Source organism: Ammospiza nelsoni, chromosome 4 (genome assembly GCF_027579445.1).
Source record: "Ammospiza nelsoni isolate bAmmNel1 chromosome 4, bAmmNel1.pri, whole genome shotgun sequence".
Lineage (NCBI taxonomy): Eukaryota > Metazoa > Chordata > Aves > Passeriformes > Passerellidae > Ammospiza > Ammospiza nelsoni.
In genome coordinates, this window is record NC_080636.1 from 47,187,946 (window position 1) to 47,476,303 (window position 288,358).

The 288,358-nt window shown below is 42.3% G+C and overlaps 7 protein-coding genes across 10 annotated transcripts in view; 3 read left to right on the plus strand and 4 right to left on the minus strand.

Moving 5' to 3' along the window:
* Positions 1 to 7,929: 7,929 nt before the first annotated feature.
* On the minus strand, positions 7,930 to 14,483 carry SPRY1 (sprouty RTK signaling antagonist 1). 3 transcript variants are annotated; one of them, XM_059470497.1, is made up of 2 exons: positions 14,395 to 14,483; positions 7,930 to 10,537 (listed from the first exon to the last, which is right to left on the minus strand). In XM_059470497.1, exon 2 carries the CDS (start codon positions 10,480 to 10,482, stop codon positions 9,520 to 9,522), a length of 963 nt encoding a protein of 320 aa, XP_059326480.1. In that variant the 5' UTR covers positions 10,483 to 10,537; positions 14,395 to 14,483; the 3' UTR covers positions 7,930 to 9,519. The 3 variants fall into 3 exon arrangements, with proteins under 3 accessions (XP_059326480.1, XP_059326482.1, XP_059326483.1); XM_059470499.1 differs by lacking the exon at positions 14,395 to 14,483 and adding an exon at positions 13,278 to 14,003; XM_059470500.1 differs by lacking the exon at positions 14,395 to 14,483 and adding an exon at positions 12,580 to 13,007.
* A 16,138-nt stretch (positions 14,484 to 30,621) lies between these two features.
* On the minus strand, positions 30,622 to 192,038 carry AFG2A (AFG2 AAA ATPase homolog A). The gene is given in 17 exon segments (XM_059470232.1): positions 30,622 to 30,938; positions 63,514 to 63,678; positions 143,635 to 143,761; positions 155,335 to 155,414; positions 155,792 to 155,845; positions 166,916 to 167,125; positions 171,275 to 171,429; positions 182,895 to 183,150; positions 184,272 to 184,395; positions 185,059 to 185,115; positions 185,765 to 185,894; positions 187,942 to 188,556; positions 189,325 to 189,383; positions 190,531 to 190,688; positions 191,264 to 191,385; positions 191,820 to 191,960; positions 191,963 to 192,038. Coding segments are annotated over 17 exon segments (2,706 nt in total). The 3' UTR covers positions 30,622 to 30,761.
* NUDT6 (nudix hydrolase 6) lies at positions 192,037 to 204,013 on the plus strand. The gene is made up of 5 exons (XM_059470233.1): positions 192,037 to 192,196; positions 193,128 to 193,331; positions 198,160 to 198,215; positions 200,597 to 200,651; positions 203,625 to 204,013. Exons 1-5 carry the CDS (start codon positions 192,037 to 192,039, stop codon positions 204,011 to 204,013), a joined length of 864 nt encoding a protein of 287 aa, XP_059326216.1.
* Positions 204,014 to 204,343: 330 nt separating this feature from the next.
* On the minus strand, positions 204,344 to 223,002 carry FGF2 (fibroblast growth factor 2). Its single transcript, XM_059470234.1, has 3 exons — positions 222,825 to 223,002; positions 208,224 to 208,327; positions 204,344 to 204,679 (listed from the first exon to the last, which is right to left on the minus strand). The coding sequence occupies exons 1-3, from the start codon at positions 223,000 to 223,002 to the stop codon at positions 204,494 to 204,496; spliced, it is 468 nt and encodes a 155-aa protein (XP_059326217.1). The 3' UTR covers positions 204,344 to 204,493.
* Positions 223,003 to 246,480: 23,478 nt separating this feature from the next.
* On the minus strand, positions 246,481 to 250,840 carry BBS12 (Bardet-Biedl syndrome 12). 2 transcript variants are annotated; one of them, XM_059470743.1, is made up of 2 exons: positions 250,767 to 250,840; positions 246,481 to 249,010 (listed from the first exon to the last, which is right to left on the minus strand). In XM_059470743.1, the coding sequence occupies exon 2, from the start codon at positions 248,992 to 248,994 to the stop codon at positions 246,868 to 246,870; it is 2,127 nt and encodes a 708-aa protein (XP_059326726.1). In that variant the 5' UTR covers positions 248,995 to 249,010; positions 250,767 to 250,840; the 3' UTR covers positions 246,481 to 246,867. The 2 variants fall into 2 exon arrangements, with proteins under 2 accessions (XP_059326726.1, XP_059326725.1); XM_059470742.1 differs by lacking the exon at positions 250,767 to 250,840 and adding an exon at positions 250,354 to 250,436.
* On the plus strand, positions 250,556 to 255,177 carry LOC132072432 (uncharacterized). The gene is made up of 5 exons (XM_059470744.1): positions 250,556 to 250,638; positions 252,139 to 252,294; positions 253,229 to 253,357; positions 253,457 to 253,594; positions 253,830 to 255,177. The coding sequence occupies exons 1-5, from the start codon at positions 250,636 to 250,638 to the stop codon at positions 253,917 to 253,919; spliced, it is 516 nt and encodes a 171-aa protein (XP_059326727.1). The 5' UTR covers positions 250,556 to 250,635; the 3' UTR covers positions 253,920 to 255,177.
* A 31,398-nt stretch (positions 255,178 to 286,575) lies between these two features.
* IL21 (interleukin 21) overlaps positions 286,576 to 288,358 on the plus strand; it is a 4,463-nt gene continuing 2,680 nt past the window's right edge. The window contains 2 exon segments of the mRNA XM_059471198.1: positions 286,576 to 286,710; positions 286,843 to 286,878. Of these exon segments, the coding sequence (XP_059327181.1) occupies positions 286,576 to 286,710; positions 286,843 to 286,878 (171 nt within the window).

Sequence of the window (288,358 nt, forward strand, 5' to 3'; positions counted from 1 at the left end):
AACAGAATTGTCAGGCGTTCCTCTCCCCAACATTTGTTTTGGCAAATTTACATCCCCTGAGAAACATGAGGGAGGCATCATTTTCCCCAGCAGAACATCATGTAGGAGCAGGGCTGACACAAAGAACATTCTGCCCAAGGGTGCTGGGGAGGCCTTAGAGGCAGGAGGGGAAAACCTTTGGTGTACACTGAGTGCATGTGCAAATACCCCCACGTGTCCCTCTGCCCACAGAATGCAGGAGGAGGAGGAAAGGATTATCCATCATACAGCTCCTGTCATGGGAGACATTTCCATTATTGTTTTACAAGATTATATAACTGCATTGTCCATAAGCACAGGAGAGCCAGAAAACTCTTTGTGTTGGCATCTCGTGGAAGCACTGCTGCAGACTCACAGGTGGCAAGGATAGTGGGCACATACCTTGTTCATTCAGATCTCCTCCATCTTCCTAAATTATCTGCAAGGAACTGGAGAAAGGGGGAAATAACACAATCTCCTAACAAACCTACCAGCGAGGCAGTTTTACAGCTTGGCTCCAAGCCTCTGCTCAGAATCTCTTCCTCCTGTTTTTCAGAGTTCAGTGAGGATGAGCAACAGAGGGCATGGGCATCCTTCCATTTGCTTCTGCTCTGGAGCAGAGATATATCCAGAATGGTGCAACTCTACAATCTTTCTCTCCTTCTGGGATGGTTTCCATGGTAAGATTTACAGCCTAAAAGATATCACTGAAGTCATGGCAGTAAGAGGGGCAGCTACAACAGGAAGGAGGAGGAACAGGAGTATTTTACTGAGTCCAAGCCTTGCAGATGGTGAAAACAAGAAGCAAAAGCCATGCTCACAGTTAAAGCTAATGAAAATCTGCAATCCCCACGGGAAACTCAGAAACACAGGTATGAAATGCAGAACTGCTTCTTGTGTTCATTTGTTTTTTAATACTTTGGTTACATGTTCAAATGCAATACACGGACGGAGTGCAGGGACTGAATTTCCTGTGCTGCTGGATACAGCCCATTTTTGGTTCATAGCCCTGCATCCACATCTGCAGTTCCAGTAGCCACCTACAGTGATGTGCCTTCAGGCAGGGAGGTAAGGAAGGAGAGCACCTCTAGCACAGAGAGGCACAAGCATCCCAATTCAGACACTGTCCATCTGCCCTAAACCATTTTTTGATAACTTTTGATAACATTGCAAGAGCATCTCTTTGCATCTTCTTGGTAGGCATCCACAGCCCTCTATTAGCAAGATAAGATTAAACAACAGCCACTTCTATCTTTATGTGGTAAAACAAGCTTCTGTATTTAAGATAAACTTTACAGGACAGGTGGTATCCTAGAATGGAATATCCCCAAGAAAACATTTAACTATCCTACATAAACGTCAACAAGGTATGAGTAGAGCGCACCCAATAAAGGAGATAGAGGCTACAATAAAAAGGGGCCCTAAATCAAAGGGCAGGTTCACACCAGCAAACACTCACACACACCGGGCCGACTGGAACAGGGCCCTCAGCACTGCTGGCAGCCCAGTGTGGCTTCCCCTGCCTTTGCTTGGAGGTTTGACCCACACCATCACCTTGATGGGGTTGTGGCCGGGACCGCATCCACAAAACTGCCCCTGCGGGTTCTGTATTGGGAGCTCGGTGTGGACTTCTACTTTTATCAGCTCTTAAAAAAAAAAAAAAAAAAAAAAAAAAAAAAAAAAAAAAAAAAAGTAAAAAAAAAGGGGGGGAGACCGGGGGACGCAGAGCAAACATTATCTATTGTTAATTACCTGTAAAGTAGGGCTTTTGCCACTTCCCCAGTTTCTAAGAGCTCTGAAGTGAAACCTGAAAGAAGCCACCCATTGTTTCCAATTGTGCAAGAGCCAGGAGCAAATAGGGCTCAAATTGCAGCTCTGAAAGGCAGCAGGAAATTGGCAGCCCGGTAATCTGCTCCCCACCATTCAGGGGAACAAAGGCGACATTCCTCCTCAAGTAGTCACCATTAGAAACCCAAGGCTGATCTATTTAGTAAGGCCCACAGAATAAATCTGTGGAAATAAAGAGTTTTAATTAGAAGGCCATAGGATATGGCTCTAGTTTCCAGCCCCTCAAGTAACATGTATTATTTAGGCCCTTACCTCGTTTCCCACATAACCAAACGCTGACACCCAGACATCAGCACCGCTGCCACTAAAAAAAAACACCCCAAGAACTAATAAAGGTGGAAACTTTCATTACAGGTGGATCATACCATACAGTGTGCTGTACCAAGCACGTTTCAAGTTGGTCCCTGGTTTGGGATTGCATCTTTCCCCCCACCCAGAGTATTAACAATCCTTCTAAGCCACCGCATCCATGGCATGTTTTAAATGTTCTCCAGAAAGTGCTACAGTTTCCAGCAGGATGGATTTTTTCCCCTCTCTCCCATCCATCCATCTGCACAGAATGACTCAGTAATTAAACACTGCTGGTCAAAGGCTCCTGGCTGTGCCAGCGCCTCACAGCGTGGCTCCACACAGCCCTCCAGCCTCAGTTTTCCCAGGAGCCAAAGAACAGTTTCCTTCAGAGCTGTTTTATCGGGCACAGTTAATTTGAAAGAATTTAAGTCCAAGTGCAAAATGCTCTGAGATACTTTGCAATTTTTGCCACCTGAACAGATAAAGTTGTCCCAGCCCCAGTGAGTTAGAACTGTCAGGAGGGAGAGCAGATGAGGTTAAATTTTCTAGGTATGTTATCTGCACCTGGCAGCAGTGATGGATGACTCAGGAACTACCATGGCAAGTGCTCCTGCTCCAGTACAAGGCAAGGGATGGAAAGTGGGGATACAAGAGCACAGGCCCTAGAACTCCAGGTTTGAGAGCCCATTCAAAAATCTCTGTGGAGACTCCAGAATGGCACCTTCTATCTCTACCACTTGCTCCAGAGAGACCTTTGGCTATTTAACACAGCAGAACTGGTGCATTTTCAACTCTATCAATATTTCCTCACACACTCTTGGCAGATCAGTAAATTCGAGCCCAGGTACAGCCAAAGTTTGGCAAAGTTCATACCTGGAGCTGAATTTCAGAACAAAAATTCATGACATCCAACTATCCTGTATTTCCCACTCTGACTAACCAGTTTTATCCTCACCTTGAATTGGATGAGATACAGGACATGTAAAAGTGTATGAAATCAAAAAGTTTCTCAGTGACAGCACAGGTGCTCCTGTAGTCATAGCACATTCCATCCAGAAGAACTTTGCATGCCATGTAGAAAAATGAACAAGTGGACAATTATTCCCTAAAAAGAAGGGGTCAGGTAAATGAGACTGGATTTAGATAAGACTTGGGTATAAAAAGAAGGTACTGTGCAATCTCCAAATATCCAGGTTAGAGGAAAGCTCCAGCACTTCCCCTTTCCTTTCAGGCAATAGTTTATTCATTTTCATCTGGAAGTGTGCTACTCATGAAGTGTACAGGTCCAAAACCAACTGATCAGACATCACAGAAGAAATGAGAGAATGTTCTTTGGAGAAAACATTCATCAGGCCAGGTAAATTATCCCTTCCTCCTGACTGGAGTGTGGAAGAGGAATCTTCCTGCAAGAACTCTCAGGTGGTTTGGAAATTGAAGCTTGTGCCAGAAAACAGGAGGTTTCACTTAAAATAGTCATTAAGAAGTTAATCAGTTATGTAATTTCAGCCTATTTAGGGAGCTCCAGCTACTTGTCACAGTCACTGTATCCCACAAACTAAGAACATCCTAACATTTATGACCACTGGGCATTCCTAAGGCAGTGCAGGCACTGTCCCCCGGCCAGCTCATTCACTGGTGTAAATCCATCGGCTCCATTGAGAAGAAATATTCCCTGGAATAAACCCGCTCATACTCTGGCAGCGACCCTGCGGGGTCAGGCAGGATGTCCCATTGTGCTCCTTCTTGCACAAACACAATGGGGTTCAGCCCCTGGGGGCAGAGCCTCTGTCAGGCTGTTTGTGCCTCCTGACATCGTGTTCTGCAGGATGTTTGTTTTCAGGTCGGGGCACCCAACCAACGTGGAGACAAAGGTTCACAAAACAGGGCGTGCTTACAAGGCCAGAGCCATGGCTATCAGGCACACCTTTCTCCAAGGACTGACCAAATGGATTCTTCTCTGCTCCTAATTAAAGAGCTACCACACTTACAAGCTAATTTTGGAATATGTACTTGTTCTAGAAGCACACTGTTTCTCTTATAATACTGTCCTGCACATCTACCAGGAATATTGAAAAATCCAGATGAATTTCTGGCTCTTTTTTGGTTACTCAGTAAGACTAGTGTCTCACCCATACACGCTTCAACTAAAAAGCCAAGTCATGTGTGGTTTGCAGGAAGACTTTCCCAAACTTGTATTTATTGGTAAGTAAATGAGGCAGTATCTCAAGACAGCTTCACCAGGAGGAGCAGGACTGGCAGCTCCTGGGAAAACCAACTGCACTGCACCCCTTTATCACAAATATAAACCAAGCTGTAAATATCACTCTGGAGGTCACAAGGTTTTTGAGCAGATCCTTACCACAGGCTCCTCATGGCTGGAAGTCATGCCAAGGGAAGAAGCCATGCCTTGGCTCCTCCCACCAACCACAGGAAGGTGAAAGACAACCCCAGGGAAGAACTACAAATGATAAGAGCTGCCCCAAAAGCAAACTGCCCTGCAAATGAAGGGTCATCAGAACAAGACCTGTGCAGCCCCATGTGCTGTGTAAGGCTGCTAAATCCAGCTTTATGACAGCAGAACAGAATTTTATTCCAGGGTGTTTTTTTTAAGCACCACCATGACTGACACAAATGCTCCAGCTGGAAGAAGGCCAACAATTAATCAGGATTCCTTAGAATTTGGAGGCAATTTTAGCAGAACAAGAAATGCAGAAGTATCAGTGAGTCCTGAACATTCCTCCAGGACAAAAATCTATTACTTCATATAAGTCCATTAAAACACTTTATCTAGCCCCTTTAATCCTTCTTAACAGATTTGCTTTATCACAGACAGAGGAGCTAATCCTCTCCCACCTGTCTTTATGATATGGAGCCATAAATAAGAGCAAGTACTTTTCATTTGCTAGGCATTATCCCCCCTTGGATAGTGCCCTCACCCACCCCAGCATTGGTGTACTGGAACCATCTTTATAGAAACACCCCAACTCTGAGGGCAAATTCCCACCCCAGCCATGGATTCCTCCAGCATGGATCATGGAAACTTTATCTACCCATTGTTTTTATTGCTAAATTACTGTTTCCTAAACTCATCTCTCTTATCATGAGTTTTGAGACACTAAGCAAAGCAAGAATTCCAGCTTGCTGGACTTTCCTTTTTCCTTCAGCCCAGACCTTACACATCCGAGGAGGCCTTTGCTGTTGGAAGCAGATGGCAGCCTCAGCCAAATCCATCACCCATGCAATTAGGTCAGTAGGTCAGCTGAACTTACTGCCTAATTACACCATCATTTTACACAGAGTTCTCTTGGCTTCTCAAAACAGGATCTCAGAAATACCAGGAAAAAAAAAGTAATTGTTATGAGCTACACTGCAATAGTCTCTGACAGTCTGGTGCTCTGCAAACATGGAGGAGTCACCTCAAACAGGCTGCTGATAAATGTGGAGTTGAAGGACTGAAATGTGCACTTCAGTGCCCTGATTGCTGGAAACCCCCTCAGCAACCCCGCTTCCAACAGGACACAGCATCCTTGGATGGCCATTCCACTGTGGAAAGTGGAACAGACACAGTGGCTGACCACTTGGGGCATATTTAAAGTAACCTGTGCTGCTTCAGGCTGTGGAGGCTTCACAGCTTCACTTCCTCCAGCCACCAGCTTGCTCCCTTCTCTTTCAGCTGGAAAGACATTCATGTGCTCTCACCCAACCCTGCATGGCTCTACACCACAAAACTGCCTGAAGGAATCCCCAGTCACCTCCATGGCACAGTGGCAATGACCTTACATTCCAGAGTAGGCAGGAGTGAGCTCAGATATATTTGTGTCACAGCTGAGACAGCCACACACACAGAGTATCACCACACAATTTCAGAAGGCTTTAAGCATTCACCCATACACAGTAACACGTTACCTCATCAGAAGGCCTCTGGTGTCTGCCCATACACAGTAAGACCCTGTCTCTTCAGAAGGCTGCAAGTACCTGCTTGTCTTGTCCCTCAGCCCAGCCTTTTCTCCCCTCCTGTTGATGCCCTGCACCTGTGTGCCCTCTGCTCCCTTTGGTGGTTGGGCAGTGCCCTGGGCTCTCGTTACCTTCAATAGCATTCACCTGTTCTGCACCGCTGTAGCCAATTAGGGGTGAGGCTCAGCTGCAGCCCCACTCCCAGTCACCACAAACTGTGTGCCCACATATTTATATGTTAAATACAAAGCATACAGCATCTAACCCAAGAGAAAAACACATTATTCTCATTTTTCTAACACTGTCTGCTCTACCTGGCAATGAGTAAACCATGTAAGACCTGCAAGGAACTGTTTTCTTCTCTTTGCTGTGTAGGTCCCAGTAATTTTTTCTCCAGAGGCACTGCAACCTCAAGTTATTCCCAAAATCTGGTTAGTAAAGGCAGCATTAGCATGACTAACTAGAGCATAGCTGTTGTCTTAAAAAAGAGATCTGAAACAGTGTCACAACCTAGCTCCTGATGGAAGACAAACATAAAGGATGGAGAACATGTGCATCCTTTGGGGTTTCTTCTCTTCTGCTAGGAACCAACCCAAGCCCCCAGATAAATCAGTCACCTGGCTGAAAAAAGAGACAGAGGTACAGAGGGCAATGTTTTCCTTGAGGAGGCAGGAGCAGCACCCTTGGAGCACACAGGGGTGCTGGGGAGCTGGCTGTGGTGCAGCAGAGGAGGCAGCTGGCTCCGTGTTCCCGGGTGCCAGCACACAGTTACCAGTGAGCGTCTCTGGCCAGTGCTGCACAAGGCCCCCATTGTGTCCGTGGGGCGTCTGCAGCTGTCGCTCCTCGAGACGCGCGGGGACAGCGAAGGAGAGCGAGTCCCTGCTCCTCAGGAACATTCCTGCCTTTGCTTCCTCCCGGGAAATCTTGGAAAGCAGAATCCACGTGCATCCAGTGCTGCCCCCCAGGCTGTCACTTCTGTCACACAGAGGAGCAGCAACCACCGGCACCTTGCAAAGCATTGCTGGGTGTACTCAGGTGATGGTGTCTCTCTGTACCTCTCAGGGGTCATCTGTGCTGCTTAATAAAAAATCAGCTTCTCACTCAGCTCTGTTCCATGACACTGCATCAGCTGGGATGGAATTAACTACAAAAAGCTGAGCTTATTCAAATCATCACCGCGCTGGGAGTCAGAGCAGCTTGAATATGGTAATGCAAAGCAGCAGGACTTCAAAAAAGAGCAAGATATGACACATTTGTCAAGTCACTGCTCTGTTCTGAAGTGGAGTTTCTCTAGAACCACTTACTCTGAACGCCATGTGAAATTGCATCCATTTAAAACTTTTAAAGTTCAGGAGAATAGTGATGTAGCCTTGACCCACATAAGGAAAAGAATGAGGTCTCCCCATTCACTGTTAATGAAAAGCTTTTTCTGTTGAATGTGTGTTAAATGGCCACAAGTAGCTGTGACACTTAGGTCAACCTTAAGAGCCTTTAATTTAAAGACAGAAGACTCAGTTGACATTGGAAAACTATGGGAAAAAAACCAAATAAGTCATAGACATAGGCCCAAACACACACATTCCCAGATTTCAAAGCTACCAAACTCAGCAACACAATCACTATTTTTCATCCTGGCTCCAAGCTTTTTATTTAGAATTGAGGTGGGGAGATTAATTTCTTCCGCTGCTGCACAATTTAACCAGCCAGGAAGTTCTATATAGGAAAATTTAAAATGGCTTTGCATGTTAATGTGGTATTCCTTAAAAAAACAAAAAACAAAACAAACAAAACAAACCAAACACCAAAAAAGAAACCAACTTGGAAGTTGTGGTTTCCTCCTCCACAAATGTATTTCCAAATGCTTTGGTAAATAAATAGAGCCTCTATTTCTTGGCACTGTTAAGCACAACACAGATTCAATTGTATTAAACATCCCTTATTTGATACATAGTTGGCTTAAACTTAAAATTAGGTAAACTAAACTAGAGCACAGACTAGTGGCTTTGAAGTATCAATAGGAGGTTATTTGTCACCTGACAGACCTGAAGGAGGAGGAAGAGCCCAGCAATACACACAGGTAGCTCACAACCTATCATTGTAACAAAAGAACTCCAGAGGCATTTTCATTAATTAATATATTTTCTGCATTATAGTTAACATATGTACTTTCTTCGTGTCATCCTTATTTCGTTAAGTATTGATATTTTGTTATATTCAGACATGAGTACATTTTTGAAGTCTTTTGCAATAAATATCATAAAATAATAGAGATTCACATAATAAATATTCTTTACAATAAAAAAAGTTTTAACAGACTTTTGTCTTAAAAATAGTTGGGATTCAACTTTGTGTTTTATACATAAAATATACAAAAAAGGACCACAATTTGTGGCTAAGGCAATAAAACAGGGACAGAATAAAATTATAAAGTACAGAGCAAAGCTAAACTCACTAAGCCAAAGGATCACAAGAGACTTGAAGGATTCAAGAACATTTAGGTGACTCAATGACACCTGAAGGCTGTTTGGATATATGAACACCACCAACTTTAATATCAACTGATACTGACAGACTATAAAAACTGGATTAGGAGGGTGGAGTAAGCAATATCCTTCAAAGACTGGACAGCAGAAGAAACAAATGAGTATGTTGCAGCCACAATGTCTCCAATGTGAAGATCTACATAGTGTAGCAAAAACTGAAGTTACACTGAAAATGTTAAAAAAAAAAAAAAAGAAAAAAGAAAAAAAAAAAAGGCTGGACAATTCTCAGGTCTGAGAATGTTCCAAAAGTTAAGAGAAAAAGAGAGAGGGGAAAAAAAAAAGATGCAAAAAAGAAGCAGGCTGCTTATAGAAGAGTCAGGCCTTTCATTTGGTGAAGCCTTTATTTTACATCCCTCTCCAGAAAGAACACACACAAAAAGTTATTTCACAATCCAGCTCACTCAGGAAAGTTACTCTTCCTTGGCACCCAGTAGGTTAAGGAGAAAAAAAAACATAACTTGCTGAGAACAAAGAAAAAAAAAACATCTTTGGGAAGATATTCACAGAGCAAGAAGCTTCAAGAGCCCAGTGAGCCCTCACTGTCTCTTTCAGGAGTGGTTCAGTTACAAACTCAAAGACCCTGCCCGAAGGAGCGGCAGGTGCAGATCCCAGGTCCACACTTACCAAAGAGCAGCAGTGACTGCATGAATCGCTCCACACTCAGTCAAGTCAGCAGGAGGAGGAGAGCAAAGATGCAAGGGGAAGAGCTCATATGTCTGGAGTTGGGCAGACAGAAAGGAAAGGAAAGCAACAGTCCTCCCAAAATGGGAGAGGAGGGGGGAAGAAGAAAAGATGGGGAGAGGGAAAAAAAATCAGCTACAACCTGAAAAACTGAAGTTGGAGGAAGTAAACCTCCCTCCCAAAATCATGAGGGCTTGCCCTGACCCCGGGAGGGGCAGCTCTCCAGTTTACAATAGACCGTGTTGGAGTTCTTGCACCGGCAGCCCGGACGATTGACGCGGTCGTAGCAGCCCCGGCAGAGTTTTAGGCATCCTTTGGCCGGAGGGTAGCAGAGCAAGCAAGGCAGGAACAAGGACATGGCTCCCATGCACAGGTACCTAGAACAGCAGTGTGCCTGGGAGCAGGAGCAGGGATTATCCGCGTACGAGTCCCCTTCATCGTCGTTGGAACAGTGGTAGAAGATGCCTTTGACCAGGCACATGCAGGTGCCGTACTCCACCATGCTCTCAGCCGAGCACAGGCACTGCCGGTTGCAGGCCAGGCAGGAGGGCAGGGCCCGTGGCGCCGTGCACTCCCCGCACTTGCACTTCCCGCACCGCTCGCAGATGAACTTGTGCTGCGTCAAGTCCTCTTTCAGAGGCCCCTTCAGATCGTCCACGATCAGCGCCACCTGCTTGGGCTGCGCCCGGATCGTCCGCTCGGGTCTGTGGCCGGAGCCCGGCCGGGAGGGCGGCGAGCGCCCCAGCAGCCCTTGCTCCGAGGAGGCGCTGCTGTTGCTGCCGGAGCTGGCCGCGCTGCCCGTGCTGGTGGAGCGGCTCAGCACGGGAGCCCTGGCGTTCTGCGGGTGGGCCGCGTGCCCCGCCTGGCCGGGCCTGTGCTCGTAGTTGTTATTCACATTTATCGGTATAATCTCGTGAGTCCTCTCGCTCTTCTCCTGCCTCGGCGCCGTCCGCGGAGCCGGCTTCTTCACCACCGACGGCCCCTCGGTGTATTCGTTGCTGCCCCTGATGGCCTTGATCTGGTCCAGTGACAAGATGGTGGCGGGCTGGCCGTCCCTGTCATAGTCCAAGCGCTGCCGGCTGTCCAGGGAGGGCTGCTGAATCACCACCAGGGAGCCGCCGCTGCCGTGCTGACTTTGGGGCTCCATCTGTAGTGATCTCTGCTGCTGGCATTCAGCGGGAACCTGGCATGCATCTGAAATCCTGAAATAAGGAAGGAGACAGAAGGTGTAAATAAACACTGCGTGTGTACATATACACACTCGAGATCAAGGGCAGCGGAGGGATAAAGCACCGGATACTTTCTGAAAACAGAAATGATCTGGCAAAGCCCAAACTGTCCCAGCCACCTGGTACCGATCACTTTCAGCAGGGGATTACAGCAGTGCTGAGGATCTGGCCAAAGTCCAGCAATGGGGAGAGTCTGGGTATGGCATCATGGATCAGGAATGCAAAGGAGACCCCATGCCATTTAAAAAAAAATTTAAAAAATAAAAATCCAGTATTAACTTGTATGCCTTCTTGGCAAGCCATGGGAAGTGCCTCTCCCTTGCTACTGAACTCAGCATCTGTCTCTAGCAACAGCAATTCCGAATGCCCCTGACACTGAGCTGGAAACAGCCAAGAACACCACTACGGTCATGTTCCTGTTCCGTATGGCAGAGTGAGGAACGAGCCCAGTTCTCACTCTTCTCCCTGAATGTGCAGCATCAGAAGGCTCCACAGATTTGCTTCCTAGTGCATTTGGAAAGTCTCCCTCTTAATGTGACGTATGTGCATTACAGAGTCCTGAACTAAGTGCTGTCAAGTGGCCAAGACATTTTCTGTGAGAAAGTAACTCAGCCTACACATCTATTATGCTCCTTTATATAATTAAAGCAAGGGTGCAAACAGCCTGTTTTCAAATATTTCCTGACCACAGGCCGGAGTGTGAAAGAAGAATGGGCTAGAAAAGGCTTAGATGAACTAGGTGTCAAACAAAAAGTACCTGAACGTTCATGAGAACGTTAAGAGCAGACAAAAACCCCTCAACAAGAACCTCAAAACACAAACAAAGAACAAACCCATTTTCAAAAGAGAGATTAAAAGCTTCTCAAATAAACAGAATATCTGCTCGTCTATCTTTTAAATAGTGGGAAAATAGGTGAGATGTTACATGTTTCCATCCCTTTCCATCCTGCCTAGTGAGAGACTCGAAGGTTGCAACACTGAGAAAACTGCAGTGACAGTTCTGCACCTACACCAAAATGTAGCTGAGTATTAAAGTGCCACATTTATGCAGGGAACCAAGACAACAAACTGCTTTTCTTTACTGCCAACCAGAGGAAAAGTGCCTTTTGACGCCCTCCCCGGGATGTGTTTACCTGAAAGCAGAGAAAGGTGAGTGCTATCACGCATTTCAAAACCTCATCCAATAATGCCACTAGAGTATCCTGTGTACCCAGACCACAGCCAGCATGGAGCTGTTCCCCACTCCAGACAGTAAAAGGCACCATGGTGTGGAAGCACAGGAAGAACAAGAGGAGGAAATGTTTCTTCTAGCAGGCAGTCACCATGGGCAGAAAGTGACAGCGTCTGCCGTGACACAACATCTTTGTCCTCATCCAGTAGTCAAAGATTTCATTTTACATCTAACATCACCTGTGTGGGCTTTGTGGTCACCAGATTAAACAGAAAACCAAACACTCTCGCTTCTAATTCACAGAACAGAATCACAGGATGGCTTGGTTGGAAGGGACCTAAAAGACTCTGCAGTCCCAAAGCCCCTGCCATGGGCAGGGACACCTTCCACTAGACCAGGGGGCTTAGAGCTCCATCCGACCTGGCCTTGGACACTTCCAGGGATGGGTGCATTCACAGTTATTTTCCTGGGCCAGTGCCTCGCCACTCTCCAGCAAAGAATTTCCTCCTACCCCACACAAGAAGCAGCCTTCCTCACGAGCACTGAATACAAATCCACAACAGACCAAGGGTGAATGAATGCGAAAAGGGAAAGATTTACAGCTGTACCAGCCAGGAGCTGGGCTCCCTAGGGGATGAAAAACAATATCCCAAGAAAATGCGAAAGACATCCAGTGCCATCTTTGGGGGGAAAGCGCAACATCAACGCGGCGCAGACTGACAAGCCCAGCTGCAGACCGGGGCGAGAGTTGAACCAGCCACCTCCACCCCCGCGCAGATCGCTCGTAAACTGCTTTCCCCCCGGACAATGAAATAAAAACGAGTACAACAAAATAATAACGTACGGCGCAGGCGGCGAGAGCCCTCACGGTTCTGCACCCGCGGCTGCACTCCCTCCCCGCACCTCGGGGGTGGGATCCCGCTTCCCTCCCCTTCTCCACACCCGCTCGGACACGCCGCCAGCCCTCCCGGCCCGCCCTGCTCCGCCCTGCTCCCCGCAGCCCCGGGCGGGCGGCGGCGGCGCGGCGCCCTCTGCGCCCCGAGCGGAGCGGAGCGGATCACGGCGCTGACGGAGAGGAAGGAAGAGGAGGGGAAAAGGGGAAGAAAAAAAAGTTATGAATGAAAACATAGGCTTTTTTTTTTTTCCTTCCTTTCCCTCCTTCTCTCTCTCTTCCTCAGGGGAGGCAAATCTTAGCCCGTCCCTGCCTCGGGAGGGCAGATTACCTGGCGCTTAAAGCGGCAGCCGAGCGGCCGCTCAGCCCCGGGGTTTCCCCGCGCTGCGGCTCGGCACCCCCGCCTCAGCCCCTCCAGCCCCCACCTGCGAGGAGCGTTTGGGGGTGTTTTTGACGTTCTGCGCGTTCGCAGCCGGCCACGGTCCCTAGCAAGCCTTCCCGCAGCAGCACGGTGCCTCCATTCCGGGAGCGGGACGGTGGGAGGGTGGTCGGGGCCGCCCCTCACCGGGCGGGCGCCGCAGCGCGCCGCGGCACCTGCTGGCTGCGGCAGCGCCGGCCCCGCTGTGAGCGCACGGCGGGTCCCAACTTACTGATGTGCAGGGAGCCGCCGGGAACGGCAAATCCAGCGGGCGGGGGCGGCGGGGCCTCGGCTCCTCGCTCTCCCGGCCGCCGGGGCGGGGAAGGCCGGCGGGCTGCGCTCCTCGTCCCCGCACAGCCCGCGCTCGCCGATCTCCAGGTCTACTGGGCCAGCGGAGAAAAGCCCCCCTCTCCTGCCCACCGCAGCTCCCCTCTCCCGGAGCTCAGCATGCAGCGGCCCCGGCCGCCCGTGGAAGCGGCGCTCTCCTTCGGCCGCAGCTCTCTCGGTCCGGAGGCGACGGGGAGCAAATCCAGCCCTTCCTGCAAAGCGGAGTGTGTGGAACGAGCCTCAGGCGGCTGCAGGCTGCGGCAAGCAGCGGTGCTTGTTGCGATGCAGGTCTCCGGGAAGAGGCGGCGGGTGCGCGGCTCCCGCTCCGGCTGTTTGTTATTTCCCTTTGCGATCGCAGAGTGCAGCGCTGCGGTCCCGCTCCGGCGCTCGGCTTCACCGCATGGTCCTTACCGCAAGTCCCGTCTGGCAAAGTGCAACCACAACCTCTGGTGCGAAAGACTGGGTTGGGTTTTTTCTTTTTCGTTTTGATTTTTAATTTTCTTTTTAAAGCGATCAAGAAGCGGCTCTGGCTTTCCAGGCAGAGCTCAGCGAACTGCGAACGAAGCCAGAGGCAGCGCAATGCAATAGCCCTGCGAGCTCCCCGCACACAGCCATGTGCTGGCTGTCGCTGCCGGGGGCCGAGTGACAGGCTCGGGGCAGGGGCAGGACGCGGCGGGGAGAGGCGACCCCGCACGCCGCAGTCTGGCACCGAGGTCTCCGCAGGCTCGAGAGGGTCGCGCAAAGCTCCGACGCGCCGGAGACCCCGCGCCGGGCGAGTACCGAGCCGGAGCTTCTCTGCGAGCAGCGAATCGCGCCCAGCTCAGTGCTGCCGGCCCGGGGAGCCGAGCCCCCCGTTCTCCCGCCCGGTGCCCCGCGGAGCAGCGAGCGCCGGTTCGCCCGCACCTTCCGCACGCCTCGCAGCGCGGCCGCCCCCAGCGCGGCGCGGGGAGCCCCGGCCGCCCGCCCGCACCTGACCCGGCGGGAGGTGGGCGCGCGGCGAGACGAGCGCCGCCCGGGCTTACCTAGGGCCGGGGTGAGCGCCCGCCTCCCGCGGCACATTGGCGGCTAGGATCCAGCCCGGGCAGTGCCGGCAGCCGCTCCGCGCTGCCCCGCCGCCGTTCCGGAGTGACTCGGGCCGCGCCTCGCCGCCTTTCAGCGCGCAGCCCCCGCCCGCCGCCGGCCGCGCCCCCCTGATGTCAGTGTGCCTCCGAAATCCCGGCGTGGATTCCCCGCCCTCCCGCCGGGAGCCGCTCCCGCGCGGGCACGGCCGCTCCCGCGGGCCGCCGGGGAAGGAAGGAGGGCGGGAGGGAATGAAGGAGGGAGGGAGGGAGGACCTGCCCCTCTGCGGCCCCGGGCCCGCACTGTCCCGCAGCCGCGGCTCCTCCCGGCCCCGAGGCCCCGCCGGCAGAGGGAGCGCTCCGGGGGCTCGGCCGGGCGCAGCTCGGAGCTGCCCGGTCCGCACACGCTGCCCCCGCCTGCGCTCATGGAGCTGCCGCGGCCCCGCCGGGCACTGGGCTCTGCTCAAGGGCTGAAGTTCTGCCACGCTCCTCTGACAGCGTTACAGAGAGATTCCTGACTGTGTTTTACCGTCAGCGCCCTTCAAGCCAGGTGGAACAGCCCTTCGTTTATATTCACAAGATATTTTCTGCTTCTTTCTGACTATTGCAGAGGCAGCTGAGGACCCGAGAAGAGCATTCCCTCTTGTCATCCTGCCAGGAGATAGGAAGCGGCTCTTGCCATCGTTCCCAAAGCTCACCACTGCATCTCTGCCATGGTGCCAAAGAGATACAGGGATGCTTTCCAAGCCAGTAGCTTTATGGCTAGATATTACCTTTGGCATATGATTTTTGGGGGTTTGGTTTGGTTTTTCTCATTGAGTGGAGTATTTAAACAGGCCACCAAAAGAACATGGGAAAATAATGTAAAGCACATCCAAATTCTGAGAATTATTTCATAACAGCATGTAAAGTATTGGAATAGTTGAGGCTTCCAGTACTTGGCTAAACACCACTCAGCCTTAAGTTTATCTGAAACACACTAGCAATCTCTTTCAGAAAAAAACCATTCTCCCACCTTTTGCCCCAAAGAAAAGAAGTATGTGCTAAGGATATGTGGAGCTGCTTAGCAGGAGCATACATCCAAAGGCAAACAATCCCTACAAACAGGATTGTACCACAAAGGGGGCACTCGGTGACAGTCTGTGCACCCAGCTCACACTCGTGGATGTAGCACAGTTGTTTTCCATTAAACTTTAGTAAGTTTGGAAAGAAATCACCTGAACTGCATTTTTAAAATTTCCATCATTATGCACAACCCTTACCTGAATCACCTATCTCTCTATGAAATAAAATTTGCATGCATTAGAGGTTCTATACTGAATACTAGAATATATTACTAGTGACAGTACGACTCCTAATACTTCTGAGTTTGTAATTAACAGATTGCTGATACAGACAAACCATAAATACCATTCTCCAATGAGAGAGGCTCAAAGGACAAACAATGGCATAAAAATCCTTGGTGTGAAATGAAAACACACCAAATCAGTATTAATATTGCTGTGGGATTTAGAAAGCGTGGTTGTTCACCAAAAGCATTCTCAGGCACACCTTGAGCACAAAGTACAAAATCATTTTCAGTGAAATCTATCTGAAAACTTTGAAACCTATAAGAGTTACAAAAACCTATGAAGGGAAAAAAAATCCAACTGAAGAACCAAAATGATTAAGAAAATTAAAAAAAAACCACTACTCCTGCAGAGTAGTCTTAGTGGTGTGAGTTCATCTTGGAGCCTTTGGAAGTAGCAGGGCTCTGTTCTCACAAAAGTTCATATACATTTTTCCTAGGATACAACCCTAAAAACAACTCAACACCTCTCCTTTCACATCTCTAAGCCAGGACCACCTTAAAAAAATCTATGCCAAGTGTGAGAGCTTGATTTTAGAAACATAATACCAGGCTTAAATGGGTCAGTCAAATAACCAAGAGTACTGGCAGGTGTTCACTATCACCTGGCACCTGAATTAATACTTCACAGAAAGAAGGAAAAACCCTCCAGAGATATCCAAAGGCTCTCCACAGGATCAAGCAAACATTCCTGCACCTCACAGAAGTCCATCTCACTAGATTAATCCTGAAAATTATAGCAATGAGAAGTTCTGATTAGAAAAAGGAGAGCTACATTCTGGAGAATGAACTGGCACCTATGGCTACATCCTGGCATGGCCTTAATTTGAGGATTGATGCTCAGGCAGGAATCTGATGCAACCAAGTTATTTTCTATCTCCAAACCGTCATCTACAGGTGGCTCAGCTGACACCAAGTCAATAGAGACCAGCCCTGTGTGCCTGAAGTAAATCCTTCAGAAAAACCTGTCTGGAATGGGGTTCAAGAGACTGAATGATGGCCCAGAGCAGTCGTCCAACCCCTGTTTCCACTTTCACTTTGAGGATCAGGTACTGGAGATAATCCCCACCTTCTGCAGTCACATGCTACTTCTCCCTCATGGCAGCCCGAGTGCCAGAAGGCGCACTGGACAGATCAAAACCACATTCCTTGCTTAGCTTTTTGTTTGGTTTTCTTCCTAATCCACACCTAGAAGCAACTTTTATCTCTAAGTGACAAGTAACCTTTGTAAAGATGCACTGGATAAACTGTGATCCTCCCACCATCAGTAACAACTATTTCCATGGATCCCACCTGGAAATATTATTATTTTGCTCCCTAAGCAGCATCACTTAGCCTTGCTAAGGCACAAATCCCAGAAGGAAGGAAGACACACAATCAGCCCCAGTCACAAAGCCAACATGGCTTTGAGGAGACTCAGCAGGGGAAGTGCTTCCCTTTATGCATGTTACTTGTCACTTCATAACCAATCTTCACAGCTGCAACAACATTTCTAAGGTTACAGAGGAATTCAAAGGCAAAACACCCCCCTCCATTAGCATTTATAACAAAATTATGAACCAAATTGTTGTGCCAGTCTTACCTGTAGCATGTGTAGGTCAGTTACTTCCCTCACCAGTGATGATCTTGCAGAGATGGCATCAGGAGAACCAACTGGAACCTGCAGCTCTCCAAAGCTTTGTGTGTCAGCAACTTTGAGTTTGGGTCAGGTGGAACTTTGTAGTTGTCAGTGCTTGAACAGTCTCAGAAACTCTGAATCCTTGTTGGGACAAGAGCAGCATAACTAATTTTTTAACACACCACTAGGCCTATATATATACTGCAAGGCAAGAGGAAATGGCCTCAAATTGCACCAGTGGAGATTTAGATTGGGGAGCAGGAAAAAACTCTTCACTGAAGGCACTGGAACAGGCTGCTCAGGGAGCTGGCTGAGTCACCAGCCCTGGAATGATTTAAAAGTTGTGTAGATGTGGCACTTAGGGACTGGTTTATTGGTGACACTGGGTTGATGGCTGGACTCAATGACCTTAAAGATTTTTTTCCAACCTAAATGATTTAATGATTTAAAAACTCTCCAACAAAGCAACAACAGGCTTTGGAACACTGCTGTAATAACAAGTGCTGTGGGCAGTTTCTCAGCAGCTCTCATGAAATCTTGCTGGCCCTGGCTTAAGCTGGTGCATGAGATAAACAGAGCTGCTCCCAGGAGCCAAACACCATGAGTGCTGTGGTGAAGGCATACCCTGACACGCACAGTGAATCACTTCAGCGTAAGGAAGAGAAAGCGAAGGCTGATGTGGCAGCGTTTCCCATCACACTTTCTAGCAGACAGGTTGACCTTATCTGAGATCAAAGGCACGGGTGGCTGGGGATTTCTTCAGCTCCTGCGCAGGGGCTGTTCTCAAAGCTCTCTGAAGATGCACAGCTCGTGTGCGCCGCTGCCTCTTGCCGTCACTGCTGGGGCTGGGGAAAGGCACACAGGAAATCCTCAGTTACAAATAGAACCTGTAGTTTTCACTTCAGGAGATAACATCAGTTTTTCTTAGAGGCAGAGGAGACAGTAAAAGGCAGCAGCCAGGCAAACCTCCAAGAACAAAGGGACGAACTTCGATGTGAACCTGCCTCATGAACATTTGAATGTGGAATCAAAGCACCAGGGAAATGCTGCAGAGAGAGGGGTTTAGTCTGTGCCCAAATTAAACAGGAGGAAAATGCCAAAGTCTGTAAAATAGGCTGAGAGTCTGAGAACACACTTGCCCTTCCCCATCTCCTGCACTGTATCAAAGAAACCAATAATTTTCCTTGGGTAACCACAGGCAAAACTTCACTCTCCTAAGGGTAGGCCACAGCAAGTCTCTTCATTTTCCACCACTCCTTTGACATACAGGCAACTTGGTACCTCTACACCTCTCCTTCAGGTACCCATAGTTACTGTTTCCTGATCAAGTTTAATCTTCCTCGGAGAACTGCCTCTCTAGCCTTCATGTGTAGCTGCTACACGGGTTGCCTGCATGTGCACAAGATATTCTAAGCTACTGACCATATCTTCCTTACTTTGCATAAATTGTTAACTATTTTAGCTAATATGACTCCATCTTCATCTGTATAAACAGTTTTGTGAAAAAGTAAAATTGTCATTATTACTGAATACCAATAATAACTTACTCTCATCTACCATAAATTATCTACAAGTCCTTATCTCCTGTCCCAGCACTGAGCAAACTGCCTTTTCCATTGCACTGGGACACAATTCCTTGCACAGACACAAACCTTTCCCATTTCTGCTGGAGAAGTGGCCTCTCCCCAGGAGTGGGCTGCTTTACTGGGGGAAGAGGAGAAGCTCTCTGCTAATTTAACATGGCTCTGTGCATGTTTTTATAATCTCAGCACTTGTGGCGACTGGGGTGTTAGCACAGCTCCAGGAATGCCTCCTGTTTATCAGGCTGTGCAATCCGTCACTGTCAGCTGAAGGAGGTCTCGGGAGCAGCGTTTCTAATTTGATTTGAAAATATACATGGAAACCTGAGCCTGCTTTTAGCAAGAATGATGGGGTTGGCCTAATGAACACAATCTCTCTTGTTGCTCTCGAGAACAGTGTGTCAACAACCAAAGTTTAGGTTCCCTCTGTGGCTGCAGCAGCTTCTGTGGGGAAGCAGTAGCCTCACGTCTGTGTCATGTTCTTGGTTCTGCTTTACCACTAAAAGGCATTTCAGAGAGATTTTAACAGGCAAATGCAAACAGCAAGGAAGTTCTTCCATAGATCTCTTGAAGGGAAGTTTGCAACAGGCAATTTTTTTCATGGCAACTTCTTCCTCTGAGCCTTCATACACTTGTGTGGTACCAAATGGTGCTAAAGAAAATGTGCTTCTCAGATAGCTCAGAAGCTGTCACTGCTTTCTCACCAGAAAGCGGCTACAAGAAAAGGAACATGTCACAGGATTCACATAGGATTCTGGCCACAGCATCATTCACTTGAATATTTACAGATTTTAACTTCTTAGGGAAAAAAACCAAATAAACAGCCCCCCACCTTTCTTTTACTCTTCTATTGCTGAAATCTCTTGCCACAAATCTACAAGACTACAGTGATGTCACTTTCCCACATCCCAATGACAGAGTGATAAAATATAATTTGCTATTAACCTCTATTTTTTCATCTTTTTCCCATTTTCTGGGTCTTACTTCTCTGACAGATTCTGCATTTGGCAATTCAAGTATAAAGTGCCAAGACACCCCCTGCATGTTTGATGGGGTTTGTTGTACTCTAGAAGAGCTTGCCTGTCACATCTTGGAATTTTGCTCTGTAGTAACAACGACCTGCCAAAGAATATTCAGTGTCAAGGGCCAGATTCTGTTCCTGGGAAATCAAAGTTAACCTTGGTTCCCTTTGAGATTGAGGAAGTCAGGAGACTTTGGTATTTTGGAGACAGCATAAAAAATAATATCCATCAAGAGCCTATGGGTTGAAAAGGTCAGATTTCTCCCACCAAAAAGGACTGGGAAAACCCTTGACAGTGAAGAACAGAAAACACACATGCCCCTGCACATACTGTCACATTGCTGATGAAAACCCCCTCATTTCCAGTGGGGTGGGAGACAGGCTGCTCTAGTTCCACACAAGCCATGGAGAAAGCTTGCACTGCCTCTCCTGCTGGCTCCCACCCAGGAGGACATGTACAGGCACACACTTAACACAGGGAGGTTGTGACACCAGAAACTCTGTGTTTGTGTGTGTTGGGGGGGTGGTCCCTCTTTTAGATTCCCTCCATAATTCTCTACTTTGAAACCACTCCTGTGATTCTTGTTTCTTTCCCTGATCAGTTAAACACGCTGTCTTTGAGAAGCCAGAGAATTTCCATCTGCCAAGACCACATCTATTACTGACACATACCCTGTTTAAACCACCTCAAAGCCTAGCCAGGATCTGTCTCTATTGTCTCCCAAGTTCAGTAGTTTTGAAATTTACACAGAAAATAGAATTTCCTCCGAAATTAGCCTACCCATTAGCCTTCCAAAACACTGCAGTGATGCTGCTGCAAGGTGACATTTCTTGGAGCAGCACTGTAATACCATAGCATTCCCAAGAGAGGGACTGCACTGTTGCCTACAACAATCTCTCCATAGGTTTTCAGCAGTATAATCTAACCTAAAAGAAGCATCTGAATAAAGATAAGAATGACAAGTGTGTCCAGTTGAAAAACAGAAAACACACATATTAGCTTAGAACTGTGGACATCACTGCCTGGCTGAACTCAATGTTTGAAGTAATTCCCTGATTATTAAACAAACAAACAAACAAACAAAAAATCCCTGACAATTCCCTAGTGGATTCTAGTATTTTCTACATGGAAGGCCAGACAGAGACCTCAGAGTATTCAAGAAAGGTCATCTTCAGCATCAGCAGGTATTGAGGTCAACTGCTCAGCTATTATTTATGTCCATACCTCTCAGAGTAGTGAAATAGCTGTCACCACCTGGCTGGATTGCAGCTCTGCAGAGGGCAGTTATCAAACCCTAAACATCAATCTGTTAGAACTTACACATCACTCTGTTCTCATAGCAAACCAACATGACTTTTCTAATTCTCCTCCAAATGTCCCACTTACAAAAAATTTAAACTTTTATGCACCTAAGATCAGTATTCAATATATTTTACCATATTCTTTGAGTCTTTGCTGCAGGTCTTGTACAGGGGAGAAAACAAACAAACCAACACCACACCTTGCTTTTACTCTTTTATGGTTGAAAAGACATGGAAAAGATCTCTCACCACAAGGCTACAAGAGCATAGCAGCTCAGCAGTAGCACTACTCGAATTTCATCACACACCAACAGTGTGAAACATGGGAGGAAAATGGAAAACAACATTTTTGGAGCTGGACTGATGTCAAGAATTACCTTTCAAAACCATGTGCTGGTTTTTTTAAAACTTGCCACATGAAAAAGCAACAACTTTGAGTCAATTACAAACACTCCTGTAGGTTCATTAGCTTCTGCAGACTTAAATTTTCCAGGGTGCCAATTGCTATAAAGTAAAAGTGCTCAGCACTTCTTAGGAAGACACAGAAAGAATAATTTGCTCAAGAGTTCTTTCTAAGACAGGAAGGGACAATTCCTACTGTCAGACCTTTGTGGGAAAAGAAAAAAGGGGTTGAAAGGAGGCATCATGTCAGGAAAACCAAGCTGAGATGCTGAGAACATCCAAGGCATGCATTTTCTAAATCACATCCCTCTTTCCACATGCTGTTAGGTACTAGCATACTCATATATATCCTAGTTTGTGTTTATAAAGACTCAAAGTTAATGTGAGAGATGCAGTAAATGTGGAATTATTCCCTGTCTGCTCCTTGAGGAACAGCTAAACCAGCCCTACTGTTCCTGTTAAAGATAGCTTAGACAGCAGTTGGTCCATCAGCTCTGTTTTAAACTTAGGTTTCAGACTAAAATTTAAAAAGCCTGAAAAAATATTTTCTCAGTGTATTTCATGACAGGATAGCTCAGCCAAAGCCCATGAATGTAACTGCATTACTTGTTTGTTTGAGGAAACTTGCCATGTTCCAAATCACCTCCACATCATCAATATTTTCAGTGCCAGCAGCTGCTCTGCTGAATTGTGTAGAGGAAAACAATCCTTCCTGGCAGGGAATGGGAACGAAACAGCACAACAACACCTCTGTTAAGAGAGATGACTTCCAAAAGTGTCACAAGAAGAGCTGACTAGGACAGAAGTTCCAGGGAAGGAGGAAGGTGGAAAGGACAGAAGCTGACAAGAGCTCAGCGGTAGATCGATACAGTCGGGCTGATGTTTTGTCAGCAGAGTGTAAAAAGCTTCTTTCACATTTCACAAGGGGATTTATCATTACAATTCCTCTGTTTTCAGCAGCTTTCCCCCTGTATCTAAACACCCTGCCTGAATGCACTCTGTTCCAAGTTACTCTGCTGGGAGGTAAGTGAACACCATCTATGCTGAGACAGGCAGTGCCCGAGCTCCTGGAGAACAAACAGCCCTGTGGCATAGCCCCTGTCTTATTCTATCCATTACTTATTAGCAGTGATTTAATTAAATGCTGCATCTGTAAGCAACTAAGAGAGGCTGACAGCACCTGTGCTGGGGGGGGTGGCTTGGTGGGAAAGGCCCAGGAAGGAGCAAACCCCCCTGTGTCCCTGCTCTTACTGCACCATTGCAGAAAGGCTTTGGCCAGGCTACATTCTGTTCTTACTTTGTGTTTCTCTGTTTCCCCACCCAACTTCACACAAATTCTTACAAAGGTTATGTACAGACTTGTACAAAATGGAGACTGACACTGGCTCTTGGAGGGTTTCCCAGAGCAAGTTTAACAGAGATTATATAATACATTACATCTGTGTTGGTTGGTTGGAGTTTTTTATTTTTAATATAGATGTTATTACACTACCAGTTTGTCCTTCCTAGCTTAACCCTCCAACCACCCTTTCAAAAGAGTTCATTATGATCTGCAGAGATTAAAAACCTGAGGTTATGATGTGAGTTTTGTTTCCAGCCCTCACTTAGGACAAGTGTGTTACAACTGGAGGGGCTCAGCAAGTCACAACCACAATTATTTTCCTTCCACCCACACTCTACTATCAAAGTCATTGCAGGTAGGGGTCCCTTACTTGATGGAACAGTGGAATTTTAGAGCTAACACACAACTTTACTTCTATATCCTATTTTTAAATCAGAAGTCTCAAAGTAGTCTGCACAGCTTGGGCTCAACTTCTGTAGCTGTGACCCTTCCTCCCAAGACAATCCAGCAGGATAAATCCAGCTTAAAATCATAGGGCACTTATTAAGGATATTGAGTATTCTCAAAAAATCAGGCTAAGTCACATCCTAATAGAACTGACTGCAAGATATGAAGCCCACCTTTGTGCAAAGCTGTTTCAAGATGCTCTTCCTGTTATTGCTGCTGCGGGTTTTCCTTCTTCTCCATCTCATTGTTTTTCTTGTGGAGTTTAGAAATCCCTACTTCTCAAATTTTTATTCCCTCAACTTTTCCTCTTCTCTTTGAAAAAAGGGGCAGAATTCCCCTCATTTCTCTTGATACCATTACTAGACCCTAAATTTCTGAAAAAAATCACAAGAGGAAGATCTGTGTCTTACCTTTTTTGGTTCTGAAGTAACCTCTGCCCCTTTCTATGCACCTCAAGTGTCTGAAAGAGTCAAGTTCCAGAAACACACCTGCTACTCCAGTGCTGATGGGGTTAATGAGATCAAAGCCAGACTCCACTTTGTGCTTAGCAGTGAGACACTTCCTACCACAGGCTAGGGTGACTGCAGCCCTCCTTCAGCTCACCTAAATCAGCATCAAAATAACACAAATCAGCCCCTACTCTGATTAGAATCAGTATTCCCACTTTCTGTCTCCTTCCAATTCCATCAACCCCCACACATTTCCACAAAAATCAGTCAGTGATGAATTCCAGGGTAACTTTTCTAATTCACATGTTTATTTTCAAGCATTTTCTCCACCCATCCCCTCTCCCACCCTCCCCTTGCTGTCCTTAATCAGCAAGGGCTTCATGTGCTCCAAAGCCAGCTCTTACCTCCTCACCCAGCAGACAAAGTGATCCCAAAATTCAGCTCCCCCACAGCCCAGTAGGTAAAGAACAGCTCTCCCAACATCTTCTCTTAAAGTCTCCCAGCCAGGCAGTGCAGGAAGGGGCCTAACAAAGCTGTATGCAGCCAATTGTGTTATCAGGGCACTTGGCACTACCAGCTGATCCTTGATTACTATTCATCCCTCGGGAAAATAAAACACCCCTTTGTAGTAAAAGTGTAACCGGTTACTATGAGGCATTACACATTAACAAAAGCAGCTTTTTACCAAAATCCCAGATGATGAAAGCCTGGAAGTGGAATCAGACCAAGGTAACTGGTTGTTTCTGAATGTTTCAGATAGAAAGCTGACAGTTTAACCAAGATTTTCACAGTGCTAGGAAGAAAGTGGTGGGCAAGTTGTGTCACGTATTTGTACATAGAGTCGTAGTGGGCTGTGTAAAACAAATTTTAAGGATAAAATTGTAGGAACTTTTTTGGTGCAGCATCCTACATATGCTACTGCCTGCACTGCAGCAAGACCCTCAGTTTTCACAGGGTCTTGAATATTTTTAAGAGCTCTTTTTATCATTTTTGTGCTTTTCCTGAAATCCACACAGACACTTTTGATACGCTTTCAGACTTTCCTTTTCTTTTTTTTTTTAACTGAAGAGTACAAATCATTAAAGAGCACAGCTATCTGAAAGGCAGACTTTTCACTAGGCAGAAGGCTTGGTGGAATAATCCCTACTTAGGTGGTGAGGAAGCATTCCAGAATATTAAAGGATTTGTTTGTTTGCTAATCTACTTAAGCACCCATAGGCTTTAACACCCACAACTTGTGTGCTTTAGGGATCTCTCATGTCCATGGCCACTCTCACTGCCACAGCTCTGCATTAAAGCTGCAGATTCAGACTGCAAGCTGCTCATGGGACACCTGGAAACAGCTGCATGGCTTTGGTCCACCCACCCCCAAATCCTGCTCCACATTCCTGTATTTTAGGTGCAGTAGCCATGCACAGGTCACTCTACTTCTCACATCCTGTGCTCCTGCATCCCAGCCACCCAACTCTGGGACAGCGCAGCAATCCAAGCACCAGGAGCCCCTCACAGGCCCTGCAAAGGAGGCTGTGTGAGCAAGTTTCACACCCTCAGCTTGGGGAGAACTCGCTGACAGGGAGGCAGGGTAGCTTTAAAGGCATTAAGTAGAGCAGGCTTGGTGTAAGCAGCTGCCCCTGTGTGAAATCCGAAGCTCCTGCCAGCGGTGTGGAGGAAAGACATGACCTCATTATTCCACAGCCCAGATAATCCGTTCCTGGATAAAGTGAGAGCTGACAAGTGTTTCACCTTGAATGTTATCAAAGCCCTTTCCACACTTGGCTGATGGCAGAGCCATTTTACCAAACAGGGATGAGAAAACTCCTCAGTGTTAGCAAAAGAGATTAAAAAAATCCCTGGGGTGCATGGTTAATGCCACACACACACAGGTGTGAGAGGAAGAGACCAGCAGCATTTCCATAATAATTTAGGCAAACAGGATGTATTTGCACAAGTTGATAAAATATTTTTCTCCATGTATCAAGGGTTGCTGCTTTCAATTTCTTCCATCTACCTCAAGGTAAGTGTTCTCTAGGTAAGTGTTGAGGGCTTCTTCTGACATCAGCTGCCCCATCAGCACCTCCAGAAAGGTAGTTCACTTCTCAGCTGGGATAAATCACTGTCTGGATTACCTTCTTGTATCTTCCCAGTGGTTGCCAAGTGTGATTCCACCCCCGTAATCTTTTAGTCAGAGAAACCCAAGCTTTAATGTCATGGATTTTACACAGGCACACGCAGACAACACTTTTGTTGGAAGGGTATCACAGAATCATTTAGGTTGGAAATGAACCATTAAGATCATCCAGTCCAACTGCTGGACCCACAATCAGTTTGAGCAATGGCTAGTCCAAGGGGAAGGAATGTCATCTGGTTGCCATTGCCTTCTCTCCCAACACCTGCGCTCTCGCTGGAGTCCCGCCACGCAAACACAGGGGCTCTCCCCCCCTCATCCCTCCTGTCCTTGGCAGGCCAGTTAACAGAGAAAACACACATCTCCTTCTCTGTCAGGGCTCTGGAGCTGTTGGATTTAAGTCTGTGTGGAAGAATGACGCCATTTAAAATGTTTAACACAGAACGCATAAAGCCCTGGTGAAAACGCTCCGTGAAGTTTCCAGCAGAGGAGGTTAATAAATGAACATGTAGCACTTGCAGAAGGAGCAGACACAAACCCCAAGATCAGGAGGAGGTTTCAGCTGAAATGTTTGTCTTCTTGATGCTGGCCTGCCAAATGGGCAAAGCATGCCCAGCCACAGCAGCAATTCTGCCTCTTGCACCTACTACATTGGAAAAGCTGCCTATTGAACTGCACACATTAATGTCACCTCTGCTATTGTCTTCCATGTCAAGGGAAAAAAAAACATCAGCGAAAGATTTTGGGGTTCCTAGGAGATAAAAATTATTCCAATTCACTACAACTGTAGCAACAATATTAAATACAAATACAAAGGGGTCCCAATGTAAACCTGATTTTCCAAATGTAACTCTGCCCCCACTGCAAACCACTTGCCATGCCCCAGGAGTAATCCCATAGCTCAGGAGTGTGAATGGAAGCACAGCTGGTTTCATCCCAACTCTGGGATCACAGCAAGCAAGGCAAGTTCTCTGTGCCTGCTTTTTACTAATTCTTTCAGGGCCTTTTACCAAGGTTGTACCTTCTAGTGGGTGACTCTTCATCTTTGCGGTCCAATTCCTCCCCAGTTCCAGCACTACATACTAGGATACCACAGTCCCTGGACACCAGCATTTCTAGTGCTGGCAATTCTGTTTCATCAGCTGCCTTCTCTGGCAGAACGAGAAAGAACCAAAACCCTTCAGGGTCAGGCTCCTCACAGCCCTGACTGCAATAAGCAGAGACAGTTCTCCTGCCCACCAACCTGTGCCCATCACTGAACTTCATCTTCCTGGGCACTACAGGACAAAACTCCAGATTTGACTTCCACTTTTCCCCTCTTCACACTCTTATCAGCAGAGTCAGACTCCTGCTTCACTAGGAAACATCACTCCCAGCCTTCCATGGATACTCAGTTCCTGGAGCATTGTTTGGCATGTGTCCAGCTTCCAGAGGGGAATCACCACATTTTGACATTCAAAATGAGTAAAGAAGCTGAAAAGAAAGAGCCAGGATACAGAATCCACAAAAATCAGCTTTAAGGATATAATATTTGAAAGGGCTGATTTAAAATCTAAAGTCTAAATTCAATGATTTTGAATAACCACCTTTAAAATAAATGACCTTTATTTTGTCTCTGATGTTGGCCCTTGCACCTGAGCTTGGTAAAAGTTATACTCTGCTCTCATCTAGAGGCTGCAGGAAAATTATCCACAATAAACCTAATTCCTTCTTCTAGGATTAAGAATTGTATATCATGCTTGCAGTGAAAATCTGTTTTATGCAGTAGGTAGAACACAGGACTGAAGTTTTTTTCAAGTTAAGTGAAGACAATTTTGCATTTTGATCACAAATATTCTCCTGGTAATTTCTAGCAAAACTGTCAAAAGACATTTTATACCATTTTGCAAGAGGTTGTTATTGCAGGAAAAAAGGTAGATTTAGATTTAAACAAAGTGTGCCTGAAATGTTGAGAAGTTGATTTAATGTTAACAATTCTGCGACTCAAGCAGTATTTGGGCCAAAATCCAGCTCCAAAAGATAACAGCAGGCAGGAAAAAGACTATTTCTCAAAAACTTAAAGAAGTTAAAGAATAGAAATTACTTAAAGAATAGAAATTACTTAAAGAAGTAAGCCTAGGAATCTAAGCAGTAAAAGAGAGGATGGGACAGACATATTCTTCTCAGATGCCTTCTCTGTTGAAATTCACTGAGCCTCAATCCTTTTATTAAAATTAAATATCATGGAAACACAACAAAATCCAGCAGAAGAGAGAGTGCCTCTATCTTTGAGCTGCTCTGCAGCACAGAGGTGTTCAGGCTTTTATGGGCTCACTCTGGAATAGAACTGAGAGGCTGCCAAGGCACGAGGTGTTCAGCAAAACACGTTGTAGGAGTCAGCCCTGAATCAAAACTTGCTCATGTAACTGACAGGAGATGCTCCTGGAGTGCTCTGTCCTACAGTGCCCTCATCAGTAAGTTCCAACGAGAGGCTCAGGGTGCAAGAGCTCTCAGCAAGATGCATTATCAAAGGGCTACACTGCCCCTGTGTTTTGATCAAAACCAAATTTTTGGTCATTTTCCAGAATTCTCATACCCATGTTTCAATTTGCTCATCCACAGTAGCAGTGATCTTTCTTTAGGAAAGAGACAGGGAATCATCATACCGGCAAAGTTTTTCAAACAGAATTTTCTGGAAGCAACAGACACCTCCTGGGGACTTCACAAATTGATCATTGCTTATTTTTTTATAATTTCTTACTTTTTTAAAAAAAATCAAATGCCACAAACCCAAGCATAAAAAGAGGAGCTTCCTACACTTAAAATCACTTCAAGCATATTGGTGTGTATCCAGAGATTTGGTGCCCTGTGGATAAATGTGGCACCATACAGGTACAAGGATAAATGTTTGCAGGGATGGGATTTTTCCCGAGGTACAAACAGCAGACACAGGCCAGCATTCTCTCCTAGTGTGCAAAATTTCCCTCTGATGGCAGCAGGGTTCCACAAAGGGACAGGGCAGCCAGCTCCCACCTGCCTCTCTTGTAGTTTCTCAGTTCACATTCACTCCTTGGTGCATGTTCCCAATAAACTGAGCACTTCCCAAGAATGGCCAGCTAGTTTTAACACTCATCTGGAGCAGCACGTAGTGTTATTTTTAGGCTACAAAATCACACACAGAATTCAGTATTGGCAGTGAAAATTGCAGTCTCTCTTTCCTCCTTTCAAGAGCACACACTGGAGTGAAGTGCCAGAGGATAAAGGTATGGCATTTAATTTCTGGAAACCTCAAAAATTTCATGGTTATGATGAATGGTTCACATCCTGAGCTCCGAGCTGGAGTATGTTGAATTTAGAAAAGAAGGATAAAGTAGTTTCAGATGCAGTCTTGATCCCTAAGGCAACTCTTCCAGTTTATAATTTTCTTAATTCCCTTTGTCTGTTGGAATACTAAAGAGTCAAACAATGAAAAAAAGAAAAAACCTCATACACATCAGCTGAACTAAGTAAAAGACCCCCTTTTCCTCATCCTCTAATTCTTTACAGCAATAATAAAATTAAATGCAAATTACAGCAACAATAGGTTAGAATGAGAGTAATAAAAAAAAGCTATCATTTAAAAATAGTAGATTTCTGTTTAAAAGCTACAAAATGTGTACAGTGCGGAACTAAGTAAAGAGAGAAAAACCATAATCAAGGTGAAGAAATTACCTTTCTGTTGAAGTTTGTGTTGGTTTTGGTTTATCTTTCCCTCAACTGTTTATGTCTGGACTAGAAAAGCTCAGCCTTTCTGTTGTGGGGAAAAAAACTGAATATTAGTTTGCTTAACTGCATTTCATCCTGAGTGCAAGAGCAGAGAGCCCACAAGGACCTGTCATCGTTTCAACAGACGATATAACAAAGAAACAACCTGAGGAGATTTTATCTGTCCCTGAAGTATTTTGTGGTCATTTATAACAGTTCTTGCAAGGAGGTTTTCTCATCCATTAATTAGGGTTCACTATGGATTTTAAGCAGCCAGCTTTAAATAATCTACTTTATCAACATTCCTATTTATTTTGATGGAAACAAACATGAACAACAAGAATCTTTTGCTGACACCTGGCAGTGAGTTCACGCCAGTGAAGGGCTGGACAGTTTTCCAAGGTGCCTACCTGCCAGCATGTCTAAAAAGGAGCTGCTGAAGACTAAAGATAAATGTTTGGCTGTAATCAATCAGGATGCCTTGGCTTTATCTCAGAAAGCCTGTTTGGCAGCTTTGCTGGAGATCATAAGTCAAAAAATTCACAATAATTGTAAGCATTTTTTGTAATGAGGCCTCTCACTGGGATCAACTGTGGTTGAGGTAGGAACAAATCAAGACAATAACAGCATTTGTCGCTTCTCTCTTTAGGGCCACAAATCCACCAAATTTCAGAATTTGATCTTTTGGGTTTTTTTGATAACTGACTTAAACCAGATAAACTGACTTAAACGGATAAACTGACTTAAACCAGACATCTGACTACCCCTAAAAGGCAGGTTATGGTAACATCTAAAGTTTAGGACAAAGCCTATGACACGCAAAACTTCCACAAGAACTTTTATTACAGCAATTCCACACTCAGTTAACTCCAGACACTCCACTCGCTCACAGTACAAAACTCTTTGGCTTCTGACAGCTTCACAAAGGAAATGTGCCATTCACACAGTGAATGGGGAATGTATTAATTTGCCTTTCAGAGCGCGTGCAGTCCACTTTGCTGCTGGTAATCTGCATAAAACTGGATTAACGAGTCGGGAATCCTCGGGCTCACGACTGTCAGTGCGCTCCGGAAGTGCCGGCCAGTGATAGATTTGGCATGGATGTCTTCCTGAAGAGCTAGGAGGGCTGCTTCCCTGCACACTGCTGTTATCTGCAAAGAAACAACAAAAAACCAACCACACAGCATTATTATTATTATTATTATTATTATTATTATTATTATTATTATTATTATTATTATTATCATCATCATTATCATCATTATCATTATCATTATCAACATTATTTGAAAAAAGCGAACCCAAGAACATCAAATCACTCCAAATGCCAGATAATCACAAGTAGAGTTTTCCCAACTTTTAAATTTTTTTAAAATAAATGAAGTTGTGGGCAATTAGGACATCCAAAAAACAGGATGTAGCTCGAACTTTAAACCACAGTACATTAAATTTCACATTACAGCATGCTGCAAATTAACTTGCTAATCATATTACCTTGTGTTGAACTCCCCACAACACCTGATAAATTCAAATCCCAACCACCGGCGATACATTTTTCCATCCCCAAAGTGCAAGAGCAGATATTCCCAGGCTCTGCGGGCACTTTTCTTTCCCAGCCTTGCACTGGGAAAGAAATAAAAACAATTAATTCCAAAAGGAGGCTCGGAGGAGAGGAGTGTGTGGAAGGGGAGGAAGGTTAAGGTCTCATACCCTGCAATGTGTTTTTAAGCTCTCTGGACTTCAGACAGCGGAAACAGACTGATGCCAGTGTCACTCTAAAGACACATTACTGTGGTGAAAGGAGCTTGTGGAATGAAAAGAGATATTGTGATTTCCAGTGCAACAGGGAAAACAGTGATTGATATTGACTGTTCCCTTATATCTGTAAATGAAAGAGCCAACTGAAACACATTTGTCCGGCTATTCAGCATATTTTCTCTGTTTGTTCACTTACTGAAAGGAGTTCCCTCGCTTATGCTCTGCTAATGGTTGCCAAAGCCGTTTAGTAGCTTTTTAGGGGATTTAGCAGCATGTTTAGGAAGCTTTCACAAGAAAACATGCATGGATTTAGATGGCTTTGTCAAGTTACAACAATATTACTATTAGTTCTGTGCTGCTCTAATGAGCACCAAAGCTAAACACTGCTGTTCCGCATTTTAATGCTTTTCAGGACTTCAGAGACAGCTGAACGTGGAAGTGCAGCTGAGATTTAGTGCACCAGCTTCTTGTGGAGATCAGTAATACATCACCCAGAAAGTTAACAGAGAGGCCCTGGTCTTTCTGTACAAGTTTTTCTCTAAGCAGACATTGTGATTGCGTCCCCATCTCGAACAGGAATATTAAGCTACTTAAAGAAAAAAAAACCTGCACCAGATCAAACACCCCTTGCACTCCCTGCCTACCACTGACCCCAGAATTCTTTCACAAGGGAGAGGACTGGTGATGGATAAACAGATCCCAAGCATTTTGGACTCAGAACCCATGTTGAAAGAGGGTTCCATTTCCCCTTGATAAATACTCCAGTAAGGCCACAAAATGAAGACACTCTCTGGAAGTTTTCACAGGCATTATTAAAAAAATCCCCAAATGCAGTCCAGCAGGATTTGACTGACCTGTTCTTCTCACAGACACCATCACCTATCCACAGCATGAAATGCTGAAGCAGGGTGACACTGTCAAGGTGTTCACTTGGTTTAGTGAAGGAGAAGCTGAAGGAGACACTGTCAAGCTGTCACATCCAAAACTGAAGGAACACCACTGCAAATCCTATTTCTTCCTGTTTAATTTGTACACCGATACAATCAGGAGGAATTCACCCATAGGCTGATAGCTCTGATGAAGCTTTCACCTGTTCTCTGTGCTCTGCCAACACTATCCTCCTTTGGAGGTGAGTGATGGCAACTCACCTCCAAACGATTTTTTTTTGTTTTAATTTCATTCTTAAATACTGAACCATAAGTTCTGTGATAACTGAAAATCACTAGACATGAGGAAGCACCAGAAAACTCATTATTTTTGGCTTCTTAAAAGCATTTCAGCTGCTTTTAAGGGACAAGGGAAGACATACATTTAGGGCATAAATTATTGTTCTCCCTTTTCCTGGCTGCACTCAGAATTTTTGTGGACTAAATCTTTTCTATATTATTGAATAATAAACAGCAGGTGTTAGAGCACAGTGTTGAAAATGCAGGCCCTCGTGTCTGGTCACAGAGTCACATGGACTTGTTTCCATTCCTTGGCTAACCCAGGGGATCAGGTTTCTGAGGTAAGAGATTCAACACGGCAAGTTTGATTATTTTGCTTTGTTCAGTACGCAAACTTTAAAAAAATAAAAGTCCTCACAAGCATTGTCACTAGCTGATAAAGCTCAATCACTCGTGGAAAGCAAACACAAGTAGTGGTGTAGCCACAGTGACAGGAGGGTGAATTCATCTGCTGAATTCAAACCTTATTGGCCTAAGGTCACTGGTCTGTCATGGAGACTCCTTGTCACAGCCACATTAGGACATTTCTTACCAGATGGAGCAACAGAAGGGCTTTTAAATGTCATTTCTGTGGATTGAGGAAAAAAGGGAAGGCCACAGAAGAGGCTGTAACTGACAGCAGAGGAAGGAGACCCTTTGCAGCAAGACATGGATTTTTTTCCAGGCTTAGCAGCACTCCAAACCCAGAAGCTGCATCCACACCACCAGCTTTAAAACCCTGCAAGAGGTCCATTCCCAATGAACTTCCCCTGTGACTTTCTTAAATCACTTGTTCTTTTGGCCTCTACAAGATCACCCTGTATCAAGTGCCACAGTCCAATCATCCTTATATAATAAAGCACTTTTGTTTGTATTAAACCTGGCAATTTCAGCAAGTCCTCCTATTCCCTGTGTTATGAGAATGGTGATTCATCTGCTCTTCTCTGCACCATCGATGATTTTACAGAGCTTTATCTCCTTCCCTCCCAGTCAAGTCTTTGCAAGCTGAAGAGTCCTCAGTGACTCAGACCTTGCTCCTGCCCAACCTGTCCATTCTTCCTCCCACCTGCCATTGCTGCCTTGGCCAGTTCTGCCCTGAGCTCTCACTGCTGAGTGCCTGAAGCTGTGCAGGGCACAGAGGGGGCTGTACCAGGCCACAGCTCTGTCCCTGGGCTGCTTGCAGTTCCTTTCTCATCATTGTATTTGTGCTGAGAGCATTTTTCTCAGAACATTATCCACGCTGCCTCCAGCATCTCTTCCCAAGTGACAGTACCTAATTTAGGCCAAATTATTTGTGAATTTGAAGCTTGGGTGATATTATTTTTTCTCCATTGCATTTAGTAGGATGAACAGCATCTGCCTACCTCGATAAATGAATGCTAAGAACCAGCATTACCTACATGAAAGACAATTCTTAATGAGTTTCAAATAAAAATACTAAGGGATCTTAATTTTTACCTTTTCAGTACACAAAAAAAGGATAAATAAAAGTTCAGTCTTTTGGATCTCTGTGTGCTGTGAGGAACAGGAATAACATCCTAGTCCTGTTCCAAAGGCAAAAATACATCTCACTGTGTGGAGGGACAAAATAGATATTTTGTGACTGCATCTGAATCCAGAGTGGCTTTCAGCACCCACTGTAGGCAGTAATGAAGGCATCAAGCAATTGTCAAAGACAGCAGTGATTAAATAGCAACACACCAGGTAATCAAGCTGTACCTAGTGTAACTGCATGGGTGCTACTGCAGCAGTAAAGAGGCAGCCAGGTGGGGTAAAAAGCTGCTGAATCTAAGAGTACCAGAGTATCCCCTACTTTGGTTATTATTAGTATCATTATCAAAGGAAGTTTACCAAACAGAATTCTCATTTCAAACGGAGTCAGAGCAATTTACTGACCAATGTGTTCATCTGTTGTCTACAGTCATCTCTTACCATGAGAATATTTTTGAATTCATGTATAAAAACCCAGTGCAGTGCTTTCTTGAAGGACTGATTTATAATCTCAGGAATGATCTTTAAGATCAGAAAATAAATTCATTTAGAATTCTGCTTCAAAGTGGAAAAGGCACCAGAATCAAGCTTTCCTGGGAGGAAAGGAGAATTAAAAATTGCTGTCTGAGCCACACACACAGAGATCAGTAAGAATCAAAGCCACATACCAGCCCAGAGCTATGCTACAAACAACGATGAACACCCCCCAGCAGAAAAGGATTTACACCTAGTCGTTCTCTCCTACCCCATTCCACTCCAAGCAACAATAAAATGCCCGGTGCCAGTTACTGTTCCCTGCATAACCAGCATTGAGCCCGACCCATCTTTCCCCTGAAACCAAAGGTTACACTGGCTGCTTCAGCTGGGCCAATTCTCCCCCATTCTGGCATTAAGCACCAACTCTTTCCAGCCGACTCGAAGTCCTTTTCAGCTTCTTTGTATTTAAAGTGCTCTAAATAGCTTTAAAGAACCTTAAAAAAAAAAAAAAAAAAAAAAAGCAAAAAAAAAAAAAGCTCTTCTGTGTTAAAGCCGTAGGTATTTTCAAGAAAGTGGTTTTGTTAGGGCCGAGTGTGCTGGGAACACCTGTGAATGTCGGGTTTAATTGGGCTGCAGCTGGTGTCGATTGTGTGTGCCGTAACTGGCAGCCACTGCCTGGCTCTACATTGTATTTCATTTTCCTTTTTCACTCGCTCCTCCACCCCGCCAGTTAAAGTTGTAAGGGATTGTGTGTGAGAGAGGGATTAGGAGCCTGGAAACAAGAATAGTGCCCCGCGGGTTGTGAATAGCACAAATTGGGGCTCTTCCTGGCGGAGCAGTACCTGCGAGGCTGAGCGCCCGCCGGGCACCTCAAAGGGAGCCGGGACCAGGTCTGGGGATTCGCCTTTCCCGCTCAGCCAGGGAGGGATAAAAGCTTCACACACGGCATTTGAAAAAGACATGAATAACCCCCGGGTCTCGACATCTGTGTCTCACTCGTGCGAATTCCTGCCCTACCCCTGTGCCAGGAGCTGCCTTGTGAGAGGAAAAGACTCATCCCCACTAAACAGGGATAGCTGGAAAGCTCTCAGGACCCACCTGGGACTAAGGGAAAAGGTGGGCATGGATGCCTTTCTAAAGCGAGAAGCTGCTCTGTAGGCAGAGAGGAGATGGGAGAGGTTGCTGACTGTACTCTTAAAATCCACATAAATAATTCAACGCGGCTCCAGCAGCGCACAACTTCCCACAAGGGATTTGTGGGGGGCTCATAGCAGTGCTGGGCAGAGATGTAAAAATACCTCGAGGTTTGTGCCACCCCCAGCAGGTCACCCCTGCTCAGTGTGGGACGCCACGGCCCCGCTTTCCCCCTCTCCTTTGTGCAGGCATCACCCGCTGCCGGCTGCGGGCTCCCGCCCCGCTCTTGTGCTGGCTCCTGTGCTAAGCTGGCCCTTTCATTCACCGATTCAATGCAGCAGACCATCAGAAAACTAATCCAGAAATAAAATAAAAAGAGCCTTATCTTGCTGCTGGGGTATTGAGATGGGCTCAGGGGGGGATTCGACAAGTAGGCATGGGAGGAGTGGGGAGCACAGCAAGTGGGATGAGTTATGCTCCAGGAGCTGCCACAGAGATCTGCCCTAAATGAAAATGCTATTTTAAGATGTCACAAGTATAATTTTTTCTTTAAAATGGAATAAACTGAGAGGTCTTAGCTGCTGAGAGGTGAAGTTTTGATGCGTTTCAAAAAGGCTTAAATGTAGTACTTCTCTTGTGTTTCACCTTCCCCTGTTTTATGTATAAACCAAGGCAAGACAAGAAAACAGCTTTTTTCTCTTGACTGCTCAGAGAAATTGTTACAGATTGCTAAAAATCTTGTTCTGTATAGAGGAAAAAGTTTCCAATACTACGGAACTAACATCTTGTGATAAATTTTGACCAATCTTTGAAAGACAAAGAATCACCCTGTATGTGCACCTCCTCATTCTGCTCAGTTCTATGATCTGTGTAGATTTAAATGGGATGGATCACAGAATCAAATAATGGTTTGGGTTGAAGGGACCTTAAAGATTTCCTAGTTCTAACCCCTCTGCCATGGGCAGGGAGCCTTCCACTAAACCAGGCTGCTCGGAACTTGGCTTTGAACACTTCCATGGATGGGTATCCACAAAATTATACAGTTATACATCTGGGCATTTTGCAAAGGGTGAATAATCTGTTCTAACCAGAAAACGATGAAGTGTATTAGCATCGTGCTTTTCAGACAGTATCCATTCACTCCTCAGACTCAGGTACTGAACTATGGGACCTATGGAGTGGATGTGCTTAGGATAGATGAATGTTGCTCCCTAAAATTTTCCCAGCTGAAGAGTGAAAGGCCCTCACAGGCTGCACAAGAGCCTCAGTGAGACAGAGGCATCTTTGATCTCTAAGCATCTATGTTGTAAACTGTTATTATCTTTCCTCAACTTAAAGCACTTACATCTCTACAGTTTTGTATTTAGGAACACTGCATTGGAGTGGATGATTTCCTACCCTCAGCAATGACAGTCTACAATTATTTTTCATAAAAATATAGACTTCTTTCTCCCTTGTTTATTAAAGAGACATTCATTATGAGCAGACATTAGACTGCCTACTTTAAAACAGGTCTGTACTGATGAGGCAGCATCTTTGCAATTTTTAAATGTAAAGGACAGCTATTACTTTTTGAGCAACCTGGTCTAGTGGAAAGTGTCCCTGGCCATGGCAAGGGGGTGGAATGTCATTATCTTTAAAGTCCTTTCCATCCCAAACCATAAACCCAGGATTATGTGTATCCTGTATCTCTGAGAGCAAATGATCTCTGCTATTCCCGATTCCTTTAATGAGAAATTGTTAAGCACATGTAATTGAATAAAACCAGCTCCTTTAATGATGTCTGTAAGTGACCTTAGTTCAGAGCAGTCTGCACAACTTAATGTACCATTTGCTTATTTGTGTAATTTTGTGGCTTAATGTACAGGTGACCACGTGTGTGGGTGTCCACAGCTTACCTGAGGTTGCTGCATGGGGACACAAAGCTGTCCTGCTGCCTGAATACATCTGATTTGACCAGGAGGGGGGTTCCCATGAAAGGTTCACCCTTTCCATGGTGGCCACAGCAAAGACCAAGTCCTCCTGCTCTCCCCTCGTCTCAGCCAGGCTTCAGAATCAGCTGACAGTGAACCAATAGCTGAGCCAGACAACTGGCCAGCTGCACATGTGAGACAATCATAGCAACAATTAATGAGGCAGAGTGACCCCAAAATGCTGCCTTTAATTGCTCTTCCAGTACCAGAAACTGAGCAGGGGCTGTGCCTGGGCAGCAGACAGCATCACATGTGTCAGTAGCTCCTGCTATTCTATAAAGCTCACACACGCCCAGGGAAGGGAAGGATGAGGTATGTAGCCAAAATTAGGTGTATGTATCATAACTCCAGCACATGATGACAGCTAAGGGGAATAAAGCGGAGCTCTCAGTGGTACATGCTAAGTGTCATCACACATACCTCTGCTCATCCTGACATGTTCTAACAGAGCAAAGCCTCGGATCCATCTGCAAGCTTTCTTTTTTTCTTCCTTCCACTCTTAAAAAATATTACTAGATGTGGTATCCTTCCAAGCAACGTATAAAACATGTAAATTCCGATTTCAATTTTGTAACTACAAGCCCAAAACGCAGCTATTTTCCAAGAGGCGCTCCGCCGATATGGCTCCCATCACTTTGGCAGAGACATGGCATAGCTACACCTCTCACAAAGGAATTCCGTAACAAAACGAGTTTTTACATGCTGGGACTAAATATTTTTAAACAGCACTCTCTGCCAACTTCACGTTTCAGCTATATTTGTGCAACTAAAAAAAAAAACCCCAAAAAACCAAGCACCCCCCCCCCCAAAAAAATCACATGCGTGTTTCTATACAAGATTAAGCTGCATTTCTGGTTAACCTCAGAATTATTCCATTTTTATATAAACATTTAATGGGAAAGTTTAACTTCTTCCCTTCAATGAGGAAAAGGAAGCCAAGCCACTAGAAAAACAGAGTCTTTCTCTGTGTGTGTGTGTGCACGCACTCATTTTAATTAAAAGTAATTAAGAGAATCCTGTGTTCTCACTCACAGTCTGCTGGTGCTGCAGAGGGCCTGGACACAGAGCCAAGGGTATTCTGCCGAATGCCGCCAGCAAGAGAGATTGGATTATGCAACTAAAAATTTAAAACTAGAAGACTTCATCATTAGCTGTGGCTGTCATGAGTTTCTCCCTAGGGAAAAAAAAACTGTATAAAACAGATTTGGCAGCTCCCACCCTACGAAACCTATCAGGGTGGAGGTGTTAAGCGGTTGCTGCGTTTGCTTGCTTGCTTTTCAGATTTCGAGGCACTTACAAGGCTGGGTGAAATACTCAGCATATTCCCTATTTCTTGCACTGGAAGATAATTCTTTCCTTTCTCAAGTTTAACCTGAGCAGAGGCCTCAGACTCCTATCAAAACAAAGCAAACAAAAGCAACTCTGCAAAAAGAACTGGAAGAAGTTCTCTCCCTTCCCTAAAAATATTATTTTTTGGTCAATAGAACACAGCCAGTCTAAAACTGTCTTTCATCTCCTTTCAGCTCCAGTCACATTTCTATTACATTATATCACCATTTAAAGGTTGCTACAACCCCAAACTTTTGAATCCAACTAGCAAAGAAGGAAAGCAAAAAAAAATACTTTTTTCATGGGTTCATTTAAACTCTGCCTTTCACTCTGTCTTTGGAGCCATGGAAAATATTGTCCTGATTTGGACCTTACACAGCAGGTTAAAAATAGCAACTGTAGTTACCTACATATGAGCTATCATAATACAATACAGTAAAAGCAAACTCACTCATTTAAAAATAATGACAAATTTCCTAGAAACTTAGTTTTTCTGTCAATTTGGACAGAAAGCACACAAGTGCTGCAATAGTAAGGGTTTTACTTTATTGGTGACACGTGCATTCACATCCTGGGTTGAGGTGAGAAAAGACATTTGGGGAGAACACACATAATGCCTTCAATGGAAGCTCTCTAGCCTTTATTTATTGGGTTCTCAGTTCCTGGAAGGTGTGAGATGTTTCCTGTGGAGTATCTATTTCCCCAGCAGAAAGCTAAAGGAATTTCAAGCTGTTTCTAAGTTTACTTCTTGGAGCTTCCCATGGCACCAGCTGCTCGTGTTTCCCAGGAAAATAAGGGAGGAGGACTACTGCATGCCTGTATTCCAGGGAGGCAGAGTGTGGCTGGGAGGACAGGCAGACCTAGAAAGCAATGCCATTAAGCCCCAGCAAAATGCCTTTGTGTATGGTTATTACTCCTAAAGGAGGAAGCAAAAAATGCTGGAAAAGAACTTACTCAAGTTCTAATGCAGGGTTTGCTTGTGCAAGAAAAGAAATGAAGCAATTGCAGCAAGAAAAGAAACCATGAATGATGCAAATATATGGAACAAGAAAAGTGAGGTACCAACAATTACCTTGAGTTAAGGACTGATGAAGGGTTATATTTTAATGGAACAGAAAGTCAATTAAAGTGTCTGCTTTTGCATTGTTAATGTTACAATTTGAAATTTGGGTTCCCTCCTCCAGTTGAGGAAACTGAATCCACATAATGTCTGAAAGTCATCCAGATCTGCTTACACCATGGATAACAGATCTAATTTAACAAATTCTTCTCTTTCATAACTGTAAACTCCTTCTACACTTGTGCCATGTTATTGCAAAAACCTCCATTGGTCTCTTGGGTTTTTTCCCCCTTCCTTCCTTGTCTAGGCAAGACAATGTAATGCAAATTTCCAACATTATGAAGATTTAGAAAACAGGTCACTTGAATTTCTCTTCATAAAGATGCTTCACATTCAAAATTTACCCTCAGCATCTCTGCAAATATGCACGGGGGAAGCAGAGGAGTGTCCCTTCCCCTTCCTCCATGTTGTATGCAGCTTTGCTTTTTAATATTAACAGCATTTTAACTTAGAAGTTGCAGTCTAGCATGATACTCAAACAATTTAAGGCCAGAAAAGTAGGAAATTTATGCTTAGTAGTGTTTAAGGAAGGAGAGGATGAAGCCCAAAGGAGGATGTCACAAGAGTGAGCTCAGAAACTGTAACACAACTAAGGACCACAGCAGAAAGATCACAAAAAGGCACTAAGAAACATGCAAGCAGTGGCAGGACAGTCCTGAAATGATCCTGAGGCATACTTTGAGGGACACTCACAAACTGAAGTCACCATCAGGTTTTTTGCCTCCTGCTGTAGGGCTGCTTTGCCTACCAGAGCCCGAGTGAAAACACAGGAAAAGACCATCAGCTCCTCTTACCTGCAGTGTTGTGGGTGCACTCCTCTTGCTAGCTAGAGCCTGCAGCACACATATGCCTTCTCCTGAACTTCCATAAATATTTTACTGTGCTGATTTGTGTGGCCAAGTTATACAATGACACAATAAAGCACAACTGCTCTCCCTGAAGCCATTCCAGCCTATCTAACAGGCTCAGGAATCACCCAGCAGCCCACTTTGCATGGCACAGAGGACCCCAAGGATGACAGCATCCAACAGCTTATGCCAAGTAGACAGGAGTCTGTGAGATAGAAAAAAAGGACACCTTAATTGTATCATTGACTTTGTCCTTAGCAGACGCTGCTCTTTCTGCCTTGTGTGGGTATCTACAACTGGTATTGTTTCCAGATCCTTGTCAAGAGCTGAGCTCTGATTTGCTCAGGAATTGTCTGTGTGCATGAGAAAGTGGGAACTTTCCACTTCCCTGTGTACTGTATTTACTCATTTCACACTAGATGTACAGATAGTAGGACAGACAGAAAGTCTTAATGCCTCTGCAAAAACAATAAAAGGTGACCAAAAGAATGAGGACACCACATCCAGGATGCTGCCACAGAAGCACAGTTTTCCATACTGAACCAAAAACCAGATGCTATTTTCTCTCAGCTTTGTAATTATTCAGTACTGCAAAGAGCAGATGTTCTTAACATTTCCCACTTGGTATCATATTTATTACTTTTCATGCTATCTGGAAGATTCTTTGATATCAATCATTTGTTTTTTATGGGGTGAGCAAGTTTTAAATGCATAAAATGACACCACACAACTGGTACTTCTCAGCAGCCCAGAGTGGTGAAGGTGCTTGTTTTAGCTCAAAGGGCTGTGATTGAGAAAGCCTCTCTTGTGCTGCAATGTGCCCCTCCCATTTATCAAGTGACTTCCAGATCAAATGGATGACTCTGAGACTTGGAAGGGCATAGCACCACAGCAGCACTGAAGCCCTTTCTCCCCTCACATATCCATGTTGGGAACAGCAGCTGTAGCACCAGGGAGCCTGAAACAATGTGGGACTCTCACTCTGCTTCATTAAATGCTATTTTGCTAAATTAAAGGCCACAAGTAAGTCATATTGTATCCATAAGCACTTGCATGCCACAGGCCTTTCCCCTTCCCATATTTCCCTCAGCTGTGGATCATGCAAAATCCCATGGAAGGCATATTTCAACTTTTCAGTTGGGGTTGTTTTTTTGTTTTGGTGAGAGCAGGACTTTCTACCCCTCAGTGGACACAGCACTCAAACCACACTGCCAAATATTATATGATGTCCTTTCCAGAGTTAATTTTTAATTTCCTGACTCCACTGCATGAGAAATTTTCAAATTGTCTTGGCGGTCACTTAGAGCCATGTGCAGACCTAATTGCAGGAGTGAATGCAGTGTCAGCCCAAATGCAAACCTCTGGACTCAGTGAGGAATTTCTGCAGAATTAGTTCCTTGGTTGAATTAAGTTCCAGAGAGATCCACACTCCAAGGATCAACTGCAAATGTATCGCAAAGGGCGAGAGCCTTTCTTGCCCCAGCCTGCAGCCAGGGGAGGCAGGTGTTTTCAATGTGTCACTCAAAAACCTGGTGATTTTCTGTTTTCATTTTTTAATGCCCCAATTCATAACCCACAGATGTTGTGCATGGCTATAAATCTTGGCACCCTCTCCTCTGCGAAAGAGTTTCTCCTGGTATTCAATTTTCTTTGCTTTACCTTAAGTCACCCTAATCATGCTGACATCTACTATCGATGATTATATTAGCCCTAAAAGATCCTTAAACAAATGAAAAGGACTGACTTCCACTCCTAAAGTTCTGCTTCCAATTTTCTAAAGGAAATTAAATAATGTATAAATCAAATGCTGGGCGCAGGCCCAGGCAGCTGAACATCGCTTTGTCCTTTCAAAGTGAAGACAAAGTGTCTGCTACGGAAGGGACGAGCCAAGAGAAATAAAGCTTAACCTCAGCTCCATGTGAAAGTGATTTGGGATAATCGGGGGAATCTGCAAAGAGGTTAAAAAGGGGACCACATACTAACAGGGGAACTTCACACAACGATCAAAAATATATCAAGAGCTGACCCTCACCTGGAGGAGCTGCACAGCCCTGACAGCTTTGTTACACCGGAGCAGAGTGCGAAGGGCAGGAGAAAGAAGAGATGAGCAGGAAGTCAAAAATCTATTTATGGCTGCCATTTGTCATGTTTTGGTAATCTTATCAGGGTGAGTTTTTTTCAGTTTTGCAAGATTTATAACTAAGTACTGCCCGACAACCTTGCAGTGAGTGTGCACTCTACTTCCCAGTTCTCCTTTAGCTAGTACACACTACTTGGATTATTAAATCAACCACCAAGGGACTTCTGAATTTATGTACTATTGATGGACTGCTGATCTTTCTCTTTAACACAGTGTATGTATCTAGGAGGGGAAAAAAGTAGTAAAATGTGCTAGATTTCTTCCTGGTATTATTTACCGAGCAAGCAATTGCTTTAATTGCCACAAGGCATTTCTTAGAACTATTGGGGAAGGTGTACTTTGTAATATGATTTCTCGATTAAAATGAGATCCTAATCAAGTCTATATGGCTTCAACATGAGTTCACACTGACATTTTTGCACACAGCAGGGTGTGTTTGAAATCTCTGATCAGCACCAGAGTTCATGGTTAGGGTCAGCTTAACCCTATTCACATAAAGCAAACTTTGGTGGGGAGAAAAAGATGTGACATGCAGCTGTCAGTGCCCCAATTGCGTACACTCATAGTTCCAAAATATTCCTGTTCTCATCTTTACAAAGTCTAGAATATTTCAGATGTGATGCACATGGCCCTTAAGCTCAGATGGTGGAGAAGTCTCATCTTTATACTTTCTTGAGAAACCTGCAAAATTGTTTTCAGCACTGTCACTTAGCAATTGTTTGGTCTGTCACCACGTGAAGTGAGCAGCTGGCAAAGCAGGGACAGCCCCAGAACACTTACATGTGAATGTGAATTCAACACACGTCTTGCTTAGCTGCTGCAAACCTGTCACGGACTGTTTCACTGTTTAAAAAAACCCCAAAACATAAACCCACAAACAAAATCCCTATAAATTTATTTCCCTTTTTAAAAGATGAGTCTGTACACACACTCTTTTATTGTAGAGTTGAAGTACATGATGACTGCAACTGCCATTTAATGGGATACAAATTCATCTGAACATCAAGCACTCCTGATTCAGAACCAACAGGTTTACTGGGCTCACAGCCTTGTAATTTAGTGACAAGTATCCATGTCTTTCACAAAAGCTATAAAATATTAGCACAAGCTTCAGGAATGTTATTACCTTAAAAGAGGCAATTCAACCAACCTGTGAGCTGGGAGATTCTCCCATCCATCTCCCTGTCTTCTGACAGTCCCCCTGCAAATGAAGCACCAGCCCAGCTATGGCTGTGTTTGAAAAAGTAAAGCAAGCAGTGGAACTGAGGGGGATTTCATGGCACCACAGGGCTTCACACAACCACTGCCAGAATAAATTCCTCTGTCAGACCTCCAAGTTTCACATCACTTTGTCTCCACAGGTTCCCAAATATCAATAGCAAGAAGAAAAAAAAAAAAAAACAAACCATAAAGAAGGACGGGAAGAAGTAGGAAGTTTTCACAGAGTGTGGTTGTTTGCCATCCCTGGATTTAAACAAAACCAGGCGCACAGTGTGTTACTCACACATGAAAAGAGGAGAGCCAAGAAGGGAAGGAGAGGCTCCTCTCCCCTTGTTTCAAGAAAGCATCCCTGAAAGCACACAGGCATCTGGTTTGGGTTCCTCTGACGTCAGCAAACACCACTGAAGTAAAGCACATGCTTAAATATGTTCCAAACCCCTTATCTGCTTTTAATAATTGGAAGCTAAATGGAAACTATAAGTCATTGAGCAGGACAAGTACCATGAACAAACAAGACCTTTTTTGCCTTTAAGGTGATGGTACTTGGTGGCTCTGCAAAACTTTGGATTCAGTAACATCCACTATCAGAAGAAGAGACAGATTTTAATGCAGGATTCAATCAAATTACAAATGCTACAATTCATGCTCTGGTCAGAGAAAGAAGTTGAGATTAATGACAGTGTGTCACATTCCTTTGGTGCTTTATATTTCTACCTATTTTTTATATATTGGTGTCTCCAGTAAAAGGAAAATAGGAAGAATCTCTGGTACGAGGCTACTCATCCCTGCCAGGTGATTTTGCTCTGGTCAGCTGCTCAGGCAGTGTGTGGCTGGTGCTCTTGAAGAGTTTGGGAAAGGGATGAGAAATGTGGGAGAGGTCTTTTCCACCAGACTATGTGAAACATTACCTGCCAAGGTAGAGTTAGGCAAAAGTCACTCCTAACAGGAGTCAGCCATCTGACAATCCCTGAGAGGGACTGAATGTAGGGTTACAGTCTTGGCTCTGTCATGAATTTCCTTTGCAAGGAAAGGAAGCTAGCAAGCTCTGCTGATACCTGGGATGAGCTGCCTTCCTCAGGTCAGCACTCATTCATGTCCCAATCCTCATGGACCATCAGCAGTGGAGGGGTTACAGCAGCCACTGCAGTGCCTGGCATGACAGGGACTGATTCCAGGGATTGCCATGGGAGTTACTGCAGTGGGATCCAATTCCTCAGTAACAGGCAGGATCAAGTCCTAAATTAGCGATTCCCAGATTTCATTAAGTTTATTCATCCTTAAGCCAATTTACCTGCTGGCACAACTCCCCTGGGGATTGTGCCAGCAAAGACTTTGGCCTAGTAATTTCAGATTAATTTCTGTATCATCATCTTCATGTGGCTTTGGGAAGACTATTTGTATATCCTGCTATAGACCTTGTGGAAGCAAACACTAATTATGAAGGAAAGTTTTTGACTCCACAACTACTCTTCCAAAATTAAAAAAAAAAAAAAAAAGAGTAGTCTAGACCATGGACAGGAATTCCAGATGGAAATATGTTTAACAAATATGGAAAGCTAATACTTTCCTGTATATTGCTTTGTGAGTTATTAGCACCTAAATAGTCTCCATGGTCAAAAGTGTATTAATGAGCTGGAAGACAAAATGATGTAATCAGGAGAGATCAGCAGTAATTTCTTCTGCAGGAGATTTACATGCAGCAGCCATGTGTGTTTGTTTATGATCTCTACATCTGGTAATGAGCTCTCAATGCCATGGAAAGCTGCGGTGGAATAATGCACCCTGTTCCTCTCATGCACTAATTAATGCTCTATTTAATCTGGGAAAAGGCATTTTAAAAATAAACACTCATTTCCAGCAGACCATAAAGAATAGGTAACAACTGAAACACACCACACAGGCCTAAAAACTGGTGTGTAGCAACCTCTCAAGCATTAAAAAAGGTGAGTTTTAACTCCCAGAGTACCACAGGAAGAAGGTACACACCAATCTCTCCACCACTACAAACACACACTCAGAGACCCTAGATACCCACAGAGACAATCAAAGCCAGAGTGATAATCTGTAGGAATGACAAAAAACAGTAAGAGAAGGCAGAGATAAAATATTCCCCATGACAGCAAGTGTTAAACTATGTTTTGTACTCACCTTTGGTAACACTGCTGGCCATCACCTCGTCCACCTCATTCTGACAGTTGATAACATGAGCAATAAATCTGATTTCCACAATGACAGGAAAAGCAGCCATTGCAAAGATGGTTAGATCATGTATTCCTACTGGAAAAGGCCGGGGAGATGGTGTCCAGCCCATCCTCTGCCTGCAGGGCTGGCTGCTGAGGGGGGAATGCAGTGGAGGCTCAGCATCCTCAGCTGCCACTGGAGTCATTCCACTGCTTTTAGCCACTTCACCAAGGCCTTGTCTCCACAGGATGTTAGGCTGGAGCAGCTACTGCATTTACATTCACAGCCTATCTCATTCCAGGATAACTTCCTCACACTGACATGCCCTCAGAAGTACAAGAGCATTCATCTGTGGCTGCATTTAGCCCTAGGCTGGAGTCTCACAAGGTAACAGAGAATAGAGATTTGGCTTTATCTTACAAACTGTGCTAATATATCTCACCACCCTTTGGACTGGAGCCAACTTCTTCTCTCTAATCTCCCAATCATTTCCCACTGAAAACTTGTACTTCAGTCTGTGAAAGAAGACAAAAATCAGGAAAATCACAGGGATGGCAGGGCATGGAAAGCCTGTGTGAGCTGTATCCAAGAGAAAATTTCCTAGCCTGAGATACCAGAGCTATGAAATGGCCTCTTTCAGTGACAGAGGAATTGCCATGGTGGCTAAAAGAGCGCCTGCTTAGGCTACAAGTATGGAGAAACAACAATTCAGAGACTTGGGATGGCTTTAAAGGTAAATCAGGTAAAACAGATAAACACAGAGCAAATATATGAGTAGAGATTGAAACTTCTCATGTATATTGAAATGGCAGTATGAAAACAGTTTTTCTCCTGCCAGGCACAACTCCTACCCTCCCACTCACACATCCAGGGTGCAGAGTTTGCAACTCAGGACTTCTTGTGTGCTCTTCAGCTGCAATAAAAAAAGGCATTTTTGCAGTGCTTTCAGACCCTCATCCCACTCACTGAGACCATCTGACACATGCCTGCCTCCCCTGTTCGGATTTCCCAAAGCAAGCAGAGAGGACCAAGGGGGAATCACATGTCTGACAGGGACAGTCTGACATGAATGGTGAGTTGTCAAAATGGAACCAGCAATCCCCCAAAACTAGTTTTTTGCTTCAGGAAAAGAATTTGCAGGCTGCAGTCTGCAGATGCATGCCAGGCTCTGCCACAGCTGTAAGTGTAGGTGGGCAAATAGCAACTCATTTCTAGAGGTAGCCACTCGACTCTGCACTTCTACCAAGGCTTTTCTGATAAAAAAATTATGGTTTTTTGTCAGTGCCTGAATCTCCATGGGTTCCTAGGTCTTCAGAGCATCTTTGTTCTGTTTAGACTTGCTCTTTTTTTTTTTTTTTTTGTTCAGAGACAAAACAAGCTAGGGCTTCAAACCATGCAGGGTTTTAATGCTGCAGAATCCCCACTTCCTCTCTTTCCTCAGCTCTTCTCTATCAGATTTACTGTTTACTTACAGACCATATGGGAAACATGTCGGGAAAGCAAACATCCGGGTTCACATCCACAGTAAATACTTTTTATGACTATTCCCATGACCTGCAGCAACAGACTAGATTAGTCGCCCACAACTATGTATAATCACACAATCATTTAAATACATTTTCCAAACAGAATATGTTCTGAGATACAGATCAACTAAATATTCCTTTTTCTGAAACCTATTTCCTACAACTTCACCATTTCCACCTGAGACAGAAAGTCTTATCTTTCAACCGTGGAGTCAATATAAACAGAAGAACATGAACACCTGGGTCCATGTACAAGTGCAGCCAGCAAATTATCAGTCCAGGCTGCTCAGTTTTCTTAGCAAAAGAATTATAAATTTGCTTTCAGCAAAAGAGGCTGAAAATAGATGTTGATGCTGGAGTATATCTATCAAAATGTGAAAAACCACTCTTTTTTATTCTCTGTTTTATAAAACCAACTCCCTCTAATTGTAAGTGCATCCAAAAGCAGAATTGCAGAAGCATTCTATTCTGCTGAATAGAGTGTAGAATATTTCCCAAGCAGAATATATTATTTAATGCAAAGCCAAATAAACAAAGGGTCAAATTCAACCTCACCCATTCCATTTAGCAACAAAATTGAAAGGAAGTCTTGAAAAAGTCATTTTGAATTGAAATTTTTAAAATCTTTCCAAGGTGAAACATTCCGAATTCTGTTTCTAATGTAAAAAATTAAGTCACTGATACAGAACTAAAGAAATAATTGAATTTAGTGTTTCTGAATAATTTTTTATCAGAAGGAAGTCTGAAGCAAAATTTATAGAAGTAAAATTAATATCTACATTTTTCCCATGTAAGTAATGAGACCATTTAATCTTATTCAGGATTACCACTTAATCTTATTCAGGATTTGAATTTTTTTTTTCATTTCCAATCAACCCGTGGGTTGAAGAAAAATTTGCTGTGTCCCTGTTGCTTTGGGAAATGGTTCTGATAGTCTTTTAACTCACAACTGGCAGGAGTGAAGAATGCTTGTAGCTCTCCCCCACCTCCTCTCCTTGCGGAAGCTGGCAAGCTCATCTGCTGCAGGATACTTGGAGAACATCTCCTCAGCCAAACTGACTACTGCATCATGTTCCAACACTTAACTAGAACACATGGAAATATTCCTTTTGTTAAATGCATAAAGATTAAAAAAATAGAGATTTCACAAGGTAACTTGGCTTTTTAAAGCTCTATGATTTTATGAAATGGAGGTTGGGTGTTGTTTCTACAGGCAGATGTTGGGATACCGTTGTAGCTCTCTAAAAATGAAAAGGGGGTTTCCCTGCTTTTTAAGGAACACTTTACCCACAGGTTTTTGAGATGAAGTGCAGAGCACTGTAAAGTGCTGGCATTCAGCAAGGCACTGAGCAAGGGCTCAGCTGGAAGCACCTGAGTGAGCCTCTGCTGTCAGAGAAGGGTCCTGCAGGAGGGCCCTGCTGAAGCACCTGGGAGCACTCGCTGTCAGGCACAGCCAGCCCCGGGCCTGACCCTGCTCTGCAGTCAGGCTGTTCCTGGAACAGCCAGAGATCCATCTCTGCCGGCCTCCTCCGCCAGCTCCGCTCCAGCTTGGAAAACATCGGATCTGGAAAATGCTTTAAAACTGCACATTTCCGTTCAAAGGGCCCTCTTGTTGTTCTGCTTGTTTGGGGGCAGGAGCAGGAAGGGTCATTACATGGTGGAAAAGCAAAAAAACACATTTTCATGGGCAATTGCTATATTAATATGTATCACTTTACATACACAGTACATCTACATATGGAACCTATTATTACTGAGGAAATGTTTTTTTAATGAGGAAGACTCAACAATACTTAAGAGAGAAAATGTTCAAACCGATGTTAATTTGCAGCAGAAGTAAAAAAATATTTTAATAAAAAACAGTAACAAGAACTGGCCTTCCTATCCAGGATCAGCCTGCTCCTATGTTCACACCTTGAGAACAGAATTCTACTTCCACAGCTTTTCCAGCCATTGCAAACCTCCTAAAATTGAAGTCTAACCTCTGACTCAAGGACTTTCAAAGAGCAGGACCTGCTTCAGCTCTACACAGAGACAGCTAATTATATTTCTCTTTTCTGGATCCCTGGAAGCATTTTTTTCCCCCTCCACCTCTTTTACCGAGCCCGTGCCTGCCTTCCCTTCCTAGCCCCCAAACTCATCCAAAAATAAAGAAAAAGGGATTTTTAGGTAATACAATCACTTCTGTAGAAATGTAGCTAAATATATTCTCAATTGCTGAGCACTGTTTCCTTCCCCTCTCCCTGCATGCTGGGATTAATTAAGCTTTCCTTAAATATTGCATATGAATTAAGAAGAAACAAACAGCAAAAAGCCCCTCACTATTTTCAAAGGAAAAAAATCTGGTGCTAAAAAGTCCTGGCAGGCTAAATATTAGTACAATAAAACTATTGGATTTCAATTGGTAAAAATAAAGTGACTAAAAGCTCTCTGTTTGAAAAATGAGAGACATACAAGAAAGACTGCTCCTGTAGGAAACAGACACTTTCTTTCAAGAATGATCTCAAAGCCAAGGATGAATTATTAGTACTAACTATAAACCTCAAAATAGATTCTTCCTGTTATCACAATGCAAATATTAATGTGCATTTGCTATTCCTGCTAAATGTTATCAGCGTTGTTCCAGCTCACAGGGAACAACCTGTTCTGTGCAGATCCTGACTGGGCTAGGACTGGACTTGGTTTATCATTTTAACACCAGGATCATTGTTTTGTTCACCTTGGGAAACCACGGCAGGAGCAATGATCACAAGGGAATCCTGCATGGGTTTCTGCACTGGCTCTGCTGGGAAAGCCTGGAGAGCTCTGGGGATGTCAGATGAGCAGAGCAGCTCCTGGGCTGCAGGGAGTGGTCACTGGTCATGGCTCCCACCACCACATTAACTGATCCCTTTATTTACTTTATTTATTTAGCTATAAGCCCTTTTTTAATAGGCAGAATGACTTCTGCTGTACAGTAGAGGTTAGGAATGGCACCAAAACCAGCAGCAGCCATTCCCAAGGGGCTTGATGCAAGCTCCAGGGAACAGCCCTCAGGAAACAGGTCCCAGAATAAATGGGTAGCCACAAAACACACCATCTGTAATAAAGGCCTACAGGTATTTTGAGTGGAGCTCTTCATTTTGAATCTGCACAGGGCAAAACCAGTCCTACCCTGTATATGGCAAGCAATAAGTTGAATTGTCATTTGTTCTGCCCCTCAGGTTGCACACAGACACCACTGAACACAACACTGAATGTCAAGTCTTATGTAACAAGAGGTTTCAAATTATAAATGTCACCTAGGCATCATTTCAGGCTTTGAAATACAGTTTACTTATTACCAAATACTATGTGTCAAGTGATTTATCAAATCCATAAGAAAGAAGAAACCAACGAGACAATCCAACAATCCATCCTATCTCCCAGCAAGCCCAGGACTGTCTCCAATCAAATGTATACTGGAATAAGAGATTTATTACCACGGTTTCTCAATGCTATGTTTTATATTTAGCAAGTGTTGCTATCATGCTCCACGTGGTACTTTCACCCAGCACCACAAGCCCACCTGGATTTCCACACCTGCCCAATTCAGTGGGTCACTCACTGCCTGCACATCTTTGATGCTGTGTGTCTGTGGCAAACTTCTAGAGATGAAGCTGCTATTGAAAAAATTTGACAAATATCTCTTTTCCTGCTCCATAAACACATAAGATTGGCAGAGTGGTTCTTAAAGGTGAGGCTGTTCTTTCATGTGCTGACATTAGCATTGAAGATACACTGAGTTTTTCAAAGTGCTGATTGAAAGCAGAGGGATTCCTCTGGCCAATGCTCCTCACACATGCCTCCCATCAGCAATCTGTAAAAAGCAACACTGAAAAGACCTGGAAATATTTGGAATGGCTTAGTTTGGGACTAAGTGACACTGAAAACACACCTTCACTTTGACACCATTAAAAGGCAAGGGGTTTTCCTGGTCATGGAAAAATCATTTGTACTAAAAAAAAAAAAAAAATGTCTGGAAAGGTTTGAGTTGGAAGAGATCTTAAAGATTGTCTTGTCCTAATGCCCCTGTCATGGGCAGGGACACTTTTTACCAGACCAGGTTGCTCAGAGCCCAATCCATTCTTGCCTTGAACACTTCCAGGGACAGGGCATCCACAACTTCTCTGGGTATCCTGTGCCAGGGCCTCACCACCCTCTTCTTCTATATGGCTATTCTAAACCTTACAAGTTATTTATGAAATCCTTGGCACATGCAGAACTGAAGGAAGCTGACTGCTTTAATTAATATCTAGTACCCAGGTAATGAAAACACTTTTGTTTCAAATGCCTACAAAAAGTGGCTCATCTCCAGGATGAATTTCTGAAAATACTTAATATTCGAGAAATATTAAATGTATGATGATGTATGATACAAGCTCCTCCCTGCCTGCATAAGTAAGAAAGGAGACACACACACATAGATATACACACACATTTACACATTTGTAAAGAAAGGCTAAAACAAGTAGGACACAAATCTCAGATGAGCAGCACCTGAGTGATAATACTACCAATAATTTTTAAGAAGTCTCTAACACAAGTTGAAATCTTTTTCCATCACATGAGAGAGATGTTTTGGCTGTATTTATACATCATCCTGAGTAAACTGGCTAAACTGCAAAACCAGAACATTATGTAAGAATAATGAAAGGAATGAAAAATACTTCTGCCTAGGCCTGACATTTATCAATATAAAACAGCCACTTTTGCCATTGTTTGAAGTAAGGGAAGCAATTAAAGTGCACAATCCCATTTTGATACCAGCACCCTATTTCCTGCACATGTTGGTAACCCAGGGCTCCCCCTCCCTCCTTTGGCGCTGTTCATTAACTCTCCACAATAAACACCATCCTCCCATAGCACACGTTTGAGAGCACTCCGAAACTGGGAGATTGGGCAACAGCACTGCTCTATGCAAAACCAGCCAAGTCCAGTCAGGAAACAGATTAATTTGAAAGCCTTAATTAATGACTGAACGTTTATACAGCCAAGATTTATTAGTTACAAGGAAGTAAGTCCAAAACATAACACTCCCTCCCGCATGCAAGCTCTCTCTTTAATGGTAAACAACTAGCCTAGGGTAAGATACTGTCTCAGTGCTCCAGTTCCCTTTCTTATTCCAACTTCCAAGCACTGACAGAAGACAAATTAATTTCAAAATTCTTTTTTCCTGCACCTCTATAAATATTGTTAAAATAAACATGGTTTAATGATGACAAACTATAGATTATTTTAATAAATAAACCAATTTTTTTTAGCTCAGGAGTGCAAAGATAGTACATAACAAAGAAGAGGAAAAAACAGAATCTGTTTTATAAGGGTAAGTTCATTATATTTATGAACATTTTCTTGTGAAGAAAATCATAAACAAGAAGAGAAAGGTCTTTATACAGATAACTATATGCATAAAAATCTCCTAAAATCCCCCAAAACCCCAGGTTTGTCAGCTTACGTCACAAATACTTTTATAAATTTAGTAGTGACAAATGTTAGAAATGAAGAGCAAGTTTTCAGTTTTTAACATTTCAACTATATTCCACATTCCACTTCTGAGAGCTGACATCTCATTATGATGAGCTCTTGCTATTTGAATATTAAAACAAGACTGCCAGCAACACTTCTTTGGAAGTCCTCAGGCCTTAAACTAGAAAAGTCAAAATCAAGAAAAGTTTTGCTCTCCCTTTTTTAAAGAAAACTACTGCGCTCATTTTCTTGCCTTGCAAATTCTGTTACGCTAACAAAGGAGCGCAGTTTGGTTCCCATGGTACATATAACACAGAAATACCCAGAAATGACCATAGAAATGGCAAGATCCCATGAAATGAGGAGCCTGTGATGAGCCCTTCAGCTCTCCCTGGCAAGAGGACCCCCCAAAGCCCCTCTCTCCAGGTACACAGCCATGACCAGCACTTGGCACAGGTAATCAGAAATACAAGTGGCACATGGCTTTTGGGTTTGGGGTGGGTGTTTTCTGCTTCCCTGTGGCAATGATGAACACTCAAGCCCCTGTCCTTGCCTGTCATGGGAAAAATCCCCAATAACCCATCCTGCTGGCTCCTGCTCTTTGGTCCCTCATCCCCAGCTGAACAACAAAACCCAGCTGCTGAAGAGACTGAGCAGAAAAAGTTCTCCTTATACAGACTCACAAATACAAACACACAGAGTCTGAGCTATGAGCTGGGTAAAAATTTTTTTACCCCCTCTTCATTGGTTTATCATTGAATGAGAGCTCACTGGGAGCAGTTCTGGAAAAAGACAAAGTTGGTTTATCCCAGTGAAAAGAGGGCAAGAGGACAAAACAGAGGACAATTTGCTGCTCTCCCCCTCCTTTCCCTCCAACAGTGTGTGTCACTGTGCAGTGTTAATGTAATAGTAGTTTTCTAGTTTTATCACAAATTCACTTTGTTTGCTAGAAAATGAAGTAACAAACGCTACGTCTGTAAGATGCCAATTACTTTGAGAAAATAACTCCCATCCCCAACTTCCCAAAATAAGAAACTAAACCATCAAACAAAACCCAAAGCAGCTCTTTTAAACTGGACAAAACACTCTTGGTTCTCCTTTCCTGACAATGGGGATGTCAAGACCAATTAGCACTTGCAGTCATCTTGGGGTTTGCTCTGTTTTCTCCCACTGCAAGTGGTCAGGCCAGATCCGATGGCTCCCTTCTATACATGCAATGCCATGGACAAATTACACAAGACTGGACCTGAAAGGCTTTTTTCCTACCCAGCTATCCTTGACATTTTCATTACTCAAAGACAGGAAACAAAAAGCCTAAGCTGAGAACTAGGTGATAGTCTGAAAAAAGTTTAATTAAAAAGTAAAACAGACCATGGAATTGCTTCTAACATAGCTAATAATTTGCTGCAGAGTTGCTATTGTGCTGCTTCCATTTGCCAATAACCTTTTAAACCTTTTGCCAAAGGCAATCCAAAGCTTTTCCGTATGTATGTAAGGGTAACCATAAAAGATAACTTGGAAATAACAACTTGCAACTTCTGCTATGCAAAAATCTGAGCTACAGCAGTGTTTGTGCCCATCAGCTTCCAGCAGGGCTCTGGAAAACAGAAGTTACATGGCAAGAATGAAAACTGCCCCGTTTGACAATGGAGGTTTGGCTGCAAGATTCCCTGTTCCCACATTCAGCATCAGTGACAATTACCAACAACTTCTCAAATGGTTTCAGAATTAACACTGAGAAGCTTAATCTCACCAAAAAGCCACCAGCTCCAACAATGCCATTGCTAGAGTTTGTGGATAAAAAAAGCAAGTGGAACAAAAGCAGACATTTCAACTATTCTACCCCCAAAAAATCTCACTTAGAAAAAAAAATTACACATAATCAAAACCTCTTTGAAAGGAATATAGAAGAGTGCATTTTTATAACTAATAACTAATGCCTATGCCTTACATACATTGTTAGGGACAGGAAGTATCAAAGCAAATCACCTAAGTCAAAAACTTAAGGAAGAAACCAAAAAACTCTCCCACTCCAAGTGTTTTATCAATAATGATCACCTCTCAGAAAACAAACTCAAAATTCACTTTACACAAGTGAAATATCATTTCTATCATGGGAGAAAGCAATGGAAACTGAGTAGTTGGTGCATGTACTACACAATGGTAGTTTGACTAGCGAGAGCATTTAAGCTTGAAATTAGGTACATTTATTGTTCAAGAAATTAACAGCCGATTGTGATTTGATTTTATTAGTTATTATTATTCATTATTAGGTTCCAAATTTTTGCAACAGAAACAATTACTTTTTGCAGATGACTGCCAAAAGCAAACATCCTATTTTCCCTGCACACAAAGATACCAATATACGTTCAGACATTTTAATTCACACACACAGCCCCAGCTCGCCAATCTTTGCAGTTCAGTGAAGTGTAAACAGTCAGTGTTGCCATTAAAATAACATGTTCTTCATTCACAGCAACAATAGCCAGGTAGATTAACAGCTTTTTACACCTGGGCCCTATTATTCCTCTGCCATTCATTAACATTTCTTCTACCATGACAGCAATTGAACTGGCACAGTCCCAGAAACACAAGTAGGTCAGCACAAGGTGTTCCTCTGGATGCTTTCATCTGGTATAAACATCCTGAATTAGCCTTCAGGTACTACATCTAAATATCCCTAGTGCTAATTAAGATCACAATCAGAACCATTTCAGATGTCACTGACCAAGTACAACCCGTGGTTTTGGAGGGCTGATTCTATTAAGGATGGAAAGTAATTTCACTGCAGAAGTGGGGAACTTCCTGCAGCTCTCCTGGCCAAGCAGATGCTGGACATCATGCCTTGAAATGTGCTACCTCCTCGAAATCACAGAACCATGTAACAGCCTGGGCTGGAAGAGATCTTAAAGATCACCTCTTTCCAACCCCCCTGCCACAGACACTATCTGAGCAACCTTCCACTATCCCAGATTGCTCAGAGCTCCACCAGGGATGGGGCAGCCACAGCTTCCCTGGGCAAAGCTGTGCCAGGGCCTCACCATCCTCAGAGGGAACAATATCTTCATAATAATCTAACCCAAACTTATTTTCTTTCAGTTTGAAGCCATTCCCCCTTGTCCTGTCACTACAAGCCCTGCAAACACTCCTCCCTTCTTGCATGGTCCCTCCAAGTACTGGAAGGCCACAATTAAGTAACCCCAAAGCTTTCTCTTCTCCAGGCTGAACAATCCAAATTCCCTCAGCTTTTCCTCACAGGAAAGGTGCTCCATCCCTCCAATCACCTTGGCCCTCCTCTTAATGCAGCATATCCAGGGGGAAAATGAATATACATGTAAAGGAAGAGAAATTGAAAAATGAGGATGGACAGTCAGACATTGAATACTACTAAAATTAATCATAACAGGCACTTAAGCAAGTCAGACACTTGCTAATCTTAAGGCCATGAGAAATAGCAATGAATATGTAAGAATATTTACTTTCCCCACCCACCCCAGTTTAAGAAAAAAGTGGATACAAATCAATGAAACAAGAAAACCTCAGACATACCTTTTACTACTATACTAAATACTCAGTATTTACAGCGACTTGTGTATGTTGAGTGGATGTTGTCATATAAGAGTAGAGGACCAGGAGTAAGTTTTCTCTGAACTGCAATAACTTTTTGGTGACTTTCTCCAATTTGTACACCTTGTCTTATACTTTAGGACTAGAGTTGAGACAAACTCCAAGCAGCAAGTTCACTCCTAACCACATACCCCGTGACACATCATAACTTATGAGATCAAGTGCCAGCACTACAGGTTTAAATCAGAAAAACAGGTCAGTGTGAGGAAAAACACACTTTTTCTCTTTTATTTTCCTTTTTTTTTTAACATAAAAGCCTATTTGTCAACTCTGAGCTGATATAAGCATTTGTATTACACCAATGAAAGTACTTCAAAAGGCAGAAATAAGCCAACACTTTCAATTCCTTCCTGATCACTGCAAATGCAATTTGCACTCTGAACTTTCCATAGCCCCACTTGTGATCTCTGCTATACTAAGAGCGTGTGCTTTAAGACAGTGAAGAATAATCCCCACTGTCTGATTAAAAAAAAATTAAATTAAAAGTTGCTAGAAATAACTCACAGGCAAAAAATAAAACTCAAAGAAAACAATAGCAGTAGGCTAAAGAGACATATTTTTTCCTTCAGGAATGAATTCCCATCTGCTTTTAAAGAGCAACATGTTTTTCCATTGCTGGGAATTGCAGCCAAGCCCAGGACAATAAAGCAGCAAAGCCAGAGGCAAGAGCAGAGGGCAAGTAAAGCTGGCTGACAGAGGCTGGGCCTAGGTCCCTCTTTTATAAGCCTGTGTGACAGTGGCAGCTCAGCAGTGCCCTGCTGTGCTGGTAGCATGCACCCCTCCGCCACCCTGAGCAACTGGGAGCTCCTGCTTACTCTGCCATAGGTGAGGTTGTGAGAAAATGGGAAGGAGAACACAGGGAAAGGAGGCAAACAGCACAGTTGGTGCTGTTGGCAAAGGCCGGCATCTCCCCTGGCCTCAGCTGGTTTAGTGAAAGTACAGCTGGTTTGTGCAAGCTCAAGGGAAGGGAGCTTGCTCCTGACACAGGTGATGCTCCTACTCATGTTCATTCTCCAGACACTGGACACAATACAAAACAACCCTGCAAAAGCAAACACAAGAGTGCTCACTTACCTGGGTGACAATACTTTTAAAGTAGTTAATGAAGAAAAACATGTTGAAATCAGCTGTAAAGTTCCTGCATCCAAACTGTTTTGGCATTTAAAGAATCAAAATATCAGCTTTTTGGGCTTTATGGGGAATAAAATAAGTCGGTTTGAGAAGCAAGCAAAATTTCATACCTCAGCACTGGCTGGTGCTCATTCAAATTCCTCCTGGCTTTTTTGCCCAAGTTCCTCTGAGGATCACTGTTCTTTGAGTTCCTTAGGAAGCAGTTTTGACTGTGTCCTCCTGAGCTGTTAATGTGTCTGACCTTTTCAGAAACACTAATGTCCCTTCAGCCAGATGCATTAAATCTCCCCTGCTTGATTCAACTATTAGCAAATCATTATCTCACTGAAGGAGAAAATGTTCTTTCCCAGATGAGCTCGCCATGCATAAATTTCAGTGCCAATACTCCCCTCTACACCAAACCTTATGGTTGGCATAAATGTGCTGATTGCCAGCCATGCTCTACACCCTCACTAGGTCAGACCTCACTAGGTCACTTTATCAGGCCTCAGCTGAGACATAACATGATGAAAATCCACCCACTCTGGGCAACACCTCTGACAAATGGGCGACAGGAACCAGATCTTTCTGAAGTGACTGAAAAGAGCAGGGAGAGGCAGAGTAATGCCCCCAAGTCCTGCTTTCAGCACTGCCACGCCAGTGGCGTTCCCAGGCATCCCCAGGTGCTCACACTGCCCTCACTCCCGGTGTGCCCGAGCACATTCCACACGTAGGAGCCTCCTGTGACACCAGCAGCAGGCAAAATCCCATGGGAAGTCCTGGGTAGTTAGTGACTTCCTTTCCGGTGATTCATCTCGTTTATCCCAAACACTAACATTTGGAAAACATTCCCAATGCCAGGTATTTCCTCACCTTCCAGCCACCTGTGCCAAACACATCCTTAGCGCTGATAAATGGCTGGAGGAAGGAGGTGATCACATGCTACCCATATTGGATAAAGGCTGAGACTTTTCCTCATCCACCCACACAAAAATGTTCACTTTTCAATGAGTGACATAAATTAACAGATCCTCTGCACCAGTCCAAGAGAAACATCAGAGGTTCATCTGAGGCCTTAATCTTGCTACATTTCAATTTGATGACATTCCTCACCTTGAAACGTCACATTTCACTGTAATACTTCAGGTACTATATAGGATTGAATCCATTGCCCTTTAATAATTTTAAGCAGAAAGCCTTTTCCCTAAGTCTGGAAGATCTTTTCCTTCATGTACAGCTAAATGTAAAGAAGGTAACACATCCATATCTTTTGAATGTCCATTTTTTCCCCTACATCTAAACCATCTCTCTACTGTAGATGTTCTTTACTAAACAGACAACTCCTCCCCAGTCTCTTAAAAGAGAGAGGTTTACCTTCCTGTGAACCTATGGTGGAACACATCCTCATTCCTTTTGAACTTACTATCTTCCTCTGCATGAAACAGAGGACTTTGGACAAGTCTGGTTGTTTGGGGATGTTTTTAATTAAAGTTACTAGTTTGAATATGTCAATATCTGGTAAACAAGAACAAGCATGTTTTGGAATACACATTTTAAGAGTCAAAGACTTGAGTTGATTTCAGCTAGTTTGCTGCTGCACAAATCTTTTTGGCATCACATCTGCTCTTATTTGAGCCAGAGCAAATCTTCATCAGCTTGCTTTTCTTCCCTTTCATTTTCTGGGCTCCCATTGAGAGTTATTGCAAAGTGAGAAAGATTTTTTTTACATTAACTGCTCCACTTCGATTCAGAACCAGTGAAAGATTTACAGGTTCCAAGATTCCTGCTCTACTCTTGTGTCCTGTAAGCATGGAAACTGATAATACTATAGAAACCATGCCAGCCTTGGCTTTCACCATGACCTGCTTTCCACCAATTTAAAAGCAGTCAGTCCCCATTATCTTATTTTTATAAGCACACTCATCTGAGGAATATTGTCATCATACCCAGATTATTTAATTTTTTATTACTTCCAACCAACTTGAAACTGAAAACAACTCAACACTTGATTTCAGTTTCTGCCTAAAACCTCCTTCTCTGCCTTTTAAATTGCAACAAAAACTTAATCTGACTGCAGCTCAGACAATAAAAGAACATCTCACACTCTGCTGGGTTTATTTTCCTTTTTATCACCTACTTTCTGGAACAAAATATTTCTCCAGTGGGGAAGCACTCTCTTCTTTATCCCTTGCTTGTCTAACCCCAAACTGAAAAATGGAGCACCTAAGTTTGTGGAAAGCCCATCTTTCCTAAGGATAGCTGGCTGTGGCAGTACCATAAAAACAAGCAAATGAAACCCAAAAAACTCACACTGCTCGTACTTTAAAACATTGCTTTTAAATACTTCTGTGGTCAGATCTCTAATTATCCCTACTTCAGTGGGAAATGAAACAGATAAAACTTCTCAGCATGAAGTACAACAGTGAAAATGCTCTAGGAAAAGCTGTGATCAAACTGTGAACAAGCTCAGAGCACAGACATTCTAATTATGTAAAACCATTAAAAAATTATCAGTTTTATAAAAGTTGGACCCCCTGCAATTTGGCCCAAAATAAAATGCAGTATCCCTGAAGAGGAGCCCAAGTACTGCTGCTGAGCATGACTTCAGAAAGGTCTGGAAATGAAGATTGCACTCAAATTCAATTATTTCCAGAAAGCTGAGGATTTCTTCAACCTAAAAGTTAACTGTACAGACATACAGACAGACAACTGTACAGACATACAACTGCTCATCTAATGTCTTTTTTCTTATTAAACTTCACTGACACACAAGAGAACGAAACTGTAATTCACCCTCATAAATTATCTTCCACCTTCCCTCACATGAAACAGTGGGAAGTAATCACCCCATTTTGCTATCTTGATGTATCTTTAAAGGTAGTCATTAAGAGAAACGTACATCCAGCAGGTGAACAGAGATAACTGGTCATAAGCGATGACAGGCAAAAACACACAAGTATCTGATCTGAAAAGGGGCCAAGTTGGAAGCCAGATGCACACTGAACTATCCACTTTCCTGGCTGTTTATTCAGCTCATGTCAGGATGATTCAATGCATCTTTACACGCAGCTCCCTATTCATGCAGCATCTTCCAGTCACAAAACCAGGCATTTTCCATTTCTTCCTCTGAACAAAGGCTAGAACAGTGCAGTGGGAACTTGCCATTCAGCAGCGGAAACTATTTGTAAAGCTGGGAAGCTGGAGACACTGGGAAGAAAAGGCTTTAATGAAACTGGCCACTGTGTGTGCCAACTATCCAGACTTTACATATTCTTCCAAGGAACTCTGACTGAGGCTTTTTCTGTATTTACTCTTTACATCCCAGTTATTATAATACTTTGCATGATGCAAATGAACAAAATTCGTGAGAAATGCCATATTAGAAACAGGCAGGTTTTTTTTTTTTTTTTTCCCTGAAACCAGTCTGTAGCTGCACTCAATGACCCATTAACTTATTTCTGATTCTGTACAAAGCCAGCACCAAGACATTTGTGACTCATTATCAACCAGGGACTGGAATTCACCACTAGCTTTTCAGCTGATCCAGATCCAAAGGAAATCCCCATATGCTTGGAATTTCTAAAATACAAGCACTGCAGTTGTTGCCTGGTAAGGCGACAGTTGCCATATGCGACAGAGGAGATGTTTATATTTATGTTTTTGGAGGCTTGTAACACAGCCAGAGGCAGATAGATTTTCCCAAGTTGTGTCACTGTCCCCCAAATATAAACATGACACTGTTACTTCCAAAACATGGAAGCAGTAGAGCTGTGACAGTCTTCCAGACCAACATTTAAGCATGAAATACTTTTCACTGTTGCCTTTTTTTTTTTTCATTGTGAGAGCCCACATTCTGGGCAGACAGATGTGCTACACAAACCAGCTCTGCTCACTACACAGCTTCCAATCATTCATTCATCCCCAGAGTGCAGTCTGCCCTGTGCTGTGGAGGAGGAAATCTCTCATGGGTTTGGCTTTGGTGTCTGCAGTGACACAGCTTCCCAGAATGACCCCACAGCACACACAGCAGTGCCCACACCAGCCAGAAGTTATGAGTAGGCAGCACAGCATTTTCCAGCCCACCAGCCTCTAAGTGACAGCTAAATGAGGGGAAGCCTGGCCTGGGAGCACCACCAGTCCTTTGAGAAGGGCCTCGAAGCAATCACACAAATTCTCCACAATCACCCAAGACAAAAGTTTAGCTTATTTCCCTGCCCTTGTAAACAGCACACAGAGACATGGAGAGCCAAGGCAAGCACAGCACATTTTCCACCCTGCTATGGAAAAAGCAGAAGGTGGCTATGTAATTAGATGGTGTGATAATACAGACACTAGGGCTGGCTACAGCAAGGTGGAAATTCTGGTATTTCATACCTTTCAAGAGCTCAACTTTGAATTGAATTTTTTGAATTTTTGAATTAATATAATTACTCTCAATTAATTAAAATGAGGAAAGAACGAAATATCCTTTCATGAGACACTGACATGAATAACATTCAGGGAGCAGAATGGTGACCACTAATGTACTGATACTTATTATAACTGCCAGGCAGCAGCATCTGAAAAAGTTTCTCCTCTTACCCAGGACAGGAAATAATTGTCTGACATTCACTGTCAGAAGCTAAATAATAGCAATGAGCTATAACAATAAATGCTGCTGTGACGTCTTGATTATAGAGAATAGGAAAATACAAGCTTCAAAGCAACTCATTTGCAATTCCCCTACATTGTTTCTTACCTCCATCTCTCCTCACTCCTTCTGAGGCTCTCAGTCATAATCCTGCACTCAAAAGATTCCTGGAGATGTGGGGGAACTGTCTGGGAAGTCTGGGAGAGCTTGCCTCCACCTCCCTCCAGTCCTGGCAGCACATCCTTAATGAGGCTGCCTGCAACTGTATGAAGGCTCACCCTGAAAGAGACCCTTCCCCTGGCACCACTCCTCTGATGGGGACCTTGAAGTAAAAAATCCCCAGATTGCAGAAACATAGGAACATCTGAAATATTCCCTTTCATAATTCCCACCAGCACTCCGAGAAAGCTCCATGGACGCTTGAGTTCAACTTTAAACACCCTCTGTGCACCGACTACAGAAGTTTTACCTCAGCTCCTGAGTATTTCTGCGTGTGCTCCACGAGCTGGGCCAAGCAGACGTCGTCGCTGACTGGCATGGACTGGAAACGGAGCCTGAAGATTTCCCTGCGAGTGGCTGCGTCTGGCAGTGGCACGTAGATAATTCTGTCTATTCGCCCCGGCCTCAGCAGGGCCTGCAATGAAAGTGTCACAGCAAAAGTTACAGCACACCAAGGGAGTAAAAAACCACAGCCCAAAACCAACACCACCACCAAATAACCAACAGTTTAAACAAAAGCATGAATCTGCACAAGAAAAGACAGTAAGGCTACTCAGCTGGTGAAATACCAGTTAATGGAAAAAAGGAATCATAGAGGAACCACAGTCATTTTCCTAAAACAATACTTCTAGACTTGTTGCAAGGTGTGCTGGAATGTTAGGACTTGGCAGAAGAACAGGTGGCAATGGACACATTCCAAGTTCAGATCTTCCAACAAGACAACAATGAGAAAAAAGAAGGGTTTTATTGGAGTCAATAAATTTATTGGAATCTTACATTGTGGATCCACGCTGCTTTATCCCACGTTATTAGAGCTGCACATGCTTACACACAAGCAGATCACTCTGATGAGGTTTTTTATGCAAAATAAGGTAACAACAGAGAGAGGCCAGTGATGCACTTGGGTGTTCAGTTTATACTGAGGGTGGGAGGGTGGCAGAGCAAACAGAGACAGAAAATGTAAGATAGGACAATGCCCACAACAGGCAGCATGGAGGGTCCAGACTGGATGGGAGGAAAATATTTCTAGAAGAGAAGCACAGCCTCAGGGCAGGTTACTGGGGAGGCTGTGGAAATTCTGCCTTTGGGGGTTTTATGGCTCAGCAGAAGCAGTCAAGCTCTCTCTGATCTGGTCTGGTGAAAGTCCTGAGCAGGAGGGGGACCACGGGGCCTCTGGAAGCTCCCTTCAAACATCTTTGTGCACAGGGTCAAAAAGTAAACTTTATCTATATATAAAGCAGTTATACCCAATATAGAGGAGAAGCCAAACTCTTAAATTTATAGGAAGGGAGGAAGCTTATTTCCCTATGTTTATAAAAAAATCTCCAAGGTTTTTGAAAACCATCTACAGTAAAAAAAGTAAAAATCCTCCAGCCTTTCTTAACATTTGGAAAAAAGAAAAGCAAAATACAATAATCCCATGCACAGCAAATGCACATAAATAGTATTTAAACTATTTTTCAGAAACTGAACAATGTTTATAAGATTCAGTGTGTAACCTAAATTGTTTTTATGTTATGGTTCTCCCTTGGGTAGACTAGTTTGAGTTCCAGATGACTAGAGATATTGCATAGCTGTCCTGGGCTGTCAGCCAATAAGTCTTTTCCCAGCCTGATCATGTCAGTGAAAGTCATGCTGAAAAAATAGTAGGAAAGAGCTTTCCTTCCTGCACAGCATTGATCAAGTCAACACCCTTCCTAGAGTTTCTTTAAAAAGACTGTTGTGGTGCTTCAGAGTGGAAAAATGTATCCTGAATGTTAAGAGACATCTCATTATTTTTAAAACAACCCATGAAAATGCTCAGCAGAAAGTGCAGGGTCCTGTGGTGCTGCATGGAGCTGTGCAAGGACAGAGCACGGCTGGGAAGCCCACAAGTCAATACCAGCCCAGCATCCTGTGTCTGCAGTGGCCAATGCTGCATCCCTACAGAAGAGAGCAAGAAACAAGCTGTCCACTGATACCTGCTCACAGACTGCTGTTTTCCACTCCTGATGAACCCACCCAAGAACTCAGCTCACTGACAATGTCCTGACCAGTGTACAATTCAGTGTCTAAATCATGTGTGTTCATCAGGAAGTTGCCATTTTTTGCCAACACACTTGAAAGAGAAATTTGCATTTTTCAAGACTAGGCTTGGAGGGAGTGGAATTAAACTGCAATTGTGTTCTGCATGCTCTTAAGAAAATGCCCATAGCTAATTCTATTATTTAGAAGAAACAAGAAATGTTCACAAGAGTACGGTGGTGCCTCTTTCAAACCACGGCAGGTTTCATCAGGACACCCAGATAATTAGAACATCTTCTAGAGCCAGCTTAACTTCCCACTGATGAAGGACCAGGGCTGTGGTGCAGGTGGGACAGGGACAATGCTCAGTGCCAATCAGCTGGGAGCAAGCTCTCCAGTGCCTGGCTCTCAGTTCCAAGGCACAAAACAACTGCAGATCCAACACAGTGAACACACTTTTTTCTGGTCAGAGACTAAAATCTGTGTTTCCCCCCGTTTGTCCCCAGTGCTTTGTGTTTTACCTGTGGTGGTAGTTGAAGGCCCAAGTTTTAAGCATGCTATCATTACTTTTTTGCTACAATCAGGCCCAGGGACCTTATCCAAGGTGACCACATGTGCTGGGAACTGCACAAAAAAAGCACAAGTCAGTTGCAGCAGTGCACACTGGCTATATCAACACAGAAAAAAGGAGAGAAAATATTCTATAACCTCAGCATGAGATGAGAGTCAGTCCCTCCAGCCCCTGCAGACAAAAGCAGATTGAACTGAGAGCTGGTCTCCACCAGCCCTCCCCTTGTGGTGACCCTGGGAGACCCTGGGCACAGCCTGGCTGCTCCTGGCTCTGCTGCCACCACCTTGGCAAGCCACCAGGCTCCCCCTCTCCATGTTCCTGAGGAGCTAAAATCAGCAGGAGAAAGTGAGGAATGGGCCCGCTTTGACCTATCTGCTGTTCCTGGAGGAAAAAGGCCTGGTGAGGGGCTGGGCTGCAGAGCTGCTCTGCTGCTGGATGCTCAGAACACAACAGCAAGTTGAGGCCTCTCTCGTTTGCAGGACATCACGCTGCCTCCCAGGCTTTTCAACTCTGCCCACTTCTCACAGAGATGCTTTTCCTTTCAGGCCAAAATAATTCAGAATTCAGAACCAAGCTGCACACAGAGGCTGGCAGTAAGGGAACAAGACAACCCTCATGATGTCTTTGCTCACTGGAGAGAAGTGAACTCTTCTGGGTTGCTTAGGGAAGCCTGCTGGGGCACACGATGTGGGCAGCTGCACATCATGCTAACCTGCAGGGCTGATTTGGATGGGTGCTGACACCACCCTTCTCCTCAACACCATTTTTTGTACAGACCTAGAAGCTTCTGCTTTTCTCAGTGGAATGTTGTGTGATCCAGCCTTCACCACAGGTATGGATTTGGAGATGGCTGCTCCAAGCACGCCATGACTTTCACAGGCCATTCCAGAAGACGGAGCTTCAATCTTGCAACATGCACTTGGAAAATGGGGAAGAGAGCAATAAGGACAGCCAGGTCACCTCTGGGCCAGCCCCACTGCCCTGGGCTGGGTGCAACGGGATCAGGTGGTGACCACCTGGCAAAGCACGAGGATGGAGCAGGAGGAGGAGGGACTCAGCAGGAGGATGGATCCAAGCTGTGGAGCAGGAGGAGGAGGAGGGACTCAGCAGGAGCAGAGGCAGGAGGGGGAGGGTGAAGAGTTGAAGCAGGGCTGCAGGCCTGGGCAGGTGCAGCTGCCGGGAGCGCGAGATGAACTGCTGGCGACTGGGAGATGCAAACCCGATTTGGGGCAAGCAGCACACAGGAGGTGGGAACTTGATGGGGCCAAAATTAATTGATGTGTGCACAGAGCTACATAACTCACTGATGTCGAGCTGTGAGGGCTGCATAATTTACTCCAACCAGGAAGGGCACAAAACTAAGTAATTGGGGTTTTGGTAGAAACCAGAATAGCTCGAACCCAGAACACTTCGTGCCACTCAGCAATTCTTCTGCAGGTTTATGTGATTTTTTTTTTTGCTGTTACCACAACAGTTATACAAGTGCCCATGCATTGAAAGGTTATGAGTGGTACACAGATACAATGCTCCTAGAGGGAAGACTAGGAAAGTGGGATAATTCTCATGTAATATGGAGTATCATCGACAGCAAAACCACAGTTTTCTAAGGAGAAATGCCTGCCCTTTCAAAAAGGAACCTTTCATTTTCTTGTAATTAAAATGGAGTATTTCCTCAAAATGTATCATTGGAAAAGATAGATAAGTCAAAAACATGTATTTTGTGTGCAATTATGAAGACAATTATTTCAGGAAAGAAAACATTAATAGGTGAAGCCTGGAAAATATTTGTGGTTCTTGTTAAGAACAGACCAGACTTAACCTAAGGGCTTTGCTAATTTTCCTCCTCCTCTTTCCCTTTTTTCTTTTGAGCATCTACTTTAGTTAGCTTTGTCAAAGGTTACTTGGCCATTTTAAAAATCACATTGTCACAGAATGCAGAACTACAACAATAGCAGAAGCATAACTAGCTGAGCTATCTATTGGACAGGAAAAAAAATTATTTTCCTACTGATGGGAATCCAGCAGCCATGCTTAATTCATCAAAAGCATTCTTCATCCCATCTTATAACAAAAGCTCACACATGAACTGTGTGTGAAGGCAACCTAACTTTAGCAAAAAATAAATACAACTTAAAAACTCCTGAGCAGTAAGTGGCATATTGAGGTGAGTAAGAGAAAGCAAATCAGTTCAGGAGGTAGAGAAGCTCATCTGGAGAATCAGTGTCACTGCATATTCTCTGCTGCAATTAATCTCCACAAGTAGGAACAAATTTTTCTACTAAATTTGTCTCCTTTCAAGCAAATACATTGCTTTTAATGTGAAACCTAAAAAATGCAACTAAAAGTTTAATTTTGCCTCTGGAGTCTGTTGGGATTAGATCACTGATGAAAATGAGAGGACTGGGAATAGTTCCTTTGTAACTCAATCCTTCCAATTTAGATTAACAATTGCTATTTATGAACTGTGGTCAGGGCTCCTACTTACATGGTCTCCTCAATACAACAGATGCTCTGTATCTCAACTTCATTGAGCAATGCAATTATTTTCTTTTTTTTTTACTTTCACCATTAGAGTATTTGAACATTTCTAAGTCATTTTAAAGAAACAGAATCATAGAATCAAGAGAATGGCCTGGTTGGAAGGAAACTTAAAGATCATCCAGTTCTGCCATAGGCAGGGACACCTTCCACTAGACCAGGTAGCTCCAAGTCCCATCCAGCCTGGCTTGGAACACATCCAGGCATGGGGAATCCACAGCTTCTCCAGGAAGCCTGTGCCAGGGCCTCACCACCCCATCACAGCCTTCCAGCAGCCTGTGCAGGCAGTAGCTGTTTGTGAGATGTTTTCCATGGCTTTGCCCACATGTCGGGACAGATGCATTGCAAGTGTGGGAAGTGTTAAGGCCTTCTTGTGCCATCATTTACCTCTGGCAGGAGTGAAGGCAGCTCCCATCAAGGTGCTTCCCCTGTGCTTTTGAGGCTCACCTCAGTGCCTGATGTTTTCGTTCCCACTGTGCCAGAGCAGGTCATGCTCCCAGCCCAACAGATCAGGAAGTGCCAGGCATTTTAGGATCTTTGAAAGTTTCAAGTACAGGAAGCTCATCCATCCTGTCTGAGAAATTACTGGAGGCTTTTTTGCAACCACGGCTTAATTGCCAAAATTAACAGAAGGTGCTGAGGGGAAAAGACACGTGGGAGTATTACCATTAAAGACTTAAAACCATAGTCCAGTGGAGACTAAATTTGATTCTCCCATAAGGCTTTTACTCCCACTCCATCTGGCACGAGCTGCTTCAGGAAGCAACCCCAAATTCCTCTGTTCCAGGTGACACACTTATTCACTGTGTCACAAGGCTGGAGTTCTGTAATTACAGGCTCCCGAGTCAAGCGATACTGCTTTGTTCCTGCCAAGAGCCCCTTTCCTCACACTCTTCCACTTCCCCACCTTCTTCCTTCTGTGCCAATGTCTGTCACCACCCTCAGCCCATGCCAACATCTCTAACCAGTTCCCCTCTTTGATGACTTTTTTTGCTGGTCACCACCCTTGTACATCTCCCAAGATCTGTGCAGATTACTCTCTGCTGTCATTACACAACATCTACTACTCCTCTCAGGGTGGAGCACTTTGGTTCCCTAACCTACTGTGCATCCACTCCATAAAATGCATTTGTTAACAGAATTTTATCAAACATTATTAAAAACCAGCTCCTAGAGAATGCTGCACTTCCCTATGTGAAGGCTTTGCTTTGCACACAGATTTATAAAAGCCAGGCTGCACAGCCTTTCTGTGGTGTCAGTCTTGCTCAAGACCTGGAGCGTTGTGCAAGTTGACAAGAAAGGACATGATAGTTTGACAGCAGGTGTTCAGCAGGAACACGCTACCGAGCGGCAGCAGCCCTCTGCTCAGGCATTCAGCAGCAGCACGAACTAAAGGCACGGAGCAAATGTGTGCTTTGATACCCTGGCAAACAGCAAACCAGCTCCAACTGGAAGACAGCTGAGGTGATCCCAGTCCAAAGCAAGATGAAGAGATACAGAGAGTGAACCAATCCCAAAATAAGAACATGATCTGTCCCTCAGATGCCCCTGCCTGCGTAGCAGCTACTCCCTCTGCTTATCCTCCAGGTACACATCTCCAGTTAATCTTTTGCCTTCCACCACCAATTCACACCTGTTTCCAGTTTGTCAGATCAACAGAGGGAAACTTCTTCATATAATTCCATGTGTTCTCAAGATCTACTCTCTTTGCTGGCTACCCACATGAACTAACACCTCAAGCCAGCACTACGGATCAGTCTCTTAGCTATTCCAGCAAAAGCTTACATTACAGTGTGCAGGAAAACAGCAAAATCACCCGTCCTTACAAAATGAAGCCTGGGGAAAGAACTGCCTTGAATCAATTGAAACCACTGTCATCACCTGCTGGAACAACATGCCCTGCTTCTGCATGTTTCATAGCACCCAGTCATTTCCAATAAGGGTGGTGATTTAAAACAGATAGGAGTGTGACTTCAATAACTACAAATAGGCAGTGCTTTAAGTAAGCAAAAATTTCCAGAGTTGATATGAAAGCATATCAAGCCTCAAAAACCTCTAAGGAAGGCCAGGCTTGGCTTTCCAAACCTGCACAAAGCAGGATGCCACAAAACATTCTCATCCTTTTAATCAGACTAACAGCAGTGCCCTGACCACTGCACATCACCATCCTGCCACTGGCAGAATGTGATTGATAAAACCAATTTACAGGGAGTCGTGGAGAAAGGAGACTTGAGGAGACTTGTTCTGCTGCAATGTGACCGTGTAAACACCACTGTGAGGAACAATGTGCTCCTTGGCCCATGCAGACAATACCAGGGCATGTTTTTATGTAGTTTTGTTCAGATAGGATTAAAATATCTCAAGAAACACAGTTTCAACCATTTCTCTTGGCAGAAACATCTGCAGGTAGATACTCTGCAGCTGCAGAACCAGTATCTCTGAGCTTTTTTTCTCCATCTGATATTGCAAGCAGTTAAATTGGCCAGTTGGCACAAATCACTGCAGCGCTCATTGGGAGCCAAGCTTTGCCCAGGCCTCCATCTATAAAAGTCTAAACCTGTCAGAAACACGGCCCATTTTCAATGCAGTAAAACCAGAGCAAACCCAAGCAACCATGCCGATACAAATCCAGTTTGGCACCACAGAAATTCAGCTCCAAATTACGTGTGTTCAAACCCACTGAGGCACTGCCAGGGAATCAGGCTCTCCATCCCTCCCGCTTTGTCAACATGGCTTCAGAAAAGCAATTTATTCTTCATCATCTGCCCATACCTTCAGGACACTCAACCACACATTTTAAAGCCACCTTTGCAAAGCAGGTGTCAGACACAAGGTTTTGTCCTCTCCCCATGTCCCGTCTGAACACTTTTACCACAATGGCACAGAGGATGTCCCAATTTCCAGCTGTTTTCCTGCAATTTTAGCAAGGAGCAGGAGTGATCGAGTCCTTTGCCACTTTCTGGGTCTCACAGTGAGGTGGAGAAGACACTGGAAGATGCCCACTCCATGCAGCCTTTTCTCCCTCATTTCTAAGAAATGATTTTTAGTGAAGTTAAAAATTAAGTCAAGGAGAAAAAAAAATCTATCATCAGCTAATAAACAACATATCACACCCTCTTCAGTGTATGTTTACATAAGAGAGTCCTCCATGCTCCTGTCTAAGAGATGCAAAACCTCAGGAATGTCAGCTTTTTTTCTTCCTTTCCCTTTTTTTTTTTTTTTGGTGGGGGGTGAGTGGGGGTTTAATGAAAGAACCCCTTTAGAAAAAGATAACAATTACATGTAATGGAACCTGGAACCAGACTCTTTTGGCAATTAATCACCCAGGAGCCGTTGCAATCCTGCAGGCTGTTTCTGACAGATTTTGAGAGCTTTACAGGAATCACTGGGATAAGATGTGCCTGGGCTGGCTTCTGACAGGGACCAATCATGTACAAAGTGTATTGTTGGTTTTGAGTTTTGTACTTTTTTTTCATTTGTATATTCATACACACACAAATATATACATATATCTATCTACACACATACACACAGATGTGTGCACCCATATCTACATTTCCATAGGAATCTTTCTTTACATACATGGAACAACTGCAGAGCTCATTTGTTGGCCCAGAGGCAAAAAAAGAAAGAAAAAAAAAAAAAAAAAAAAAGAAAGAAAAAAAGCCTTTTCTTCCTCTCAGCAAAGTAGAGCTATCCATCACTTAACAGAGATACTTCCTGTTTTCAAGCAGTTGGGAAGGCATGACTTCCAACCCAAATACTTGGCTTGGCAAACCATTCCTGTGTTGACAGATGCTTTTATAACCACTTCATTCCACCTGAAGTTCCAGTATAAAAGGAGGTGGTTTTCATTGCTGGGTTTTTTTTACCTTTTTTTTTTCTGAGGGGGGAGAAAGGGAAAGCAGAAAGGAGAGGAAAGAGAAGGAAAAGAAAGGAAAATACCACAATTATAACAGCTGGATGACAGAGGTTAGCATAGCTCTGACAGATGTTACCATGTAACCTCAAAATGACATGTTAGAGAAAAAATAAACCACCGAACCTGTTCCTTGTAGGAAAGAGAATTTTGAACTCCTGCCAAAATAGCACAATTCTCCTCAGAAGCTTTCGTAATAATAATGTATTTCGGAAAATACATTATTTTCCACACATAAGCTTTACCTTTATATTACCAGTGCTCTGACTGATTAAATTACCAGCATGGGACGAGATGCTTTTCTGAGAGACAACTAAGCCTCAAATGACAAAAACCGACTGCAGGTCAGCTCCATCAGGACCTGCCTTGTAGCAGCTTTTCATCTCTTACTTTCTGTTTTCCTAGGATTCATCCACAGGACATGCTCTGAACACTTCTTTAGGCAACATACTTCAGTGTATGACAAGGAGAAGTTAAACTGTGCTACAGACAAGAAGATGTATTTCTAAAAGCTGCATGATCCATTTTATGTAACCTTTTGTCATACCAGTTTTTGTATTCCTTACACCTGGTTCCTTCAGTGACTACCCTACCACAAAATTCTTCATGACTTCTCCTGGCTTGTGACCAAACTTTACAGACCTGTCTGACAAACTACAGATAGACATACTACAGATAAACAAAGTGCAAAAGAAATATTCCCAGAACAAACCAGATACATGAAAGCAGCTGCTTCTAAAGAAAGAAATCAGCAGAGGTAGGCAACATCAAGGAAACAATTCAGAAACAGTTTCAAAAGGAAATCAATGACTTTCCGTCATTACTGCCAGCACTGCGGCTGAAAAAAAAAGTAAATTTCTGGTTTTCATTATTTGAAAGATCTTATTTTACTACTGTGGTTCTGGAAGACCATTTAAAGCAATAAAGTAGATACCAGTCACAATAACTGTAAGCTAAAGGAAAAGTCATTCAACTCGGAGAGAGAGAGAATAAAGCCACTATACAAAAAACATCACTCATCTGTACTTGAACACTAGGGCGATTATGCCTTTTACAAACCCATCTTGAGGCCTATATTCCAAACAATCAGGGAGTGAAAAAAAACACATCCTGGTTTAAACCCCTCTCTTTGGGAGACACAGCCCTCCTGCCCTTTCACAGCTAACACATACCGGGGAAACTTGGGAACACCTGGCAGCCTTGGGGAGAGATCCAAAGGGTCTTTCTCCCTGCCAAGGGCACAGCTGGTAGCCAGGCAGGAGCCTGCTGAGCAGAACAAACAGCACAGGATGCCTCTGTCCATAGGATGTCAACAATGCTTTTGATAAAGGAACAACCAGAAGACTCAGTACCTGGTAGTGGAAGAATTGCAGAATGGTTGAGTCAGAAAGGACCTTAAAGATCATCTGTTTCAACTCCTCTGCTATGGATATATGTCTGAACACAAATGAAGCCCTTTCCTTCTTTCAAAAGGTGCATTCTTAACCCATGTTTAAGTTATAAATTGAGGAGAAAAAGAGAAACAGGTGGCTAAGAAGACTCTAACCAGCACCTGCAAAGTGATGCTCACACAGTGAAGCGCTATTTGACGCAGAGCATCTAGCATCAGACATTCAGCATGAGTCTTCAAGCAGTTAGAGAACTTTCTCAGGTCCAGATGAGCAAAAAGACTTTGGGAACAGCCAGACGTGGTTACTGAGGCTGCTGTTGGTGGCACAGAGCAGGTGACATGGTTCCAGTGACAGAGAAAAAGTGGGTAACACTGAAGAACTGCATGGCTGACTCCAGAATCCCAGATAGCTGCATGCCAGGATATTAATGCAGTCAAGACATGGCTAATTAAGAACAGCAGTGCACTGGCTGGGTCAGAAGCCAAGACACTGCCTGGAGAAAAGGCCCCACAGACATGCCTCCTCTTATTAGTGCAAGCAGACAATCACTGACTTCCTCCACCCGGATGCAGGAAGACAACCTGGTGGTTTTCTCCCTCATACCGGCAGAAACCACTTTGTGTGTTGATCTTGGAGTCTTGTGGGTGGTGCAGGGTTTACATAAATTACAGAGCTCACTGCAGCTGCCAGTTGCAAGTAACAGAGAGCTGCAACTCTGGGGTTCAAATACATCCTTTCAGCTCATCAGGACTGCAGCGGTGCTGATAAAGGTCCTGAAATCATTCTGCAGGTCTGCCAAGTGTTTATAGCCCCTAGCAGACATGAAATATTAGAGGAAAGCATTTGGTGCCACTGAACTCACATTTTTTCCCTACGCTGCCAAGAGTTCCATCAAGCAAATGCAGGACTCTGCTGATTGTTGTCCATCTGGCTTTCTCCTTGACTGTCCCCCACTTTGTGAAGCCACCTGTGATATTTCTGGCTCTAAGCACCTTGCAATAGAGGGATTATTTTGGTCAGTCCCTTTTACATGTTCTACAGTCAGCCTGAAGGCATTCCTGCCATGGCAGACAGTCTGGCATCAGATTTGGCTTCATTCTTACCACATATCCTAGATATTTCCATCTTCATTTCTGGATAATTTAGGAGATTAAGTCTTGTTCAACTCCCCAACGAATCTCAGTATTTGTTATAAATTCATTCCATTTAATACCTACTATTTCCCCAAGGCATTTAATTTCAAAAGCTTTTAGATGTCTGTCTGTACCTTTGGTGGATTTCCAGCTTTCACATCCAACTGTTAAGGTGGAAACAGAATTTCAGTGGAAGATTGCTACATTGGTTTTAAATTGTGGATTATCAACACCTACATCTTCTTCATGCTGGTCAAATACAGCTGCTGCCTCACTGATGTATTGCACTATTTCCTTCTGGACATCCTGTCCATCCCCATCTTACTGCCATGCAAAGTGAAGATGCCTGGTTTGTATCTTGCTTATTTTTGCATCACATTATCAGGGCTGAAAATTACTGTGGTTCTCATTAAGTCTATTTGATTTTTAACTCACTTTCTCTTTTTTCTTTTCTTTCCCCCCTTTCTCTTGCCTGTGTCTGCTAGAAAAGAAGCCAGTTGTGGTTTTTGTTAAGTAACATAATGTACTACCCGAGTTACCTTTTTTTATCTCCCACTTTTTCCCACTTAAATGAACAATGGCTCCAAACAGCAAGGGTGAAAGATTGCACCTCTACTTGTCTGCATGAATAAGGATTCATCCAGTCAAGCTGTACTTCAATCAACAAAGCTGCACCTTGACCTAAAGCCTCAATGAACTTGTCTTAACAAACCCTGTCATTTCAAGATGCTACAGTACCAGTCCTGATGGACAGATTCAAATATCTCTAAAGCTCTGAGTACAATCTAGATTTCAAAACACTGGGGGAGGTGTTTCAAATAAGGGTTTAGTTGAGTTATGCTTATGATTAAATTTGGTCAGCATATGAATTTCTGTTCTACTGAACCTCAACTCATTCCTGTATCCTGCCTGAAACACCACAGAAGACTTTTCCAGCAACAACAGCATCAAAAATGGACAGAATCATTAATTACTACAGCAGTTCAGGCCATCTTCAATTTCTGCTCTTCTTTATTTTTTTTCCCTCTCCTTAATTACAACTTTTCTAACGACTAAAAATTCAGTTACTTTGACCTTCTTTTTTTGTCATTTTCTGGATCCATATGCATTTACAGCTCTCCCTTTGTGTTGCTTTTCCCTCTCTGCTGTGAGTTTTATGATGGTCCACTTACAGCCTATTTCTTTGTCAAGATTTAGAGATCATTGCGCTACTCAGCTGTTTAATATTATCATTGCTTATTTCCTTCTCTTCTTGTTGAAAATATTTAGTTTATTTCCTGAGGAAGTCTCCTGAGGCGTAAGCTATGCTGGTAAAGTGCTTTCCTATCACCTCTTTAACACTTGTTCATGCTCCTTTGATACAGTCAACAACGTATCTCATTTCAGACTGCATTTACTTGTAGTATAACTCACAGAAATTGGGTTTTCCCCTTGAAAAGGTCTGTTTGAACACTTAATTTTCATAATTTCAACAACTTTTACATATATAAACCGACTATGATTTATTAGCTCTTGGCTGTCTGGAAAGCTGCATTCATGTGCCAGCTATGAAGCTGTCGGGCAGAAAGGCCCAAAAGAAGCCATGCTGAGCTCCTCAGGGGAATTGTTTCCTTCGGCTAAGCTTTCTTGTGAAGTGTTGAGGGAGGTTTACTCCCCTTCAGTTTACAGGTGTCCAACTAAGTGTGAACCTCCTAAGTGAACAAGACACTTCTCCTTACAGAATGCAGATTTTGGAAACCATAAGCAATTTCAAAGCACAAAAATGATCTTGCCATAACCCGAGCTGTACATTTTGTCAGCTAACAGAGTAAACAGCTTGTTACATTCCCATCCTGTTGCCAGAGTCACAGAATCCCCCTCTTCAGCACCTGGGAACTGCAATGTGTAAGATAAAAGACTCGATTGCCCCATTATTTGAAAGAAACGTTGTGTTTTTTCTACCGAATTCCAGTAGTTAGTTATTGCAACGTGGAAACAGGAAATATCTTCAGTGTTCATGCTAAGGTCTTCCCGGAATTTAGCAGCGTTTGATCCTGAAAGCTTAAGTGACTTGCCAAGAGTCACTTTGAACCACCAGCTTTATCTTGGGCTCTAATCACTGTTCAGAGGAAGAGTCAAACGTAGTCAATTTAACATAACTATCTGATTACTCCTCCCGACGTACCATTTAAAACAGACAATAGCCCAGTTCAGGATGCAGCTCAGGAATGGTGTGCCCAAAGCCCGATGTTGCCCAAGGGCGATGTGGCTCCTAAGGAGACACCTACCTCGATTTCCTATTGATCTGGAACTTCCCGAAGCATTTGCAAATTGCAGGAACCGCACTGAGACATTTAAAATTTAAATTACTCTAACTTACTTCACAGGGCCATCAGTATTCAAAGCCGCCCTCTAACCAAGAGGAAATACAAATTGCCCTTTGAATAGAGACAACTCTTGGGCTCTAGGGTTAGGATTTATCAAAGGAATTTAGGGGAAAAAAAATCCTGCTTCACATAGCTACATTTCTAACACAAGAGCTTTACAACTACCGACATTTCCTCCCACATATTATTTAGGTTTCAAAATTATATTCATTCTTCAAGTTTCTGAATTCATAAAGCCATGCTTTGGCTGAAGGCCAGAATATGCAGGAGGAAACAGAGAATCTTATTTTGCTCAAGATGCTCTGATGGAAAAAGCAAGAGTTTTAGGTTCTTTCTGGGGATGCAAAGATATAATCTTTTTGTACCAATAGCACATGCATGCAAAAATTATTCTATGGGAAATCTGTGCCAGGAAACTCAGCTTCTCTCATGATGAGCACCATCAAAATGGTCACAAACGGTGCTGACAATGAATCAAACCCCATTTTAAATACAAAAATAAAGACAAATAAAATGTAAGTGGAAATAACATGCTCCTTGGACAGAGCTGGGGATTATGACTGTCAGATTTTGACAAAACTACAACTTTTCATCTGCTTAAGGCAAATTAAAATTCAGTTAGTGCACAATTCAAATCCCCCCTTTGCAAACACACTTAACATCTCTTTTTCAAAACCAGCACTTGTATAACAGAGAACACAGTTCAAAAGATCAAAACCTTCCATGCTTAAACTGTAACTTCAGAACTGCCAGCATTCAAAGGTAAGTGAATCAAAAAAAAGCCAGACCACAATAATCTACACAGATGGGTGATGGGATCTGTGCTGGAGACTCCCTCAGCAGCACAGACAGTCTCCAACAGCAGCTCTCAGAATCTCTGCAGGTTTTCCCCTCACTTCTGGTATACCTACATACAGCCCAACATGAGTGTTCCATAACTCACAGGGTTTCAGAATTCCTGGAAGATTTATTGGCTCATGTGACAGTTTTTAGCCCCTATGAGAATGCAAACATCCACAGACAAAAACTTCAGGGGGGCTGAGAGGTGGAAATGAATCTTGCAGTTAACACTGCTTTTTCATCTCACTCTGCTCATAGGAAAAATGCTCCCAGTCCTTGCCCGTAATGCAGAGTTGCACAGTCCTTGATGCTTTATTTCCTTACATCAATGCAGTCCTAGGATGGACAAAAGCCTGCTTGGCCACAGCTGTGCAGAACTGCAGGGCTCTGCCAGGCAAGCATCCCTGGTCCCCTGCCTGCCAAAGATGCAACCATTGACCAGGAAACATTCTATCTGCAGAAATCCAGGGAGCTCTGAGAGCTCTCTCAAGCACCAGGCTTCACTATCCACAAACTGCTGGGATTTCATCACATAGTGTCCATTTCCCTCCTCTCAGTTCCGTATCCACAAACCAGCTCAGCCAGGCTGACAGAAACAAGCCACATCCCTGCCTTCCCTGTCTGTGACTTGGAGGAGAGCAAAGATAAAAGAAAAAAAATTCCCATCACCTTTACAATAATCACTGCAAAACTGTACCGAATTTATCAAAAGGAAGGATGATTTCTCACTTATTTTTTAATTACAACTTGGCAAGCCTGGAATAAAATAAAAACGCCTTCTAAATTTCAATTCATTACTGTATGCTAATGGATGCTAAATTATCATAATGCAGCTGATGTTACTATTCATATTGGTGATACGAACATTGACACATCCAAGTTGTATCAGAGACACTTCCTTTAACTTCCTACTTGTATTTTCTTTTAAATTAAGTCAGACTTTTTTCAATTGTGTATTTCCTGCTGTTTTTTTTCTCTAAGTTCTTTCTTATTAATTTCAGTGAAGCAGCTTTAAGAGGTAACAATTACTGCAAAAATGTTTAATTACCCAACTAGCTTTTAAACAGTACCTGTGGGCATATACACTCCTTACGAGAAGTTACTTAAAAGTAAACCCACAAGAATTATTGTTAAATAATGGCAAGATTATCAAAGAAAATTATTCTCTGTGAGTCATTTTACATTAATTACAATGTATTATTTGCAGGGCAATGTACATGCAGCTCATTCTGCAGTGCTGCTAGGGGAGTTTAATGAGGAGCTGGTCCTATCAGGAAGCAGAGTGACAAGGCCCTCGCACAGAATATCTGCCTGCAAATCACCAACACCAGAGTCTGCAGCACACTTGGCAGGAATGGACTGGAGCAATAAAACTAATGAAAATCAGTGAGAAGAGGCTACAAGCAGCTGTAAAAGATTTAGAGAAAACCGTGGAATTGAAGACCTGATCAGATTTCCAAACCTGGTTTTCTAACACTCTTAAAATACCCACTCCACTTTTGAAAAATCTCTGCAAACGAGTCTGAATTAACAGTGTGCTGTAAAAATCTGACCATTCATTCAGAAAAAAGCTATTCTAATACCATTTATAACTGATGAGAGACTATAATTCAGGTGGCATTTTTAAATGTATATGGTAGAAAAGTAGCTGTTAATTTCATTCTTCTAGCTACAATTTTCATTCTTCTAATAGGAAACTGCATCACGTGTGAGTTTTGGTTTTTTTTTTTGGAAGACAAAATCTCCTCTACAGTAGCAACCATTTTAATGAGATTTAATAACACACATAGTTTACATATCACATGTACTGTGTTTTTATGCATCAAGCTCAGCTGGAGTGCTCACAGTCAGTTCTATGATAGACTAGAAATAACTTTTTTGAGAGCTTAGATTATTATTTACAGTACCCTTCCATTACCTTTCCAAATTCTTCATTGCTGAGTCCAGTAAAGGGAGAATCACTGTAACAATGCACACTTACAATTATTACATTTACAGTCACTGTAACAATGTACAGTTATTTATTAAGACATTAGAGCCCCAGCCTGCTGCTGCAAACCACTGCAGCTCCTCTCTCCTGGCACTCTGTTAATATTTACAGCAGCAGAGGCTGATCCCAGAAATTAAACAGTGGCCAGTGGCTTTCTCATCATATGAATCAGCAAATTTATATAACCTCAAAATCCTAAAACTTGGGTGGTTGACTCTTACTCATCATCCCATCACTGAATCCTCCTGGCCAACAGGGAATTCCAGGCTTTGGAAATTATCTCTAACTCACTGTGATCAACACCTAAGGATTACAGATGGCTCCACCCTGCTTCAGGGAATTAAAGCCCAGGTTAAAGAGCTTCCTTACCAAGGAATTGTAGCTAAAAACAAAACCAGCATTAATTGTTTCTAGCACAGAGGAAAAGCACCTGGAGCTGGAGCCAGACCACAGAGGACGGGATGAGAGGAACATGGGAGAAACATAGGAGGAAGAAGATAATAGAAGAAGTCAGAAAGAGAGAATATTTTCCACTAAGGTAAGTTAAGAGAGTCAAAGATGTCAGTAGGATTCACACACAAAAGCAACAGCTGTTGGATGGATCTGCCCCAATCAGCACTGCAGCTTGGAATGACACTGGCAGCAATAGCTGCACAGGTTTTGCAGCCCTTCATTTTCTGGGGAAAAATTTTAGGCTGAAAACTTTTGGGTCAGAAAAGCAAGTTAAAGACTCAGAAAAGGTCATATGGTATCTCCCTGGGGCTCTGCCTGGATGCCATAAACTTTGGTAGAAACGTTCTGCAAGCACAACAAGAGCATTTCCAAACCAAAGTACATCCTCCCATGACCAGATGTCTCTTGTAAAAACCCCAACTGGCTACCAAAGAAAACACTCATTTCTGTTAAAAGAAACCAATCTGAAACATTGATTATTCATAGAAAAAGCTGATTTTTTTTTTTTTTAACTACAGCAGCACCTTCAAAAAGGTATCTTTTTCTATCCAGGCTAGCCATGGTCAAACAATTTTAGAAATTATTCTGGTATAATTTTTTGGAGCATGAAAACTACTTGCTAATATTTGACTGAAAATTAATCTGAAGGATTGAATCATCAGTAACAGTACCTATTCTTTAAACTCCACTGCTAAGCACATCCTAGAGCTCCCCCAGGGATATGCCCAACCTTCCCCACTGCCTGAACATGTCACCCTGGAGTCCCTGCTACCATGCACACCCAGCATCCAGGGACGGCTTATCCTTGTATGGTTTGACAGAACAGTGGAAGCAGGACGTGGGAGGGCAGCCAAATACCTGAGGCTAAATTCCTGGCACATTAAAAGCATATTTACTATTGCCCATAATGCTATTTCACATATAAAAATACAAAAGGAGATCCATGTGGAATTAACTATATTGTTCATTTCTGTGGTTCTCCCTTTGCCTTTTTTTTTCACATGAAAGAACTAGGTCAATATTTTCCAGAATTACCCAGCTTGTTTTATACTATGAGAAAGGAGAACCATTCCTAGTATGAACATTGTTTGGGTGAAAACAACATAATTTATGGGAATTTTTCCCATGTGACATCTTAGAAAAGGAAGCATAGTAGAAAACCCCCTTCACCATATGGAATATTACAGTTTTTATGTGAAGTATCAGTAAAGACATCTACCACTGGAACTAATAAAGCAGTACCAGTCTGTTAGGTGGGCCACTCAGCAGAAGAAAATGAAGATTATACCCTGCCTTTGGGTTTCACAGCTCTGTTTTGATTTCATAAGCGTGCAGAGTAATCTAGATTCTCTGTGACATTTAAAGTGCCCCTTACAAGATCCATCTGCTTGATTTTTGACTTCTACATCAGTTGTTTCCAATTTGTTCAGCCACCTGATACCCAGCTACAGGGATGCTGTCACTCTCCGTGCTTCCCCTACACCCCACTCTCACCTTTCAGCCCTCTGAGTGATGGGGGTGACACCCCAAAGTGTCAGCCACGCCAGAATGGATCACACCCAATGACAGCTGTTTAATTTAGCTGCCAGACTCTGCCATGTGTAGAAAAGAAAGTTTACTCAAAATAAAATCCACTCAAATCTGCAGAGAACTTTCCAAAAAGGTAAGAAAAGGTACACACATAACAAGTTTGAAGTCTCTCCTCTACTGTGCAAGGGGTGAGAGAATTTCTAAACCAAACCACAGCAAAAAAACCCAACAACATTGGTATGGGCAAACCCAACAGCTGTGGTAGGAGATAATCTCCAATTAGCTTTTCTTGAGAAAAACAGAAGTGGTTTTTGTTGACATGCAGAAAGGTTGAAGCAGACAATGGTCCCAATGTTCCAAGAATCATCATTATAAAGATTCCTATGACCAATCCATTTGACAAAGAGTTGCACAACTTGAAGTACAGACAGCACTATCTAAATCATCCAGAATAATTCTAAAAAGCATCTAGGAATTGAGCTTCACCAAGGCAGGCTGCATGGGTATGCCATTCTACCTTGCCAGCAAAGACAATAATTCCAGAAATTCAGAATTTCAAAATCAGCTGTGGCTTAATTTAAGGTATATTTTATTTCTTTTCCCAGAAAATTGACATTCCAGCTTAGAGCTCCAGAAGCATGCTCACATTCCACTATCTCTACTTAAAATATTTAAGAGGGGAAAAGGACAGATACAGGTAAGTGTGGTGAGTCACATACTCACCCCAAGGAGAAGTGTTGCTTACCTTTGATGAGGGAGGTAAATAATTAGCTATACTTAGTGCACTTCTCTTCCAGTCTCAGAAAAACATTACACAGGCAAAAGCTTCTGAAGGCTTTAAAGAAGGCAACACTCAAAATTCATCATCTCCCAGTGAAGGCAAAACATTGTCCCTGCCAAACATCTACAGACTTGATCTTGAAATATTAAACTGATTAATGATGGTAATGATCTACCTTCAGAGATTGACTCAGAAATAAAATCAATAATTTTGCCACACCCAAAAAATACTTCTCAGGAATGTACTCTCTTGGATGAAAGATTTCTACAAAACATTTAGGGTCTTCGTCTCTCTGTTGGTGAGAAGCAATGGCATAATCACGTGAGACCAGGGCCTAAAGAAACTTCTCTTTAGAATATTCCAGTGTTTTCTTTTCTTTCTTGTTTAAGAGGAGGGTAAGTCAGACTTGTGTCATGACCATGAATATTTTAAGCGTCTGACAATGAACCTCAGTGGACTGGGCTTCCACACAGATGCTTCTCTTGAAGTTAATCACTGCACACACCACTGATATCCAGGGCAGTTCAAGCTCCAATTCTTTTTTTCATTAGAAGAGATACCTAAATAAAATTATTTTTGCCTTTAAAGTACAAAAGACTATAAAGGAAATCACAGAATTGCAGTTTGAGTTGGAGGGGACCCAAAAGACCATGTAGTTCCAACCCCCCTGCCATGGGCAGAGACATTTCCCTCAGCCCAGGTTGCTCCAAGCCCCATCCAGCCTGGCCTTGAGCACTTCAGGGATGGAACACCCACCAGTTCCCTGGCCAGCCTGTTCCAACCTCACAGCAAATAAAAAAACCTCACAGTTTGCTTAGCTTAGATGAATCCTTTTTTTGCTCTTTACTGTTGGAATTTATTTCTACCCTCATCAACACCATTACAAACCCCAGGTAAATATATAAGAAAACCCAGAAGCATTTAGCATGATATGCTTTTACACCACTAAAATTATCATCTTATTTGTGTATCCCTTAACACTTAGCCTACAAAATTATTGTGGCCTCTGGATATTGAATTATAATATATAATCAACAGCATAACTAAGAACAAACACTATTTAAAAGATCTGACTAGTGGCAAAATGCTAATGTAACAACAGACATTAAACAGGTGCAATGTTTTAAATTATTTGATATGTTCTATATGAAAATACAGATTACCATACTCCAGAAGTACAATTAATATAATTTTATGTAGTCATAAGATAAATGTATATAATTAAGCTGTCATAAGGGGTTTTTTTTCTAATTTTATTCAAGTTATTACTGTTCAATCCTCTGGAATGACCATTTTCTCTGCTTAAAGGTAATTCTCTATAGTGGCTTGTTTAGAGAAATTCTACTGAACACAAATACTCCATATAAGGCTACAGAAAGTCTAAAACTCTATGAAAACAAAGCATGCTCCAAGGATTGGGGGAAATCTGCATCAAGAAATACTGAAAGATTCAGAATAAACCCAAGTTCCTGAACACAGATATTTGCTGGTAGGGCTTTACAAACCCTACCTGTGCCACCTGTTAACCTTTTGCCTTGGGTGGCTCCTGGCTCTCTAGGAGCTACTGAAAGAACTTTTCAGCTCCTATCAACATTTGGTTGCAACTGCAGACCCTAAAGCTGCTAAAGAATTTGTACTCATACTTTTTCTGTTTGTTACTGACTGAATTTTTGTGTAAAACCTTAGCTTTTACATTGTCTCTCTACTCCTCAAGTAGCATTTCACCAGTCTGCAATATTTTGGTGCAGGCAAAGAAAATTATTTTATTTATACTCGAATACTCATCATTAAATGACTAAAAAAAACCCAAACCCACCCCACCAAACTAATTAACATCAGCCTGATTTAAGACCAAGGGAGAAACATCAAAAGACATTACAGCATTGTTTGATGCTCCTCTCCTGGCAATAATTTCACAAACAGCAGGAAAACAAATGTTTCCAGTTACATGTAGGCTCTCACACTCGTGCCTAAGCGAGGCCACAGCTCTCTCTGCTAACTATGTTGGGGTGCCTTAGTTGCCAACTGGCTCCAAATATTTCTCAGAAATCTGAAGTTCCTCCTGCAGCAGGGCCTGGATAATGAAGGACAATTATGAGATGAAAACATGCTGACTTCCAAAGGAGAATAATTACCGTACAATACAGTATGAAGGATATTATTGCCAAGAAGGCAATCATATAGCATAAAATTAAGGTATTACATAAAATTAAGGGATAGTTGAAAATCCAAGCTTCATTCAGAGGAAGGAAAATTAAAAATTGCCTCCCATCATTCATATAAGGAAAAACTACCAATGCAAGACAGAATTGTCCCACTTGTTGCTGAGAGACAATAACGACTGAGAGAAAAGAAATGGCCTTAAGAGAGAAAAGAAATGGCCAAGGTGGGGAAGGGTGCAGCTGGCTACTCTTACCTGGAGGGGCTTTCTCTTTGGAAGAGCAGACACCATGAGATTTTGGCCAGGTGGTGAGGGCTCGGCTCCTCTCCCTGTCTCGCTATCTGATGGGAGACAGGCCGTGATCGCTGAGGGGAAATCTGCCACCACTGTGGGGTTCTGTCTCCTGCTGTCCTCCCCTACCTTGAGGGGAGCTTTGCTCATTAGAGCAGCTGCTGAACCTTATTAACACCCAATCTGCCTGGAAAGGCCCCTCACCATCCATTGGGGTGCCTCAGGGGAAAACCCAGGATGCCGACCCCTTTCCTGAGGAGCATGGCTCCCGGCTGTGGGCAGCAGCTGCTACAGAGGAGCTGGCTGCCACTGCCTTGGCCTGTGTGTCCACCTGACCTCCATGGCTCCTGCTAAGGCTGTGGACCTTTCTGTTACATTTTGTTTGTCACCACGGGGAGGTGTCTGCCTTTCCCATGCCAGCCGTGGCTCCGAGGTTCCCGCGGCAGCAGCCGCTCCACGGCCGCCATTGCCGCGTGAGGGAGACGCGGCTGCACCACGGCGCCTCCTGGAGGCGCAGGGGACTCCTGAAAGCTGCCCCGCCTGGCCGGGAGCCAGCAGCGCCCCTGCTGGCTGCGCCCGGAACTGCACCGCAACGACACCTCCTCACAAATCAAAACAAAATAAAACTAAACAAAACAAAAGATGAAGAAAAAGACATTTCAGAGAAGGCAAGATTGCAGCAGGAAATATCAGAAGAAAAAGGGTCTCCACTGCATCTGAACCAGAGGTGGCGCCATTTGTTTCAATGGGCATGTTTTGCCGCTAATCAAAGTAACAGTTAATTGTTGATAACTTCAGAGCATTAATCAGTCACTTGAAAAAAAGTGTTCTCCAATCCAAACCAAGTGCAATTGATTCTAGATCTTTCCATGCCCTTCCATGGAGAAAGGAGGAAAAGTATCAGTGGCTTTTTAAGGATCCTGTAGATGTTGGTGCCTTCATTTGCTTTCTGATTTTAAAAAATTCTGTTGACATATTAAAATAACAACTTGTAAATCATTTATATTCAAATGAATATTGGATGTGACATGCAGGAAATGTTCTACATAGCCTTGTCAAAGAAAATGAACTTCTCACCTGAAGGGAGGCAAAGGCAGGCGGGAAAAATTATGACAACCAATAGTATTTTCTGCTATTTTATATCTGTTTTCTCCAAAACATTCCACCAAAAAGCCAGCAGGGATCTTTGGAATAATGACCATAGTTTGCTTAACTAGAATAAATCATAAAACACGAATACTTAAGTCAGCTAGGGAATGTGTGCAATTTCATATTGCATTGCAAGATTTTTCAAGGTGCTTTAGAAGCGCGAGTCCCAAATATGTGATTCTTTTGCATTTCCAGTGACAAGTCAGGCCCTCCACTCTGAAAAAAGACTCAGCAAAGTACTTTTGAGAGTTTCACCTAGAGTGAGGTCACATCATACTGAATTAATGATATAGTACTATATAAAATATCTTTATTACCTAGAGAAATTACCACAGCTCAGGCACTTTTCTGAGACACCTTCAGCACAGTTGCTAATAACATTTCTTCAGCTGGAGGGCAAGGGGGAAGAAACAAAGAGAGGAGTCCTTTCAGGAAAATCAATTTTCAAAAAATTGTTTTGGGAATAACTCACTCTTGAGTGCCTGCAATCCAGGATGTGCCACACATGATCTTTTGCTCAAACTGCAATTGAACTCCAAAGAGGAGATGGACACAGGCTGGAGAGATTTATGTGGCTACAGACTTGCTGATTTTACTGTTGGGTGGTGTGCAACTCTGATTTAAGATGTGCTGAGCGGGCCTTTATAAAAAATAATAAATTAGTGATACAAATGTAGATTTATGTGTCATGAGTCCAAAGTGCAGAATGCACTCTTAATGAGTTTTAGAAATCTGTATAAATAAATATAACGGAAATCACACCATGGATGTCCCTGTCTTGTGTTTCTCAATAGGATCTAAATTAGATACAGGCTGTTTTCAACATGTATATAAATATGCTCACAGAAACACACTAATTATCAGCCTGCAAAATCAGCTTGGGTTTTGAGAGCCAATTAAGATCCCTGTGGGTTCATTCTTTTGTCAGGAAAGTCAGCAGAGACAACTCAAAACATACACAGGAAGTCTATCTGCTGCCTAAGATGAGATTTGTACAATTGCTTTTCTGACCATAACTACAGTTACTTCATTTCTTTTTGCTAACTTTACATTTCCCATCTATGATTCATGGTGTTATGCCAAGGTCACCCAGGTCACCGGTATTAAAAGGTTACACAAACACATCCCTGGAGGAACTAAAATGAATCAGATATGCAGCGGACAGACTGCAGGCCTGGACTTGGAGAGAGAGGGAGTGTGAAAGCCAGACCCCTGACAAAAAAAACAAAACAACTTCTCCTTCATTTGCAACTTCCCACAAAACACACAGAAATGCATCGTTACTAGGAAGGAAAATCAGCAGAAAATGTTTCCTCTGGGGGAGGAACAGGAAGGCAAAAAGGTAAAACCCCCAACATCTGCACTTCTAGAAACCACCTGAGGACCTCTCGGTGCTCTGCTTTCTCATGCTGTCCACAAACCCAGCACCCACACAGATCCATGCCCTCAACTGACCACTGACAAGGACTCAAAGCTACAGCCTTTCTGAACCTGCTGATTTGCAGCTGATATTCATAGAATCAGAGAAAGGCTCAGGTAAAAGATTACCTGGTTCCAGCCCCTGCCATTGGAAGGGATGACATTCACTAGACCAGGTTGCTCCAAGCTCCAGCCTGGCCTGGGACACTTCCAGGGATGGGCCATCCACGGCTTCTCTGATTTTCTGTCAGGCAAGCACTATCACATGTTAAGGCTAATAATTTATCACTCTCTATCTTCAAAATACTGTAATAGTAACAGCAACAGCTTATATTTGTTACATTTCTGTGAAATAAACATCAGAGTTTTACAGGTGGGGAAATAGGGGAGAACAGACTTGGAGTGGTTTGTCAGAAGTTTCGAAGCAATTTTGTGTTCAAATTAGAACTAGCATATTGTTTTTTACTTCTAGTCTTACATTTGTGCAGCTTTTTAACCCTCATAGGTCTCAAGCAATTCCTGAGTTCTTACAATCTTGTATGTCACTGCCACAGAGCAATCTATGATAAAGGCAGGTAAGCAGGACTTCAGCAGTAGACTGGGCCAAAGAAATCCCAACAACGATTTCCCCGATTTTGTTGGTTTATGCAATGGCAAGGTTCTGAGTACAACTCCTTAACTCCTTGAACTCTATTAATCTGCATTTCTTCTTGCCCCAGTACAGTCCTGCTGAAAATTCTAACAATCTCTCTCCCTCAATCCTGCTTCACTTCGAATGCCTGTTCTTTCTATTACTCATCAACTAAGATTTAAAACATAAATGGAACAAGGTGGCAGAAACTTGCTTCCAGCTCTAAATTCCTGACAGTACAACCCAAAGTCTGTAATTTATAGTTGAAAAAAGAAACAATAAGGCAATGACTTCTTGTTATTGTTACCTTTACTTGAGAGGTTACAGCCAAAAACTGTCCAAATTCCAGACAGTGCAGGAACAGTCACACCTTCTCCTGCCAACTCACAGCATGTTAGGACAGGAATAACTTTTGTAAGAGGACAACATTGTTGAGGCTTTTTCAGAGAAACAATATTCTAAACAGTGACTTAAGAAACACTATCTATATTCACTGACACAATGATAACCAAACACCTGGCATGAGACCTGCACGTTCCCAATAAACCAACACCCATTTCCTCTCCTCCTGTTCTTGTGCCATGGGTCATCTGGGCTGGAAGGCTCAAGGTCTGGCTGATGCCCTCCACTGCACTGTTAGTTTTGCCACAATCCTAGCTCAGTCAGCTCTATTTCTCCCGCTTAAGTAAAAGGAACTTACAAAATCCTAAGTCTGTTTTTCCAACTTTTCATCCACTGCTTCTCCTTGCCTCTACTTTCTTTGCACCTATAACCTGGAAATTTTCTTCCCATAGAAAATATAAAAATAGAATACTTTCAGCTTTCCATTTTCCAGCAACATTTATATCTCCAAGTCTTCCCTCTTGTATTTCTGTCCCAGCTGCAGTTTTCCCTTTGCTCATCCAGCCTCTTCCTTCTACTTTGTCTTCTTCTCATCCTTCTGAACTCATTCAACTCATCTACTCATGTCCTTCAAATCCTTATCCATCTTTCCTTCTATTCTATTCTCTGACTTCTTATTCCATGAAGCACATCCCTGGTTTCTACCATCCTAAAAATCTCACTCTTCACTCCCTCCAGCCCAATCCCAACCCTCTTCCCATATCTGTGTGACATCTTGATCTCTCTGTCCTCATTGACATTTTCCACCAGTCTCTTTAACACAAATCATCTGAAATTATGTTCCTCACCAATACTGAAAGAAATTTTCCCCCATTGTCCAATGATGTTATCCAACATTCATATCAGTATGCATATTTGTCTTCCCAAAGCATAGATGGAGATTCTTTACCAACTAATACTGGTAAAACAAATTTTATTCTAAAACTGAGTTATTGAGAATAAAATCCATAGTACTGAGAATATTCTCAATGAAATTAGAGACAAATAAAAAACTTTTGGTTTTAAGGGCAGGCTTATCACTAAGAATTCAACATCAGAAGCATGCTTGTGCTTTTCCATCTACCAGAAAAAGAAATGGACTTTGAGGAAATAACTGTACAGGACCCAAAAAAAGTATGAGGTCTCATTTCATACCAAGGACTCCTAAAGCATGAGGTACTGCATCACTGCATGCAGCCCCAAATCCCAGTTACCTCCAGGGTGGAACCTCTGTCAACACCATCTTTTGCACAGACAATATAAATTAATGCTTCCCAGTGAAAGGAGTCACCTCTCAGGACCAGTCCAGGTGAGTCTGGGGTTCACATCACTGGATTGCACACACCTTTAGGCACAGACCTGCCTCTCAAACCAGCTCAGGAGAGGAGCTCAGCTTCTGCCAGGGACTCACTGGGCACCTTCCCCTGATCTGTGCTGTGCCCTAAAGAAAAGCCTGGATGGAAGTCTGTCCCTTGCAAGGCACACAGAGCCTGGCGTGCACAAAGCCAGCCCCAGCCACGGCTGTGGAAAAGCCTCCAGCTGCCTCCTGACAGTGCCATCAGGTGAAGCCCTGAATAAACACAGCGGGATGAGGGAGGGAATTCCTGACATTTCCGGGTCTGAGGGGAGATCTCCGGAGCCTCGGCTCCTTTCCAGGTCAGACTGGCTGCCGCCACCAGCACTGATGGCGAGAGGCTGTGCCGCTGTCCTTAGGGTGAGTGAGGGCTCTGTGGAGACAGACAAGAGCAAGGGAAAAATCTTTCCAACACCTCAGAGTCTTCTGGGTTAGAGAAACCTGTCAGTCCAGCCTCCCCTTTCCTTTTCCTTTTTTTTTGGTTGTTATTTTATTGACAGGATTAAGATTGTTATCTCAGTAAGCTATTTTCTTAAAGCTGAAAAATCAAGAAATGGACTGCAAAGCTCATAGTTGTTTGCATGCCCAGGATACCAGTCCAGGGATGCTCTGGTGAGGTGAGGAATCTCCTCTGCAGGCAATTATCAGCTTGGATCAAGTCAGTCAGAAAAACTAATGAATGAATATAAGATCCTATTCTAGCCAAATCCAATTGCTATACCCAAAAAATGCAGGTTTTACAGGGCAGACAGACAGAAATGGAAGAAAATGAAACAGTTCAGGGTTGTGAGGAAACCCCCTCCAATATATCATATAACTTATTTTAATAGTACTTTCAGATGAAGACCATGGTGTCCAAAGGTTTTTCAATGTTCCTGGGAACCTTCAAGCTGTACTGCCTCCATTTCTCTGCCTCCAAGCCTTAGCATGAAGTTGGAGAAGAATAATCCCTGGAAAATATTAGCAGTTCTCATATGCAGAGATACATCCCCCTAGTCCTGGAGTCCTAGACTTCCAGTACAACCTACTCAGAAGATGCAAAGTTTCATCAAGCTATAGAGGATTAAATGGAGATAACTTCACCTTTCCAATGTGTCCTTTCCTCTCTGTTTCATGTGTGATGTCTCTCAGACTGCTCCTCACCGTGGGCACCTGAGCACAAACTGTGCTTGGGATGCTAGGCACATCATGCCCTGGGCTCTCTCCCTGCTCATAAAAAATTGTTTAGCAGGAATTTTTGGCCAACTTAAGGTCGTTAAGAACCAATTATAACCTCTCATCTTCCAGAGAGAGGTTGCCAAACTCAAAATGCACAAAGCATCATGAAACACTTTCAATATATTGAACTATTGAAGTGTTCAGATGTCATTAAAGACAGCCTGTTTATTAATAAACAAGTAAGCAAGAGGCAGCTGTCAGACTCTGCAGAGCTTGTCACAGGCAACGAGGCTGTCCCTGTGCTTAATTAACTCCTGGAACTGCAGTTTCAGCTGAGTACTTTCCTTACATTCAGATTCTGTTTACATCACCCTAATTGTTACAGCTTTAACTAATGGTCAGGATAGAAACTATGTGCACATCTTTTCATAATAATGACTCTTTTTTTTTTTTGGTCATATTACAGGGCTAGAACCAATTCTTTTGTTTGGTTTTGTGCTGTTTTTAACATACCATCACTCATCTATGGTTTTCCCCTCAGAGCTGTCTTGACTTGACAGCAAAAGTAACACTGCAACTTTTTTCAACAACAACAAAAAAATCCAATCTCCCATACTCTTTCTCTGACCCAGTGAACCCCTTCTGTAACTTTACACCAGAGAACAGCCCTGCTCTGTGTTTCCATCTTATTAAATGCTTTTAAGATTTTAATCATTCATTCATTGGCTGCTAAGTGAATATTATATCCCTTTCCTGTAGGCAATCAGATACCATAATGCTTTAATGTTAAAACTTGCTGCTGCTGCAAACAAAAAGGTAACAAATAATTTCTTATTCAGTGCTGAATCAGTACCCAGAACACCACCTCACTAGCTGCAAAATACCCTGAGGGCACCTTTATTAATAGAGCTGATCCAACAATATTTGAAAATAAAATAGCCAAAGACAATGTTCATAATGAAAAATCAGGCAGAGCTGTAAAACAACTCAGGGTTGTGACTTAGCATTTTTATGGGCAAAGCTAAAACTGCATCACTGCTGTCCAATGATATTTTCAGTCTTAGTGGAAAGCTTCCTTTGGGTCTTATTTTGTTTATTTTGCAGTTCTCTCAGTCAAGAAACCATTGGTTGTGTGTATTTTGTCAATTACTCTAATAGACAGGAAAGGAAAAGTAGCAATATTCCTGATAAATGTTCTGGTGCTCTGTCCCTGCAAGGAGCAGCAAATTGGGAATTTAAGTAATTCTGTGTTCTTTCTTAGGCATCTGTTTTTTGGCAGCTACTAGAGTCTGGAAACTGGACTAGATGAATCCTTAGTCTGGCTACTCTGCCATTCCTGAGATTACTTTAAAACAACCTGATAAATTGGTAGACTATCTGTGCATGACACAAAGTTTTTCACATCATAGCTATCCAGCAAAGCCTTCTTTTATGAAAAATGTCTAAATTATTTCTCTTTACTCAGGACTAAAATGCTCACCCTGATCTAACCTATAGTTTCACACAGCAATCAAATTATATAAATTCTTTTTCAAGCCTCTGGTTTTTTTCTCCTTTCCTGGATTTTTTTTCAAACTCCAAGGATCTGACCTCAAGCATAATAAAGGCAACAAAAATCTCTGCAATACCTTCATCAGATTCTGGGTCATGATCAAAGCTGATTTCCTCCTTTTCCCTGTTCCTTCCATAATAGTTACAGGCCAAACAAACAGAATAACAACCTGTTGACAGGTAACACTAATTTACAGTCATGTGAGAGGCAGAAGCATCACACACAGCTCTCCTGTAAACTGAGCTCAGTGCTGTTTGCAACTTCTATAACTTCACGGCTCAGGTTTCTCCACAATCATAAGAGCAATTTTTTTCTTTAAAGGCCAAGTATTCCTTCAAATTGATATGTCCTTTACATCACTAGGTATCTCCTAGTCTGTCATCAAATAATAAAACCCACAACAGTTGTATGAGAAGTCAGAAATGGATCCTTTAATGGGCTTTTACCAAGATGGTTCTGTCAGTTTCCCAGCTCAGATCGCTCGCTAAAAGTTACCAGGCAGGTGACAATTTTCTAATGACAATATCTTTAAAAAAATTGTTTGAAAAACTTTCTTGCTACAAAGTCACCCGAATTTAGAAAACATGGAGGCTGGGGAACAGGGAACAATTCTTGCCCTACCAGCAATTCTAGTGAAGGTTTTTCTTTCAACACTTCCCCAAGCCTCTTTAATCCTGCACCATTCAATATTCCATGACAACAAACAAAATAATGCAGCAGCTGATTGTAAAGTCTCATGTATTTCTTGGCTATACTGCATATCCCCAACTACCATTCCTAATCTTCAGTATGCACTACCAAATTACAAAGGAGCTACTGCTATTTTACCATTTTATACTCAAAGATAATGCCTTCACATTAGATGTGCCTTTTTTTTTTTTCTGGTAGTGAAACCCCTTTAGCCTTCAACAAGCTGTTAAATTATTACAACCAGAAAGGCAGCCATAACTTATGGGAGGGATCATAGTTTCACTTACAAATACAAGCAGACACCATCAGGCTTCCTCCTTACACCTCCTTACACAGTGTTTGCCTTTCTGACATCATTGACTATAATATTTTGGACTTAAACATCCAAATATACAAACATATTTCAGTTAATTAGGAACCATATAAAATCAAAATGAAAATAAATTTGGTGAGATAATAAGATGGAAGCTCTCACCAACAACTACACCCAGCCCACAAGATACACCAGTGCAGAGTTCCAGACAGATTTATTATTTATAACTGAAACTCACCCTGAAACAATGCAAGGGAAAGATGCAAACCTAACCTGAAAAACAGATTTTTTACTGAAGCATACACTCCATCTCTTCTCTTAGCAAGCTGCATTTGCAGGACATCCTTCTGTAAAAACTGCACCAAACAATTGCAGCAAAAGGGGGCTCAGGAGAACTTTGTGGCTTAATTTTTTCTACCTGCAATTGTCATACTGCCAAAGCAATGGGAAAGGTATGAGCAATTCCCGAAACAGTTGTGTTTTAATTCTGATGCCAAGTCTTTTAGTTATGAAGAATTTTTTCTGACTGAGTTGAAAGCCTATCACAAGTACACAGAAAGTCCTAGGGCAAGAACAAAGGTGCAGGGCAGAAGCTAGTTTATTCAGGCTTGTCAAGTTAAATCTTGTAAAATATGTACACATTTAATTGTTTTCATCATTTATATATGTTTCAAGCATGGAGGGGGCCTCCTGAATCTTTTAAGTAGAAGGTAAGGACCAATTCTGGAAGTCCTGTTTGATCAGGGAAGAAGTCACTCATTTCTGAAGCTTTACAGTTTGGGTTTTTTGGTCACACTAAACACAGACAATTTGGAACCATTTCACTTATTTCAAGCAAAAACATCTCAAGAGCAGCCTGACCTTTGTAGCAACCTTAGAGCAGCGGGTTAGACACATTATAAAGGATTAAACAAAGCAATAAAGTAATGAGGAAGAAAATGAGGGGCAATGAGTGTGTTGGAGACCCTGTAATTGAGAAAGCGTTATAAAATGAGGTACCACTTGCAGTAAAATACTTAATGAAAGCACAGCACAAGCCTGGCTTCTCTCTCTTCTTGTCACTTAGTTCTCTGAATAACTGGATGTGCTGCCTCTTCTAAAAAAAAAAAAAAAGTGAAATATTACAAAAGAGACACCTGGAAAAACACGGATGTGGTCCTTTTAGCTCCAGCCTGCTTTCCTGACCCCCCCCACACCCACACTCACCACTGGCCAGGCTCCTCCCCACCTCCATTCTTTCCTCAAAAGCAGCTCTCCTCCGCTGCCGGAATGCCAAGCCATTCTTTCAGGTAGCTCAGCCCCCTACTTCTCCTTTCACGTGTCAGGATGTGCCATTCAACAAAGCTTTGCAGGTACATGTTGGGAGGGTTTTTTTCAGGATCACTACCTGGAGTGCACACAAATGCTTTCAGAACAAAACAGGGAGATAGATCTCTGTACCAGTTTGCCAGGTCCCCTCAGACCATCTTATCACTTTTACAAGTGTGGACTGATTTTAACACTGTAAAAAGTAGGTGGAGAAAAATTGCACAACACATCCAGTATGTCCCTTCTACCAAACTTTTCCAATACTGACTGTTTTTTACATAAGCCAAAATTCTGCAGCACCCTCACTGACAACAGAATGCATTTTAGGAGCGACTTCTCCTATTAGGGATAAAAACAGTGGCCTGACTGAGAATAATTCAGGGACAAGAGAAACTTCTGTACAACCTTCTGGTCTAACAAAAAAACCCTCAGATGTTTTGAGGAGGTCTGTTTTGGTGCTGATTGTGAAGCAGCAATTAGAAAAGCATCAAAACGTTTCAGGCTATTCTCAGAGTACACTGAAAATCACAACAGCTCACTAAAGATGGTTCTGGGACAGGTGGTTGAAACAAATTGTTCAAAAAAATTCTGGCTTTTTAAAAGAATTCCAAGGAGAACTGAAGGTCTTTGAGTCTTTTCCCCAAAAGACAACTCATAGGATTATTATCATGCCATGCTACCCAATAATAAATATCACATGGCAAGCACCAACAGCAGCAGCACTCTCCTGTTAATTGCTCACTTTGCAAAGAAAAAGATGGCTCTGTTTTCTTTTCCAATTTTAACAAAAGAGTACTGAAAGAGGATCCTTGTATCATGTCCCTCTTCCAAAATTCAAAACAATTGCCAAAAATAAAATCTGCATATCGTTAGTGGGGAAAAAGCTTCCTGGTGGAGAAAGGTAGCGGGCATGGAGTTCCCACTATCTACCACATGGAATATTTAGGAAACAAACATTCTTTTCCCTGAAATGGCAAAACAAGTTAGGCAAGCAAAAGATGAAATGATCCACAAGCTTGGGCTTTATTCCAAACCCCCTGCATATGAAACCCAACCATCAGTTGGATCATCCTGCCTGCTTTCTGAAGAATATAATAGATGGAAATCTGCTCCTTAAACTGTTTTTCATACAACAGGAAACCGACAAAACAGCACTGCAACAGCAGCACTCGCAGGGGCTGCAGAAATACCTGAGCCTGGGATCAGAGCCCTCTCTTGCTCAATCTTTTTCCCTTTAACAAACATTGGAAGTATCTGTAAATTAAAGAGAAAAACTTTTCCTCACAACCTGCTACACAAGGCTTTTAAACTGGTCTAAAGACACAGAGAATGTATACACACGCACCTATGTGCAGGAGCACAGACACACACACAAGGCTTAAAGTTTCAGGATGTTCTAAAATATGTTTTTATGAAAAGTAGTTGCTACCTTTTATGATGGAGAAATAGAAATAATGCCTGTATGCTCCCCCATTTTCCCCATTATTGAAAACTAATTTAAGAACAGTTAGAACTTTGATATGTAACATTAAAAGTAAAAATGGTTTTCCTCAGAAATTTCATTATAATGCGATCAGGTGATCAAAATATGCCTGTCACTGACAAACACAGATTCACTTGCCCCGAAATAAAAACCATGCAGGGAACAAAGATCAACGAACCTATCAAACAATCTGCTAACTTCTTAGCCTCAACATTTAAGCTACCAACACTATTACCCTCTTGAACAAACACAGCTTTTGGAAAGGTTAAACCTGTGAGGTCCTCATCGGAAAGTCCCTGAGTAAATTATAACATGTGATGATGACATTCCTGTGTCTTTTGGAAGCAGCAAGGGGAAGTAAGGGTAGGTCATTATAAGCCACTTGCCTTTACAACCGGCTGTAAAAGACAATGAGGACAGGAAGCTTCCCACCGAGATCAAGGTGCACAATCCCCAGCTAAAAATAAACAAGCCCCGAGAGTCACATCTGCTGGAAAATATCATTGGAGCCTGAACTCCCAGGTGCCGAAGCAACGGGAAGAGAATGCCTGGGTACAGCAGGCTCCCAAAGGATCACAAAATAATAATTACAGGGATTGGCAACGATTACTGTTCGTGCTAAAGCTGTAGATAAAAATACCAGAGTGTGCTAACTTATTAAACCATGGGAAAAAAGGAAATTAAAATAAAAATCAGATTTAAATATTTAAATTTACTTTAAATTTATCCTTGCCATCCTTTAGCTTCCAGCCACAAGGCCTGGGGTTATTCTATCACCAAACTTTCCTATCAAAAATAACTGAAGCAGTAGGAAAAAAAAAAATCCACCCTTTCTCACCAGGCCTCACCCATTAGACATCACCACCTCCTTCACATGTTCCCCACTCCCAAAGACTCCTAGGCCAATCCCAATTGCTCTGGGGATCAACAGCTATGCCTGTGCCAAGGAACGTGTACTCTTTGCAGAGGGAATTAGGTTGCTGGAGCTGCTGAGATCTTTTCCCATTAAATCAGCCACAGGCAAGTACCCAGGATGGGTGGGCAGTTCTAGCACAGCTGATCAGCAGTGGGGAAAAAATGTACAACCTCATTCCTTAGGGACAGGGAAGCTCTCTGTGCTGGCACAGCCATGGTTTTGTTGAGGAACGGAGGAGAGTTTTCTGCCCTGAATATTTTTTTTTTTTTCCCACAGGCAGGCTCCCATGAACAATGCGACGACAACTTGAGGCATGTAATTCTTTCCTATTCTGATTTTTTGGCAACTCCGTGTGCACAGAATTGCCTGATGAGAGACCACAGCCTGGAGACTGCACTGGGAATAACAGAAACCCAGAAAGCTCCAAAACCTAATGCTGATACCATTAATGAGTAAATTTATTGGACCTGAGGCAGTTTCATTTAATCCATAAATAGCCCAGAAAACTTTTAAAAACCGTGGATTGGAAACTGTTTCTGGCTGTCAGTACTAGGAAAAACTGCACAGGAACATACTCTGCAACCTGACATAAAGATTACCTAAACAAAAACAAGGCCTGGGACTAAAGCACAAAATAAAAAATATTCCAGCTGTGGGAAGGCAGGAGGAACATCTTGTTTTAGGCTTTTATAATGATTCAACTCCTTACATTTCTTAACGTATGAAGCCTCCTGCTCTAAAGAAGAGCTTTTCTTATTCCCAGTGCTTTTTCCATGGTATGCTTGCTGGCTTCACCATTTCTTTAAGTTCTTGAAACAGCTTTTAAAACCACTCTGTTTTTCAGAGCCACCCAAGGACAGCTACACCTGGTGTAGAAGAACTACATTAATGACTGGCGGTAAGCACACAGTCACTATATAGTAATAGAATTGCATAATTATACAGATAACCTCTTCTTTAAAACAGAGCACCCACATTCAAGAATCAGCAGGAAGGCCTAAAAACTAGAACTGGTGAAGAAAAATAATTGGCCTTCTTTTTTTTTTACTCTTTCCAGTCAGTAACTATTTCTGCAGGACTTATTTCTGTAAAGTGTTAATGGGTAATCCATGTTCCTCTCCTGCAGACTCCGCTGCTCTCTGTAACCCGAGAGCTATCACACACATTCTCTTGGACACATTTTCCACATTATTTGAGTACATCCTTCCCTTAAAACTACTTTGGCATGACATTAAGGAAGTTGTGGCTCAGGTGGTAAATCCAGGACCATCTTGAAAGGCAAGCTAGTGAATTAAGCTATATTCAAATTAAACGGGAAACCACGGGTTGTTAAGATTTTATAAAAATACCCCTAAGAACAAAAAGCATTTAAAATTTTTGTTGACTGCCTAATAGAAGGAGTTTTATTCTGGTTCCAAAGAATTCCTATTACAATAGAATGCTGCCCTCACATACTCCATCTGAGACACAGTTCAAGCCGGTGCAGCTCTAAAGCCCAAACCACCTCAATCCAGTCCACTAAAAATGAAGCATTCCAGATATTGACCCAAAATCAAGTTCAGTAAACTGGATCCTTCCAGGGGTTTGCTTTTCCCCCCAGAAACTTTACTTTTGCAGGATTCAAATCTGCTGCATATAAAATGCTCAGAGCATCACTTCATTGCTTCCAGCACAGCACAGATCATCATAGCCTGAACCACAGGTGAGGGAAAGAGGGGCAGTTTCATGGCCTCCACAAACCAAGATTACCAACCAAAAAAGTCTGTTGTGTGAAAATGCAAATATGGAAAAAAAGGTGAAGTTCTTTTTCTGATACTTTTGATTTTTGCAACAAAAATCTCTGCTGAATAACTTTATGCATGAAAACTCCCATCCCAGAAGTTTTACAGAAAAACCATCAGAATTTATTACAACAGTAATTCATTCCAGTATTTTCATGCAAATCAGCTTGGTTGCCTTCACAGCCCAGTTATCTTCTCAGCTGCTCTCGCCCCTTCTTTTTTACCCCTAATTGTAAAACAGATTAATATTAATACCTATTAATTAATATTAATGTAGATTAACACAACACATGGACCAGATGCAGGAAGAAACTTTCCTAAACCAGAATGATTTGGGGAAAGGCCCTTGAGTCACATTGCTGCAGTGATGGAGATTGGACATACAGCTTTGGGGGAAACATCTAATTTCACATTTTAAACACCTGCAAGAAAAAAAATCTCACTGTGATCAGAGGAATCAGGGGACTGGGATTTATGACTAAGACTGTCAAGATTGTAAGAAACAGAATACTGTGTTTCCAGCTCCCTTGCCAAATATGTACTATGAGTTCAGTTCATTTTACACAGATTCAAGCAAGCAACAAAAAAGGAAAAAAAAAGAGAGAAATAAAAAAAAAGTTCTTTCAGTCTACAGAAACATCAGGGATTAAATGTCAATAGCAAATCTCTCAGTACTTCCTGCCACCACGCCAAATAAAGCCTGCTTCCAAGCCAAACATCTGCTTTGTCTGTCCCAAACAGGAACTCTTGAGAAGGAAATGTAGCACCCTGTACACTGTGGTCAAAAGACAACATTTAAAAAATTCTACTCTATTCAAAGTTTTACCTGTAAAATCTCTGAAAGAGTAAGTATTAAAAAGAACAAAAAAATCTGCTATTTGCACTCTGTTCCTCAAGGGCTTCATGACCAAGGCATCATTCATCAATCACACAAATGTGGCACTAGCAAGAATATTCACCATGCTAATGCCTTTTACAGAAGTTCCAGTCCCACAAACATTAATTCTGAAGGAATAAACCAGACTGACATTTATTATGTGCACATGTATAGAGCACCCTCTCTCGCATTTGCTCTTCAAAATAGGAGATTATACAAAAATCAGGTGTTTCAATGATATTAACACTACTTTGGGAGTACAGTTTTCTCTGTGTCCAATGCTATCAAACCTCCACAAAAGCTACAGAGGTTTTACAGAGCAGTCATATTTTCCCAGTCTTGGCTCCAGCTAACAAATAATATTATTGTAAACTGGAGTATCTACTGAAAATTGAGGTGGAAAATCAAAATATACAAACATTTTTCTAGGTCAGGATTCCCAGCTGACAGCATCTGAGCCTTTGGATGTCTCAAGCAGCAGAGGCCCCTTGGGAACTGCATTCAAAACTCCCTGCTGAAGGCTGATGACACATTTTGCTGATACAGGATAAGGCACCAATCTCTATTTTTACAATTCCAGGTAACAAACTTCACTCCCATCTTTCAGAAAGAAAATCCTAGTTGGATTGGATGCCAAAACAGGTGCAGACAAATTTTAAAGTCTAGTGTGTATATTGACCAGTGAGATACAAGAGAAATTGTTCCTCTGCATTCTACAGCGCTAAAAATATTTCAGATCTATTTCCATCAGATAATTACATATTTCTAGTAACAAAATGCAAGTTTCTGTTAAGTTCAGCTGAACTGTACCAGCTGAAAACCTTGGTGAAACATTCCCCATCACCCATGCAGCAATCTGTGTCTGCAGTTAATTAATCCTCACCCCAGCCCTGTGAGAACGTCAGTCAGCTCTCTCCTCCCACAGGCAGCCTGAACTAGAGAGCCAGGAAGGGGTAAAACCCAGATTAGCACTTCTTGTTCCTTAATCCTGTGATGGCTCTTACAGATCTCAGTGCACTGCAGAGCCTCAGAGAGGAAGGACACAGGAACTCTACCACTGCTCAGAAGAGAATTAACATTCAGAACAGTTACTTGGCTAGGAGCTTTAAACAGGATTCCAAATGGCACTGAAAACACTGCCATGGCATGAACATTAATATAAGGGGCAGGGGGGAACAACACAAAATTGAGATAATCCACACGTGCGCACAACCACACACATAAACCTCTCTACAATAAATAAATCCAGATAAATACTGGATAAATAATCCAGTATTATCAGCAAGTGAACAAAAAAGTTCAGTACATTTGGCATCTGTTATGACTGTGAGATCTCTTTTAAAAGCAGATAGTGAGTTCTCAACCATGGAGGCAAGGGAGCAGAAGCTGACACCACCTTATTAGATATGGATATGTCTGTAATTAATTGTCTTTCACTTTGGATAAATCAGCAGTGAAAAAAAAATCTGAATTTTTAAAAGAGAGATAAAACTCAGATTTTTTTATTTTAATCTCCTAGAAAATAGTACTGGCATTGTTATTCAGATCCTGGAGAAGTAAACAGCAAAACAGACTCTAACAGGAAAAGGGTTTCCAATAAACAATAATATTTATTTAGTGTGCATTACCTAAAGAGACTATTTTGTTAGGACTTGCTGGAGTTTTCAGGTTTTTTATCTTGTAAATCTCTTGTATCAGTTTCAAGCCAAAGTCATGTTTCCACGTGAAATCCTGATACTCTCATTTTACACTAGTGGGCACAGTGTATTTCAACAAGCTACAACTTGCTGTCACATGGAGCTCACATTGTGGGGAAATGTTACATTTTAGGTCAACATTTGAAAGAAAAACAGCCACTGAGCATCTCTGTGCAAAGCAGGACCAGCAGATGGTCACCCTCCCTTAAAACATAGCCCCGTATTTGTTAAATCTTTACCCAGATGGAGAATTCAAGGAATACTGGGAGATATTCCTTCTTACTAAAGAACAACTTTCTGTCAATCTGTAGGCTGTTGGTGGAAGTTCTTTGCTGTTTATGTAGATAATAAAGAAACAGGTAGGAAATAGAAGCTGAGATTTGTACAGGAGCTGTTAAACCATGAAACACAGAGAGAAAAAAAATTAAATCCTTCAAGCTGTCAGTCCTGTTTCCTCAAATTTGCTGCTGCCATGGACATTGGAACATGGGGGACTTAGCTCCAAGTCAGACCACCTGGAAGGCTGCTGAAAAGCCAGGAAAGCCTGGGAACTTTTGTATCTCAGTGAAATGAAAGCCCTTTTCCCATCCAGCCACCCTTAATTGCTCCGTGTATTTCCTGGTGATCGCAAAGGAAATGAGTTGTTGCTCAATTCACTAGAGCCCTGTTCTATAGCTGACTTTAAAAAAAAAAATCAACAGGGAGGGGGGAAAAAAACATAAAAGAGTAGTTAAGCAAAATTGCTTACTGGACTTGAAGAAACTTGGATGTAATTCTTAGCTCACTCTGAGTTTCCTATACAGTGTAACCTGTGCTGCCAGAGCTGCTCACTGCTTCACCTGCTCCTTAGATGTACAAACACCAGCCATGACTGGATGAATGTCAGCTCCTGGGCTATTTTAATGAAGAGAACCATCTCTATTTTTAGGTATCACTCACAGGCTTTCCACTAATAGTTTGTATCTTTTCAAATAAAATTTATTTTTTCACAAAGGTGTGCTCCAGAATACAGCCCCACAGTTAAGACTGCAAGTATAACAAAAACCACCTGCAGTCTTTTTAAAACCTGCAAGAGAAGTGCACAACACCTACTTGGCATGTGCTGGAATTAAATCAGGGGTGTATTTTGTTTTAGAACCCCAATAAAGTTCCCAAGGCTCAAGGGAACAGAAGACCTCAAGAAAAATCAAGCAGTTAATAACTTACTTTCTGATGCGAGACCCATTTTTATCAACTAACCTTGCCACCAATCAGTTCCCATCTTTTATGCGACCTTTTTTATCACAGCTCATTTTTAACCTGGTCTTTGGAATATTTCCAAAGAGTCTCCCTCGTAATTAAAAGAAAAATAAAAAAGGACTTAAAAAAAAGCACCATAAACAAACTTTGACCAAATTGGAAATTAATGAGACACATTTATCAGATCATTGCAAATGAGAACTAAATTTGCAAATGTGAATAACTAGAAAATTTGTACATCTAAAATGAAATTAATTTCTGTGCACCTTTTCCCATGGCATATATTTAAAGACTTCTTTTTAGATGTGCTAAAGTCATGGAGAACTCCACTACTACAAATCAAATAAAGATTTTTTAAGTGATAGCTGGCTACTCCTCTGAAGTACCTTCACATAATGGCAGGTAGGAAGAGTCTATTATTTTCTAATAAATGTAATTATAGGCTAATTTATTGAATCTGTTCGTAGGAGACAAAAAAACTTCTGAGAAGCACATCTTTCAATAGGCCCTTGGCACCATTCACTTGATAATTCTTCAAGTATTTGAGTAAAGTATCAACCACAAAACTGTTAAATCAAAATCTGGCCTGTTGGTGAGGGGAGTAATGAGAGGAAGTGGGAGACAATGGAAGAACATTAGGGAATGAGGAGGAGCCATACTGCTAACATAGAAAACATATTAGAGTGAAATATTTATAAAAGGAGGAAAAAAACCCAGAAAATGTAGATGTGTTTAGCTAAAGCTAACATGAACTTAAACCACGTCACCAATTACATCCCATCCTTTTCAGGAACAACAGTAGATTCTGATGTTCACTTTTGAAGGAAGGGCTTTTGTGGGATCTCAGCACAGCAGTCCTGATGTGCAGTCACCGAGACCACCCTTGGGGGGCTCGGAGGTCCTGGAATGTTGCCAGAAGTGTCTGGTGGTTGGACTTTGATCCTGCACAGGAGACGACACCTGTATGAGGATGGGAGGATCTCACGGGGATAAATGGTGAAGGGATAGGTTAATTATAGTGTGAAACACAGGTTTTAGAATCTTGGTACAGGGGGGTTCTATGGGAACAAGATGGAGGAATTAGGGCGTGTCCTGTCCTTCTTCTTCTTCTTGTCCTCCATCTTCAGTGGTGGTGGTGGCACTTTGGGATTGGTTCTTACTGGTTCTTGCACTTGTCAATAAGGGTGAAAAGTATTGGGGGGGAAAAGGTAAATATCTTATACATAGTTTTTAGTATAAAGATAAGTGACCGTCCCGAGGGCATGCAGTGTGCTCATGGCTGGCTTGCTGTGCGGACCTCTGTCGGGCCAGGGAAAAATATTGTAGATAAAGATTAATAAACAACACTGAAGACCGAAAAACCTGAAGACTCTTCTCGTCCTTTGGAGCATAGGCTGCCCCAAGGCCATCCCGAGCCTTTCCAGGCCATCAAAAACAGCCGAGAACGGGACAGGTTTTCCCAAACTGCTATAAAAAACCTGCAACAAATTTAATTTGAGGAACACACGATCCTTTTGCAGCTGGAGCATCAAGAATGCCATCCACAAAGAATGTGCCATTGCAGAGTATGGGTGACACTGAAGTGCCATAAATAGTTACACATTAGGGTTAGATTCCTCCTTCCCCTGGTGAGTGGACTATTTCACTCTCTCAGTTAACCAGCCAGGGCTGAGGGAAAGGGCAGCTTCACATCCTGCACTGTTTAATGACAAGTAATATACATGCAACCCAGGATCCTGCAGGGCAGAACAAACACCCTTGTGTGGCTGTCTAGAAGTTCTGGATCTGTCTCATTGTCTAAAGGAGAAAGGAAATATTTTCCTTTATTTGCATCTGTTATTTTTCAGTTAACTGATCAATGAAATCTAAATTAGACACTTGAACAATGTCTTTTAATTGGTTGGAAAGATTCCAGCATAAAACTGATTTCTTTTGGGCTGCCTCTGTGGTCTGTATAATGCTGTCAGGACCAAAAAAAGAGATTTTCAACCCACTATACAGCTAAGAACAGACCTGTCCTGTGTGATCCTCTAGTTATAGTAATTTCTGAAATACAAAAAGAGCAAAACCTTCATAGCAGCTTCCCTGCATCCTCTTCTCATGCAGAGCTAGGATTACATCAATTAGTTCAAGTATTTTTAGTACCCATAGAATATTTCATATTTACTTTAGTCATCCAATACTGTCTATGATGTAAAGATTCAACCCCTAAGCCAGTTTGCCTATTTCATAAATTAAAAGTGCCAACAGAAGGGATGGGCACATGAAGTTATCCACTCTCTCCAACTCCCCTGCTCGTATATAGGAGTTCACAGAACAACAAGGAAAAAAGTCAACAAAATTGTGACTAAGGCATGTGGAGTAGAGAAGGAGGAATGGTTATTATACACTTCAACAACCTTCTAGTCTTCAGTTTCTTACAGATAAGCCCACCATGGCTGTGGGCTTCCCTCCCTTAGAACCCCACCAAAGCATCCCTCCCTTAGAACCACCAAGTGTATGCTATCTGCTACACTTGGCTACCTGCAATATTACCAAAAGGGTAGTCCAAGCTTATCCCACCCATTTATCAGTATTAATTTTGTCATGACAAAACAAGGATAGCTGACTTCTTGGGGCAAGAAGCTTGCCTATGCTTGTGCTGATAAGAATCTAGCTTAGTTTTAGGCTTTAACAAAACAGAGAAAATATACAGTGACAACACAAAAATACACATTGAAAACTTCAATTCCATTATTTTACAAGGACTGAAGTGTGTTTCATTTTTTTTTCCTATGGTACCAGACAGACAATAACAAGAAAAAGACATATTTGTAAAGATTTCGTTAGTATTTCAGAATAATTAAGATTAATGGAAAACTTCCAATGTAGCTCACTAATGTATCATGCACAGCCTATTAAGCTTGACACAGCAAGCTTTTTCTCATGGCCTCAACTGCAGTGACTATTTAATGTGTGCTGTCCCCTGGGACCACAAAATGGACTTTATAAACTGTTAGGACAAACACTGACGTGCATCCAAACTTTGTTTATCGCTGAAGCCAGGCCAAACACTGCTAATTGGAGTTCTTCTGCTAAACAATGTTTACGTGCTAATTAGTCCACTTCCTAAACTGAATGTTCCAAGAAAAACTAAGAGAATATTGGCCAGCCGCCCTGGGCTGCAGTCTCATCAAGAACTTACCTCACAAACAAGGACAGGTAATGGTAAATTAGAAAGGTAAATTCAAAGGGATGAACCAACATCTGTGGCTAAAGGTCATAAAAAAGGACTCCACTGTCTGAGAGGGAAAGCTGCTTATGGCTTTTCAATTCAGATGGAAGCAAAACATTCAAATGTGGAGGAAAATACAATGTTGTACACAATGAGACAGAATGACAGCGGTGAGAGTGGCTCCAAGAAAATAACATGCTGAACTTTTGATTGCAAACACATCTTACTAGTATTACTTATAATTTGGCCTGCTAGCAAAAATCTGAAGAGGATATGTCAGCCACATGATTCAGAAAGCTGTGTCATTCAGACCTTTGAAACCAGTAAACAATCATTCAAGAGACAACCAAAATCTGGTGGGGTTTTACACACCAACAGCAAGTCCATTTTGCAGGGGAATGGGGAAAAGAGCCTAAAAAAAGAATTGAAACTCCAAGAAGGACACATCTACATGTCCCTGAGGTAGCTCCCAGGCATTGAAAGGACAGGTGAAGAAGAGAAGCCACTGAGAGGGAGACAAGTCTAGAAAAGCACAGTAAAGAGGGAGAAGGAGAAAAGTCTCAAAAGGGAACATCCCCCTTTCCTTTCCAGGATGGCTTTGGTTTTGAGACAGGGGGCCCTGGAATATCCAGGATTTTGTTCCCCCTGCATATGATCAAGGATATTTTTATTAGGTATAATACAGTAATTTTAAAAGAGTAAAACAATGGAGATAACATGGTTTTCATTACTTTTTTGCTTTAAAATATGCCAGTTTTCTTGCACAAAATCCCAGGGAATACTGTTTTAATGCACCAGTCTCAACCTCAAGAAAGATCTTCAGAGCACAGGCAGTCGTGTGAGGCCGAGTACAAAAGGATCTGCATCTCTAGAATACTGCATTATCAGTATCCCTGGTAATCAGAAATGCCTTTTGCTGTGTTTAATAAAAGGAGGAAAAGCTTTTGACCTGGAATTTCAAGCTAACTTAGCAATTTTTCTCTTGTGACCCCATAGTCTCTGACCCGCGTTTCATTTGACTCCGATGCCGGAGGACTTCCTCGCGCGGCTGCAGCCCAGTGCCAGACATCCAGTCTGATTTGGGCCGGATCTTTGGGAGTCTTATCTCCAGCCAGCAACTTCCCCTGCAACTACAAAGAGACCTGGGCCATGGCTGACTCCCTGCTGGAGCTCCAGAAGGGACTGCAAGGAGCAAACCCCATGAGCATGCTTAACCTGTGCCAGATGGCTCAGGAGTGCTGCAGCTTCCTCCACCTGTGGGGTGGCCTCTTGCCCACACACCTGGGGCTAAAAGGAGCTCCCTCCTGCCACCTGTGACTTCAGAGCCTGTGGCCATGCCCAGGAAACACACACCAAGATGGTCCTTGCTCCTCCCTATTCACAACTTCAAAGGGTTTCCCCTTATACTGCCAGGTAACTGTGTGAATTTCTGGTAAGAGCAGCTGGCTCTGAACTGTGCCTCTCCTAAAGACGGAAATGCAGGGAAGAGGAAAGGGAAAAGGCACATGTCCCCAAGGAGCCACAAGAGAGAAGCACCCACGTAACACCACCATGCAATGAGATAGAACTCCCTTCAGGATATGAAAAAATATCTGAAAATATTTTGATATGAAAAAGCACAGGGTGGCAAAGCATAAAGCACAGTAGACAGGAGTGAGACAGAAATAAGGTCCATTAGCCAACACCTGATTGTTTCTAGGATTCATCTGGGAGCTGTGTTTGGTTTCCCTATTTTAATTTTCATGTGGCTGTATGCCTAACTTGGAAGGAGAATTGGGGTGGCATCTCTGCTTTTTTACTGAAGAAAGACCTCTTGGCTAAGGAGGCTCACAGACATGGCTGCAAAATATCCCTCCTGTGGTGAATCTTTTTTTGCCACTCTAGAGATTGGGTGGTTTCTCCTCCTCACAGCTTGATCTTTTCTAAACCACAGAATCTTCACATGATCTTTCCTAAATCACACATTCCCACTTCTGGAGCTGCCTACTTTTTTACTTCAGTGGTTTCTCAGTTATGAAAAAGTAAGGGCACAGTATTCTTTAGAGGTTATAACCATAAAAAAACCCCAAACAATCACTCCCAACAACTCAGCACTGTCAAAAGAAATCCAACACCTCATCAGCTATTCAAACTGAAAAGACCAGTAATTTAACTTATTTATTAACTGGTTTTTGTATCAACCCACACTTTCCCTTTAATTAAATCCTTAATCTCTGGTCTCATTAAAGGAATAAATTGCCTTTCCAACAATGGGGAAACCCAAGTAGAACCCAAGGCTACTTGGTTAATTCACAAACACATCATGCTGCTTGGGAGAGGAAAACACAGCGTCTGCAGCTTTGTTTATGCTCCTGGGTGCCAGAGGATAGACTCAAAAGGTACATGCCATCAACAACCTGCAGAGTGTAAGAAAGAATAAAAGACAGTGCTCCACACATGGAGTATGGATTACAAACAGAATCAGCTTCAGAAGACTCCTTAAAACAGGAAAACCTGGAAAAAAAATTCATGCCCTCAATATAACTGAATTTGTCACACAGGTTTTCAGAATGCTCCCAGGATTGGCAATTGAAGTCTATTCTGCCAATTCTTTATAAAACAGGGATATTGTCTTGCCTGTATGTGAGTTTGGAAAAATAATTTAAATTCAAGCTGTTCCTGTTAAAAATCCAATATTCCTAAAAAACTAGTACTTGTGCACAAATTAGAATGTCAACTATGAAGCAGAGTGGGGACTACTCCAGAATAATAAATGCTCAAAAAGTGAACAGTAAATTCTCCATTAGCATAATTTTAGGAGTGGAAAAAAAAAAAAAAAGAAGTAAGGAAGACTTCCCAGTAAAATACAGCACCTTTTTAACACTCAGGGTATGATTTTCAGAATTCCACTGAATTCCACAGAACTACTTCTGGAAAAGCCACACTGCTCACAGAGAATAACAGCAATTAAAAACCAGTAGTAAAGCTGTCAGCAGCTTCCTTCTTGTTCAGGCCGCTGTGATTTTTGTCCTTAAGAACACGTCTGCACTGATGAGCAAAACAAAAAAAGCAAGTTGGGAATGACTGTACATGCTAAATAACCCCAAGCTCTGGAAGTGAGGCAGCACAGATCTCGTCCTACCCCACCTGAAGCAAACACTCCCCTCTAGCAGGGTCTGTGACTGGGACAGGTGAACAGCCTGCTGCACATTTTGGGTGTGAAACCTCTTTGTGATACCCAAGGAGGAATGGCAGGTACATTAAAACACTCACAATGAAGCATCCCTCAACTCTGAACTTAGCCTCAGGCATGGCAGGGAGTGTTTTGAACTTTAAAAAGAAAATGAGGAGAATACAGACTGTTTTAACTCTCTATATCCTCTCAGGCTTGTCTATAGGGACATTAATGGCTATGCTAATCCTGTTGAGACACTTGTATTCCAGGATTAATGCTCCCTACCCTCTTCTGCTTGTATTTTGTACACAGAAAAAAGGGGAATTTTCATCCTGGAATACAAGTGTCCTCATAAAGAGTTACACTGGGATAGGCACCAGAGGATCAAAGAACTTCCTTGGAGGATAAAGCCTTTATCTCCACACATTTGTTCTTTTCCTGTTAACTGGAAATGAAAAGGAAAGCCAAGACCAGCAGTTCTCCTGTCTGCTACTTTGGGAACCATTGGACAGCTCAGGGACTATTCCATCTATCATGAACGTTTTCTTTCTCATAAGATAACACAACTTTTTATGATCAAATCATGTAGTTTCTGGCCAAATTCACCCAGTTTTCAGTGTAGACCCAGTAAATCCAAAACATCTGGGTGCATAAAACAAAGGCTTAGAATGAACCTTCTGAGTCTGAGAAATATGTTTATCTCCTCATGCTTATGGATCCAAACACTTTATATAAAATTTTGTAACAACCACAACTCATTTTACAAATGCAGATTGTTGTGGGAAATAGTTGATTTCTTTCCCATTAAATTAAAAAAAAAAAAATCACAAAAAACCCCCATCCAATAAAACCAACCAAAAATGCATCTCTAATTTGCAGTGGGAAACAGCTACTGTTTTATTCCACTAAAAGAGATGTTTGATTCTACCATAAACTGACAAGATAGAGATTATTTCTCAACATTGCAGCTTTAATGCTGTAAACATCATACCCATCAGACTCCTGCTGCAGAATCTGTCAGAAACTAAGACATTTACTAACACAGAACAGGATTTGCTTAGCTGGGCCTCAAGCTAATAGAAGTACTGAATTGTAAACAGGAGTGCTTTAGGAGAAAACATGTCAAAAGAGCAGAACTTAAACAATGACATTTAAGGAAAAATGAAAAACCAATCACTTGCAATTAGACTCAAAACGTGTTTAGTCCCCATTGCCCCCCACCATCAGCTACAATAAACATGAAGTCTAAAACCAATTGTAAAAAGTCACATTTAATAGAAGGGGAAGCCTCATTTGATGCAATGGGTACAAGCAAAGTAAGGGACAAAAATGTTCCATGACCTAAATAACAGGTTATTTTCTCAACTGCCAATGGAATTTAAAAGGGTTTAACCATAAGTTATTTCCATAGGAAACTTGCTCATGGTTTCAAGCTGCCTGTGATTTCAAAGGAGCTCAGAGACTTGTTTATGTAGTTGTGGTTGCATGTTTATATGAAAACTCGTATGTTGGTGTTCCCTCATACTCATTGGTGCAGGCTAAGTAACAATTAATAAGCTTTGTCTAAACTCACACTTTCTTCAACCATTCAGCTCAAGTTTTAACTTTTTTATTTCTACAAGCAGCAGTAGCAGTCAGCTGGGATCCAACTTCCTTTGTTGTTTTTTTTTTTTTTTTTTTTTTAAGTACAGCAAATGCTGCACAACCAAGCAGAAAAATATCAGGGCTTTAAATAAAGTAATATTTAAATATTTAATACTTAAATAAATATTTAATACTCTGACTTGCAAGCACAGAAGTAAAAACAAAGAAGTATTCACAAACTGAAAATGCCCATTCCATTCACATTACTTTCTGAGTAGATTAGATTAGAAAACTCAATGCTTCCTTTAATGTTATTATGTTATGACAATATCCAGAAATGTTTCCTCTGCTAGCAAAAATAAGCAGTGTAAATAAAAGCAATACAGCTCAATATCTGTAGAAGAAATATTGCCATGAAGAAAAGAAAAATCGCATCCTGAGAGGATGCACCTTCAAGTACATCTGCAAACAGCATCAAATGACCACACCAACAAAAAAAACACATTTCAGAAGTCACCCTAACAAATTAACAGCCATCATCTCTGCCATGGAAAACATCCATAATATTCCAACCAGGTTTTTAAATAGCTGTATATCTCAAGTATGAAAAATTCTGCAAAAGCTACTGTAGCAGGAAATAAGAAGTAATGCAGTAGGCAAGAAATGGGATGCTTTACAAAGTGATTTTTATTCTGTGGTTTATTTTTGAAGCAAGGATTTAGCTGTCATTTTATTCTTCTCCAAGTATACATATCCTACACACCAGGAGAGAATCCATATAACTACTAATATAGTTTTCCTGATATTTCCTTTTTCTTCTGTCCTTTTTCTCCTTTCAGTGAGAGTTTGTGCTTACCCTCTGGAGAGGGGTAGCTGTATTTTCCTCTCCTGACAAATACATTAGTTCCATTAACACTGGCAGAGCAAGCACAACAGTCTTCTGTGTACCTTTATAATAGGCATTGTCCCTAAGCACTTGTAGAATTAAACAGTGAACTTTACCCTCGGGGCTGTCTCCGATTGGAAGGCAGCCACTGGATACAGAATGTTTTTGCAAACAGGTCAATCAGGAAGGTTAAGAGAGCAGACAAAAAAGCCCCAGATAGCTGAGAATAACCCTGCAGCCCTGCTGCCAACTTGCAGGAAACCCACACCATATTTTAATGGATGTCATTACTTAAATCTCTTGATGCTCTCGTGCCAAAATGGGCAACTTCATTGCTATGGCAACCAAAGCAACGCTGCTGCCCACTTGTGCCATCACAAGTCCTTTTCCTTGTCTCCTTTTGTTGTAACTTTAATTCACTGGCTATTGCAGGGAGGGGGAAGGAGAATTGGGGTGGCATCACTGCTTTTGTTACTGAAGAAACCACTTGTCCATTTCAGAAAAGGATCTGAATGGTCAAAAGACAGTGATAATGTGAATTCAAACCACGACGGCTTTGTTTTAGTTAGCACTAGGGAGAAATAAGAAGAGTAGAAATTATAAGGAAAAAAACTCACCAGAAGAGTTTCAGAAAAAACCAGAAAGGTTTGCTATATGTAACATAGCAACCATCAGTTCAAAGCAAGAAATACCAGAAAAGGGAAGTCTGGGAAAGAAGTGCAGAGGTGAGGAACGGACAAGAGTCAGGCAAGAAAGAAATGCAACTGAAGAAAATGCTGGAAGTGTGTAAAAGAATCAGAGAAAAATAAAGCTTAGAAAAACACCTAAAAACTTTTACACTTGAAACAAGATATTAAAAAACAAAACCAAATCAAACAACTACAACAGCAAACAAATACACACCCAACATATATCAGTCTTCAAATTTCTGAATTTTGTTTTGCCAGATCTGAGACAAGACACATTTTGGTCTGTTTTCACCAGAAAATCAGGTCTGTGCCAGCACACGGTGTCCAAGGCTAACAGAGCCCATGCCATCCCCATGTGAATTATCCAATGTCCACACTGGCAGTAACTCCAGTTAAGGTTTTAGCCCTTGCTTGCTGGGCATACAATTTCTTTCCTGCAGCAGGTTCTTTGGTATTTAATACACCAAAAGTTCAGCTGCAGCCTCCTAAAATTCAGCAGAAGGCAGCCAACAAGCAGAAGTACAAATTTATCAGAAGTTTCATTAGTTTTGCAGCTTTGTGGAAGCTCCTATTTTAGCTCTGGGAGGAAGGGATGTTGATGTGAAAAAGCTGATTCTCTTCTGACTCAGTACATCTTCTTTTAACTAATCAATTTGTAAAACATGAGGTAGTAAATGACTACTGGAAATGGGACAGAATCAGGAAAACCATTTCCAAAGCAAAGAATTGAAAAGGAAAATACAATATAATTGGGAATTTCCTTACCAAGGTGATTGATTTTGCCCCAAGTGACAAAATGAGAGGTAGCTGACATGAACAGGAAGGGTGGGACACACTAAGATGGAGAAATACAGTGCCGGGGAAAAGACAAGAGAAGAAGAACAAAAAGAGAGGGAGGAAAAGCAGGCAAAATTTTAAAGCATGAAGTCAACAAAATGAGGGAAGGTCAAGCTGGGAGCAATGAGAAATTCAGCCTTGAATAGGCCAGTGTTCACAAAAGGAGCAAGTCAGGAAAAAAAAAGCATCATTAGTGGTGGAAAAGGGCAAGTTGTGGTTCAGAGAAAAACAATTGAGAAAGATTTGGAGGCGGAGGGGGGGAAACCCACACAGAGTTTGGTAAAGACTGACTCAAGTGAATGAACTGAATGAGTGAACAGCAGACGCCATCCAGGGAACAGCAAGATGGCTCCAAAAGGGAAAAAAAAAAAAGACAGCTTCCAGAGTCACTGCAATCTAGCTGGTTTTGACCTTGGAAATGGAGAATTTGTTTGGCATATTTGAGAAGAGTCTCAGATAACTTTAGGCATTAGAGTACAACTTGACCTCATTTAATGGGATGTAATGACATAGTCCAATTTCTTTTTCTTTTTTTCAAACTTACAAAAAGACAAAGTGTGAAGAAAGACGGTGAAATTCGTTTTGAAATAAATAAAAATACTTACGAACTTTGTATCATCACCATTATTGTTGGCACCTCTCATGTTTCTAAAATAATTCTGCCAATCCTCTACTTTTAGCTTTGCAAGCAAACATAATGATACAGACCATAAACAGAAAAACAGACAGACTTTGAGTATGTGGGGAAAAGGTGAGCACAAGGCAATTATACAATGTAACAACATTTATACATACATAAAAATGTAGTCTCTGAATTTCAGCCTTCTGAGAAATGAAAGATCATGTCCTTCCACCAGTGCACTGAGCATCTGATGGTTCTGAAAGGAAAACGCAATACCAATACCAATTCTTCACTACCTCAGACTGCTACAGTCATCCAAAATGTAGTTTGTAAGTCTCCAACAGGACACAGGAAAAGCACTATCTTTAACGAATCAGCTGACAAAGGAAAAAAAGCAGGTTCTTGGCAAACACACCACTCTCCAGATCATGGTAACCCATGCCTGAAACTTCTTCCACTTCTTTCATGTATTTCTCTACAAGCCTGGCCTCTCTTACAGAACCAGACCACAATGACCATAACAACATGATTACAGCACAGGACATAACAGTAATTAATCTGCTCCCATAAATTGCCCCAGTCTTCTATTCTGCATTTGGTACTATAATAGTTCTGTGGATTAACACTGGAAACTGGTATCTTCTGAAAGAAAACAAAATAATAAGACTAGTTCATAGCAGTCCCTAAACCTTGAGCAATATTTTAGGAAGTGAAACTGCTCTTAAGCACTACTAAGTCTTTTGAGTGTGTCACCTTACCCCTATTTCACAGAAACCTGATGAACTACATAAACAGGCTCTGGAGACAGACAGGAAGACTGAGAAAACGTGTTATTCCCCAAAACAAAATGCTTAGTTAGCTGTAAAAGAGGCAATTGTAGAATTCTAACCCAATTGGTTCAAATATATCTTTTACTCTGCTTCTGAAGCATTTATTGACGTGCATTGAATACACATATTTAAGATAAGCAAAAAGAAAAAAAGCAGATAGAAAAATAACAGATGAGTAAAAGGTAGAGTAGTTGAGAAGATTCTTAAGAAAGAGCTGCAGCAAGAAGTTTGCAGCTAAGATCTAATTAATAATTCTACCTTTCTTTTCACTTGTGAATTCAACATGGCACCAAAGTGTGTTTGAATTACAACCTGCTGCCATTGAGGTGGGCTTTCATCCCAGTGAGCTGCACTGCAGACACAAAGCCCCTGTGAGGATTTCACTTCACTATGAATTAGTGTCTAACACTGAGAACGCCTTTCATCATCGGCTTGTATTGCCTTCAGGTGCCTATAAATTCCTCTCAGTCTTTATGTAGCACTTGTCTATCAGACCATGTCATCAATTTTACTGCAGGCAAGAGGCAGACACACCTCTTCCTGAGACACAGACAACACAACAATTACCACAGCCACTCTTGCATTATCATTTCATATCAGCTCATTGCCAACTGCTAATCACCCACACTTGCTATGGAATACACGTCTCACTTTCCAGGCTCCCTTCACCTCACTGCTGCTCAGAGCTGCAAGGTTAAGATGGTCTCATCGTTGACTATGCCAAGCCTCCATGAAAAAAACACCAGGCATTGCATGCTGTCTGAATAGAAATGAATAGCCAACAAATACTTATAAAAAAAAATAGGCACTTCCAACTTTTTTAACCAAGTCTGTTCTGCACTTGTGTATAACTTATTTTGTTAAAGAAGAGGTGATGTGAAATCATGTCTTCTCTTCTGAACAAAACCAAAAATACATTAGTATACCTATTCCTCCAGGAACCAGGCAGCTGAATAAGTGGGGTAGGGAGCGCCTAATGTTGAGGGTCAGCAACTTATTTTTACCTGTGGTTAACAAATCTAAAATTGCAACCTCCCCTCACAGCTGTTTGGTTAAACATGATGGTGCTGAGCTAACATGAGTGGCTGCTCATTCACACCACCCCTGCCACCAACCCACTGTGACATTCCTCATTGAGACACAACAGTCAAAGGAGAGGAACCAACCAAAGCACTGGTTACCTGAAGGTAAAAATCCTTCACCTAAATTCACATTTCAGGCCTTAGTTCTGACCCCAGGTAAAGTCTGCATGTTGAAACAATGAATGAGTTCTCAGAGGTAGCAAAGTCACACAACCTGGCAACTCTACAGCTTGTGATTGCTGACCAACACTTTCACCACACTGCTGTGGCCATGAGATGCAGCTAATTTATGCTGCCAAACCAATTTTTTAATGGTATCACAAAATGTTTCAAGGAACTGAGTTCAATGCAATCTCTCACATCTCATTAGTGACTGTGTCCCCTGCAGGGATGGAGCATCCTGCTGCTTTCCCATTTCCTGAAGAGCACACCCCAGCAGATATTCCCCTCTGGGTTCCCACTGCAAGAGGGAACAAATGCACACCACTGAATCATTCTTATGAAACACTTCAAACTGCAAAATCTCATCCAAATGTGTATTTTGCTTGTCACTCCTTTTATTCTGATTTCATAGGAAGGAAGTAATAATAAACAAATTACTGCACAAAAGCATGCAAGCTCTGGCAGGCAGTTTCAAAGCTATTGACAAAAAGCAGTCTATTCACTGCAAGCGTCCCACTTTTACAATCTCTCTGATCAGGATGCAGAGGACTAATTCAATGGTTCCTGATGGAAAAATACCTAGTGGGCGTGTTCCATTCCCGGAGACAATGGTTTGCCATGCAGAGCTTTTCTCTTCCTCCATCCCTCTAGTCCCCTGCCTTTAGTTTTCTTTTTTTTTTAAGATCTGAGGATTGTGTTCTGAAATACCATAGTAATACTTCACTTCCACAAAACCTACTTAAAAAAAAAAGAAAAAGAAAAAAGGTGTGGGAGGGGAAGAAGCTTTTCAGGAAGGCTAAGTTTTATTTAGTCAGGGCAGGCTGCTTCCCACAGACAAATCCACATTATGTGGACCACATATGGTAGTGAATGTCAGAAAGAATCATGTTAATCAGTTCAAAGAGAATCAGGTCTAACATGAGACTAAGAATTTCAGATTTTACTCTGGACTAACAGGCTAAACACAGCAGACAGTGCAGTTAATGCTGCTGATTCCACAGCCATCCACATGCCAAATGCAGGTTGACTCTGGCATTAGCAAGTCCATTCGCTCCCTGCTCTTCCAACTATGACAAGGCCTTTATAGAGGAGCCACCAGGCACATAAAAGGAACATGTGAGAACTCATAGCAGAGACCACATCTTCCAGTGTTTGCATCTCACAATAGCACTGACCACAATTACAGTTTCAGTACCATTTGCAGGCCTCTGACAAAGCAAAATTTCCATGTTTTATGCAAAGCTATTCCAGTCACGGATTAGAATCTCATTAAAACAACACCCTCATTGTCCTCTCTAACAGCATTGTTTGTAAGGAATGGAAGAACTATCCATTGCAGTTTATTTATCAATATTTCTCTTTGGCTCCCAAAGGCATGTGCCTGGTCTCCCTTTGCAACTGAACTTAACTGACAAAGTAGTCTGAGATTTACGCCATATTCCAGGTCTGGGCCCAAATTAGAAGCCCTCTCTCATATTTCTGAAAGCTGTTTAGTTAATTTGTTTGGTTTGGGGGTTTTTTGTTTTGTTTTATTCCTCTCTTCTTCCTCTTCTATGGAACTTTAGTGCTCTTCCAATTAAAGTATGTTTCTAGCCATAGTCTGTCCCTTCCTTGGCTGTCCAGGACACGTTCTCTGAAAGGCGCTCCCAAGCCCTTTAGCAGTGGCAGGTGTTCTGCACCTGGTGAGCCTCACCTTTCTGGAGAAATGTTTGCAACCGCAGCATCTACATATTCAACCATGGGGATGGGCAGGCAGAAAAGGCAAACATAGCAACAACAGAAAATAAAGAATTCTACCAGTAGAATGGCCATGGCAGTCCCATCACCCTGGCAATCTTCCTAGCATGTCAGAGTTAGAAACACTGAAGACATAAAAAGGCATTTTCTAAACTGTTGTGCATAATTTTGAGATAGTCTTCTTTCCCAATATTCTCACAGATCACCAGTTAGAATCTAACAGAGAGGAGTGGTGGTCATGCAGGTATTTCCGTAGCATTAATTGTGGGATTTTAGACAATTTTATGTGGGTGGAAACCCGTTTTGGCTGTCTGGCCATTTCAGGCAATGGGCCTGAAAAACAGCCCTTATTCAACCACATATGTAGTGATTCTAAAGAGGGAAAAACCTGTCTTTCTATTTAAGATTATAGTAATTGGAGCTGGCAAAATTTAACTTATGTTTCTAATGACCTGTGACACAGAAGGAAAAATATCTCACATGGCCAAATAATATCTATCAGTGGAGAGAACAGCATTAGGCGGGATACAGAATAACCTATCTGCCATTTGGAACTCTGTCATTCCCCCGGTTTTGAAACCTGTAGGGACACCCCAACACATCACCATCAACTCTTTACGTTAGCTAAACCAGACCTGTGACTTCATTACCAAAAGAAAAACTAATTTACGTCATGCCACACTATTTTCATACTGATTTTTGCATCCACTTTGCTGGGAAATCCAAAGTTCAGAGCTCTCACAATTACATCTCTGCCCTCCCAACATGCATGTGTATACACACCATCAGAGGACTTCTCCCACTTTTGCAGCTTTTCTTTGTTTCAACATCAATCTGGATGTAGAAATAACAAAGCTCACTCCTCCCTCCTAAAATGATCTGATTTTAATCACAAGTTAACATTTAAAACAGACATTAGAAAGGAGATGCTGTCGCTTTATAATTATGGAGCTTGATAATTACCTGGAGACTTGTAACAGATCCATTCTCAATGCATCTTCCTTCCTCTCTCCCTTGATAATGTAATCTAATCTCTTGGCTATGCTTTCATCTGGCATCCAATGCTGCACATTGTTTATCAAACAACAATCATTTCTTAGGTAATGACAGAACAAAGGCAAGAAGAGCAACTATGGTAACACTACAGCTCTTACCACTTCAAAAGTAACTGAATCAGTCTAATTTACACTGTCTCCCTGCTGCTTCTCCTCTTTTCCATCCAGTATTATCTCCTCTGTCAATACCATGACCTGCCTCCACCCATTGCTGGACACTCTCTATATCTACCCCTCACAAAAGCTATTGTGCACAATGTCAACAGTGGAATTCAAAACTAAAAACACACACAGAAAGCTGAGATATTCCATGTATGTCTTCATACTCAAAAGCACAGACATTTTCTATGACAAGAAAATCACGTGTCTCAAGTTTCCTTTCCTTGTCACTAAGTCTTAGCAATGACATGCAATGATGATTTAAACATAAATTTTAGTCTCTCAAGAGCACATTCAGAAATCCTGATAGGACTCTAAACACAAATTTCTCAGATTTCTTTTATACCTCAACATTGATGAGAGGCCAGGCTGCAAAAGCATTTACTTTGGATTTTCTGGGGCTAATGATCCTGTTCTCCAAAAATGCTTGTACTTCATACTCCCTGTGTGCCTTACCTTCTGTAATTCCTCACATCCACAAACCAAGTCAGGACGATCCCTGCAACAACCCACCTGTGCAAGGTTCAATACAACTGCAATGTGGTGAAGAATGAGGACCCCAAAACCCCAATATTTTGACAGTTCACAACTACAAGGACAGTCAAGGGCAGCACAGCAGTAAAAAAACCCTGCCAACAGCAATTAGCACCTTGGAATCAAAATCAGGCAGAAACAGCTGGCTCCAGCTGTATGAATGGTATCTGCATATCTAAACCAGCACTAATCACTGAATCCCAAGCCTGATCACTCTCATCAGGGGTCTTTAACCACAGCAAAATGTAAAATAAGTACAAAATAGATCGAATAAAGGAAGAGATGGATGACTATAAGGTATGCAGATATTTAGTACAATATTAAACTAAGCTTTAAGATTTCTATACCAAAAGAAACTGACTACACGCATTATTATAAAAGAAAGTCCTCAAAAGAAAGTCCCACTCTCAGAGTCACACTCTTGTATTTAGAACTCATTATCAAAGCATAATAGCTTTATGGTGGGTTAACTGACCCAAACTAAGATCATCATAATGCACTTCCCCTGCAACTTGAACAGGCTCAGGGAGAAATTCCACCTTCCCTAAGCATAATTTGAAGCACACAGCTCTGGTGATGCTTTCTGAACACACAGCACAACCACCTACTTAAATAGGTATGAACCAATGAAAGACTGAGGTTAGCAAGTCAAAAACCACAGAAAAATGTGGTTGTGTGGGTGAGAGGATGCTGCCAAGGTGTGACGCTGTTACAGCCTCTGACTGAAAACAATAATCTGTAACAGGCAAATCTGGTCAAGGCTAAATGAGGTAACAGCATGCCAAATCAATTGTGGGGTTGGTATATTCTTCCATAATACATTAGAAAACTCTCACAACTTTTTCCATGTTTACTTAGTGAAGTGACAAAACAAAGTTGTGAAAAAAGTAATTATTATCTTTCATCACAGTATGATTCCAGAGGCCTTTGCAGACACGCACATGATCACATGCACAAGCCAAAAAGACTGAGGTGAAAGCTTTGCTGATAGAACAGGATGTAAGGAAATGAACACCCAAATAAATAACTCACAGAACTCCCCCCATGTGCAGGGGATGTCGCTGTGACACAGAACAGGTGTGGAGCTTCAGCTCAACAGCCACGCACGACTTCCCATTAGAGACCCATCACTGCTGGGAGCACTTACCGTGTCCTCTGCCACGAGGGTCAGGCTGGAGGTGAGGGCAGCTGTGCCACATGCCATCAATCCAGCACTCAAAACCTGTCTCTTTACATTTGCTATGGGAAGAGACCCTACATATGCTGTCCTTGCCATGCTTTCCTGCTCTGGCCTCTTCTGCTTAAGGCAGAGAGGAAAAAAGGGATAAAATGGGTCACTCTGAGGAGCTTTTAAATAAACAGGAATGATCCTAGCCCAAGGATGGCAATCATATGATTTCTTCCCAATCACTTGCATAACAGCAGTGAATACTTAGATGGATTAGGCTGTTCCTAATGGTATTTGTTTTTAAGCAGCTACACTACCCAGTCAGGATAGCAACAGGGTTGTAATTTGGCCTTAACATCCTTGCACCACCATAGCAATTCCACATAGATCCCCCCTGGCAAAACAGTGGAATCCAGGATGATTCAAACCCAATTAATTAATGTACTAGTTTGATTAATGCAACCTTCAGACTAAATACATGTCTCCACCCCATGGGGAGCAGCCCTGCTGGTTTTGCCACTGTACTGTTTATCAAAGAGAAAAATAAAAATTGCTTATAGCAATCACTGCCATACAGTGTCACTGCCTGGTGTGCCTCACTCATGAATTGTCCTGCTTTGAAGTCAGCTGGCTCTCCAATTGAACTCTAGCTTCTCACACTACTGCAGAAAAAGAAATAGTTTCTACAAGAAGCACTGCCAAACCATCTGTCAATCAAAAATGCCACAGTTCTTACTAAGAACCCATCCCTTCTCCAGTGCACTGCCTGGATCAATAGTAAGCTCAGTTTTGGAGCAGCTGCAAGCTTTAAAATAACTCTGCACCTGTTTTTGCATCCAAATCCAAGGTGTTTTAGCAGCTCCAGCTTCAGGTCAGTCTTGGGCAGAGCTAAGTGGGTGGGAAGGCAGCAGACACTCTACAAGGGTTCTGCAGCTGCAGAGGCAAAGGGGGGGAGGAGAGGTACCCAGAGCACATCTTCAACTCCCTTCCACAATTCCATAATTTAAAAAGTCTCTTAGTGGTGAAACAATTTCCACAAACACCTCCTATCCAGCAAATCACCGCTACTCCTTGCAGCCCATGTAGCTGCCAATAATTCCTGGGAAGCACAAAGGTTAACAAATATGCAATATTATTGGATAGCTCTTGTAAAAAAGACAAACCAGGAGTGAACCAGAACTTTATCAGCCACTGATTACTCCAGCCTAAAAGAAAACTGCATTAATTAAAAAACATTCTCATTGCTGTTTCACACCTTTCTTACCTTCTGTAATGAAATCTTAGCATAATCACTATATCTTTTTGATTATAAAAGTCATACTATGATTTGAGAACAATAATAAATGAGAATAAATGAGAACATTTACCAGTTAAAGCGTGTGGTTTTAAAAAATTCTAATTGTAGTTATTTTCTCAATCGTTTTCTAAGAAAGCACTGTAACAGCTGAATAAGGAAAGGCTATTTTAACCTCCAAAGGCTTCCCTCTTTTCTCCCAAAAATTGTCTGGAGCCAGACAACACAAGGCTGCTGTGCCCTGGGCTAGAATGGAAGGGGGAGGTATGATAGGAGGGGGGTGCCTGTTTACAATTACTCCATTCCTGTTTTTAATGAATCTTTCTGAATGACCACTAAGTGCTGGTTTTGTTCTTTGGAACAAGGGAGCTATTACTGGAGGACTAAAAAAAAGGAAGGAAAAGGGAAAGCAAACGGAAAGCTGCCAAACTCCAGGGTGTTTCAAACACTTCAGCTGCATGTCCCGGAGGTAATCTGCTCCACAGGCACAAGGCTGTCCCCACACATTTGCAGCCTCTTTTCTCCCTCTCCCTTGACATGCTAAAATGAAACAGCTGAGATAAGGGGGGGCGGGGGGGGGGGCAGGAGATGGAGCTAAAGTAAGAATCAAGAGGTAGCTACTAAAATATGAAGAATTACATTATTCAAGTTTGAATGATTAGAATTTAATCACTGTCTACATTTGGCTACTACTGGCACTTGGAAGCCAGAATTCCAGAACCACTAAGAACCAGAACCACTAAGGGAATGGCTCACTCCTACACTATCATCTGCCTGCCCTGCACACCATCTGATAGCTACCCTCCCCAAGAACCTGTCAGTCCAGACAGCCACCACTATGCCAAAAAAAGCAGTTCGCCGTGAAATCTGGATTGCTGGGTTTTTTCTCCTTGGCTGGTAAGGTTGCAATGCATCAGGCCTCGTTCTTGAAGAGCAAGCTGGATGGGACTCTGAGCAACCCAGTCCAGTGGATGGTGTCCCCACCTTGGAACTAGATGATCTTTAAGGTCCCTTCCAACCCAACCAGGTCACAATTCTATGACTACTTTAGATATTATTAATTATGTATTTTAGATTTACTTCTTACCGTATCTTAACTAACCACTGTCATTTCTTACAAGCACAAGGAGGAGTCAATCTCAAGATTAAATAAGAAGTATCATAAGAACAGTCAACAGATATTCAACAAAGCTTTTTCAAAAAATTACATGGCACAAACATATAAAAATGGTACTACATGGAGGTGTTTTGTGTGGTGTGGTTTAAATACTATATTGACACAGACTTAAAGAAAGCTCCTTACAGCCACAGTTTGAGTAATGCAACTACATCAAAATTACACGAGTGAAACCATCAGTAAATTACCAAGTTTTTCTACATGCATTACTGAACCTGACATCAATCCACTTTATTGAAAATGTTTCTTAGAAGAAAATAGTTTTCATTTAATCATCAGGAAAAAAAAAGAAGTGCAGCCCTCTCTGACTTGCTAAATGGCAGTCCATTCATAAAGCTGGCTGGGGTGGACAGTTTCAATTAGTTAACTGTTCATCATCTATGACATTTGTTTATTTATAAAAGGCACTGGTCTGCTACTGTGTGTGAAACTATCCAAGTTGCACAGAGATGTTTGAAATTATGGCTGGGACTCACCTGTCTGTAGTCCTGTTCCTTACTGCACCCTTTTTTAACTTCAAAAGCTGTCAAATAGATCTGGGCATGTAAAAATATAACTTGTACATGCCTATACTCTGTAGAGGTATTTGCACCTACCAGTACATGTTAATATTCACCTGCTGTATACAGGGCAAAGAGAGCAACACTTCTGCATTGCTTTTCTGCTTGCCTATTCACACTGTACAGAAAGAGTTTTTATTTCTGTTCCAGTTAATTGACAGCATGGTGATGAAACAACCAAAGAAAAATTCCCTATTTATCTTCAGAGTAAAGGGTTGGATTTGTAAAAATGCAACTATAGCATTATTTCTACTTCTGTGATAAGTAGCAGTGCAAGAGGAAGTTTTCCTTGAACAAAATTAACTGGCATGCACACATGGGATTCCTACCCTATAAAAGTGAAATAATATATATTATTTTGCATTTTGATTAATCCCATGTGGTTTTGCTACAGCTCACCATGAAGGATTTGGCAATATTTCCACAGCCAACACGATAAAACCAATAATAAAAATAATAATAAAAGAGCTTGCAACAACATACTCCCTCACAAAGAACTGTATAAAGCAGAAAACTGCTCCAAATCAGCTCCAAATGAGCAACCATTATTAGACAAAGATTACCTATTTTAACATGTCATTTCACACACACCTTTGTCAGAGAAGAAATATTACTTGTGTTCTCTCCATCCTACAAGCTGAGCATGTACTTGCAGACTTAGAACCACCATGACTCATCTGATAACAAGAAGTTGCATTATTTACACTTTTATATATGGCAATCACATCTGATCTTTCAGGTTCCCTGCCATGGTGGCTGGAACACACATTCTCCTTGAGAGGCAGCATATGACTCAAATCCAGATGGGCAAATCACCACACATTTGCTGCAGCAAATGAAGAATGTGCTGTGCAAAGGAAGAATTACCACAACTTTGCTGTTGTTTGTGTGTCAAAATCTTCAGCCTCTACTTGGTGAGGATCCTCCAAACTCCAGGAAGCAGAGTGTGAGTAATACAATCAACTTTAAGGACTTAGAGTCATTTTAAAACACAGACACAATAAAACACATTTATATAATATTTCTTCTTCAAATCTGGTTCATTTCAGTAGCTGAACAAACAGAAAATCCCTTGTGTAATCTGGCTAAGATGCTTACCTCAGTGTCACTGCATGGCAGTGATTGCTGCAAGCCATTTTTCTCTTTGATAGCTTTTTGAAGTCGGCTCTTTCATTAGCCACTTGCCCCCATTAGTCACCAGGTAGCTGCTTATCCACTCAGCATCATCATCTCCTTCAACTTACAAAGAATACAAATAGATATTATTCCATCTTTGTTCCCCATTCACTTTTGCCTTCTTTCTAATTAACCAAGTTGAAAATTGTAATGATAAAAGCCATGTTCCCTTATCTGGGAGTGTCTGAACTCCCTGAAGGGCTGATGCTGATCTCTGAGCCTCCTTCACAGCTCTGCATGGGCACTGGCCACGTTGTTCCATCCCAGAGCAAAACACCAAACTATTTTTATGTCGTGCCCATACTGCTCAGCATATATCTTAAAATGCTTTGTTTGGGTTTTGATTGCTGCTGTGCTCAGAGCAGATATTTTCACTGGCACTGGGCCATCCATAAGTAATCCCTCAAACAAATACTTTGCGCTTGGGGAATCTCTGGCAGGACCCTGTGACACACACGAGAACAAAATCAAGCTGCAGCTGCCCATGCAGGTCTGGTTAACTCCCAGTATCTGCCTTTACAACCTTAAAGTGTCTTTATCACATTCTGTGCAGGTTTTGTTTCTGAAGCTTAAAGGAAGCTATCTGGAAGAAGAAGCAGAAAGTCTGTCCTATGGCACACTGCTGACAGAAGGGCAACTTGGGGCCCTCATTTCTTGGGGCTGGCAGGACAGGTTTTTTTCCTGTACAGTGTCCAACATGGTGTTGGTGCATCACCACGGCTTTCCTGAATTTACCAATATAAACAGCCAATGCCCAGCCCAGACACTTCCCATCTGGGTGATGAGAACAATTTGTGGTAGCAGGAGGATGTTATTCTGTGCAGAGCCCAGCCACCCGAACACCCCACCACAGATTTGTAGCCTGTGGATTGCACTGCTATTTGCAAGGCAGCAGAGAAATTATTTCTTTATAAGACTTGGCTTCTTTTTCTGCCCCTAAGGAGGAATGTGGTGCAGTGGTTACCAGCATCACAACCAAACACAGACTTCTCTCAAAGTCTGGGTGACTAAATAGATGCTATTTAAGAGCTCTGGTGCAGCTACAATTAGACCTCTGCTTCTCCACAAGCATCTAATATAACCACAAGCACATCTCAATCATGTCATTTTGCAAATAGGGTGAGCGCTCCCTGCTTGCCTTCTGTCTGCAGCACTGTGCCATGACAACCATAAAATCCAGCCAGCTAACATCCACTCAAGAAATTATGATTTTTCTGGATCCTTTTGCCCTTTTCTTTGCCACAAAGCACAGAAGGGGAACCTCAAAATTCCCAGCTCTTTCCTTTGCCCAAGCCCAAAGTCCAGCTTCGTGCTTTGCAGACAAGACATCATGGAGGACGGGGCTGCAGCTACTCAGCAGCAGTATGTTGTCCAGACTACCCAAAACAAAGAGAACATGCCTGCAGAACTTTGTGATAAGCTTATTAAATTTGCTGAGCAAATATATTTTCCATGGCCAAATCTAGGTGAATCCTTCCAGGGAAAGCAATCCTCCTGTTTGGATCATCACCAATGCTCCAAAGATAAAGAGCCTGGAGTTTTTCAGAGACTCGATTTAATCTAGACAAATTATACCCTTATTTTTCTTTTTTTTTTAATTCTCAGAATCATCTGCAACACTGTCATGGAACCTTAAAGAGACAAGTCAGCCCAGAACTAAGAGCAAGCCCAGAATGTTTCAGTCAGAGAGGTTAATGTTGGACATTATTTCTTTAGGGGAATACAGATTCAGTACCACAGCAGCCAAAGAATTGGAAAGAATTGAGGCTTTTTTTTTTCTTGGCCTTGCTTGGCTCACATCATTCAGGGAAAAGGTACAGCTACATCAGCAGAAAGGCTCCACCAGAGCCTTCTGCCAACTCAGCCAGAGAAATGCAGCTCTTGGACATTCAGCTACACCAGCACTGTCACAAATGTGCAAACCTTGTCAGCAGAGCAGACACAAGCAGAGCTTCAGGCAGGCAAATCAAAACTCATGCACAGATGTATTGTCAAGTTACTTAAATTGCTGGGAATTCAGGTTTGTGTGTCATTTGATTTAATTTCTTCTCAGTTGAGGGCCTGCACATGCAGCATTGCTGCTGCTAGCAATTGCCAGCTGACACTTCTCTGGGAAGCATATCTTGTGTGGAGATTAAAGAGAAGGCAGGAAACCAGGGTATCTTAAAAGGAAATTCCCCACATTTTTTTCCCCTCTCAGGCTGTAAAACAGGACAAAGATGATTTCAGGATTAAACACACATTATCTTTGCATTGTCACTTACAGACCAGGTGAAAACTGAAGTGAAACTGAGAGCACAAAACCACAAGACTGGCTTTTGTTCTACAGTATTTTCATCAAATATGTAAATGTGGCAAATATGTAAAGCTACACCTAGCAGCTTTCATTTGAAGGACAAAAAAATATGCTCCCATTTCTTACTTTTTCTACACATTTTGGAATGTAAGAAACCACTTCACATATCCTGAGAGCCTACATCACATGGTAAAAACTAATTAAGAGGTAAAGAAAACAGAACCAGTGATTTAGCCCAGTGTCAATTTTGTGCACCTTTAAAAAAAAACCATTAAATATAAACATTATCAGAGAGCTAACAACCCTTTAACAGAGGCTAAATATCTTCTATTAATTTCAACATTCATGTAAAAAAAAGTCACTATTACTGTTATCTCTAATCTTTTTCTCTAGAGACTCAACATATATTTCAGAACTAACCAGATGGTCAGTAAGCATTAGCAAATGACTTTTGATAATAAAACCTAATTAGTTCTGACCTGATCTCCATCATGCATTATCGGCTTTGGCCATCATAAGAACTTTGCAGTCCCACAACCACTACAGACAAAACTTGGACATGAAGTCTGGTGGAAACCTTCACTCCCTGGGCTCCCCATGGCCCCCTGATTTTTTGCAAGTGACTTTAAATGGGACTAAGAGACATATAAGGAAATTTGTACTTGCATTAATAGCTCGTTTGTTATGAAGTTTTCACTTCCTTTTAACATTAACACATTCTGCAGATTTGCTATTCCACGTGACAGTATTTCACCCTTCCTGGCAGAGCACTCCAGGTGCAGAGAAGATTCCTTACTGAAGCCACAATTTTCCCTTTATGCTTTACTACAGCCAATTCCAGCCAGAAAAACATAAAGCAAAGAAACAAAACCATTGCAGAGCTGTCATTTAAAAACACAATTTTTAAAAGGCTTTAGGGGTATCATTTATGAAACACCAAGAGATTTCCTTCTTTAGCAGTGTTCCAACACATTACTCTTTCGTGCTTACTCCAAGACATGAATACACTTGTCTGAAATGTCAGTGAGGTATTTATACAAAGGCAACTCTTCAGAAACCTATTATTGTGAATACAAAACAGGAAGTACAGTAATTCCACCAGTATATGTTAAATAATGCTCAGTATAAACTGTGCTCTTCAATTAATAGGCAGTGTTAATCCCTCCAGGGAAAAGGGAGATGTGAAGTGTGAACTGAAAATACTGACTCATGATAAAACCTGTGAGTATTTCTCCCACAAAGTGTTTTGTTTTGTTGGCTTGTTTTCCATTAGGGGGATTTTCTCCCTCTCCCCTCCTAACAGCAGACAGGAGAAAACAGAAAATAGAATTTGCAATGTAAATGAAAAAAACCCCAAAAAACTACAGGTCAAAGTTCAATGACATTGTAAAGTGAAAAACATGAAAATATAATGAAGTAATAGTACAATAAATGCATAATGATACCTCAAACCCTACAACTCCTTTCAGTTCTCATGCTTTCAGTAACTGAGCTTTGAAATAACTGTTACATGGAAGGTGCAGCTCTAGGAAACTACTCCACTGACAACTTAAATACGGCTGTACTGCTTCACAAGTGTCAAACTATTTAGAATAGAATCTAAATAAAAAGGCCATATAATACTGAACAACCTTCAGCCACTTAGCTGATCTTCCACCAAAAAATAATTAAACTACAAATAGGAAGTCTAAAAAAAAAATTCTTTCTTTTTAAGCATTAACCACCATGAATTAAAGAAACTTATGGTTTTTATGGAATAAAAAAACTAATTAATAACACATACTCCAAAGTGAGACAGACAGTCCAGGTGTAAAATTTAAGCTCTTTCCTTACACATGTAGAATAAGAAAATATTTTAAAACAGACTCATCTCTAGAAGACTAGTGAGACAACCTAATCAGCAGTTTGCTCTTCCTCAAAACATCCACAGATGTTTAAAAAAAATAAAATTCAAGAGCTTCCCAAGTCCAATGACCTGAAACAGCCTATGCAAATCTCAGACAGAGAGAAATCAAAGCTTCTCTTTTCTAAGGTCTGACAAACCTGTATCTATTTACAGATGTGTAAGAACACCTCTTCTGACACAATTCTGCCACAGAGTCTCTCTTCCTCCTCACTTTCTCCTACAGGCACGGGATTTGGAAATCTCTGTGCAAGCTAAGAGATGGAACTTTGGTTTGACTGCCATCTGCTGATCCCAAGTTTTGGGAACCTGGAGAGTAATTTAAAAACATGTGCACAAAACTTTCAAAATGCTCAGTGTTTCTTCTCCCAGTTCTTGGTAACAAATAAATTAGATAACTAGAGCTAACAGGTGTCCTTGTTTAAAGAAATACAATTAGACCAAGTGTCCAGATATTTAGCATCCTTTCGCTAATTTTCAGATTAGCAGACACAGAAAATTCAATAATTTCACGTGCATGAATAAAATGACTGTTGAAACAAAAGCATGTCATGCCCAGGACCATTGTGATAGTAAGAAACAGAATCAGGTTCAACAGTTGCTTCTTACAGAATAGGGAATCACAGTTGAAGCAACTATGAAAAAACCCAAGGAAAATACAGAATAATAACAGACTAGCTTTACATTCTTCCACAAGGGAGAACACCACAACAACCCATTTTACCACAAAAATACTCAAAATTATAAAAAGTCTTTGTTCCATCGTACCCAATAAAACACATGCACAAAAGAAAGCAAATTCACCTTCAGGACCCTGACATTTTTTATTTCCTCCAAGATAACAGATACTTGGTCAAGGGCTGAATGATGTGGATACACCAACCACCTCTTTGGAAGAGAACACATTGTGGATGAGGACAGGACTTGAAGTGTGGTTTTTTTTTAACCCAGAATGTTTTTTTATCAGTACAAGCCAACATTTAGATCGCTACGGCTCAAAGCTGAAATTGAAGCAGCAAGATTTACTCTCATGTTCCATACAAAAACATTTCTCCTGGCAAACCCAGCTTTGTGTGGTGCACCTACAGAGGATGGCTGTGCAGCCTGCCCATGTGCAGGAAGTTATCAGCCCAGGGCATCAGGCTGAGAAAGCACTGGGTTCATTCTTACTCTCTCCCTCATCTCGGGTGAGGTGGGAGAACTATATCCCACCATAAGCTTTCTCTCAATATTTTTCCTTCAGCAAAACTTTGTTCTTTCACTCCATTATTATATGAGGCAAACTAGAAAAAACAAGTGATTCTATTAATAATTTGGGTATAATATATAAATATGTTATATAAACAGACAATGTTAAAGCTCAAGGGGTTCAGCTCAAGGGGTGCCAAAACAAGGCTTGTTTCAGCCCTGTTTCTATGCATGGTGTATTTCTGCCTAATCAGATATTGACTTTAGTCACCCTTTCCTAGTTTCTGTAATTCCAATTCTGCAGACATTCAAATCCACACTGAGCTTTACAGTAAAGCATATACATAAATGATTCCAGTCTCAGAAAGAAATGGAATCCTCAGCTTACAGGAAAAGAAAATTGTTTGAGCATGAAGGAGTTCCAGGTTAAGATCTTTTGCATTAGTATTTTTATGAGAGTAAGATCCACAGAAATAAAACGTAAATCCATGGAAATCCTACCACAGAAGAAAAACAAAAAACCAAAACAAAACAGGCTGCCATTAGAATAATGAGTTTGCATTTCTTTGTGAGCCCAAAACATCAGGTGGCAAGCCAGGTACACAAATTCTGGAGATTCTGAATCAAACCACAACTTTTCTTCTCTTAGTACACTACGAATTAAAATAATTTCTTTCCAAATGTCTTCACTGTCTCAGAAGGTTAATGGTTCCAATTAATGTTTTTCCTTTTCTAAGAGCCCACATTATTTATGTTCTGTCACAGCATTGCTGGCAGATGACGTCAAAATATGCCTTTGTTGTGGAAATGTGTCTGCTTAAACAGTTTCTTTATTTGTGATGTGGCATCTCCTGTAAAACATACTCTGTTTTCACATGAAAAACAAAGGCAGGACAGAGTCCTATTATCTACAAAGCCAGTAAATGGTCTTGTACAAATCTTGCACATGACCTAGAGCCTTCACTGGCAGCTTCTCTCCTTTCCCTGCTCTCTTTGCTGGAAAGCAACTAAAAAAAAAAAAAAGTAACCCAAAAAGGAGAAAACACAAGACTTCCCCTTTAGCCATAATTCTGAAATCCTTTCACACGCAGTGGGGTCGCACAGAGGGAAGACTTTTGAGCTCTGTGAATGTTAATCAGCAATTTCTGGAGAAACAGTGACAGAACTGCACCTAATGCCTCAATTACAGTGCCTACAGCAATTACAGCTCTTCCACTTTGTTTCCATCACTCTTGCTCACGATGCACAGAGGAGACAGAGGCCTTCAATAAGAAGTTGTCAGTCTTCTATAGGCAGTACACTACCAGAAGTGCAGCAAAGAGCTGCAGCCTATTTCCATGTCAATGATTCAGGCACAGCCCATTTCCATGTCACTAATTTTTTGTAGTCTTCCACCCCTTGACAACACTTTTATCTGGAGAGCAGGCAGACAGTTGAAGCAACATGATGAAATCCTTCCCTGCTTATACACAGAATCAAACCATCACCAAGAGTGACACCCTCTGAAGTCAATCCTTCTGGGTGAAGAATAAGGTTTGTGCTGCAGCCCCCCTGGGAAATGTATTGTTTCTAAATACAGGCGGGGAAGCTCAGAGGAGCACAAGGAATAGGAATCGACAGGGAAATCTAGGATGAAGTCAAGTTACATTTCCTCACACCCACTCAAATGGAATTGTTCAGTGCATGGAGACAACAGAGAAGCTCAGATATCAGATCAAAATAGTACCTAAGCACTAAAACAGGCATTTAAAGACTTTAACACACTTCAGAATTAAATGCATGAAAGAACAGTGTTTCGATTTTATATATGTAAAAAAGAGAATTTTGTAAGCTGGCAGAGGGTATTTACATTCCTCAATAAAACTAAAATAAATGGCCATTTTATAGGTGCAGGAACATGTTTCAAGGTGTGTGTTTGCCAATTACACACACCCCACATGCTGACTGATGAACACACACACCCTGGCGTGCGTTCTTGCTTACATAGCTCACGTGCCTCCCTGTTAAGTAATGGAATAAGACTTGCCCTGCAAACTGGCTAACGCCGCCTCTCCTTGCTCAGTGACTTCTGCAGAAAGCATTCACCACTAAGAAAAACAACTTCTGAAGCACAGCTAAGATCTCTGCAGTCTGAAGAGATTCTTGTCTGCAAGAACCAATGCTGTGATCCCTCCATTTTCTGTGCCACTCTCAGGAGTGCATTCCCCCAGAATGGGGGGGCTGGCACTCAGCACTTTTCCTGGGCATTGCTGCCTACTGTAAAGACACAGCCCTCCCTACAGACTGCTTTTATCCTACCACCTAGTAAACTTCAAGGACTGCCTGTTTCACTGTTTTCCTCTTTATAAACAGATAGGCAGGTTTAGGCTCTCCACACATGTACATGTTTAGGCTCTCTCCATGTATGCTGTTATACAGAGACAAACTTCTTTCAGAATGATCAATCTCTTCAAGTTTTTTGGGTTTTTTTTTAATTTTTGCTTTGCTTCTGCTTGCTCATTTTGTACCCAAACGTGCACTAAAACCAGTGCCAGGCTTCCTGTTCTTCTTGCTCTCCTTCTCAGAACCAATAAACAACAGTGCAAAGGAATACAAATTCCCCCAGGTTCATTATATTGTGTGATGCTTTATCTCTCATTCCTCTGTTTCTCTGTTTTCAGTAAGAGTCCAACTGTGCTTGTCAGGATCTGTCTGTAGATAACAGCATGCACTGGCAGGGGAGAGGCTTTTCCTGTTACCTCTCCATTGCAACACAGTACAGACCCCTTCATCTCCATCTGTTTTTCCTGTATAAAATTTACACCTCCTTTATGAGGTTTAATGCCAGAGAAATCACATCATATAGGAGCCATAATTTCTAATTATAGAGTTATACAAAGAAACAGGGATGAAGACTGATGGTAAAGAACTGTCCAAGACTCTCAGGAGACAGCAATTGGATAACATTCAATGTAAGTAAAAGCAAAGCACCAAACATGGGAAATTCAATATTCTCTTCATAAATAAACAGATGTGCCATGAGATGAATCATTACCACTTCTCATCTTAATATACAGTGATGAAAACTCTAGTTTGGCTCTTGGCAGCAGTCAAAAAAAGCAATTCTGGCATTAAAAATTCAGGACTGCTAATAAAAGGGTAAAGATCAGACCAGAAAACATCGTTGTGCACCACACAAACCCATGTTGCACCTCTGTCTGCTTCTCTCCAAAAGGATGTAATAGATCTGGATGAGGTTCAAAGGAGGGCAGCAAGGATGATCAAAGGCACAAGCCAGTTTCTGTTTAGGAACAGCTGACTCTCCTCTCATTCTGCATGGAACAATATCACATGACCAAAACCCCTCCTAAAAAGGGCAGTTCCCAAAATTATCTTTTCCAGTGCCTGACTGGGAAGAGTACTTCAAGAAGATGCTGTAGACAGCAATCAAAGTATTGCTTTAAAGTGCATTCAAAGCACATATACCTGCTTTATGCTTCTCTGTAGCACAAAACTTCACTTGCCACGGAGGGAAGACACATACATTTAAAGCAAAGGAAGAAGCGACACCCTCTTTAATTGAATTCCTCAGCTAGGTAAGAATCTGTCATATATAACCCCCAAAAGAAGCAGTCACTTCAGGTTTCCAGAACTGCTGAGGCCCACCTGGCACTATTCAATCAAAACATCCATTAAACTTCCAGACCCTTTGCTCTCAATCACCTTGTCATTCACATGTTTTTCTAGGTTATCCCAAAAAAATATCACAAATTGTCCTGAGTCTGAGCTAACTCTTACAGTTGCCCATACATCGAACCACACAGTCTAAAACACACCCAAAATCTCATTATTATGCATATCCAATCCAACCCTGAGGTACCCAGTGTTCTAGCAGTCATTCACCAAGTTTGCACTGTTTATAGCAGATGTTAACTAACATCTCACATGGACATGGAGAGCCCTAGCTCTGCACTTCAGTTCACATCAATCCTTCCACACTCCTTATGAAATGATACATTATTAATCAGTCACCTCCAGAATGCTCCCTTTCCTCCTGTGTTACATTATTACACTACCACATTCAGCTTTATGTTAAGAATTGAACTAAGTTCTTAGAAAAAGAGCCTGTCTTTCCTGAACAAATCTATTGTCTTTCAGTGTTACATATACTGTACAGGAATGGTATTTCCATTCATCCCTGAAACTGTGTGCAGCACATGTGCAAGACATCCAGCTTTCATCACGGATGGAGCAAATAGAATTTAAAGCTGGATCTTCTCTAACACAATAAAAATTTTCTAAAAGTCAGCTCTTGGAAATTCTGATTGTGATCTCCTATTTTTCCTTCTCCCTACAGAAATTTCACAAAGAAACGGTTCTAACCAACTGAAAGGATTAACGATGGCATCTAATATCTATGAAGAACATTAAATAAAAGATTACTAAAATTCTCACAGAGAAACAAGTGCATAGCACCTAATCCCTAAATTCAGCTGTTCTTTAGAGTCTTTTACTGATGTAAAGAGCTTGACTGTATTTCATTTGCTCATTATAAAGCCCTGAGGTTCAGAGGTTTCCTAAACCTAAATTGAGAAGTGAAAAGTTCACAATCTTTAAGTGTGCAACCAAATAGTGGCACTGTGTGCTGGCCACCTCATCCTCCCAAGCTGCCCTTGGTTCTGACTGACAGCAAACCAGTGACCTGTACACAGCCAGGCCTCCTGTTTCACCCTTTTTACTGGAACAGCTCCCTATCCTATTAGGGGAAAGATAACTATCAACAGTTAATATAGAAGTCACTCAACATTTCATATTATAAAATAATTTATTTAGTAGCTTATGCTATTCTGAGCTTTGACCTTCTTGTCCTTTCCAAGCTGGCTGGCTGCCTTAGACTGATTTGTTTTGTAATGCTCCAGTCAAAACATTTCAGCTGTTGCATGAGAAGGAGAGCAGGAAAAATGTAGTTTTATTTACAGTTCTTAAAAAATTAATAAAAATAAAACTCTTTCACACTAACCTTTGGAGAGAGGTTTTGAGACCTGACCACAATACAGAGGACTTGAAACATCTCAATTTGAAAAGGCTTTGTGAAGCTTCTTGACATTTTGTAGATACCTTTTCCAACTTTTGCCTACTCAAAGACTGATCCTATCAAGGCTCTAGGAGTCTGCAGCCCATACTGGATTTAGGCTCCCAAAATGACTGCAGGGAGTGGTTTGAATACAGTCAGGCAAAAGGAGAAAGAAGGCACCCAGAACAAAAAGCCTGACATTAAGAGAAAACACATTGAAAACCAAGAGTCTGGATAGTGGGGCGAAAGCCCTCTTTTGTTGTCAGAAAATATCCTGGATAACAGGCAAAAGTCCCATTCCTGTACAGCAGACCCCACAAAAAAAAAATAAATCAGTAAAGCATTAAGCAAAGGAGCTTAATGTTGTCAATTTATCACATATATCAAATAAACAAGTTTTTTGTGGCAGACCCAGAGGGTCCTGTACTGCTGATAACCACAAAGATCTCAGTATGACACAAAACAATGAAACCTGATAATTCCCCCCCAGAAACTAGTGATGGTTCATCTGATTTTAAACAGTGTTAATCAGAACCCCCAAAAGCAAGAAAATGTGAGTATTAAGGTAATTAAAGTAGAGGCAATCATGACTTGCAAAAATAATTTTCTAAATGAATGCAATTTAATTAATCATGCACAATGCACACATCTTTAATTAATGTAAACAGAGGCTGCATTATGATGCACACACTGAATGAAGGAAGATTGCAGCCAGTTCTTAACTCATGAGTGCTTGACAAACACAACATCCTCTATAATGCTATTTTAATATAGCATACACAAAAAGCTGGACAAACACTGTGCATTTTGCATCTACAAAGAGGAAAGCTGGGCAGAAGACCAAGTGCAAAGCAAGCTCTCAATGTGTCTGTGGCTACAGCCCAAACACCCTAACTGCAGCCCTTCCCCAAGCTTCTGCAGCTCTCAGTATTACACTTACATCCCTCCCAGCATCACTCCTGTAAATATTTAAAACCCAAGGCTGTTTGGAATGTCTCTCCTTTAACTGCTATCACCACCCTAATGAAGCTAATTAAATATAACCAAGACTCATGCCATCCAGCACACTGACTATGCAATATAGTGCCATAGTGCCTTGCTGCACTTTGTTTCTCTGCCTTCTCTCCACTTTGCTGTACAGGTACATTACACTTAGTCATAAAATCAGTGTTACTTCTCTAGATCAAGTTTTTTAATTTATTACTAAACCTACATGAAGAATAGGCTTGACCTAACCCAACTCTGAGGAATTTACACCTACTCTGTGTGTACTGCTTACATGCCCTTCCTTTTTAGAGGTGTTATTCATTTTAACCCCAGATGTTCTCGTGTTATCTTAGAAATACAGCATAATTTCCATGTCACTGTTAAAAAAAAACAAACAAAAGTAACAAAACAAAAAACCACAAACCTCCAAAACCACATCTGCTACCACAGTTACAGACTCATTGAACCAAGACAGCATTTACACAGCAGACATGAACCAAGAGCCTTTCCAAGTTGCCACTGTGTACAGAGGCTGGCTAGCACCCTGTGTACCTTAGCTGGACTGTGTGACCTCCAGGCAGGAGGTCTGAGTAAGAACAAACTTTGGCTCATGGCCTTCACCTTTCCATCTCTGGAATGAAATAAATACACATTGATACCTTGAAGTAAATGTTCTGGCATGTGCTGCAGGGAAGTTTATAAAAGTATAAGTGATGCTAAAACACACCACTGAGCTGATGCAAGGAATGCTCTCCACTGTAAACAACAAGAGAAGCGTGAATTGACTCTTCTGTTCTATTTGAAGTAAAACTATTGTATTTTTACATATACTGTCTAAATGTATGTTTTCACAGACAAAATAAAGCCAACTTGTCCTGGCCCTATAGTATATCAGCTAAAGGAGAAAATATGCAGACCAACAAGTTTTCTCTCCAACCTTTCTTTTCAGGCAAGTAATAAATCTTGAGTGAAAAAGTCACTGTGCTCTTCAGCTGTCACCACTAAGATTTTGTTTTTAAAACCATAGCAGCCTTAAGGCTGATTTACTACTCAGCCCTCCACACTCTGACAATCGAATAGTTGGAAACAAAAATCACTTTTGCACACCTGGAAATATTTTATTTGCTGTGCTCATGAGAAAACAAAGTTTTCATCTGTGAGGAAGGAGGCGGAGGGGAAGGGAGACAGGGAGATTCAGGTGAATCTTAAAACCTGATTCTTGACTTAAAGAGATACAAATATATATATATATATGAACTCCAAAACTACCTCTGCACAATAAGAGTGGTGAGGATCTTTAGAAACCATGGATTCTCTATGTAAACCAGCCTCAAAATCTGGAGGTCTCAAGCCCTTGAAAGCCTCAGTCAGTAAACAACACTGCTCATCAACTGTATCGATTCAGCCATTTCAGTTTATCAGGTGAAAAAAACATGTGAAAACTTCTCAATAATTTCACTTCACTCTTTTGCTTTTTTTTTAGGTAAAGGTAATAAGCTTCTAATCACCCTAAAGTATAAAGATCTGATATTAATAAAGGGAAAGTTGAACCTCTAAAAAACTTTCCAGAGCACCTCTTTGTCCCAGTCAGAGTTGCAAGTTTATGAAAATTAAGAGGAAAAACTCAAACACATACCAGATAAAACCAATTGATGGAAAATGTGATGGTGCCAAAATTGTGAACGTATTTTAGAATATCTGATCCTCTTTTCAGTGTCACGTAGTTTGATATAATTTTTCCCTAAAGCTTCGTTTTCTGAAAATTCATTATATGCTCCAGAACAATCTTGTCTTCAAAAGAAATCCCACATCTTCTGTTATTTCAAAGAGTCATACTTGCACCTGGACAAGATGATGTAAATGCTCTAGGTGCTGGCTGACTGAAAAGGAGACCCACAAAATCTCACTCGCTGTTTTTAATCCTAGGGTTTTACAAGAATATGAGGAGCGTCCTTTGACAAGCAGGGAGGCATTTCAGCATTTAAAGTAAAAAAATAATAATTAAAGGTTCAGCAGTGTGGAGAGATGTGGTGATTGCATTCCCATATTTCAGCTCCTATTCCGAAATACTGCATCACAAGAGGTGGGAAAGTTAAATGTTCCTGCACCATTTCCTTCTAAAAAGCAGCCAATCTTTGGTCTCCTGTCCTCCAAATCTGGATGAAATCTGCACTGCTGAGAAATGGCAGCAAGAGACTTATCCCCCTTTCCTTACTCTGCTCATTCCCTACCCCTGCAAGACACATGATGGATTATGTGCCTTCTAACTGTACAGTCCTGTACAACACCTGGGAAAACTGAAATCCTACCAAGCCAGAGTTGTAACACAGGGATAACCTTTAGTGAGATGGATCTGGGCAAAACAGAAATCACAAACGGGCAAATATGTAAACAGGAGAATGTGTGACGTGGTACTGAAGTAAGATTGTGCCACTGCATCACCTGCTTTGTAACAGCACATACACATTTCCAGACAATAAGGAATAAATGTGCAAGATACTTCCCTATTCCTTTTAACCTGTAAAACTGCAAACTCAAATATCTGAATTTCTTCCATGAGCCTTCAGAATGAGTGAACTTTGATGTTTTTAAAGAGGAAAGATTATTCACTTTTGCTGCAGGCAGGAAATTATAATTTCTTTACTGATTCTGCCAAATGGTTCTATCATGCAGTTTTTATTATCATCAAAACAATCCACTTTAAATTAAGATTGTCCCATAACTACATAGTAGTCAACATTTTGAGGGGCAGATCAATTTGATAAATCCCTGCTTGATTTCTATACGCAGAAGACTCCTTCCAATCCAACTGAAGCATGAGGGAAGGGAGTTTTACTCCCTTTCCTCATGCTTGGCAGTTTCTAGGAAGAATATCAGCTGCAGTTCTGTTTTACTTTGTTAATGCAACCAGAACAGAAAACTCAGTGTTATTCACATGACTCTTAAATAAGCTAATTTCAAAGACACTGGTTAATAGAATGAAGTCAACAAAGCTCATATAAGGAGCAGCAAAACTTGCAGGTGATGGAAGAGGAAAAAAGTAAGGAGGAAGGCTAGGGAGCAGGAAGCTTTTAAAAAGCAAAATAAACATGCAAAAGAAGGTAGGAAAAATCCCCTGCACCAGCACAATATTCAAAATACATGTTTTTATAGCAACAAGCAGGATGGTTGGAAATGGGGAGCCAAGCACTGCCCTCCTGTGCTAACACAGCATTTGCAAAGGTTCAGCTCTTCAGTATTCTGGTACCAGGACAGCTTCCAGTTTCAACTACACTGAAGCTCATGAATGCAGACAAAATCCAGACCATCATCAATCTGGAGACAATGGGCAATGCTGACAGCACAGCCTCCCATTAATCTTCATTTGTCCTATCACATCCTGTCATTCTTATGCAAATTGCATATTTGAGGATACTCTTTTCTGCACCCCAAGATAAGGAGAAGTGAAGCTGTCAGGAGCACCAGGATGTCACCCTGTACCATGGGCCATCCCTTCACTCAGTGCCTCATCTCGTGTTTTACATCACAGCTAAAGTGTTTGACATTCAAATGTGAGCCAGCAGGAGGGAAAACCAACGTGCATATTGCTTCCTGTGCTAAAACATCCACCGAGGTCCCTTGGGATCTGACAGTCTCCTTTTTTTCCCTATGTACCCTTGCTAATGGAGTTTGAAATGCTGTTAAAGAGGAGGGGGAAAAAAGATATCTGCATGGGTAGGTAATGATACCAATTCACCCTTTTTACACCAGAAGTAAGCCCAGCACTAAAAAAAGAAAAATTCCACAGGCTCCACTGAGAAAAGGAAAAACAGGGCACACAAATTCTGATGAGTTGGTATAGGTTTTCTGCCATGGAAATCTGTCACACCACACCTGAAAACTTGTTCACATGTACATCTGGACAGAACATTTCACTTCAAGCTGAGCAATTTATACACAGGGTTCAAAAAATTTTATGTGAGGATGAGTGATCTCTCATTAGCACAACTGATGCATAGGAAAATACAAACAGGCTTTGAATCATAAGCAGCTCCATAAAGTTACTGCTACATATTTTAGGCATGAAAAATCACTCCTGAGTGGGTAAGTCACTAAAACCAAAAGGCAGTTTTTCCAGTTATTGCTCGTCAATTCTGCTTATAGAATGAAGAAGAAAAGGAAAGATTTTACTATTATTACTGACTCAGAGTGTTTTGTTTCTGTATCACTTTCAAAGAATGTTCAGAACATCTTGTTCCAGAATATTTCCCTTCCAAGAGAAATCACTTTCTGTACCATACATGGCTGAAAACAGTACGTGCTGAGTTTGTATTCTTACAGAAAACAGAAACTATTCCAAAGTCTCCCCAGCATCACATGAAGGAGATGCAAAGTAGCTGAGACACAAACAAGAGACACAACTTTAGGATGCAGTATTATTTCAATACAATCATGACATCTTAGAGAAATAAGTTATTAATAGGCATCTGTGACAAGCCCAAACAAGTTTCCCATTACACATAACTTTGTATAAAGTGTGACTCAAATCTATTCACTCTCCAAAAGCAATGTTCTGTAGTGTTTGCAGGGATAATGAAGCCTGCACTAGGCTCTGGGGAATACCCTTACATTTGATATCCCCACGTGCTGTTTGCAAATTACAAGAGATTAATCATCACATCATTGTCAGTTAAGCAGGAGGCACATAAATTAAAATGCTGGATGGATTGTTACCAATTTTGCAGGCATAGAAGCCTTAGAAACACACATTCCTCAAGGATTTCCTGATTTGAAAACTGAAGAATAGTCACAAAAAAGCATTGCAGACATTTTCCCAGCCTTTGGAAGTAGAGAACAGAAACTGCATTGCACTTTAATACCACATGTAAAAGTCATATCCCCAAAATTACTATATAATCACCATACCTACCTATGCAAACAAGACATTCACTTTTTGACATACATAACTATTTCCATATAAAATATTAATTTAACAAATTCTTACCTTCACAAAGGGGTGAATTACAGAGTAAACTAAATTACAGAGTAAACTAAAACCCCTACTGAAAGATTTCCCATTAGTGAAGTACAAATACTTTCTGGTATCATCTTCTTTTTTCCAGGAAAGGCAAAAAGTACAACTCATGCACTGCAAATATTGCATGGACCCAGGAGAAGACAGTGGGATGGTACAGCCTGTCTGGTCTGGATAACAGAACTGTGTTGTTCATTCTTAAAAGTTCACTATTCCCATAAAATTCATATGTACAGAATACATTACATTTTTATGCAACATGTCAAAATAAAGACTTTCATTCCCAGGCTAAGAGGTCTGTATTTACATCTGGACTGATGTAGGTACAATACATAGTAACTGAGGTTCTACCCTAAAGTCCTCTGTGTTGCAGGGTGACACCCTTAACTCATGGTAGTTCTGTTCCAATATTGCCAGTATTTTAAATAAAACGCAATATATGAGAAATCAGTGTTCACCATGTGCCCAGGAGAAATTCAGCTAAAGGGAGAATGACATAGAACTCGATTTCCAGGTGGTGATGGAGACAACACAGTAGAATGTTGAACTGACACCAAAAGAAATTTCCCTGCTGTTCAACAACCAGAATGTTTTCAAATTCAGCTTAGTCTTACCCCAAAAAACAGTTACAAAAAAAACCTCCAAACCTGTCACAGCATACATCACAGCTGAGATGGCCACAACACACAGAGTGTCACCATAGAGTTTCAGAAGGCTTCAGCCCACACAGAGCAACACCACACCACTCCAGAAGGCTGCAGGCATCTGCCCTTCCTGTCCCTCAGCCCAGCCTTTTATCCCCTTCTGTTGATGTCCTGCACCTGTGTGCCCTCTGCTCCCTTTGGTGGTTGGGCAGTGTCCCTGGGCTCTCATTACCTTCAATAGCATTCACCTGCTGCTCACAGCTGTGGCCAATTAGGGGTGAGGCTCAGCTGCAGCCCCACCCCAATTACCACAAACTGTGTGCCTACACAAATCAATTTGACAAAAGTGAAATCTTAAAAGTTTCAATCTTGCACAAGCGCACTTTTCACTGATGAGTTTTATTACCTTTTACTGAAAATTCTTTGCTAGCTCTGCTTTGTCATGGCAGGCTCACAGATAAATGTACAAGTAAGCTCTGAGGAAGCCTGTCAGGTCTTCATCAGCTGGGTGGCTTCCTTCCGTTCAGAGGGGAAGAGGCTGTGTTCTGCAGCCAAAATGCAAGTTCTTCTCAAGACTTCATGTGCATACAAACCATATCTTAAACATATACATTTCACATGTATTTTATGTCTGAATGCTCCAAGAAAAACAGAAAAGACTATTCCAAAAACAGCTTACAATGGGAGATTTAAGAAACTTAAAAGAAACTTTAAAAAGATAAACTTATTTCATTAACATGTCATCAAATTCAATAATGTTGTGAAGGCAAAAAGCTGTGGAATAAAGAATCTTACCAACACTACTAATCATATCTTAAAGGAAATCACTTCAGACTGATCCATCTACTGCACTTAGCTGTGAGAAGACACCACAGTGGTAAACTGTTTTACAGTGGATTTTGTAGAGGGCTGCTGGGTTGGGTGTGTGCTTGGATGCTTTCTGCAGTAAGTGTTACAACCCTCAAGATTTTACGAACTTGAAATGTTCTTGTCACACCAGCAGAGCTGCCATGGGATTTGAGGAGAAATTTCCCTGTTTACAGTTGGTAACTGAATTGCTGAAACACTTAATCCTTGAAAGGAAGTAACTAATGAAACCAACCAACTCCAGCAAACTCCTGCATAAACAAACACAACAGAAGCAAAAACCACAGCAGCAGTTTGACAGAAATGTTGCTGCACTAGTTCAATTAGCTTGGCTTAAGGAAAGCTTCTTCTAGGAAACAGATATTTAAGGCTCCATAAAACTTTTTTTTTCTGTTAAAAAATCTGTAGAGAGGGGAAAAAAGTGAGGAACCTGAACCATTGCTCTGCCTTGTCTTCATTTCCAAACTTCTACTCTTCATCATTAAGTTGATCAGACAGCAGTTTGGGGAGTAAGAGGATGGAACTATACCAAAATGTGGTCTTTTCAAGAAGAACAGGATATAAACAGTGCATCTATTTGTACCTTGTCTATCATGTCCGGTCTGTTTGTAGCTGCCAGGATTGTCACGTCCTTCAGCTGTTCTATCCCATCCATTTCCGTCAGCAGCTGAGCCAAGACACGGTCTGCTACATTCCCAGCACCTGAAGAGCTGATTTACAGAAAAAATAAAAAGTCAAAGCATTATCTTTGCCCTCCTCAAAATAGGAGAAAGGAAAAGATACAATATTTATTTTCGCCTTCACCCTCTGAAATGGCATCAGTGATAAGTGAGTAAAACCAAATCAGAGAATTTGAGTTCCATAGGTTTTCTTGGTATTCAGCAAAGCAACTGAGATTTGGGGTTTTTTTTACTTATTGCCCTGCTATGGAGGTTGTAAACAACTTACCACAATGTGGGTATCTGGAATAAACATTTTTAAGAAAACTGAATTCCAGCCACTTCGTTACTAGTCAGACAAACCTTTATTTTTAACACCATCCCAAGTAAGAGCTTACACCCCCCTATGCAGTATAAAAAATGAGGCAGTTATGTGTTTTGCAGAGTTGCTCTACATTTTTATATTCTCTCCATCATGTGAGAATAAATTGAGTGTTGACCAACTGCCTCATAATTGCATTGTCAGTCCTTTGACTCAGTTTGTTTTCCAGATACCAGTGAAAAAGCCCAACACTAAAAAACTGAAAACTTCAGTTTTAAAATCACCAATATGTGAAAAACCTAAGCAGACAAGCATAAAGTATTTCCTCTGCTGAGAAGGGGCAGGGAAACTGAAGCAGGCTAGGGACAGCAGCTGGAGATTGTACCAAAAATGTGAGTTTTATCCTCCTTTACCAGAAACTGGGAATCCTTCTCTTGGCACACACCAAAACCTCACTGTTTTCCACACAACCTTCCCCTGTGAATGGCAGGCACACACCTCCATCATCTTTCAACAATGGGACTACTCTTCAAGGGCTATTCCCTCTTCTGCTGAACAGGGGAAGGTTTTACTTCTCTACCCTTAAATTGGCTCTTTTCAATACAATTTTAAAGAAATTAATCTCACCAGTTCTTCTGGATCCCTATAAACCAAGAAGCAAAAAGAAGTCTGATACTTAAAACAAGACCAGGATGGAGATAATTTTTTGATCTCAAATTTTTTGCAAGTCCTTTTCCAAAAGTTCTATTTAAGGCTTATATAGATAAACAGGACCTACACACACACAGAAGAGCCATATGATCATCCTGATGTTTTAATTTTCCAAAATATAAAAATACTAAATATACTAAAATGTAAGTGATCCAATTATTTCCAGACAGAGAGTGCACAAATACAGTTGTACAGTTATTATACACATATATTGCTGCAGCACTGCCACCACAGTGATGTCCCAGAGCCAAAGCAACAGTAATGGCTCCATCACTGTTGTACAGCTCCAAATAAATCCCCTAACTTTCCTATCCTACAACCAGTTCTGCAATTTTCCAGAGCACAACAGTGAACTTATCACACCCAGTCTGGAAAACATCTTAAAGGAGCTATAATAAATGTTGGCTAAGAGAGTAAAATATTTAGGTTGCTAAGAAATATTAGAGAAGGGACTTGGATTACCTGCTTGTCAGATTCTGGAGTTCCTGCAGCCACACTAGAAATTCCCCAGCCATATTTGAGTATTTCTAACATACCCATGGGTCAGAGTCCCACTGACTTATAGAGGGCTGAGTGTGATAAAACACTTTAGGTGTTGGACATGGATAGCAAATGCTTTTGGAAAGACACACAGCTTAAAGGAAATTAAAGTCAACTTTGTAACATTAGCTAGTCTCAGTAGGGATCCAGGCCTCCCATCTTCCATAAGTTTCAATTTTACTTCACTTTATACCCAATAGACTGAGCAAAAGAAAATGCTGAGCAAAAGTAAAAATAATTGTAAAACTGGGACAAAAATGTTAACGTTATTTGAGATGATCTGAAGCTAGAAGACTTTGGAGGAGATGCTAAACTTTTCTTTGTTTCCTTAAAAAAAAAGAAAGAAAAATTTAGTTTTAGAGAGAGGTGGCTAGAACGGATATTACATCTTTCCCCAATATAAACATTTCCCTTACAAGCTTCTGACTAAAAAAAAACCAAAAAACAAAAAACAAAACCCACAACACATTAAAGAAGTGTTTATTCTAAGGAAAATCCCCACAGGGAAATGCACTTTGCAAAGACTTCCATGCAATTAGGGCGTCATCAGAAAACTGCAGTTAGGCAATCACTCATGGTATAACACAGCTCAAACAATAGCAGGGCTTCTAGGACATTATTAGGGGCTTTATTATTATCGCTTAAAAGTGAATCAAACAATTTTAAAGTCCATGCGTGCAAAAAATATCAATAACAAAATCAGTATGAAGTGAAGAAACGCCCAGCTCCTATGACACCACGGATTTCTGATGTCAATGCTTTTATTTACATAGTTCACTAAGCCATCACACCATTTCAGCACAGCCTACAATAAAATAGCTTTTGGCTGAACAGGACACCCCATAAAAATCCCAGGCAGGCACAGGGAGAGATCTCTTCCCCAGCTGCTGGGAGCTGCCTCAGAGCCATGGTGAGCTCCGAGAGCTCCGGTGCTGTCCAGGGGTGACAGGCAAGGATGCCATTTTCCATTTTCCTATGCCTTCCCAGCAGGTTCCCAAATGGGCACAGGCAACCTTCATTAAGGCTGCCCAGAGTTTTGACGCAAGCAGCAGCCAGAGAAACAAACCATGATTAACCCTCCAGTCCCACAGAGGCACTGCCAAAACCAACCTCCAGCCAAGGGGCGGCCTTGGCCCCCCTCCCCTGCCTCCAGCTGACCTCCACACGTTGATGTCACCCTCACAACTGCCTGGAAATGGTCCTCCAAAGGCACGTCCTGGTACAAACTCATTTCCTGTCAACACGCTGCCTGCAAATCCAGGCAGCCAGAGCTAAGCCCCTCACATAATCCATGCAGGGCCATGTGTGTGCACCAGGAGCTGTGCCCCAACCAGAAATACCTCTGAAATAAAAAATGTGTGAGCAAAGAGGAGCCTGCCTGAGAGTTGCTGGTGCTGCCCTAATCAAATACATGAGGCTATGTGTTGTTTTAATTTTTTGCCAACTGCACTTTATTTACAATCCTCAATGAAGTTTTTAAAGGTAGAGAAGGTCATTACAGCAGTTAGAGACAGAAATCCTCCTCTACGTGGTATTCCAGCTAATCTTGCAAGTGTCCCACCAGTCTCAGACACAGCATGTGCACTCCTGCACAGGCACTCAGTTTGACCACCAGAGAAGATTCCTGAAGCCTGTCAGGTAAGACTCTCCACACTGAATATGAAAGACAAACTTGTTCTTGGTATTTTACTTTGGCTAAAGGCATTCCCAATACACATTTTGGCAGAGTAAACCATGTATTCTACAGTTTACCAAAGACTCACAATTAATCTGAATTAATTCTGCCTTTGTCCTGATGGATCAGGAGCACCAGCTCCAAAATCAATATAGCAGGAGAGGGCTCTCCACAGTTTTTATTTCTATCTCCTCTGGCTATATCCAATGACCACTCAAGCCAGATGGATTCATGTATCAGTGGGCACTGAAATTTCCCCCTGGACAGCTTAAACTACTCTCATACTGCTTCCAGGGGATATAAAAGCAACCACAGCCTGATCCTCTCACTACACCAAGGAGTACATAAAGTTCACTAGCTTATACAGGTCTTCAGGCCAAGAAGATTTTGTTTCCAGACATAACCAGATGTATGAAATCACATTTAAATCTGTTACCCTTCCTGCTATAGGAATTTTTTTGACAGCAACTTCTTGTTTTGTACATTTTACTTATTTAATTTCCTTTCCCCCTCCCCACCCTTTTTCTAACACATTTTTTAATATTTGAAAATGCAGTCTGAGGATGCAGAAACTGCAGTTTCACCCCAAGATGAAATTTGGTAAGCATCACCACTGTGAACTAAAGCAAACATACATTTGCATCATCTGACCATCTAGAGCACTTCTGAAAAAATACTCCAGATGTCATTTTCACTGAAAAATGTATTTAAATCTCCACCACCACTTAAATCTCATAAAGTAGAACCAGTGAGTCTCCATCCCACCATTGACTTCAATGGCACTGAAGCCTGTCAAAATACCTTGGCTTCAGAATCAGGGCCTTAATTTAATTACACTGCTAAACTGTAGATGTGGAAATGCAGGAAATCTTGACACAGTAACATTTTGAGAGCTGTTAATATCACAGCAACTGTGAGGCTGCAAAAGCAGGAGGAAGTCTGGGAGGACCCCTCTCCTGCACAGCTGACCCTACCTCAGGCAGAGCTGCAAGATCAGAGAATGACCTCAGGAGAAGTATTCAGGATAAATTACTGCAGATGGATTAATCCCCACATAGCTGAAATCTATAATGCAGGTTTTGTGACAAGGGAGGCCAGCCCACCTTCTCTTCCAAAGCATCCCATCAGGCAAGATTTACACATGGATAAAACCTGCCTTTATTATGTTTCCCCCTCAAACAAAAGAATCACAATCACAATCAAAATTTATAGGTTTTAAAAACACTTGTGGACGTGGTATCATCTCAAATAACCCTTTCACTGAAACCTCTGGAAATAATTTCATATCAAAACAAATGTAAAACTCATTGACATGACAGAACGCTCGGGATCAAAAAAATGTGAACAGGTTGAAATAGACCCTGCTGGCAGGACTCTCCACCTCTCTGTGAACTACAGAGGTAAAAGGCTCCTGAAATACAGAAAAGGTTCCTGAAATACAGAAGCATCCTGCCAGCAGACTCCCACTCTCACAGCCTGAAGGATTTTTATTGAGTCTGACATTTGTGTGGGGGCTGCTCAGGGGGAACCTGTCAGCAAGGAGCACCTGCCAAGGCCGGCTTTTCCATGCGGCTGCCGCCATCCTAATTAACTGTCACACGCTTCTACTGCTCTCCCTCCCAGCTCGGCTGGAACACGCCTCTGGCAGGTTAAGGTTTTCCTCAGCACTTGAAAAATAAAAAATTCTCTACTCCAATAGCATTACCAGAAAGACAATAACTGCAGGATGGTCCCTGATATCAAATTTTGTGCAAAAATTCCATCACTGGGGCATTTTGTTCGGTATGCCTGTCAGGAAAAGCAGGCTTGTCCAATATTAAAACACTGGGCCAAACCTATTTCTGTGAACGGTACAACTTCAACAATCATCATTAAGACCACTACAGATACTACAGGCTTGGATGTTGTTAAAAAGCCTAAGAACAATATATGCATGCAAATCTTTAATATTATCACTTAAGGCATCACTGTTCATTGAAAACAAAAAACAAAAAAAAAACCCAACCTCAAAACATTCTAGTACACAAGCCCCTTTAGTGCTCAGAAGAAATATTCCTCATGGGAGGGAATTTTCCTGCCTGTGTGATCAGGAAAACCCTGCAAGAAGAGGATCCTAAACCCTTCCCTCCATCAGCACCTTACAATTAGATGCTGTTGGATCCTGTATGCACCAACTCTATCAACTACTACCCACCATATTGTTTCATATCTTCCCTGTCTTCTCAAGTACAAAATTCAAGTACTACAGAAGGGAAATACCCAGAGGAAACCTAAGTAAAGCTTAGGTTTACTAATTTCTGGGAAATTCAGTCTGGGTAGAATTTTTATCTTCATTGTCACCTCCATGCCAAAATGATGTTTTGCCAACTGTTGATTCACCAGTTAAATGCAGTTCATGTAATTTGGTTTGCAAGGCATTAGAAGAGCACAGAAAAATAAAAGAATTCCAAGTACTCCTTGAGTGGTCTCCAGCTTGCAAGTAAGCTTTCCTAAAAAGATGATGAGCTTTGTGAAAACAGGAAACAGTGCTCAGCTGTCAGCAGGTGACTTTGAAACAAATGGCCTGCAGGCAGCTGCAGACACATCCTAATTATCCTTCACGGTTGTGTAAGCAGCCTCTTCCACTCACCTACATTTCTCATTATTGCAGCTTCCAAAAGTTAATGAAGTAGGCCCAGAAAAATGAAACACAGCGAAAAGAGAGAAAAGGAAAAGGAGGCCAGCTTGAGACAGGTTAGGAATCAACAGGCTTTCTTCCAGAGGGATTTCCCCAAGCACATCTCCAAATGCTTGAGTGCCTAGGTGGTGATCCATCACCCATTTCCATCTGCTTGGAGCTAATTCCAGATGCACATCCATGGAAGACTGGCATTAGGCCACACCTGCAGCTTGCCCAGGCACTGTCTGGCTGACAGGAAGGATGCTAACATCATGAGTTCTCCTATTCTGCTAACACTGATGTTGCCTTAAAAAAAAAGCAATGAAACAAAATAAAAACAACCCCAAACCAAGCCCACACCTGATGCACAGTATATTTCCCACGTTCTTTCATTCTGTTTTTCTCAGCATTTCTCCTCTGTGCATTCCTGGAAGTTAATCAAGTTTAAATCTGTAGTCAATCACATCTACCAGGCAAGCAAGCACAGTTTAGGCCGTAAGTATTTGAGACCTAGAAGTAACTAACTAGACTGGATTTCATTTCATTACAACAATATTTATGTATAATAGGTTCACTGTTCATAAATTTTAGTTACCATTATGTTCCTCCTGCCTATCATTAAAATGATGACTTCAAGAAAAGGGTTTATCGATCCAGTCCTGCTTTCACTGATGTTAATGAAAGTCTCTATTGACTTCAAATACCCAAATTATAATGTAGGCTGGGAAGTTACAAATTATTGGGGTTGTAAACAAAAAGGAAGAAACACAGATGCAAAACCACATGATAAATGCTTCTTGACAGCCAAAAGCACTAACAAGATCACTTTAAAATTAAAGGGATTGCAGATATTTGCTGTATACACACATGAGCTATGAGTAATTTGTTAGAACTGCTCTTCCAAAACCAATTACAAGCTTTACTGTAAAATAAAATAGTTTCAAAACTTTCTTCTTTCACCAGTCCTTGCTAGGCCTAAAATAAAAAGCTGGCACTAGGCATGCAGCTTTTTTCCCCAGATGATATTTGTTTGGATACCAAATTCCAAAAGTTTAAAGAATTCATCCAACAGTCACCAAAGTTCTGAATGCCTCAATTCTCCATCATGTGCAAACATGGCTCAGATGTTGCAGGGAATCTGCTGATGTGCCCCAGTCCTGGGACACCAGTGCCAACAGAGGCCAGAAACACAAAGTTCTTTGTCTGAGCTGAACAAGATTGGGTCCCTCATAACAACCATGGCAGGGGGACACTCCATATCTTCCAGGTATACTTTGACAATGTTCTTCTGGCTTTGCACGAGAAATATCAGGGGGACAATACTTCCTCCAGCTTCAGTACTGCTAATTCACCCTGTGCAAGGTGGATTTCTGCCAAGAACCTCTCCCTTTTGCTGCATCCCCACAGAATTCAGCCCATGGGTTTCATTACTGGATGCAACACACTGAGCTCCTTCAATGGCAGACACTGCCCATTGCATCAGGGAATCTGCACAGGCACTAAAATACAATGACAAGTTCAAGGGTAGAGGATAAATAAATATGAGCTAAAATATCCCAGAATCTTGGTTTAAAAAGAGAAGATTTATCACTAGCTCTGTTTAAGGGCAGAGGTGGTACATTACAGAAGAGAAGCTGCTGTTCTTCACAGGTTCTTCTAAAAACCCAAGAGCCTCAGAACTTGAGACTGCAAAGATTTTAATACCAAAAGTGAAAACAGTGTGTCTTTCAGTGGTTCTGACTATTTTAAATTGTGGCTTAGGAATCTATCTGTCCTTCCCCCACCATGCAGGACAACATATTTTCCCAAAAAAAGCACCATCATGCTGTGGTTTCAGGGGATTGGTAGCAAAGTCACTTCACTTTGTCACTTTTATCCTCTAAAAAGGTTAGCAATATTCATCTACCAACTTTTGGCATCCACATGTCAAATACAAGGTACTGATTTTGTCCCTCGTCTGCCTTTTTTTTCTTCCCCTTGGAAAATAGCATTTATCAGTGCCTTTCACAGCAGTCTGCAGCATTTCCCATCCTACATTATAGAGACTTGCAGTTAAAGGGGAAATGCTTTGCTTCTGAAAAACAAGAAAAGGATGTCTCTTGCTGAAAAATCCTAAAAATCCTACTTATATAAACAATGTCCCATTTCCAAAGCACAGAGATTTCTGAAGTTCAGCAAACAGACTGTCTGCACTGCATTTACACAGACCCAAGTTCATTCATCACTTTCAAGTCTAATTACCAAGCCATTTCCCTCTTGGCAACCCCTAATGGCCAGAAGAATTAGGTTTTACATGGTCAGGATACTGAGGGTAACAAATACCCATAACTCTCAGCAGCTGTGTAATTTGTAAAGTCTCCCAAGCTTTGTGCAGGCACAGGATCACTTCAAGGCAAACTCTGCTGCTCACACTCTGCTGTATCTGGACCAGTCCTGCCTCAGTGCAATCTGTTCTACAAAAAGTCATAACAGCATCTTTCAAAAGTATGGGGAAAGCAGAGAAAAAGTCATAATCTGCTTGTGCAAGCAGATGCTAATTAGAACCACAAAGCAGAGGAAAAGGCTCTGTGCATCTCAAAGTTCACCTCTCCTGATGCATGACTGAAGAAGTTTTTTCTTTCTCTATCATTTCTCCTCTTCAAACCTTAAACCTCTAACTTTCTACCATCTTTTCTGCTGCAGGTTTATAATTTTTCTTTAGAAACAGTCATGGTGAATGCCTCCCTTTTTCTCTACAGTCAGGCCACTGAGCCACTAATTTTTCCTTTTCAGTTCTCTCTAAACTTACTCTAACATCTCTACATAAATCAGAAAGAGATGGAAAAATCCTCCATGAGCATTAGAAGCTCAGAGTAACAGAACAAAATGCAGAAGTGAACACAGCTCAAAGTATCTTTATGTCTTCACTACTACACTGGAAACTCAAGACCATTCAGATTCACTCTCTCTTCTTTCATAAAGGATAATCAGATTTTTATCTCAAGCAATTGATCCTTACATTGAACTACTTTTCTTCAGAGCTGCAGGATAATATTTTCATAAACTGTCTTTAAAATTGGTATGCCTCCAGCCTACTTGCTTAATTCCTTGATCAATATGTATTACTGTGTCCACTACATGCAAACTAGGGAGAGTGTGGGCAGACAAGGAAAAAATCTTAGTTGATATTGATAAAACTTATTGATAAAACTTCTAAGCAGGCTGGATAAGAAATAATCTTTTCCAAATAAAACATTTTGACAATGAACAATGGCAATTACTATAATTTTTGCTGACTTCAAAGTATTGTTAGCTCTAACTAATAAACACACACAAACAGGATTTTGTAAAACAAAACTGCTACATGAGACAGTTACATTAGGTAGCATCTTAGATGTGTAACAATTATGGAATAAATTATGGCTTGGGAGTGTGTCATAAATAAAACACTGTGGCATAACTGAGTGCAGCCACAGTGTTTGCACAATGGCTTGTGCAGTGACAGAATCCACTACCTGATGCAAAGGAGTTATCATGAATGGCCCAAACAAGAAAATTCCTTAGCTTTCTTTGTCTGCCTCTACACTCATTTAATTACAAAATCTATTAGTTCATATGCCCCTGCTGCTGAGAAGGGATTGTTTAGTGACTTCTACAGAAGGTTGGGAGCAAAACAACCACAAGTTTTAGTCAAATCTAAATAAAGGGTTAATGAATACTTGGCAGGGTGCTTTAAAGAACAAAAACATTAAGTTATTTACTCAATGTTATTTCACATCTATATTTCTGATCAGATTTATACATAAAATTACTCTCACAGTTTAACAGTTTCAGATTCTCTGGATTTCTGGACATACCCTGGTAGGATTAGGAGAGGCTGCCTACCCAGGAGATATGGAATGTAGCACATTCTGCACAAAGCCCACAGCATCCTATCAAGGATTTCAACTCTCACAAAGCTATATCACAGAGTGTTCTTCACTGCCAAGGCAAAGAAAACTAATTCAGCCAACAGAGGGAATGGGGAGACAATATAAACAGGTGTTTCCTTGAAAACTTCAGCACAGTCAGTAATAGCACAGGAAATGGATCTCCAGAGGCCTCAAATCGTTAGCATCTCTAGTGCATTTGCAAATTCCTACTGTGCAAAGTCAGCCTGTAAAAAAGGGCCATTTCTAATAAGTGCCTTGTCTGGTTTCCTACACCATTTAATTTCAGATGAATTTTATGAGAACTCTGCTACATATTTTACCTCCCATCTGGTTCAGATTTGACAATGAAATATTTGTGTGTACCGCCCTGTTCTTTTTAAAGCTCCAAAACCAGATGTCTCCAGCACAACACCACTGCAGCAGGTCACACCACATTCTTCAGCAAGCTGTGCCAGGCCTACTACCCCCCAGAGACAGTCCCAGGTAAGGTAAAATCATGTTGTTTACTCCCTAAAAAAGCAAACAAACTAACAAACTCACCACCTCCAGGGCACTGTGTGAAAAAACTGTTTAAAATGTATTATGGCTTAACCTTCCAAGAGGTTTGGAGGTTTGATCTTGATGAAGTGCTGGTTCTGGAAGCTAAACATATTAACAATTGCAGCAGGGGATGATATTTCTTTTCCCCTCCACTGGCTTGATTCAAGCAAACAATTTTGCAATTTCTCTGTTGCTTCAGTGCATAGCACTTCTAGGAAGATCACAAATTTCACAGCTGCACACATTGCACATGAGAAGGACTTTGAGGAAAACATCTTCAATCAGATTTTGCATTTTCAACAGTAAGAATGTTCATTTCTTAGCAGCTTCACAGGGCAGCTCTATGCTACATGTGATGCCACCTCCTGATGTTGATGCCACCAACATCAAAATGACACCTGTTATCCTTTCCTGTTATCCTTCTTGCAATACAAAAGAACCTGCAGGGATGCTGAGGGAGCTTTTTCCCCAGAAAAATGTTGGAGTTTTGATGTGCCTTTAAACAGGACAAATACTTTCTAATGCACCTATTTGGCAGGTTTTCATGCATAATAAAACAGAATAAAAGTATTTATTGCAACAGCAAGTAGCAGTTACATTTATAATGAGGTATCCCTCAAGGAAGTCCACTTACAGAGCCTGTCAAATCTTAAATGCTGTAGTGGCAACTAAAAACTGCAATCATTCTACTTCAGACATGAGCTAAACATCTCTTGGAATGATCACAAAGCAGGATATTAAAAAAATAATATTAGGTGTTTGCACAATAATCCCTTCTTAATGTCACACATGAAAGGACACAAGTGTTCCCAAATCTTTTAATGAAGTTTTTCCCGGTCTGGCAAAACATTTAAACATAGGTGTAGATTTAGTTTTATGAGTATTCTCCTTGGAAATTTGTGTTATGTAGCTTATGATCCTACTGTTTGCTTGATGGAGACACCCAATTAGGCCAGGGCAACAAGCCTGGGAAAAAAAAGGAGTTAAGTTTCTGGAAATAAAAGGTAAAACCACAGAAAAGAGCCAAATAGCATGAGAACCAGTAAATTCATTCCTGCTAATGAGATGAGAAAGGAGGAACTCCATCAGCTTACCTGTTTATGCCAAGTTAAATAGACTTGAGTAAGTCACACATTACCCTTCTGTATAAAGAATGAAGATATTTAATAAAATCATTCTAGAAAGGTAAATAAAACTGTGACTGTACAGTGTAAGAATCATTTATCAGGAAATAATGCCTGTTGTTTTTGTAACAGGATTACTTACTTTCCCCTTTCAACTGCCAAGGCATCTATTTCATCAAAGAAGAGAATTGAAGGAGACACTGCTCTGGCTTTCCTGAAGATCTACAAAAAACCAACAATGAAATACCCAGTTTTAAGGGAAGGAAGCATTTACAGTACACTATCACCCCCTGCACACCTCAAGAGTGACAGAGTTTCACATAACAGACATCAGCCTGTCTTGTCTTGGGTTGTTTCTATTTTAAAACAGATTTTTTTTTTTTAAAGAGTAGAAAAAGCTGCCACAGGATCCCAAATTCAACATGTACCAATGCAGGAGAAAGCTAAATATCCCTGCTGCTTCATTTTCTTCTTTTCTTTTTTAAGCTTACACCAGAAGGAGTTTTCAGGAAGTTTAATGGTAACCTCATAAGCAGAGAAGAATTTGAAAGCCCAGGAAGCTTTGTATCTAATCTTATCCACAGCCTGCTCTTTCTCACCTCTCTCACTGCTCGTTCAGACTCACCAACGTATTTGCTCATCAACTCAGGCCCCTGAAAAACAGAAAATTCAAAAACATGATACATTTGTATACAAAATGACTGAGACAGTCTGCCAGTGCTACACTGGTCTCAATCTCTTACAAAAAATTCTGAGATTTTGTCATTTTTAAGTCTTATGGGTGCATTTTGACCTAGCTTGGTAGAGATAGAGGGTTTCTCCATTTATTTTAGTACCTATGCATGTTGGTTAGTCCTCTCTTCCTGATATTTTGCCAGTATCTTAATGAGAAATTGAATTAACCACAAAAACAAATGCTGTGAGGGTCTTAAAAGTGCTCAACAACAGCACACCAAGGGGCTGCAAAGGAGCCAGAAGAACAAATCACAGCAAAGCATTTACTTGCACTCTCAACCTGCATCCTGCCCAGCCAAGCACCACAGCAGTGACTTAAACCAACATTTAACAGCACTTCTTTGAACCTGACACTCTGCAGGTGAAGCAAGAAGCTCCACAGCAGCACACCTGAAACCCATCCCTAGCAAGGGAGCTGTTCAGTGTCTGAGCTCATGCACATTCCTGCTGCTCTGCTGAGCCTGCCAAGCAGGATTATGAGTGCCAGCTGCTGTGGTGCCTGCTTATCCTCACAGCCCTGTCCACCAGGAACACACTGGAGACCACAGGGTCAGCATTCCAGTCTTGAACAAGTACTTACAATTCTAAAAAGTAAAACAATGGCAGACTCTCAGAGTATTTTCTGTTCTGCTGTATCCTGTAGGATAGGCTGCTTAAATAAGGCTTCCTAATGGGCCTCAGCTTCTCCTGGGATTGGTAATGACTCATTGACTTCAGTCTGGTTTGCATCAGCACTGACCTGTAGCCACAAACAAGGATCATTATCTGCTGCCCTGAACAAAAAGAGCCAGTGGCTCCAATCTATTTCCCAGGCAACAACAGGTGCCCTTGTAATTCCCCCAGAAGAAACAACATCCTTCACAGTCAGAAAGCTGAACCACCTCCTCCCAGCTGTGGGTGCCTTCAGGTAACTCAGCCCAGAGCACAGGGCAGCTTTAACAGCAGGTATGTCACAATTAAGAATGTGTGGCAGACACACATTTATGCACTGGCAATGGCAGAGCCTCTGTTACAAGCCATCTTTGAATGGGACCATCTGGACTTTGCTCCCAGGTTGGTGGAACACAGATTCATCACTCATCACACAGCAAAAATGCAGCACACTGGTTTTTGCAGGCTCCCCTCTCCATGCTCATTTTCATTCCTGCAGTAACAGTTAATGCACTGACTTTACCTTGACACTGGAAAACACCTGTGCTCACGTAGGGGTAAAAAATAATATCCTCTGAAAAGCAAAGCACAAGTTATCTGATATCAGCAAAGCATCCAGGCATAGACACCACTTTTATTTCTTTCTTTTCAAAGAATTGTCCTTTATCCAAAGGACCAGGTGAGTGCAGCAGCCTGGCCATAGCCACACTGTAAAAGTTGATAGGGCCAGCACTGTGTGCCTGGCTTGCAGGAAAGGTAAATTATACAATTAGCATTGTTTTCTTTCTTAAAGCAACTGCTGTGGCAGCTAAAGTGGCACCTGGAGGCCTCCAATGACTGCAAAATTGGAGTCTGGTGGGTACCTGTGTGGAAACAGAATTATTCACACACAAAACTGAGGAACGCAGGAAAGACAGAAGGGAAAAACAAGGTGAGGAGAGAAACACAAAATACAAGGTGAGAGAGAGAAGCACAAAGCCTTTTGCTGCTACTGACATCAGCCATGAGGAGCGTGGAGCAGCCAGTGAGGGCAGACTGCAGCTCAGAGACAGCCCAGCTGCTCTGGGCCCTCGTCCTTCATCACGCTCAGGGCAGATGAGGAATCCGATAGCACAGCCCTGACAAATCCTTAAGGAATGAGAGCAGAGTCCTCTCTTTCCATCCAGCTCTCTGTCACAATGAGAAACCACTGCAGACTCTACCCACAATTACAGATTTCTCTCACTAACTTTTCCTTGGAGCCTCTGGAGCTTCCCTTTCATGCCCTTATTCCCATAAGTAATCTTCATTCACATCAGTATTCCCATGGAAACCAACATCACACACATCCGTGCCAACGGTGTGCTCCTCTCCTGTGACCCAACATCAAACAGCCTGACATTTTCTTTTGTCTCAGCAAAAAAAACCCAAAACTACCCTGTTTGAGCTTTAAGGTACAATATAATTTCAGATGCATGTAGTTTCATTTTTAATAAGGCATTAAAATATGATGAAGGCAACATCAAAGCAATAAACACCATTTAAAATGTTTCAAAGAGAATTATTTTGAATGTAACTTTTTGCTGTAAGCTTTGACATTAAGTTTTTCTCCATTTTTCTCTTCACTAAAAAGCAACTCCAGGTGAAACACTACTACATGTTAATGAGCTCTGCCTCTTTGTGGAGAATTTTAATGAAAATTGGTTTGAAAGTCTCCTAGTTTACCCTTCATGAGGGATACCAGAACTCCATTTGAGTGTCACGTTTTTTACTGTGAGCAGCTCATCCTTACTGTCCATGGCAAGAAAAGAAAAGGCTCCAAAGTAAGAAAAAGCACACACAGAAGAGGAGGAATTGCTGTACAATTCAATCATGCAAACACTGAAAACCACAGCACAAAAACTAGAAATATTCAAAGTAGCTGGGTGAGCTCTGGTCCCACCTGAGCTGAGCCTTTGCCTTACCCTGTCTGCACCTGTGCTGTCCTTTAGCTCAGATTGATGGCAGCTCTTGTTTGAAAAACAAATCTGCAGGACAGGCAGTCTGCAGGCCACCACAAAGTCACCTGCTGGCAGCTGACACAGCTTCTCATTTCACAAAGTTCACCTTTAGAAGACTTTGGAGGCCAATGAAGAAATACCAGGAGAGTTTTTTCATTTTATTTTTCAGTGCTTTTCTAAATGCTTTAAAAAGCAAATGACAAGAGCTTGACTTAGCTGACATTTGTTGAAAGATCATTTCTGGCCAAGGGGTGAGCATATGGATTCTTTTTAAAAGCTTTTTATAGCTGTTGATAGACTGACCAAGAGGTGCTAGTAAAAAATGGGCCAGTTTAATGCTGCACAGCTCTTTTCTCATCTGCAACAAGTCATCTTCCATACAAGCAGACATGTAGAAATAAAACCTGTTTCTTGTGGACATTTGCACAGGGACTCCAAAACCAGCAAAAGATTTGGAGCAGAAAATTGGCAGAAGTAGTTGTAGCTTAGCCATGCATATAAGCATTTGTGAGCTGGAGTCCAGACTGACAGTAAAAAATCTGCCAATTCAGGCCCACTGGATACTGCTGAGGTTTCTTTATTCAGCCTCACAGTAGAGAGAGCTTCCAGGCACGCTCTCTCTACAGACTATTCCATCCCTACTTACTTATATCCCCGTGCATCATGAAACCTTCTACTTGCTTATGGTCTGGATCGGATGAATTTTAATTTCTTTTTTATTTTAATAAAAAACCCAAATTTCTTGGATTTAAAGTATTATCAGAATTAACTCTCCAAGATTAACTGCACAGAAGATAAAACCCTTGTATACATGCAGCAACATGAGATAAGCTTGTGCACACATGGCTTTGACAGAGGTTCTCAAAGTATTTTTAAACTGCAAGAGGGACATCTGCTACCCCTGAAGTTAAAGAGCATCAGTCATTTTTCTGAGCAGGCCTTAAGACCACTTGCAGATTTTCTCCACCACTTGGGTAGGAAATTTAGGCAGTGATTTCTCTTACATGTTTTCTTTTTCACTCTTTTGACAATCAGGCAAGTAATGCACTGAAGCTTTCTGAGTCACACAGGCACAGCTCCAGACGTGTCTCCAGCACACAGCTCAGTCCAGACTCTTCAGAAATACCCTGATAACCTCACATACAGGTTCTGGGCTCTTACACAGACACATCAAACTGTGCTAGCCACAGAGCACAATTTCTAGGTCCTAAAGATCCAACTAGAAAGTTTCTATCACATCCAACAGATTATTGCTCTAGATTATTACTACAAGATAATGCACAATTCCTTCTTTGGCATATTCAAAGCAGAAATGATCAGGCATTAAAGTATCAGTCATAATTAATACCTAATTTAAAATGATGTCTCTAGCAACTGAGCTCTGTACTGTGAATCTCAGAAAAGAACAAAAAGAAAAGGACAGAGGTGCCAAAATTATTTTTCAACCATTCACACTGTGTTCCTAGGGCAAAGTTCAGTGCCCACAGTCACACAATGGCATTTGAATTAGACATTCACATGAACTGATTTGGGCAGACAGATGTTCACCTCTCAGGTGCCATGTGCTAATTTCTCTTAAGGCTGCAGGAGAAGCTTAGACATGCAGCTCAGAGCAGCAAAGTTTGATCCCACCCCAGCAATACACCATTCATACGGTTGAACCCAGCATCTTCTTTTAATTCTTTCCAGTTTGGACACCGAAGGTGAGATAGAGTCATGGAACCACAGAATGGCCCAGGTTGGAAGAGTCCTTAAAGACCATTTAGTTCCAACCTCCCTGCCATGGGCAGAGACACCTTCCACCAAACCATGTTTGCTCAGAGCCTCATCCAGGGATGGGTAATCCACATCCAATACCCAGGGATGGGTAATCCACAATTTCTTTAGGCAACCTGTGCCACTGCCTAACCATCCTCACAGTAAAGAATTTTTCCTAATCTATCTAATCTAAATCTACTCTGAAACCATTCTCCCTTATCCTGCTCTTGGAAAAAGTACCTCTCCATCTTTCATGTAGGCTCTAGTTAGGTTCTGGAAGGCACAATTAGGTCACTCCTAAGCCTTCTCTTCTCCAGACTGAACAATCTCAATTCTCTCAGCCTTATGCTCTACTCTAACAACACTGAAGAGACTCAGAAATTAGTTATTGAGTCCTTTGGCACTGTAATCTCCATGGCAAAATGCTATTCCATCCCTCCCACAGTCCAACCAAAGCAGCACATGACTCAGGGTGGCTGCAGGGAAGCAAGTTAATAGGATAAACACTGAAACTTCCTTTAATTTAACAGTAAGGCTCTTTCTAAGGCAGAGGCTGTACGTGTGTGATTTGGTAATTGGTTACACTGCATAGAAAAATATTTGCTCAGAAAACGCATTCTATTTGCTTGTTAAGAATAAAGCCTGCTTCTCTTTCAGGGCTGCTTCAAGATTTCACCTGCATCACTCCCAGCTTCTCAGCACATGGAAACCCCAGGCTGAGCACCATGCACCATTTTAATCACTTCCTTTCCCTCTGCCCTGCATTCCAGAGGACATTAAAAACTTGTTGACACCTGTCTGGGGTTTGAAAAACTTCAATTTCACCAGGTGCTTGTGGGCTCCAAAGTATGTAAGGGAGCAAACTGGCAAAACCCTGTTATCCCCAGTCCCTGCAGTGCAGTTGTAACAAGCATGGTAAGACTGCAAAGGCAACTATAATATCCAGTTTTCTTTATTGCCATGCCTCAGAGTCCACTTGTTTGCCATTTGCCTTGACCAGCAAACTCCAGTGACAATCTTCTGAGGCTTCTTTACACAAGACAGAAGCCAGGATTTGCACTGCAGAATGAGCTGACTGGAAACATTGAATTACACTCACTGCACGCACCAGTGCCTTTGGAGTGCCTCTGGCATCATCAGGGCAGGATCCATGCAGGATCAAAAATCACACAGCAAAACCACACAAAATGAGCCACCCCTGCTGCAAAACCTATTTGCTGAGACTTCGCACCTCCAGCAACACTCCATTCCTCCACTGGTAACTTGAAGAGAGAGAAAGAAACTAAGCACTAATAAAAAATAAATTTGCGAGGTAATTGAGAAGGGACAAAGAGATAGGGATTATATTTAACCATTTTCTGCCTGTATAGTCACTTTTGGTAAGCTTATGGTAAGAATGGATTAATGATTTTTAGTAGAGTACAATATGCAGAAAGCTTCAGGATTAAAAGAGATCAACAAAGTATCTCAACTTGTTATCCCTTGTAAAAAATGTCCAATTTTTCAAAGAGCTATTTTTACTATCTGCTAATTAACTAACAAGTTGTTGTAAATGTGTTACTGTGGATCCTTTTAGAAATTTTATCAAATGTTTGCCAAAATTTCTCATAAAGCCACAATGCCTCTGCATTTTTCATCTTAAATGCCTTGCTTTTAAACTACTTACAGTCACCAAGCTTTCTTATTTCAGGCTTCTGCTCACTGAAATCCCCATCAAAAGGCTAAGCTATCTCCCCAAAACTCAGTGACAGCTCTTCACAAAGCAAAGCAGTCGACCTTTCCAAGCCTCATTAATCTGTGGGAGCTGCCACAGCCAAGAGCTGAAGGGAAAAGCAGAGGAAACTTGAATTGGAAAATATTTTGACATAATTGACCCAGATGACAAACTAAGCTTAAGCACATGTCAAGCACGGGGAGTGGTACAAAAGCATCGGCTGGGTGACACAGGAAGCTGAACCAAGCCAAGGTGAAGACAGAGCCCTGGGAACTCTGTATATTTTTGTAATTACTGCTCATTGCAAAAAGAAAAGATTCCTTCAGTCCAAGCTCTTAAGTAACAGCAAATAAAAGGTCAGGAATATTTTCTCTTTTTTTAAAAAAAAAAATCACACTGTAGTTGGATCTCCTAACGAATGTTTCAAATTAAAGTTTAAGAACAGTATAGTTCACATCATCTGTACCAGTGGTTTGCTCAGTGCTGACATCCTTAAACACTCCTTACTGTCACAGGTGGATTTGGTTTACTTTGCTTTGTGTGGTAGGGATTCTTCAAGTATTGCTTCATCCTGTTTACAAAAATTACTGTGCCTCGCTTAGCTGAACTGCAAGGCATTTAACTTTTTAAAATTTAAGCTGTTTTTTGTCACTACCCCTAAGTGAGGCTTGGTCTTACTTTTGATTTTAAACAGACAAACGTTAAAAAGCACTACGCAGCAAGAGAAAAAATGATGTTTCTGAAACCTGCACAAGCATATAGAAGTTACGTAATTTTTCTTGCTATATATCTTATAAACTCAGGTAATCTGCTTGTTAGACAGAAAACATAACTCCAATTCCCCATGGATCAGACCATCACAGCTGGGTGATAGAATTTATCTGGATGAGTATCCAGATGGTACCTCCCAGCCTGACATCTTAAGAGCAGACTCCAGTGTTCATTCTGAAATAGGTTAAAACCAGAAAAAGCTCAATTTTTTTTTTATTTGGTAGTAAAGTTAATGACCTAAATAGCACAATAATAGGAGGGGGAAAAAGATTCCACACAGACTCTGCTAATTGCTTCCCAGAAAAGCCACAGAAAATATGTAAGGAAAAGTAATACCCATTTGATTCTTAGCAAAACACAATGACACAGGATTTCCTAAAAATAAAATAAACTAACAAATTTAAAATCCAAGAAGGCAGTTATAATGCATCTAAATAAACTAAGATGCAAGACAAATGCAAAGATAATTATCTATGCTATACAGCAAGCCAGGCGAGTTACTTCCAAAAATATAATATCACCACAAAAATCCTAGTGGTCTCACAAAAAATAAAGCTCAAAAAACTAGCCAGTCAAAACTGACCCTAGGTGCAGGAACTGTCAAAACAGTCCACAGAAATACCTACGACACAAATAGTCCAACAAGGAAATACAGTGACAAAGGGTTTCATTTCCTTCATGCTCAGTTTCAGAAAGCTAGATGACATCTAAAGCAAAAATGTCAGAGAGACAGGTTGTATATGACAGCAAGGTGTCATCAGCCTGGCAGAAGCTGAAAATTATATCCCCATCATAGTCATATGGATAGGTCCAATACCTGAATATAAGGGGTTTTTCTTACTAGCACAAAAAGTGCATAAAACACATTTCAGAAGAAAATTACAAACTTTGGTACAAGCACAAGAGGATTGTGAAAGACAAAGCGCAGAAAAGGCTGACTGAAACAAGCAGTCAGTCAGATCAAAAGCTGTTGATAAGTCAAGACTGGTGTTCAATCCTGCATAACGAAAAAATTATCCTAATCCATTCCTTCACACAGTCCTACACTCATTTGTATCCATGAGTGCAAAACGCTGAAAAATCTCCAAGCAGCTGAGAACAATTCAGTTGTTGCCTTTTCTGTAACAGAGATTTGGAGGGGGGAATAATCCAGATGACCACTAAAACCTTGAAAAGGCTCAATGCTACAAGAGATTTAGAAAAAGGGGCTGGCGGGAAGGAGCAGGAAGAGCCATCCCCTGGAAAGTAGCTGACAACCTCCCCCCCAGTAAATTTAGCAGATACATTGTATTAGAAACAAAGAAAGTCAAGAGAAGGAACAAAAATAAACTATTCCCCCTAGGAATGATATGCAAGATTGCTTTGTAAAACAAACCAACCAACAAGCTTTGCTCTGGAAAAGCAAAAGGTCACCAATCTTGGTGCAAATACAGCTATAAAAAGTTTTTGGCCAAGTATCAAAGACCATGTTTACAAAAGGGCAACATTCATTGTAACGCTAACCATTCAAATCTCACAATAGATTTCAGGAGAGAACAGGATGCAACGTCAAACATCTGTTATCACGTTATTTTCTTCAGCTCCTCTGCCCAGAAATGACATGGAGACTCAGCCCATCTCCCAAACCTCATGAGAAGCCAGTCAGACGCAGGCCAGAGGCTGCCTTGTGACAGCTCCCTGTGCCCAAGACAGATGGAAAGGTCACATTTGAGCAGTTTGCTCATAACCCAGCTGAAACGTCTCACTGAACAGAGTCAGCTGTCCAAACTGCACAGACACATCTGGCAAACAAAGCCTGCCTGGAGGCGATACCTGCTGCACTGAAGCAGGACAGCCAGCTCAGACAAGGACAGCACATCCAGCACTGATGGCAGGGAGCTGGGACTTGCTGTGCTCGTGGCTCTAAAATGCACTGTGCAGACACAATAGTGCCGTCCAAAAATCACCGAACCGAGCAAGCACTGCATGGAACAGAATCGATCTCCTCTCAGGCTTCACAGCCAAAGGGAGCGGCAGCATCCAGAGCTGTGCCTCCTGCCTGCCTGCAGCCCCTGCTCCAGAAGGGCCCAAGAACCTCTGCCCTCTGCACTATCCCAAGAGAGTATCCTACAAGCTGTACAGCAGACACTTTTCATCAGAATTACTTACTCCAGAGAGTCTGGAAGGAAAATGCAAGTCTGAAAAGTAAATCATCAAGAATCGCACTTTCGTTTCAAAATGCCTGATGTCGGTTCCAGGGATGGATATCCAAGACATAATGTAGAGAAGGGGAAAATTAATAGGGCTATAAGCAAGAAAAGAAAAATCCTCTCTCAAAAACACCCCAACAAAACAAACCAAAACCCCACAAATTCATCTAGTTTGGATTTATTGCAGGAACACTTGCAGTGGAAATTAATTCATGCCTGTTGTGCTTGAGAAAGTGCTACAGACGACGTTTAACACATTTAGTACATGATGGATGTTGCCTTTTTCTGTCCAGGAAACAAATGTGAAGTTAGAGAAAGTGGGCTATGTTCCCTTCCTGGAGTCAACATGTCCAAGGTTGGACATGCTCCAGATATGTGCTTCTTGAAACATCTGTACATTGAATATTTGACCAGTTCCAGGCCAGGGGATTTAAACCAACTGGGAATCACAGGCAATTTCCTAGAGCCAGACACTTCTGCAGCTTGTCAGTGATGGGCAATGTTGCACGTGCAGAACTGCACCATGGCAAAATGCTGCATTACTGTACACTGCAGCTTTGGATACCTCCTGGTCAGCATGAGCCACCCTTCACTCTCAGACAATTAACGGCATCAGTAAAACTGTCTGATGGTGCCATGATTGAGGGATACAAGACAGCAACAACATCCATTTTCAACTGATTTTCTTTTTTCCAGACTGCTACCTTCTTTCCCCACCCTCTCAGGCACCAGTGCTTAGGGTGAGACAAAGAGGAATGTTTTCTTTTAAGCAGAGGCAGAGGAAAAGGTTACCTTGTTTACCAGTAACTCTGGAGCACAAAGAACTACTTTGTCTTTATGGAAGAGGCAGGAAAGGTAGCGTTTCTTAAGGGCTGAGGTTTCCAAAGCTGCCCTTGTTGATGTGACTGTGACCCAGAGGGCTGCCTGTAACCCCAGGGAGCCCGGGCAGTGAAGGGCTGCTGGCTTCAGGGTCAACACAAGTGCCTCTGCTCCCAGAGAGGATCCACAGCGTGCCTGAAAGGATGGGAGGAGGAGGAAGCTGTGTGCAAACTAACACAGGAGGCTTTGTGAGTCAGGAGATGGTCAACAGAGAAGGGGACGTGATCTTACTGCTGAGGAGGAGATACTTTCAAAACACTTAAACAAATGTTTTTTCTTGCACTTCATTAACAATCTGACACAGCTGCAAGACTAACCCATGTGGAATCACTCTATCTTTTTTTTTTCTTTCCTATGCAGTGAAGCTCAGTATTATTATTAAATAACTTCCATTCATGTGTTTTCCATACAACCCACAGTGATCAATTACACTGATTCATAGGCAACGAAATCCAAAATTTTTCTATACTAAGTGTTTCTTAATGCTGAGAGAATATCCCATCTTTACAAGAGTATTCAAGATATAACTGATTTTTCAAGCTTTCTGAAAACTGATGAAGTAGAACTATTTCCCCAGGAAAAAAGGCAAATAGGACAAGAAAAAATCTGTAATGAAACACAACCAGTGAGATAAAGAAAGTGACCTTCCTGAGGAATGAAAAGGAATGTAAGAGATTAGATGATATTTCCATGCATGCAAGTAATTATTACAGTAACAGCGGCTATCCACTATCCAGAGGCACTTTTCATTTACATTGCTTTAATTGCAGTATAAATATTGTTGCCACTTTTAGAAAGACTTTAAACAATGCCAATATTTAAGACCTCACTCCACAGCTTACCTGACCATCCCAGATCTGTGCTGTGACAAAATAATTCTTTTAATAGCATACAAGAAAACACAAAATTTACTTGATATTTACAAGGTGTTTGCAGGAGCATATAGGGAACAGAAACACTAAGAGCCACTGGATTTTAACACTGGAAATTGGTAAAACCATCAGTTGTTATGCAGGAGTTAAGAAAATGTGAGTGTGAATGGCCTACCTTCACTGCCAAGAAGTTGAGGCCACTTTCATGAGCCAAAGCTTTTGCTATCATGGTTTTAGAGCACCCAGGAGGTCCATACAGCAGGACACCCTTGGGAGGCTGGATCCCCATTCGGATGAAGGACTCTGGATGTTTGAGAGGCCATTCCACTGCTTGCTTCAACTTCAGCTTGACATCTTCTAGTCCTCCTATGTCTGACCAAGATACCTGCAGAACAGAGCATTTTTGCTGAATTCAGACAATTCAGAGCAGAACTATTAAAGTAAATAAATCAAAAGTGCTCTGCAGAATGTGAACTGGTTCTTTAATAAAGTTGTTTTCAATGAGTCACTTCTTCAAAAAGTCTTTATTAAACAAGAAGCACAAGACAGGCCTGTCAAGAATACATAAAGGCATGTGTTATGTCCTACCAAAAAAGCAGACAGATCTAAAACCTGCCACACCTCTTCCTACAGTGCTGTCAACAAGCCTGAGAGTTTTCTCCACATCTTCCCAGCCTGCTCTTCCTCTGGTCACCATCCACTTCAAATATTAAACATGTCAAGGCACACCTAAATCAAATGATCTTCTGCCTTAAAACACTCTTCCAGAAATTTGCTCAACATTAATCATCCTTCAGCTCTGGAAAGTGAGTTAGATGTGAAAAGCAAGCAGGGTGTTGCTGAGAGGCAAGGTATTGCCTTTCCCCCAAGCTGAAACCTGGAGTCACCCTTGGTTTGTCCCTATTTTCCCCTGATGCCAGGACAAGGAGTGGAAACTAGAAGCAGACAGTCCCTGAGAAAGGTAATTCAGTCTGCTATTGAAAAAAAGCATTTGGATGTGGTGCAAACACTTTTATTTAAGACCAAGCAAACTTTGAATCAAATAAAATTTCTCTTAGATTGTCAGACTTCAACGTAGAAGAAAATTACAAAGAGAGCAGAGAGCAAACAGCAAACGTAACAAAAGTTTGTGTTTATGAGTCAGATATTAAATAGTGTGACTATTCATAGTCACATAGTGTGACTTTAATTTCATTTAAGAAGATGTATTACCTACCCCCACAGCTCTTGATTCTATGTAGGAGATTTGTAACTGCACAGAACTAAATCTGACACTCTTAGACAACTTTTTCTGAGGGCAGAAGACAACATAAGGAGACAACATTGTTCTCCTTTTTTCAGTATCAATCCTTACTCATACCTGGCAAAGTATGGACTAGTCATCATGTCTTTCTATCTAGACAAAGATTTTGACAAACATGAACAAAAGCATCTTGAAATTAATTAGGCCATCATGAATTCCCCTTAAGTTTCAGCAATAGAAGGCAAAATCTATTAGCAGTACTTTACATGCACATAAAAAGCCAGGGAGAAAACACTTAAATGTTACTTTTACTCTCTTAAATATTCAGTCATTTACCCTCTGCAAATATTCAGTCTTCTAAATATCAGTCAAGCATCGTTCAAGTGATTTTTCAGACCCACTACATGGCATTTAAGACCAGCACAAGTGACAGAATTGAACAGAAAAGGTGAAGTAAGGTCACTTTACATGAAGGTTGTTTTCAGCAATCTGGAGACTTATTCTAAGTCTAGAATGCTTACAATTTAAATTCTGACAGTACAAGGTGAGGAACTGGTGCTGCAATAGTATTAAAAGCAAAAATAGCTAATAAACCACTACCTTCACATTCTGGTGAATTCTAAACAGAACAAACTTGTCCTCATTTCAAAAGGAGAGAGATAAGTGTTGGGGGGGGGAGAGGTGAGGGAAGAGAGGTTGGGGAACAGTCTACCAGCAACAGTTCCACTGCTCTCACCTGCACAGGATCTCAAAGGAGAGGTCTTGCAACACCAGCAATGAGGTGTGATGTTCTGTCACTGTGGAAATGGCTTTAAAGATTAGCCTTGGGGCTGGACTCACACACACAAAACCAGCTCTCTGCTACACCAACATTTCATTACTGCTGCAATCTCTAGCTCCCCCCAGGTCAACAGAACTCAGAGTGCAACACAGAGCAGCAGCTCCCCAGAGGTTATTAAGCACCAGTAATAAAGAAATAAAGCAGACAGGCAAAGGCTGTCTTATCCAGAATCTTTTGCCTTCAAAGACACAAATCTGAGTGTTGAATTACACTAAAGGGAGTGGAAGAGGCAAGCAAAACCCACAGCACTCTCTGAAAAAAATTTCATAAAGACCCACAGGAGAGGGAGGAACAGCAATTGCAGTGCAACTCTCCAAAGAACTGCAGTATTAACTTCCTGATTTATAATGTGCATCCTCTCTCCCCTAAATCCTTGCTGCAGAAAAAGCAGCCTTCAAAAAAGGTTGTAACACAGAGCAAAGTTCAAGAAAGGCTCTTTAAAATGGAAGGCAATATGGTACACAGAACTAGGCAGCAAGGATTTTACATTTGCCTTGGTCACAGCCAACACAATTCAGACACAAGAGAAAGGAATTGTGGCTTTATTCAGAAGTTACTTTGAACTCCTGTCATTTGACTGGCACATGGCTACTGCAAAGCAATGAACTATGGAAGAGCCCACCATCTAAAAAATGAAGCTGAAAATAAAAAAAATCTCATGTATGTCAATGGTTTTACTTGTAAGTAACTACATGGGCCAAAGGCCCATCCACACCAAGGGGGTTGCCAAGTGAGTACTCCATCTGCAATAAATACCTAAAAAGCTGATATTATAAATGTAGTTCAAATTTCTGTCTTCTCTTTGGGGAAAAAAATCTCACATCTTATAATTTATTTAGTGTATCAAGTTATTTTTAGCAAGGACTTTTTAGATTGCAGCATTCACAGAATACTTTGAGATGGAATGGACTCTAAAGATCATCTAGTTCCAAACTCCCTTCCTTTGGTGATATAGGAGGACACAAAATCTGTTGCACCCAAATTACTTTAGAATCTACTTTAAACTCACCCCAGACAGCAAGCAGATGGCTTGAAATTTACCCTACACCTTCAGAGAATACGCATTGCTTTGTGGTAATGCAGGTCCTGTCAGCACAAAAATAATCTCCACTAGGCTGTTAATAAAGGAATGAATTCCAGTAGTACTCCAATAACTCAGTGAACGTTTAACAAATAAAACCAAGTGACAATCAAGGAAAACAATCACTAGGAGGGTGGTTTAGCGGACAAGAGGAACCTGAGGAGTAGGATGACCAGGACTGAGAACAGATTTCCTGCAGTATCCCAAGACCTTGCTTCTACCTGCCTGTGTTGTGCCATTGGGCAGCATTCCACCTGGCTCCAAAGGGACTAGAGTGCCTGAGAGGCACAGCAAAGGAATAACAACCTGAGCACATGAGCAAGGCAAGAATCAGTAACTCTGGCTCTCAGCAGAGCCACTTAGCCTTGAGGATATTGGTGCCATGACACCATTTCCAGGAAAAGCTGTTTGGGGCCAGCCCAAGCAATTCCACCCTGCAGAGCATGGGCTCTTAGCAAGCCAAGTGTGACATCCAAGCTGGCTGCGTGCAGCATCCGGTTCACGGATTTCATTTCCCATTCCTATAAGTTTGGGAATAAGGGTCTACAGTTGTGCAATTTAATTCCCAAATGACTCATTTTCATGCAATGAAACAGAAATGTTTTCTTCCAGGGCTTGGGGAGCTGCTGAGGAACACCAACACAACTGCTCACAGAATCAGGATTTAGTCAGATTAAATAGAAAATTCTTTTGCTCAATCTTCTTAGCACAGATCAGAGCTGCCTTAGACCAGGTCAATTCCCCAGCCCAATTTATGTTGAGTCTGCTACTGAAATACTATAATATGTAATTAAGAAAGGGCAGTGAGCATGGTAAAGATGAACCTGGCACCACCAAATGAACTGTTCATATAATGACAGTCACTTGACAGGTGACTGTTTGGCAGTCATAATCAGCCTACAGCATTGAATTCTACCTTCATTTAAAACCATATAATACCACTGAAGACATTCAGGCCACATTTACATAAAAATCAGAGCAATCAAACTGTTTACAGTTTGTTTCAACACACTTTGGCTACAAATGCTAACAGTTGGTTTCTGCTTTAGTTTGTGTCTGCTTCCCAAAAGGCTCCAGATTCCATGGCTGTTCCAGACCTTCCTTGAACATGCATCTGAAGGTTTGTACCCCATTAATCCACTCAGCATAAAAAACTAGAGATCAGGAGACACGATCCTGCACTTCCAAACTCTTCCTGGAGCATTAGGAACCATTCTGCAAACGGTTCTTCACAGTAATAAATAAATAAACACCCAAACAGAAAGATGATGCATAACATTCAGTAGTAACCTGAGGCTTCCACTCCATGAAATTCCTCTCTTTTTGTGGCCCTGACAATGCTGCCACAGCACTGCACAAAACAACTTACTTTTGGCACATCAATTGCCACCTCCCTCATGGCGCTGGGCCTGACATCCTTCATCCCCTGCAGGAAGTCGTTGAAGGCAATCATCACTGACCCAGCCACGGCGGTGTCCCCCAGGCCGGGCCTCCTCCCCAGCGCTCTCCGCAGCGCGCACAAACCTAGAGAAACAAGGAAACATGGAAATAGGCAGGCTTCCTCGTGGTTCTCATGAGCACAGTGTTCCACACACAAACATACTGCAGCACTGGGAAGGAAATGATGCTCCAAAGTGTCTCAGTGCTGGGCCTGAACTACGTCAAAAAACATGCTAGACATTTCGGAAAAAAAAGCACAAAAAAGGGGATTTAACAACCACAGATAGAATATAAATTGTATCAGTTCTAACAGATAGAATGAAACAGCCTTGTTCCCCTTTTCCCAGAGATGAAACTCTCCACATGTCCATACATTGATGTGAACACATTTTTAAACCACAGAGGAAGCAGGACAATGAACATTCAAGGAGATGTTAAATCAGCTCACAAGAAATCCACAAACTCACCCACTTCTCTATTATCTGGACAGTATCTTCACAACTTTTTAAAAAAATCTGATGAGATTGCTTTAACTTCCATTGGAACCATATTTTCCCATATAATAAGATGCCAGACACCTGCATTTTTCTTGATATGGAACAAACATTCCCTGTGACACTCAACAGCTCTTTGTTCCCGTCAGCAATTACACTTTTCAAAAGCAGGCAGAGCTTTTACCCACTCTTTTGTTTGGACAAACGACTCACATACAGTATCTATATATCTTGATACTAATTCCTAGTTCCCTCCTATAAATCAATCCCTCAGAAGCCACACAAGTCCCACCTACTCACACATCAATACATCAATATTCCTCAGGCAGGGCCGAGAGGTACCATTGGCAGCTCCCAGGCATTCCCAAGAGAGCAAATGAAGCTCCTGTTGTGTAAGATGCCCAAAAGCAGGATTGCTTCCCCTCTATAATTATCCCTTTTAAGGCCTAATATAATTTAGAGTTTTATTGCTTCTGCTTCTAAACCTGTCCAGTGACTGAAAATGTTAAACGTTTTTTTTTTGGTATATTATTACATGATGAGTATAATTTTATGTGCAGGTACACACACATCCAGAGATGCAGTATCTGTTGCCATGTGTTCCAAAACAAATGAAGCACTTCATACCATACCAGCTCACCTTGCATGACCATAAAAAGACAAACATTTGTTAAGTCTCTTCTATATTTAACCAAACAAAACATCAATTAGTGCTACATGAAAGGACAATAAAAGGGATAAGCTGTTTCTGAAAATAGACGTGGTTTTAACTTTCAGCAGATTGTTGTCTTTTTTTTTCTGCAGAGGCACTGGTAGATGCAGACATGCAAAGTTTGTGACAATGACAGGAATTCTGCATTTCCTACAATATATACAACGTGTGAAGAGATCTAATACGTCCCCTGTGAAGCAGTACAGCTGGTGTCTCTCCATAAAGTGCCAATTACGGCAGAGTCAGAGCACCTGCATCCAATACGCAGGCTCTTAATACAATAACAGAAAGGAAAAAAGTTTGTATTTCAGGTTTCCCCTTGCACAGAACATCCAAAACTAATAAGATATATAAATAAAAACATTCCATGAGGCCAAGGAAAAAAATGAAAATCTGGTCACCAGAGGACAAGTATAAAATGTAACTGACTCATTTTAACAACTCAGGCAAATTTCTCACCCACTTCTTCCTTCCTCGAAAGAAGTTTATTTTAAGCAAAAAAAAACCCCAAAACAAACAACTTAAATGAGACAACATAGATTCACCCCCCCAGATTTAAAATTTATATCCAAACAAATAGCAAACTCAACATACTATTCCAGTGTCATTGCAGCTAAGACTTTGTGGGGTGGGAGTGGGCATTGAGGTCCAGTCTTCTAATTTCTTTCAGGGCAGTTAATTCACACAGGAATCTCAGTTTAAAAAAAATGCAAGTAAATAATATCACACAAAATTAAGGCATAGAGAAAGCAAGTAAAGGATAAAGATATCTACTCATTTCTATACCTACTCCACCAAGTACTCATTTGAGGCATTTTAAATGTCAGTTATTTTTTTTCCCTTACATGAGTACCTCTTAAAACCAAGCATGTTTATTTTAAAAATTGAGAGAGAACACCAAATAAAAATGCCCAAGGAGACCACGGCTCTTAAGGTTTGTTACACCCAGTGCTACAAGGAGTACAAGTGAAATTTCAGTCCTCAGCAGTGAGTTTGAAAGGCAACAGCCTTGATCCAGAACAGGAATAAAGAGGTCACAGCTTTCCAAACAAAGCCGGAATTCATTTCAGCATGTGCGCGCACACGCCACTGCACAGGTCAGCATTTAATTGAAACAATGTTTTACATTAAAACAATAATAAAAAACAGATTGAAAAAGAAAGCATGATTCTTCCTGTTTCCTCCTGTTATCATAATCATTCTTTCCTGCACTTCAGATTGACCTCCAGCAAGAGGGGTGGGGGAGGGAGCCTCAGTAACAGGAGAAGGATACAGCCAGTGGCTTGCCAGAGGCAGGAAAACACATCCTTGTCTCGAGATGCTGAAAGATGGATTTAATGTAAGGAAATGTAGGGTAGGATGCAAACCCTGCTGCCAGAAGCAGTGCAGAGGCAAGAGATGGAATCTTACAGCAAAGCCATGTCCCCCACTACACAAGTTATAAAGCAGATACAGACAGGAACACCTCAGGAAACATCAGGCACCTGGGTGTCTTCCACATGGGAATGTTTTGGGTTGACCATAATGTCATTGCTGTGAACTGGCTCTGAGCACAGCACTTGTTTCAGCTCTGCTTGCTGCTTTTCAGATGTTACTCCATTCTTCAGGTTAATGAGTTCCGATAACCCCTTTGGCAGTGCCTGGGGGGGCTCAGAAGTGGGAGAGTGGGTTTTCCCTGTTTTACTCCAGTCCTGCATGAGGGGAGGAAGGACTGAAGTGCTGAAGGGTCAGTGGCACTTTACACAGGCACAATAGTATTTTGAGTATACTCTATTTTCAGTAAAGGAATAGTGAACAACACCGATCCTCAGTGAATGGAAAACCCCGGTTTAAACAAAAAAATTAAATAAAATAAAAAGGAAAAGGGAAAAAAAAAGAGCAGTGTAATAAGGCATGCATGATTACAAACAATGGAAAATAAACAGTTTGTTCCAGCCCAGCAACTGTGTGCTCTACCTCACCAACTCATCCTGTCTGTCTAGAACAGAGGAAACCAAGTGGACAGAGGGGAAAAGCCCAGCAGAATGCCCTGTCCTGGTACAGATGATCCTTCTTTGGTGCCAGGCTATGCACAAGGTCGACAGCATTGTCTGCCTGTAAGATTTTCTTGCTCATAGCTTGGCTAAGTTTTGGCACATTAGGTCACAATAACAAATATCTGAGCCTAAAAATAGATCCCACGACACTGCTATTATTTGTCAGAGTCTGTGTATAATTACACACCGCTGTAAATAATAGGAAGCAGCCACTCAGAATGACCAACATATATAATTTAGGTTTCCAAAACAGAATATATACACAGCACTCGAGGAAATAAACTGAGCCCAACAACATGGTTAATCATGCATCTTTTACTGCCCATCAGCTACTCCTTCTGCAAATCCATCCTGTCTGGACTTATTCCACCAGAATCCCAACACCAGAATTTTTAAGCAGCTTCAAAGAAATTGTTATCTTCTTGTAAGATTGTTTACAAGAGTAAATGTTTCTTCTTTCTCTGCTGATCTGGCATTTCCCTCCCAAATTCTTGTGGCCAAACCCAGATGACACACACCATTTCTCCCTGTCAGATCCAACGTGATCCTCTACCACATGGCTGGCAGTGGAGGGCTCAAGAGAGGGGCACGGATGGGTAAGACCCCAGCTTTCTTATGGCACTGAAGGGGGCATCTTCCTCTACTTCCAGATCTTTACATACCACACTTCAAAATTTAACAGGTTTATGCATAGAAAAAGCATTTCATATAACTTAAAGTCAGTTTAAATATGTATTTTAAACTTTTTTTTTAATTTAACCCGTACATAAAAATGCATTAGGGAAAAAAAGTCAGGAAGCAGAAACCTTGACTTTTTGCTCTCAAAACCATATTCTGCAATCTGTCTTTAGCTGCCAGAGCTATATGGGAAAAATCCCTGAAGAACTTTCATGCACTGGTTGCACAGGAAAGATAATGCCCTTAAATCCCTTGTAACCATAACATTGCAAATTCACTGGGCTAACCTGAACACTAACCTAGTGCATGGATTATATCCACGATTTATAGTCCTTCCTGAAGAGCCCTGACATTTGCTGGAACATGTCTGTGGAGCTGCTGAGAGGTGTGACAGGGGAGGGCAAGGAAGGAAGGAAAGAGGAACTGCATTTTCAGAACTTCTTTCGTAGAGGAAACGCTTTATTCACAGATCAGGTACACACACACGTCATTTATCCCGACACTGTGACAACAGAGGGAAACAAGGAATACCAGACTGCCTGTTCCTAGCCTGCTCCCAGACATAAATGTACCTAAGGGTGGTCACACGTGTGTGAGGAGAAAAATAAGCACTGCCAGGCTACCAGAACAGCAAGGGCAGAAAGACAATAAGCAACAGCTCATGGCTAACTGCCCAGTCTAATTGTAATTAGGAATGTTGGCAAGGGATACAACTAAAAATTAAAGTCAGGAGACTCATGAAAACTTTGCCTGAAAATGTTTAAGTGGTATCCCCCAATAGTAACCAATCATTCCACACACAAATGCCTACTAACTGCATTGCCACACATGAATAACATCATTTCTTTCATACCACTCAAGCTGCAGAAGCAAGAACATGGTGACATCTGCCAAGAAGGTTCATTTAAAATATTAGTTACAGCTTTTGATCAACTCTTCTGAAAAAATAATCCCCATTTCCTGCTTATATAAATATCAGGAGGTAGAATGGGATGTGCTTTAAACAGATTATTAAGTGCTCAAGCCACAACTGTGTGCATGAAGTCAGCAATCCCATCATCCAATTAGCTGCAGATTTTGGATAAACACACACTTAAAATTAGTTATGATGAAAACCAAAAGTTCACATGCCCTGACTGCAGTGAGTGCAATGTTCCTTGTGCAAAACCAAAAATCAAGTACCATTACAAAACAAAAAAAAAAAAAAAAAAAAAAAGCAAAGATTCTCTTGAAGAAAAAAGATTTTCTTGAAGAAAAAAGCTCCAAAAACCACCACAGCGTGCACCAGCATTGCTGTAGATGTAGCCAGTTCTGCAGAAAAGCCATCATTCCAAGCTGCTGCTGGAAGAAACAATCCCAAAATCCATGTTACAGAGGCCAAAAAAGCCACATTGTTTTGCCATGTGTGTGTGCAAGCAAGGGCCCATTTGCTCCTAACCTGCTCAGGCAATTGCATTGGTTTAGAAACACCCCCTGCTTCAGGGACCCGAGTTAAACACCACAGAACACAGCACCAACTTCACACTCTTAACACTGAACATGGGCATTGGATTTTCTTGCTTTCCTTACACCATAAATTAGAGTGATGGAACTCAGTGCCAGAAAACTCAGTTGTCCCAGTCCAAAAATTCATTTATATCTTGACTTTTATACCATGTCTGTGCTTTTCAGTGCATTTCAAAATCCAATATTCTGCCCTTTCTGCAAAAATTTCATAACACTTTTTTCTAATATTGACGATCTGACTAGATATGTTATTAATATTCCCCAAACTCCCACATTTTCTTCATGACCTTTTCACAAAAAGGCAAGCAGCCTTTCCCACCTCATTTTGAATGTCACATGGGAACCAGTACTCAGACAATGCAATAGCAGATTGTTTGCAACAGCACAGCTTCAATATTTGTCCCTGCTACTAATAAATAAATAACAACACAGACATGGTATTTTCAGTCACTTTCCATAAGGGAATAAAATAATTATAGCATGTCAAACAGATTTGCAAGGGGAAGCACTGCAACTGCAGTCAGTTAATTAGAAAGCAAACCAAAAACCACCCTGCAAAACAAACAATCCCATTGCCTTGGTCATCAACTGCCTCTGTCAAAATCTGCATTTTCAACAGCATCTCAAGCCCACACTCCTACATCTAGCAGCACAATCCAAGGAAAATATCTACATTTGCCGCACACCGCCAGCAGAACCCGAGTCCAGACAGTGCTGGGAAAGGTTCAGAACCTTTATGGCTTCAAGAAAGGCAGGATATTCCTGATGCCCTAACACTGGGCTGTTTGGTCAGGGCTGTGCCGAGCTGAAAGGAAGAGCTCGATGGCAGATAGGAAGCTGGGAAGGCAGGGGCTGAAGGCAGCGTTTGTGCGGCTCCAAGAGCAGTCGGGGCTGCCCTCGGGGCGCACAGAGCCGCGCTGCTCGCCACATCGGCCCGCACATTGGCTCAGGTTTCCCGCAGGTGGCCAGGCCACCAAACTGCAGGGGCTGGGGGGAAAAGCCTCACAGGTCTAACAAAGAGACATTACTGGGCTTCGGGGGAATTCACTTCACCCCCAGTGACAGGGAAAACCAGACAGACCTTCAGTTGATTATTGATTATTAATTTTTACTTTTAATGCAAGTGGTCTGCAGAAAATCTTTTTTTGGGGGGTAGAAGATACAGCAGGAAGTTTCTCGGCTCCAACAAAAAGCTAAGTACAGTATGCTCCTAAATAAATAATAAATCACACCTTTACAGATCTAATATCCACATAAAATCATTATGGATTAAACAGCATAAAGCCTCTCCATGCTGTGTTATTCACCAGAATGCAGGGAAAATTAAATGGGCAAATGAACAGCACAGACAGATCTCCAAACAACAGGACTCAAAATTATGAGCACAAGACTCACAATTGTTGACCAACAATTGACTCTGTTCACCATTATCACATGCCTGTCAAAGTGGCTTCACAGATCCAGCAGAGTAATGCTGATTCATACTGGTCAAAAATGCATCTCAACCTCTTATTTCTCTAAGATTATTTTGTAACAGACAGCTCAAGCCAGCAAACCATTCTAATCCTAATGGCTAAGCAGGGTGATACCTTTTTTAGGCAATTAAAAAGACGTCTGATGCAAAACAAAGTCACCAGTGCCTCTTTCACAGAAGTCTCCAAGTCCCAGTGGTTGCAGCATCCTTACTGGAAGCAAATCAATGTTCTTGCCAGAGTGACCACTATTTAAACAAAGCCATTTGTTCTTCCTCTCCTCATGATGCTATCTTATCACAGCCCAAGTGTTTTATATCAGCACACTGAAATGATGTGTAATGAACAAGGATGTTCAAGATAAATTCTGAGAGTCACAAAGCAAATACTTCCTTTCTCTGTAAACAATATGACTGAACCCACTCCTTGAAGAAATCAAGCTATATTTATATTCACCCTCCTGAAATGCTACAGGCAGCCATAGAAGGATAAGTTTATAATAAATTGCTATATTTGGAAACCTTTGTTGCTAAGCATCTTCTAACATTCAGTACAGTTTATACCATTCATGTCCCTGCTACATAATTAACATTTCATATGTTTTGGATTTTTTAAAAAAGATGTACAGTGCTTATCTTCACCAATAAATTAAAACCATTATAGTTTTTTAGGTAATTAATAAAAGACCACGTGGCAAATAAAATAAAGGAGAAGCATCAAGATCTCAGGGTCATACAAACACTGATATTATATGCCAAGATGTGGCAGTCTATCTTCTACATACTCCTCTCCTTGAGATAAAACAATCCAGAGGGCAGCTGTTCACACTAAAAACCAGTCTACTAAATAATTTAGGATACAGTAGACCTCTCCCAACCTGAAGAACATGAATTTCTCAGCTACACACATAAATCAGCCCTTTTCTTGTCAAGAATTCTGTGTGTGAATCACTTGGATGGTACTCAAGTCCTCAGGAGTCTGCCAAGAGGAGCCCAGCACAAGCTGATGTCCCCAGGATGTGGCCCAGTGCCCAGCATGGAATCTGCAGGTTTATCACATTTGGCTGTTATCTTCTATGGAAATCTCAAGCATCTCTCTAGGCAGTAGAGAATCACAGCAAATCTTCATTTCTCCAGTGTAGCCATGACAGATATTGTAACCTGGACATGTAGATATCCTATAAAAATCAGCTTTATGGTTTCATTTTTGTGAGAGGCTAGAGCTGTATCTTCAGTTTATCTTCTTTATAGAAATAAAACCACTCTTAGCTGATTATTAGAAGCATCTCCATATAAAGGTGTCATGAGTTTTGGTCACAACACCCTGTTTGGGAAAGTCCAGATCACACTGCACAGATTCTCCAAGTTTCTTGTACTCTTCTCCTCTCCCTGCCCGCCCATCCCAGCACACATGACACCAGAATTCTGCACACACCATAGTCACAGGGGCCTAGAAACATTCAACACAAAACGGACATTACAGGCCCCCAAAACTTCTTCAAAATTCCCATGAAAATGCAGAGTTGCTGAACAGAACATGAAACTTGACTGTCTGACCCCAGCAGTACCACTAAGCAAATCTTGCACTGGAGAACAAACAACTTCTGCCAAAAAAAACAGTTGGAATATGTTTAATTCTACAATATTTATTTACTTTCCATCAACAAATGATCTTCAGAATTATATAGAAGGCAAACATCAAAGCTTTTATAATGAAGTATCTTGGGAAACCTGACTAGAAATGCAAAAGCCCAACAAATACTACACTTACCATGTTACTAATTACTGCTCTCTTGGTTTATATAAGCAGTATATACACAATATATGTGTTAAAAAAACAGAGTTGAAGTAGAAAGATAAGGAAAGATGAGTCCTCTGGAAAATGATCTAAACTTTGTATTAAGAATATAAACATATTTAGCTTGCAACCTTGCAGTCTTAACAGCCCCAAACCTAAGGATATAAATGGGGTATGCAGGACTCGAGAGTCTCCCACAGACCACAAGAGAAATACAATCAGCAAGCAACAGTAATCCTGTGCCAAAAACTGAGCATGTATTCCTGAGTTCTGAAATCCTTTTCCTAAGCTAGTTTCCACATTTCCCCTGTACAAAGATATACATCAAGTCTGAATGTAGCACAAATAAACTTAACATTTGTGAAAGAATTCTTAATTCAGATATTGTCTCAATGCTAAGCATTTTAGAAATGTGCATTAGATGTCCTACCTACATGTTTATACCACATTTTATGATGTAATATACATATATATGAAACGTTATGTTCAATTCTAAGGCCTACATCACCAAAAAAGTTATTGACAAACTGGAGGCAGTTCAGAGAAAAATCCACACAATTTCTCGGAAGGCAGGAAGGACTTATTTATGAGGAAAGATTAAAAGAGCTAAATATTTATAGTTTGGCTCAGTAATGAATGAGGAGGTAGGGGACATGAGAACAGCCTAGAGATATCTGAAGGGTGTAAACACTAAGGAGGGAGAGCAAACGTGTTATACAAGGATGTAAATAGAAATAATGGGATAAAACTAAACAAGGGAAGCTTAGGCTGAATATCAGAGAGCATTCCTGGACAGCAAGCTAGCTTGGCCCACAGCAGAGTTTCTGAAGTGAAGCAATAGGAGCCCATGCATCTTGGAACAACACAAAAAACTAGACAAAACACTGGAAAATTTGCCATTTGAAGGAATCGTCCTCTGCTGAGGAGAAACAGTATATTATAAAAGTATTTGCTAAGCTTAACTCCAGTGAAAGCAGTAATGTTTTACAGGGTGTTGAAAATGTAATATAAAAAACAGATAAAGAGCATACCTGGAAAAAAAAAAAAAAAAAAAGAAAAAATACTCCAACTAAGAACATTCCTTAATGATGAGCAACCTAAATTCAGTTTATGTAACATTTCGACTGACTCATGCTTGTGCAACTTCTTGAGGAGGAAAACTTCACGTGGGCTGCAAGGAGTTAACGGCGCTGGTCTGTATTTCCCCAACAGAGGTCACCCCACCGTAACAAACGCCAGGGCAATCCGACAGCACGGATTCAAACTCGAAGAAAGAAGTGCAACAGGAAGGAGACATCCTCCTCCCCTCGTTCCCACCTCTGGCTTTGGATACAAAGCTCCTGGGTAGCACCCTGTCCTGCAAGCAGTCACAGGTAAGATGCCTGAAGGGTTTTGTCTATGCAATGCTCGACCTGCACAACATTCCAGATTTATTTTCTAAGAGGTCCTCAAGAAGTGGGTAAATATCATCTATTTGCAGCTGGATTATGAAGCCATCTGCACATGCATAAGTAAAAGCCTCAGCTGGGTCATGTTTGGAATTGAAACCACAACACTTCTCACTGAGAACTTGAGATTACATTAGTTAAGTGTTTACTAGTTGAGCACTGAGACACAGGCAGACTGACAGGCTTCCAAAAACACAGGGGAAGGAAAATAAAAAGGGAGTTTATCTTTTTTATTAACAAATATAAACAAGCAGGAAAAAATTATGTTTTCTAACTAAAAACAGCGCTTAAAACACAACTGAAGCCAAGAGGAAAGCACTAGAAAACGAATAATGTCATAGATTTTTTCATAAAAACTCCACAAATTCCTATTTGAGAACTATCCCTTAAAAATTCTGGAAGCTGGCAAGCAAAGCCTTGGCTGTTCCAGGTGCCATCACCCTTAATAAAACATCTGTCATCTTCACAGTCAGTTCCCATGCAGGGATTATCCGCGCTCTGTGCCACTGCCAGAGGAAGCTGTCCCGGTGCCAAAGGAAATAAAAGTAACCAGCACATGCAGCAAACTTATTTGTGAACTACAAGGGAGCAAACATGTGTAGGCAGGGCTGGACAGTTGGATTTTGACTCAGCTGTTTTAAAGGGCTGCTCATGGGCAGATTTCAGTTCCAATGCTCAAACTGTGCAGACGCACTCTAGCAAAACCCAGGATCTGATAGAGCGTACTTGCAATATTTCATCCAGTGAAAACAGAAGCGAAGCATTCCCTGGAACATACTGAACCTTGGCGTGCATAATTCTCCAGGGCTATGCCTGTTCCCAAGGCCAAGGGCCACATTCCAGCCCCCAGCTCAGGGTGTGCTCTGTACCTCTCCAGCTCTGCTGCACAACCTGAGCCAGGTGCACCACACAGCACCCTCGCCCCTGCCAGGAGCTCTCCTCTGCAGGAAAATGGAATACAGGCACAAAATATGGAGGGGAGATGCAGGAAACACCCCTGAGGCCCACTGCCTCCACAGCCTGGGAACAAGGACCTGCAGGGCAAGCTGTGCAGCCAGAGTGACCTAGGGTTTTTGTGTGCAAGGGGCTGTCTAGAAAGTAGAAAAACTCTTAGGGATGTTAGTTAACTCCAAAAACCATTGCTTTACTGAGAGCAAGCTGTCTAAGATCCTAGAAATGACATGGGTTATTCCCCAGGGTTATTGATCTTAACGCTCCGTGTTAAAAGTTATTAATATTCAAAGAATTTTTCCCATCTGTCTGGGAAGAGCTTGGCTGTGTTTCCTTTGGCACAAGAATTAATAAACCTTCAGTGTTTCAAAAGCTATTAGCACAGACTGTGGATTGTTTTTGCTTTAATAAAGAGACTAACAGTAAAATAATACCCTAAATAAACAAAGCCTTACCTGCTTCCTTGCACAAGGCTGCCAAGTCTGCACCCACATAACCATGTGCACTATCAGCCAGATGTGCCAGCTGCTCTGCTGTGAGTGAATGGGGAACCTTCTTGAGAAGCTTCTGGAGTATGTCCAGGCGGTCCTGGGCATTGGGAATTCCAATTTCTATCTCCTTATCGAAGCGCCCCGGGCGGCGCAGCGCTGCATCCAGGGCGTGAGGGCGATTGGTGGCCCCAAGGACCAACAGCTGCCCTTCACTGCCTTCCTGAAGGCATCAAACAACACAAAGTAGTACTTCTAAAATACAATTCAATGTCAAACAGATAATACAAGAGGCACTCCCACTTTAATCCCCAAGAATCTGCTTTCCTAAATCAGGAAATTAAGAACGAAGGACAGAAAAAGAAGTGCTTAAGCTAAAATTCAGTGTTGGCACAAGAACAAAAAGGTATCAGCAGACCTTGAATAAACATAGTTGAGAAACAAACCAGCTCAGGTATCAAACCCAAGAGAGACAGGAGGTTATAAAGCTTCCTGTAAGTCCAGCAGGAAAATCAAGGTCAAAAATCCTAACCAATTTCCTCCAGCTCTGCTTCTTCACTTCTACAGTGAGGCACCATCAGTTAGGAGGTCTCCTGTAATGTCATTCTCTTCTTGTGAATGAAGCACTCTTTCCAGGAAGAATAACCAGAAATATTTCTTTGCCACCAGAAAATATGTTCTGCCTGTGAACAATTCCAGGCTGGGCAACTCAAACTGCCATGCAGGAAAATAATGAGAAACTTGCAGATTACATAAACAGAAGAAATTCATTTTCTTACTCTGGACAGAGTTCTTTCATCTTTCCTGCTAATAATAATCATAAAACAATAGACGAGACATTGCCAGACTTTATGGGCTTAATCCATAATTTACTCAAGTCAGTTAGATTTACTGTTTCTTTATTAGGCTTTTATGTCCTACATACTGCTCTGGCACTCTTGAAATAGCTGCTGTTGCCTTTATTCATGCAGCCTACACATCACCAGAAGTATTCTGATGACTTTGATTTCAGAGCAATTAAAAATACGTCGTTTAGTTCAATGATGGGCTATCCCTGAAATTTCAGATTGATCTCCAAAACTACAAGAGGGGTAGAAGGCAAAGGAAAGGCAGTGAATGGAAGAAACCTACTTTATTTTAAACTAACAGTCTTCAGGAGACATTCCTCTCCTACATCCTCTGCTCAGCATCCAAAAAACCATTAGATTATTCTACAAAGTCTCACCTAAGTCTGTTTCATTTCCCCACAAGTGATACATCTCAAATTGGCTCCACTGTAGAAGCAATATTATTTTGTTCAGTGAGTCCCCATGTACATTAATTGTCCCATTAGATTCAACTTACTGAGCCAATGCCATCCATTAATGTCAGCAGTGAAGCAACAACTCTCTTTTCCACTTCATTCTGAGCCCCTTCTCTCTTTGGACAGAGTGCATCCAGCTCATCTATAAATATAATTGAGGGGCGACTGAGGGGAAAAAAATAAAGGGAAAAAATGTTAAGGTGCTCAGGAAGATATAAAACACTAAGGCAGAGGAAAGCTGTTCATGGAAAACATCCAGTTCTACAAAAACTACCAAGCATCCCACTCAGACAGAAAACTAAAATTAATACTATATTAGACAATTAATACCTTCAGTATGCAATAATCTTTTGCTAATGTACAATGAGCACGAGTCACATGAAGTCTAAAGTCTGCCTTAGCCAGGTCTTACAAATATGGGCAAGATGCCACTCTGCTCCAGAGGAATGCTATATCCAATACCAACACCAACTCATTTAGAGCTGGCTTCCAAAGATAAAAATCTAGAGGAAAATCTGGATCCTGGTGAAATTCAGGCTCATGTTTCCATCTGTTGAAACAAGCACACGATGCACTAACGACACAGCTTGAGCGATCTGGCACCATCCCTAACATCCCCTAAAAAGGGCAGTGTCCAAAAAGATTTAAGAGGCATCCTAAAATGTGACTGCTTTCCTCCTAGCTAAGCTCAACATAAACAAATTTCTTTTATTTTAAAAAGCACTGGATGAAAAAAGTCACAATTCAAAGCTTCTTGGAAACATTTTTCTTTTAAGAACACTAAGGCTGGAACCGATACCACGAATAAATTTCTCCAAAGGAACATACCAGAGAGAAGCCTCAGCGAATATCTGACGTAACCTCGACTCAGACTCCCCATAAAACCTGTGAGAATGAAAATATTTTAATAAAAATCTTGCAGTTTTTGTCTTTTCCAGGCAACCTGGAGAATTACTGCTTGTGAGTTACAGAAAGCCGTAGCTCACACTTTCAAAGTCCTGAAGTCTGGGCAAATCTACAATTATCTTTATTTCTACAAGGACCAGAAATTAAGGTGAAATTGGGCAAAGGTAAAGTTAGAATTATTACAGATAAAGGGAACTGCTTCTTTTCTGTGTTAGAAACAATTTTACCTATATTTTTTTACCTACAACCTACAAAAAATTTACCTACAAAAAACTACTTATCTGGAGACATAAGTCTGTGGAGTGTCACTTTGATTGAAAACACATTTTAACAAGTTCATCTTCTAATTGCAGAAGTAACCTACAGGCAACTGCAGATGCAGTTTTAATCCCATCTTTTAATTCAGTCCATGCCTTACACAAATCTCCTGGCCAAGTCCAATGAACATCTTTTAATACAAGAAATGTAAGCCCCACTTGAAAGAACCCTTTCCCACTTGTTTCTGATTCTTTTGGGCAGGTAACCCACAGTAAATACTCCATCTCTCCACAATGGATGGAGAGATGCCAGGGTATATTTTGGGCTACTATATTTACACAATTAATGCAAACAAAGTGGGTGGACTTACTTGCTTATGATTTCAGGGCCGTTAATGACAGTAACGTGAGCGCCAACCTCGTTAGCGACAGCCTTGGCAATCATGGTCTTCCCAGTTCCTGGAGGGCCATAGAGCAGCACTCCCCGAGGAGGAGGGATCCCTTGGGACAGGCACATGCAGGCAAACAGAGTAGACAAGTTACTGGTGATAAATGCCAGGCCCAGCCTGCACTTGCACACCTCACTGTCCCTGTTACTATCAATAATAACTTGACCCCAGCATTAATTCATTTGACAGACATGTCATTATGACAAATTAGGCTTTCAGGGAAAAGACTGCTCTTAAATGGGACATACATACACATTTTGTATCTTTAAAGTCCAAAAGATTCTGTTTAAAAAGCACCTATTTAAATCATTATTTTTTTCAGCAGATCATTACAATCTTCCCTGTGTTTACTCAAGAAGATTACTCAGCTGAGTACCTAACATCCATGAATACCCTTTAAGTTTCTCATGATTCTTACAGGGTCATATCAAATTTCCCACATCAGAAAACCACTTCTCTTCAACACTCCAAAAAAGTTCTAGAGATATTGTAAGGCTTGATTTAGGAATGTTTGCAAGATGGTGACAAACACACATTAAAAGGATGAATCTGCCTATTTAATGGCACACGTCAAGAGCCAAAGAGACAGAAACATAAGGGACTTTGGAAGAACAAGGTACTGCTGCTGTGTATAGTTGAAGCTGGACAGAAAATACAGGCAAACTGCATGAAATAAAACTGTGATCCCAGGTAGAGCCCATCAAAGGAAGTCTGAGACCAGCAAAGCCAAATTAAATGGGCACAAAAGCCAAAAACAAAAGTTGAAAAATTAGAAAGCAAAAAGCAGAGACAAGCATTTGACAAAGGCCTGACCCCAGCACAAAAGACACTGGTGAAACACAACCAAAGAAACACCAGGTGGGACTGGGAACCAGACAAGGCAAGCCACATGCCCAAATCTTAGAAACTAATACACTGGAAAAGGGAAAAAATTATCTGCCCTCTGACAAAGGATAAAAAATAAAAGCATCCCTACAGACAGGTTCCTTCACACCAGCCCATTAAAGCACGTGCTGCTCCCTCCTGCGGTGTTTCCAGCACTGGCAATACACGGGGCTGTGGAACCACAGGCTCACCTCAGCTCCAGCCTCACTGCCCAGGAGCAGACAAGGACTCCCAACGTTTGGATGGGGGCTAAAGGATTGTAACTGCTGAGAAAACATCATGTGATGAGTAGAGAATCTGCTCAAGCTTCAGGGATTAGGTATGAAGAACACTCATGCTGAAGCAAACCCTGTGGTGATGCTGGGGTTGGAGCAAATTGAGCTGGAGCACTCATGATGGAGATGCCTCACACTACCCCAGTGACACCTGTGGATCATGGCCAGGAAACAGCCACCTGTGTGCTATGGAAACTGTCCCCAGTGAAATCACCTCCCCTGTGTGTGGGGAGAGAGGTCATAGAGAGAAATAATGGGCCTCCAAGACAAGAGAGTAAATAAGTATTTATAGGTAAAAGAGCCCTGCCTCACAGCAATGCATACCTCAACAAGGTACACAGCCATTTGTGATAAATACACAGCACAGTCACAAAAATGCTCCAGGTTTTTATATATATTACCTACAACTTTATATATGGCAACAGTAAATGTATCTGGTATTCCACCCTGTAATTCCATGCTGAACACATTGGCAGTTTGAGTAAACAGCCTCAAAAGACCTCCTTGAAATTTTGCAGGAACGCACAGGAATAAAAAAGTAGAACAATTAATCTGAGTTCTCCTCCATTTAAAAGATATGAATAACTGAGTCCACCAACACAAAATCTTACGACAACACAAACAACTGCCCCTTTCATGTGTCCAAGTACAGAAACCTTTCCTATTTGCTATAAATTCTGCTCATGCACACCTGAATTTTGGTGCAGACATGCATTTCTTCCCTGCTCTACTGTTTTTCACACAGGCTAACCAGAACATCTCCACAGTATCCACACAATGTAATTATAAAGCAGTTTGACATCATTTGGACACACAAGTTTACCAGATCAGTTACATAAAATTCAGTGCATAATCCTGGAGTAATTAGTGTTTAAAAATAAAAAAAAGTCACATTAAAGACAAAAGTTAATGAAGAAAGCCAACTCTCAGGCATCATACCATAGCTCTTGAACAGTTCAGGTTGCTTCAAGGGCAGTTCAACAGTTTCTCTAATAGTTCTGAGCTGGCTGCCTAAGCCTCCTATCATGTCATAGGTGACCCGGGACTGACACTCGCCATCCTCTGCTGCACTGGTCCTTGACTCAATAAAACTGATTTTAGTTCTTGAAGAAATGAAGTAAAAACAATCTGTATGGCTCACTGCTCCGATTCTGCCAGTGAGTGGGAGTCCCTCAGCGCTGCCCTCCCCAGGCAGCTGCAGATGCTGGGTGAGCTCTGCACCATCTCCCCTGCTGGCTCTGTCTCCGTGCCCGGAGTCTGGAGCGCTGGGAGTGACTGGCGAGCCTGGATCCACGGCTTTGCTCGGCGTGCTCGTGGAGGCAACCTGGGGACTGTCACCAATGTCCATCCTGCCCAGCTGCAGGGACAAGTCTAAGGCACTGCTCTCCAAATCAGACCTCTCAAGGTGTGGCTCATTGGAGTCACTGGGAATGGCGCTGCCCTGGGCAATCAGCTCTGCGCCGTCAGCCCCCTTCACTTTCATCACCACCACGTTGCAAAGTTTGCCATAGTAAGTGAAAGCCAAGAGGTTTCCTGGCAGGACTATTTTCCCATCTGTGAGAAGGTTAAAGAAGAAAAAAAGACAAAGATGATGCTATTTCAATCTACTTTGGCAGCAATTGAAGCTTAGAAAGTGCTATAAATTAACAAAACAAAAGGCAATTACGAGGTAATTTCAGGTTCTTTGAATGATCCTTTTGTGCACAAGCAGACTCTACATATGATACTGACAAATGCTTATCCAGTAATCTCCTACACTTAAACTCATGATTAATTTCACCTTTTAAAATTTCATATAAAGAGAGGATTTTGGAATTAGCATTTTAAGAAGCAAAAAATTTGTATTCACTACCTTCAATAACTTACCTTGCTTCCTAATGTACACCTACCACCCAATGAAGAGCAACTTCACTTATTTACCACCAACACAAAAAAAAAAACAGATTCAGAGATTGGAATTTCAAGTTAATGTTGTTATTAATGTGCAGCAGTGCACTCTTTTCCTCACAGTGCAAGTAAACTCTGGAGTGCACCCCAGCAGTATCAGCCTGAAGGCTGTCAATGGGTGTGAACACTCCTGACTTGAGGCAAGTTATACAAGTAATGGACAGGAGAAATGGAACCACAGCTAATGCAAATTAGATATCTGCAGCATGGCACAATCAGTTAGCCCAAGACAGATGCCTGAACAAAGTGTGAACAAAGTAACTTTCCCCTATTCTGCCACAAGCCCTTGACTGAGAACATAAAAGGAAAATCCTTGCTCTTGTATCCAGAACTACAAAAATTGAACAGTCAAAAGAGAAGCAGTAAAACTCATACCAAGGTTTCTCAGCAGACAAACAGACATTTCCTCAGCATTAACAGTTCCATCTTTGTCCCTGTGGTAGGAAGGGAAAAAATTGGTTTTCCAAGCACTTAAAACCAAAACCACAGTCCACAGCACTTCACAGTCCCCATATCATATGGACTATAACCCTGAAGGTATTAGACACACAGAAACAAAAGAAGTGTACCTATTTAACCTAGTTTTGCCAAACAAAATGTTGTAATTGACAAAATCCTAAGTTGCACTTATCATTTCTTAGGATCTCCAATAGGCAATGCAGGCATCTTAATCATTGCTACAGGTACTGAATTGAGACAAATTTAGATCAGGCAGGTCTCTTTCAGCAGATACACATACATAACTTTTACTGACTAAAGCAATGCCTTGAGCACTTGCACACCCACTACCAAAACACACCAAGATTTCCCACAAAGCATTTTCTAGTCGTTTAATTAGCTGACTCAGAGCTAAGGCTCACTTCACCCCCATTCTGCAGACGGAACTCCCCAACTTCTGCGAGCACTCACACCCCTGCGGGCTGAAAAGCAGCGGCACCAAGGGCACTGACAGCAGCCGCTGCTGCTGCAACTTCAAGCGCGAACAACGGGGGGAGCCCCAAGCCCGCCTGAAAGCCGCTGCTCGATTTGAGCCATCAAGAAAGCAGCTTGATGGAAAACAGGTGTATTAAGTTCATTTAGAGGACACCTCTTAATAGATCAGAGCCTTTCCTGATGAGTGAACACGTAGTTAACTATACGGTGTTGGGGTCTGACTCTTTTAAGTGGAGGAAAAGCTAAATAATGCATATGAGCACTACCCAGAGGTGTTTAATTTGCAGAGAATGAAATACACCTGTAAAGCATCTAGAAACCTAGGAACTGCTTGAGCAATGAGACTTCAATGTATTCTTTTAGTAATTTATGTTCTTGCTTCTTACATGAAACTATGGCTCTCTGGACATCAGGAGGAATTTCTTCGTGGAAAAAAAACTGCAAATGACTGCCTGGGAACTGGGATGTTTATTTACAGCACAGTTACACTTTCAAAAGTAACTGCAAAGTAACTGTATTTAGGAAATAACTGTTATCAGACTCTACAACAATCCAAATGCCAGCTCTGTGAAATGATAAGAGAATGACAACATTTTCAAGGGATCTGGTTGAATAAAAACCTCAGTAAGGTTGTAACAGGTTCCATACCTCAACTTTACATCGACCTCCTCTGCCTGCATGACTGCACCAGTCACAGGTTGCACAGTGAGGGCATCACCTGGATTTACTTTCAGGTTCTTCTGAGTGGTTTCAGCCAGCCCAATTTTCCCCCCTGGGAAGCCTGCAGTGGGCCAAGCAGTACAGACCTGGGAAGAGTTTTCAAAGCAAACACCTGTTAATTGAGGTCTTGCCCTGCTCATTTCCAGCCAAAGGTTAATATGAAGGATTAGGTTAAAACCTGGTTCCAATGAGCAAGACACAAGGGGCACTGAGCTCTTAAGATTTGATCTAAGACACTTTCAAAATTAATAGGGTTACATTTTGCCTACAGATGTGATAAAAAATTCCACAAGGACTCTCTACACATTCTGGAGATGACTCAAAAGCATACACTACGCTGATTAGGAAAAGCCATGCATCAGTGAAAAGAAGATGAGCAAATAACTATACACTTTATTTGCAAGTAAAACAGATCTGTGTCTAAAACAGATATAATATATAGCCCATTTACTCATACATGACCTATAAATTTATAGGAAAAAAATCAGCTGCACGGATTTTTTCCAACACAGAGAATACAGATGCAACTACAGTGCAGAAAACATGGAAGAGCACATTCACCATCTTTCTCAACACATGATCCATGCTTGTTCCATTGAATACAACAGGAACAGGCTAACAGCATGGGAAAAGCACTTATAGGGTCAAGAAAGGGCCTCACCTCCTGCCGCCCATCAGCGGAGGTGAGCAGGGCCGGCCTCCCTATGCAAAGATCCGCAGACTTCATGCTGCTCAGCGACAGCTGCGCCAATGCTCTGCGCAACATCTTCGGGACTTTGTCATCTCCTAAAGTTTTCGGGAGGAAAAAACCCAGTTTTTTCTGTCCTTCCCCTCAGTAGCCCCGGCGTGTCCCGCGCTCCCCGGGCAGCACAGCCTCGCCTGCCCTCACGGCGGCCGCTCTGAGGGGAGCGCGCGGTCCCCCGTGAGGCGGTGCCGCCGGCGGGGCTACGAACACGGGCAGCCCCACGCTGCCGCCCCTTCCACCGCGATTTCGCTACCGCCCCTTCCACCGCGATTTCGCTACCGCCGGCACCCTTCCGCTGGGATAAAGGTAGGTTTCATGAGGGCCTGGAGTGGGAGATCCCCCGCTCCTGCGTTCCTGAGCCGCCGGGAAAGTGGCTGGGCAGGGACTCTCAGATTCAAACGAGGCGCCCTCAGCGCGCCGGACTGAGGCAGCGGGGCCGGGGCTGCCCGTGCCCGCCTCCCCCACGCCGTACCTGCCTCCACGGCGTCGGCGACACGCAGCACCAGCGGCCCGCCCGCGGCAGCTCCGAGGTGAGCATCCCGTGGGGAGCTGCTGCCTGCGGCCGGGCGCCCCTTGCTCTTCCTTCTGGAAGAGGAGGCGGACATGCTGCCGGCGGCCGGCGCGGAGCGGTTCCGGAGCAGAGGCCGGCACCGCCCCGGGGGCGGCCGCTCTCCGCCCCGCTCAGCGCCATGGCGGGCCCGTGGCGGGGGCTCCGGAGGGCGCGGGGCTGGGCGGCCCTGGTGGGGCTGCGGGCGAGAACGGACAAGTTCGGGGGTGTGAGCGTGGACCTGGGCGAGCTGCGCGGCTCCCCGCGGCTGGAGCGGGCCGCCTTCGGGCGGTGGCTGCGGGGCAAGTGCCGGGCGGGGGTCCCGAGTGCCGGGGTGGGCGGGGGGTGGTGTGTGAGGGGGCCGGGCGGCCCGCCAGGGGGCGCCCTCAGCCGCCGCCTTCCCCTCACGGAGCCTCAGCCACGGCCGGGGTATGAAGGGCGCTGGCAGGAGAAAAACAGGTCGTTCACAGAACCGTAAAATAGGTAGGGTTGGAAGGGACCCCTGGAAATCATCCAGTCCGATCGCCCAGAGCAGGTGACACAGGAGTGACAAACCATAGCAGGTGGGTTTGGGTTTGAATGTCTCCAGAGAAGGAGACTGCGCGCCCCCACTGGGCAGCCTGTTCCAGTGCTCTGCCACTCTCATTGGTTCTTCCTCGTGAGGAGGTGAAACTTCAGGTGTTTGAGTTTGTGGTCATTGCTCCTTTTCCCGTCACTGGGTACCACTGAAAAGAGTCTGGCATCATTCTCTTGGCACCCATCTTTGATATTTGGATGGATTGATGAAGTCCCAACTGAGACTCATCTGCTCCAGACTGAACAGGTCCAGCTCCCACAGTCTCCCCTCACAGAGAGGTGGTCCACACCCCTCATCCTTTTTGTGGCCTCCACTGGATCCACTCCAGTAGTTCCTTATCTTCCTTGTACTGAGGAGCCCAGGACTGGACAGAGCACTCCAGAAGAGTAGTTCCCCTGTTTCTCATGACAGACCCTAAATGTAAAAGCCATCATTTTGCACGTGAACACCCAGTTGTACCACATAAAATGTCGACCTGGCAGCCTCTCAGACTGCTGGTGAGTTTCTCACACCAACAATAGTTTTACCCTGTGGTAAATTACATGAAAATACAGATTTTTGCACGTTACCAACGGCTATAGTGTGTGGTAAAGTTTAAAGCAACACAGACCAAGGGCAAAGGGGTCCCTGACCCTCCTCACTTCCCTCTCTTGCAGAGTCCGTGTCTCAGTGGCGAGATGAAGGCCGCATTGCTGTCTGGCTCCATGTCCCCATCCTCCAGAGCAGCCTTGTGGCAGTGGCTGCTTCCCAAGGCTTTGCTTTCCACCACGCTGAGCAGGGCTCGTCCACCCTGACCCTGTGGCTGGGAGAGGGGCCCAGCAGGCTGCCAGGGTTTGCCACACACCAGCTGGGGGTTGCAGGTGAGTTACAGGAGTAGTTACACCCACAGAAAATCTTGAAAGAGCCCTTAGGAGGCTGTTCAGTAGGAATTGTTCCTCTCTACAACCAGCACATGGAAACCAGCTGGCTGCTGCATTTTGGAATGAAAAAGCAGCCACCAATGTAGAGAAAAAAGCACTTCTCTGCTCTATGTGCTTAATGTGTATATCTGTTTAAACTGTGTTGAAGTTAATGTCTGTAAATGGGGAAAACTTGACCCAACATGGATTGTTCAGAAGCTAAAGCAGCTATTAGCCTGAATGGCAATGGTCTGAAAGCTGATCTAAACTGTGCCTAGAAATCTTTAATCCAAACATGTATTTTACAAAAAACCCCACAAAACACCATACTCTTATCCATGTAGATCTCCCACAGCTAGAAAATTGTTCCATAACAGAAAATTTCCAAGGAGCTAGACAAGACAGTTTCACCTTTTTTCTTTTTTATTTTTTCATACAGCACAACACAAGGGACTGATGACGAGCCAAAAATATAGTCATCTTGAAGTTAGCTTCACAAATTCCAGTGGTTTTGTTCTCTCACTCAGCAGAGTGCCACAGATAAGCCATTACCTATCCCATCACTCAGTTACCTGTGATTGGAGGTTGGTTTGGAGCCCTCACGTACTGGATAAGGGTTACATTAACACACAGAAATCACGAGGCTGGGGAGAGCACATCTCTCCAGTTGCAGCCCTGACTTGTTTGTCAGGGCACGCAGGGACTCTGTGGGGTGTTATTTCTCCACCATGTGGTGTTAAGGCCCATAAACAGCAATTTGAAAAATCTAGTAAGGAAGAACTCACAAAAGATGGTTTGTTCCGTGTAGCAGCAGGTCAGGTGAAAAGCCCTTGAATTACAAAACAGAGCTGCTGCCACCAGCAGTGGGAGTCTTCGGTTCCCAGGCCAGCAGAGGGCAGGGTGGGTGCTGAAGGCAGCCTTGGACTTTGTCAATGGACATGTTGGAGCATGTTTTCCTGAGGTATTTTGGAAACCTCACCATTAAAATATGTGGCATTAAACTGCAGCAGGACAGTGCATTCTCCTCACAAAAGCACCAGGTTGCTCCTTGTGAGGAAACCTAAGTGACAGGTTTTCTGCATAGAACTTGCACAGCTGGAAGTGCTGCTTGAAAGGAAATCCCATAAAAGATGAGTTGTGACCCTGGTGGGCATCAGAAAGAGCTAAAAGAAAAATCATAACTCTGAAAGACTCGCAAATATTGAAAAATACACTTTCAGAGCATAATTTGCAGCTGTGCTTCAAAACTCTTTGCACTCTGCAAGTAGAAAAAAAACATTAAAGAGAATTTTGGTAAGTGCAGGTATACAGATTACATGATTTCTTGTATGGATTTTAAAATTGCACAACATACAATGTATGTGCTCTTTGCTACCATTTTTCAAAGATGTACGCTTTTAGTCATTATTGGGATTTTCTTTAAAGGACATAAATACTTCAAGAAATTATTCTAGGCAGGTAAACAAGTGTGAAATAATGACTGCTATGTGGGGTTTTTTGTTCTTTATTCTGCCCACTCTGAGTGGATCTGGAACACATCCCAAAAATACATGGGATGTATTTATACAGCATGGATACCACCTGGTAGGTTTATTCCATTATCTTTCTACTTTAGGAGGGAGACCCTGAGTAGTGGAAAGGATCCATTCTATTTTTAATTCATTTTCTTGAAATATTAAAGTATTTAAATACAAATATTGGGGAGGGGTTCAAACACAAGGCTTTCTTTATCCCCTAACCAAAAAGTATATTAGAACATGTCTGCAGTAAATAAAAGCAATTTTCTGTTGAGAGTCTCCATCTCAAAGCTGTGGGCAGACAGTGAAATGCAGGAGTCAGTGCTGTGAGCATCCTGGAGTGGAAAGCAGAGATGTGGAGAGTGGCTGGCTGGCCAGCAGGGAGCCAGCCCAGGAACAGGGAGCAGGTAGTGAGTCTCATTGCCAAGTAGACCAGCAGCTGGTTTTCTCCTGTCTGGAGTTTCCCACGCAGCAAAGGCAGCACAGCCAGGCCTTGTGCCTCAGCACCATGCAGCCAAGTGATGACAAAGGTGTGAATAAGCAGGGTCAGGTCATGTTCTACCAGACTGGATCAGAGTGGCCAAGCAGAGAGTAGCAAATGTTACTCATTGGGCTTGGCCATTATTGTTCAGAAATAGTGGAATGTGTGATGTGTCTTCCAGCTAGGTTACTGCATCCGTTTGTAGGCGGCAGGATTTTCCACATGTGTAAAGATACAGAGGAGTCTCTGGTGTGTGAAGTGATTAACGTGTTTTTAAAGAGCATTTCCAAAATGCTCCACCTCCAAGGAGGATGTGGCCTGCCATCCAGAAAGTGACATGATTGTAAATATGCAGCACGTCCAGAAAGTGACATGATTGTAAATATGACATGTCTGTAAGTATGCAACAATGGCATGAGAGGACAAGCTGAGGAAGGAAAGTAAAAGAAATGTGAAAGGCATTTTCTTCCCCCTCACATGGTCTACAAACAAGCCTTACAACACAGCTGTTATTTGCATTGCTACCACCTTAATCCACTTGTTAAAACAAAGTCCTTGGAGTTGAAGGACTCCAGGAAGGAGAGCCTACACACACATAGGATGAGCAGCCTCAGCCAGTCCTGGTACTTAAGGAAATCTAAACTGAGCAGCTGCATTACTGTGGAACTGCACAGGAAGATGGAGGTGGATAGGTTTGATAAGCCACTTATGGAAAGTGACTTAAAAGTAGTTCCCAAGTTGTTTTACAAATACCTGCCCCTGCCTGCTGATGCTTGCAGTGCAAGCAGTGGTGTCCTCACTCATTCTGTGGTTGACAGGTGCATCTCAACACGGAGCATCTCTGCATGCATTTTTACATCAGTCATAAATAAAACAAGTAGGATATTTTTCTTCTCTGTTACTCATTATCTGGAGTTATCTAAGGGATTCTTTTATTGTTTAAATGCTTTTCTTGCCTGTTCCGTAAATGAAAACATTCAAAACCAAGTGGTATTGTAATAGTGATTACTTGGTTGGGTTTCAGGTACAAACCTTTCCAGAAAGTCATCCTGGCATTGGATGAATTAAAGGTCCAGATGCCACATTTGTAGCAGGAGGCAGAGTTTTTAAGAACCACAATCCAGGGCAGTCAAACTGCGGTCTCACTAATGCCAACCAGGTGTGGCCCAGCAAGGGAACATGAGACCAGGCAGCAAATCCTATTACTGTGTTTTCATCCTTCTTGCTCTGGATTTAGGTATCCCCTAGCAAAGATTCTGATCACCTCACTGGGAAATTCACTGCCAAAAATGACATTCACAGGCTTCAATTTCAGGGGAACAGAGGAGAGCAAACACACTTTCTGTTTGATTCAAACAACAGTTTCCTGCCTTCACCAGCCCTCCCTGGTCTCAGCAAACCCTTTGGCTGAGGCTTTTCTAGAAAACAAATCCTCTTATCACAAACTTCCTCCTGCTTTTCTTTTGTTGCCTCTTTTAATCATTACAGTAGTTGAACTTGGACACTGCTAAATATTCACAGGAGGAATGAAATCATCAAGTCACAAGCCCCGGGGAGGCAGATATGTGACTAGCCTCTTAAAGCATGTCCTTTGACATATCTTGAAAGAAGACTGGTACTTCATCTTTGAAATATCCTCCTACACATAACTCTGCCATGTATTATTAAAAAACATGATGTTTTTAGCTGGACACTCACTCCTTAATAATTCCTTCCTGTGGGTATAATTCCCCATAGCATTTTAAATGCACATGTCATCACAGATGTGCCTGTATCCTCCTCCTCCTGCCTGTAAAATGACGTGAGCATTTTGTTACTCTTAGCTTCAAATTTGAAAGCCCTGCATGACTGATGTGGAAAAGATCCTGGTAAGTTGCACCACAGCATTCATCCTGCTCGCCGCAGTACTCTTTAAAATCTGAGAAAAATACCTGTTGTAAGGGAAGGACATTTTTAAACTATGACCAGTGAGTATGACATAATTAAACATGAAAGCACTTGGGTTCCAGAAAGTAGGAAAACTTGTAATGTGTGGGAGAAAGTCATGAGCTGAGCATGAGGATATAAGGGAAAGCTGCACTTCTCAGTCAGACAGGTTTTTTGATCAAGTGAAAGTGTTACTTTTCCACTTGGAAGCAACACTTTTTGATTAAGAAGTTGACTCAGATTGTGGTGCAGTTCCTGTCATGAGATGTTAGCTGGGTAGTGCGAGTTCAGAGATAGTCACACAGCTGAACATTATCTGCACAGTCAGCCCAGAGTGTGTTATTAACCCAAAACCACTCAAATCTCCACTACAGCAGGTGGGGGCTTTGTCATGAATTTCACTGAAGAAACATTCATCCCCCCCTTAAGGGTGGCTTCTCAGCCAGTCACTGGAAAATTCTCTGTTATTTGAGGAAGATTACAGGCCTGTCTCTGCTGAAACGAGCTTTGCCAGATTGTTTGGGTAACGTCTTGATCTTGCATTCTTTAGTTCTGATATTAACACAAGCAAGTTCTTCTTTTCATTTCTTGTCTAATCCGGAACTTAAAAGCTGCAATTATTTATCTTGGTACTGCCAACTTTGAATTTTTATATGGGATACTTAAGCTCTTTGTGATACTTTATTGTGCATCCATTTTCCACTGACAAACCACTTTGTGATTCATCCATACAAACCTTGCTATCTGTACATTACCAAAACATGTTAAAACATGTTATATTTATCAAAGCATGTTAAATTTTGGTTGTTAGGATTGAATGACTTTGTCCAACACTTTCTCTTTTTCAATATTCTTTCTATACCAGGTGCTGTTCTAGATGAAAGCACTGGAAAGGTGTTAGTTGTACAAGACAGAAATAAGGTAAGTTTGTTGCAGTATTATAAAATAGAGAAGTTCATTTAGATAAGCCTATTCTGTAATATAAAACAAAATATATTTTGTTTTTATTCCAGTCCAAAATTGTGATAGTAAAAAGTTACTTCCTTTTACAAGTGTCTTAAACACATCTAGCAACAGATTGCTGAATTCCATATTAAGGGAGAAAAAAACAACTCTAAAAATGAACAGCTTTGTTAAAACTGCAGATTGATTCAGCAGAACTAAATATCCTTCCTGTTTTGAGTTTTCTGTTTTCCCCTGTAACTAACCCAGGAGTTCCTGATCTTTCTTTGGATCCATGCAGACCTCTGGAAAATCCCCATTGGCTTGAAACAGATTTTGAGAGAAGGATTCTGATTTGGTTTGGTTTCCAAAATTCCAGGCACATCTGTGGCTTTAAGGGAGCAGTAGCGTGGTTGGCCATGACCTGGAGACCCCCTTGGTCCAGCAGGTGTAAAGATCTTTAACTCCTCACACACAGGAGCGCCCGCCCTCACTGAGAGGATGCCAGAGCAGAGCAGAGCTGCAGTGAGCGTGGCTCGTGTCATGTGGCTTGAGGTCACCGAGCATCCATCACTGACACGTCTGCCAGCCCCTGTCAGACTGACCCACCTTCTGACTCAGCTGCTGCAGAAAGCTCTCAGGCTTCAACTGACATTTAGCCTGCATTATGCTTTCAGTTGCAAGTTAAAGTGATTCAAGTTAAAACTGCACTAATTAACTCTCTGAGAGAGTGAGATTAATGCCATTTTAACATGAAACAATCAAAGCTTAGCTAGGTGGACTGAAATACACTTGGATGCATATTTTTCATTTTATACTGTTAAGACTCTGCTGAATCTCACTGGGTGCATTCTCCTGTCTTTCCTGAAATAGCTACTAATACTTTTCTCCTCAGGACCCAAGAGATCAGTTCATTAGGACCTACAATACAGTTAATGAACTTCAGTGAAAGAGTGCTTTCATAGGCAGGTTCAATCATACCACATGTTGAGTTTCTAACACAAAAGACAAGGGTACTTCTCTTCCTCTGAACTTGTTTCCTGTAACTGAAGATGTCTATTTTTCATTTTTGTATTTTATATTTTTACTTACAGTAAATTAAAATGTTGAGGACTTGGCTTTAGGAGGACTTTCAGGCTTTCATTCAATAATTACCAATTAAAGCATAAAACTACCTGTCATGCTGTAGACTCCAAAAGTGGTTCCAGCTCCAGGGAACAAAGCACACTGTAAACATTAATACCTATTATTTACCCTTTTATACACAAAAATACAAATGTGCATGCTCACCTCTTAGTAAATATCTTGAACAGATATGAGAGTAAAAAAAAATAGTAACAGCTGTTGGAATTTTAAGAGTTGTTTGGGTTTAATTGTGACAGGACAATTCCACAGCACACAAAGATTTCCAGGAACTAAAAGTAAATCTGAAAGCCAATAGAAAAAAGCCAATATGTGTTTTCCATCTGCACTATTTTTAATCTATTACTTTAAATTCCTATCCAAGCCCTTTAAGAATGCCCAGGAAAAAAAAATAGTTTTCCAATGTAGTCATTAGGGTTTCAAATCACTGGAAAGCACACAGCTTCCCTGCTATGCTGCATAGACAAAAAAGGCTTTTTTTGGGCCAGTGTGCCTTTTTACTGCATTTATTTCTAGGAGAAGGGTAACTTCTTCCTACATAAACTTTTAACAAGGAAAGAAATAGAAAGTACATAGAAGTAAAGGTAAAGCCTACAAATCTTTGTGCTCTTGCCAGAGGTGCAGGGACTGGGACTCCTTTAGCAGTGTGAGTAACAACACCAAGCCTGCACTTCACGTTTTAATATTGAACTTTATTGTCAATAAATGTTTCTTATACATAAATCACACACAAGCCCTCATTTCTTGTATCCATGAAAATGACAAGTTACACTAAATGATCATTACAGACACATCTTAAAGCCAGTGCAGTATAGAACAGTACAATCATAATACCTGTTTGTAAGATTAAATATATATACATTTTTAAAAGCCAAAACAATGGAAGTAGAATACATTAGTGATTAAATATAAGATTATATAGTCTATAGCAGCTTTTAAAAAAATATTCAACTACTCTATCTAGCAGCAACATTGTCTAATGACTGTTAGACAGTTTGTATTTTCAATCAGTAGGTGTTTTGTTCCCATTGTTCATACAGACTGTAGCTGTCTCTAATCATCCTGTCAGCAGGAACAAACAAGTTCCTACTTACTGATATTTATAAAATAACAATACTGCAACTTCAACAAAAAAAAAACCTTTGTGTTGTCTCCTTCTTATTAAAGAGTACAACACAGGCTGACTACTTCACTAATGGATTTTTCCTCCAGTACAGACTATAAACGCATGGAAATTTCCAGGAGGTCTGTCTAATCCAGGAGAAGACATTGGTAAGTCCTATGAGAACAGGTCAGCCATCAACAGAAATACAAAGACATGAACACCACTGAAATACAGCATGACCCACATTACTCCTGTGATGGATTGTTTCCTTGAATTAATGGGGAATAGATGGAGTGACACAATCCTGGGACCCTAATGGTAACAGGGTAGCATGTTCAGGACAAAGAAGTTTTGTGTTTGTAACATTTACTCTTTTTACTCTTTTCCACACTTTCTTTAAGTGAGTGCTTGAGGCCAGCTAAGTTTTTTTAGGCTGGTCAGATATGCTGCAATATGAGCCAGAGGTGCAGAGGATTAAGGTAATCCATATATGGCCCAAATAAAACTGAAACAGGGAGCTCTCAGCTCCCACTGGAATCCAGGGCAGTGACTTCAGGGATGGACTGAGGAAAAATTTCCATTCCAATAAATGCACTTGCTTCCTTCCACCCCCTTCACTTGATTCGTTTGGACCAAGAGCTCCTCGGCACAGAGCCAGGGTGAAGTGCAGGGCCTCAGTCTTGTGGGCACCTACTCCCAACAGGGACATGAAGCACTCCTGTGGTAGGAAACAATGCTGGATTGAGGAAACTTCTCATTTCTCTCCAACACAGCACAGCTGATGAACACTGCTGCAGTTTATCCTCACAGGTGAATGAACAGGGGTGTTTATGAAGAGAAAATCTGGGTTTTTTCTCCTTGTATCTCAGCCCTTAAAATCATTATCCATAGGCTGGTTACTTCTTAAGATGGGTGTCAAGCCCAGGGTTCCTGACTGTTCCGTACCTTAAAAATACCTCCTGGTTTAGCAGTCTCCCTACAACAATGTGTGGTGAGCTTGTATTCCAATTATTATTTCAATACATGGAGAAAGTTGCTAGTTGTCAGGATATGGCTGAGTTTGGTTTTTGTTACTCATGAGTCATGTTTTAAGTCTTTCTGTCAAACCTGGTGATGGAAATCCAAGATATTTGCTGGACAATGTAATGTAACAGGGTGAAAAGGATCCATGTTTTCAAAAGAATCCCAAATGCCATGGCTTTATCTAGGCAGGCTCCTTCTCACTTCTAGTGCCAGCAGCAGCAGGACTTTTGTACTCAAGGAAACAACAAATGACCAGTAGTGGCATTCCAGTGGGAGACTCCCCAGAGTGATACTGCTACTGAGTACAACAGCAGCCATCCCTCACTGAACAGGTGAGATTATAGCTGGAGCCTGCACTGAAAACCACCCAAGACAAAAGTGTCCTACAGCTTCCCTCCTGCCACTTCTAAACTACAGAATAATAAAAGTTGCAATTCTCTGCATCACATATTATATTACAAAAAGATATAAATTAGTCAAGCATAAAATATAATAGAGCCTAATTTTCCTTTTTCATTCTTACATCAAACCTTAAAACACAAGTCACTCATGGGACTAAATTTTAAATTACAATTAAGAATTGCAATTACATTTTTTAAAATCCTTCAGTTACATGAAGTGACAATATGCTTGGCTGCCTACTAAAATGAGTGCAAACTGACTTACGCAAGTGACACCAATTTCATAATGCAGATTAAGCAAAGTGCACACATTTTTGTATCTGAACATTTCTGAAACTCCAGCCCTAGTGTTTCTTCTAGTTTAATTGTCATTAGATATTTATATATATATACACACTCACATTTAAATAAAAGGGAAACAGAAAATGGCACTTCATCTGAAAGCAAAGCTCAACGCTTAAATGAAATCCATCATTACTGCAAGTTTCTTAACCACAGCCTGCCTCAGTTCCTCATGATCTCAGTTCATTTCTGTAGCCCCCTGCCCACTAACAAAGCCACCTGCCACAGGGAGTTTCTATTTCCAATATCTGAAACTACCCCTGAATCATCTGCTTTGTTCCCCTCGGACTTGGCAAGATGCAAGCCTCCACAGGATGGTGAATCTCTACAAATCTTTTAAAATGCATTTGCTTTTGGAAGCAAGCTAGCACACATTCCTTACTGAAAATGAACTCACAGGAGCAGGTAACATTGCACAACAGTTCTGGACATTGACCACTCAAACCAGAGACAACCAGGAGGTTACATTAATTTGGGAAAAGCCAGTATTTAACCTACCAGTACTTACCCCAGGCAAGTAGGATTTGACTACAATGAAACTGCAGACTTCGAGGAAATCAGTGGAATATTAACAAACTTCTTAGGGACTCTTCAATTTGTTATTGAAGAGAAAAATATCTCTGGAGGAGTCCTGGATGGGTGGGTGGTTCTCTGGCTGTAATTGCAGCACACAGACCCTGTAGACCCTAAAAGCTCCTGCTGTGTTTGTGGTGAGAAATGTTAGCACTGACCTCACTCTGGCTGGGGCACACAGAATGCACACATGCAGCACACATGCAGCATGTTTACAGCATGTTTCCTGCAAGAATAGGCTCTGGGCTGCACAGGTGCTGTGGCATATTTGAAATATCACCTGACTCTTACGGTACATCTTGAAAAGGATCTGGCACCAACTTTCACTTTCTGAAAAGAATTCCACCCATTTTGTTACCCCTTGGGGTGAAGTGCAGTGAAACTGATCTGATCAAGAGGTCTGACATCAGTACAGGTGCAGCTGCACAGGATCTGAACCCGAGACTGGGCAGGGGCAAAGAGAGGGATGGGGATCCAAAGGACTGCAAAGACAGTGCAGTGCTGTCTTGGATTAACAGATCAGTGGAGCCAGCAGCCATCAGTGTCCATTACAAACCACACCCTGCACAGCATTACCAAAGTAATTCTGTAGGATATACACAGGAAAGGCACACAGCAATTACTGTTGTTTGGGAATCAAAATATTAGCTTATCCTTGTGTTGGAAAAACATACCTACATTCTGAAAACCTTTTGAAGCAGAATAGAGAACATGCTGAGTAAGAGGCTTTCCACCTTTCTAAAAGGTTTAAGGATGCTGAGTACTCTCAGATGTACTGCAAGGATTGTTCTTTCCACCCAGGAGACACAGCAGTTCGAGAGGTTTTTGAAGAGACTGGCATCAAGTCAGAGTTCAAGTCCATCCTAAGCATCAGGCAGCAGCACAAGCACCCCGGAGCCTTCGGGAAGTCGGACATGTACATCATCTGCCGCATGGAGCCCACCTCCTTCCGCATCAGCTTCTGCCAGCACGAGTGCCTCCGCTGCGAGTGGATGGACCTGGAGCAGCTGGCCAGGACAGAAAACACCACACCCATCACCAGCAACGTGGCCAAGCTCTTACTGTTTGGGTACCGGGAAGGGTTTGATAGGATTGACATAACCATGAGGGAGTTCCCGGCTGTCTACACAGGCCTGTTCTACAAGCTCTACCACAGGGAGCTGCCCGAGCCCTACAGAAACATGACATGATAGCAATACATTTCACATTTCTCTATAGTAATAATTTAGAATTATTGCAATGTTGAATATTATAGTTATCTGTGGACTTATTTTTAGGTAATTATTAGAACATAATTATTCTCTAATAAGCTAAGATATAAATTATTTTTAAAGGTAATTATTGCTATGAGTGTGCATCGGGTTTGTTCTCCTCTACTCCATAAAGCAAGCATAAGGTAAATAAAATACATAGGTACCTAGAAGAAAACAAAAGTGTTACTGATCCTGAAAATATATTCTGCAAGTCATTTTACCTCCACGCACACTGGCACAACAGGTTTAAAGAGCAATATAAAGACAGTATGAAACATTCATGGTTTAATCTGGTATCTGCAAAAGTAGTTATAATATCAGCAAATAATTGCTTATATTTGGCTACTTCAGAAAGGAGTAGGAAAGGTGACATCTTTAGTGCTGTGTGGCACTGGTGCTCAGAATCTGCCATGGAAGTCAGCTTTTAGCAGACATGGGAAGGAAAAGGATAGCTTTCTGTCCAGGTCCAGTTTTTGGTCCAGGTTTGTACTGTCCAGTTCTTTTCAGTGCCACGTACCAATCTGAGTATTTCCGTGAGCGGTAAGTGTTGTAGTTATTGGATTCCAAACGTTCAAAAAAGAAACATTCTTCTGTTGCGTATTTCTAAAAGGGAAAAGAGAAAGCATTACTGGTGTAACACCACAAATCAATTCTTCACATTCTGGGGACTAACTTAGCAAGAATGTGAGCAGTACCTTTGGTTTTAAGAAATAGAGATTAACTGTGTCACAACTGAAGAAAGATACTTACTGTGAAAATATTGTTAAAAACTTACAATATGAGGTTTTTTACCTATGGTTCATTTATTGTCTCTAAGACAGATTAAGCAGCTTTTTACTTCCTTTTAATTACTGTGTAATTCTTTGTTCTGATCAGAAAATGCATAAAACAAGCCTTTAAGAACAAAAAATTTAAGCAGAATATAGACAATTCAGTACAATTGCCCAAGCTGGAAATTCAGGCAGAGGCACATCAAAAAAGGGTGAAAAAAGAAAAGTTCTTATTTCTCCCCAAAGCATATGTGACACACACCAGTGCTTTCCTACAGTCCATTGTCAATGTTAACATTTTGATATAAACCCCATCATTAAGGTGACAAATGACAGCTCAGGCTTCATGAACTGTGTATTCCTGAACATCCCCCAGAGGTGACATTTCAGGAGCTGGACTGCTGTCTAGCAAAAGCAGGATGTCAGCCACTGCACTGTCAATCTCAGCACCTGGAAAAACTCTGGATATCTGTGGTTTTTCCTTTCAAATACGCTTCAGTCCAGGCTGCATCCAGAGTGCAGATCTGACAGCAGAAGCTTTCTCAGCACCTCATGAAACATCTGAACGCCCCTCAAACTAAATGCAGGTTATTTTCACATTGTTTGTGCACAATTTGAATCCATAACATCAAAAGACAAGAATTTCTCTTAGAGTCAAGTCCTTCAAGTCTGGCAAAACCTGGCTGATCACAGCAAAGCCATGTAAGCATGACAGAATGAACAGGTCATATCCCTAAATAAAAAATTATTTATCATAAAATACAAGTCAGTCAAAATTCCTGCTTTCGTGGGAAGTTTGGGAAATGTCTTCATTAAATTAAATAATGACATTTCACTCCATGAAGTGAAATTATAATTAAACTGGAAAGTCAAAATAAGCTATATCAGATGGGAAATGTTTTTTTCATTTTTTCATCGAAACTCTGCTGGATCAGATGCATTTCTGCACAAATATTTTCAGTTAAAAGAGCATTTCCCAAGGGGAGGTTTTGACTATCTGCATTCACATCCAGCCATTTCCTCCAGCGGTAGAGATCACCTCTCCCCCATGACTGACTCTGTTAGTAAGGAACATGAAAATGCTCCATGAAAAGCTGCATCATCCAGATTTCCACACAAGAACACGACCCACTGCACCCCCACACAGGTCACCGGGGTGAGCAGTGGTCCACGGGCTGTGCAATAAATCATCCTGCAAAGCCCAGCTCAGAACAAACCCTGCAGCATGTCTCAACAGGTAATTACAAAAACATCCAACAAGATGAAAAACAGGCCTGAATAAGAATTTGCAAACATATTTCCAAAAATGTTAATTTATTTGCAAAACAAGGACTCTGCGCAAATTGATCCTGGACACTGAAAAGTAATTAAAAAACCTCAGACATTAAAAAGGACAGAATAGTACTTGAGTGACTAATTAGAGGACTAAATTATGTGTTTAGAAATTAAAGTTCCATAATGTTTTGAAAGAAATTTCAGCAGTGTTTCACCATGTGCAATTCACCACATTTCCAACGTACACTCTGCGAGCTATCGTGAAACACAGCCCTGCTCTAATGAACAAGAGACGCTGGCAATTAGAAACAGTTTCATGAATGTGTTTAGAGGCAGAAAATGGTAAAGGCACAGCCAGCCACAGACTGTTGGAAGTCACAATGCAGGAATCCTCACGGAAAAACACTGCCAGTGCTACAGAAAACAGCCATGAAATTGCAGCAGCAATTGTTAGGCTGGCTGCAGAAGAAAAGTCTTAAAAGAGTAGAGTTTCCACCTTTGAATAACAACAATGTTGCATGCAGCAAACATGATTCAAGTAATACCCATTTCCAGAAACAACGCCAAAGAAAAAAAGAGTTTTACAAGCTCAAGTGAGAAGCACAAAGTGACCCAACTTTACATACTCTGAGAGAGCAATTCCGAGTGACTGGGCAATACTTCACAAGCGTTTCGCCTTACAGGAACTAAGCAAACAAAAACCGCTGCAAGGGAAACTTATTCTACAAGCAAACCCAGAATGCAACAGCAGGGCAGAAACCCCAAATATAAACACACCCCTGCATTTATGTTTATCATTTCACAAATGGTGCTAAACACCCTATTTTGACCATTCCCCGTCACTCAGGGTACGGAGTGCTATTAGAATGGGAAGCCGAATGCCACCGCACCAGCACCACAGGAAATTCCCAATTATCCTTAACTCAAGAATAGCACATTGGACAACTCCTCACATTTTCTTCAACTGAGCTGTCACACAATATCCGAGTAACTTGAAGCAGGTTCTTTAACTTCATTCCCGAGCCCACACAAAACTCCCTGGAGCCAGAACTGAGGAGCACCCTGGGGAGTCCTGCTCCTGTAAAACTACTTTCAGTCTCATTTCATGGAGGCAGAGGGGAATCAGAAATAATTTCTGCATCCCCTGGCATTGGTCTTTCATTAGCTGCAGTTCAGCCAGAGTTAGGAATGCGCATTGTTAGCCCCAGCCACAGAGCGGACTTGCACAGAGGCTGAATGGGGCTGTGTGAATAAACAAAGCACCAGGGGCTATTGCAAACCAAAATTCTAGCAGGCTGGATGCCCTGGTGCTTCATCAGGCACTGAAGGATATAAATGTGGATGAGGATTTACAGTATCTAGGTCTCATAAGCAAAATTAATGTAACTTCAGCTCTTAAAGCAAAATTTTTCATTTGGCTCAGAGAGACATTAACCGTCTGAGTCTGCTGCATACACTGGCTTTAAAACACAGTTAAAAATTTAAGTGATACCAATAAAATACACAAGAGTTTAAACTAAACTAGTCTCAGCAGAGAGTAGCTTAATTTATCCACACTTATATAACTTTTAAAATTTTATCATCACATTTTCAAAAATATTTTTCTTGCCAGTTTTCCAGTTGGGAAGTACAAGTGCCCAAAAAAAAACGTGATTCTCTACAAAGAGGAAAATGAGAAAATAATTTATACAGATTAGTACCATGAAAGTAATTTTTTAAAAGAAATTGGTTTTACTTTCCCCTTCAAAGAGGTCTTTTAAAATCATTTCCTGTGCAAGTAAGTGAAAGGGGAAAAAATTACTCCTGAGGGTAAAAAGGCAGACACTTTACTCTTCATTTGTTTTGATAATTTCCTGATCACTGTGATTTTTTCCCTCTGACAAGCCATTCCTGTTAAATTTTGCAGCTCCTAGGAGTAGGGCAGAAATACCCAACTCCTTCTAATTCCTATTTCAAGTAACTGACAGGAACTGTGCAGAGCTCATTTCTCCTGATAAATCCCACACCGAGCAGCCGAGTAAGTCCTGCAGGAAGAAAGGCCACCCCACACAGAGCAAGGGCAGGACACAGCAACACAGAGACATCAGGCAAGTGCTGCTTACCAAGGCCAGCAATCTGCCATCCTCCTTCATTGCCAGGAAGCGATTGGCACTGACACCTTTGATGGACACCACTCCTCGCTCCTCCGCCTGGAGCTGCAGCTTGACTGCAAACAAAACAAAAAAACAAAAGGTTTCACCTCTGTTCACCTTTTTGAGCCATCGTGGGATTGCAGCAGGCAGTGCTTCAAACCCTCCACCACAGAAAGCTTCAGCTTGCAATGAAAATAATAAATTTTTAACATTTGGCTTTCTGATCCCGTTTTTAGAAAGTAAGTAGCTACTTTTGAATTTGCAATGGCGAGATTGAGTTATTCCATCTTCATTTCGCATAAAGGCAGCTTAAAACCCATGAAACACCTTGAAAGGCCACTTAGGGCACAGTCAGCTGCTCCCAGAAAATGGAAATTTTTCATGGCAATTTTTCCAGAGGTATGTCTCAATGTTTGCAGAACAGCATTGGACACAGAATGCACACAGCTCTGTACAGGCAGACTGTCAGCGAGCCTAACTCTGAGACTGTCCAGGTCCATATCACTCCCTAAGGGTTCTGGCAGTTCCCAGCAGAAAATATTCATTAGTTTACCTCATCTATCCAGCAAGTGGGTGGAACAAACAAACAGAACTGCAGCAGTAGGTGAAGGCAGCAAAGGCACAAGAAACAGTGCTATACAAAGCAGGAACGTGTCTTGCATCAATTAAAAGAAACTAAAGATTTTATAGAAATGAAAACCTGTAAGGTCCTATCACACAGCTTTGAGCTACTACCTGTGAATTATTAACACAACCCCTTAACTGATTTCTGTAGCCATAAATCAAACCCAGTAGTTTGGATGAAAGCTTCCCCTTTTGCCTGCCTTTGCCTGTTGTATACAACGTCTCAGATGAGAGCTTCCTTCACCCACCTGCTTTGGTTCAGCAGGTCCTTTATTCCATTTGGAGATGCAGTTCTAAATAGCTTGAGCTTTTCAGCCATCAGAATAAATGCCTGAAGTGAATGTAAATTTTGGAGATCTCTTGAGATTCAGAGAGAGGTTGTTGCTTATTTGGCTTTTTGTTGAAGGGAAAAAAAGACAGCACTGAAGAAACCAACTGAAACTCCAACACCAGGAATACAGGGAACATAAAACTGTTGGGATTATTGCTGCAAACCCTTTTTCATGGTAAAAGTTAGAAGTCAGGCACAATTTTATCTCAGTATCAAGTATCCAAAATATAGTGCTCCTAAGTTATGAGGCCAAAATCAGACTTGTGAACAGCTCCAAACACTTTGGTGTAACTCCTTAGCCTCTGGGGAAGCAAGAACGTGGAAAAGTGCTCTGGGCAGGGACTGTGGGAAATGGACTTTTGAGATGTGCCAAGCACACAGCTTTCACCACACACTTAACAAGAAACAGCTGTGGAACAGTTGAAAATTAATATTAATTACTACAGTACTGACTTATTATGCTTCACGACTTTCTCTGGACAAAAATGCACATGAAATCCTACAGCATCACACCAGGCCAGAGGTTCAAATTCTGTAAAAATGAGCTTCTGGTAAAGGTTTCTAAGTCCTGTAAAAATTTGTATAGCTTGTAAAAAAAAAAAAACAACAAAAAAACACCCAAGGTATTCCTGCAGAGTTTGAAAAGAGCTGCAATACTGAAAGCTCCAAAAGGAAAATCAGCTTCACTGTTTTTTCCTCTCTAACCCAAAAACCTGTGAACAAACAGAGCCAGAACAGTACTGTGAGTTTTTCAGGTTTCAGTGTTATTTTACAGCTTTATTAATGCAGTGAGTATTCGCCACAGGGTTACACTGGAGATATCAGGATACAACACAGCCTTACTGATCAAACACATTTTGACTATATGATCATCAGCAGAAGTGACAATTTTAGGTTTAGATCACTGCAACTAAATTGTAAGAGAAATGTATCACTTGACACCAATGATCTGCATTTTTTACAGTCTTTGGTCTCCAACAGCAACAGTGCAGACTCCATTCATCATTTCACATCTACTTGTTTTCAGCACAACTGAACCTCAAGACCCCATCCATGGAAGTCAAATAACTAAGACGTTTGTAGCCCAAAAAAAAATAGCAGATTGTTGTGAAAGAGCTCATTAACCAAGGGCTAAAAAGGCCCGTTTTCCGAGATATTCTGGCCCCTCTAGCACGGCAGTGAGTTATTTCCCTGTTCCCATTCATGCCCTGCGATCCACAAGGAGCACCAAGCACAAGGCTCTGCTCGGTGCCTGCTGGTGTTGTGAGAACACAGAGCTCACCCGCTGAGAAAACATCCCCAGGACTGGGGCTAAGTCATCATTAAGTTATTAAATTAAACAATAAAAGCAACTCAGAGGACCCAGGAAATTTACAGCTCCTATTAAAGACTTTCTTTTCTATCATAATAAGCTTAATAGAATCATTCTGCTGAATAAGAAGGAATGAATTGCAGGATGTGCATTTGCACTTTTCACACCAGCGAAGAAATTCTGAGTGATGTAGCTCAAGTGAACCTACAGTGCCTTCCAGTCATATAAAAACGGATAGAGAAGGAATTTTTTTTTCCCAACAATATACAGAGGTCTGTTAGAGATTCATATTCACTGATGTTCTGGCTGAAAAACACCACAAGCTATACAGTCCAACCCACAGAAACCAGTACAATCTGTGGCACTAAAGGAAGCTGGAGCACACTGCAACAGGCACTGAGATGTTCCTTCAGAGGGTATGTACAGGACAGATGTACAAAGTGCAGGTTAAACTAAACAGTGTATTTCAGAGAGTTACAAATGGGCATTTATTCCACAACTTGGAGAGACCTTTCTAAGAGTATGGAAGTTGAAAAGTGGTATTTAATAGCATTGTGGTTGGCAAAGTTTAAGATATTTCTTAAAAAATGGATCTTCCTTGTTTTCTTAGATACCTCCAAAAAAAAAAAAAATTTCCAAGGCACTTTTGCACAGTCCAGTGGAGAAAATAATTTTGAGGACAAGTAGCTAGACAGGAAAGCTGTTAGCAAATGCAAAAAAATAAAGAAAACATGAACATTTTCCAAAAGTACTTTTATTGTCCTGAGCACTAGAACTGGAAAATCACACGTGCAATGCAAATTCTCAGGTCCTTTTACAGTTCTAATAAACCAAAGCTTTAGAGTGGCCCAGACCCAGGAACTGCACAGCTTAAATGGTCCCAAAGGTTTCCATGCTATGCATCATAAATGGTTCAGCCAAAATCTCCTTCAAAATGGGTTCATTTCAAAGACCTGGGCAAAACCTACCAACTTAATACTTCAGGAAAACAGAGCTGCACATTCTGGAAGTTGCTCACTGCTGAGCTGGTACTACCTTCTGACTCCCAGTGGGAATCTGCTGGCAAGACCTTCGCCCGGGGCAATCCCTGTGACCAAAGCCACGTGCTGGTATTTCACTCACAGCAGCTGCACTGGCTAAGATGTTCTGGGGCAGGAGAATGCCACAGGATTAGTAAGGAAAGGGAAAATAAAGGTCACAGGGAGGAGAGAAAGGGACCAGAAACATGTCTGGAATAAAATAAAAGGCAAAAAGAGCAAAGAGCAGTGAAGACAGGGCAGGGTAAGGGCAGTACAGGAGGGTGCTGTACTGGAGCATGAGGCAAACTCACACATCTGAAGGAGGTGAAATTTGAGGATGCATTAGCCAAAGTGATTAATAAAAGCCCCATTTTCCTACTCCACAAAGAAATGGGAACTCTAACCACTATATCAGAAAAATGATGAAGTAAAAAACAACTATGAGCTTCTGGCTTTGGATGCATTTACACAGCAAATAAAGGTTCAATTACAGCTTCAGCTGTATTTTCACTGTAACCCTTCTAGCTAACACCCTACAGACAGCCTTCAGTGCAATCTAGAGCTACAAGTACCATCCCCAGTGTCAGGATCATACAAAACTCAGGTCAGAAGGACTCCCTCTAGTCCAGCCTCCTGCTGAAGAGACTCCATCATTTCACAGCGAGAACCTTGCCTGCCACACTGCAGCAAAGGGAGCAGCTCACAGCCTGGGAAGAGAGGAAAAATTGGATACTATTTCAACCCTCGTTTTCACTAACATACAGCTGCTTTATTGGAACAAAAAGTAAAACACCTCTCACTCAGTTTACGAGAAGGGAGAGTTTCTGTACCCCCAAAATCCCAGGCTGCACGTCTCTGGATCAATGACTAGTGTTACTACAGTCTGCTGTGGAAAAGCTCAGCCCCAGCCAAAGGCTCAGGGCCCATCTCCAACATATTTGCAGAGGCCCTGTAAGGAAAATCCTTCCACGAGGCCCCCGAGTGACAGCGCAGTGAAGCTGCTGTGCCAGCTCCCACTGCCCATCCTCCCACACCTCCGTGCCCACAGGAAAGCACAAAGCAGCTATTCTGCAGCCTCACTGCAGAGGTGGGTCAGCTCCAGAGGGAATAAGCATCAGAAATGCAAGGAAGTTCACAAAAAAAAGGGAGGAAAGTAAGTTTCGCTAAATGCAACACCCTACAGCCGAATTCCCACTCCTCCATCCTCTGTGGCTGAAGTTGGCCATTCCTTCACGCTCAGGGGCAACATCTATTCCCAGCCAGGTGTCCAAGCAAAACACAAGGAGTCAGACATGCTTGCTCCACACCTAACACGACAAACCCTCCCAAACCCCGGGGCTGGTTCAAAGCTACACATGCATTTACAAACACACATATATTAACACTCCCTTCTGGCTTTTCCTGTCTGCTGGATCAGATCCAAACCCCAGCCTGGTGATGCCTACTGCAACTTTCTCTAAGAATTACAAATATCTTTGTGTCCCTCTGCTCACATCAGTCTCTGACAGTTTCTGATATCTCTTTCTCAAAGGCACAATTAGCAACTTAACATCTCCTGCTATTTGATAAGCGCTGACATACGAGGCATCCTCAAGTCTTCAGAGTGTGAACAAGAGAACAACTCCTTGCTCGCTTTCATACACTCATGGTAAAAGTGAGCCACTGCCAGAGTCACTGATGCAGACACTGCCTAAAACCTGGAACACATATGAGGCACCAAAAGGAGAAATAGAGAGGAGAAACAACCAGCAAACCTTAGCGGGAGAGGTGGGCTGCTAATAAACCAAACCATCAGAATTGCAACAAAAACAATCAAGCCAATGGAGTGTCAGGATGAGAAACAGTGAGTCACGCTCCCATACAAAGGCACATTTCTTTGCTTTTGCATGACAACATTCTAAGTGTATCTTTTTCCTTTTTGCCAGCCAGAGGCATAAAACCACTCACAGACAGACCCAAGGTGTCCAAAATGTAAACATCTACAACAAAAATACACACTCGTGAAATGCAAACACTTCAGGAAGTTCTGATTACACTTAAGAGTAAACCAAGGCTTAAAGCAGAACAGTAACTTGTGTAACTGTTTAGGCATCCACCCACTATGGTAATCAACCACATTAACATGGACATTCTCAGATTTTAAAAGTTTGCACCTTTTTAAGTAGTACAGATACTGAATACAATGGAAATTATTTCCATCTTCAGATTCTCCACCGATTCTGATTTTTACCTTGACCTCAATTGCTGCAAGTACCCAGTTCTACCTAACATGCACCTATGACACTGGGAATCCTCCCCATGAAACACTGATTACCAAACACACAGCATTCTCTGGTGCTCCCTATAAATTTCATATAAAAGACAGTAAAGCCATCATGCAGAACAATAATTTCAGAATAGTGTGACATCCAACACTTCTGGCACCAGTGGCTCCTTGCCTGTGTGCCCACATGTAAAACACGCACAGCCACACTTTTCCACTTCTCACAGCTTGCATAATCTGGTTGATGAAACCTAGTCGAGCCCTTTAAAAGTAAAAATGTCATGCAAAAGCAAATCCAAAGTTTGTGAATTCTGCTTACAAAGCACAACTTGGGCATTTTGTGCTGCTGAGTAAAGTAAACAGCGATTGCTTCGCATTACGAAAGGATTTCGTACGCCAGAAGCTCCAAGTCACCGTGATGTAAAACCCTTCTAAATGCTTTCTGCCACACTGTTTGCTGACTCCTTGGCGTTGCAGATGAACTGATGCATCTTCGGAAGTCAAGAGGGCTAAAGCAAACTGAAAAAATTCCTAACTTTACCAGAGAAGAACTTAATTCCTTACTGGGTACTGGTAATAAAGCTTAGTCTCCAAATTACCATTCTTTTCACCCCATATTCTTGATTTAGAAAAATGTTTCAGGGTTGCCTTATCAAAAGAGTAATGCATGCCTGTTCACATGTAGTTTTTTTAGGACTGTTTCCAAAGGGCTTTTCTTAGCAAGGGTAAGGTATGCCGCACGTTGTTTCCATCTGCTTTCACTTCATTCAGTCTTGACTGAAGTAAATCTCAGAATAACCACTTTTGGGTGTTGAACTCAGAACAAAGCTGGTGCAACTGTTCAGCCAACAGAGCCGTGTCACAAAACACGTACAGAACTTGCAGAAGTTCTGCTTTATGTTTACTGTGCATTCACTCATCTCCTTGTAACTATGACCTGTTTTGCACTTGCAGCAAAACAAACACATAAAACCAGGGACAACCCAAGGCAAACACAGGAGCAGCATTTCAGAAGACAGAGAAGGTAAAATGTGTAATTTTTAAAAGTTATTCTGTAGTGTTCCTCCTGCAGGTACAACTCACACAACTACTCAGTAGTACATGGTATTTCAGGGCTGTGACTGATGTCAGAGCAGTAACACATGGGATGAAAGGCAGAGGCTGCCAGAGCAGCAGTGGGACATTGCTGTCCCATAGGCTCAATAAGCCTCAGTGGCACAGAAAGGAAAAGCTGGATTTTAGAAATGCCAAGAAGAATAAGTAAATGGGATTTCAGAGAGTCTGGAGCACAGTGGTGAAAAAGGAACTCTGTCAGGCACCCAGGATCCAGAGAGATGGCACAGCAGATGGGAGGAAGGAACAGCCCCATACAGAGGAGCTCCTGTGAATTGAGCTGCCTTTTACAGCTGATTGCTCTTAACCTGGCCAAAAGGTTGAGATGGCAATTATACTGGGTTTGTACTTCCCTTATCTCCAGTACCAATGAAACTGAACTGATCATTGAAACTTTAATATTTTTTCAAAAAGTAAACAAATTTTTAAAAATTTAAAGCCGTACACATGCACACACAGTATAGCACTGGTGCCAGCACAGCTCCTTTATTGCAAGGACAGTGCAAATGCCACAATAAGCTCAAAGTCTTACTTCATCGTCCTATTTCATCCCCTTCCATCAAGCTGTGTAACCACCCTGTGCTGACCTTTCAATAAAGCATGCACAGGGGAACAGCACGAGCTGCAGTGAAGGACAAGAGCTGTCAATCACTGCTGACCCAGCACAGTAATGAATCCCAGTCTTCACAAAAGGGCTCTAATTTGCTTTTGAATGCAGCCCTGCTTAAGCAAAGAATTTTCTTTGTAAGGAATCAAATTCCTTAACTGAAAATAAACACACAGTGCATATTTGGGTAACACTCCTCAATTTTATTCTAAGTACATCTGAACTATGCTAAGAAAGGATTCCTCACAACAAAAGAGAGACCTTGGACCTCCTGCAGCTTGGAAGAACCTACTTGACTCCCTGCTGCTTCAGCCTGACCACTGCTAGTGCCCATACCCTGGTTTAGATCTATGGGATGGTTTCAGTCCCACACTGCTCCAGACAGCTCCTGCAAGAGGGTGCTCCTGCAGTACAGCAGCTACAAGCACTGGCCATCAAACAGTCTCACCTTTCACCACATCAAAGCAGCAGCCAGACACCCCACTCCTAGTAGCATTTTCTTCTAATAAAATATCACAGTCTTACAATACTGATCCATGAAACTAGAGCCTGATCACTGGAAAACACCTTACTACTACTGGTACTCGCTCTAGCACAGATAAGTGCTCTGGAGGAGGCTACTGCTTGAAGCTGTAAAGCAAGCAGAAGGTTGGGATTTAAATAAATAACACCTGGCAACATGAGCCAGTTCTGTGCACCTCTTCAGCTTTGAGGAGTTCCTGCATTTCTACAGACATGAACATTGTACATTTTTGTCTTCCATCTTCCTGAATGAACAACATTTCTGTCAGCAAAACATCCACAGTGAGTCTGTAAACATCTCTAAAATCACAAAATTAATCCTTCCTATTTACATACTCCAATGAACGGCCCGGAGCATGCTCAGCTGTTCATCCCAACTGCTCCACTACAGGTGGACAAACCCAAGGAACTGAATCCACATACTGTCTCCCAGGAACTGCCCAACAGGTCTGTGCAGCAGGATTCCCTAAGTGACTTTTCCACAGAGGTGGCAGCCTCTACATGGCCATTGGTAGTTGCTTCTCCACACTAACACGTGCTCCTGGTTTTGTATCCACCTCTGTTCCCACAGGTACCAGCAGCTCCCACAGAGTAACTGCACACAGCCACTCCACCCAGGAATCTTGGTCTCTCCATGGGTCTTCCCAGAGTTGTGGGACTGTGTGAACTTTCTTTGTAATACAGTCCCAACATTTCTATTCTAACCTGAAATGTAACACAGGTGACAACTGCATAGACTCTGCTCATGCTTTTCAAAACATCCATCTGGGAAGAACTTGTCTCCTGTCCTGCCCTTTTACAGAAGAGGACATTGCATCACAGGACAGGCAGTGACAATCAGCTGCCACTGGAGAGGGACACTCCATTCCACACTACCAGCACTCCCTACCACCTCCCTGGCACCAGCTCTGGCACTTCTCTTGGCATCTCAGTGACGGATATGTGGTGACAAATAAAGACTTCAGGATTTTTTCCCCAGTACCCAGAAAAGCCAAGAAAAGATACCAAAAAACTGATGCCAGTTGCCAGAGGTGCTGCAGACCTTCCCCCAAGTGCAGATCCAGATGCTGTGATAACTGCACACTTGAGTATGTTAAGGACATCCTTTAACACCAAAAATAACCCCAAAGCTACATCCCCAGAGAATGGCACAGGATATGGGGTAAGTCTGCATCAGGCATCGTGGGTCAGCCTGAGAGCAGGAAGGAAAGAACCAAGAAAGAGACTACAAATATTTTCAAGCTGTATCACAGCTGACATCTCTCCCTGCTCTTACAAAACACCACCATGCAGGATTCCACAGCCATGGCTACAAGGATTCTGTGACTTGCATATTCCAGGAATCCTAATGATTCTGGTTTTATGAAATCTGCTACAACCCTGTCAGAAGGTCACAGACAAACCCTGAGCTCTGCATCACACGAGCAGAATTTCACCACACTGGCTCTGCACATGGCCATGGAGTCTGGGCCCTACTTTGCCCTTTCCCAGTACCCTCAGTCTCCTTGTCCTTTGAATCACCCGGTCAATGTGGTTTCAAGCTCTGCAAGTCAGAGATGAGCGCCAGGCTCAGCCAGGGTCACTCCAGCAGCAGTGCACCATGACAGCTCCTGCAGGACAACCTCCACCCAACTGCTCAGACATCATCTCATTTGTATTCTCGGCTGATCCTATCGAGCTCCAGTCAAAATCTGGCCCTACCCTGAACAAACAAAAAACTACGTAAGATAATAACCCTAAAATGCCACCAGCACTCCAGAGAGTCACCCTTTCAATATTTTTATTGACAAGTCTGGAGGCAGCAGAAGAGGCACAGGCAAAACACTTGACCTGCACATTGTTACCAAACATTACTGAAAATGACGAAGGGTGAGAGAGCTGCTTTATTTTGAAACACATAGTCTTAAACAGGTGCTAACAAAAGCAAAGGCTATTAATTCTCCATCAGGATTGAAACAGTATCTCATCACCAACATTAAGGCTTCAAAAACCATGCTGTAAACATTTCAGGTACCACCTGGTATAGATATTCAATTTACAGATGTCGTACACTTAGGTATGTTCTTCAGCAACAGTAACTTGAGCATTCTCTGGGCTGCACTGGGTCTGGTTTGGTTATATTAGATAACTGCACTGAACACACTGTCACCAACAGTCAAAAGCGCCATTAATCCCAGGGTTGTGCACCAGTTCAGCACAATCCATCACCTCTCAAGTATCCTGGATCAGATGGCCTCTGATCCCAGGGAAATGCTCCCAATACTGCTAAAAACCATAATGATCAAAAAATTATTTATTAGAACTGCCTGCCTTATCTGTAATCCAGGGGAGCTGGGGAAACAAAGTGTCACTGAAAAGACTATGATGTAAAATTCAGGTTGAGTTACTAAAATAATTTACTTTCTGTAAAATGTTTTTAAATATGACCCCACTACATATAAACTTTTTCTTAGAATCAGCTGCACAAATTTCAAGCATTTATGAAACAAATGAAAACCAACAGCAGCCACCTGATCTCACATGTTATCTGGATTTGTCTTTTCCAGCTCTGAGAGTGCAGTGGCTAACAGGAGTTGGATTACCATTTTCCTGCAAAGCAGACTATGTAAGTACCTAAAAGTGCTCCTGATTTCCTGTGTGAGACAATCTAAGGGCTAAATCCTGCCCTCTAGTGTACCTGTGGGTGGTGGTGCCCTTGGAACCTTCCCCACTTCCAGACTGGGCAGAAAACAGCTGGGAGGGACAGGACAGTTCGCTGCCCACTGGAGACATCTCGTGTTGCCTTGGCTCACCTTGGGGGTGCACCTGCTGCTGGATCACACAGCTCTGGGGTGGGCAAGACTCACCAGGAACTGGGATACAGGAGTAGCAGACACAGTGAGAGATGAGAAGGGATCCTCCCCTGAGCAGGAACATACAGGAACATGATGGTATTTCTATGATAAAAGAAGCAAAGGAAGCATATTCCCAACTTTTTCACACGGGATCTCTGCTACTTCATCCCCTAAAGGCAGGTACATCCAGGAGCCAGGAGGAATTTCCATGCTATGCCACAAAGTACTTGGCAAAGCAGTTCAGATCTGTGCAACAGATGAAAAGTAATGCAAAAAGAGTCTGTTTCCAGAAGGACTGAGGTAGAAGCAACGTATTTGAGCATTTAGGGGCAGGCTTTTTTTTTAAACAAGTCACCTCTCACTTAGTGCTAAGATTTGGAAAAGATCTTGCCCTGTCAACAGCTCTGGCCGTGTCTGTGGGACACCAAAATGGGGAAGAAGATAATCCAAGTCCCAAACAACTTAGCTATGAAAGGTAAACACCAGGTCCTGAACCTTCATATGAAAACACCTCCTGACATTTGCTCAGCTTGGGGATAACCATGAGTTTTCTCCCATTGCATGATCAGTGATCAGATTTCCATCTTCTTCACGGAGTTGCTCTAAAAGTCAGTCTTTACTTCAGCAGAGTCTTTCTAAAACATTTACAGCATAACCATTTAAATGTTGTGAGAGAGACAAGTCAAAATCTTAATATTAACCACTATTTATGAAAGGAACCTTCTTAAGAAATTTTCCTGGACCAGTATTACCCTATTTTACATTTTCTTCAGATATTTACGGAAGAGGAGAGAGGTACTGAGCAGGAAGGAGGTGTTTCATACATCTGCAGGGTTGACTGAGCTCACAGAGCTGAATCCTTTCCAAGTGAGAGGCTGGAGCCTTGTCACCTCATTAAGGAATGGACAAGAATGGCTCAGGATGCCTTGGATACTGTCTTGGGTTATGCTCATCATGAAACAAAGCTGCTTAAGAAATTATGGAAATACATAAGTGCCAACCATTCCTCATTTAGGGAAACTCTGAAAGGAACAAGCTGTGCTACTAGACATGTTCTAAATGTATGGATAAGTGTTCCCTTTCCATTCTCCAGGATTTTCCCCCTCACCAGCACTGTAGCCTCTTTGAGGGAAACACCTCTATTTTAGAATTTCTAAGAGCCTTTCCAGAAACACTGGGTCCTTTGTACAATTTCCAGAGCATAAATCAACAGTTGTTGATCAACAACAACAAACCAGCCATGATTTTGTTTTGCTTTAGACAACAAAACTCTCAGAAAGCGCCTTCTGTTTCTTGTTTGTCTGAAAGTACCTCTTCAAGGGAAAACACTCTGGATGGAGTCCCCAGAGTGTGTCCAAAGGGGCACTTCACTGGAGTCACGGCAGCACACGCGTCAGATGTGGCAATAATGGCCATGGAAGGCGCCCTGTCCTGGGTTTCAGCTGGGTGAATCATAGGATCCCAATCCTCCAGCATTCTTAATTTCATTAATGACACAATTATGGGTAAATGAAGGTGAGTGGGGCAAATATAAAACCATGCCATGACCTAAAGCGATGTGTATTGTGTATTTCAAATAGAGGCAGGAGAGGGGAGGTAAAAAGGACATGGATCATGGAAACTGTTTATAGTATTAAAACTTTGGTCTGAAACATAAGGAGACAGTAACTTGCCTTCTAAAATAAGAACTTCCTTTAAAAGTAAGAAGGATGATGTGCTACTGAAATGTTATTTTGTATAATTAATTCCTAAGAATAGCAGCAACCACAAGCATCTCTACTAAGGGGCCTTTAATTATTTCTAAACCAAATTGTGCAGACATTGTATTTCTTTTCTCAAAACCACCTTACAAAACCTTTTGCTTAACTAAGAAAATCACCCTGAACTACTCAAGGTGCATATTTTCATTGCTAATTTCTTTTTTAAAGTCCTCTCATGTTGTCCAAGATTTATTGCCCTCTGCCATGCCAGGAATACCAGGAGATTTCACAGGGACTTCCACAGAGCAGCACTCAGCAGGTCAGAGTTGAGCAGAGTCGTGTGGAATGACGTATTTACAGCGAGGATGCTAAGGATGTGAACCACGCAATGCCCCAGCAATGACCCTCGCTGATGCTTCAGGCACCGATGATTCTCTGCTTCTCAGAACTAGGGTTCTTCCAGGAAAAAAAAAAAAAAAAAGAAGAAGGAAGGAAGAAAAAGCAACAAGCCAAGAGCTGTCTGATAATGCAAAAATGAGAGAATTCACTACTAGGAAAGCACGAGATGTCAGTTGAAAATTTTGGTATTGATAAGGTTCAATAGGAAGAGAAAACACACATTCAGTGGACTCAAGAATGAAAAAAATAGTATTAGTTTTCCTGAGAGAATAATAAAAAAAGGCAGGAAGGAAGAAATTATTATGGGGGAGCTCTATGATGAAAAAGGCAGCAGTGATGAATACCACCTCCACTCAGGGCAGCCTGGCCCAGCCAGGTGAGCACACAACAGCACACACCATTACCTGCACTTTTCAAAAGCAAAGACAGGGAATGAGGCAAGATCCCAACAGCCATGGCAATGTCTTGGACTCAGCTTCAGCCTTGAATATCCTCCACTCAACATCACCTCCCTTTGCAGCACATTTCCATAGCTGCTTCTAGGGTGAGGTGACACCCTAGATTTATTTCCTTTAAGAATTCCTGTTACAAGAATTCTTTGGAATTATTGGGTAAAACTAATTGTTTTGCAAAAGATGAATATCTGAAGTGGAAAGTAATATTAAGAATCTTTGGTCTGTCTCCTCACTTCCTTTTGCTCCTAGTCCCGGAGTTTAGCCCGGTCCCTGCATCCATCAGTCAGAGCACAGGTGCAGAGCAGATGAAGAATGCCAGTAAGGCATTTCACCTGCTCCTCATGCCAAGTGCCTGCAGGCAGGCCCTGCACACCGAGCACAGTAACAAATTCCCTCCAACCGGGAATTGCACTGGGACAATCTGACCCAGCAGTCCCGGTACCTGCGCTGACGGAAATGCCTCACAGGCGCATCAAAAACTCACCACTGCATCCACAAAACCTCCGTGCTGAATACTTCCAAAATATTCTGAGCTCTGCAAAAGGCAATTTGTTTGTGGGACAAAAAGCAGCCTGTGTTGGTAACAGCAACCTGCCACACACTCCCTGAAAGCCTATGATCATTCAGTCCGTGGGCTGTGTTCCCAGCCCAGGAGCCTTTCCCTCCCTTCAAAAGATCAGGTACTGGAGGGACAACCTCCTGCTGCTGCTGGTATCCATACATTTTATCTGTATCATCATTAAGTTAAAAAAAAACAAAACAATGCAACATGTAACAGTTTAAGCCAGAGAGGTGTTCTAACAGCAGTTTGTTATAAAGCCTGCTTCCTTGGCCAGATTTACCCCCTCAGTTCCTAAGAGTACCCGTGTGCCAAAAGTGCTCCTACTCATGAGCGCCTACCTGCACCGGGAAAAAGAACACCCTCCTCCCTACCTTAATGCATACAACGCATTCACCGCCGCCGTGTAGAGCCGCCAAGTACCATCAGACCCGGATAAGGGCCACGCAAACAAACCAGAGACCCCTTCAAGCCCGTAACAAAAACTGTGCACCTGACAAGCTCTGCACCCAGCAGGTTGAGCGCGGAGCCGCCAGCGAGGCTTTGCCCCGAGACACCCCGCGGGTGCCGGTGCGGGACCACCGGCTGCGGGATGCGGGTATCAATTAACTCGCTATCAATTAACTCGCTATCAATTAACTCGGTCTGCGTACTCGCGGTTATTCGCGCAGGAGCATTCGGCACATTGACGGGCGCTTTCCAAGCACGGCTCGCTGCCGAAGCGCCGGCAGGGCGGGACGGCCGAGCCGCGGCCCCTCCCGCAGCCCCGCTGCCCGGGCGAGGAGTCGCCCGCCCGCCCCGGTGCCGCCCGCGGTGCTCCCGGGATAACTCACTGTGCGGGTCGCTCTTCTCGCGGACGCCGTCCACCTTCCCGTCGGGGTTGATGCGCAGGAAGAAGCCGCCGTTCTTGCAGTACAGGCGCTTGGGGTCCTTGAAGTGCCCCGGGGGAAAGGCGCCGCTGCCGCCGTCGTCGGGCAGCGTGGCGATGCCCCCCGCCGCCGCCGCCGCCATGCGCCGGGCCCCGGCAGCTCCGCGCCGCGCCGGGCCCCCGCCGCCCCCCGCCGCCAGCGCCGGGCGGCCTCGGCCCCTGCCCCGGCCGTCCAGCCTCGCCTCGCCTCGCGAGCCCCGAGCCGCGCCGAGCTCCCGACACGTCCCGTCCCGGCCGGTCCGCGGGAGCTGCGCAACGGTGCTGCCGGCTCGGGAGAGCGGGAAGCAAGACAGGCGGCAGAGCCCAGCACGCCGGGAACGGGCTCCCCGCCGGCACAGGGCTGCCCCCGCCGCGCCCCGCCCCCGACCGCCCCCGCGCCGCGCCGGGGGCCGCTCCCTGCGCCGGCACCGCCGGGCCGGGCATCCCGGGGGACCGGGCAGGGGCGGCAGCGGGTCCCCGCGCCGAGGGACCGCGGCCAGGAGCGCGGGGCTCCGTCCGGCTGAGCATCGCTGCCGGCAGCGCTGGAAACGGGATGCTGCGAACATCGGTCGGACATCTTTTCCTCTGGCCTTATAAAAAAAGTAACTGGTGAGTTGTTTTAGATCAGAAGAAGCTGTGTGGCCTCTGCACCACACTAAATTGTTTAAATCACAATATGATGACACATGTGTTTAAAATAAATCCGTGGTAACCGTTTTGTTCCATTGCATTCACCAGAGACCAGTTCTCCTCCCATCCAACAGGAGCAAAGTGATAGCAAAAGGCAACAGGTGAAAATTCTGGTACAGGCCTTCCCCCTCTGGTAAAACAAATGTGCAGAGTTTATAAAGTATAGTGACCCATCAAATGCACTTCGTGCCTGAGGCTGATAACAAAACAGGATGAAAAGGTTTGTTTCCCAAAACATGGTTGTGCCCCTTATCTCCTGTGTAACAGCAGGCTGGCTGCTCACGCCTGGAGCTTGGGAAGCTCTGTGGCTTCAAAGGCAGCACAAGCAGCCCTGGACAGTCCCAGGTGGGACTGCAAACACGGGGCTTTTCACAGAGCCAATATGCAGCAACCCACAGGAACAAACCAACGCCAAGGCAGACACAGCGTCCAGCTCACGCAGTTTGCAGTATTCACTTTGCTAACAAGTACGTCAAGGATATTTTGTTGCTGCTTAGATTCCCTTCCCAGCTCTGACCTCTGGCAAGCCATAAATTTTAGTTCTTTACCAGAATCAGAGACAATTACGCTGCTCCCCACGCCCTCCTGATGAAGGGAGCAGGCAGAGCACGGCCCAGCCCAGGCACAGGTTCACCCCGTGTCAGCTGCTCCCCTCGGTGCCACAGGCACAGCCCGGGGCAGGCATCTGCTGCCAGATGGGCATTGCAGCCCTGCTGCTCCGTGAGCATCCCCCTTCCCTAGGTCCCCCAGCCACCCCTCCACTTCAAACACTCTCTGCTCCTTCTCAAGGAAATCCCTCATTCTCACTGTACCTGAGAGCTCTGGACGGTCACAGCCAACAGTGAAGACCCTTCTTGTTTCATCTTGCTCCTCCCCTGCAACAGAAGCTCCATTCAGGGCATTTTGTGTCCTTGCACTATGGAGCCTTCTGAAGTCCTTGTGTCTTTCTTGGAAGGCAGATTAAGAGAAGATGAAGCTGAATTCAAGTAGATGAAGGGAAGGGGTGAAATGTCATTTAAAAAACTCTAACAAGTTCTTTAAAAACAATCTCACAAAAAAACTTCCCTAAGACTAAACACCCATGGTTCCACTCAGCCACTCCTGGAACTTTACATTCCCTGCACGCACGGCAGCCCTCGCAGCTCTCAGCTGGATGCCCTGTCACAGCTGCAGAGTAGACACCACGCTTTACAGGCCACGCTCCTGGTATTTCTCAGTCCTTGGAGCCCTGATCTCCATGAGTGGGCCAAACCCAGTGGTGGCAGGGTAGGTATGGCAACCAGCCTAAATTCCTTATCAAATGATCCTTTTGAAAATCAGTAAAATCCAGTGCACCAATAAAATTGTAAGGCTTGAGAACTTTTTAAAAACTTGTCACTGGGAATTGTGTACATGGAGCCTACAACCAAAAGATAACAGAGCTAAAATGAAAGTCCTATTCCCTAAGCAATCTACACTCACCTCAAGATCTGCCAACCTTCTATATTTTTAAATATATTTTCCTTTCTCTTCTTCAAATGGAAAACATGCCTGTTTTCTTTTCTCCACTCTACTTTCTTCTGCAGTCCAGCCTCTTAATATGGTCATTAATATTGCTCTTGAACATTGACTAAAGCGATTCTGGCAGTAGCATTTTCCTTTCTTGTGGCCTCTTCCACCTCCCTTCCTCAACTCAGATCTTCCACACAATCACACCCATATGGCTGCCTCCCCTCCACCCAGACCATCAATTATCCAACCCCTTCAAGTCTTCTCTTGGCCTGTGTAAGGCACTCCATGTCACAGTGCCTTAGAGCCCACCTTCCTGCTACTTCAAAAGAACCTCCTAGAGACCTCTTCTCTAACCTGTTCCATTTATCTGAACTGCTGCCATTCTCTGTTTGTCCTGCACTGTTCTGTAACCAGCTACAATTTTTAATGGAATTAGAGAACATCTCAAGCTGGAAGGGACCCTTAAGAATGATCTGAGTCCAATTTCCTGTTCCTCACAGGAATGCCTTACCTCTTACAAAGACAAAGCTGCTTTATTCAGTGCTGCTCTCTAACACAGAGGTCATACTAAACACAAGGCATCATCTGCTCATCCAATCATCTCATTTATTCAATATATAATTCTTCAACTTCTAGAGACTCTCAGCAAGAACATCAGGGAAAAAACTCCAGAGTAAACACAATTCAAACCTAAATTATATTGTTAGTGTGATTACAGGAAAACCCTGAGAAATCCAAGAGTAATTTTTGAGATAATTTAAAAATAGGAGTAAGAAACTCCATCAGGTCCATCCATGAGTTTTTGGTTTTTAATCCAAGGGGCAACAACTTTCCTGCCTTTCCAGCAGTTACTACTGCAAATCCTGCCATATGACGAGCCCAGGAAATGTCAATCCCCTCTCATAAAAACTGCTTTTCAAAGGGTTTCAGCCATATGTCCTTGATAGTTTATCAGGATGACATCTCCAGTTTGCTCACACTGGAATAATGAAAGTAGTGTTTGAAAAGCACTCACTATAGAATTAAAATCAATCAAACAAACAAACAGCGCCTCACTTTTGAAAAGCAAGTAGAACTCCAGGAAAGCAAAGACACCCAGGAATACTCAGGCTCATCCATCTTGCACCATGAGGACACTCAGCGGGTGGTTTGTGTCTCTGTGGCAGCAGGGAACACGTCCAGCTGCTGGAAATGGAACATCAACCCAGGCCTCCACTCCACCACAGAGCTTCTCCACTCCCTGGGGCTCTTGGCTTCCCAGTCCCTCTCTTTGGTGCCTATCCAAGAAGCAGTTAGCCAAAAAGAGATGGATGGGCCGTGTCCCTTCTGAAGCTGTTGCTGTGTTGTCTAGCACTCAGCTAACAGTGGAAAAAAATCATCCATCTCCTTTCTCCAGCACTGAATATTGACACCAAAGCTCTCCCACAAATTCTCACGCTCACTTGTTACAGGAAATGTAGAAACTTAAAGTACAGTAACTGCTTGAGTTTAAATTTGGGAGGAAGATTCCTGCCTTGTATGATGGAAGCAAACAGCCATAAATCTGGCTATAGCTGAATTTCCCTTCTAAATATTAGTTACTAGAGAAAGTAGCTTCAGTTTTTGCCCACCTGCTTTTGTAGGTGCAGTTTTGAGGCAAAGTTTCTCTGCTTGAAGTATATATGGATATTAAGTGCCTGGGAAAATCTACGTGCATGGTCACTCTCTTAAAAACACCTGTAACACAAGTTCAGCTTTTCATTTTCCTTTCTGAAGACTTTAAGACCCTTCATCAATATTTCTTGTAAACAAAAGCTTATTTCTTCCCTCTTTTTTTTTTTTTCTTTTTCTGGTGCAAATAGTAGAAAGACATTACATCAACAATAGAAAAAAAATCTCCTCCCTATTACTAACCTCTTACAGTCTCCAATCCAGTTCAAAGGAGTACTTTATTCCTGTAAAGCACCAGTGGACACTTGTTTATGTCTTTCTAAATAAAATTTTCTCCATATATGCTTAATCTGATAATGCCACAGATGGCCAAAACTTTGTTTTGGGTTGTCTTTACGAATGTTGGAAACACAGCAGCCCAGCATGGCTGAAGATAAGAGAACAAACAATCCAGTGAGGTCTAAATTGGAAGTAAATCAAATTTTCTCTAGTCCAGAATAATTGCACTTGGAAAAAGATCTGAACTGTCTAGAAGCACTGGCAACTGTTGCAGGTCTAAGAGATGGAGCAGTGACCTCAGCTCATGAGAAATGAGAAATAATGTCTCAAGTACAAATATTTATGGGGGTTAGAGTTCAGAATTAGCACCCCTCTCCTTCTCTCTAATGTACACACAAACACATATACACACCCTCTCTCTCTGTATCCACATCACATAGAGCAATCCATCTAAATTAGCAAAATTACTCCAGGCTAAGAAAAGAAACAATGTCAGTATAAAGATTGATGATATACATTTAAAAAAAATTTTCAAAAATACTCTGCAATCAAACATCATGAACTCAATCAATTTCAGTTAATATTGGATTTCAAAGAAATCCAAACTTGTTGAGAGATTCCTTAATGGGAAGAAGCATAAAATCACATCTCTTTCTCATAGCATTGCATTGTAACCATAAGATCATGGTTTAATTATTTATCTCTCCTGATCCCACGGCACTAGAAGGGTGGCAAAAAGTGTCCCAAAGTAACTTGGCCCCTGCTCAGGACTCAAGACACATTTTGTTGTATTGCTACAGGGTAAAGCAACTGCTTTTGTACTGGAAGTGCTTGAACACATGCTCAGAGATTAGAGGGAGATCTTTTTCCCCGTGTTGGGGGAAATCAGTGTTTGTGAGGCAGATACAGCCTGTGTGGTTGTTGTAATTTCAGAAACCCATTATCCCATTTGATCAGAGCACACACAGATTGTTAGGAAGCAGATCGTCACACAAGCACAGAATAGTTAAGGTTGGAAAACTCAAGCACAGCTGCTTGCAACAAGTCTGCCTGCAATAATTTTAGCTCTAAATATTTCCACATCAACTACAAACCCCTTGCAAGTCAAAAATGTCTCTTTCACTGTCTCTCCTAGCAAGTGATCATGAAATAGTGGAAGTTTTGTTATAGATTTGTCTTTATCCTCTTTTAAATGAGATTCTTATACAGGTCATAGAATTACTTCCACATAGAATAACTTCCACATGGGCTAATTCTGGAGAATGTTACATTATTCACAGGACTGTAGCTGGAAATAGAAATATAGGTGGAAGTGAGGAAAATACTCTTTCCATTCCCTGGTATGTTATAGCACAAAGCCAAAGTAACCTCATGGAGGAATACAGCAAAGACAGACTATTCCCAAGGAACAGCAGTTACCACATCATGCAGCTTTCATCATGTCACACTGAAGGGCAAGGAGAGATGAGATCAGCGGGACATTACAAAGAAAAAAAATCATTTTACTACATCATGAATTTAATTTCTACCACTTGCACAACCAAAATCTTGCTCTGCGTCATTTCTGTAGGATGTATTAGCTGGCAGGTAGAAAACAGCAAGAATAAAGAGACAACCCCAAACCTCTCTCTCTTGGTAACAGTCTGTGCTGATAGTATTCCAGAAGGAATGTCACAACTCTCCCATTTGTTTTCTCTTTGTTTCAGGACTGTTTCCATGGATCCCCAAACCTAGGCCCCACTGAAGGGTTCCCCAGAGCATAACACCCTGCAGCAGCAGGTCACAGACCAAGCATCACATGCAGAACACAAAGAGAGTTCCAGTGGCACAGTGAACTCATTAAGCCCTTGCAAAGACAGCTCCCTGTACAGGGTATCAGCGCAGCAGCATCTGAGAAAGGAGAGACGAGCCCTGGAATGCCTTTGGAAGTGCAAAGAAATTATGTGGTCCCTTGTGCTGCATTAGCTTTTATTTCTAGGGAGGGAGAACTCTCCCAAATGAGCCTGAGGCAGCGTTCAGAGCTGGGGTGGATGCAGTTATTGCTCCACCACACCCCTATGCATCCATCCATGCAGTGACCGGCTTGGGACAAACACGTTCTGCAATCCCCCCTTTCTAAGCTAGGGAACCATCCCTATATGTCTTTAAGTTCACCATGACTGCATCTCCCACGATATCTGAAGTTACAAGTGCTGTAAGTGCAACTGAAGCCAGCTGGCTCTTGTGAAATCTTGTTTGTTTCTTGGAGAGACCAGAGCTTAGCGCAGCTCTTCGTGGTGGTTAAAGGACTGTAATCCACTGTCCACATGCCAAAATGGAATCTGTTATCTGCCAGAAAATGACTTTCCCAACACTGCCCAGGCTATTATCTCAAAGCTGACCTGCAATCATTAACTTCCAAGCATCTGGGAGGTTAAATTGCTCAGTGTTTTGTGTCCTTTTATGCAAAAGCAATAGTCATTACATAAGAATCACAATTTATATCCTTTTCCTCCTCAGGAAAAAATAGAGGATGAATGCCTGTGTAAGCCGCGTTGTTGTACCCTCATTACTTTTATCAAGTGCAGTCTTGATTGTTTTTTTTCTGTAAAAGCTGCATTACCTGCTCCAAGTGCCCCCAGCAAATGCTAAATAGGAAGCTCACTCTGACATGAATGTGGCCGGCTACTGACCTCTGCCTTGTGTGACTGCTGAACTCATACTGCCACGAATTCCAGCCATCACATACTTCACATGGCATTTGGGAAGACTTTGCTAGGGAAAAAACAGCTGTACCTTAAAAAGAATGCTGAAGGTGAAAACTCCAAGCAACGGGGACTTAAGAATGAAAGGCAAGAGTTACAGGTGTCATTAGGAGTCTGAATGTTTGCTCTGAAACCTTTGTGGGCTGTTCATGTTGTTGATGTAACACTCACAGATTCCCTGCCCATCCCCTGTGAGGGCTGTCCGCTGACACCGGAGATAAAGCTGGGCCCACTGGCTTTGCCACAGGCCACAGTGATTCTGTGTCCCAAGCAGTGAAGGGTTGTCCCCTGTGGCAGGTTGTCTGCTGTGTAGGAGTCCATGTGTGCACGTTATCAGGGGATGACAGTGTCTCCTGACACCAGATGAAGGGAAAGGCTGTGTAATGCCAGACCCAGGAGTGAGAACCAGGAGGACACTGAAATAGGCACAGACTCATCTTCCTTTCTCTTAGCTGCCCCACCCTCCACCCCCAGCCTGTCTCGTCTCCTCTCCTTTGTCCCCACCCTGTTCTTTTCCCTTCCCCTGCTGTCAGGCACAGGTTCCTGGCCTGTTTCTAAATCTTTCCCCAGCTCCTCATGCCAAGCTCTGTCCTCTGGACTACTTTTTCTTTGTATCTCACTATGGCTCCTAGCCATGTGCTCCAGAGCTGTGTTTCCTTTCCCCAACGCTTCTTAATCCCTGCCTCCTTTCTTGAAATTCAAAGCCCATGTTCTCCTTCCTCAGCCAATCCTCATAACCCTATAGCTCAATTTTCCATGGGCTCCTTCATTTTCCTTTCCCCTAGGACTTCCCCATCTCACAGTAGTTCTCAGCTCCCCATTTCACTCCCTGGCAGGGTGGCAGTCTCCCTGAGTCCCATCAGACTGCCCATCACCTGCCTACCACAAAACTCAAGTTACAAACCTCTTCAGTCTTCTTCAAAGAAGGTACCATGGCATCCATTACCTCAGCAAGTGCATCCTAAACCCATACCTTGTCTAAGAGTGCTTCACTGCAGGGAAAAATAACAAAAATATACGTGCCAAACTTTATTGCCATAAGTATTGAGGGCTCATTCTGAGTAATCGCATGCCTTGAGTCACTGCACCACAGCCAACAACTACCTCAACAAAACAACAAAAAATTCAGCAAGCAAACAGTGATAGAAGCCTTCCCCTCTAACACCAGAAAGCCAAAGTCATTGCAATTAATGATATTAATGAATTAACTGAAATCCAGGTGGCCAGACAGCATGCACATATTATACACACAAGGATGGATAGAACTCTGAAGTGTACTCTGAAGTTTATTTTGTAAAATTCATCCTGGCCAAGACGAATGCTGGATTTTAGCTGTTATTTCCATTCACAATTGAACTGCAATTTTTCAGACAGATTAATCTCAGAGTTTTCATATTCAGATGACAGCTGTTTATGAATCAATTTATGGGCTTTGTCATCTAATGATTCATTTGTTTTAAAATGAGCGAGCTAATATCGATGATTCCTTTCACTGGAAATAGGAGTTACACATCCCATTTTACATCAGTTGCTCCTAGTCTGAAGTTGGGTTTTCCTTTGATTGCTTCCTTGCCCATTGTTGGGTTTGCCACTGTTGTGGCTGATGTGCACACAGAGACAAGGAGAGTCACTCTGAGCTATTGGCTGCTCTCCTGACATCAGTGTGTGGGTGCACAGCCAGGGTTAGTCACTCAGCCCAGCTGTGCAGGGAGCACCGTGCCTGCTGTCCCATCTGGGAGCGCACAGCACCGGGGGCTGGGATCCCAGGGCAGCTGCAGCCTGCCAGGTCTGCCAGAGCTCCTGCAGCAGCTCCCTGGGTGTCCACACACAGCCAGGAGGGTGCTGCCAAGGCAGGCCATGGAGCAGGCGCTGCTGGCCAAGCCCTGCTTGTATCAAGTAGCACTTGTACAGTTCAGAGCCAACATCCTTCCTTGTTTTTACTGATGTAAAAAAAATTGCTCTGGTATGATTTAAAGACAGGCAAGAAGAGAGTGATTTTAAGGTTAACATTCCTTTAAAGTTTTTACTTCCCAATGTCTTCCCTGGCCTCCCTGAAGCTACCATGATGCTGCAGCTGCTGTACCTGAAGCTGCTGTCCCTCAAAGCAGGAGAGGTGGGGACACCATGGCAAGGAAAAGGCTGGATGCACAGTTAGCAGGGATATCAATCCCCATGCAGAGTATGGAAGGAAGAACAGGATGTGCACAGGATGTATCCCCAGGCTACCTCACCTACTTAGCTGGAAGTTACGGTAACATTACTTTTTACTCACACCCTTCAAATAGCAGCTCTCACTGACTTCTTTGGCAACCACCTCCAGATGATATTTTTAGTGCACACAGATATCATATGAAGGTTTTGAAATCTTTTTACCTACAGCACTCGTGCATTCCCAAGGAAAGTGTACAAGAGCCTTTATGGCCCTGCATAAATGACTTCAACTCGTGCTGAACAATTCCTGTAATCTTCACTAACAGATCTCTTGTCACAACCCCACCACCACAGGCAAAGTAAAGTGACACCAGTGCCATGTCAACTACTTCATTGTTATCAAGGGTATTTGTAGAGGTGACTTCAAGGACAATTATTTGTTCCAAGTTCCTTCTTACAATGGTACCAAGTAGCCCATAAGGCATCATTAGTTCATTAGTTGCTGAAATATGGCTCTCTTCCTTATAAACTGTTTGCTGCTTTTTTGGACCTTTTTTTTTTTTACTATTTAGCTATTTATTTTCAGATTAAGAATATGACCTCATGCACAAATTTATTATTGAGCAGAGTTATTTTTATGGAACACTGGGTTTTTTCCTAGTGGCCAGTTTCATCACACAGACATGGATGAGAATAAATACCTTTCCCAGCTGTGGAATGGAGAACAGAACGAAGCAGCAGAGAACTGTGATCTTTAGAAAACCAAAGTTTCAGAAATTCAGAAGGGGAAGAGGCTAAGTACAACCTGAGTACAGCCCAAAGAATGTACTTAGGGAAGTAAAAAAAACCCCATTTCTTATGTTTGTTTGGGGTTTTTTTCTGTACACACTAGAGCCAATCCCTTTCCTGCTTTTCTCCATCTATATTGTGTGCTCTTCTCTGGTTTCTAGAAGATTCCATGTTCTATAAATGCAAATAGATGAGACAGTTATAAATATCAAAATAGCAAATAGCAAAATTCAGGAGCTCAGGGCAGGAGAGCAGGAAGAAGTGGCAAGTGCAATATAAGGAATGAGTTACTGCCAATGCATGTTTTCTCCAGAGCCTATAACAAATAAAAAGTTAGGTTAATCATCTAATAAACCTGTGATTTTATTAAGTAATTAGTTCAGAATCAACTATTCTGAACCAACCTGATTCCACATTTAGTGCAGCTTGGCCAGTGCCACTCGACTGCCAGGCACACACAAATAGTGTCTCAGGAGTCAGCTGCACCCATTTGGGAGCTCTGTTTGAAACTTTTTTCAAGCTTAGGGAATGACTACAATTAAATTCCTGTCACTGGAGTTGTTAGCTTGATGACAAACCTTTTCTGTCATTCTTCATTACTCTCTCACCTTCAATGCCCCGAGCATAAGCTTCTAGAGAAATGAATGCTTTAGGGTATCCCTATGTTGCCTTCCATTTCCAGCAGGTGATTCCCAGAAATCTCCCATGCTGTCCAAATGAAGCACCAATAAAGCATCTCAGCACTCTGGAGTCAGTTCAGGCCTCGATCCAAATCCCTTAAAAAGCCATTGCCTCTTTGAAGTGATGATGGCAGCCATTGTTTCTAAGACATTTGAGTTCCCAGCCAGCTCTCACTAGAGGTCCTGGCTCCATGCACCACATGTGTGAAACTGCCTGGGTCTAGGACGTGCAGTAAGGACAGCAGAGTAAAGGTGTGACAGAAATAATGATGAAGTGATTTGCGTAAAAAAAAAGTAAAAAGCATAATTTTTAACTTTACCCAACTTTTTTCTTTTTTAAACAACTGTACTTAGCAGATGGAAGTAATTTTTCTGAAAAGAGGAAGGAAAAGAGGCCCCTGAAAATTATGAGGGGGTAAACAAATGCTTTTTGGCTGCCACATGCCCAAGACACAACACCAAATCCGAGGGGAAAAGCTGCAGCTTGTGTGTTGCTATATCCTGTGTTAGGAGCCAACAGAGGTGAGTAGGTTTGGTTGTTAGGAGGAGGGAAGTGGGGTACCTTTGTTCTTCCACTCACATACAAAATAGACCAGCACTGAATAGCCTTTATTCTTATTTCAGTTTCTTTACAGGAGCTCTGTGTACCATCTTCAAAAAAATAAATTCGTTTATATGATGATGTTTGGATTACTCCCACAGAGGATAATTGAAAACACAATTACATTACCTCTCAGACACGAGTCTTTTTTCCAGGATGGTTACATGCAAGAAAGGCAAATTGTAAGCATTGTAAGCAAAGGGATGAAGGGACAGGAACAAACTGTATGCAATTATCACAGGAGACTGGATGGAACTGGCCAGAATCCAGATGTGGTACAAGTGAGTGTGAACAAAAGAGTTGCTTTGCTTACCTCCTGTCTGAATCCAGATTGATTTTAGCATATTAAAAGCAGTGGTACTGGGAGGAATTCAGCTGTAATTCCTGCTCTGTTGTATGGAGGTGAACTCTCATTCATGTCAACCTGCAAAAGATCAAGAACAGAATGTTTAAGAAATTGAAAGCAGAACATTACAAAGAAGAGACAGGGAGTAGAGGTCTGATCCCAACCACTTTTGAAAGAAAATACAAATATTACTTTGCTTACACAAATTTATCTTTGCTATGAAACTTGAGTGGAATCAGGATTAAGGTTCTAGGCCACAAGAGAAAAATCCCATGTATTAAAGTAACACTGCACTGTTCCAAAGGGTTATAAGAAAAATGTACTGGAGTGTGCTTCTGGTGTTAAAAGACAGGCCAACCAAAACTTGTAGGATAAAATCCTCACAAATCTGCAGGAATATGAAGCTGCATTCAGAATGAGCACAGCTCAGAGGAGGGTTACACATGGCAAACAAGTGATGTTCCTGGTGAAATGCACTTTCACTGGAATGTGTTTTATGATTTTCATATCAATTTATTCAAAGTATGAATGACCCCAACTTCTCTGACTATAAAGTGTAACCTCACAGCATTACTTTTTGTTACTTTTCAAGGGAAATTATTTGTCAGAAATGTTTGTAGACACAGCACATGCTGCTAGCCCTTTCTTAGGAAGCAGCTGCCAGTAGGGTGAAGGTACAGCCCTAACAGCTCATTTTTATCTCCCTTTGCTGCACGATTGCCCTTGTTGATCTTCAACTCCCAGCTGTTAGAGAAAGGAGAGATTTTTGACTCCAGGGACTGCAGCCACAGCCCATGGAAAGCAGAAGCAAGCAAAAGTCAATTTTGGTACACCCAACTCCCTCCCCACGACAGACAGACCTCATTTTTTCAGATGAGACACATCCCCGTCACGCCACTAAACAAAAAATCATTTCTTTAAGTGCATGACACAATGGAGGAAAGAGGTTAGTGCTGAGGGTAAATTCCACATGGTTGGGATGTTTTCCTAGACTGTCTCTTACGTAACCCCCAAAATTCAGCCTCCCAGCAGCCTGCTGGGAGCAGAGGGGAGTGGGCAGGGAGCTCATTGACAATACCAGGCACATGTGCACATACACACACAGCCACCACACACGAGGCAATGAGAATTAGCTAGTCCACTCCAAATGTCAGCCAATTTATGTAATATCCTTTTACTCAGCATTTCTTATTCACTGGAGGGGAAAAGAATCTCAATAATTTTGTCAGCAGTCTCTGGAGATTTGAAAATGGAGGAAGTCAGCTGGATTTATAGCATCTCTCCAGTCAGTGCTGTTGTTGTCTGCTTGACAGTCTGTACATCAATTAAATAGCCAGTGAGCAAGCAGGCATTCACTTCATACAAACCACCAGTGGACTTGGTTTTAATGAGTTTAATTGTTATTAACAGCAGCTGTCATTTTGAGTTGACTGAGCACAAGAGCTCTGGGCTGCTGCTGCTCATCTTTATCCCAGAAGGCACAGAGGGCTAATTGCAGAAGGCACTCTGTCCAAAGAATGGTTTCTCAGAAGGTGGAAAGCCAGGAAGCACAGCTCAGGTGACAGCAGGGCTGAGGCTTCCTGATTTAACACACCTAGGACATGAGGGGAGAGCTGAGAAGTGGAAGTATGGAGATGAACAGACTGGATAAAAAGAATGGCAATTATTTCCCCAGATAACCTCTCTGTTAAAGAAATACCCTGGTGGTAATTGCAATCAGAAACAGGAGCTTTTGTGACCAAAGCAAAGCTTACAATGCACATCAAACAGAATTCTGAAATAAAATCATCTCCCTTCAGAGGTCTTGAAAAATCTAAAAAAAAAACTCTAAGGTTGAAGTTCCAGAACTAAGTAAAGAAATTCACAATTAAATACATGGCTGCTATTTCTACAACAGTATCACAAGGGAAAAACAAAACATTGGATCAGCAAGCAAAGAAGCTTGAATTTTTACATTTATTGCAGTACTCATGTTGACCAAGGACATCTTCATTGGTTTCAGATGTCCAAAAGAAACTCTGATGGGCCTTCCCTTAAAAGCCATTGGTTTATGCTCCTCTTCAAAGCAGAAAATTCAGTTTTTCCTATTCCAAACATGTTAATAACTGATTATTTATTTAGAATTACATACATGAGGTAGAGGATTTTTCTTTTGGTTTAAATTAGGAAGGTTCCAAAAACTGTATTGTGTTTGGTGTATTATTTTGTGCCTTTCCAGGTCAAACCATTTTCTTGCAGCTACTTTCAGCTTTCCTGAGAAACACATTTGTTTATTCAGTCTCAGGATTAATCTGATCTTCATGGAGAAATTTTATACTGGAGACTTTGTTTCATTACAGTCATCTTCAGTTCTTAGGAATACTTCTGGTTTCGATGGAGAGGACAGATTATTTAACAGACAGAACTAACCTCTAAAACTGAGGGTAACGCTTTTCTGTGAAAGGCAGGCTATGCCTGGGAAAAAAGAGTCTTGTTTAAATGACAAAATTGTTCAGCAATAATTTTAAATATTGTGTCATCATCAATTTCATTTATTTACAGAATTTGCCTACTGGCTTTTCTTTTTCAAGGACTAAAGTTTCCATTTGTTCCTCTTGCAAATACAGCAGTAAATGATCACATAAGCTGTCATTACAAATACTTAGATGATTTAGCTGAAAGAACTTTTACCTCAAGCATGCCCCAAGAGCCATCAGATCCAGTCTGGCTTAAACCAGAAAAATGTTCCTTTAGATAAAAGCAAGAAATGAGAATATATTGAAGATTGTGTTCTAGTTAAGTGTAAAATGATTATGTCTTAACATAATCGACAATAGCCCTTTATTTCAATGAACCCAGTTGATAGGAGCTGAATGAGCCATCTCCTGGAACAAGAGGCACATTTCTGTAAGCCATGAATACAGAATTACCTGCCATTATGTCAGAGCTCTAAAAAACACAGCAAGCTCCACACTTGCTCTAAATCCTCCTGAACTCAGTGCCTTGACTGAAACATGGACTTGAGCAATGCCCCATGAGGCATCCCCTCCAAAACCCCACCTGTGGAGGGCATGCAGACCCCCCAGACCTTGCAGTTTGCAGGAGGATAGGTGGTAATTTCTAGAACTGAGATTAATATGATCCTCCACCACAAAGAAAGAAGCAGAACTCATTTTTATTTTCAATGTGGAATTTGTTTTAGAGATGTTTAATTTGTAATTATATCATGCTGGCTGAATGCTTTATTGTGTTGTGGCACTCTTCCCAGAGATCCTCGTGGATGCAGCTTTTAACAATTTCTTTCTGTTTCACAGATGGTCTGCATTTGCCTTTTGCTTTATTTATTATTTTTTAAGAACACTAATTGCAAGATTTAAAAATGAAAACAAAGAGCAATAATGACAATGGAACAATTTTAGGCTTCAAGTGGTTACTTGTCTCCAAAATTTCTTGTGGAACAGAGCTGCTTCAGATTACTGCAAAGGCTGCAACATAACACTGATCTCTACTTATGGTTTGAAATGTCAGCAATATGTAATTAATGCCCTCAGAATTACATCTGAGCAGGTCACACAGTTCTCACAGGTATCCCTGTTATCAACTGCATCCAACCTCGGCTAACCAACTCACTAAAAAAAATCAAACAAAACAACAGCAACAAAAATGGATGCATGATATTCTCCAGCCTGGCTTTTCCACACTCCAGATAACAGCGGGAAGGGGTCCCAGCCCCAGCTGGTGCTGTTCCCCAGGCAAGCCCCCAGGATGCACTTCCTTCCCAGTGACATCTCTTTGAGGGGACTGCAAAGTCCTGACTGATTGATTGCAGCAAATCACAAGCAGCCCTAGTTCTCCTCAGAAGCAAACACTGGGCTCTTGATCCCAAATATTCTGTATCTGAGGACGTTGTGGAGCTTGGCTTTAAGCCCCTCACTTTCCTGCCAATTTCAAATGTGATTCAAATCTCAGTTAATTTTCTCATCTGTTGCAGTCATTCTCACAGGACTTTGTTAGAAGCAGAATACAGAAGGGATTGTAAGAAAATTAATTGCGGGAATTTCTAGACCTGGCACTTCCAGAAGGATTTAAGAGGCCAAATCAGATGATGAGGCCATCATCCTAATATTAATCCCTTCCTTCCACACACATTTTTTACCCCTATGAAGAATTCTCTCTTGCCCAGACTTAAAATACAAAAAGCTACTCATGCAGGGACAACCTCCACTGCAGAGGATGTGCTGTTTGACTGCTTTGTCACGGATGAACAGGAAATTACCAGCTAATAAAAGATGGTGACACAGCAAAACAACCCAAGAATAAATCCTAGACCACTTGTGGCTCCTTCCCAGTAAGTCAAATTTCAGTGGAATTTTCACTGCTGTTTTCATCTGACCACAAAGAGAAAGTCAGACCGTAATCAGCAGTGATTTTAAGACAAATAAAAAGAAGTAAATAAATGCAACAAGGAATCCTTCTCTGGCTGCTGGCAACAGCACAGCTACAAAATTATCCTCTGCTTGGGACACTCAAACAGATGGGTGTCACCCAGGTGGAACAGATGACACACTAAACAACAGACAGTCTCTCACTCCATCATATTTGACCCCAAAGTGACAAAGCTCATATTTAAGGAACAAATTACCCTGATCTGTTAGCCATATTATTCTAAGTCATCCCATGTGCATTTGGGGGTACAGAACAGATGGTGTGATGTAAGGCCTTTATCTTCACTGATTTAGCCTAGAGGCATTACAGAAAGGTTAAGTCTGTAGCTGAGCTTCCTACACAAAACAAAACATTTTTGCCCTGTCTGCAAAGCAGATATTTTGTTGTAAAAAATACCAAGAGGAGGGAAGATCACAGTTCCATTCCAAACCAAAACACAAATCTGTACACTGCACTTTATTTCTCCACTGTAAGATTTCCTGTACAGCACAGACAGGCCCCAGAGGATAAGGGACATTTTAAACAGAGCTGGATCAGGTCAGGTAGAAGTGAATGTGAGCCCTGTGGAATTCCTGAGATGTGGAGCCAGGTAACCCTCAAGAGCTGGAGATGATTGGTGGTTTTAAAGGTTGAACATTTCAAAGAGAATGTTTTCATCAATATCACAAGAGGGAAACAACCAAGACCAAAATAATGTCTCACATCTTTTATTTTGTGTATGAATCAATTGGTCTAAAGGAAATACTACCTTCTTTGACTGGGAGTGTGGAAGAGTTCAGGGATACAGTATGTATTTTTAAAGGAAAACCTAATACACATGTTTGGAAAGGAAAAGGACAAGACTTAAGCTGCTGGCAGTGTTTGCAGACATCCCCAGACTTTTTGAATGGAGGTATTCTTCTGGGGGCTTTCACCTTGTCTGAAGGTTTTGTACTTGTTCCAGGTCTTGCACTGTTTATTACATTTTAGAAAGTCAAGTTATTCTTTCCTACTGCACTGCAAACTAGAACATTACTCTTGCTAATTTTGGGGACTCAAGAGCAAACAGAGCAGGGGAAGAGGCAGACAGATGAAAGCACAATTCTAAAAGGCATTTTAAGTTTCCACTTAAAAAAATAAACCACAACCAAAACAACCTCAACTAAACCAAAGAGGAGAAGGAAGGATTTTCCTCTAACCTGCAGCAATAAAATCTCTTCATTTTTTGCTTGCAATATTAAAAGCATTGCTACAAATCTGCCTGACCCAGCACTGCATCAGCAATACAGGAAATGTGACAAGGGGCAACTTCCAACACTTTTGTCAGACCAAGACAAACAGACACTCAGCCCTGGAGATTAGTATTAAAGCCATAAATAAAGAGATGGCTTGCAAAGGAAACGATGGCAGATTACAGGGAATTATTTCAAAGAGATGTTAAAAAGAATTAGTGAATCTCCAACCCCTCACACATATACTGTGGCCTCACTTCATTTCCCAGGCATTTGAAAAGAGAACATTGCTTCCATCCTGCCAGCTCGGATGTGGAGAAACTGTTCTGCTCCTCTGAGTTTGCACTGTGTGTTGTAGGACTACTCAGAGCTCTGCTTGGCACTTTATAACTGCTGTGGTTTAATCTTCACCCCACATTCCAAAAAAGAGCTACTGTGTTCATTGTCAAAGTTTACTATTACTCTCCAAGAGCTACTCTGATATTATCCCTGTGGAGTTCAGACTTGTGGGAATGGTGTATGGCCAAGTGAGAAGGCTTTTAGAGAAATTCCATCAGCTTCATCAGCTTTGCAAATCAAGGAAATTTCCTTTGAGGTGAAGAAACTGTATCTTTGATGACGTCAAACATTCATTCATTCCTACAACAGTTCTGACTCCTGATCCAAGGCCTCCTTTTGTTACATACCACATGAACAGAGTAAAGAGTTTCTTCTCTACAGAGTTTGCAGTTTCAAGATAAGAAACAGATTGACAGAGCTGGATATGCCTGTTTCCAAAGCTCACTGCCCTTCCTATGTGACATTCCCTGCAGGAGGCATCCCTTAACCCAGGGATGGGCTGGGCTTCTAAACCTCATCAAATTCTTCAGTGGATAGCACGGCTCAACCAATGGCATCTCTGAGGGAAATGTGCTCATGTCATCCCTCAGCAATGGTTATTGCTACTAGAGCTTCATCTGAGAGAGAGTGGCTTTGAATGAAGGTTGCACTCCTTCATTTGCAGTCTTCGGTGTTGCATTTCTTGTCACTAAGAAATATCCAAAAGCCACCCTTTGCCAGTATTTAGAAGGAGGACAATCATGGTTTTGCAAAATTCAGTTTCTCAGGGACCAATCCCCAAAACCAAGGGAAGTTCACTGATGTTTTTAATGAGAAAGGGATTGGTCCCTGTATTAATCCAGGACCCAAATGTGATTTCCACTTCCCCACCAGTCTCCTGAGAATAACATATCTGGGAAATTACATCTTGTCACACACACATCAGCAAAAGCATCTGGGAATTCCCATTCAAGGTGAGCAAACACAGTTAATTCAAACACATTTAATTCAAGCAGGACCTCTTGGAACAGAAAAAATTATTTTAAATTAACTCCTGTATTTTTGGAAGGCCTTTCTTCAGCACTTTAATAATAATAATAATAATGTCTGTTTAGTAATGAGATGTGAACAAACAAGAGACACTGGATTTCCTCCAGCTTCTCCTGGCCTTGACACTTCTCTCTTCTTCCACAGTTTCACTGGCCTTATGAATGGCTGTGAGAGGAATTTGGGAAGCTGGAGGCCCTCCTCAAGCTCTGCTGGGAATCTGTCCCAAGTATCCAGCACTGGAGCAGAGATGTGAGAGCAGTTCCCAAATTAGCCACAGTGACTCTGTGTATAGCAATTACCGCTGACATTTGGCAACTCTCAGTGCTTTTTCACAGCACTGCTCTTGTGTTTGAGATGTCAATTACAAGCCTCAATAGTTGCACAGCCAGGGTCACAATAAATGGCCATTTTTCAAGTTAACTGCCTGGTACTTCAGATAAACAGAGAGATTTGGGCTTCAGCTCCAGTAAAGCTCTCTTACTGCCAATGACATCCAAGTTTCCTGGATGTCCCAGGAAAATGTTTCCATCAGCAACTGTCCCAGCTGAAGAGCTCCAGAAAGCACCAGAGTTTGGGTGGGATGGTTGGGGTGGGTATTTAAACAGTACTCACATAAACCAAGAGATGAAGACAGGGAGAGGTACTGAGCAATGACTGCCCCTTACCTTGAGCAAGGAATACTCAGGGAGCTGGAATAATCTCACATTAGCAGGGCTTTGCCAGGTAATTAATCTGATCTAATCAGCATATCTGTATTGCTGCAGGTGTACCAGTTAATTTCCATCAGTGCAGGGGATCACAGACATTAGACTGATATGGAATTACACATGTGGAATTGTGCTCCCTCCCCCTAAAACTGGTACAGGCTTATCTAGGAGCTGTGACTCAGGCAGAACTGCAAATGCAGGGAGCAGCAGATGGGATACAGGAATTAATACCCCAAACAATTCCTTTCAGTTTACTGGAGGGATCCTTTTTCTACAAGGTTCTTTTGGAAAAAAAAAAACCAAAAACCAACTGATAATAGGTAGCTATTCTATAAAAGGAGGTATTTGGATGGTTTTCTTTGAAATAAACAGGGGGTGAATCAGTTTAGAGTTGTATGACTACACTGTAAATTAATGTTGCTGATTGAGAAACTGTTCTGCTCCAGAATGTGTGAATATATGTACAAATACAATATATATAAACAAAATTTATTTTATACAACTCCTGTGGGGTGATTCTGGCTCTCCAGTCCTGACAAATAAAAAGTTTTTGTTGATTGTTTTTGTTTTGTTTTTAAGTGTAGTCAGTGAAAGCAGTGACTCAAATTATACCTTGGAAATAAGTAAATTCACCAACTGTGTTATTTTCAGTCATCTCTCCAAATCTGCAATGCTGGTTAAATATTTGGTCTCACAACACAGTGGACAACAGTTGTGAACTAAACCCCATTCTACTGATTTCAGCTGGAATAAAACACAGTTGAGGTGAATCTTCCCATTACTTCTAAATCAAAACTGCATGCTATCTTTGCTACTCCTGCAATAATGAAAAAATAATCCTATTGTTTGGAGTAGCACTTGGTCCCCAAGGAACTAAACAGTTTTTTGTTTTGAATCTCTGCTAGGCAGGGAAACCAAATACAGCCCTTGGTTTCTCTCCTTTCTGATGAGCTCTTTCACCATCTGTGCATGATCATGGCCCAGCCTTTCTTTCCACTCTCTGAGAAAGACTCCTCCCAAACACTTCTCACCGTGGGAACACATGGCTGCTGGGAACTTGGGGTTTGATTAAATGTGACATGCAGCCACTCCCCAGGGGTCATCCAGGGCCTGATGTGGAAGGAGAAATTGGGGAATTGCTCTCTCCTTCCATTCTGCATCTCTGCCCCAAAGTGCCCTTGGCCCTACAGAGTTTTCAGGGACACAGTGCAAGAAGCTGAATCTCAGTACTCACAGCAAACCAGCATTGAAATCAGCAGAAGCACAACTGTGGGTGCTCTTCAAAAATCTACAGAAATGGGTATTATGAGCAGAATAAACAGGTAGGAAGCCAGAACAGAGGGGTGTGTTCTTTTTTCCCTCCCACTATTCAGTATCAGCCCCAGTCCCTGGTTTGTGCATGCACCTGAGCTGCTCTCCCTCTTCTCTCACCTGGGCTGGAATCGTCCCTGTGGACATTAGTTCTTGGAGCAACATTATCTGTAAAGAAAAAGCCCTTTAAGACTGCAGATCTATTCATGCTTGGTTAGAAAAAAAAAGGCTTGATCCTGCAGCTTTGCAATAAATGGTTAATTAATACAATGATGCTGGTGGCAGGTGGAGGAATTAAATGTGTAATTTTTAGATTTTTCAAATTATGTCATACAAAGTATGCTCTGACTGTGCTGGTGTGGAGTTATCTCGGAAGGACTGCTATCTACAGAGAGAGAGAGATAAAAGTGGGTAAAACAAATCTTCAGGCTTGTAATGGGCCTCTGTTACTGCCAGAAGTGCCTGTTGTTCACAGCAGTCCTGGCAATTCAGCTGGTTCCAGAACAGCAAGTCCATTCTGGAAGCAGCAGCTCAGCCCCATTTGAGTTTGGCACTTTCATGTAACAGGGAATTTACACAGGAATTTTATAGAAATCACACACAAACAAAAAGATACAAAAAACCCCAAACAGTTACGAGACATTTCATTCACTTGATACCTGGTGATGTTGGTTCAGCTCCTGTGGATGTTGGTTATGGGAAGCCAAGCTGCTTTGCATGGAAGAAGGTCACTTCTTCCCATTCTTCAGAAGGACTTTTTGCTGGCAGTGTGACTGATGGGATGACTCAGGCCTGCAGTCACCTCATCCTTGTGAGCAGAGCTGAAAATCTCTTGTCACTCCATAACTTTTCTCCTAGATTCAATGGCCCTCTCCAACTCCCTCCTCTAAGAAAAAGGAAAATGTTCTCCCAGCCTCTCCATCAGCCCTGGCCTAGGGTATCTAAAGGAGTTCAGTGCAAACAAACAGTCTTAACAGTTTTCTCCTCACCCTCCCAGAGTCACTCCTCTCCTGCCTGGGGAGCACTGTAGGGACACACAGTCTCCCACACTTCCCAGCTCCCATTTTCAGCACACCTGGCAGCAGGCAAACTCTCAGGTGCCTCCTGACAGCCACTGATCACTGGTCCATGTCCCTTACATGGACAGAATTGGCAGGGGGCTGTGCCCTCCAGGCTGGCTCAGCTTGGGACAACGGTCTGGTTGCTATGAATTACGAGACCTCTCCTACATTTCAGGATATCCTCAAGGTACAGACGCATAAAATTTTTTTTTATAAAGAGAAATGTGAAATACAATGCCATCAGCCCCAAACAGAAGGTGGAGTGAGATGGCAATGATGATACTGGGATGCAAGGGAGAAACAAGGCACCTGACTGGGACTTGGTTCCAGCGGGGAGCAAGATGTGCCAACTCCTGAATCTCAGCCATTTCCCAATTTCCCAAGCACATCACATGTGAAAGCTTAGCTCTGCCATCACACCATGCTCTACACAAACAGCCTTTGTGTCCAGAGGAGGAGCCTCTGCCTGGCAGGAGCTGTGGCAGATGTTGAAATCATTTCTGTGCCGAGCGCCATGGCACACATGCGCGGGATCTCCACTCCATGGTGCAGAGAGCTTTAGCAGACCTGGGGCTGAGGGAGCCACAGCAGAATGTTGTATCCCAAATTTCAGGAGAGGATGCCTTGAGGAGAGCTTGCATGGCAATCTTCTGTGCACATCAGACAGAATTTTAAGTAACCCAGGATACAGGATGTACCCAGTTTATAAACGGTTCCATTTCATTGGCCTGTACAAAAACAGGCATTAATTAATCCAAATGTAACATCTGACAGCTTTTTTGAAAACCTCTTGTCCTGGTTTGGCATCACAACATTTAAATATATCATGATGTGCTTTTCAAAAGCCTGATTGGAAAAATTACATCATTTTGGACTTTCTCAACATTTGGTGCGTCAGCTCCCAGTGCCTAAGAGTCCCATAAATAGATGTTGGAGCACCTCAATACAATTCCTGTCTGCAGATTTTCCATAACACACTTCACTCTATTATTCAAATAAAGTCCAAGTGGAGCTTTCCCTGGGAACAGGGGTTATGCAATGCTCAGTACAGGAGGCTCGAGAAAAACAGTGTAAAGCCCAACATGAGCTGCAAACACTTGCAGAGCAGCAGAGTCTGTTTATATTTATTTATGTGCTGTGTTTCCATTTCATTCTCACTTAACAGCCCCAGCTCCTTTTGTCTCTTTTGATCTACCAGACTCTTTCTCACAGCTTGGTACATCAAGAATGTGGCCCAGAAGCTACATAATAAATTGCCAACCTTCTAATAATGAAAATAAAAATTGCAGGATGATCAAAACTGTATTCTAACGAGATCCTTATGCTACTAGGAACTACTGTTCCAACTTAAAATTGTAAGCCCCTACAGTATTTTGCCAAAATCCACCAAATTGTGGGATCTGACAGAAAACCAGAATATTTAGTTTCAGGTCAAAGACATAACATGACTTTACTACAGATACCCCCAATAAGCATCTAAACCTTATTTGTGGATGAATTTTATTATCTGTGCTGCCAGCCATGAGCATTTTCATGAGAAAGCTCTTGAATACAAGGATTCTCTTTAGCATCACCATTTCCATTCGTTTTCCATTCTATTTTCACCAGACTGGTGAGACATTTCACTTTCAGTGTGACTCAGAATGCCAAGTTCAGAAAAAAAATATCACCATAGTTACACACCTCTCTGTTGCAACGAAGTGCCAGCTCTCCATGCCCAGCTTTCAAACTGTCAGTGCTGTAACACAGCAAAAATGCCGTGCCTCAGTCACCAGGAGAGATTTAGTTGTTACCCAGCACTGAAAACTAACAGCAACATTTTCCTCTCTGCAAGGACAGCTGAAAGACCCCATGGAAATGATCTAAAAATCCAGTTGGGAAGGTAAAGGAAAATTTTGTGTAGAGATGCATCCAGTCTGTAATACCAAAAGGAAGGATTCAGCCTGAATTGGTCAAAACCAGGGAAATTCCAGAGGGTCTACATTAGGAAATCAGAGATGTATGGACCATATAAATATGCAAAAATAGAATCTATAAATACAAACTCTCAGTATAAAATGTAACACTCACATTATTTCAAGTTTAACTCTTATGTTTGCAATGTACAGAAATTAAGAAAAAGGTATTAATTAAGAAATAATTACAAATATTCTTTCATTTAACACAAGTACAGTAATATAATGTAAGAGATCTCCACCTTTCTTCAGAAGACATTAGGGGACATCAACACAGGCAATACCATTAGCTAGAAATGCATGGCCTGGGTTAGAGATAAACCCACAAGTGGTTTTTTGTTTGTTATTTAATTCTCATTTCTAGAAATAAGAAATCACTTTGTGACTGTCTCTCATTCTGACTTCTGCTGTTACATTCTAAAGTCCCAATCACACCTCACTGTTTGCTTTATAAAAAGACATCTAGGTAGCACCCAGCCTTCTCCCACGGACTTACAAATCCTCAAAATCCTATAAAAACATAAATTCGCTTGACACAGGTGAGTTCAGGATCTGATGCCCTCTGGGGCCTGTGACAATTTCGGCATCAGTCTGAAGCACCAGCAGCACCAGGTCCAGAGCTCTCCTCCACGCCTCCGTCTTGGCTGCAACGTTATCACAAACCCTTAAACCTGTGACCTGCTCAGGGACGGGTTCAGAGCCACTCCCGAGCACTCCCCCTCTCCTAAACTGTTCCAAAATGTAAGCTGAGGGAGAGCCACAGGCCGCTGCTTTCTGGAGGTGACGATCCACGGAGGCACCTGCTTCCAGCTCCGAGCCGGCCCTCGCAGTGTTCCGCAGGAGCACGGCCAGGTACCGCCTCCAGCCGCTCGCCAGTGCCTGGAGCACAATGGGTTTATGCTCTGCCAGCCAGGGACTGGGGAGCTCTCTCGCAGCTCCGTCGCTTCCCGGCCGCCCGGGCTGCTCTGCCAGCGCCTGGATGTGACTGAGGCACAAGAGCTCCACCGCACCGCCCCCAGGGAAAACCCTGCCGTCCTTCAGAGCGTGATGGAGCCGATACAGCAAAGTCCAGAACTGGTCCTCGAGGAGCTGCGCCTTGCAAGGCAGGGCAGTGGTGAGCACGGCCGTGAGCAGCGCGATGCCTCCCGCGCTGATCCGCGCCGGCAGCAGCTCGCCCAGATCCACCGCACGCCCATCGCTGCTCTTCCACAGCTCCGCCCAGGCCCCGCTCCCGACGGAGGCAGCGTTCAGCTGGCTCAGGTACGTCACTGCCCGGGCACCCGTGGCTGCCCCGAAGGCACGCAGCACATCCCGGGCCACGCAGCCAACTACCAGTATCCTGCTGGCCGTGCACCTCTCCATCAAGTTCTTGCACACGTTTCCTTTGACCAAAACCAGGTTTACTTCAAAGCTCATCAGAATATCCAACGTTCTGCTTAGCCACGCATCTCCTGCCCATCCCTGTGGACTGGGATGCTCCAAGATGGTCCTTACATTGGGTGGTCTGTTAAACCCTAAGTGTCGGTACCCCTCCGTGAGGTCACCATCCATCAGCAGCACGCGGAGGGGTTTGTCTGCAAAGCGTTTGATGACTGAGGCTTGCTCTGGTGACACCAAGGTGACAAAGCCTGGGGAGACACAGGAATAGCTCTCGGGCAGGCCCAGCACACAGCACGTCACAATCTCTGCTATATTAATCTGGGAATTGCCACTGCCCTCTGCTCTCTCTTGCTGATAGGCAGCAATGCTTTGTAGCAGCTTCACGCTGCTCTGGTTTCCGTGGCTCAGAGCCACTGCCAGGTGTCCTAAACCACAACACCCACACACATCTGCTGCTGGTCCTGAAAGGTGTCCCTGAAAACTTCCCTGCTGACTTGCAGAAGGGCCTTTCCCTAGAGTACTGAAGTGTCTGCTGTGGGTTAACTTCCGTGTGATACAGCTGGAAGCAGTACCAGCACTTCCAGACAGCGCAGGTGAACTTTTGTCACCCGCTGCCTTGACAAATGAAGCCACTGAACCAAAGCCAGCCAAGGGTGAAACCAGGAGCTTGTTAAAATTACAATCATCTCCTTGATGGGAACAAGAATTTATTTGGATTACTTCTTCTGTTGCAGAAATATCTCTCTGAAAACACAGCAAATCCCAAGGATTTGTAAGAGCATCACGTCCAGCTTGGCCAGTTTTGCTTTCAGAATCCTTTGGCCTAACTCTGCTAGAACACAGCTCTTTCTTCACATCGTGTGTTGGTATCTGAAGACACTGGACTCTCTCACAGCAGGAGTTCAACCCCTCAGACATCACAGACACTATAGCTGGAACAGGAACGTTCTGCTGGAGGCACTCCACCACAGCACTGCTCCACGCTCCAACCAGGAACAACAGGGTGCTCATCCCCGTCTTAAACTCCTTCTTCTGGGCCTGAACGCTCTCGTTGAGAAGCTGCCCAACAGCACTTGTCAAATCCAAACTTTCCAGCAGCCTAACAGCAGAACAAATCAATGTGCTCTGCTTGGTGATTTCATCCACAATGAATTTATGTGATTTCACTGGCCCCAGGAATGTTCTCCCATTGGATGCTAAGGCTGAGAGTTGCTGGAGTCCAATGTGTCTCCTGGCATTCACATCCCTGAAAGCCATGGGCAGTGGGCAGCATCTGTGAACAGATGACAAATTACTGCCCCATCCTCACAGCACACCAGAGCACAAATCACCAAAAATTAATTTAACAGTGTACCCCTGAACATGGCTTTCTTCCATATCAACCTTTCTTACTGTGTGTTTATTTTGAGAAATCAGTGGGCAGAGTTGCTGAAATGGGGCACTGTTAAAATACCATGGAATTGTTTCTGGCTGGCAGATAGTAAAGAGCTGTTAATTCCCACGATTTCTTACACTTCTGGCATTCAGGCTGTGTGGAACTACCACCTCCTCCTGCCCTAATGTCCGGAATTTCAGTTATTTGCCTGACTGAGGGCAAAAGTTCATTAGAGCAGAATGGACAAATTACATGCCAAACTCAAGAGCTCTGTGTGGATCCTTCTTGGTAACAACAGTCATGCCATGCTGACTTTAACCTTCAAGTCTGGGAAAACATATTTTATACCAAATTCTGTTTAGTCCAACTAACATGCATGAATTCTTCATTAAGCAAAATGAAAGCAATGCCACTTCTTCATAACTTACAAACTACTGAGACTTTAAAGTTTTGACCAACTATTCATTCTTAGCACATCAAAAAGAAATCTTTCACTCAAAATCTCTTCCACACCATGGTCCTGTGGCAGATGCAGATTAAAATAAAGCTCCCTTTTTGAATAACAAAGTATACACAGCAAGAATTGAGAACCCTGAGTCCTGTAACTCTTATGCTCAGATTCACATCACAGAATCACAGAATGGTCTGGGTGGGAAGCGACCTTTAAGATCACCCAGTTTCAACCCCCTGCCATGGGCAGGATCATCTTCCACCAGACCAGGTTGCTCAGAGCCACATCTGACCTGGCATTCACCGCTTCCAGGGATGGGGCATCCACAGCTTCTCTGGGCAGCCTGTTCCCGTCCGTCACCCCCCTCACAATAAAGATTTCTTCCTAATATCCAATCTAAATCGACTGTCAGTTTGAACCCATCCTCCCTTGTCCCATCACTATATGCCCTTGTAAATAGTCCTGCCCCATCTTTCCTGTAAGTTCCCTTCAGGTACTGGAATTTATTCCCATCATTTATTCCAGCTCCCTAAAGGCCCCCTTGCGTAGCTATTCCCAATCCAAAAAGCTTTTTTTTTTTTTTTTTTCTTTCTCCCCATCCCACACAGCGAAAGTCCGCTTGAATATTATGTCCTACTATCGCTAGGGAGAGGAAGCGCGTCCCGGCCCGCCCGCTCCACACGGCCGGGGGGAAGCCGCCCGGAGCGGACACACCGGAACTGCACTGGCGGCGGCCTGGCCGCTTCCTGCGGCCCGGAGGGTGCCCGGCGGGCCGGTGCGGGTGTCTCACCGGAGGGGCCGCGCTCCCGCCGCTTCCCTGGACACGGAGTTGCCTGGACACGGCCGCCGCTCCCTCAGGCTCCCCGCGGGCGGGCCCGCCCTCGCGCTCCCTCAGCTGTCCCTCACGGGCACGCCGCGCTCTCATTGGCCGGCGCCGTGAGGGGGGGCGGCTTCCCGCCCTCGTTCCGCCCGCTCATTGGCCGGCTGGGCGGCTCGTGCCGGCTGCGCGCGGCGGTGCGGAGCTCCCGTCTCGTCCCGCCCGGTGCCAGCCCGGAGCGGCGTTCCCGGCCGGATGGTGAGCGCGCCCTCCCCGCCGCGGGCTCCCTTCCCACCGCCGCCTCCCCCGAGCCCCTCCGCCCCCTCCCGCCCGCAAACCTCCTTCAGGTTCCACCCCTGCCCAGGCCGTCGCTGCTGCCCGGTTACCTCGCACAGCGCACCCCGGAAAGGCCCCCTACTTCAACGGGAAAAACGCGCCCGGAAAAACACCGGGATTCGCAAAACACGTCACCGGCTCTCGGCGTGCCTGGTTCTTCTTGGCACAGCTCACAGACCGCAGCTCAGCGTTCGGCCCGGGCAGCCTTGTCGGAATGGCACCGGCCAGGCCCGGAGGTGGAACCTGAAAGGGATTTATTTGTACGAGTCAGATGTGAAATAAATGGAACAGTAAGACTCCGGAGGCAGGAAAAGGTCTCGTGTGGCTTCTTCCCAGTGCAGCATATAAAAGTAAAAGTCTGATTCGTGTGTTAATAGCAGCACAGGGAAGTCAGGGGTGAGCCAGACAAATGGCTTTGCAGTCCGGCCTGGGAGGGACAAATCACGTTGGAAAACGAAATTTCATTAACAAATAGAAGAAAATGGAATCTTCTTAGTTAAAAGAGAGATCCCAACCCTAAACAAGTTAACAGTTCAGCAGAGGCAAGCCACTGGTCAGCAGTAACTAGGTAACAAATCCCTTGCCTTGTGCTTGTTTTATTTACTTCTATAAAGCCTAGCCACTTGGAGCTGGGGGTGGGAGGGACTGCCTTTCCTTCCACAATCCTGTGCAGATTGGACTGCAGGACGAAAATCTGTCTGCTGCTGATTTAAAACCAAAACTATACTTGAGGAAGGAGTTTTTCCCTGCTGTATGGGTGTGTGGGACACTCTGTCCTGCACTGGCTTACACCAGAGGCAGAAAAAGTCTCGGAAGTGTCCTGGGTAATGATGCACCAGCTCAGCACAAGCAGATTAGTTCTCCTTATGGGACAGAGCGTCTGTTATCTCACTTTCCCACTGGATGTTGCTGCTTGATCCCACATCTACTCGATGGACAGGCAGCCTGGAGCCACACAGCTCCCTTTACACTTGTTTCCCACAGGAGTGGCTGATTTTGAGTCTTATTTACAGCCAAGACCCTAAGCAGCCACCCTCAGCTGTGAGGATGCTGTACTCATGTTTCACATAAACCTGCAGGAAAGGCAACTGGCAGGAGGTGCAGAGGGTCATGGTCACATCAGTGAGTCTCCATTTTCAGGCTGTCCACCTGGTTTTTTGGCATTATTCCTTGAATTGATAATACTTCAGTTTAAAACAGAAAACAGGAAGGCCAAATCCACATTCCCCAGAAACAAAATCTCTTTTTTTCTTTCTACAACAACGTAAGGAAATTGACCTAGACACTCAATGTCTATCATTGGCAGCAAGGAAATATCTCTCACCTCTACTGTATTACTGTTCTCATTTATAATTAAGTGTATTTGAAATTCTCCCAGGAAGGTGCTGTTGCTTATCTGTTCTCTCCCTTCACTTTCTGAAGGCATCCAACTATAGAAAACCTGGCTTAGGTACAGCCCAGAGGAAGAAAAGTGGCTTGAAACCTGAACTTACAGAAGAGCAAAAGCAGGAGATCAGAGAAGCTTTTGATTTGTTTGACACTGATGGATCTGGAAGCATTGACATAAAAGAACTGAAGGTTTTCAAACTTTTTTTTCTTTTTCCTCTGAGATGAAAATATCTTTGATCTCAAAATTGTAGCTGCATTTTCTGTTTGTCCAACCCTATTTTAAAGCAGTTTTTGGAGTACAAGGAAGAGTAATGGCTTGCTGTCATGACTGAATTTGGGGTGCACTCTGCATGTAATGCATGAAGCAGAAAGGCTTCTCTGTGTGGCTGTTTAAATCTGACAGCTTTGAGCTTTAGAGAAACTAAACAGTTTCAGGTTTCATGACTAAGGTGCTTGTTCCTGGGAAGTAGACTTTTGTTGTTCTGGGATGAGTATCAGAGTATCAAATATTTACTTCACCTGAGAACTAAACACAGATTTCGTATGCATTCAGGAAAGTTACAACCATATTTGCATATATGTAATCCAAAAAATACCTGGTTTTTAATTTAAAAAAGAACAAAAAAGAGATCTGAGTTGTGTTTCAATTACAACTCAGGCAGTGTGTGTGCACTTGCACACATACAGTAGTACAAGGGGAAGATGAATATCAGTTGTCTCCCTGTGATTTTATGTGTTTGATTTTTTTGTAAGCATGAACACTTTAAATTTACTTACCTCCTTTACCTTGATTTCTTACATGCACTCTGCTCAGTTTCTGCATGAGAAACCTCAATTTCTGTAAACCTCAATTTCTGAAATCTCAATTTCTGTAACCTGAAAATTACCTCTGCCTGATATAAACAATGGATTTCCATTACTATATAGGAAAAACAACACCATAAAAAATCAAACCAACACTATTATTGTTCAGCAAGATGAAAGAAGATGGTAGAGGACACCAAGGTGTTTCCATGGTTGTGACTAGAGTTCTGGACAAGGAAATGAAACAGGCTTTAGCTCAGCTCTTACCCCAAAATTCTGGTGGCCTCCTAACAGAATTGGTCTTGCTGTTTTGGCACAGGTTGCAATGCGTGCCTTAGGCTTTGAGCCAAAGAAGGAAGAGATTAAGAAGATGATAGCAGACATTGACAAGGAAGGAAGTGGCACCATCAGCTTTGAAGACTTTTTAGCTATGATGACACAAAAAATGGTAGGAACTCTTAGCAGAAGTTCTTGTGGCAGCATAAGAGAAAGGGACATCTCAGTGTCAGGGGTTTTCTGATTAACATATGCTTTACTCTTGGTTTAGAGCGAAAAGGATTCAAAAGAAGAAATCCTGAAAGCTTTCAGATTATTTGATGATGATGGCACAGGAAAAATTTCATTCAAAAACTTGAAAAGGGTTGCCAAGGAGCTGGGAGAAAATTTAACAGATGAAGAACTTCAGGTAAATTCTGATTTGCCAGAGCTTTTCTAACAGGCACAGACCATTCCTGTAGCTCCCAGGGATTGGGTGGGAATTTACTCCTATTTCAGAAGGGCTGAGAGATCAGAAATATGAAAAGCAGTCAAATCCATTGTTGTTTTCACATGATGTGCCTCTGATTTATTGTTGTTTTAATGGGTGGATTGTGTTGTGTTTAGAGTCCAGTGCCTGATGAAATGTACACTGTGTTTTGTAGGAAATGATTGATGAAGCTGATCGAGATGGAGATGGGGAAGTAAGCGAGCAAGAATTTTTGAGAATCATGAAGAAAACTAGCTTATACTAATATTTGTTGCCTTGCTATACAGCTGGGCCAAAAGATAACCTGGAAAAGGTTTAAAAACTGGGCTTGTGCCTTCTGCATGTTTTCTGCCACGTGAACAAAGTCTGAAAGGGCAGATTTTTTGGTTTATTTCTCTTTTTCAACAAAGATAATTGGGGAAGGAGGGCTGCAGTACCCAGTACTGCCAAAATGAGATACTGCAGAGGTCAAGGAAGATACTGCAAGGCAGGGTCCCTTCCCCTCTACCATAACAACTTCCCTGATTGCCATTTTGGATAAAAACTGGTGTGTTTTACTATTTAACTAAAAGATACTTCACTTCAGATGTGAAGATGCCCACTGCTGCTGGGAAAGGATACTTTGCCTTTTCTAAGGTTACTGATTGAAGGGACAAGCACAGTATTTTTTATTCCTTTGAAGGTTTTTTAGGTTATCTTTTGGTATTTGTCTCCTGTTGTTTATTTCCATGAAAGACTCTAAAATTAATTGTATATTTGTCTGTATTTCTGTATGAAACACTGTTTTCCTATAGCAAGTTGTTTCTGGATTTAATGGAAAGCAAATGTAGATTTGGCTCTTCCTTTGGAGCTCTGTGCTATCCATAGATGTTCTTGTGTTTAGCTGATCACCTGAAACCAGAATGAAACTTGAATGTAACCTGCTTGGGTGACCAAAGTTTATTGTTTATAACCAGGCAACACCTTGTGCCATTGTTCTTACTCCCCAGACATCCCCAGAGCTTCTGTTATTCCAGGATTTCAGGTACCTAAAAAGTTCAGTTCCATGGTGCAGGAGAGTAAATTTTGTCTTGCTGACAGTTGCACTGCAGAGAGGATTTGCATCTGAAGTGTAAAAGTAGCTCACCATGGACATCTGTGGAGCGCTGAATATTTTAAATCCATGCAGTCCAAATCCAAATTTTGCACATCACAGGTTTTGGGGTGGTTTTTTTTAGTAGTACCTTCATTTTCTTCAGTATTTCTTTCATATACTGTTAATCCAGGACTAATTGGAGAGTCACATTTCCTTCTGAATTCTAGAGCAGTGACACACAGCCTGCTATGTGATTATGTTGCTCTGCAGGAGGGTTTATCCTGTATAGACAATCAGCTTCAAAACTTTCAAATCCTGTGAAACTTCAGAGGCCTGAGAAGTCCCCTGTTAACATGGTGGCTGTAGATGTAATCTGTACTACTGCAAGTGTTTTAAAATGTTTTACCTTTGTATAAGTGTGAAATAAAACTGTTTTGCAAGTTAAGAAGTTTTTGTGTTTATTCTCTTTTTTCCTTAATTATTTTAAAGTCTTAAATGGTTCAACAAGCCCATTTTCACTTTCATTTATCTCTTCTTTCTAAGAGAGGAATTCTTAGGTGCAGTAGTCTGTCACGTAATTCCTCTTCCACTCTGCTGACTAAAAGTTTCTAGCACTAACCACATATATTCAGAAAGGGAAATTTGAAGTTCTAGTTGATTATGGGGAATCCCAGAGCCTATTAAGAGTGACTGTACTTTTTTTATGCTGCCACAGGAAGAGATTGATGACTGTGGTTTACCTATGATGCATGTCACTTCTCTCTTCCTGTTCTAATCCCATTATCTGCCCTGAAGGTAGGAAAAAGCCACACAATCATCCCTGCCATGTGTGCTACAATGGTGAAATGTTATTTCTGGCTTGCCCATTAATCTCTGAAGTCTGGAATGTCAAGTAGTGTCTGAATGAGCACAAAACTTGCAAGTGTTAACAAGCATCTCATGGTGCTCTATTTTGCAGGATAGTGAGGGAAATCATGCCCTCTTCAGCCTGGCAGGTGGCTGTAAACCCATCCTTTGCATCCCTTTTCTCCTTATGCTGACACGAGAGTGGGTCCTTACCTGGCACCTGCAGATTCCCCTCAGGTGGCTGCAATCCAGACATTCATTGTGTGCACCCAGCTGAGATCTGAGATCCTCCCTCTGCACCATCAGCAAAGCCTGGTTTTCACTCTGAGTGTTCATTCTAGGCAGACACTGCACAGAAAGGAAAGTGGAACTGCAGTTTGTGTCTGGCAAACACTTAAATGTCAAAGCGCTGGTAAAGGTAAACAGCTGTTTGGGAGATAATATTGCAAATATCTTCTAATGAGATATGTTTTGAACTGGAAAAGTACCAGGCTTTTAATAAAATACAAAATAGTTCAAGAGGAAAAAAAATTGCTTCCAAGTTATATTCCAAAATATGACAATTGCATGGCAATTTTAATCTCCCACATGCAGCTTCTAACTTCTGCATCATCTCTCAGGCCCACAGTACAGTCCCACAGTCCTGCCAGTCCCACACCACGGCAAATCTTCAGCTGGCTTTAGGGAAAAAAGACCCAAGGAACTGCCAAGGAGTGCTTGCTCTCACTTCATTAGGTGTGAGTTTGTTTTCAGAGCAATGAGCACAGGATCAGCTTCTAACACTGCAGAAGAAAAAAGGTTCCTTTTCAGGTACACCTAATCTTGGCATTTAAAAGAGGATGGGGGGAAGCAGCACAGGAAACATTTGTGTACATTCATATGCCAGGAGTCTTACTAACAGAGCCCAAATAGTTCCATAAACTGATGAGGCATTTAATATTAAGATATTTAAATTGGTCATTTACAGTTTTGAAGACTCTCACATCCTGCAAACTGCCTGGTGGAGTCACACAAAGCATTTGAAATGTTCAATGTTAACTCCTTGGAAACCAAACATTGCCACACGCCAGCTACTTTTAAATGCCCCTGGACGGCATAAGTGGATTTTGAGCAGGGCACAGGGCAGCAAAGTGCTCCGTCTAGAGGCTGAGATGAGCTTTGGCCACTTGAGGAAAGGCAGCCTCAGGGGATAACGCTGCAAAGCCAGCTTCCTTTGTGTCGCACCTCCCAGTACAGCGAGGGCCGGTGGATCTGAGAGCGTGGCAGCCTCGCTAGAGGGCATCCAGTTACTGACGTGTGAGGTGCGTGAGGCTTTGATGCTGCTTTGCCTCCGCTGTGGCTTTCAGTGAGGAGGGAAAGTAGGCATACAAACATCATCCAGACTGGCCTTGAAATACGTGGTTGGATACAGAATTATTTTCTGTGAAAGGAAGAACGCAATGCTTCTCTCACAAGCCATGTGTAAAACGATGTAATTATTAGTCAGTTGTTCAAAGCTAAACCCCCAAACCACACTTTCTGAAACTCCCACTCTGTATCAATAATTGCAGGCACTCTCTCAGGAAAGCAGAGAACTCAACTTGCCTTTCACACAGTCCCCCCGAGTGCTCTGACCACTCTGTAGATTTCTTTTGTCCCTTTGGGAATACTGCTATCAAATGGAACCACTTCCAGCTGAGAGCCAGAGCCAGGCTTGCTGCAGGATGCTTGTGGCCCTCCCTTGGGATGTGGGAAAGCTGGAATCGTGGCCTTGCTTCAGCAGGAACGAGGATTTGACAACTAGACTCTTGTCCCCAAGGTGAGTGTGTTGACCTTTAGGGATGTGGCATAACTCCAATGGCCTTGTGGGGACCTAAACCTACAGCTCTTGAACTCTTTGCAGTCCTGGCTGCCACTAATTGCTGAACTTGAAATTGCTCAAGGCTTTTTTTTTTTTTTGCTTGTCTGAATTAGATTAAATACAAAGAATATTAACAAAACAAACTGTAAAGCCTAGCCTGCAAAGGTGCAAAATTCCCTTGCTCTCAAGGCCACTTTATTTCCTCTGAAAGCTTCTGACTGGTTCTAGCAGTGACATAAGTTTCACTATGAAATGAACCTCCCCCCCACATTAAATAAAGCCATAAAAACAGGTTTCCATAGGAAGCAAATGGAACACCTAACCTAGCCCATCTCCAACATTATTTTGGACCCAAAAACATAGCTTAGTGCAATGGAGCAAAACCAACGTAATTCACACATCCATGCTATTGTCTGAAATTGCTTCCTAGTATGGTTCCTTCTCCATTTCAATATAGAGAAAACAGATAAACATACTTTCCTCTAAATTTTTTCAGACATCCAAATAAGAAGTACTATAAAAGCTATAAACATCAAGGAAAAAGTGACCACCAACATTGTAGATTAAAGGTATTTCAGTTTAAAAAAGCAACATTTAAGCAGCTTCTAAAAACATGGTATTAGATCATCTCAGTGTAAATTTTAAGTCTGTGCAACCCATGTTTCCTCTTTAAAGAGCTTAGGACATGATTCACCAAGAAATCAACAGAAGTGTGGTTTCCACAAATCTTTTGAATGTTTTGTTTAAATCAGTCCATAATATACTCATAAGATTGAACAGAATTGCTGCAGAATTGCTCCTTTTGGAAAGGACATAATTTTAACAAAGTTTTTAGGGTTTGTTTTTGTTTTCTCCCCTATCAGATTAACTAAATTATTAATGAAGTTATTGATGTTAGTTGTGGAATTACAGGTACCTTTTGCAGAAGTAAAAAGAGATTTTTTCCTAGATGAAAAAAATCCATGTTAGTGAAGGTACAGTCCATCTAGAGCAGATATCAGCTAAACAGGTGCTAAAACTACTACTAATTATTTTCTCTAAGCAGATTATTACCACAGTTGAGACTAATGTTCAGTAAATATATCCCTTAACATGGCTCTTTCTCATCCTCCTCCTTAACATTAGGAACCAATAAAGTACTCATCGAAATGGCCAAGAGGTTTGAATAATATTTCTGCTTGTGCTGTGAAATATATCTATAAATATGTTTTGTCGAACCCTGATAAACTGGGTCACTGTCTGGCTGGGCTAAATGCTTCAGCTGATTCTGCAGAAAACTCTGTTATTGCCAATGAAATTAAAAATAGCAATATTACAAATCCAAGAGAAAATGTTGAAAATCTTATGTATCACAATTAAAGGAGGTTTTCCAGGAAATGAAAGACCTTTTTGAAGGTGGAAGGGAAGAAACAGGTACTTTTATTCTTCCTGCTATCAACCCAAGATGCAATAGATGAATTAACAGGATATTATTTATTGTGTGGGGATTTTTGCGCCGAGATTCAGAATTCTCCCGACTCTCAAACGCCTGCAATGCCGTGACTCACCGAGTCAAGGTCTAGGATGGTGCAACCCTGACCCCCTCCTGCCAAGGGCTCAGCATCATCTGTTCCCATTGCCTGCAGCAGGACTAAGCCATGCTTAAGCACTTCTGCAAAACTGGGCCTTAGACAATGGAGGCTTTAGGTATGGGCTTCCTATTTCCTGCAGTGGATTTGTGTAGGTGGCCTCGTTACCAGAAATCCATACTCCTACACAGCAACTTCTGACTGTGTTTCTGCAGAAATGACTATGATGAAAGGAATGAAATATTTTGAAAATAAAAATCATCTGTTTGTTTCTCCAAACCAGTTGGGGTGTCTCCTTCTGGTGAGATCAATTTCTTCTCTTGTGTGGCAAAATCAGGAGTGGGATGGAAAACAAAAGGATTAAGGTTTGCAAGGGCACCGTGGCTTGGGCTGCTGCACACATGGAGAAGGGAGAGCCCATCTGAAATGTCCTCTGCCTATTGCTGGCAGCTGAGTCACTGGCCCAGCCTGCAGAGCTTCTCGCTGCTGCATTTTGCAGCCAGGAAAATCCCACATCCTCCCAGTGCGTGTAGGAAACGCAGCTACAGCCTCTGGATGCATGGGCACCAGAAACAAAGGGGAGACTGTGGCGCCGGCGGCGGCTGCGGGCTCAGGGCCAGCGTGCCAGGGCCTCGCCGACAGCATCCCAGGGAGCCAGCCCTGCCTGCCCACAGCCCTGCTGCTTTGCCAAGGCCAACACTGCAAGGTGTGTAACCCATGGGGACACGCCAGGGCCACCAGCAAACGGCCTCTGCTGTCCCACCTCATCCTGTCTCCTCGCTTTTTGGCAAGGAGCACGTCACACCTTGCCCTTCCTGGTCTTGCTCAGCCAAGGCTGTTTGCCTTCAAGCACAGGGGATTATGAAGTTTTGGCTCTTGCCATGCTGTTGTGGCCAGCACAGCCCTCGTGGCTCCAATGAAGGTCTCACCTCCCACCCATCTCTGTCCCAGCCTTATTCCATGATTGCAAAGCTGGGTGGATTCAGTCAGGGCAGCTTCAAACTCTGAATTTTCCAGTAATGGCTGAATACTGCCAACGCTGCTTCAGATGACGGCTCTGCAAGCATCCTGCTGGGAGAGCAACCCAAGACACTGCTCACAGATCCATCTTGTTTCCTGCCCTGTGTTCCCTGTGTCACTTGCCAAGCTCATGTTGAGGGTGGTGTTATTCTGAGAAGACCACAAGCATCCTGGGTCAGGCAGCCAATGCCTGGCTCTCCAGCCTAGGGTTGGGTATTGCTCTTGGGAAAGGAAACACAGGAACAGACCAGCATGGGTTTGTCCAGCTGTCTGGGCAGTTGCTCCAAACAAAAGCTCTTTTGAGAAGCTGCTCCTGTAAAGGGGACAAGAAGAGACCTGACATCCCTAAGTGCGCACTTCCACGCTGAGGTGGCAACCAGAGAGCTCTGCTGGCACTGGGAAAGGTTGCCTTAGGAAAGCAATCAAACAGCCTCAGTCAGCCCTGGGCAGTACAATCTCTCCCCAAATCTCCAAAGGCTTATAGGCCACTTGGCTCAGAACTGGCATCAGAGCCCCAGCCAATCCCACAACCCTAATGCAATCCTTTTAGGCCAGTGCCATGCTTCCTTGGAGGCTTCTTGTCCTCCTCCTTGTGCCTCCTTAGCAAAGCTGCTGCCCCTGTGCTTTCTGTTTAGCCACCTGAAACTTCTCCTAGGAAGCTGAAGCAGCAAGTCCATGCAGAAAAAAAAGGAGAGGAAACTTCTTCTGACATCCATTCCCTGTCACATTTGTTCCATGCCCATATTGACCAAAACACAGGAAAGGACAGACAGGAGAAAATAGCTACGTGTCAAGGGAAAAACAAACCAGCCTTTCCTAGCTCTGTCTAGGCATGCATCCACTTACCAAGTGCTTTCAGCCCAGCCTGATGGGCAGGCCAGAGCCTGCCTCTGTAATCTATGCCAACAAGGGAAGAACAAGACCCCACAATTCCTTTACCATACAACCACTTGGATGTTTTAACACTGGTGATCAATACCAAGTTTTTCTTCTAAGGAGGTGTCACAGGTTGGCTCCATCATGGACCTGGTTACACCACAGGTGCTCCCTTTACTGGGTTCAACATTTCCCTTTTCGCCCAAACTACTTTATAGTGATAATTCACAGATCTATCATGGCCATTTGGGACATTCCTAAATATCTACAGCGGCATTCTTGGACTGAATTTCCTTCTACATGTTGGAGTCAGAATGAATTTACCTCAATGAATTGCACGTGAGCTTCTGGCTCATTGTCCTGGAGTTCAAAAGTTTAAGGTGGATTTTGAATAGCACCTACAAATGTCAAGGTGGCAGATTAATTACTTTTAAGACACAAAATGATTTGTTTTTAAGAGTGAAGCACTGATTCAAACTGAATCTAGGTATTTAATGGAAAATGGAGTCTAGAACAGCAATTATTTGTGGCATTGTTGCCATCCTGAAACTTTCGCAGTTCAAAAGGTGGCATAAGCCTTAGACAAAAAGAAATAATTTCACACTTATTTCAGCAGTTTCCATTGAGAGACTGGCTTATTCAAGGCCCCATCTTTTTAAAAACATTACATCAGCCTCAGTAGATGTTACTTGATAATGCTCACTGAGTTCCTAGCAATTACCACTCTTTTTTATTTGCATATGAGTTGTTTTAGGGACTATCCAGGCAGAACTGTAATAGCCCCATGCCCTAGAAAGCTTTCAGCTTCAGCAGAAGACTGATAACACCTAAGACAGTATTGCCCAGAAATCCAGGGAATGTTAACAACTTTCCAATAACCATTTCTTAGAAAAGCAGCCTGAAGATGACTAAAATTGGGATGCTTCGGAACCACCCAAAAATGTGCACTCTTAAATATGTATCAGGAGGGTGGCAGAGCCTTGGAGCACAGAACAGTGGGAGGTGGAAGGGAATGTACCAACAGCAAGTGAGAGACGATCACGAGGCTGAGAGTACATCAGAGCTGGCCTTGGAGGAACAGGCATTTTACTTGCACCTAATCTGGCACAGACATCACAGAAATTATTTAAGCAGAGAGGTAGGTTTGGAAAATTAGCTTTGGTAGCAGGCAAGGATTACATGAAAGCCAAGGGGAATCCTGCAGTTAGAGATACAAGAGGAATTTTTAACCTTGTGAATAAAATCTTCACATTACTGAGTACACACATCCAGATTTAAGCATCACCTGGATACAGAACAGTCCTAGACTGATGATGCTCTGTCCTCAGTCTAACTCCTAGTAGTAAACACCAGTGCCATTTTTCCAGATTTCCTTTTTAAAGATTAAAAACTGAATTCTAAAGGAGATTTGGATGCATTTTCACCTTTTACTGAAGAATAACACAAGAGGACCATTTCAAGACACAAACGAGAGAACAATGGAGGAAGTTCTCCAAGGCTTACAATGAAAGTGCAAGTTCTGTATCCCAATCCCTCCTAATGGGCAGATTGGCACAAAAGTATGAACACCTTTAAACACAGGGATGTGTTGCACAGTGTGATCAGAGGTGGCTGCTTGTTTTACATGGCTATGGGAGGGAATAGCTGTGAGAGAGATTTTTGGCAGATACAATGTACTGTAACCTGCTTGAGTATCATCTTTCCTCCTCCCTGCTTTGTGTAAAGATGATCCCCTCCAGCAGGGCCTCTCCAGTGTAATTGCCAATACCTACCCTGCCCATGGAGCTGTGATTCATTGAGGTATGCACAATCCAGAGCCCAGGGAAACATGGTGCTGTTCTGAAACAGCTGCCATGCAACTTCAGGGACTGGCTTTTGATCTGCGAGCAAGCAGAGGGGTGGTACAGTTCAGCTCACCACTGGAACATCTCCAATGACATGTTCTCTTCCTTCTTTATTCATTTATAACAAGCTGACAGCTTCTTCCACCTGCAGTAAAGAGTTTGCCTTCAGTTTTTAAAGGAAAGGGACAGGGAGAAGGCTTTAACAGTGTGTTAAAGACTAAGCACAAAAATGCACACTTGTGTGATAAATTTATCAGTTGTCAAGCTTTCCATTTGAGTTTTTAAACACCAGAACACAGCTGGGTCCAAAGTCTGTGCAGAGAATTTACCAGCCCAGAGTCTGATGTTAATAACTCAGCAGCTCGTTGGATACTCAGTAAAGTCTTCAGGCACACAGGTCTACGTGGCTTTCAGTGGTCATTTTCCACCAATGCTCTTTGCTTCCTTTCTAATTCAAGTCTCTCACCGTTATTGATCAAAAGACAGAAACCCTTAATAATTTCTTCTTCAGCAAACCAGACAAGGTTTGATTTATTTACATTACATCACAGCACTTGCTATCAAATGCAACTCCCATGCCTTAACTGAGGATGCAAAAGATGAAGGAAACCAGGATCCTGTTGGTACTACACAACTTGCACAACTCAGTCACAGGTGGCTGCTTGTTTCATGTGGCTGTGGAAATGCACCTGAGGGCTCATTTTTGGCAGATACTGATCTACTTTAACCAAAGGATTTTAAGTGTTTCAGAAATGCTTTTGTACATAGAAACCCTGTGAAACAGTTCCAAGCACCTCCTCTTGGTCCCTATCTCACAACACTGAGATTTGCTCTGGTACAAAAGCATGGGGGCAGCAAGTGGAGGAAAACACGAGTCCATAGTGAGAGACTAATGCAGAAAATAAGTTGACAAGAGCAGACTGTGCAGGCAAGGACCACACCTCTGCCTGTGGCTCTGCTGTGAATGAGGTTAGACAGCTGGGAAAGAAAAGCCAGAGACAGAACTGCTTCAACATCAAGCCAAATCTGGTTAATTACAGAGGCATTTCTACAGCGATACTGGGTGATGTATCTGGAAGTTTTGGAAGTTTTGTTTTTGCAATGGATGGAAGAACACACAGGTTTTTTTCTACCTTCAAAGAGGAAAAATCTCATTTCACAGACCTAAGAGGACTCTGATATGTCTCAATGTGTCAAGCACAATGTCTCAAGTTTTGCTTTGGGCAGTTCAAAGAACTAAAATGAAGGTTCAGACAGGAATGCCAAAATTTGAACAATATAACTGAAACTGAGGGAGAGCTGGGAGAAGATTTTGAGATTTTGGAACTGACCTTGAGAGGACCAAGAGTGAAAACCCACAGTATTTCAAAATTATACTTGCCACTTTGTTAGATCTCATTATGCCCTGATTTAATACCACAAGGTTTATGTAAGAGACACAAGGTTTATGTAAGAGAACAGCACTTTGCTTTTGGACTAGAACTGGAATCACAAACAAACCTCTCTGTGAATCCAGGAGAGACATGATTAATTAATCTCAATTCACTGTCCTCAAACAGTCCATAGGTCTCTGGAGGAACAGAAAATTGCTAGGGAAAGGCACACACTCGAAAAGCCCAACTCTCATAATTAAAAGAGCAGCAGCTATATTCACTTGTTCAACCTTCATTCACCTGTTGCTGAGTTCCAGGATTAGCCTTTAATTGCATGACCTTGGAGCTTTTCTCATTGGATTCTTGCTATTGACAGAGAAAGCATTAAATTTATTCATCTTTCTGACTGTTTGCATTATTCTGTACAACAGATAAATCCAGCATGAGGTCTTGTAAAAAAATCCACAATCCTTTATGTGCTGTACTCATCCAAATGCCCTCATTCCTTACAAATACAAACACATTTGGTTTCAGACAGCTGTTAGGCAATATCATGCTGTTTCCCCATGTTACTCATAAAGTACAGGAAAATTATTGGAAGTGAAGATTAACAGTAGTGATAATCACTCTGCTGCCTGATATAAAAGCTTTGGCCAGTGTGATCTGCAGAGTGCTTGCATCTCAACTTGTGCTGGCTGCAATCCACACCCTGAAAAAACCTCTTCTATCACCCAAAAGCAAACCCCTTCAAATTTTTGTTTAGAATAAATCACTCCAAAACAGGCTTAAGGATTTTAGGAAGAAATATTCCCTGAGGATGATGCCAGGTTTTCACAGCAGGGTCTTTGCCTATTAACTCTTTTTTGTTTGACATATATGCCCTCAGCTACACATCTTCTATTTAATGCAAATTTGGGCAATTTCGAAGTCCAACATCCAAATTTGAATCCAGAGGAATCAAGCATGGTCTATTTAAGCAGTAAAGTCTCTCACCTGTCGCTGAAGACTTCTGAATTATATCTTGTTGTACTGATATTCTCCATTTTATATATCTAATCCTTTTCAGTGTCACATCACACCTTTTAGCAATCTTTGCCCTGAAAAAGTGGGTGTCTCCTGCTTCCTGCAAAAGTTCATTCCAGTAACAGTGCTTATGACCTCTGTATGTTTTTCATCTTGAACAGACCTTAAAAACTACGTTGCAAATGCCAGTGCTATCCTAATGCATTGCTCTTTTCTGTCTAATTTAGTTGCTGTGGTAAAGGTTCAACGTGGTTGATCGGATACACAGTAAACAAATGTTCCAGTGAATCTCACTTCAATTCTGAGTAACAGAAGCCCCCACAAGCCAACAGATGTATTTAATACACAGGCAGAACCAATTAGGCTGAATTTCTTTTATTTTAAGAAGCCTCTTTTCAGACCTGTTTCTTCTCATACCAAAGAAATGCAGAACTGAAGATATAGGCTTTTGTCTTGAAGCCATTGATGGAGGCAAATTGGTTTTTTTCCTTTGGACACTCTCATGTCAGTATTAGCATTTGCAATTTTATGGATCAGTAATTTGGAAGGAGAAGCACACTAGAAAAAAGGTAAGACTACAGACTAGTGTCTCTAGTTTTGGGAAGACTTTAGCTCTTGCTTAAGGGGATGTTCCTGCTCTGCATTTCTAAGAGTGGAATCTGGATCTGCAAAAGAGCAGATCTTTCTGAAGAACCTCATGTGCAGACAGGTATATTCTGAATTAAGACTGATGGGTGCCCATGTAGTTTATCTATTTTTATTCTTTCTTGTGGAGGTTACCAAAAGAGAGAAAAATATCTTGCAGTGGTGAATACTTCTACTAAATATTAAATTTCTAGGATGTGTAGACAGACTTGCCTAGCACAGCAATTCTTTTTGCATCTTTCTGACAGAAAAAGTGCTTAATAATCTCCTGCAAGTCTTTTTGCACCTTTCTGGCAGAAAAAATGGTTAATAATCTCCTGCAAGTCTTTTTTCCCCCCCTAATTTAACTTTGTCTATATTAAATATTAGTGAGTGCTCTGCCTCTCACAAGCCCCTCCAGGAAACCATTTTCTCCTTCATTATTCAGTCAAAAAGATGATGTTTGAGAAACTGCAAGGCTGTAGCTAGAGACAGAAATCAAAATTAAGGATCCCTTCCGTAGTCCACTTAGACCAACACTTCTGCATATGTACTGAGTTCTATAATGTGCATCTAAATCCAGTGATTTAAAGGAAACTACTCTTTCTGGCAAAAGCTTATCTCTGGAAAAATAAGTATTCTTAATTGGAGCTAATTTGAAGTGAAATCCTAGTAGAGATTAGCCAGGCTGTAGTTATTCCTATAAGCTAGAATTAGGGTCTTTGGGGTGTTGTCTTCATAATAACAATGACAAAATCAAATGTGGTATGGTATATTCACGTTCCCTGACTCCCAGTTGATACCAATCTGCATCTGATACCATCAGTTGATGCAATTTCCAACAGTAGAAATACACAGCCCAAACCCCTCTGATGCTCTTAGCTGCACACACAAGTTTCCTTCTGTGCTTAGCATCCAGGACCTGTGTGCTACTCACTGACATTGAGAACAGACCCTGTCCCAAGCCGCTGCAGCCGACGGCAGGAAGTCTGCTTTGGCTGTGCTAAAGTGAAGCTGAAAGAAAGCCAGACCTGATTTTTCTGGCTGCAGATATGCTGAAAGAAATCAGTGAAAAATCCGAGGGCAACCTCAATCCACACTGTGGCTGTGGCCTGCAGCAGTCACCACAGCTGCTGTGGTGTGCCATGAATTCCCCCTGCTCTGCTTTCCTGCTGCTCACTCGCGCTGCGGTGGATTTTCTGCCCCAACCCTGCTCACCCTGGCAAAGCAGCACGGCCAACAAAACCATCCTGGATCATCTCCAGCTGCTTCTGATCGCTGATTGCCCTGGGGCAATTCCACACTGCTTAGGAAGAACATCCCATGCAATGACAGACAAAGCAAAGGCCAGCAGACAGCCCAATATTTCTGCGTCACGGAGACTCCGTAAAGGGCAAATTCTTCCATTTCTAAAAACAAGAATTCTTCTCTTCTTATTCTAGGTCACTTGTGGAACCACATAGATAACAGATCTCAAAAATATGTCACTAATGATAAGGTCTGGGGCTTTCAAAAGTCTTTCTGAAGACAGGCATTTTATTTAGGTGTCTAAATGGGGGAGGCAATTTTCACCCACTCTTTCCAAGACTCACTTCTGAAAGCACTGGCCCTGCTATCACTGTTATACTTGGCTATAGAAAAATCAAGCAGGCTGCTCTGGGTGTTGCACCAGGGAAAGGAAAAGTGCAGTGGTCCTTGTAAACACTGATTTGCTCAATAGGTTGAGACCAGCCACAGCACCCTGCATGCCACAAACATTGCTATTTTCTGACTGACTGTGACCACACAGGACTGAGTCACCTAATTCATAGCTGCCAGTGCAATGTAGGCAGCTCACAGGCTGGAAACAGCAGCCTGGATTTTATCCCAAAACACACTTCCCTGCTCTCTACTCCACGGAAATTTTTGTTGCAAGCTATTGAACAACTTTCAAATAACAAAGCCTAAGCATGCACAGGCAAAGGATGATTTTGCAAAATGTAGAATTGGCTGTGCTGTGGATTCTGGAGCTTGGCACCTGGATGGTGCTTCCCCACAATCTCCTCTGTGGTTCAGCCGTCCCCAGGGGAAAATTCAACAGTCACTATTCCAGATGGTAAAATAATTACTATTGGCTGCAGAAATTATATGCCACTGAGCCATAATCAAAATATTGTTTTGTTTTCAAAGAACACTTCAGCTCGAAGACCACTGAGTCCATCTCTGACTGTGCTGTGTCTCGACACACAGGAGGAAAAATACATAGCCTTGTTTCCACTTTTCTCTGTTCTCACCTGAATGACTGGATCAAGGTTGCACAACCGCAGACAGAAGGAAAAAGATCACTGAACAGGAATGGAAATGTGAAATACGTCAAATGGCATTCTTTTTTTTTTTTTTTTTTTTTTTTCTTTTTGTCAAAGTGCTCTGGGGTTGTGGCCAACCAGGCAAGAACAGGCAGGCTGTCTGCAGAACGGGACATTTGTCTCGGTGAAGTCCTATTGGGGTTTTTCTGGGACAGTTACATATAAGACAGCAAAGGAATGGCTCAGAACTGCAATCCCCACCTACAATGTTTCTTTTCCTTTACACTTACGGTAACGATGTTTGGGCAACAGTTTGCTTTTTTCAGTTCCCACCTATGATTCATTGTGAAACTTGGTAAGATTGGCCATGTTATAATGCACTCCATGAGTATGTGGATAAAGACATTTTTCTTCAACACCTTTTTGCTGTACTCATGAACCTGTCCATTGTTTGGGTCATTCCTTAGGGGATAGAACATAGGTTGCATTGCTCTGGCAGAAACCCACTGCTATCCCTCTCATGTTTATTACTGTGTGTATGAAAGAGATGATTTCTGAAATAATTAGTCTGAAATCAAAGTTTCTACACTAACCCTCAACACAGGTGTAAAGGAAAGAAATTCATTTGGCTATACTAAAGGACAGCTTTCCAAACTATACAGTGAGTGCTGCTATTTTTTCATTTTTTTTTTACTTCATAAGCATAAAATTCTTATTTTAGGTTGCCTAGGCCTCTGATTCATATAAATGTAAATTTAAGTTACCTTCCCATTCACTGATGTTAAGTCACTTTATTTTATTCAATTCAGAACTTCATGGAATATCTGACTCCTAGTCTGCTTAGTGAACCTCGAACTTAGGCAACAAAGTAAAAACCTCTTATGCCATTCCCAGCTGCAGAAATAATACCTAAGGAAACATCCTCTGACAAAGTCTTCAGGAATAAACATTTCCAGTAGACAGACAATATCATTTTAAAGGCAGCCTTGAAAGAGAACCTTTGACATCTGACAATCTGTTTTTTAGTACCTGTGGATTACCTGCTGCTAGAAAACTCTCACGTGGCTGAAGACTGCTTTGACAGAGGAGTTTGTCTTTAATTGTCTGTAATTAAGACCAAATCTACAAAATACCTGTCTATACTACCCTCAGAAATACAAATCTGTGAGCAAATTGGTGTTAGAATAGAAATTCACTATTTGCTGTTCATGTATGGGATTGCAAAATGTAAGGCAAAATAGCAAAGTAACAAAAGATCAGCCTACATGTTTATATTTCACTTCATTAAAACAAAGGTACCTTCAAATCCCTTATTATGCTGCCTTGTTCTTCTTAGAACACTGCCTTATTGTCATTCACAGGCTTTGTATTCTTGTGGGTAGTTACAGCTTTGGTCATCTCTTACTCATCATCTGGGGAGAGATGTACATTACCAGGGTACATTTCTAAGCTATAGACATGGCCTGGGCACCCACAGAAAGCATTGGTGAATGTCCCCAGGGCCCCTTTGGCCACAAAGCAGCACAAGGTTTCACACACTGACACGTGTGGGCAGGGAACAGACTGACACCCACATGTGCCCAGGTGTGAGCTCAGTGACCACAGAGCCCTCAGGGGTTTCTGGAAGTGCAGTTTTGACACTTGCAGACAGAGAGCTCCTGGCTGGGCTCAGGTTTTGGGTCACTGAGGAAATGGGGGCACCTATGTGCATGTGAAAGGAAATGTTAATTCCTACCCTGGTAGGAACTGTAGTGCTCATGTTGCTGTAGCTTTTGTGACCAATGGGTGTGAGTGAATCCAGGTTTGTGAAAAGAAGCTTTCATTTCTGCCCTTAAGAGATGGTTACTTACCAGTGCAACAGCTCACAGACTTAAAATACACCAAAAGCATGAACAATAAATATATTCTTTTCTCTCTGTGATATATTCAGCTTGAAATTCAGTTATGGACAGGGGACTTCATTTTTCCCCACATGAATATGATTACTCTTAGAATACTAAGAAGAATATCTATTATACACTAGAAGAACAGTAAATTCCCCCAAACAAAGGACACTAGTTTAATAATGTAAAATGATTTCTAAATAAGTCATAAACAAATCATGTCTACTATCTTTGCAGTAGACGAGGTTGGTAAGTATATGAGATGTAGCTCTAATAAAGTGTGTAGATTGTGAAAATTTGGTTAATCTTAGCATAATACAATGGTTGGAAGGGACCTGAAAGCTCATCTAGCTCCAACACCCCTTCCATGGGCAGGACACCTTCCACTAGACCAGGCTGCTCAGAGCTACATCCAACCTGGTCTTGGAACACCTCCAAGGATGGGGAGTGCACAACTTTTCTGGGCAACCTGTTTCATGCCTCACCACTCTTACGTAAAGGAGTTCTTCCTAAATCTAATCTAAACCTACCCTCCTTCAGCTTAAAGCCTTTCCCCCTTGTCCTATGCACTTGTGAAAAGTCCCTCTTCATCTCTCTTGTACCTTTACATCCTAGAAGGTGCTATAAGGTTTTCCTGGAGCCTTCCTTCTCCAAGCTGAACAACCAACGTCTCTCAGCCTGTCCTCACAGGAGAGGTGTTCCAGCCCTGTGATCAACTCAGTGGCTCTCCTCTGGACTAGCTCCAGAGGCAGTTTGGTTGGCAGCACTAGCAGAGCCTATCTGGGGAAACTGTCAGCACGTGGAGTTTAGGTGCAGCTGCAGATCTCACAGCAGCACTGCTGCCACTGTGCCTGTGCCAGCATGGGAATTGTTGCCCTGCCAGCAGCACTGCTTCTGGCCACACTCAGCATTGATCCCTCTTCATACTGCCCCCTCCCACCACCTTCATAAGTATTAATTAAAAGTGATTCATGAAAAGCTTTCACCAGGCAGCAGCTGATTTCTAGTCCAGACATCCCTCAGTGAGAGAGCCAAGGAGCTCGGCCACCCGACCTCGTGTGCCCTTCCTGCAATTCACAGCAAATATGTCAGCACTGCCATAAATGTCACACCTCCTGTGACAGGGCTTCATGGCAGCCTCGACCGACTTTTGTCACCCTCTTAGTCACCCTTCCTCCTGGAGTTACCAGGCACTGCACTGACCTGCAGGAACCAGGGCCAGCAGCCAAGCAGGAGGGGCTCAGGAAGAGGCTCCTGCCACTTCTCTGCTCCATTGCTCTCACCTGGGTAGCAAAGCTTGGTTACTTCTCAATCTTCCCTGCAATAATTTTGAAAAAAGCCCGTTAGGGAAATGGAAATTTTTACAGGGTATTTCAGTAGCCTTTATTCACTATTGCGCTTAAGTTTTTTATTTAAATCCAGTGCAATTTGTTGTGAGCTCAGGAACTTCCCTTACCGTCACGGACCAATCCCCCAAATGCACCCTCTCCCACCAGTCCAGAGTCAACTTCCACCAAAGCTCATCTGTGGACTCCCTCTTTGGGGATCATTTGATTACAGAAAACTGCTCACCATATAGAACTGGAAACATACTTCTGGTCTGATTTGATCAAGAGGGACAGGAATTTTCGTCCAGGTAGGGGAATCACTGTCCTTTAAAGCCCCAAGGAAGCCAATGTCCCACCAGATCCAGGCATCAACCCTACTTGCCAAGCCTTACAGAGGCTGCAGAAACAGTCACAGCCTTTGCCCAGGTGAAGGGAACTACAAGGACAGATCCAGCTGGAGGGGACAGAAAACCAGCTGGGGTAGCCCTGGCAGTCTGTGGCACCAGGCACTACTCCTGCATCCAAAGGAATGCGAGACAGGCATTGATGTTTTCTGTCTCCAGGTTTGATGTTTTCTTTTCACCCCTCTGCTGTAATTTAACAAAAGATGATGTTACCAGTGTGCCTAATTGTACTCAGCCTCACAAAGGTCTTGCCCTGATGATTTTGAGGTTCCACAGCTTGTCAGGTAAAAAAGCAGTGCCTCACACAGGCTTTAAGTTGTTGCATTTTGACTGGACTTATTGTTATGTTTTATTATATATTTACTTTTACTTAAATTTTCTATAGTCTGACATATGCTTCAAATACTTAATGAAAGAAGCAAAAATAATCTTCTAATTCACCAACAAAGTCATCTCCCAGAATTAATCAGTAAAAGCCATTTTCAAGTAAAATGATACCACATTGCCAGAATGACAAGCACAGAATTGCCTCACAGAACTGAATAAAAGAAACCTCATGTAGACTTTCTACTGTGAATCATCCTTTTTTTAATTATTTTTAGCTAGAGGCTAAAGATAGGGTGATTCATCCTATTCTGAAATTGTTTTATGTTTCAATACACTACAACTTTGTTTTCTGCAACATCTTTTAAGCAATACTGGGAGAGCAGAATAAGACTTAAATCAGTCCCAGTAGAAGAGAAAAACAAGTCTGGGGACAAAAGGAGGTATTTTCCATCTGAGATTTAAGAAGGAGTGGAGCAGCAATGAGACAATGAGGCAGTTTTACAAAAAAAATCACTCTCAAGGCAACCAAAATTAATCTGTTTTAAAAAAACCCAAGGTTTCTGAAGACAGAGATAGAAATGGTCAGTATTAGGTGAAAAAGAGGAAATTGGGAGAAATGCGTTTCACAAACAGTGAGGCCCTGGGAACTGTTCCTTCACCAGCAGGGGAGCACAGGGCTTGTGGACAGGTCATAGCAAGAAATGAGCAGGATAAGTCAGGTTTGGGAGAGCATCTCTTGCCCAAAATGAGGATATCTGGCTTTGAGACTTGTAGCAAGGAAGCTGAAACAAACCCACAAGTTTTCTTGCCCAGACAGCCTGAGTGACTGTGGGTAGCCACTAGCTGTGACTAATGCCACAGAGATTCTTACCAGTGCCAACACCAGGCAGGTCCTGCTTCTTACAGCAGGTCCCACACGGTTGGCACTGAAGGCACTCACTCAGGTACCTCTTACCTACAAATTCAGGAGGAAAATATTGTCTGTACATTTAATTCTCAGAGCCTTGGGTGAACTAATGTATTTGGTGAAGTCATCCCAGGAAAACCGCTGGCCAGCCTTTTTAGTGTAAAGAACTGTCTTTAGCTCCTGGCTGCCCTCACAGGCAGTTTTGCAGCATATAAACAACAACAAGAACACCGGTGAGGAGCAAGGCATTAATGAGGTCAAGCTTTCAGGTTATTTACTTCCCTCCTAGGTAATGGGCTATCAAAATATAAATCACCCCACCCTAGTTTCAAAACACCAACATGCAGCACTAAGGTGGGGCAACCCAAGGGCATTCCCTCCCTGCTGTTTTCTTAACAAAACATTATTCTTGATCTGTGCCCAAGCAAGAGCAGTTGGGCACAGAAACAATGTCTACAAGACCCACCTCAAAGAAAATCTTGATTGCTGCTTTATGTCTTGAAGCTCTCAGGGGTCAGGGATTATGGGCAGCTTTTCCCTGTGTGCCAGCTTTTTTAATTTCTAAGAGGCAACTGAGCCTTATCCTGCATTGCTGTGCACTCTATAAAGCAGCCAAGAAACAAAAAGGATGAGGTCTATTTTTTTTTAATTGATATGAAATACTTTAAATTTACTTAGATTTCTAAAGCAAATAAAGTGCTTTGACATTTGCAAGGCTGCTTGTTATGGAAGCAGTATCCAAAAGGAAACAAGCTCATTCTCTTGTGCCAAGCTAAGTTAGAGAATGTGACCTCCTGGTGATTACTCTTAGCTTCTAAGTAAATCCACCAAACCTCTCCCCTGAGCCTCACATCTCCCTAAATCTCAGCCTTGGCAAGGAAGGACTATGCAAGTATTTTGTAAAATCTTTTGTAAGAAGATCACATGGGTTTTGAATTGGAAGCCCTCAAGTAATTTAATAATTTAGAAATAATATGACAATAATTTAGAAATAATATGACAATTTGTCTTTCGAGTTACTTCCTACCGTATCCTCTTGATTAAATGAAGGCTGTACGCCTTCACAATTTTCCATTTAGACAGAATTCCACCAGTTTAATCAAAGTGAAACATTAGGTACTGTTATGGTCCTTATACCTTCAGATTTCCTTACTGATAACCCACATACTATCCGTTAACCCATTGCATCATTCACAAGAATAAACAACCTGGGCTCTGCATACAGGAAGCTGAACAAAAAGGAAATAGACAATATTGGTTTTCATGTACATATTTTCACTTCTCAGAGATTAGACTGACATATTTTTCGATCAAGGTGGTCCTTCAGATGTACCTGTTAAGTTCCCTATGGATACAAAAAGGCACTTCCTGTTTTTAAAGTTTCAGCCTTTTTCATTTAAACCACCATTACTTCACTCCCACTAAAGGATGGAAGCGATGGTCCATAAGGGTAGCAAAAGTCAGATTTATGCCCCATTCACAGCTATCATCTGTACTGCAATATTAAGGGTTAGGTGCTTGTGTAATGCCAAAGATCAGCACCTCATGTGTTCAAATGTACACAATGGAAGGGGCAATGGACAATATACCCATTTACTTGGGGACACAGACTACAAAATCCAGATTTTTTTACTTAATAAGGAAGTCTTTCCTCAATTTCAGTAAAAAGAAGGTGTTTAATACTCTGCTCAGCAGAGGTGGAAGCCCTTCCAGACTTTAGTTTAGCCCCTCACTTCAGTCACAGAACCACATACCCTCTTTCAAGGTACATAGGAAAAGGACTCAGTGAACTCCTTCCCAATGGAAGATGCAAACAATTATTCATGAGCAACAAATTAACAATGAGAAATCGTGGACTTTGTCCCTGCCAGAAAAGAATGAATGTGATTTAGTGTAACCAGAGAATCCATAATCAAACCAGTTTTATCACTCTGAGTGTCCCAGTTCCAGCAAAGATGTAGTTGCCTTTCTTCACAGCAGTGCCATTATGGCTGTTGGTTGGATTTGTGACTAAAATACACTCACAAACACACCAGTGTTTTGTCTGTGGCTGAACAATTCTTGCACAGCACCAAGGCTCTCTCCAGAAGGCAATTTGCTGCACACTTAATTTTGGTCATAGAAATAAAGACTGATTTTTCAGACCCTCCAATAAACCTTTAGTGGGATTGAATCACATTACTTGGTCTCTACGTTATTTCAGGGGCTGTTTATGAAATATGCCACTGATTTTTGCTGAAATTATTGCAAAAAAAGATTGTGACTGATACGTTTGTTCTCAAATTCTTTTAAAGATTATCTTTCAGTGAATCAATACAGGCAGAAGAACATTGCTTGGGGCACTTTGTAGGAGAATTCCTTGAAATGTAGTGGACAGCAGGCTGAACAGTGAGTCAGTGGAGCTGCTGGGAAGGTCAGGAATAGTAGTGCTGTCCCAGGGGTAGGGAGCACTGCTCCATACAACATCCAGCCCCAGATGTGCTGGGCAGAACCTGCCTTCCCAAGGCCCTCTGTGTGCATGCACATATTTGACCTCAACCCCACAGAAATCATTAACTTTCCCCCTGAGAAAGCCCAAGAAGATCTCGTGTTCCCAAAAGTGAAGGTCCTTTGTGCAGCAGCTGTTTTTCCCTCTGCTTTCCATGCCACCTCAGGAAATAAGCACTTGTACTCTGAACACCTCCCTCTTTTCCAATAAAACAGTTTCCCTTAGCTCTAAGATACTTCTCACTCTCAGGATGCTGAGTGGAAACAGTGTCCTCTGCAAACAAACCCACAACACAGAGACAATGAAATATTGTCCCTCCACAGCACTGGACAGGAGATAGCTTTTAAAGATGCTTCTGCATTGTTTTTTCACTGCAGCTCTGGTCTAAATCAGCCACAAAGAGAGAAGAGGTGACAAGAAAGTGAAGCAGCTGAACTCACAGGTGTAGGGAGTTTCCACCTATCTCTCAGCAGAATATCTGTATTATTATTTTCTGGTGATAAGTGTACTCAGAGCTGCTGACACTATTCACAAGTCCACTAGAGAGCAGCTATGCCTCACACTCAGCAAGGTTGTGTTTTAATTCGTTTCTCTGACATTTATTGCACTTCACTCAAATGACTAATCAGCCCTGGGAAGCTTTCTCAGTACTAGAGTGAGAGGCAACAGAGGTGTGTATTCAGCTGCTCTGATTTATGCACAGATATGTGAATCCCCACCCTGGCACTGAGCTGCTCTTGTTCATTGCACAGTGTCATTCTTGAAGAAATCTTGGCTCATAGGAGAAGAAAAGTAAATCAACACCCTGGAGGTGCAAGTTCCCTTGAATCCCTTCAGTAAGGAATGTGCAGATTTCTTGGAAGAAGTCCAGGGCAAGAGGCAGCCAAAGGGACTGTCATTCCAGGCAATGGATAAAATGGGAACAGAAAAAACAGCTAAATAAGGCTCTTTTACCCCATTTTCACTAGGTGCAATAAAGTGCTGTGTAGGTCTAAAGAACTAATATGGCACAGCAGTCCACAGCAACCCATATTAGGCCATTTTCCACTAACTTATGGACGATTTTAAGTAACACTGAAGATTGATGTACACTAATGAAAAGACAATGTATTGTATGAAATACAACTTTATACAGAGAAGACAATCTAATGTACAAAATACTGGCTTCTCCTGACCATCCTCTCAGTCTTAATAAAAACATTGAAGTTTTCTTTCTTTAAGCATCAAGGAGTAGCATAAATATAATGATCATTTGAATTCCAAAAGTTTCACTACTTTTCTTTTTGTAAGAGAAAAAGGAAACTACCTGTCCAAACAGGTGGCAATCCACATTCCCTAGCCTGGTAAATTAATGAAAACTGTCCTGGCCCTGTTAGAAGCAGACAAAAATTATTAAGGCAGAAGTTCTTTTACCTTCAATCTGCATTACCCCTGCCCCTTATGAACTGCCTTGAAGTGCCTGGGTATTTCTACTTTAGCACACTGGCTTACTGATCTTCTTTTTCTATATCAGATCACTTCACCCTCCTGCATCAAGCAGGAAGGACAAGAACCAACCTCAGGCTTTTTGTACTGAAGGTCTGATTTTACTTGTGTCCTTTTCCTTTGCCCACCATTTTCTGGAATACTGGTTACTCACTGTATATAACTCTGGCACTGTTTCTCACCTGTGAAAAAACAAAAATTTTTCAGAGCATGTGTACTGAAACATAAAGATCTAAGAAAGCACAGAGAATGACTACAAATGTTAGACTGATCATCTAAACAAGGGAGAGCATCTTTTTAATTTGACAGAAACCATACAAAATGGCATAAAACACACTGTAACTATTGAGATGAACAAGAAAAAAAAAAGCTCACTGCAGGTTGGATATTCTGCTTTAAACAATGAAGAAAGGTTGATTTCCTAGCTTTTAAAACTATTTGAAATAAAACTCCATAATTAAATATAATTAATGGACAACTGAAATGATCATATGAAAGCGTCAGCACTGAATATTTCTATATTTCTAGTTATTTATTAGCTTTGACACAAATTGGTCAAACTTAATAAAAACAACCAGGATATGATGAACAGAGCTGAGAGGGGAAGTGTGCACTGAACTAGGTCTAGCAATAAAGGAGAAAACAATGCAGCTCAGACAAAGAGTAAGGAGAGCTTCCATGGCACGTGATTATATCAGAGGGTAGAACTGTTTCATCTCTGCTCAATTTAAAGGCAATTTAAAGCAAACGGTGACATTTCTCTCAGTGTGGCCAAATCAGTCGTGGAGAGGGCAATGGCAAGGAAAAGAGACAAAAAAAATTCTTCAGGGTCTGTTGCTTCTCTACCATACTCTGCATTTTTCACAGCACATTCTTTAACCTTTCCTTGCAGATCCAGCACAAACAGTGTTTGAAAGCGCATCAGCCTCCTTTGATCTCTGGGTATTGTTTTGGAAATTACATCTTTGTCTCCTTTTTTCTGAGATTCTCGTGAGCTTTCCTGTCCTCAGGTTAAATGTTTCCACTTCCCTTCACATTTTTGCCCTTTGTGCAGCAGTATCAAGTACAAGCTTTTTGCAGCCTTTGGAGTGCCCTCAGCATCTCTTCTGATTTTTCAGCTGTGTCCTCAACATAGGGGTTCAAAACTACAGCAGGAGAGATTTAAGAAATGCAGCTATCCTGGGAGGCTCAGCTACCAAGCAGAAGAGGCATTGACAGGGTTTTTCCATAGGTTGAATAACAAATTAGTTGTGTAATCTTTATTATAGTCAGAAGAGGAGAATCCAGGAGTGGAAACTGAGTTATATGGGAATGAATGATGAATCCTATTGCTTCTGAGTAAAATCTGGGTGCTTCAGAAGAAAGCTAATCCTTGGTTATCTGCCTACCTGCATATATTGCGGTGATAACGGGGAAAATGTGATTTTCAAAAGCTACCATTGCTCTGGGCTAGGATCTTCAGTGCCTCCTTGTTTGCCTTTTGGTTTCCCATGAGATAGCTCAGAGAAACAGGACTGTCCTGCTCAAGGAACAGGTATCAATTGTAAAGAGTGCAAGAAGCTCATAAGTAACAGGCAAGCAAAATGTCCTTGACCAGAAGAGTACTTTTAGAGACCAGTTTTACTATTTTCTTGTATATTCACTGACAGATGCAGACATCATATTTGCTATCTCCGATTTATGAAAAGGAAACACAAGCAGGACAAGATACCTTAATTTGCCAGTCAAACATACAATTTTAGAGTAACATTTTAATTTTTTTTCCTTGAAAAGGAACAAGTCTCCAGGATGGACCAATGAGATAGTAATGAGGAATTAAAATTTATGGTCTTCTATCGATGTTTTGATATGGAAATTACTGAAAATTATTAAGATGAATCTTGCAGTCATCCCTCTGAAATAGCTAAGTGGGTGATCACACTTTCAATCTTTATTCACAAAGAATGCTTTGACTAATGTTTTCAGACAGATTTTGGTACTCCCACAAACACACTGACTTGTTGTTTCTTTTCACACAAATAGTAATTTCACTTACATATCAGCAAGAAACTTTGTTTTATTAACTTGAATGTTATTTCTCTTCTCCTTTGTTTTCAATCCAGAGGTCTTTGCTCATTTTTAATTCATTCCCATAGGTTCACTCAGAGGGAATGGTGTACATGTTTCTGGGAACTTGCCTGAAAGAGGCAAAACTGTTGTTGGTGAAAACTCAAAAGTTTGGGCAGTCAATGCTGCCCAAATTGACTGGGAATGGGCTTTCCCAATATTAGAGGTTCAGGTGTCCTGTATTGCTGCAGCTCAGCTTTCTGGGGAGTTACAGGATGGGAGGCACTCACCAGAGCAGAAGGGAGGAGAGTGAGGGAAGGAGTAAAGGCTCATACAGGTGGTCCATGGCTCTCCTGGCTCCAGTTAAGTGATGATTCTGTCATCCTGAGAATCAGTTCACTGAATGCAGTGTGGAACTCAACTACAGAAGGAAAAACACCCAAGTGATCAAGTGTCCCACTGTGTTTTGTTGGAATTGCTACTGCTTCTGCTGCAGCTCCTTCTGTCTTACTTTTAGATTCTTTAGTCTTGGTTTTTAAAAATTTATTTAATTAGACCACCTTTTCAGACTAGAGATACTGCTGGTGACCTTAAATGGTACCAGCACCATTGTTTACTCTTAATTATTTTATTAAGCTGTTTGGGGTTTTTAAAAATCAAATTCTCAGATGGAAGATTTTTATTTTATAATTCCTCTGTCATTTTCCACAGTTACTTACTCTATTTGTCTCCACACTTCAGAAAACGCTTTCCTCTCGCATCTGGCTCTCTGCATTTAATTTAAAATTTCCTTCCTAGACCTTAATCATAACCAAGAATATCTCGACTTGTCTCACTTTTTGAGGTCAAAAATGCTCACAATGCATCTTAAAACATTTCCATTACCATTTCTACTGAATGCAAGGAAAATATGTTGACTTCATTAAAACAAAAAGAATAAAATTGAACCAGAGATAATTTTCATAAATTAGATGTACAGATTTCACAGCTCAGAAACAAGGATGTCGAATGTGTCCAGCCTATACAGCCTCCTACACAGAAACCACAAGGTTTCAACGACAAGTCAGTGAAACCACAGCATTCAGCTTTTTATCCAAGACAAGCTCTACCCACCGGGTGCTGCTGCCTTGGTGTGCTGACTGCTCACACAATAGTTTTTCCAAGGTTCACTAAAGGTGCTGACCTGTGAAGAGAAATGAAACTCATTATGCAAACAACTCTGCTATATAGCTTCTCAAATCTGTATGTGTGTGCACATAACAGATACATCTGCAGGCACAGGCACACACATCCATCCCTGCATTATATACAGCTACTTACAGATGAAGAGACATCTGGAAAAAAAGAAAAAACAAGAAAGACTGTTTTTACAATGTTACTAACTTATCTGTTAAGGATAGCATGAGCTAGTTACCTCAGCATTCTTCAGCCTCCTGTAAACAATTAAACAGCAGATCTAGTCATGAAGTTAGAAGTCATAACTAAGTGCATTTCATCACCAGAGCAATTAATGTATGAGAAACAGAAGAGTATTCCCATTTAAGAGAATTTTAGACAAGTATAGCTACTTCTGCATCAGGGTTTTTATTGATGTAACTGCCTGAAAAGTAACAACAAATCCTGCCTGAACAACACCATACCTTCAAGAGTCCTAAATGTGCAGAGTTAAGATTCCCCTAAACACTCTTCCATAAAACAATTCTGCCAGAATCATGAAATGGTGTCTGCACTGGCACCAAATTGCTGTTCCTGGAATGAGGCTCCTGAGTGGGAGCCACTGGCCCCCTCAGCCTCATGTGCTAAGGAGGCACTTGTTGCATAGCAGATCACAGTTGTGCTCAGTAGTAAAGCAGTAGGAGGGGAGTGTCAGGCTTCTAACAACTCATTTCTATTTGCAAATTTGTCAGGTGTGCTAAGGAGAAAATAGGGTTTATAGTGAAATGATTGCAATTAAAACAAAGATAAACAAACAATCTCTCAAGGCCTTTGCAAGAGGGATTTCAGTGCATTAACCCAAGGCTCTTGTAACAGAGGCTCCTCAGATTGTGACAAACTGTGACAGAGAGTAGCAGTGACCTGAAATAGAAATTTCTTTAAATGGCCTTGCTGCTGAAGAAAGCACCTGGATGTGTACTCCCTGAGAACTGCAGACATGGCTTCTGCCTAAGCCTTGACTTCAGCTATGCAGTGTGACACAGCAAAGCCTCCCCTCTGCTGCAGGGGCTGAAGTGCAGCACATCTGGAGGCTGATCCAGTGGTCTGCAGCACACACAGCGGTGGTGCTCAGGGCAAGCTGAGGAGCTGGTGTGCAAGCAAGGACTTGGAGTCACTCCAAAGGGATCCAGACCGCATCCTCCCGTGCAATGTCACACTGCTCCTCTGTCCTCACTACTTCTTGCTGTGCCAGAGGTGCCCCAGCACCATGAGATGTGACACTGTCCCTGGGAAGACACATAAGAAAGGGCAGGAGAATAATGTGACTGAGCTCATAGGATTTGGAATCAACACTATAATTAAAAATAATTCTATTAGAAACTGAGTATAAACAGTAAACACATATAGATAGAAGAATGAGGGTACAATCTGTGGTATTTTGGCAGTACCTGAAAACCAGAAAGCAGAACTAGTCAGAAATAAGTGGTATTCAGTCATCTGCTTCTACCAATAACAACCATAATAAAAAGGAGAAAATTGCATTTTATGTTGAAGATCACTTTATGTAAAGACCAAATCAGAGCAGATCTGCTGGAGGAGGGAAAAAGGGCCACAGCCCCTCAGTGGCTGTGCCCTGTGTTTAGCTTTAGGCTGTGTAAGGAGGAACAATGCACTGGTGTGGAGATCCCACACAAGCTCAGAAGCCTCACCAAACCCTGGGGGTGACTTCTAAAAGAATCTGTAACATCAAACATTGAATCCTTTTATCAAAACTGTAGTGTCATGCTGATCACCATGCAAGGCATAACAGGATACAGGGAGCCCCAGCTGCCAGTGGAATAGTTAGCTGTGTACCAGACTGTGCACCACACACATCTTGAGCCTGTAAATGGTTCAGAGGTTGTTTTATGCTGCTGGTATTGTAACACAGAAATGTGTCAGTCTCTTCTGACTTCTGCTCCTTCTGTTCACTAATAGTAGTAAATGAACAAGGGAAGCATCTTGCATTGTTCCATTCTGCATCCTCCATTCATTGTCCAACACCTGCATGTACCTTTTCTGATTTTTCTTGCTCAACATTTGGGATGAACATGACACATGCTGTTGGGTTTCAGCATTACCACACCCCTGCTTTTCACACCATAGGCTTATCTCTTACTGGAATCATTGGGAGATGTGTTGGGAATGCTGGGAAACAGACAACACTCCTGTGGTAGAAAGGTGGTGCTCTGTGGGCCATCCTTCACAAGGAGACCTGCCATGCATCAAACCCCTGAGCAGCAGAAGTCCTGGCTGCCACACAGAGCAGGAGCAATGACTTGCCCCAACCTCTCCCCATCTGTGGCTTTCAGCTGAACAACTCCTTTCTGCCCTCAAAATTTTAAGAGAACTGTGGTAGCCAAACATCCTGTCAGCTGCTGCCTTGTCTTCTAAACGTGGCTGTCCTCTGGTAGTGAGGAAAGATTATAAGCATGACTGTAAAGAAGAATGAAGCTCTCTATGAAAGCTGGAACGCAGTTCAGGCACAGCTCTAAGCTCTTAGTTACAGGGATCAAACTGTTCAGGCCTTAGCAGGAGTTTGTAGCTGAGATGTGAAAGGAACTGCATGACATGGCTCAGTGCAGTGGCAGAAGAGCTCACTTGGTCACACAGTGAGGCTCCTTCCATCCTACATGCAGAGAGAGTTGTGACCCAGGAGGTGGGAGGCTGCTCCCAGCACTAGAGGATATTTAAAATCATGTGCCCACAAGAGGACAGCTCTGAATATCTGGCTCTGTGCAGGGTGGGTCTAAGCTTGTCTCAGGTTCGAGGTGTTGACAGGATGTTTCCTCAGTACAGCTTGTCATTAGTAGTTGGTAAGGACACAAATACATCAAACTATGTGCCTAAGAATCATTACTGGAAAGAAATAGGCTACAAGTTAGCCCTGGAGGATCATTATGGAGAATGTAAATAATTTTACATTGCTGCCTATTAATATTTTAGTGCCTGTGTCCCCACATTCAGAGTTATATTATTCTCATTTTTTAGAGCAAATACAATTTAAGAATAAGTTTTTTTCCCCAAGTTAGGTTTTCTCTTTACAAATACAAAACAAAGTTCAAAGACCAAAGAACTACACTGAAGCTTATAATAGGAAAATAAGACTACAAGAGAGTAGAACTGTCTTGCAAAGCTATCAGAAATATTTTGAAGACTAGTTTTTCTAAATCTGTTTTACAGGACTCTTCTTCCTAGTCTCCCATTTTCCAGTATAACTCTCTCCCCTTGTCTCCTACAATCCCTCAAGTCACGGACAGTACATATGTGAAATTTCACAAACCTAAGTTATAAAAATTCTTTGAAAGCAGCCCTGTATATTACAGACTTTTTTGGCTGAGCCATTGCAATGACTAAGCCATGGGAAAAGCCTCCATTGAGCTCTCCTGTAAAGGAAAATGTGGGTGGGGAACCGGGCTTTCGGGGTCGAAGTCATGCAGCTCTTGGGTGGCACCATCGCGAAGAGGAAAGAGGAGGGCCCAGCCCGGCGGGCTCGGCCGGGAGGTTTCTCACGTTTCCTCTTTCCAGCCATCCCTGCGGGGCCGGGGCTGGGCAGTGCGAGAGAGGCTGTCAGTGTTTGACTCAGCGTGCTCCTAAGCCACAAGAGAGCACTGACGTATATAAAAACTTGCTGCTCGCTCTTATCTGATAAGGGGGATATCAAGGAGTTTTCTCCACTGCCTAGACAATAGAGGAAGTCCTCCTTTGTCCCTGCATTTCACTTTCTCTGTCAGCATGGCTTCCTTGATGCAGTTCTTGTGGCCTTACAGCCTCTACCACAAAACAGAAGTCTATACAGCAGCTTTAGAGACCTGATATGCAAACAAAAGTTATCACATTCTCAAATGCCCATTGTTTAATTTCCCATTTACTCCACCAGCTTTAAAACTGATCTCTGATGTAACTGATTTAATTTGGAGTAGTTTAGACAGAGCAATCTCACCTCCCATGATTTTGGTGGAGATCTGCCTCTGCCCCTGTAAGCCCTGAGCTTCTGAAAACACATGGAGAGTTACCCTGTGCATTAACTAAAGTTTTGAAATGGTTCTGAAGTTGTCTGCACCAGCAAAAACCTTCACTGATCTCTTTGCATGAAACACTGCCAAGCACCTCAAGATGTCACAGCTAACAGAGTCCTGTTACACATCCAAGTGGGAAGTTCCCAACCTATCAACCAAATAAAGATGTATAAATGGCTGACAATGCCACCACAACAAACCTACTGTAGCTGAGCTCAAAGAAACTTACCAGAAGAATCCACAGTTGAAATACTGGCAATAAGAAGAAAAAGTAAACATTAGCACCAGCCTGTTTGTTTACCATGAACACTTCCAATCGTCAATCAAAAATTGGATTAGAGGATAAATGAATGTTCATCCACATTACCAGGCAACAACATATGTAAAAGTTATGGTAAAGAGGAGCAAGGCAAGACTTCTCTTTGTGTAAAGAATACCACTGTTGGAAAAAACCTCTCTGTGTCTAACACCTGCCTGAGGCTGCTGAGAACAAATAAAAAATAATTCTGCAATGCTTGACAGGAATGGGATGGAGGGAGAGAAGATAAAAAGAAGTATTGGTCACCATGTGGCTTCTCAAACCAAAGATGCTGTTGACTTCCTTTAATGAACACTAGCCATAAATTAACAGACATTTCAAATAAAACTTAATTAGATCCTCTGTACTTCACAGTGCAGCTGTGCTGCTTATCTAAAATTATTTTAAGATTAATCCATAGGGGGGAAGAAAAATCATCACATTACCTTTCCTTCAAGAAATGAAATTTCAGACTATGTGATAGAAGAAAGTATTTTTTCTTACTTGTTTCAGTTCTCATTTTTCAGAATTTCTCTTTTATTGGGTTTTAGTAGCTATCTCTTTCACCAGGAGAGAGTCTGTGTGTGCATGCATGAGACTGAGTGCAGTTATGTGTATTTACACATACACGTTTTAAATTTATTCCTTTAGGCTATTCATTTTCTGAATGGTGAAAAATTACTTGAGCACATAAACAGCATAGAGTAAATAATAATTTGCACATAGAAAAGAAACATGCCAGAGCATGTTAGATAGAGCTGTCACCAGCTTAAACACTCATTTTTAAATGAACAATGAACAAGTGACCCAGCCTGGCATCCCAAATTCACCCACCAGACAGATTTATACAGGGAATTTTATACCATGTCAGAATACTATACAGTTTACCAGACATCCAACTGCAGTCCAAATTCTGTGTAGATTTTGTAAAGCATCCCCAAAGCCATCTGGAATCTTCAGATTTCCAAAAGAAAATATTTAATTTGACAGATACATGACCATCTTTTTATTCATCACAACTGAAGGTACCCAAGTGACTTTAACTGCTCTCTACTAATTCCACATAGGAACCCTTCAGTGCCATTGATAGTAATTAAATAATGATAATACAAAAAAGTAATTTAAAGCTGGCTTTCTTCTCTTTGTGATGAAATATCAAGATCAGGGATTTTAAAATTAACTGATTCCTAGAGATGGAAGTCCAGTAAGTCCCTAGTGCCTGCACAGACTTTTGTTTGGACTTCAAACATTCTTCTACATTCCGAAGGAAATTCTCAGCTGCTGAAGGATGTAACTGAATGTGTTTAGGTGCCACAAGCATTGAATCCCTGCCACAAGCAATAGTGTCCCTTGGGACTGGCACACCAGGATTTAGTCCCTGCCCTTCCAGTACTGGACCCTCTTGGTCATGGCTGTGCTCCAGGGATTCATCTCTCCCAGGACAAGGTATCTCCCTGCAACCTTCACTCCCAGTGGACATGCCCTCCACAATGCTGTTCATGTATCTGCTACTGGTTCCAAGCAAATACAAAGCAAGTTTCAGCTGGTTTAAATGCTAAGATGAGCTTTTACTCACAGCTCTAACACAATCCAAGCTGAGAATGAAAAAGCCACAGTTCATATATGTCAGGAGGAAATAGCTGACAAACACTCCTTGGAGCCATAAAGTGAGATAAATAAATTTAAATTTTGAAAGAAGTCCTGTCATATTTCTCCAGAACAGTACAGAAGAGCTGTAGATGGACTGAAGAGATTCATTGCTGTATGACACAGGAAAAAAAATGCAGAATCTTTGTTTACTTAGGCCTGTGGTTTCTAAGTACTAACTTTTTAGTACGTTCATTTCTTGACTCAAAGTGAAAATGGGAATTCACCCTTTTCTCTTTTTTCCTGCCCAATGTGCAGATGGGGCACATTTTCTTTCACTCCATCCATCCCTGCCCCCCCACGCACAAGCCTGCATACATGCACCTAGCCAGTGGAAAAGAAAAAAGGGTTACTCATTAATCCATTCTACAAAGCTTTCCAAACTGAAATGGGTGGGTTCTCCATCTCCAGCAGGGAGCAATATATAGGTAGGTGCAGAGTTTACCTGAGCACAGCTCAAACTGGAGTGTTACACTTGAACAGCACAGCTTTGCTCCTGGCACATTTTAAAACTCATCAGGATGAAGAGGATGATTATTTTCTGCATGCTTTTCTTCTGCTCCACTATGATGCTGACTGCAGCTTCACCCAGAACATTAAAATACAAACAGATTAAAAAGAAAATTGAAGACTTACAAACAATGGTGAAAGATAAGGTAAGTGATGGCATTTGTCATAATACTGAAATTACTTCCAAGCACTGGACATTGCTTAGTATGTATCTTATGAGAGACATCACTTTCAAATATTAAAAATTTTCTAACTTAGATTTATTTGTTTTATTTTAGGATGCTGAATTGCTGCATACACCAGAAAACTTTGTGGTGAGGCTGCTTTAAAATTTTTTTCAAAATTATATAATTTTGATTTTGTGCTGGTTTATTCCATTGACAAATGGGACAATGTCTTGTTCTTCACATCTCTGACCTAGTACTCTTAATGCAAGCTAGACTGAGTAAGAAAATACTTTCTAAAAGTTCTTTTCTGGATATTTATTAGCAGAAGTGTTTCTATTTTGGCATTGGAATTACTATTTTGCTTTTTTATGTGTATCATAACCCACCAACAGATCCAGAGTTGCACAGATTCCATTTAATTAACAAATAGTGCTAAGAGTGAGGATTCAGATGATACCCAGCCAAGCAGCAGTGCTTTTGGGGATGCAGGTATTTGGAGTGGAAGTGCCTCCAGCTGCCATGAGCTCCAGCATGGCTGAGCTGCCCCCCTTGCCCCCCACTGCAGCCAAATGGCAAGAGTGGCACTGCAAGGCCATGTCAACGGGTTCCTCCTCTCATGTGCACTCACACTGCTCTGAGTCTGTTCGTGCAGGGACTGTGCTACCAACAGGAAGACAAAACTGCACCTGCCAATATTTTCTTCAGATTATAACCAGGTAAAAATTGGGGAGCACAAGGGCAGCTCCCTGTGAACCCTTTTTTAATACAGATACATATTTACACATTATTTAGTGCTGATATTTTGCATCTTCCAAGGTTAAGATCGTATATACAGTGAGTCACCAGGTTTGTGCACTCTCAAAAGTGGTAGGATGCAGGATGTACTGTGAATTTAAATGCTCATCATAGTAAAATCACATCTTAAAAATTTAGAGGGTAAATGCATGCTGCTTTGATAATCCCTCAACATGCAACTGAGATGTAGAGCAACCTGTGACTACCTAATATTATACTTGTGTTATCAGCTGTCTTAAATTTTTGAGCCCTATCTTGTAGCACAATTTTGATTGACATGGAAAAACCATCACTATGCACTACTATGCTGTAAAAGCTGCAGACATTCTTAAAAATTTATCTACTCAGGATTCTAAAGTCCCTTGCAAGCAGCTACAAGAAGAAAGGAAAAAAACTCACCTCATTTCACACAGGTTTTGGTTAGCCTCTTCCTAGGCTTTACAGCTCGGTGCATGTTTAACTTGCCAAAAAATATACAAAAGCATGACCAAACTAGATGCATTCCTTTGAAGCGCTAGAAACAACTTCAGTGCACAAACTCATTGCTGGGCTTTTTCCACTAAAACTCTTTCTAACCTGAGGTGTCAAAGTGAAAAGGAGGAGATTATTAGTTGTCATTTTAATCCAGCGTTTGCAGCTGCCTCTGAAACTAAGCAAATACAACAACTACTGACTAATTGCTTAATGAGGTTGTTGGGGTTTTTTTCTTAAGAAAAGTCATGCTCGGCTCAGGAAGGAAAACAACAGCTCACTTGCAGCTTAGGGCTTTGCTGCCTGATTCTGGGAGGTCCTAAGTGCCTCCTCTGAATACTAGAGAAGACAGAGAATTCTC

What these genes read in the sequence shown, in the direction of transcription:
- SPRY1 (XM_059470497.1), bottom strand. Translation starts at nt 10,482, where the DNA reads ATGGAGCCCCAAAGTCAGCACGGCAGCGGCGGCTCCCTGGTGGTGATT.
- NUDT6 (XM_059470233.1), top strand. Translation starts at nt 192,037, where the DNA reads ATGGCGGGCCCGTGGCGGGGGCTCCGGAGGGCGCGGGGCTGGGCGGCC. An exon ending in CTTCGGGCGGTGGCTGCGGG is followed by an intron (nt 192,197 to 193,127) that starts GCAAGTGCCGGG and finishes CCTCTCTTGCAG; the next exon opens with AGTCCGTGTCTCAGTGGCGA. An exon ending in TTGTACAAGACAGAAATAAG is followed by an intron (nt 198,216 to 200,596) that starts GTAAGTTTGTTG and finishes CCTCCAGTACAG; the next exon opens with ACTATAAACGCATGGAAATT.
- FGF2 (XM_059470234.1), bottom strand. Translation starts at nt 223,002, where the DNA reads ATGGCGGCGGCGGCGGCGGGGGGCATCGCCACGCTGCCCGACGACGGC. An exon ending in CGAGAAGAGCGACCCGCACA is followed by an intron (nt 208,328 to 222,824) that starts GTGAGTTATCCC and finishes TTTTGTTTGCAG; the next exon opens with TCAAGCTGCAGCTCCAGGCG. An exon ending in ATGGCAGATTGCTGGCCTTG is followed by an intron (nt 204,680 to 208,223) that starts GTAAGCAGCACT and finishes TTTCCCTTTTAG; the next exon opens with AAATACGCAACAGAAGAATG.
- BBS12 (XM_059470743.1), bottom strand. Translation starts at nt 248,994, where the DNA reads ATGGCTTTCAGGGATGTGAATGCCAGGAGACACATTGGACTCCAGCAA.
- LOC132072432 (XM_059470744.1), top strand. An exon ending in CTATGATGACACAAAAAATG is followed by an intron (nt 253,358 to 253,456) that starts GTAGGAACTCTT and finishes CTCTTGGTTTAG; the next exon opens with AGCGAAAAGGATTCAAAAGA. An exon ending in TAACAGATGAAGAACTTCAG is followed by an intron (nt 253,595 to 253,829) that starts GTAAATTCTGAT and finishes TGTGTTTTGTAG; the next exon opens with GAAATGATTGATGAAGCTGA.